This window comes from Rhea pennata, chromosome 7, assembly GCF_028389875.1.
Source record: "Rhea pennata isolate bPtePen1 chromosome 7, bPtePen1.pri, whole genome shotgun sequence".
NCBI classification, from domain to species: Eukaryota; Metazoa; Chordata; class Aves; order Rheiformes; family Rheidae; genus Rhea; species Rhea pennata.
The window spans coordinates 3,703,188-3,984,246 of NC_084669.1; the positions used below are offsets into that span (position 1 = coordinate 3,703,188).

General features: G+C 44.6%; 4 protein-coding genes and 1 long non-coding RNA gene across 14 annotated transcripts; 2 read left to right on the forward strand and 3 right to left on the reverse strand.

Annotated features, from left to right (window-relative positions):
* The first annotated feature begins 31,847 nt into the window (after nt 1–31,847).
* CTBP2 (C-terminal binding protein 2) lies at nt 31,848–162,246 on the forward strand. 7 transcript variants are annotated; one of them, XM_062579896.1, is made up of 10 exons: nt 31,848–31,901; nt 109,092–109,251; nt 154,278–154,432; nt 155,303–155,447; nt 156,485–156,691; nt 156,810–157,024; nt 157,113–157,243; nt 157,382–157,509; nt 158,078–158,195; nt 160,749–162,246. In XM_062579896.1, exons 2-10 carry the CDS (start codon nt 109,194–109,196, stop codon nt 160,927–160,929), a joined length of 1,338 nt encoding a protein of 445 aa, XP_062435880.1. In that variant the 5' UTR covers nt 31,848–31,901; nt 109,092–109,193; the 3' UTR covers nt 160,930–162,246. The 7 variants fall into 7 exon arrangements, with proteins under 7 accessions (XP_062435880.1, XP_062435883.1, XP_062435882.1 ...); XM_062579899.1 differs by lacking the exon at nt 31,848–31,901 and adding an exon at nt 94,617–94,639; XM_062579898.1 differs by lacking the exon at nt 31,848–31,901 and adding an exon at nt 94,638–94,655.
* Nucleotides 162,247–164,652: 2,406 nt separating this feature from the next.
* ZRANB1 (zinc finger RANBP2-type containing 1) lies at nt 164,653–212,137 on the reverse strand. 2 transcript variants are annotated; one of them, XM_062579781.1, is made up of 11 exons: nt 211,867–212,137; nt 197,843–197,940; nt 196,247–197,097; nt 183,871–184,058; nt 182,431–182,584; nt 179,559–179,630; nt 178,802–179,000; nt 175,123–175,243; nt 174,115–174,244; nt 168,610–168,839; nt 164,653–167,551 (listed from the first exon to the last, which is right to left on the reverse strand). In XM_062579781.1, the coding sequence occupies exons 3-11, from the start codon at nt 197,058–197,060 to the stop codon at nt 167,333–167,335; spliced, it is 2,127 nt and encodes a 708-aa protein (XP_062435765.1). In that variant the 5' UTR covers nt 197,061–197,097; nt 197,843–197,940; nt 211,867–212,137; the 3' UTR covers nt 164,653–167,332. The 2 variants fall into 2 exon arrangements, with proteins under 2 accessions (XP_062435765.1, XP_062435766.1); XM_062579782.1 differs by lacking the exons at nt 197,843–197,940; nt 211,867–212,137 and adding an exon at nt 197,290–197,336.
* A 20,737-nt stretch (nt 212,138–232,874) lies between these two features.
* On the reverse strand, nt 232,875–234,671 carry LOC134142575 (uncharacterized). Its single transcript, XR_009958915.1, has 3 exons — nt 234,415–234,671; nt 233,948–234,081; nt 232,875–233,482 (listed from the first exon to the last, which is right to left on the reverse strand). It is a non-coding gene; the product is annotated as an uncharacterized LOC134142575 (long non-coding RNA).
* A 12,024-nt stretch (nt 234,672–246,695) lies between these two features.
* ABRAXAS2 (abraxas 2, BRISC complex subunit) lies at nt 246,696–265,720 on the reverse strand. Its single transcript, XM_062579719.1, has 9 exons — nt 265,646–265,720; nt 264,747–264,837; nt 262,238–262,274; nt 259,582–259,648; nt 256,786–256,976; nt 256,105–256,224; nt 255,356–255,440; nt 253,598–253,712; nt 246,696–248,892 (listed from the first exon to the last, which is right to left on the reverse strand). Exons 1-9 carry the CDS (start codon nt 265,715–265,717, stop codon nt 248,426–248,428), a joined length of 1,245 nt encoding a protein of 414 aa, XP_062435703.1. The 5' UTR covers nt 265,718–265,720; the 3' UTR covers nt 246,696–248,425.
* A 117-nt stretch (nt 265,721–265,837) lies between these two features.
* On the forward strand, nt 265,838–274,000 carry EEF1AKMT2 (EEF1A lysine methyltransferase 2). Of its 3 annotated transcripts, none has more exons than XM_062579715.1 (6): nt 265,838–266,354; nt 266,517–266,582; nt 267,106–267,220; nt 271,052–271,159; nt 272,006–272,222; nt 273,012–274,000. In XM_062579715.1, exons 1-6 carry the CDS (start codon nt 266,263–266,265, stop codon nt 273,137–273,139), a joined length of 726 nt encoding a protein of 241 aa, XP_062435699.1. In that variant the 5' UTR covers nt 265,838–266,262; the 3' UTR covers nt 273,140–274,000. The 3 variants fall into 3 exon arrangements, with proteins under 3 accessions (XP_062435699.1, XP_062435700.1, XP_062435701.1); XM_062579716.1 differs by having other exon boundaries at nt 266,275–266,354; nt 267,090–267,220; XM_062579717.1 differs by having other exon boundaries at nt 266,333–266,387; nt 267,090–267,220.
* The last annotated feature ends 7,059 nt before the right edge of the window (nt 274,001–281,059 follow it).

Sequence of the window (281,059 nt, forward strand, 5' to 3'; positions counted from 1 at the left end):
GTCCGAAAAATGCACGCAGTTTATCTGACCTAATCTGAATCTTCACTGTGGACAGCATGAGGTGTGAGCTGGCTCGAGCACTGATTCCTGTTTTCCTGTGTTAAGTGGCTGATTCCTCTCTTAAAATCCAGCAGGGATCCTTGGCCAGACAACATGGGCTATCAGGGCAGTACCTGGCTACTGACCCAATACAGCACTTCTCTTCGTCTCACTGCCTGGTGCCCTGTTCTCACTTGTACAATTATTACAAAAATCAGAAAGACTGTTGCCTTGAGATATGCTTTTCATAGTGGGATAGATTTTATTATACCAGCCGTACAATACTCACCATTATCATTTTCATTACATGCTCCTCTCATTTGCACTATTGGAACATTATCTGTGGTACATTCATTATTACTTTATAAGAAACTGAAACTACATCCTTAAGATGAATTGTAAGGAAGGATTTCTATTTTCTCAGATAGATATTTGGCTGAGAACATTAAGTGGCAAACATTATTTGTAAAAGTTTATTTTATTTTATTTACGTAAACTCTAAAAGAAAGAAATAACATAGATATTTCTAACAGACAGAAAAGCCTGCGGCTAGTTGCAACAAATGACTGCAATTTAGAATTCATGTACTATTAAGAAGTTCTGATTAAATTGCAAGTTCCTTTGAAGAAAGGAAGTGAAATAAATGAAAGTCTGGAGTTGGCCCAGTGAGCTTCGATGGTCTCATGGAAGGCCAGGGTTCAGCTGTGACTCACCAATTCCCTCTCCCCTCCTTGACCCAAGGTCTCAGAAGATCAGATCCATCAGGAACATGATGTAGGAGGGCAGAAGGTCAGAAAGACATCTGTGCTTAATAGCCCCTCGACAGTGGACGTAGAAGAGTGATCTGATCACCCGGTGAGTGTAGATCACAGTGGGACAAGTGCCATGGCTGGGACCACGTTGCAGCAGGCACTGTGTTATACACAACGAGGCCTTCGCCCCGAGGAGTTGGCTCCCCATCTTTTCTTTACCATGCAGAAGGCCTCATCCTCATTTTGTACTGCAGAAAGGAAAAGTGCTAGCAACAGAGACTTCACCCAGCTGTCTTGGTATCTCCATCACTCCATCCAGGTGAAACCGTTCCCCTTCTGCTCGGAGTACCTGGGCACAAATCCAGACCCTGTTCAAGGCCATAGTAAATCCTCCTGTGACTGTGACACAAGTAGATTTTCACAGGTCGTCTGGCTGAAAGGAGGCAAGAGCACCTGACTCAGCTAATTTAAAAAGATGCTTTATGACTTCACTGGAAGAAATCACACTTCGGTGTGTAGCTGAGGGAACATTTTCAGGTTGATTGCAAATCATAAATATTTGATGTACTATAATTACTGGTTCCTAAGTATCATTTTCTAAATTATTATTATTTCTATTAAATGCACAGAAACTTGGGATGGAACAGTGAGTTAATGCACTAACATTTCATCACTGGAGACCTGGATCTGTGGCAAGTCATAAGTGAAATTGGCTTTTGTTTCTTTCCACCTGTATCACAAAGCACTGGAAAAAGTGCAGCCAGTGCTCAGGTGAAACCAAAAGAAGCAGGACAGAAGTCAGAGGCTATGTGCCGTAACTTCTGCCCGCATGGTGCCCAACTCTGGCTGGTATTTCCAGTCTCCAGAGTACCAAACTCATCTAGGCACAGAGAGCTCTTCAAAATGGCATTGGTCATCAACTGATAGAAACAAAAACCAGAAGTAACTCAGGTCCCTTAAAGTATGAGCTGGAAGCACTGCTATGATTTTACACTCCGCTTTACCCTCCCAGCTGGGTCATCTGTGTGTCTTTGGGCAAATGATGTAACCCCTTCTTCAAAGGCATCGGGATACAACGGTTCCTACTTCGTGGGTCTGTGATAAGGTTTAGTTAATGTTTGTAAAGGATACTGAGGTCTCTGATAGGTGGCATTGTAGGAAGCATGTTCATCCTCAAGCTGTTAAAAAGAGCAGGACACTGGTGCTCCAGCAGGGCAGGGGCAATAGGCCTCCGAGCTGGGCAGCTGGAGGCGGCACAGGGACATGGACCACCTTAAGGTCTTAAAGTCCTTCTCTGCATGAGTAAACGCAGTCTTGATCATCTGGGAGACCACTTGGAGCTAGATCTCTAAGTGCAAGGGTTTTTTCCTATGTGCCTCATCCACACATACTACTTCTCACCAGAATTTCCTATTATGGACACTTTGCAGCCCTGGGGTTTCGAGTTGCTGGTGGTGAGCCAAGGGGTGCAGCTGCAGCAGTCTAGGTGGAGGTTTCTAATTTCTAGGTGCTAAGTAGCATATGAGAGCCACCAGTCAAAAAATGAGCATTACAATAGGCCAAGTCCCGTGTTCATCACTGAGATGAGCAGTCCCCCGCACTGAGGTGCAGTCTCATATTTGGCCAGCGGTTTCCAGCTGAGTTTTGAATTCCCTTGCATTTTGTTGGTTTATATCTGACCCCTAGTGCTATCTTAATGTACCTATTCTGTGGTTCAATTATTACTTACAAGTTGGCAAACAGAAGGAAAATATTCAGACTAATCTGGAATAAGTCAGATATACTTTTTTTCACCTCTGGGGAGATTTTCAACTATAACAATGTAGCTTTGAGCTTCTGACAGATGCTAATGAATTGTTGTTTACATGTTTGATTTACTGCCTAAACAAAGATAAGACATGCTCTTGAAAACACATTGAATGCACAATCCAAACACATCCATTAAATCTGTCACAATAAACATGACAGCTTTCTTCTAACCTAACAACTGGCATGCCTCATTTACATATTAATGAGAAAACTGGGATCAGTCTGCACAAATTGCTTCTATCTTGTGAAGAGGAAGCACTGACTGACAGCGCAGCTCTCAGTGGTGTAAATACAACAAGTAAATACCTCTGCCATCTTAATAGATTTTATTTTTATTTGCCTATTTGGTTCCACTGTTACTGATCAGTTGTCTCTTGCACGCTGCAGTGACAGTCTTTACCATGCTAGGAAGAGGCACTAAATGCCCCCCCTAAAGCTTCCTGGGTGCTTGAGGGGTGTGCTGTGCTTTTGGGTATGGAGCTCCCAAAAGGGCACGAGAGTTGAGTTCATTGAGTTGGATCTACCTAGATCACTTCTCTGGTCTCCATAACCACAGTGAAGTGCCCGAGTGCTGCCTTGCTATGCTGCATCATCCTTAAAAAAGCTCTGCTGCATGGGCCATTCTGCAGGTAGGAAATCAAAACATAGAGGGGAAACTATTCAAAAATCCAATGCTAAGTCAGTTCTGTCCCATTTTCAAATGTGATTTGGGAGCTAAATTCTCAGACTTATTTGGATTTCTCATTCTGTAAAAGATGGCAACAGGGTATGTTAGCATAACCAACGCCATCTAAATGTCATTGAAATTTGAGCTTTAGGCACAGCAGCAACCTAGGATGAGTTTCGTGGGGCCCTGAAAATCTTGAGGTCACCTGAACATGGAGATATGCATGACCTAACTTATCTTTTTTGATATTCTGCAGAATACTGAAGAATTCCTTTATGTATCGCTGATCATCTAAGAGTTAGACATCTCTCTTAGCTAGGTGCCTCGCCTCTGCCTACACCAGTGAAGAGAGCTCAACATCTGCAAAGGGCAGATCATGCTACATCAGACACCAGGCTTAAGATTGTAGCTCTGAATTGACTGTGGAAGTCCTGATGTAACTTATGGACAGTTAAGGTAGACAAGATGAATTGCATCTTAAATGTCACTGACTTTCAATCAAGTTTACACTCTAAAGTGCCTGAATTACATTTTAGAATGACAGTTTCCTAAATCACCTAGCTACTTTTGGAAGATTGACTTTGAATAGATATCCACGCAGCATGACATGGATATAACGCTCAAAGATTTGTGCCGTGCGGAGGTACCTAAGAAAAGACTTATGCCCAGTCTGGGGATGCTGGGCCCAAGGATCCTCAGAAGTGGATCCCAAAGTATCTTAGATATGGTCACAAGGGACCATATCATTGTATATGTCATATCAAGGGATCATGCCAGTGTTGCATACTGAAATGAACCTGAGTTTTCCACAGCACCAGGGGCAGTTACAGCACGGGCAAGGGAAATTGCATGGCTTCTCTCAAGTCATGTGACCCATAGTGCACCTGATGCGCCATGTCCTAGGTAACCTGCCTGAGCGAAGCAGATACGATCCTCAAATCCAGCAGAATCCTGACTAGATTCGGGAGAATGATATTGATTTGCAATCCAGATTTTCAATACAAAATCTTTTAGACACTGAAATGCAATACTTTTGACCATTATGTGTCCGTTATAAAGACATTAGAGAACTATTCACAAAATTTTGATCTGCCTCTAGCTGTACACTTAAGACATTGTCTGGGCTTTGCAGTGTTTGGATCTAGGTAAGTTTACTCTAAAAGGGTATATGAATAACACTAAAACAATCCAAAAGGTTTCAAGGAACTCAAGGATACTATGTCATCGATCTTGAAGTTTAAAATTTTTTTGTATCACCGAACCATTTCTTCCCTACAAAATTTTGCAAAACTGCTTTGTTCTACTGAGGCCCACAGAACCAGCCATTTCAGAAAGATAATTTATCTCCTGAAATTTATAGTCCCATTTCTAGATTAAAAGATGTTAACTGGATAGAGATTTCTCTTTCTCCCCCCCGCCAAGACTCCTGTATCTGAATCATGTCTCCAGACATTAGTGGTTTGCCCCTGAAGTAGTCTTTCATCTGTTTATGGCTGAACAGTTTGCATGCTACTGGGGCATGGTAATAACTGAATTTGTATCGAATAATTAACATCAAGTGAAACACATTTTGCTGTAAATGTTATTACTTTCAAGCATTGCAGAAATACTCAAATGAATGAATGCATCCAGGAAAGAAAAAACAACTCCCCCCTCCAAAAAACCTCAAATCCCTAACTTTCTCTGATGATAAAAATCTTCATTCAAATGCAGGGATGAATTCCCTAGCTTTAGTCAAGATGAACTGTCCCTTACTCAGTAACAGGCTCTAGGGAAGTCAATGAGGTGTCTAGTAGAATAAGTCATTGCTCAACCATGCTGAGCAGAATTAGTTGCATACAACATACAAGCAATGAACTGATTTAATTTTGCTGTCAATCAATAGGGAAAAAGGGCCAGCATACTGCAGATAGTAGCTTTTCTTCAGTCTGAGAAGAGCTTTGGGGGAAATATTGTAAATGTCATAACACAATATGTTAAATATAGTAGTTAAAATACTGTTCTGCAGCCAAATTCTCTTCTTAGATGCATACATCACTCCCACGAGCATGAACAGGAATTTTGCAGAGTAGCCCCAAATGAAGAAAATCTTTTACAGAGAGGAAAGAAGAGTCAATCAGTGTGTGTTCTATGTGTGCCTTCTGAATTGGATATGAAGAAAGACTTGTAGATATAAAATATTCAGGATGACTTTGATGGCTAATGAGAAATAATTTCAGAAGTGATTTCCAGGACACTGGACCAAATCTTAGGTCAAAACTGGTATTTCTTTTTCTCTCTACTAATGAACTATGGACTAAATAAGCACAGGAGTGAAGCCAAGAAGACACCAGGCCTAATCCTGATTTTAACACTCACTGTTTGTGGTTGCATGCAGATGGCTTAAAGCTGCTTATCCCACACTGTGCAAAATCTTAAATATAATTGTACTGATAAGGGCAGCAGCTGTGGAGAGGCTGAACACAAGGACTGTGATTCCCATGTTCTACAGTAGCTTTCCCTGGTCTAAGATTACAACAGCTGCACAGCCGGAGAATTTGCTCTAACACCATTGCTAACCAGTGAGCATTTACATTAAGATGTCCCTGTTTCCAGCACTTCCAGCTACAACTGGCTTCCAGTCAATCAAGACGTAACAGATGGATGAGACTAACAAACAAGGCAAAGTTGTCGGGGTAGTCAATAGATACAAATAGGTAAATATTGTTTTGCTAGTAGCAATGTGGAAAAATTAGGGTTAGGGAAGACAAGGATAGCAGGATAGCCTAAATCTGATGGGCAAGGTGCCACCTGTGATATCAGGATCATCGGGCAGGAGAAGATGATTTAGAAAAAGCACTGTGATACTAAATGTGTCATCATCTATACTTTCCATTCATTATGCCTGGTCTCTGTAAGAGGCTTGAGACATGCTAAGGACATACTATAATGCATGCTTCATATTTTATCATGTTCTTCCCCTAACCAGCAGGAAGCTACATAAAGTAGAAGCACTAGTTCTTTAAACTATCTAGAGAACACAGAGTAATCAGTCCATGTGGACATTAAAGAAGGTATGAGCCCGTTAAAGGAGATAAGAGTCGTTCCAGCTAAATGTAGTACAACTACACAGGTGTCACTGAAGCTGCATCATTACTGGGTAAGAGCCACTAAGAGTTGAGTGAAAAGAGGAAGGAGGTGGAAACTGGAACAAAACAAGACAAAAATTTAAGCGAGGTTGTTTCAGGGAGCGGGAGAACACAAGCCACCAGTCCATGTTCCCCCCTTCCGTGTCTTCTTCAAGCAATCTTTAAGTCTAAGTGCATTTAATGCCATGCAAATCATCAGGTTCTGAAAACAGCTGCTTTCCCGGGACAGTTGAGTTCCATGTGACGTCTTGGAAGAAAGTTATCTGTGAGCAGGTGGTGAAAGGGGCAAAATGGAGCTGCCAATGAATCAATCGTTATAGGGATCTACAGTTGTTAAACCATTATCTTAAAGGTTGGGAAGGGGCCACAGGCACTAATGGGATGAGGAGGTGAGCCAGCAGACGGTTCTTCCTTTAAGTGTCTGTCTCCCCTCTCCCCTCCCTACATGGAAAATTCAATTATTTGGGTCTTCAAATTGAATGAGGCAGTAGAATGCATATGAGAGGGTATGAGGAACAGGGTAAGTATAGGGTTACACTTGCCATAAAATGCCTTCCCGGCTTCCAGAAATCAATACTTTGGAGACGTAACCTGGAGGATGCATCTGGACCACTGTGTTTAATAGCCACCATTGGACCTTTTCTTCATCAAATCGTCTAATCCCTTCAAAATCCAAAATCCATTTAAACCTTTTTTAGCATTGCCACATCCAAGGAAAATGAGATCCACAATTTAAGCAGACTTCATGTGAAAAAAGTGGCTCCTGTGATTTGCTTTACCTATTGCTCATAAGTTGCATTCAGCATTCTCTTATTCTTAAATTGAGTAACGCATAATCTCTCCCATGACACCTCTCTGTGCCATTCAGGCTATTACAGATTTTTATCATATTCCCCCTTCAGTCATCCCTTTTTCTAAGCTGAGAGGGATATAGGAGAACTGCACACAATATTCAAGAGGTGAGCTCGCATGAATTTATATAGTGGCATAATGATGTTGTCTGGTTCAGTGGTATTTTGCTGCAGCTGTGATGGTCTGAGGATATAGATGGAACAAAGTTCATAGGTAGACATAATGCCTTTTATTAGACCAACTTATATAGCTGGAAGAATTAGATGAGCTTTCAGGCACACGTGCCTATAATATTCTATTTGCCTTTTTGACTGCCCATGAGTTTTGACTGATGTTTCTTCACACTGTTTGCAGTGGCTCTCAGATCTCTTTTCTAAGTGGTAATAGCTGAATAGCTCATCAATGAGTATACAGAGTGAAGGCTGTTTTTTTTCCTCTTTGAGCTTATCAGAATTGAATTCGATCGGCTGTTTTACCACAGAGTCGTTTGGTGTTGTGCGACCCTCTGCCGGTCTCCTCAGACGGCTTTACTTTTGCCTCTCTTGCATCATTTTGCATTCTTGTTTCATTATTTATCTGTTTGCTGGAGGAAATCTGTAAAAGGAGGAGAATCAAATACAAGGGTCAAATTAGAATATGAGTTTCCTCTGGACTAATGTGCAGGTATTGATGGGTTTAAAAGCTAGTCAGAATAAACAATCACTCCAACATGAGAGTTTTTACTGCAGCATTAGCAGCTCTTCAAATTGCAGTTCATGCGTACTTTTTTCATTTGTACTTTTTTCATGCTGGGTCCTGATCATTAGAGTTTCCAGCTGAGCAGCTGTCAGTTTGGGCTAACCTAGCCTGTGGGATCCCGGTTGGGAAAGCCTTGTTAAACTCTCGTATTGCAAAGCAATCAAACACGTTTGTTTGTTTGTTTGTTTGTGATGATTTATGCTTTGATTAGGTATTTGATATTACACTGGTTAGGGTAAGGTGCAAGTAATCTCTTGAAACAATGCCAGCACTAAGTCAATATTTCATTAAGACTCATTTATGAGAGAGCAGCCAAAGTACTATAGTAAAAGGCCTCTACACATTTGATGTGTATCTACTTGGGTAAGGCACTTATTTTTTCAAATATGTTTAGCTACAGTAATAACTGGGACAATTTCTAATGTAGGAACAGTTGTAATTATAAGAAGGTACCTTTTATTGACAGAATGTGTTCTGCTTCCCTACAGGAATAATACATGTGAGTATAAACACATTTATACTAACATACCTACCCCCACACCGTGGCTTTAACTGCGTCAGTTCAGCGGTAGTGCTGGAACCTGGGTGTGTAGACAAGACCGTAGAAAACAATGAGAAAGTTTTGAAAAGCCTGAGTCTGCCAAGAACTTCTTTATAGAGGTTTTGGCAAGGGCAGGTATTTCCCCCCCCCCCCCCACTGTGTCTCCCATATACAATCTCAGTGTTGTCCATGCTGCGCATGGCTAGTTTGGGCCATTTCATTTGCAGTTGGTTCAGGCGCTGGGCGCAGGGCAGAGGAGCCTGCTGCAGGCCTGGGGCTTGGCACTGCGGGGCCACCTGCATCCCCTGTGCTGTGCATGGGCTGCAAATGAGCTGGGCTCCCGCTGGCACGTACAGTTCCAATAGCTGTTGCCATGCAAGGCAGGATGAAGAAAAAGAGAACAGCTTTTAAGACAATAAAAACTGCCAAAAAATAAATACAATATAATAATATAACATAATATAATATTTGAGAGACAGAGAGAGATGGTGATACATTCACGAGATGAACATTAGCTGGTACCCAGTTACACGGATTTGAACACCGTCTTAAGACTTGTGTCAGATTAAGTATTGTGGATGAATAAAACGCAGGCCCTGACAAACAGTCTGCACGGACGCTGCTGCAGAAGATTAATGCCTTCTTTCCTCTTACCTGTAGCAACATGATGTTCTCTGACACGCAGATCTAATTGTAGGAGCTGAAATGCAGGAAATGTCATCCTAACTTAAAACATTATCACATAATCGGTCCGTGATGATGTGGAGACAAACAGGAGGTTAACAGATAGGTCTTTATCTTCTGCATACGGAAGTAAGTCTGCATATCTGCTTCAACGATAGCAGTCGCTGTGGTGTGCTCTTTCCTGTGCTGGGTGGGAAATCATAAAGCAAGGTCAACATACTGAAAAGGATGCCGCCAAAATATGTATTTCCTTTCTACAAACTTTTTTGGAGAGGAGCCTTATGCTGGAGACTGTAATTAATAAAGGAAATATTTATATAGTGTTGTAAAATTTACCAGTCATTTTATAAACATAGATGATACATGTTCCCTGTCCCAAAGCACTTATAGTCTAAAAAAGGCAAGAGACAGAGAGCAGTTTAGATGGGGGAGAGAGCAGGGATTACTCATGATGAGAAGGAAGAAGACAGGCTGTAAGGAAGGTTTTGTGGGGTGGGAAAACTTCACAGTGGAAATCAAGGTTGCTCTGAGGTGAGTGTGAAAAAGTGGAAATGAAGATTGAGGCAAAAGCTATTTTGATGGGTCAGGTACATATATAGGCCCACCTGAGAGCAGATATACAGGCCTTCAGATATGAGGAAGTGAACCTTCCACCTGGAGAAATGATGGAGACCTACGGAGGGGCTCAGCAGGACCCAGAGGTGTCCTCGCAGAAAATGTGCACAAATGCACAGACAAGAAAGGAGAACGGGGGAAGCAGAGCTGCAGAAGCAAGAGGAAGCGACACAAAGGAAAGGAAGCGAAGGCAGCAAGAGTTAAGAACTTTGCCATTGATTTTGGAGACAAAGGAGGAAAATAAATAAGAGTGATAGAGAAGTGAGTGGGATTCAGGGGAAGTGCTTAAAGATAAGCCAGGCTGGAAGGTAGAACAGAAAATACAAAGGAGGGCAGGCAGTACTGGGAAGAATTAATTAAGGAGGTCAAGTAACTGGAGGTGCAAGGATTTTTTTGTTTGTTTTTATAAAAGGACTAGACTGAGCAACAAAAGACAGAATCAAAAACCTGGGTTAAAAAAGAAACAAAGACTACGTGAGAGAAGGTGGAAGGGGGAGGTGGAAAAATCTTTTCTGCAGTTAGCAGTTTCCCTGCCACAGGTGGTGAGACTGTGAGAACGTAGTGGAGTGGGCACCGTGGGGACAGTGGGAACGTGACTGGAGGTACAGGTGAGAGGCAGGGGTTGGTGATAGAGGTGGGATGCATGGGTTGGTGGTAGAGGTAAGGTGCAGGGTCTGGTGGTAGAGGTACGTGCAAGGGATGATGGTACGGGTGGGATGCAAGAGCTGGTGGTGGAGGTGAGGTGCAGGGGTTGGTGGAGGTGCAGCGGTTGGCGGTAGAGATGAGGTGCAGATGTTGGCAGTAGGGGTGAGGTGCAGGGGTTGGTGGTACAGGAGAAGCAGCTGAGGACCTCCATCTGGTTTTGGCAACAAAGATCAAACACACAGAGGCTGATTCAGTGCAATACATTAGCACTCAGGCTCCTGGTGTTGGGTTTGCTGCGTTTCTCCTCAGGGTGCATGCCACCTTATTTACACACAGGCCTTGCAGCGGGGGTCAAGCCAAGGGCCCTGTCATCGCCCGCTGCCTTCGCGGCTGGCTCCTGTTGGGATCGCGGCCCCACGGTTCCCCAGCGGCAGCGAGGAGTGACGTAGCGTGGCCCTGCACAGCAGGGGAGGAGCCTGGACGTGCTGGGTCAGAGCTGGGACACGAACCGCTGCCAAGGTCCTGCTCACGCTGTGACACATCCATTACACGCTCAGAGGAGAGGCACTGAATTTTTTCTCTGTCGATGGAAGAAAAATAATTTAAATTACTTTCAGAAAGCAGAGTAATGAAACTGGAGCAATGTAACTATCCCCATCTTGGCACTGTTTGATTCAGCCCCACTTTGCTGCTGGCTGAGAGTCACACCAGGGTTTGCAGTGAATACTGCATTTATGTTGTGCTAGGTAACGTTGGCTCCTAATCCAAAAAACATAGCGTTCAGGCCATTCAAGTCTACAGTAGCTTCCAGTATTCCCTCAGAAAGAAAAAGTCCACGTATGTCTGAGTTTTGAAATAGTAGAATGCCACAGTATTTTTAGTCTTTGTTTGATCAAAGAAAAGTGAACAAGATAGACAAGTAAAAGATTACCCAGAAGCTGAAGTCACTGGTGGTGTCTTTCATTGCACTATCATACAAATAGGAAAGATGTTCTTTTCATCTGACATAATGAAAAATGTATACCCTTTTCAGACTCACTGGTATTAATTCTGAAGTTAGCCCAGAAAAAAACCCCAGATGTTACCTAGAACTTGACAACTCCTGATTAATTTAATGGGAAAAATCTCTTGATATTGAATACTAGCTACTGTTCAACAGAAGGTGAAGAGAATATGAATTTTATTTTAATAAATACAAGTAATGATAAAGAGCACTTTATCATACTTTTCTCATGCTGCTATTTATTGTTCATATTACATTAACGAGGTTGGAAATGTTGTCCTAAGAGTTAGGAGTGGTCTGCTCCTGATTAGATATAACTCAGAGAGCTATCAAAGCAAGTACGAAGAAGATGTGAAAAATCCTTTCCCCTCCCAAACAGCAGTGGTCAGGTCCTATCATTTGCATCCAGAGGTGCTTTGCACCACCAGCCGAACCTGGGGCCACGTGATGCAAAGTCCAGCTAGACCCAGAATAGAAGCAAGACGTTCTCGGTGGTGGTGTACAACTGGGAACGCAGACACGCAGTCAAACAACTTTCCCAGGGTCACACAGGAAGCCTGGAGTAAAGACAAAAACTGAATCAGATCTCTTGGGTCTTGTCCAGTTCCGTCACCAGAAAATGCTCTTGCCAAATCCTGTGAAAGAAGAGCGAGCACACGCGTAGCAGCGTCCACAAGGCAGACCCCGAGCTCCCGTAGCAGCAGGCTGTTCAGGCTCCTTGGGGGTCTTACTCTGCTCTTCGCAAAGCCGATGGCAAACGTCTCCTGCACTGAACGGCCAGCAGTGAAGCCTTGAGGCGCTTTTCATGCTAATTATGTCTTTCATTTAATTTTGCATGATGGCAGTGAATATGCATTCCTGGCACACAGCTCTTCATGGTTTTAAACCCAGCAACAGCCATATCCGGCCCACGTTTATGGCTTTGCCTTCTCAGGCCTTGTTAGCGTAGCTTTATGCTGTAGCATGGAGAAGCACTGCTCAGCCACACTGCTGGAATAAAATGGCACAAAATGTTTTCATGTTCAGAGGTTTATGGTAAGCCATAAAGACTTCTTCTGAGTTACTGGTTATGCAGCGCATAGTAGACGTCAATGAAACTTTGAGCAGACTTTGGAAATCGGAAGAAGACACACACACACCCCCCAAATATAGTTTAGGGACATGTCACTGCATGCACGCAGTATTCCCACATAAATGGGAAAATACAGTTCCTGGCTGTGCCACTGGGTGGTATATGATTGAGCCGCAGTGACAGAGATCCTGGGGAAACTCTTCTTACTCTCGGCGCATGTACGGTGGAGGAGTTTGTGTTCACTGTATTAGAGCAGAGAACTCTGCAGTTAATGTGTTTGTAGTTCATATTTGGTAATTAGTTTGGTGGTAGACCACATATTCTTTCTTTTGAATGTGGTCACCATTGATCAGGTAGACTGATCCAGGAACTGACTGCTTTTGCTGCGCTGTGTAGATAATTACATTCACAATTTTATATTCCGGATAATTATGGAATGAAAAAAAAGGCAGCCAGCCACAGACTAGAGTCTAGTGATCCCCAAATATATGGCAACAGACAGAAAAATAACTTAAGTTCTTATTTTTATCTTAAAATTTTGTCAAACATCATAATTTTATTAAAAGTAGCTTTACATAACTTAATAAAATTGTTCCCACAGTTTGAAAAATGTCAGTGTAAGCAGCTGAGTCCAAGCAAATGGCCGTTTTGCTACAGTCTGACATGCTGAAGCACCGAGAAGGACCTGGAAATGAGTCTGACCATGCAGGAAAACTTAATAGCATTTCTTTTTTGTTTTCAAGGTCTAGATTATGAAAAGAACATAAAACAGTAAAAATATCATGAAGAGCAAGATGAAAGACTTTTGAAAATAGTTTACCTAAAATACTCAAGAGTGTAAAGAAAAGAATTGAGCTTACACGCAGCGTGGAAGTGTTACGCTGATCGTCCCGCTACAGCAACACTAGACCCTGAATCAGGAAAGAAACCCGCCCCCCGCACACATCCTAAAGAGCATTCCTGATGACGGATACTTTCCTGAGCTGGGGCCATAAGGTTTGACTTTCTTTTGAATTTACAGCTCAAAATGGGTTGAATTGGTTCCTTTTGACCTTTGCTTTCTGCGCCTGTCCCGCCTGTGTGGCCTTGGCCCTACAGCAGTTGTCCCGTCGACATCAGCGATGTGAAAGTGGGCTGGTGAGGGAAGGGGTGAAGCAACTTACGGGGAGGTGCGAGCCAGGAGCGGGCTGCAGGACCTCCTCCGTGGTGGCCGGGATGCAGCAAAGCAGGTGGTTGCTGTTTCATGCACCTTCATGGTGGCAATCCTATCTGTAGATCAGGAAGATGAAACAAATGATGTTCCCATGTTTGCATTTGGTTTGTCAGGTGGGATATTTAAAATATTTTTCTCCTCTGTACTAGGCACTGCTTAGAGGCAAAAAGAGAATAATATGTGCAAGTAGCTAAGCAATGCTCCTGTACTGAGTCTGGACTTACAGCTTTGGAAAGTGTTTGGTTTAGCATGTGAAGCACTAGCCATGTTTTCTATGACTGTATCATGTTTGCACTCTTTAGCAAAAGAATAAGAAGCAGATTTCCTTGGTGACCATGCCTCCTCTTTCATGCTGCTGCTGCAGCTGCTATTCGAATTCAGAGCAGCTCTGACTCGCTCTCTCTCCGGAAAGGTGTGCACAGCATCGCTGCAGGTCACAACGGATGGGTACAGAAATGCTTGCTGGATGCGAGCAGGAGGCTGCAGCCATCTCATCCGACAGGGCTGTGACTCCAGAGATGGCTCAGGGCTTCTCAGCAGAGCCACCAAACCGCTGTTTTCCCACCCCAAGGATGAAGAGCTGCAACTGGGCCTCTCCTGCACTGAGAGGGGTGCAGGAAAGGTTTCCAGTTAAGAGTTTTTGATGTGCTCGTCACTGTGCTACATGTGCAGCGCAGAACTGAAATGGCTCAAAACTCCTCTGCAGCGTGCGTGTGTAGTCTGTAGCTAAAGCCTGTGGTCTGCTCATTGCTTTAAATGAAGTTACCCCGTTTTGGATTTCCCTGCTGGTACACGTGTTTCTGCGGGTCTCTCTCTCCCTTTCACTCAGTTTTGTTGCTCCGCTTGCATTTGCTTTAGAGAAAGGTGGAGGTCTGTTCCCACATGTTCCAGGTCAGCGCTACATTATAAAGGCTTTTTCTTCAGGCAGTGAGGGTGACCGTGTTTGATGGGGAGGGAAGGGGTTAGACAGTGTTTTGTGTGGACTGAAAGGCACGTAGTCTTTCTGTTGAAGCCTTTTTTTGTTTGTTTGCAGAAGGACATCGCTATATTCTCCTGTAAGAACAATCTTTTTCCATGCTTTCCCCCTCTCTGTCTCCCTTGGGAAGGGGCAAACAAGGAAGGAGACCATTTGCTAGGGATCACGCTGCATGAACCTCCCCTGTTTGCAGTCAGTTTTACCAAAACATTCTTGGCTGCTAGTTCATCTGGTTTGCTAGTTTGTATTTTCTAACGGATCATTACGTAATAGTAATCCCCCCTGCTTTGCAGGATACTTGTAGTGAAAGACTTCTGGGATGGATTAAACTCCTTGGCACCTCCTCAGTGATTAATCAACCTCAGTAGGCATTTATTGCTTTGTTCACTACAGCACAGGAGAGATTATCCCTTAAATATACTTGACTCTTTTGGTACCACTCAATTACACCAAAAGGAGCCCCCAATACATACACAATTATTTTGAACTACTTCTCTAGTGAGGAGCAATTGATCTTTGAGAGTCTCTTCCTCTTCTTGTTATGCTGATTAATAGCCTTGGAGTTAGTCCCTGAGAGGAAAACATTTCCAAAAATAGATGACAGTTTCCATCTTAATATTTTAAGCCCTTGAGGGCCCTTTGCATCCATAACAAAGTCTGGAGGAATCTTCCTGTTTTTCCCCATCTTTTTTAACCTCACATATTCCATAACTGAGCCTCTGAGCTCCCTGCTCAGGAGAATGAAACATGAAGCTGGATCCTCTTTACTGCCTTTCTCCACAGAGGAAGTTGATTTAAAGAGCGAGGTGGCCTCGTCCTGTCAAACAGGGGGGAGCCTTTCTTCCCCAAGGGCTTCCTAGAGACGTTTCCCGGAGGGCTTCCTTCCAGCAGAAGGAATTTGTCAACCGATCTAGATCTGTTGATCATGCTGCTGAATTGCTGCACGTATCTCACTCTCCTTTTAGGAAAGACATAACTCAAGTGGTTCTTAGCATCTCTCACTAATGTGACCCACAGAGGTATTTCAAAGCGTCCTCAAAGCATTTGTTCCAGTAAAACACAGGTGGTTTTGCCAGTTGCCTTTCACTGGTCCCCAGCAGCATGGTTCTCACAATCTGCATTCCATTACTACCACTGGTTTTGACTGTGGTTCACCCATGACATTTTGCTTGCTACTCCTAAGGAGCATAGCATTGGATGCTATAAGCTGTGCCACAGGGTCTCTGGGCAGGTTAAAAGGCGTCTCGCCACCCCTTAGTGCCACGCTAGGCGCATCCTGTGAAAGGACTTGTCCTCTGCCTTTGTGGTGGGGAGTCACCACCTTGCAACTGCTCCAGAGGGCACCAGCAAATGACACAAATGCAGTTTGGACTAACCATGGCAGGTGAGGGGAGAGAAAGTAACCCTCCTCCAATGCCAATGGGAGCGGCAGCGAGAATTACACTTACCTACCATAGCAGAAATTCCTGGGTAAATAGTGATAGAAATCGCTGGGGGAGAGACGCTCGGTGGCAAGGAGGGCGGCCCGGGGAATTCAGCTTCCTCCTAGAGACGAGCCTTTGCCATTTCCTACTTTTACGCACAAGCCTTGTATCTGATTGTACATTTATAGCTGCTCTCATGGCAAGCAGGTGGGTCTGCTATTCATTTTAGTATTGAGTACTGTAGCTACTCTTACCCCAGGAAAATTTTGTTCATAATATCCTATCCCAAATGAAAAATAGCCAGGAGAAGGACATGATGATAGACCTCAAGCCATCCCATTAGCCAGGAACAAATAAAATCTAATATTTAAGGAAAGCAGTGCTGCCAAAGCATCCACTGGCAAAACTTAGAGCATTGCAACAAGATACTCTCTTGACTTTTAGAGACGCAAGGAAGGTTGGTGCCTCCAAGAAACCAGTCCAGTTCAGGCTTTACCTCCACTACCGCCTGCTCCCAGCGGCTGCTGGGGAGCTGCTCCAGTGAAGGGCAGATGGGCCGTTTGCATTCCCGTAGGTGAGGATGTGGCTTTCCATGAGCGTAAGCGCTTCTGGCGTGCCCTAGGCCTGCATCCTTCCTCGCACCAGCGCTGACGCCTGAGCATCCGCACGATGCACCGGAAAGGCGCGCGGTTTGCAGCCCCCCTGGGCGCCTCGAGCCAGCTTGCCGCAGGGCTGCGTGAGGACGCGGGGTGCTGGGGCGGCGGGGAAGGATGCGCTGCCGCAGACGGGCTGCGTGCTGGAGGGGTGGTGGTGGAGCTGCACTGCTCACCCGGCACTTTGCGCTTAGCGCAAGAGGGACCCAAAGGCGCAGGGCTGTTTGCATGATGCACCGGGGCTGAACAGGCCAAAAGCACTGCTGCACATGTTTTCCCTTTAAAGAAATAACATGGTATCAGTTTGCAACCAAAATAATAATCTTTTGTTACTTTTCAGGAAATGATTTTTAATATACTTTATTGAAGCAAGGGAAAAACAATTTAATTGAGAGCACTGCTATGAACCATATTTAACCTCCGATGTACTAAACGGAGTGTTTTCAGATAAGTTATGGTTTTTAATCTAACTTAAACCATTATGTACATAAACACTATGTTTTTGCTATTCTAATAACTGCCAGCTTGGACTTATCAATTCTTTTTTTATCATCTTTTTTGTCTCCCAAGACAGACTGCTCCATTTGAACTTTAAGCAATATTTTACATTTTATTCTTTTTCATTTCTTTCCTATAATGTGCAGTGCACTGCTGTATTCTTAAATCTGAGCACGATTTCCCTCAGCATATCTATAACTTGTTGGTTTTTCAAGAAGTTTTTAAATGATTGGACAAAGTTCCTGTTTTTGAAAAACGCATGTAAAGAAGTGTTGGTATTTCATCTGTACTGGATGGCATTCAGTGGTCTGTCATTCAACACTGATCAATATTTTACATATACTTTACTGGTGCTTGAAATGAAGTTTCTTGCCTGCAAAGATTAATTACTGAATGAACAGTATGGAAACCTTGTTATTCTCATAATTCATCGGTGCAGATAATCTTGGTAAAACCTAGCATACGCATGAAGTTAATTACGTGACGGTAATGGAGATGGTTTAAGATTTACACTGATTTCCCTGCCCTTTGAATAACTGTCCCTAGGTTGCAACAAGCTGCTGTACAGTAACAGTTGCACGCGTGAGAGGCAAAAAGAATGTTTTTAAGAAAGAAGACGTGAATTTTAGTTCATCTCAACATAAACCGCATCATTTTCATTCTTCCCCAGTACTGTGTATGTCAATCACGCCTTTCACGCAAAGACCTGGAAGTGGTTTACAATCATTAATTAATGCAAGCTGCTGAGCTGCCCTGCCGGGAGGCCGCGTTTCACTGCTCCGTCGCCAGCTGAGGCGAGCCGGGCACAGCTGGGCCGAGGCGGCGCGCGGCAGGGTGAGGACGGGACGGGAGCGAGCCCCGGAGATCTCCGTGCCGCTGCCCAGCTCCCCGGCTGCTCGGCTCGGAAACGTCACCCTGGGCCCAACTCAGGCACGTCCTCATCACAAGCAGTATATCAATAACTCGTGTTCATTACCACGCCCGGCAATCTCTGTTATTAAAGAATACATTAGGATCACATACGCTGTTCCCAGGTTCCATACGTGATCCGGAGACGCTGTAAAACAGCAATTTTAAGGCAATTTTTTTCTTACGTATTTTCTCCACCTTTCCAGGGAACTCTCTTTCTCTCAGGCTGATTGTGAAAAGTGTATTCCATGTGCTAATACGCTCCCTAATCCTCTTCCCACCACAGCAGCACCGGTTACTAGTACTGACCAATAAATGACAAAAAGCCGCGGGCACAACGCTGGCAATACGAAACTCAGGGATGCTAGTGAAGCTGTTACTTCTCAACTGTTAGTCTCAATTCTTTTCCTAATTAATTCTCAATATCTTTTACCATGTCTTTTAACAATTTTGCCTGAGCAATATTATGCTTAAGGTTATCCCTACCTTACGGCATGGGGGATAAAGTGCTAATCAAAGCAAATATCTTTCCAAAAGGGTAGAGAAGGTATTCTTCTCACCCGCATTTGTGTTCATCTGCCCAGGTTGCACGCAGTTGGTAAATGAGGTTCACACATGTCATATCTTTCTCATTTATGTATTTCATACTGTTCCCACAGAGATATGGCGCTTAGTTAGCACAGCTTCCAACTTCTTTCTTCTCTGCGGAGATAGTGGGCCAACGTTCATTCTCCAAGATCCCACCCCTTTGTGGAGTCCTATCAATGGTGGGAAGACATCTTTTCTGCCTTAGGATGATTTCTTCTAGCATTTTCATCTGTCTTGGTTTTCTCTCAAGTGCACATTAAATAGCCTCTAAAAGGCCTCTGACTTCTGAGGTTCTGGGCTTTTCAGTGTCCTTCAAGAATATTATCACTCCTCTTGCTAGGCTGAAACTAATGACCAGCTTTCTGCAGCCTCATTGAGTTGGGTTGAGCCCAAGCTGTGGGGTTAATATGCACTGATATAAATAGAAAGGAGACTCCTGTGGCTAGTGCTGACGTGGATTCACTATGTGATCTAGTTATTCGTGCAGGTTGCTTAACCCATCTGTCTTCATTTATTGCTATGGTAAATGGTATAAGAGATACTTGTTTTACAAAGCTGCTCAGGTTTTTAATTAAGACCCTATAGGGATAGAGGAACAAAACATCTGGTCTGTTCCTAGGTAGATGCTGCCAGCGTTCGTCCTCTGAGCAGGCATTAGTAACAGTGGGTTTAGGCTACGAGTATGAAGATCTGCACAAAGAGGACCATCTTCCCCATCATCCAGAAGACCTGACCCAGGTGGGAAACGGAAGCCTTCTCCAATGCTAGAGCAATTAGATCTGCTTCAATTACTGTCCCTCTGGCTTTTGCAGAAAGCCTGCCATCCAAGCGCTCTGTGGCTTTGCTGCTGCAGTTTGTTCCCTCCACAACCCTTGGAGAGGTTTCCACTTTTGTTGCAGTCACCTGCACATTCCTGCAGACAACCGGCGATTTCCTCCCCGAACCCTCGACAAGCGGGTGATCTCTAAGGGATCATTTGTCTTTTCAAGAATGGAGAATAATGGAAGGTATCCCCTAAAAAATTGCTATCATCACAGGGATTTACCACTAGGACATGATCAGTAGACCGTGATGAAAAAATACTCTCTCCAGGACTAAAACTGACAACTTCTAAAATACTCAATAGGCTGTAGCACAGACTCACGAAAGGAGGGAAGAGAGCTCAGTATTACAATTGTATTTCTGCTTCGGAAGTCAGATAGGCACTGTCTCACGCAGCCTTTTTCCACTGTAAGTCAGCTTATGACAACAGTTTCTACCAACACTGTCAGACTCGCTGTCTCTTGTTTGAAGATAGAGATTGCAATAACATCTGGGTGGAGGCTTGGACAAGGAAACACGTCCCCCAGTGTCTCTCTGAGTGGTGTCTAGAGAGGGGCCGCCCCATCAGCCGGCGTGTGGAGCACACGGGGCTCACGCTGCTGCTGGCGCTCAGCTGCCCTGGAAGCACTCCTTTCCACCTTGCCTGACAACTAGGAGCATCAACCGCCTCCACCCAGCCAGGCCTGATGTCCCAAAAAACAGAGGAGCCCAGCACTTTGGGGACAGTTCAGTCCTCTGGGCAGTAAAAGGACACAGCGAGGAGTCCCGCTGCAAAATCACACTGGAAGGCGTAAAGTCCCAGCTTCTCCTGCACTCTAGAGAAGCCTCAGAAGAAGCAACACCGCGTGGAGATCCCTTTTGTGTTTATCCATCTTTGTCCATTTTCTGACTTGCTAAAAGGGAGTGCTTATTTTCTGCGGATGGGCACGTGTTACTCAGCTGAGATGGAAAGATACTTAATAGTAGAGATATGAGCTGGAAAAAGAGTTGGACGTAACAAGCATCATGCAACAGATCTCCAGAATGTTTGCTAAAACTCTGGTGACTTAAATGTCTGATGTGTCTCATTAACTGCATGTGAGTTGTTAAAGCTGGCCAAAATCGCCTGTTGTTTGCAGTTTGGTGACTCTACTTGTGTTTGTTATTGTGCCCTGCCACCATACGGGCCACCATGACGGCACTTGGACCATTTGCAGCTGGAAAAATGGAGACCCTGAGAGTCACACAAGTGGCTTTGCGAGGTCATGCCCAGTCCCACAGGGCTTGGTCCTGCTTCACGCTGAGCACTCTCATGCCAAATCAGCAAAGTCCCTAAGCGTGCGAGTGGCCCTAATGAAATCAACAGGATTGCTCGTGTACTTAAAGTTAAATGCATACGTAAGTGCTTCCCTGGCCGGGAGCCAGACGAGCTGGCATCTTGCGGGACTCGGGGATAAAAAAGCAGCGCCACCGGTGAGCATCCCGTGCCGGAGCCCCCGCTGCGACCGCGGCTCTCCTGGGAGCCCCCAGGTTTGGGAGCGGCGTCCCGGCTGAGGCAGGCTCAGCTCGGGCTGCCGGCACGCGCCGGGACGCCTGCGCGAGGGGCTCACGGGTGGCTCCCCCGGGCTTCGCCGCAGCGCACTCGTTATGTACTGCTTGTCACTCCCGCTGTCAGATCTGCTCTCAGTGTAGGGTATTCACATTTTTCCCTGCCTGACCCTCAACATCTCAATTTTCTGTCTGCCTTTGAAATCTTGGCTAATTAGGAGGCTACATGTTCCCTGTGAGACTGGCCTTTTGTGCAGAGTTTGTAATTAGAGTGACTGTGCAGTGCTCTATTAATTGCAAGAATTGTGATTTTTAGATTAATGAGTTAATTGCTAATATCTGCATACAACATTCCCTCAAGATGTATTACATTACAGTAAATAAACCTTGCGTCTGGAATGGCAGACATTAAAGGAAACTGCCACGATTAGTTTGAATACTTTAGATAGCTAAAATAATATTTACTCAAAACACAATGTGTGTAAAGCTGGATTTTAAAAGCTTTTCTTTCCCCCCCAAATCCCCATCGCTAGCTAACGTTTACACGGCTGCGAACGGCTTTGGTATCTCACGGAAAGGAGCCGCCCTGATGCTGCTTTTCCCGGCCCTGCCTGCCCAGGCTGCCTCCACCTCGTCCCACCTCCGGGTCCCCGACGCGCTTGAGCCTTCCCTGCCCGGCTCCCGCCGCCTGCCTCCGCCCGGCCCTTCCTTCCGACCGCTGGGTCTCGCCCGTGCTTCATCCTCCGCGCTCCGCTGCAACGAGCCGCCGGCAGCCCGCGGGGCGGCCCCCACGGCCGTGCGTCGGGTTGTGCGAGACGCTGCTCGTCCCGTAGCGCAGCGGAGCGCAGCCGCCAGAGAAGGGCTGAAGCTGCAAAAGTTGCGCGAGGATGAAGGGAATTACCCATGTTTAAAAACTCGCAGGCCACTCCTGCTTAGCTATTGGGGAAAAATCCCGCTGGAAATGCCGCAGCCGGAGCAGGCCAAGACTTTGGTAACAGCTGAGCGATTTTCATCAGACAAGTAGCTGTTTGCTGAAAAGTGTAATTTGGGGACAGCTGAAACTATTTGCAAATCCATCATGATTTCAGGAAATAGTCTCATGTAGGGAGAAAAAAAAAACCCCAAATTAAAAAAGCAGCAAGCTTCACAGTTTTACAGATTGACATTTTCTAAATTAAATGCTTCTTTTTGTTTGGGAAATAAATTTTTATTTGGAAATTTATCTAAATTAAGCATAAAACGTACTGAAAATGAACCAAAATGCTTGGTGTTGCATAACACCAAACTTTTTGGGTTGACTCCACGTAGTTGTTTTCTTTTTGTACTTTTTATTTATTTCCTTAAACAGAAACTAGGCTGTGCCTGAAACGTTTCCCTAGTATTTTAGTTTAATCCACAGACTGAGCTGCTTGAATGCCTCACACTTCATAATGTATAAAAAATAAAGGGAGGATGAATTAATCCTGGTAGCGAGCGACCTTCTTGCCGGTGGGCCACGTGTTACCAGCCTCGGACTGCCGAAGCGCGGGCTCTTGGCGGGGACCAGTCCTCCGGGCAGACCAGCACGCAGCTTTGCACGCTCCCTGTGCGTGTGATTAGGGAAACAACGGATATTGGATCGGAATTTGCGTTTTGGAGGACCAGTGGGCCCGGAAAGAACTGCCTATCTTTGTACTGGCAGAGTAAATGTGTTACCTACCAATTTCGCTGCGAGGGAGGAAACGCCAGAGCCAGCTGCGCTGCTCTTACAGAGCTTTTCCTTCCCTGTGCTTTTCTAATTTAGAAGTTCTGCTTTCATGCTGCTTGAGCGTGAGGCTAATGTGCTGGAGACTAATTCCAACAAATACAGTAGCATATTAATGGGCTCAGGTTGCGTTTGGCCTCGGGATGCTCCGAAGGAAAGCTTTTTCACCGGGCCAACACGGCATGCCGTTGGGCATTGCCCTTGAGCCTCGCGCGCCAGCACCGCCGAGTGTAGCCTTCTACCCGCGTCTCCAGCACCGCGGCCTCCCGCCTTGCCGGCTGCGCTGATATCCCCCATACGTGTTCCTGTGCCGCCGACGCGGGATGCTGGCAGCACCCGCTTTTGGGTCCTGGGCACCCGTGGCTGGGGCAGAAGGCGGCAGCACAGTTACTGCCATGGGAACGCCGAGCCGAGAGCCATTTGAGACAAGAAACCCTTCTCATTTAGCCCCTACAGCATTAGGCACCTCGTTTTGGAAAAAACAGGTCATAACAGATTAAAATTTCCTTAGTGCTATTGAGGAAACAGTAGCAGTAATGACAACCCTGAAAACATCCTGTTCACCCCTCTGAGGATGTTAGTCAAAGCTTCAGACTGCTCTCCTGAGAAAAGCAGTGGTCTGTATTACCACCCACTCGTGTGTACAGTCACGCGTGCGTTACAAGAAAACGTGAACTTGAAAACCTGAAAAACTTGTTGACCAAGAAGGATGGAGCAGCTCTGAAAGCCAACAGCAGAAAAGGAGCGAGCGACTGACAACGGATCTCCCTTCTCAGCTGTCTCTGCTGTGCCAGCCCCTCTGCTCCACATCTTGCCCGCCCTCCCCCAGTCCTAAAGACTGGGCTCAGTTGCCCTCATGGGTGGGAATTTGCTCAGCTGGGCTGGGGCATCGACACGAGCAGCGGGGGAAGCCTAGGTGTTAGTTTCACCTAACAACGTGTCTTCACTGAAATGGAATTATTCTAGAGGTCCACCAGGAGAGGGACCATCCTGAAGTGCTAGGCATCCCTGGCAATGTTTTCAAGGTTTCAAGGTATGCACCGAGGTAAATCGCACAGCTGAGGCGAACCAAACGGAGAGCAGGCAAAGGCAGCCAGCTGCTTGCTGCCGAGGCAGATGCCGCGGCAGCAGTGGGAGGTGAGCCGGCTCCATTTGTCTATCACCGCTGAGTACATAGTGCTTGTCAGAAGGTGACACAGAAAAGGATTGTAAACATTTCGTATTGAAGCCTCCCTAAAGCTGTGGCGGAAGAGCCTGCCTACAACAACCCGGGAACCAGCAGAAGGTTGGCTGCAGCACAGGCCTCTGCGAAGATGTTTGAGCAAACAGGAACATCCATCAAATCCCAGTTCTGGTTTTTGGGTTTTGGATAACTTCCTAGACCAGAGATCCTGGGCATCCAGATTTTCTGAGGGTTACGCAGCACAGCCTGAAGGCAGTTCTCTGACAGTCCTTTCCTGATGTCCAATCAAGGAAGAGTAAGGGAAGAGGTTTTCTGTGCTTTTTATCTTTCTCTTTAAAGGACTGGATTCCTACAACTTATTTATAGCAGACAAAAATGTAAAAAGGCTTCTCTAGAAGCTAAGCACTGGTCTTCCCTGGAAGGGCCCCATGCTTTAATACCATTTCTGCTAGAGCAGCAAAACTTCTTGTGGGGACACAATTCAGTCAGTAAAAAAAAAAATAACAAACAAAAAACCTGTATAGACCAGGGCAGCTTGTTCCGACCTGGAAAGTAAAATTAGCAGGATGGCACCGGGTGTGTTTAACCGGTAGGATTATATCTCAGTAGGACTTCTAGCAGGTACCTGCTGCGGCTAAGAAAGCCCGTATCTCTAGCGGCCAGAGTTGGAACAGGAGAGCTGCTCCTGGCGCACAGTCCTTGGCTTCGACGCACGCAGCCTGCGCCGCTCGTGGTCAGGATGTGGCCCCAGCGCGTTGTTTTCCCCCGAGCAATCGCCGCCTCAGAATTTAGAAGGGGAAGGGGCAGCGCCGGCCACCTGCGCACAGGCTCGTGCACGGGCAGAAGCGCTCCCGGACGCCTAACGCGCCTCCGAGGCCGAGGCCCTTCTTCCCCTGCATCTCCGGGGACCGGGGAGATTTAAGACACACCTGTGCTAGCAACGAAATGCAACTTGTGCCTTCCAGGCACTTAAATCCTTGGAGGACCTAATTCAGCACTGCGTTGCTTCAGTTTTATGCCAGCGGCTTCCCAATTAGCATCAAAACTGAAGACACGTGCCCTCGTGAACAGGATGCTGGCCGGGACTCGGGAAGCCCAGCTTTCCGCCGGCCTGCTGGGTGCCTTTGCCTAAGTCACGGCATCTCCCAGCGACCCGCCTTTCCCCCGCTGTTTCTTCCAGCGCTAGACTGTAACACTTTGGGACAGAGATCATTTTTCTAAGGGCAGTTAGTACAAAAGGACGAGCCTAGAGTTGCTGTGGCAGATCTGGCCCGCTTAACAGGGCTCAGAATCGATGCTTTATGAGAAACATGACAAATATCCTTCTTGCTCCAATAACCAGCAATATAAGGTTTCCCTGAACCCAGAGACTGTATCTAGATGGTCACGTTCAGCAGTCGTTAATGGACCTATATTCCAGGAATTTATTTAAGCCCCATTTCACCCACGCTGTAATTTGCTGCGTAGCATTTTGGTGGCAGTAAGTTACACAAATTAATTTTGCACTACGAGAAAAAGACTCTTGGTTTAAAACTTGAGGTCTAATAATGACCGAGTACAGTCCTGTCTTTGACGAAGTAGTAAATACTCGCTCCGTGTTCCCTTTCCCACGCCACGCAGGGCTCTACGGCCCGCTCTTCTCCGAGGAGAGCTCGGCTGCGCCGCGGTCGCTGCCGCCGTTCGAGCGCGGCGGGACGGGCGGAGGAAGGCGGCGCTCAGCCCATCCTTTTATGTTGTTACAGGGCTCTTTTACATCGGCGTGATTTTGTTAAACGTCTCGGCAATCGGCTGGCGAAACCGATGTTAGATGCCACGTGTTAGATCAGCAGAACTATTCTGCGCACGCAGTGGTGACATTAAAATGTTTTACAGAAGGAGTATACAAATGTGCATGCGTTCTGGATGGCTTTTCTCCAGTCTCGTAATTCCTTGCCTAAGAATATAAAATAAATAAAAGGGAGGAAAAAACAACATTTCTGCCTAGTGATTACACACACATACGGAAAAAAAACAGGATCGTCAAAAGAGAAATTTATTGTATGTTTGCATCCTTTTGCTCGTGTTTGCAAAAGGAAATGGATTTGAGAGTTTTCCGCCACTGCTGAACTGGGTGTCTGGAGTAAGGCAGAAGCAGTATGTATTGCCTGTCTCTCATCACAGATTCAGTTCGAGAGTCCTCGGCACATAACCCGTTTTCCTTCTCAATGGGACTAAATTTGCCAGTAAGGGATAACACCAACATATTATGAAGAATATCGGACATCCCCTAAACTTGTGTGACTTTGTGAAAATCAGTCAAAAATCTATATTTAATTCCATGTGAAGAAAGTACGGTACCAAGAACACGGTTACTATTACTATCAGTGTATTATTGAATTAAATTGCTGTATTTATTGCATTAGAATAGCCCAGGCGTTTTGCCGGTCTTGCAACGCGCTTGCTGCTGCATCGGCAGCGCTGAAGGATTGACACGCTCTGCACAAACTTCTTTGCACCGCTCGGCGTGAGGTCTCTCCCCGCTTGCCGGCAGCAGCGTCTCCGTGCTCCCGTGCTCGTCCCGCAGCCTGACTGCGTGCCAGGGAGAGGAGGAGAAGACCCTGCGTCTACCCGGGCAATACCGGAGCCGCGGGCGGCAGGGTGGTGCCGGCTCTGGGAGCCGCGGCAGGGCACGCCGTGCCCGCAGCGTCCCCTCCGGATCACACCCTGCGGCAGCCGGACCCTCCAACACGGCGGTCTCAGCGGTGTAACGTGGTAAAAAATACATCGAAAAGTGCTATTGCCGGCAACCTCAGAAATCAAAGCTGCCTTGATGGTGTTTTTTTCTTCTCTACGCTGAGCAAGATTCAACATGTTTTTAAAACAGTAAAAAGTAGGAGATGCATCCACGCACGCTGCTCTGTGTTCCCACAGAGAACGGGTGCCAAAAATGAGTCCTTCCCACTCATACCGGGTTAAATACTGTCATGCCATGAAATTGCAGGTCTATAGCGCAAACCCTTTAAACATGTAAAAAATACATGAATTATACACAATACTAAATCCTAAAACTGTGTGTATGGTGGGGGGGGGGGTTGCTGATGTAGTAAAAGCTATACACTGCCTTTTAGGAGTAATTTTTTTTCCCCTGCTACTACAGTCTTTGGCACTGGATGACATCCTCATGGCAAATTATGGGAGAAGCGATCTGAACCAGTTTCTTAATGAACTTCCTGAATCAAGCTGCACTTTGCAGGACTGATACCAAATGCTGGTTTTTGACTTTACACTAGATTAAATCGGAAGTAATTGCACTCAATGGCGCTTCTATGCCAATGTCAGTCTGGTGAGAGATCAAAAGCATAGGAAAAATCATTCGTCTTCTAAATGTTTATTTATAGGACAGTTTACCAAATACGCTTTGGAACAAATTCATCCCTGGTTTACATCAATTATGGCAATGAAATGGAGGAGGAATCTGAACTAGCACATTTTAAACCACAGCATTAATATTAGAAGCGGAGAAGTGGTGTATGTAGTTAAGTAAACTCTTCATTTCTCAAGGCTCCAAATTTCAAACACGGAATTCTTTAAGGAAAATTCCTGAATGTACTTGCATTCCTGCTTATCACACCTATATTTATGGACAGTTAAACTCAAACTATAGGCATAAGTTTCCAGATCTAGATCTAGATCAAGCAAGTGTCAAACATTATGGTAGAAAAATATTGGTTGCTGCCACTGATTTGTAAAATATGTGAGCACCTTCTTAAACATACCTGATCATTTTAATGAATATTCATTATAAACTAGCCCACGTATCTGTCCAAAACCAGCCACATTTTAAAAACTGGTAAAAAGTAAACGGGTGTTGAAATCACTGCTGAATACATAGCATGACTCGACAAACAGTTTTTGTTTCTGATGATCAGACACGATCTTTGGCTCAGAAGAGGCTGTGCAGGATTTGTGCCTGGCTGCTCGCACGTGGCACTGAGTAATGAAGCTGCAGGAGTGCTTGGAGCAGTGAGATAACTGGTCTATTCTAGTCAACAGACACTGGCCCTAAATCTGCAGAGAGGGATGCACGGACTTAAATTTATGCACTGGGAGTCATCCAGCTGAAGTCAATCTGAATGCTCACGCTACATAAAAGCGAAGCCAGGAGCATCATCCTTGTGGGATCACAGCTTGTATTTGCATCTGCAAATCACTCTCTTTAAGAGAACCAGGTTGTATTTTTTTTAAAAAAAAAAGTTGCTTGCAAGGTCCTGAGAAGTACGAGCGCAGCAGGCGTGCTGCACTCGGGCTGATGTGGCAGGGCAACGCAGAGGGGAAGCGTGACTGCGCTGCTGGCTGATGGAGCGCCGGGGGTGCCGCGCGCTCAGCTTCTTGGGAGTCAGCATGTGGGTCAGCAAGCAATAGCTGAACGTCGTGATTTTCCGAATATTGTCTAACAGAAACCACGCTATTCGCAGGAGAAGCATGTCATCACTTACTGAAGATAATTATAATTCATCAAATACAACTATTACAGGTGCGCTGGCTACAGATACTCTATTATATTTTAGTAAGTAGTTAAGTTGCAACGCTGGACTAGAATAGTATCTAATGTTAATTAGCAGCAGCAGCGACTAGTGTGATTGCAGCAGTGAAGTAAATCCTGGCCGGCGCTGCAAAAAGGGAAGAGCAGGTCAGCTTTGCCCGCCAAACTGTCAGGTCCCTTTGCTGGAAGGACTCATAATTCTCAGGTGTATTTTAAAAGTTCACTTGATTTCACAGAAAACACTGCTGCAAGGTCTGGACTCCTAGACAGCGTAAGCAGCTTTTCCATACAGCTATTGATAGGTTGAAATGAATAGAAGGAGAAGCAGAGCCCGCTTTTGCTTCGCTGTGCAAGCATACCCCATAAAGCATGATTTCCGGACCATTATTCATCTCGCACGGGTTGGCTCCACAAACATCCTCAGTCTTTTTCTTTCCTTTTAAAGGGTACTTAGAGAAAGGAGACGCGGGGCATCCTCGTTTCAGATACCCGCCCAGTGGCTGGAGCGTCTGCTCAGAAAGCGGGTGCCAACTAGTCCAACCTGCGCCCAGAAACCTCGTATTTAACAGGCTTTGGGTGGAGCACAGCAATCACCCCGGGGACGCTGGGCACAACTCAGGCCTGTCCCGTGGCTCGGCGGGAGAACCGCCCTCCTTGCTCGGTCCGGATTTTGCTTCTCCGGCCCCAAACCGTGTTTTCTCCCAGACAGCCGCAGGGGCGCAAGAGCGGTGCTGGCAGTCACCTGGAAACGAAAAGCCTTTGGGGCAGAAGCGGGTCTCGGTTCCCTCCGGCCGCACTGAACACCGCGTATTTTAGGACGACATCGCCACCAGCATTGAGTTTTCTGGAGAGCGGTGCAAGCGGCCTTCCCTCTTCCTCTGCTCAAGACATTTAAGGGGAGAAGGACAGATAGAAAAACAGATAAATAGTTACGCAGAAAGTCAGATAAAGCAGAGCCTGGATTCTCCCGGGGCGTAGGCATGGGCTGGAAGCACCTACGGCGGCTTTTCCCAGCTCTGAGAACGCCAAGGTGTGCAGCTCCAAGCGCACAAAGACCTTTTATGCAAGAACGGAAGAGACTTGAGGAGTTTCAGCACCTTCAAGGTTGGGCCGCGGCTGAAGGGAAGGTTTTGGAACTGCGGTTTGAACTTGATGACCTACCATTAAGTCTCCCCACTGAATCTACCATGTATCTTTTTGCGTAGTATCTAATTACAAAGGGTATTTCACACTTGATAAATGTTCAATTGCAATCCAAATAATCTGCAGAAAAATCAACGTGCCTCATGCTTCCCCTCTGCTAAATTTGAAGCCACATTCGCTTCGGAGCAGGCTCTTTTACAACCTATAAACTAATTGCTCCTGTAAAGAAATCACTATTTGTGTTTTCGGCCTCAACGTATGTCACTTACTTTGCTTATATCATGAACTCAACATTACTTATTGGTAGAAATTATTTTTTTTTTTTTTTGCAGTCCCACGCCACCATACATTGCACATGTCATATTTAACAAACAAATCCAAATTGGCTGCAGGATGAAGCAAGAAGAAACAGTGGCTACGGGTTAAAATATCCCTGTTAAAATGCCACCTGCAAGTCCTCGGTGCAAACTGCCATGGCCCGAGTTCCACGTGCTATGGAGCTGCCTGTAATATTTTGACAGTTAGCAACGTAGCTAATGATGGAAATCGAAGAAATCCTGATAATACCGAGACTACGATTTTCAATGTGAGGTCTCCTCTAGTCAGGCAGGGCTTTCTCTGTGGAGGGGCTTTTGCCAAAGGGGAGAACGCAAAATCGGACGCGTCCTAGAGACGCTGAGCAGCGCGCTCCGCTGAAATCCGCTGCAAGGCGGGGGGCTGCACCCCGCGCCCCTCGGGAGCCGCGTGCGGCGGCACTGCCGCTGCAGCGTTTCGCACATGCGGACGCTCCTTGCATCGGGGCGGCAGCACCCGGGTGATCCCAGTGTGCCAAGGTGACTTCGTACTTCAACTTTGGCGGGACGGGGTCGGTTGTTGTCAGCAGCAGGCGCTCGGCGCGCGAAGGATGGACGTGGCGTAAGCATCCTGAAGCGTGCGCCGAAGAACCAGGATCTCTCGGCTCTTCACCCCGTAATTCCCCAGACAGAGAACTCAAGCTCACTTATTAATTTTGATGAACAACTGGTCTGCTCCGAGGGCTCTGCTGGACTAGCGGGGCGCTCTGCGAAGCAGGAGGCGGCCCGACGGCGGTGCCACGGGGAGCTCGGCCCGCCACCTCCCTCCTGCCTGCGCTAAGCACATGCGGAACGTCTGTCAAAGCAGTAATTTCCCAGCGCGGGGGGGGGGGGCGCGGGGCGGCGCCCGCGGGCACTGCGCGCCCGCGCAAGGCGAGCTCGCCCCGCGGCCGGCGCCGCCCAGCGGCGCGGCCGCCGCCCCGACAAAGGCGCAACAGGCGCGGAGCGGCGCGGAGCCCCCGCCGGGCGCCCCGCGGAGCGGCGCCTCCGCGGCCCGCGGATCCTCCCCCCGCCGGCCCGGCCCGGCCCGGCCCCGCCTGGTTGTACTTCGGCTTGATCCTCTAATCCCCCGGGAGAGCCCATTCGCGGCGGAGAGTATCCGTAGGGGGCGAGGCTGGTCCGTGAGGGTTTGTGTCATTGGTTTGCAGGGAGAGACCCCGCCTATTGCCAAAAAAAAAAAAAAAAAAAAGAAAGAAAGAAAAAAAGAAAAAGGGGGAAAAAAAAGAAGGGGGGGGGAGGCGGGCGCGAGCCCCCGCCTCGCCCCGGGCTCCGGCGGCGGTGCGCGGCGCGGCGCGGCGCGGCGGTGCGCTGCGCTGCGCGGGGGAACGCGCCGCTCCGCCCAGCGCCGCCCGGGCACTTTCCCCTTTGCTCGCTTTAAAAAAAAAAAAAAAAAAAAAGCAAGGAAAAAAAAGCAAAAAAAAAAAAAAAAAAAAAAAAAAGGCCCGGCCCAGCCCCGCGCGACCCTCCCCCCCAAGTTGCAATTAGCATCCTTCCTCCCCGCTGCTGCGCGGCGCCGCGCGGGGCTGCGCTGCCCCCGGCCGCTCCCGGCGCGGCGGCGGGCGGAGGAGGCGGCGCGGAGCGGCGCGGCGCGGCGCGGCGCGGGGGGAGGATTAAGTTTTTGTGCGGTGCGCGCCGCGGGCGGGCGCTGCGCGGGCGAGCGCGGCGTCTTAAGGTGGATCTGCGGCAGCCGGAGCCCGGCGGCGGCGGCGGATGCGCGCCGGGATGCGGCGCTGAAGCGGCGCGGCGCGGTGCGGTGCGCGGCTGCCGGCGGCGGCGCCGGGCCGCGCCGGGCCGGGAGCAGGTAAGGGCGGCGGGTGCGCGGCGCTGCGCGGCGCGGGGGGAGCCGGGGGCGCCTTTGGCAGAGCCCCGGGCGGACACGGCGCGGCGGCCGGGCCGAGCTGAGCCGAGCCGAGCTGAGCCGGGCTGAGCCGGGCCGGGCCGGGCGGCGCCGCGCGGGGGGCGGCGGAGCGCCGGGCCGCGCCGCAAGTTGCGCTGCGGCCGGGCCGCGGGCGCGGAGCGGCGCGGCGGGGCGGCGGAGGAGCCTTTTGTTGTGGCGGCCCCGCATTGTTTACTTAGCGCCGGAGCCGCCGCCGCGTCCGCCGGCGCCTCCGCGGGGCTTCCGCGGGCGGCGCTGCCGGCCGCGGCGGAAAGTTTCGGCGCGGGGGAGCGGCGCCGCGGAGCCCCGCTGCGCGCCCGCGGGCGGCGCCGCCGGGGCCGCGCGGGGACGGCGTCCCGCGGCCGCCCGCGGAGAGGGGCAGCGCCGCGCTTTGCGGGTAATTTTTGAATCTTATATTTTTATATTTTTTTATTTTTTAAAATATTTTTTGCGAACACGCGCTGGGAATGCAAACGCCGGTCAGCCACTTCGCAACTCCGCGGGACGCCCGGGGCGGCGGCGGCGCGCCGGGCCGCGGGAGCGGAGCGGGGCGGCCGGGCAGCCGCCGCGGAGTGCAGCGCAGCCCTGGCCTTTCCGCCCTGCCCTCCGCTCGCACTTGCGGCGTGGACGTCTTAACGTGTTTTGTTTGGGTTTTTCCCCTTGTTCCCCAGCAGCACCCTTGCAAACCAGCCGGGCGCCGCGGAGCAGCCGCGCCGGCTCCGCGGTTCGCTCCGCTCCGCGGCGTGGCCGGTCTGCGGGAGGCTCTTGCTTCTCCCCAGAGCTTGCTCGGCCTGGGCGGGGGCAGAGCAGCCCTCGGGGGCCGGAGGGGCCCGGGGGGGGGCTCGGCGCGCCCGCCGGGCCGCGCGGTCGGGGGAGCGCAGGGAGGCAGGTCCGCGGGCGGCGGAGCGGCTTCCTTCTCCCGGCTCTGCTCCGGGTTCCCTTGGCGTTGCGTGCGGTGGATGTGCGTGGCTCTGACTGAAGTACTTGAATCGTTCACACTTGATTAAGTCCACCGTGACCGGAGGAAAGAAATCCCCCGGGTTCCCGGGAACACGGGGGGTGGTATGGCATTTTAATCCTGCGGTTCGCAAAAGCGTTAGCGAAGCGGCGAGGGCGATAGCCGGCGCTGGTTAGGGACAACGGGCAGCTGCTTTCCTACGGATGGTGGATTGCCGAGCGCAGTGAAATTGTAGTTGCTGCAGTTACTCGGGAGAAAAAAGCCACGTACTTTTCGGTTTGTTTAGGCACAGTGAATAAAATAATGATAGAGGAGATGGCTAGTGGCAAAAAGCTTTTGTTCCTGTTTTGTTCGGCGCGTAGGGGCGACGACCTGCTTTAGCATTCTTTAAAGGTCTCTTTACCAAGGAAAATTGAAGACGGTCTCATTATAGGCGAGTGTGTTCGGAATACTATGAGGTATTTATGAATTCAGCGGTGACTGTTGGATCGGAGGCGTTTCAATTACGCGTCCCCTAGCTTAAAAAAAATATATATTTGTGGTGCTGTGTTCTGTAATCTGTTATTACCGCAAAGCTGATTTGTTTCGTAGCTGGCCGAGGGAATCGCTTTGCTGTCGGTGCTCTAATCTTACAGAACTGCGTTCCTCCTCTTGCAAAACTTTCTCCTGGAGGGGCAGCCTGAAGTTACTACGAGAGCAATTACATGTAAAGCGTCGTGTAGGCTCGGGACTTTTCCTAAAAACCTGGCGTTATAAATGCACGGCGGTGTTTCTGGAAAGGAGCTTTTGTTTTTTGGAAGCGTGTGTGAAACACACACCTGTTAGTCATTAGTGGGGACAGGGCTTCGCTCTCACGAGCTACGAAACGCCGCTGCCTGCGAACGCGGAGGTGTTGTCGGCGCTCCCCCGGCTGGGTGTCCGGCAGCGCCCCGGGAGTAAGGGGGCTCTTCTGTTATTAAAGACGCAAGTTCTTTGCTAAAGCTGAATAAAAAATAAGATAGTTTCGATGGAGTGGGGGGAAACGTTCACATGCTTTGAAATGCGGATTGCAAGAGCGTTTTTCCCTTTCCTTGCCGTGGGCTCCGGAGCGGGCGGGTGGGAGCTGGGGTTTGCCCAGGTCCACGGCTGAGCTTCTGCGGCAGGAGGCTGCACGGGCTGGGGGAGGCTCCGCGCGGGACGTCCCGCGGCGCTCCCACGCCGGGGCCTCGTTCCTGGCGCGCCGTTCTTACCGAGACTCGCTTTCTGAAGGCAGTTGCACCCTTTTGCACCCCTGCTTTTCCTAAATGGAAATGCCCAGGAGAATTTCCCCGGTAGTCAGAGCGGTAGCGCAGGCTGCCGTCTTAGCGCTGCCGTTTCTATGCAGACAGTTGTCGCTGGATTCTCATGTCAGTAGAAACCTCAGCCTGGACGTTTGAGGTCCTGGACACGAGTCAGGGGTGTGCATACCTAAAACCTGCGGCCAGTAAAGCCCGTTTATCTGCGAGGCTGGCTGCAGCTCAAGTACAACTTCTTCAGTTCAGCTGGCTCCTTGTAGGAATGCGAGTGCTGTAATAATAAAAAATTTGAATCTGGGTTCGCCCAGCCTATTGAAGGGGGTAGGTTGCTTTTCACTGCAAATGCAGCCTTGCTTTTTGGATGCTTTTTGCCGGCCGTGAAAACTGAGAGCGGCTTTGTGATTGAGCCGAAGGAACGAGAAAGCTCCTCTGAGCACAACCCCGCTGACAATTTGCAAGTGTTCTGTTAAAACCTGGTGTGTGAAATGTCATAAAAAATCTGATAGGTGTCATGTTTACGCTTCGTGTAAAATCTAGCAGGTATTGCTGTCGTTCCTTTACGTTCCCGTGGTGCTACGCTGAAGAAGTGGGGATGGGATTGCTAGCTGTAAGCTTTTTCAAACAGCTGACCACACCTGCGTAGAAACTGGTGATTTTTGGAGCCCAGGGAGGCATCCAGGCCCGTGGCATCGCCCGGCCCTGCGTAAAGGAGGGTCCGGCTCTGCCCCGGCACTTCCCAGCAGCGCTGCCGGAAAGGCTCTGGGCTGCACGGTACAGTACAGAGCAAGCAAATGTGACGTGGGGCTCAGTATTTTTTATACTTGTTCTTCTGCTCCAATGGGAACTACAGTGTTGTAAAAAGAAAGGTAAAGCTCTGGGATATTTTTGTTTCCTCTATGCAACCGACTTGGCTATTAAAATCAAAATTATTCTTAAAATCAAAATTATTCACTAGGAATATTCCCTCTCTGAAAGGAGAAGAGGCATCAGGGTCCGCAATGTCCACATGGGCCGAACAGTCGGGGAGCGACGCTGTTGCTCATGTGCAATGTCAGTAGACCAAGGGACAGTTTAATCCCCCTCTTCCACTCGCGGGGAATACTAAAACTTTAGAGGTGAAGTCTTGGCAAGTCATGGCTGGTTTTGCCCCTGACTGAGATAGCGCAAACGTTTTAGCTGGAAATTGGAAATTTCTCTGCTGCTGCACACGATGCTTAAAGATGCAATTCCGAAATGCGCTTTGTTGCTTCCACGCCTACGTAGTTCTGGGCTAACTCTCATTCCTCCTCTGTTTTTCCTGTAGTTGATTTTTTGTTCCTTCTCCTTTGCCAGAGGAAATATAATAAAGATAAGTTTTAGGTGAAAGGATGAAAAACGACGTGACCGTCCTTTGCCCTGGTGAGGGCATGGAAACCAAAGCTTTCTTTACTCAGCGCATATTTTCTCATTTTGCTTTGCAGCCCCATCTTCACGCAGAGACTGTGATCTTTGGTGTTTTTGCACAGAGTGCCAAAAAGGCCCCAGATAAAATTTTCTGTGAAGTCAGCAGAAGTTTTGGATGTTGAAGGGCAGAAGAACCTGTCGTTATTTAATTAACTCTATACTGATCGATGCCGCACGATGAGCGCATGCACCCTTTCTTTTTGCGCCCTGAGTCATGATGATGCGTTAAGAAGTAGGAATTGTTTTGACAGGATTAAACATCTAGTTTTTAATTATTTTTCTTTCTCCTCTCTGAGATCCTGCTACTGGCACGATGGCACTTTCAGGAAGTGATGCTGAGATTGAAAACAAAAGGATTATAGCTTTGGGGGAAGGAGATGTAGTTGACTGTGGAGAAGCAAAAATCCCATTTTGTCTTGTTTGACTTTGAGGCTAGAGAACGGGTAACACGTATATCAAGTAAGTTTGCAAATCAGTCGTTACTCTAAGCTAGAGCAAGTTGCAGGGTTTCCTTGCCCTTTTTAAAGTCTCACTAATTCTCCTCCCAGGTAGGTGATAAACACTCTTGATGGGCCCCATCCATTCCTTGACCCACAGCGTGATCACGTGCGCTGGGTGCCAGCTTTGGCGGAGGGGTCCCCGTAGGCAGCGTGCCTCCAGGGTTTGCATCCCGATACCGGCGTTCCTGTATCGGTTATGTGTGCAGCTGCGTGTCGTGTTTCCGCTCTCCGGGCACCCGTTTCCTTACGGACGTAAATAGATGAGCTCCTGTGAATAGGTGTCAATAGATGAGCAGTTGCTGGGCCCAGGTTTGCTCCCATCTTCCCTAGACGTGAAGCCTTACTTGGAGTGTCTGTGCTGAGACTTCAGGATACGCTTCGCTGTATGCTGCTTTGCACTGAATGAGTTTGGGGGTCTGTTTTGGCCAGGTAGGTTTGTTTTATCTACAAAAGATCAGGCAAAGATCAGTCTTGCAAGTGTAAATGGGTTAGTGGAAAACTTGATAGTGGCCAGTGGGAAGAGTTTTGCAGATCTTCTGGCAAATTTCATGCTGTTTTCTGCTCTGCTCTGATTTGTTTAACTCCTGGCTTGTATTATTTATGGGATTATTTAAAAAAAAATGCAGCTGGAAAACTTGGAGGGGGAAGACACACCGTGGGACTGGACTGAGCTGGTGGAGAGGTTTACACCTGGATCTGCACAACCCTAAGTGCTGGTGCTAGTCAAGCGCAGAGGCTGGTTTGGGTCTTTCGAGGTCTCCAGTTAGACCAGTCACACAAATGGGAAGAGCATGGCTGGCGCAAAGTCCGTGTTGTCCTCCAGAGAGTGATCCCTGGCATGGCAGGTGGCGGTGAGTCGATGGCCCCTGCTCCTCCTCCTGGGCTCGGGGCAAGAGCGTGGGAGCCAGCCGTGGTGGAGGAGTGAGGGTTGTCCCCCTCGGTGGTGGCCCTGAGCTCCTCATGGAAGACGTGGCGCCTTTTAGTTTGGAAAGGCAACGGCGGGTTTATAAAACCTCGAGGCATCCAACGCCGGTGCGGCCACGCGGGCCTCGGGGCCACCCAACCGTGGCGCCCGTCCGGGCACCCAGGCGTGAGCAGCGCCGGGCTGATCGCCTGCCAGCGGTTCGCAGCGCTGCCGGTAGCAACCTCTGCAAAGTGACTTGTGGCGTCGCCCCTGCGCAGGTTAACTTGTGCAGCGTTGTCAAACAGTCGGTTAGTGTTTATTTGCGGCGATGCCTAGCAGCTATTACTTAAATAGACCCCTGAAGCACAGCGTGGAGAGAGACCGCGTGGATTGGAGGCATAATATTTACAAGGAGCCAAGTCTTTAATGAGACTGGGAATAATGCAGATGGATGCTCCGTCGCTAAATGTAACAAGTGTGTAATGGATGCTGTCTATTATTATTATTTCTATTTTGGAGATCAGCTCACTTCTGGACAAAGGGGTGCTTCCTCTGCTGAGGAGGTCGGTGCAAAATTACAGGGCGCTCCGAAGCCAGCCTGCCCGGGCTCTGGTTGCGGTGGGGATCGCGCGGGCTGGGAGCGTGCCGGAGCCCCCGCGGCGCTGGCGGGCTCGAGGAGAGCGGGAGCAGCCGATGGGGCCGTGAGCCGTCCGCGTCGCCCGTAGGGGGCAAACGAGCAGAAATGGCGATTATCCCCGTGGCTGGGCGGCGCGCGGGCGTCGAGGGCCGCCGCGCCGGGAGGCGAGGCGAGCTCGCAGGTGCTCACCCGGTCGCTTTACCCTGCTTGGCTTGAGGCTGCCGTTGGTACTGGTGGAGGCAGCTGCGACGTAGTTCCTCTGCTCTCCGTAACCGGTTCGCTTCTGGTCTCGTTTGCTCTCGCCAGCCGTGAGAGCAGGAGCAAGACTGTAAGCGAGGGGATTCCCTTGCTTTTCTGCGTGTTTTCTACCGCCGCGTCCAAAGTGCACGTGTTTATGGGTGTGTGTGTGTGCCTATCTGGCCAATATTTGTTTTGAAGGTGTGATGTCTCCTTGGCCTTCTCTTTCCTCTGAAAGCTGATGCAGTCGGGATGGTTTTGGCACGCAGAACTCGTCGTTTATGTTTCAAAATAAAGTTTCTAATTAAAAATTGCCCTTTGCCAGCCTCCTTTGAATAACTGCAGCTCGGTGGTTAGCGAGCTGTTTGCTCGGGCTCCGGCCGCCGGGCCTGTTTGCTGCGGGGTCTTTGAGCAGTGGCGAGACGTGTATTTTTATGCACCACATGTGCTGCAGCGCTCGGCGCGAACCAGGCAGGTGTTAACTATGGGCTTTCCTCTGTAACTCTCCTCCTTAGCTTTCATCAGTTTACCCTTTAGGTTTACGACGGTCTGCATGTCGGGGGGAATTTCCTTTATTTGTGTTAGCTGGAGGGAAAACCCTGCAAGTTTCTCCTTACAAACTGCACGCAGGAGACGCTGGCAGTGTAATGAGAAGCGGTACGGCACAATGGTGCAATAAGAGATGGTAATGTATGAAGTATCTACTCTTTATGATATTTTATGCTGAAAACCAAGCTCTGGGTGAGAGGGAATATTGGAAAAAAACAAAATAATTATGTTAGAAATTGCACTTGATGCTTAAGCTGCTATGCGATTAGATTTGATGAAACTAATTTCAGTTTAATATATAGAAAACACTTTTAATCATCTTCCGTGATCTTGTAGCACAGGCTTGTGCTGCAAGTTTTCTGTCGCGGTCATTGTCTAAACGAGTGCCTCCTTTCAGGCAAAAACGTTCAAGGCTGCAATTAAGGTACGCAGAAGTTTAATATTAGCGTGCCTATGCTAACGTCAGCTTTTCCCTTTCTAGTGTCTTTTGTAGCAGAGTTTTGCTTTGTTCCGTCTCATAGCGCGTATGAATGACCTATTCTGTGCTTTTCGGCTTCTGGAAAGAAACGGGATTCTTTTGTGTATTACAAATTATTTCAGTGCAAAGAGCCGCTGTGCCTGTTTCTCTGATCGTGCTGTAGCTGTGGCCAGAGAGGACTGTGGCACGCTGTAAGCTCCGAGGTACGGTGTGGTGGCAGCGTCTTTCTCCCTCCGGGAAGTGGAGGTGTGTTAGCCTGACGTGTTTTCCTCCTCGGCATTGTTCGAAGAGCAAAACCTGTGTATTTGCTTCTATCTAAACAACGAAAGTTTGAATGCTAGAAAGAGGAGATGTAGGCAGATTTGGGGAAAAGATTCCAAGCGAGATGAAACACAATTTTAGTTTTGTCTAGCCAACAGCACAACGTGCTTCTTGGGAGTGAGTGCTTGCTTGGAGGTGACCCAACCACACTAAGTCCTAGGGTCCGGCCCCTGGCAGTGAGGTTGCAAGCCGGTGGTTTTGTTGAGGTTGTTTCTGGAGAGTCCTAGTGAGACGATGCAGCAGAAGCAGGAACCAAGCCAAGTGGTCTCCTCACATCGGCACGCCGTGTCCGCCTGGGAAGGCATTGAAAGTCAGTAGTAATGAATGGAAATTAAAGCTCGATAAAAGAAGGAAAGGAATGCAAAGAGGAACTATGGCCAGTAGTGATAAGAACAACAAAGTTTCCCTAATACATTAGAAATAAAACTAGGTTACTAGATGAGATTAGTAGAAGAGGCGAAAATATTAAATGTTTTTATGCTTTTTGAAAAAGAATGATGATGTGTTCAGATCCTGATCGACACTGATGAATGTTAAACAGCAAATACACCAGTCAGACCTTTGGAACTAATTCATCAGCTCTGTGTCTTCCGTTGAGGAGTTTTGTAGGAGCTGGCCAGGGAGCAATGCGAGCCCTTAGTGCTCATTTCTGACCAAGCCTTGAAATACTAGAGGATTCCCAGAAGACTGTGGCAATGCTTACGTTGTATTAGTATTTAAAAGAAGTGAACAGGACAGGCTGAGTAATACGGATCTGTCAGCTTAATGCAAGTCCCGGGTAAATGATTCGATTAGTTGATATGAGGCTTGTTTAATGAAGAAGTGAAGGATGGTGATGCACTTTGTCTCTATCAGCATACATTTACGGACAACAGACCCTGAACAGGTTTTTACAACTAACTTTTTTCCTTTTCATTTAAAGACCTGTTGTATGTACTTGATAAAGCTAGTTGTGTGGATTTTATTCACTTAAAAATGCGCAAGAAATTCAACTGGGTGCCGCACAACTGTTTTTTGGTTAAGAATGTGCAAAAGTGCAACTGGATCAAGCCCAGCAGATCGGCAGTTCTCAAAATACAGTTGCAAAGCAAGGGGAAACTTGAGACACGCGTTTCTAGCAGGGTCCCCGAGGCATTCATTTTTGTCCTTACGCTGCTTGACGTGTTTGTCAGGAGCCTGCGATAAGGCGCCGGATCACTGTCGCTAACGCTCACGATGTCACCGAGATTGGGAGAGGGGTAAATAATGAAAAGGAGTGACCGCTGATAAAAGCAATTTGTACTGCTTGGACGCGGGCAGGTAATATTTGTCATATGGCCGACCGTAAATTTCTCTTATCGAAGAGCAAATAACGCAGGCCGTTGCTGCCGGAGGCTGCCTGGAGAAATCCCGTCTCCGGAGAGCCGCGGAGTCACGAACGCACGCTTCCAAAACGATACGGTGGCCAAAGGTCTCGGGTGATCCTTGCTTACGTTGCCAGGTGGGTCTCCCGTTGCAGAGGGAGGTCCCGACGTGGCTGAGCTTGGCTGCGGCTTGGCAGGGAGGGTTCGTGGCTGCTGATGGCAGTCCTGGGAGAAGGGTCCATTTCGGAGAGGGTCTCCAAAGAGCCGCCGGAGCGAGGAATGAACCAGGAAAGTAGCTTTCTACTAGAAGAGTCCAGGCGCTCGATCTGTTTAACTTATCCAGGAGAGCGTTAGAAGATAAATTGATTAAGGCAATTAGTGTTGTCATGGGGAGAATAAATTGAATAATAAGGATCTCATGAGTCTAGAAGACAGAGCTTTAACAAGATCCAGTAGCTGGAAGATGAAGCTAGAGAAAGGCTAGAATTAAGGTTCACAGCTTCAGCCCTGGCACGAATTAATGTTGGAAGAGCCTCCTGGAGGTGGTGGTGGTTCCTCTGCCTTTGGAAATTGCTTGTATGAAGACTGCTTGTTTATGGCAGTGAATGATGCTGAAGCAGGGATTAATTTGGTAATCTGCCATGCAATGTGTCAGTCCTGACCTCAAAATCCATGAAAGCCCATCATGTAGTGAAAGTGTCCCAGCATCTATAGATCTCACTGCACCAGCAGTTCAGATTTCCTTCGAGATGACGGCTTGCAGAGAGGCAACCTCGATCTGAAGGCAGGGTTTGCAGAATGTGACTTTTTGATTACAGAGCTTAAGAGAATTGGTAAGATTTGAATTTCTCATCATTGTGAAAACCTTTAAAAAAAAAAAAAGAAAAAAAAATGTATCCATGTGAGCAAGCAGTTGCCTCCAGTGTCAACACTGGGTACTTACTGGTCGCTGAGAAATCAGGAATTTCCATGTTCCTTGTTGCAGCTAATACATTAATTCACATCTGACACACGTAAGGGCAGGAAGAAACTGAAGGAGGAATATCTTTTTTCATAGTTGTGAGCTTTAACAATTGTGCTGAGTTTATTCAGACCCTAAACCTCTCTTAGCTGCTCTTCAGAAAAAGTTCAGCCTTGATGGGAAACTTCTGAGAGGAACAGAGACAAGAATGCAAACAATTGAAGAAACGGGTCTGAAGAAACGGGTCAAACCCAGATTTTAAATGCCATTATTTATTGCTTGTGTTGCTGTTACAACAAAAACACTGCATTTCTTTGCAATTTTATTTTAAAGAGCCACCACAAGCAAAAAGCAAGCAGAACTGTGGGCAAAGTATGGTAATTTGAGACAAAGTTATTTATATCTAGGCATGTTGCCGATGCCGGTGTGAGAATTTGAGTTTTGCAGAGTTTGGTGTGCGCTCCTTGACTCCACGCAGGAGGTCGAGATCGCACGTGGCGCTGCACGGAGAGTGCTCCAGGGGTGCTCCCTCCCCCCTTTTTTTTTTATCTACGCTTTGTGCTACGAAGCATTACTTGGTGGGAATGAAGCTGGGGTTATCAAGAGAGAAAATTTTATTTTAAAGCAAAACATGGAGCTGGATGTTCTCGCACTTACTCTGTTAGAGCTTTTTAGGCTAGCTTTCAGATCTGCCTATCTACCTCATCCATCATTTCGTACAGCACAGTGAGAACCTGCTGTAGGGATGTCTAAATTCTAGCCTGTTTATTGCTTATATAGCCAGAATTGGTAACAACAGAAATGTTGTTTAAGATCCCGTGTATGGCATCTGCTAGATGTACATGGCGCAGCTTTTTGGGTCTGATGAATGCGTTAGAAGATTTGCTACAAAGCAAGCAGTAATTACACGAAGTGGTTGGACAGCGTGTGGTTTGGTGGCTTACTTGGTCGTTCAAGAACTTTGTATACTGGATGACCTCTTAGAGTGAAACTGGAGCAAAATACGAATGTGTTGGTGGAATTAAAAGCGCAATGGTAAAACAAGTTCACATGATAACAAAGCTTGGGCTAGTGCTCTGAGTTAAGGACATTTAGATGTTTGGCTGTATATGGTTGAGCTTAAACAAATGTCATATTAATCTCATTACTAAAGCAAATAAATAAACCATTAAGGCACTTAAAACGTGTTAATATTAGTTAGTGCAACTAGTGAGACTCTTTTCCAGATCTCATTGCACATTTACTTGTGTGTGTAGCCTGGGTTGCATGTGTAAATGCTGGTGGAGTTGGGGCTCGCTCCAGCAAGGATGCCTTGGAGCTGGCAGGGCCGATCACATCTGCAGCAGGAATTTATTATTAACTTCGATGTGTTGGACGAGGCTAGGAATTTTCTCGTTTCTTTCTGTTGAGCTTGGTCTTTGGTTAGGAGAAGTGACTGAATGACATGTCATGTTTATAAAATCAGGAGTACCTAGCTATTTTCGTACAGATCTCTTAATAGGGATTAAACACAAAATAAAGCAGAATGCATCAACGGTGATATTTCCATAAGCAATATTGTAACTTGTATGCAGTGTAATTATATTTTGTACACTTGCCAATTAAGCAGTTATGCTTTGGAGAAAAATTACTTTCGAGAGATTGAAGAAAAGTATTGCAGAGCAGTAAATCAAACAAAATATACATGTATTAGAGTGTCTGGTGTATGCAGTTGAAATTTTAAAATTTCCTGTTGTATTCAGGTAACGTGTTGTTGGCAGTGCCTAATGGTACTGCGTCCTACAGCTTTTTTAGGACTAGAGATTGGCAGGTAGGAAGAAAGGTATATAAAAAAAAAATACTACTTTGTGGGATAGCCATACATGCAAGAGCAACGGCAGCAGTGTGTAAGTGGCTGGAGCACCGTCCGGTGCTCTTAAGACTGTGCTGAGGCTTCTTTGGGAGTCTAAAAATAGCCACTCTCATCTCCAACAGCTTATTCTCTCTTCCTTTCTTTCTTTTTTTCCCCCCCTCTTTACACTGACAGTAACCCTTAGTCACCAGCTGTGTGTGGAATATGACACTTTGTCAGCAGATTGATGCTTTACGTGTAACTGAAATCTTCACCCTTAACGTCTTCTAGTTCAGACCTCGTTGTGCTGAGCTCGGTGTGTGTTGAAGTCGGACCTGGTACCTGCACGCGTTGAGCACAGGTGCCTACAGCTCCCTCCTGCGCTGGGAACACCGACAGCTTCTCTGTCTTGGGTAACTTCAGCCATCAGAGCTGCCTTGAGGACCGCTGTGGAGTGGTCATTAATCTCTCCGACTTGCCCTTAAATACAAGTGTTTAAAAGCATATTCCATGGGATCGTGTGCGTGCCTCCAGACAGATGGGCACTGGTTTATTTTGGCCCAGCCTAAATTACAGCAATCCTGATTTTTTTCAGTCAAATAAAAACTGGGCTCCTGGCACCCCCAAGAAGATGGGAGTAGCGACCTCAGGAGCTCAGGTGTGGACGTGGGAGTACTGCAGAGGGGCGAGATGGGCTGACGAAGAGGAACTCTGGTGGTCCACATGGGCCGTGGGTCCAGTCTGCAATCTTGCTGTGAGGTGGGAGAATTTGTGGCTGTGGTTGCATCAGATGCCACAAGTTGCCTTTGGGGACTGTAGAAGGGTCAAAAATAGTTAAGACGAGTGATTCAGGTGGTTAGTTCATATTCAGTGACAGTGGATGCAGGATTAAATATTTTTTTTGAAATTTTTAATATTTTAAATACTTAATTTGAAAATAGAGATTCTTCTTATTTCTACATCTCAAGCCAGTTGGGGCCTTCAACAGGAATTTTCTGCTTCTTCGTGGTGGCTCTTGGTCAACGTGAACTTGATGATGCCCCCGATAGGGTGGTAGTAGCCGACGGGGCCTGGCACCTGATCCGCAGCGGTGCGCAGGATTAGTGCTTGACACTCTGCTCCGCGCTCGCTTCCCGCTGGGCCATGCAGTACCACGGGCGCTGGGTAAATTGATTCCCACGGGGGTTTTTTGTTTTTTCCCTTTCGCGTCCTATGCGTTTGGTTATCCAGGAGGCTGGCAGTCGAGTCAAGTTTACTTTCTGTTGGTTTATTTTTAGGCAGCTGCTTTTAGCAGGTGCCGCTGCCGGCGCGGAGCACTGCGGGTCGCTGGCCCCGCTCGGCCACCGCTCTCCGCGGCATCTCCCTTCTTCATCCCAGGCTGGAGCCCGTCGCTCGTGTTCCTTGGCGTTAGCCCTGGGCTCTTGCCTTTTCTTCAGCTTTAATTCGGGAGGCCAGCGACAGGTGGCAGGAAGCAAGTTTCGTAGAGGGTAAAACGTGTGGTGGTCCTCCCTGTCCTGTACGGACCCGTCTGCAAAGTGCTGCTTGCCTTTTCCTACTGCGTTTGTAACAGATTAGTTGCTGGCTTGAATTTGCAGTTGGACTGCTTGTAGCCGCTTCGGGGGAGCTGTCACATATTACAGTCATCTCTTCTTTGGATCAGGCATGTCCTTGCTCTGAAAACCATGGCAAGAATTACACTAATATAAAAAGTGGGTCTAAATTGGATTTGATGTGATCTTCCCCCCCCCCCCACACCCCCCGACCAGCTTAGTGTTCGTATGACTTCTGTTGACGATGCAGGGCTTTGGGCTATCAAACCGGAGTTGCAGAGTTTGAGTCTATTGCCTTGAATTTATCAGTGCTTCAGAGCCTTTCCTCCTCTCCCTTGCCACCTGCGTAAGCCTCTGCGGTAGTTTAAATTTGAGAAGGGAGAAATAAAGGTGTGCTCCAAGAAGGTGATTATCGCAATGGAATAATTACATTTTGGTACTTGATTTGATTTGTCACCTGGAAGATCAGCCTTAGAAGCAGAGATGAAAATGAATGTGTTGTAGACCGCAGAAAGTTATTTGCAGGGTTTTATTTATACGTTTAAAGGAATTCCCCATGTGCCTTAAGTAGCAGGGCAATTTATGGCCTTTCCCACAGGTTAGGTAAATAAATAAATAGAAAAAACACATAGGAAGAATAAAAAGAAACGGTACTAGAATTTGCTGGTGTTAAGTTTCAGCGGTGGAATGCAGGAAACTGCGGCGTTCCAACACTCGAGCAAGCAGATAAAAGCAGCGCTTGCTTTGCGTTGGAAAAAGAACATGATCCCAGCATTTTTCACATTAATTGTGTTATGTTATGGCAGGAGAAATGCTTACATAATCAGACACTCTATTTTTTGTGTGTTGTGTTTACATAATGCCAGATTTTAAAATAACTGACTTCATGTATTATTCTTTCCTGGGCTTTTCTCCTCCTCTCTCCGCTTCCCTAGGTCAAGCAAATACCTTGATCAGGGAATGCAAAATAGTGTCTCTGCTGGGAATCCAGTGCTGGGAGTTGTGGTGCTATTCAGTGTGGTGGCACTGTAGAATATTTAGGGGGGCATGAAAGTGGGTCTGCTGGGCACAGGTAAGAAAAGACATTTGAGAAGTTAAAGGCCTACTTGTAAATGAGACTTTTGGGCAGGACTGAGTCCTGCAAGGGAACATCTGCAGCTGTCATTGGAAAACTCATGCAGAAAGTCTGCTGAAACTTAGCTGAGAAAGCCCATCTGAGGAGAGCGAGCATGTCCTCTGCTCTTTTCATCAGGCCCATGAGATTGGCGTGCTAGTTCGGCTTGCTTTGGTGCTGCTGCTGCAGCTGGCCACAGGCACCCGAGGAGAAGAGGTAGTGGTGGGAGCCTGCTGCTCACCCACGGGTTCCTGGGGAAGAGCCTCGCGCGGGCTGGGCTTCCTCTTGCTTCTGCCACCGTCTCCCTGGAGAAGCTTCGCCGGTGGACTTGGAGCCAAATGGCCCCTCTACATGTACTTCTGTGCACATGCTGCTAACTCAAGAAAGCTGAGTTCCTACATAGCTGTCTTTCAGGAGCAGACCTGAGGTGCAAAACGTCCATTACCCCTTTACTAAGAAATGTTGCAATCCTATACTTGGCATTTTTATATAGTGTCCTTGGTCAGCAGGGTGCATTAAAGTAGAACTGAATCTGGCAGTGGGAATTGGAGACAATCCTCTGGTTTAGAGTAGCAACCGAGGACCTGCTTGGCCATCTTAAACTGCTTTTTCTCTGCTGGTGTCAGTGGAGCGATGCTGATTTACACCAGCTGATGATTTGGCCCAAAGTTTTATTTCGTGGTAGCTCTTGTTTTTCCCATATAATATCTATCAAAATCTCAGCTGTTCACTGGGAAGTTAAGTGCTGAGAGAAGCTAAGTCTGAAACAAACGCTTTAAAAATGATGTGACTACAAAAATGCACTGTTTACAGCTGTACGCTCTTGATTTGAGTGTCACCTCATCTACATTTGAACATCCTGGGCTATTAAAATGATGTTGAAATGAAATTAGCGGCGTGACTGCGATTGCAGATAGGCAAACAGATTTATTCTCAACTATGGTACCTAAATTCTTTTAAAGAATCATTATAAAGAAAAAAAGCTGTTTGATTTCAGCCCTCTTGGATATCTCGGGTGCAACAGTTATTTGACCATGCAAGCAGGACTGGACTTCCTGATTTGACTAACTGGCCAAAATGCCAAATTATGGAAGTAGCTGGAAGGAAAAGGTTCACAGAGTTGCTGGGACTCCCTTCAGTTCTTATGTCTTACGGTTCTGGATTTTTTGTTTATGTAGAAAAGAGACCCCTTCCTGCTCCGCTTTCAGTGTCAGCCAGTCTTGGTTAAACCCTCCAAAGTCCCTTGATCATCTGTTGGATGAAAATTGTTTTCTTCTGCTAAGTGAAATGGAAACAGTGGAGTGTCTGGTTCCATGAAATGAAGCAAATTGCCGAGCGAAGGAAGTGACTTCTCCTTGCACAGCATGAGCTGCTGGCAGAGGCGAGCAGCAGAGCATGCCCCCATTTCGGCTGGGTCTGGAAGCTCATCAGGCAGATTCCCGACCTTTTTCAAGCTGCAGTATGTTGGTGCTGACAGTGGCTGGAAAAATAATACCAACAGGAAAGCAACCCAGTGTGTTGCCTAGGTTAGAATGACATTTCAGAGGTTTGCACAAGTGTGATTTTCTGGGTTTCTTTTGTTTTTTAGGTGTTTTTTTTTTTTCCTAGGTATTCTCAACACAGATGGGACCAGCCTGCAAATGCTATATTTAAAATAAGACTTGATGTGTAGTTCATTCACTGCCACTTTGGAAAGGTAGAAGGGGAAAGGAGTGCTGTCTGAAGCCCAGACCATTCATTTCTGTAGACACAACCCATGAAAAGAGCTTAAAGAGCCTGGGAAACAGCTGGAGTCCAACTGGAGTTTCTGTAAGCAGTAAGAAAGACGAATGCTTGGGGTTAGCAGCTCTACAGCCTGGAGGGGTCTGTGGGAATGGACCTCATCAACCAGTGAAGACAGGAGTGACCCAAGCTAGGGTGGCCTCATCTGTGTTGCGGCTCCTTGCCTGGGTGCTCCTGCAGTTGTGCGTTGCAGAGGTGTAAAGCACGCGTTCCTCGCTTTGCTTGCGGGGAGCAGCATGTTTGACGGAAGCGTTCACCTCCGCACCCCGACCCTCAGAAGCGCCTTAGGGAAGTGCTGTGTTCCGAGTGGAGGGAATGGGGAAAAAGCTGTCCTTCTTCTGCCTCTGTTGGCAAAAGATGGGTCTGTGGGAGCAGGAAGAATGCTTTGGGCCTCGGGCAGGCGAGGGGACGCTGTCCTGTACGGTGCCGAGTGTCCTCACCTCGGGAGACGGTGCGTACTGTATCTTTCAAGAAGGTGGCCACCTTTCACATAATATGGTGCAATTCCATGGAAAAATGAGCCTCCATAGTCTGAGTGTGTCTAGGTGAGAGCAGTGTGCTGGGTGTTGGGCAGGGGCTCCTCCAGCGACCCCAATGATGGGAGTTGTGCAGAACGTGTAGTTTGCGGGGCGATACAGGGAGCTCAGATAGGTGGAACAGTGACTTTGCATCCTCGAGAACCTCATAAAAAGTGATGTGTTTGACTACAGCTGTATTAAACTTCCAGTGTTTTTTTTATAAACTACATTTGTTACACCGATCACCAGTGTTGTATTAGCAGCATGTGTTGGGAGAGCTTGACCCACAGTAGGTCCATAAAATAAAGAATAGCAAGCAGCTCATGAAGAGCTTACTATTGATATTTATAGTTCTTTCTAGACTGAGAGATTATTCTGTGCCCACTCTGGGGTGCCTGGAGTTGTTCAGTAGAGCAAAACCGTTTCCAGCGGTTTGCGGGGCGCTGCACCGTTGCAGGCGCTCTGTGGGAGATGCCACGGCGCTGAGCTGCGGTGGGTGCTTTTCTGCAGCGTGGCTGTTGCTGAACGCGGCCGCTTTCCTGGACGATCCAGGTGTCAGCGTTGAGGCATTGGCCCGGGTAGGGTTTGAAACTTAAAGGAATCATTGAGCCCCTTCATGTGGGTGGCTGAGGGAAGACGAGGTTGTTGGGGACAGGCGGTTGTGTTGACCCGCGGAGGTTGAACTTGGAGTCTGGGGTGGATGGCCAGGCGTGAGGTGGAGAGCTAGCCTGGGCACAACACCAATTTTCAAGTGGAGGTACTGGAAGTTAGGCACTGAGGCCCATAAATAAGAGGAACTAGATTTTTATTTTAGTTTTTCAGATGAGTTTTTCCGTCGAAGCCGGAGGGAGGCCTTTTCCTTCCGTAGGGGTCCCCATAGCCCGCGGTTCCTCTCCGTTGTGCATCCTTAACTGCATTAAATTCGCTTATGACATGATGATGGCAGCTGAACAAATGCCGTGCGTGAATCTTGCAGAAAATGCTGATTTGTAGTACTGGCTATTTTGGGGCAAGCTTGTTTTGGACTCCTCTGGCAGTGTGATCAGCGCAGGCTCCTGCCAGCCGGCTGTTTTGTGTCCCTGTTGCCTGGCACTGACATGTTTTCTGCAGTAATCTTCTGATTTTAAATACAGAGCATAAGCTGCAAGTAAGCCAGTGCTGGTGGTGATCGTGATTTATATTGCGACGGCTGTGCTGTAATTTGCTGGGTTATGCAGCAGAAAGTTGAGAGCATTAGGATAAAGTGCAGCAAACTCTCATCGTCGAGGAGTACCCGTTGTACCCGTTCTGCTGAGTAACTACCGAGCACAAAGAAGAGTTGACACCGAAATTGTGCCTTAATCTCCTGCACTTCATTACATTTTGCCTGTGATGGTAGCGAGACATGGGAGGTATATTTTATTTTGCAATTTAAGTGTGCTTGCTCAGGTCTTAGTGTTGCTTCACTGGGGAGAATTTACAGGGGGATTTCCATTAATGCTAATGAGAGTTATGCCCATGCAGGTCGCTGACTTGGTGACAGGGGGAGAGCAAATAATAATTAAATTCTTCTAGAAAAAATAAAATGACCCTAAAATGTCCGGCATGGCAGTGGGAAGTGCCTGAGAACAGAAGCTGCCGTAGTTTCTGCACTTGAATGTTCCCCGGTAGATAATGTTTTTCCTCTATCCCTCTTGACTGTCCTTTTCAAAAAAAATAGATCGAGGAAATGTGTTCTAATTGGGAAGAATAATAAATAGTTGAAGGGTAGATATTGTGATTATAAAACAAAAACATACAGATTGCTAATGTAAAGTTGTCTGAAATGAGTTGCAGTAGGTTTTCTTTATGCTTATGATTAATACACTCTTCCATTTAAAGCCATTAGGTATAGTGCTATACTTGATTTAATGTAAGTGCAGTTAATATTTTTGGTTATAAATTTCAGGCATGCTGGTAAGAAATCATTAAAAAGCACAATTCTTCTTATAAAGCAACCACAATTTCATGTTAGACTCCATACAAAACAAGGGGCAGGTTCTTTTCATGCAGCTGGATTTTGCTAGTTAGTTATACGCGTGGCACCCAGTAAAGAGTGGTTGTGCGTTAGGGAATTATAGCAAGTACGGCATTAATATGAGATGTTGTGACACATCTTTTGTAAAGGACTGTATCGAGAGGGAGTAAGGAAAGGGCTATACTTAATCAGTATAAATGTCAGTAGCATATTTTAATAAATTCCTGATTTTGCTTGGACTGTTTGCAGTTGCATATTTAAGAGGAATCTGCCATCCCCTTTCGAAGGTATGTGACATTTAAAAGATCTGTAAAGAAGATTGGTTTGACAGCTTCAAATTACATTTGAAAGAGATTTTTCCTTTCAAAACAGAAAATGAATACTTCCTATTCTAAATGTCACTGCAAAGACATAAACATGTTTAATCAAATTATATATTTAATTTATGTAAAATGTAATTTTTTATTCATGCAAGAGACTCACTTGTTACATTTTTACCATCTCCAAAGCTCAGCAAAGTTGGTGGACTACTGAATCTCTTGAATAAGCCATTGCTCAACCATTTTTCAGATTTTTCCAAAATTAGTTGTTGGCTTCTTGTTGACTGGCCCAGCTCCCTGGTATTCGTGTCTGGCCTCCAGCTGCCTGGCTTTGGCTAGCGGAGTCCGGTACCTTTCTGGAGGTTTTGCTGGAGCGAGCGCTGCGACTCCACCGCTGCATCCGCCGCATGCTGCCTCGGCTCATCGTGCCGTGTGAGAGGAGACCCGTCGGTGCAGCGGAGCCAGCCCTGGTCTCTAGGAGCACCTCATGGACCCGGGGCAGTGAAGGACCGTTCGAGATGCCCAGGGTACGCTTCTGTATGGGGAAGGCGAGAGGCGTTGACTAGCAGTCTGTGAGAACCATTACCTCTTAAGTGGTCATCTTTTGGAGTGCTGGAGCACGGCTGAGCCTGAAGTCACCAAGACGGCAAACGTGCCACAGGATGGCAAAGCAACCATGAAGAAGCTGGTGGGCTGAAACCGTGAAACCTTTCCTAAAGGGGATGTAAGGTTATTGGGTTTGGTATTCTGGACATCAGCTTTTGTGGCACACGCATCAAGGCAGATGTCCGAAGCAGCCTAGCAGGTCCCCAGAAGATAAAGAGCTTTTATTCCTGGCATAGCTGCTGGTGATTTTGTGGTGCCGTGCACGAGCTAGGTGGAGCAGAGTGGCAGTCGGTGGCTCTGCCAGGAGAGCCATGTGGCTCAAAGCAGCAGGCAGCTGAACAGTAACCCAGCGCCGGCCTGGCTTAAAGGATGGGCTGCTTTTCAAGAGAAGCTTCAGCAGTAACCATGGGTGAGCTCTAAGAGCTCATTAAGCAGACGTGTGTGATGAGGTGCTATCACTGCGCTCAAGATAGACGAATGTCTAGAGAGGACGGGGATGAATCAACCTCAATAAAAGTAGAACTAGGGGATTGAACTATTTTACCTTGTTCCTATTCTGATGTCTGTGAACTCTGTGACTTTAGGCTGACCAAATACTGATGCTAACCTCATCCCAGAAAACGTCAAAACTGTTAGATCGTTTGTATTCGTATCTGCCTAGATCCGAATATACAGGAGAGCCTGGAGTGATGGAGAGCTGGACCAAAACTCAGAAAAGTTGATGGTCCTCAGGTAAACCCATCCTGTAGCAGGAAGAAGAGTTCTAAGTTCTTCACACGAGGTAGTTCAAGTTCTGATGATCTTCTAGAGTATATCATTTCTTTTCCTGTTCCCACTCTTCTGTCTCTTCTGGTTATATTTGTATGTTTTCATGTTGGAGATGGCGAAGCTCAAAGTAACTTAAACATGGTTCTTGTACCCTTGTTGTTGTGAAGTGGTCCAGGAGACTTTTATATGTAGGTAAGGTGAATCCCTGAAAGAGGAAGACCTTCTTAGGTGAGCCTGGAGATCTGGAAGAATTTGCGTGTTTCAGTTTCACAATTTTTGCTAAAGGAGAAGATGGGTGTAGTGAATGAACTAATAGCTATGATAAAGCCATGATGTATGTGATCGACCATCTGAAGTGGATACTGAGAAGGCCAGAGAATTTCTTTCCTGGTTTGCGATTTCCGTAGAGGGGAAATGCGTCTGACTTAAGATACGCGGGAGCACTGAGCTGAGCGTGGGTCTCAGATGTGTTGCATGCAGTGTGTACGTGGGTACACTGGATACGGACATCCCTGCCTCGGGTTTCAAAGCACCCATTTGCAGCCTGAGTTCACTTGTGTTGGGGTCAAAAGCATGGTCAGAAGGTTTTGTACTCCGTCTCCATCTTTATGGCAGAGTGGAGCTGTAACTCAGGCTGGTCAGAACATTCTGGGTCAGGGATATATGTTAAATTTATATTAAGAAAAAAACAACCTTGGAAATATTCTTGTTTTATTGATCCAGCAGTATTTATGCTTCAAACACAGCAGATTTATAGAGACATTCTGAAAGACAAGGTAGTAAACAGTGCAAATTTTCAGTATATTCCTCCTTTACATTTTAGAGGAAATGCATATTCAATATGTTTATTTATTTATTATTATTATTATTATTATCCATTTCAGTATCAAATACGTTGCAGCATTAAGTTTTTTATTTCCGTTGAAATGTACTGCTGAAATAAAGCTCCAGATAAAAGGTAACATATTTGACGTTCTGTATAGTTGTTGTCCTGCTGCTAAAATAACACAGTGGCTACTAACTCGATACGAGACGAAGATGACGGAGAAGCTGTGTCAGCAGGATTTTCGGAGGAGCCCTGTGATACCAGCGTTCGGATGTCTGCCATCGTTCTCCGTAGCCTTTACTCTGAACTGCAAAAGCAGAGGTTGCCCTGAAATATCAACATCCTGAGAACTTAACTTTCTGAGTAAAATGACCTGCTATAGTTCTTCCCAAAGAAAATACGCTTGAGATTATGTTTCAGCAAAGCAAAACATTTAAAATTGTTGTCGCTCTGCATGGGCTCTGCTGGAGAGAGTTTAAATGTGAAATGAGAAGTGGAGGCAGCCTGAAGTAGGCTGTAGTTGCACAGTGTGCAGTGGTCAAAACTGCAGTGTTGTAGGGTGACAGATAATCTCAACTGAGTCAGCCAACGTTATTTTAAAAATTTGTTATATGTAAGTATAATCTACCTAGTAGTCCTTCCTGTAATCTTTCTTTTTAAGCCCTGACTGATCCACTATCTATTATCAGTGGTCTTTTTCGCCTGGCAGAAAAACACCCTGCCATTGCGATAGGCAGTACAGAAGTATTCGGGAATACCTATTTTTGCTAACATGGAGAGTTTTACACCTCTGGCTGCATGCTTTAGCAGCAGAGTTGAAGTCTAGTAGGAGCAGTAGGTACAGCTGCTGCCACGCGACAGTTTTGCAAGCAACCTGTAGGAGTATGCGATAGCTGAAGACGAAGGAGTCTGAAACAAGAGCAGAAACAGCACAAGTTTTATCAGCAGCGTTTGACACGTTTCAGTGCTCGGCAGTCCCTCCGGGCGCGACGTCTGAGTGCCATCGAACATCTCCTAACACGGTTATAAATTGCTCCCCGGAGGTGGGATTCCAAGCTGCAGACACCTTTCCTGCGCGAGCTGCACCGGGCTCGTGCAGCTGAAGTAATGAAACATTAACAACTTTGAAGCCAGCATGCCAGGGGAGGTGGTTGGAGGCCGAGTTGTGTGGGACATCTAAAATTGCACCAGACAAAGCAACATAAAGTGTAATGTAGCGTGCTGTCATGCAGGACAGAGGGAATGGACCTAACACTTCTCTCTTTCCTCACCTTTTCGCCAAGCCAGGCTTTCGTGTCTCGGTGCCTAGGCTATAAAGGCTGGTAAGATTTGGGGAAGAAGGTTGTCTCATTTTGCAGAGCCCCTTTTTGTCCTTTAAATGTAATACCAGCTGGGGCTGTGCTTATGGTTTCTCAGATATGTACCTGAGCATTTCTGAGGCTCTGGTGGTGGTGGTGGTCTCATCTGGACCTGGATGGTGGAGTTGCAGAAGCTATTGCTCGGCCGAGAGTTGCTGTCCCCACATCGATACGCAGAGTTGGCGAGCACTGCCGCTTTGCCATGCTGCGTTGGGTGGCTCCTGAAGGTGCCTTGGGCAGCACCTTGCAGCAGATGGGCCAGGAAGCACCCTCCAAAGCCTTGCTGCTAGCTTTGCCGTCGGAGTAGTGGGTCCCACACCACAGCTATTTCCAGGATGCGTGTGTATCTGTGGTGTTAGTATTTACCAGCTATTACCCAGACGGTCGGGTAGGTGGGTAGCGGTGCTGTCTGCCTTCCCGCTGTCTTTCTGTCAGCTCAGCGGACTTTCATATTTGGAGGTAGGGACACGACCTGAGTTACGCTATCGTAATTGTCTTGGCAAGTTTTAATGCTCTTCCCTCGCAGCGCTCTGTGCAATACAGCATCGCTCTGTGCCTTTCCTCGCACGGGTACGTCCTGAAGTTCTTGGATGGGTGATTGTGGTTGAACTCCAGCTTGTGTGGCGGAGCGTTGTCCAGGAGCAGCGAGCGGTGGCCTGGTTCTGCTGCTCTCAAAGTCGCTGGGAGGCTGAACCCAACCTCCTCGGAAAACCCTGCTTGGAAAGCCCCAAGAATTGCTGTAAACAGGAGCTTTTATTAAAAGATGCTAGAAGTAAAAGCTGTAGCATATAGTAGTCTAGCAGCAAAATGGAGTAGCTTAATAGTAAATGAGCTTTTTTTAGTCAAATTTTAAAAATGTTCATTTTTTCATTGTAACTGGCAACTTTGTTTTTTTGCACAATGTGTTATTTCTTCAAGGTTTTTATACACATTTTCCTCTCTATTTATGGCTTTACATGGGTGCAACTTGAAACCGGCTGGTTTGAAATGTTCTAATCTCAGATTTTCCATAAACATTCCTGCTGCACTGAGACCCCTATGCATCGCGTTTATGAAAACAATCCCCTCTAGGCAAAAATTTCTCTAATTCCCTGAATATAAAGAGAGAAGTTTATAATGAAGTGTTGATAGGACCTTTAGTGTAATCCTGTGAGTACAGTTATCTACAGACATGGCAAGAATTAATTCTCAAGCGCTTTGCTGAATAAATGCTAATTTTGCATTCATACTTATTGTTTCTGTAACATATTTTTACACAAAATGTGCTTTTGAATATGTAAAAAGTTATGTTGTGACAACATACACTTTCCAGTTTTAAAATACCTCTTTCAATGCGAAGACTTATTACAAAATAATTGATTCTGCTCAAACGTCTTCTGTTAGCCAGGTTTAGTGTTTTATAGAGGAGGCCTTGTGCAGTGATATTTCAGACGTGCACACAATAATATTAAGCTATTAGGCGTTTTCCCGCATATGTTAGTACTTAAGGGGAAGCCGAGCGGACGTTGCTGCTGGTGAAGGGCTTTGCGGAGGAGGGTCCTTTCCCGACTCCGGCTGCCCTCCTGCCCTTCTCCGGCTTCGTCGGCCAAGTGGCTCATCCTGCGGCATCGAGCGGGGTTTAGCGAAGTCCGTTACGAGCGAAAGCAGGCTGCGCTGCACGGCCGTGGAGACTGGTGTTACAAGCAGTCTTGGGCTGTTCTCTGTGGCACGTTGACCCGCCGTGGTCGAGCCTCCTTGTTGTTGTGACCTGGATGCCGGGAGTGAGACCCAAGATAACCGTTGGTGGGCAAGATTTGATCTGCAGGAAGGGGCTGACTGGTCCTGCCGCTGCTACGGCATAATTAACCTGCGCTGGACAGAAGTCCCCATGGCAAAGGCCTGGTTTTGTCCCGGGTCTCCTGCACCGAGACCTGTGCACTCCAGAAAGGAAGACACCGGCCTTGACAACTGGTGTCATAACCTCACGAGCAGCAGCAAACAAAGAATTTCCTTGGGTGCTGTCGGTGCATCCTTGGAGTGGCTCTGCTTTCCGGACTGCTGCTTGGGTAGGTGGGAGGGAGGCTGGTTTTGCACAAGCATGTGCACCATGCGTGTCGCGCAGTTTGAAGCGTCTTGTTGATTAAGAATGACCAAGTAGCAAAGGCGCAATGGCAAATAAAAATACCTGGACAGATTGTCCTGGTAAGTTAGCTGTGGGTTATTTGCTCAGACGTCCTCCATGGCTTTCAGATGTTTTGCTGTGCTTTAGCTTCCTCTTTCTTCTGGCAGTATCCCTCCACCCCAGCAATGTGTTAACCGGAGATTTACTGGCCTGTTGAAATGTGTAACTTGCTCGACGGTTTACAAGGGCTCTTTTGCTGCCATCCATGGCCCATAAAAGCAAGCGTCCGTAACGTCCTCGGGGACTCCCGGCTCCCTGCTGAAAGCCGCGGTGCAGGGCAGGTGGTGGGCTCCAGCGCGTGGACAGCAGGTAGGAAAAAAGGAAATTCTGAGCTACCTCCCACTCACTCTGCTGTGCGCAGGGTGCCGGCCCGGCTGTGGGTACCTCTGCCCAAGCTCCTTTCCCTTCTTCTAGATGCGCATGAATCCCTTGGTTAACTTCAGATCCATTAACTGATCTTCTTTTGCTGTTTTAAGCCAGTTCAGAGAGAATGTGAATGTTCATCAGAAGCTTCACAATTGATTTTATTCTCTGAGTTTTTAATTGCAGATTTTGGGAGTGCTTTACAAGGTAGAGTTGTTTCGTGTAAAGCTTTACAAGGTGTAACTGTTCCTGTTTTCCCAGAGGGATGTGTGGGATTAGGCACATTGCAGGGTTGTTGGCATTGCTAGGGGCAGAAACCAGAAGTCTCCGATCAATGCCCGGTCCCTGCTGCAGCACAAGGTGCTTGCTATTTTTAATGTGAAGAGGTTTATATAAGTTGTGTTGCATGATGAAACACAGAAAAGAGAGAGGGGAGGGTAATGTGAGGATCCCACCAAAGTTACCTTTGAGTATGAAACTTTTTTCCACCACTTGCAGTTGTCACGTGGAGATAAGTATAAGGGATTTATGGAGAGCATAGCAGGGACTGAAAATACTAGTAGTCTCGTAACATTTATGGGCTCGTGTTTAGGCCATCCATCTGTAAATTTTGGAATTCGTTTGTGGACTGCCTGCTCTTTAAGAAATGAGTGATGAGTCTTCATGGGAATTGGGATGCAGAGTGCGCGAGTCTGAGCTGGCGTTCTGGGTCGCCTGTACCTTGTGTGACGAGGACCTCTGCACGGGCCCTGGGGAGAGCTGAGACAGGTCTGTGGGAAATGCAGTGACAAGGCACGGAGCTTAAAGCTGCTGAGCTGGTGGTTTGATGCTGTCTACCGAGAGGATGGTGGCCTTCAACCTTGGCTGAATGGGAGCTCTCTCTGCACGGCATTTAAGGGACCTCAGCTCTCTTGAGAGTCCTCTGGCCTGAAATCCTGAATCTCCCTGAATACAACCTTTGTGTTATTGCTGCATGTCTAGAATTAACTTCACAACACTTTGCCTGCACGTTGCTGTGACAGGATCATTGCTTGTTCAGTCTCATCTCGCACCTCTTAAGTGCACTTTCAATAGCGCTTAAATATTAATTGACTTGAATATTAATTGAAAACAACTTAGGCGTGTATGTTGTCCCAGGCCCCATTCCCGCATTCCCTGTGTGCTCAGAATTACTGCTCCAGTCTCTTGGGACTTCTGGTTGTACAGGGATGCTGGAGGCAGATGGTTTTAGAGTACCTTTCCGGTAAAATGATTCCATAATAACACACAAAGATTGAACCAGGTCCTCTGGATCAGGCAGTGCAGGTTGTTGCTGCTAGTGCTAAAAACCTATCCTTTTATTCCTTCCAGTGTTATTTTTTAGCTGGCATTTTTAGAATTACCTGCTATCGCAAGAAAGGAGGCCTGGCACTTCTGGCTCTAAAACGCCTGACCCTTGGCAAAGAGTACCTAGAAGTTATTTCCCTGCCTTCGCCTGTTTAGAAAGCAGTTCCTTTGTCTAAGATTAATTTAAAGACATTTTTTAAAATGCATTTGTCCTGTGACCAATGGCTTTTAATTTTACCCTGTTTTCCAAGTCTCGTTGAACGACCTCACCCAGAACTTTTGGGAAGCAAAGCTTTCTCGGCTGCTTCTGACTCTGCGCGCTAGCCATGCCCGAGGGAGGTGCAAGGCAGCGTTCGCCCTGCTTTTGGCGCTGACTGCTCCCTCTTGCCACGCTGGTGCTGCCCTTCGTTATTTGCTTACGTGCAACCCAGAAAATTGCCAGGCTTGCGGTGCAGCCCGTGACCTGATACTTGGATGCAAAGGGCTAGCTTCAGGTATTGGAAGGATCCGTGGTAAAGGACGCCCTGGAAAGAACGGTTTGCAGCAGAAGCCCAGCTAGATCTGTAATCGTGGCGTTACGAACCACTGGTGGCTCGTAGGCTGTTATGTGCCACTGTAATGTTGTGTGAAATACTGCACCTTTGGATTACGTTTTAAGAAAAAAAAAGTGTTGTAACAAACTGACACTTTTCGCCTTGCTGCTTGGCTATTCCTGTCTGTTTGTGGGGACTATGGTTAGGACGGCTAGGGAGAGCAGCTTGGAAGAAGAGGAAGAATGTACGTCATTGATTGGAAAGGGGCGCTAAGTGCAGGCTGGCATTTAGGAGGATGACAAGTGGATTTTTAAGGTGACAGAAGACCAACCTGCTGCAGGAAGCCTTTGGTCCGGGGTGCAGCTTTGCGTCTGCGCGGTGCCCTCCGCCGGGGCGAGCTGCCGAGCCCGGGGCAGATGCCTCTTGCCACGCCGTGGGCTCGAGCGTGCTCCCGGCATGTTCACTTCGCTCTCCCAATTCCTCGCTGTGTACGGACGGCCCCTGGGACTCGGGCAGCAGCCCCTGTGTTGCGTGCTACGCTGCTTTCAGGATCTAAATTTTACGTGGTATTTCTGTGTGTCACATAAATTCAGGAGACTTTCAACAAGAAGCGGGACAGAAGCACTGCCCAGCACCCATTACAGCTGTGAGCTTCTTCGAAATAGTTCAAATAATGCAGATTACACTGCACTTTTCCTCCTTATACTGCACACCGTGTAATATATGTGAGTGCTGTTAAATGCATCACCTCATTTCATATTGCATTTGCAGAGAAAGTGCAATTTTATTGAACATTAGGATTGAATTCTTAACTGACTAATCAATTTTAGTAGTAAGTTAAAATGCCTAGTATTAATGGACAACTGCAACCATTAATCAGGGTTACAGTAGATTAACAGTTGTCAGCATTTATGCTAATAGTACTTACATACCATGGGCTTATGAATTGCGTTCTGCACTTCCATATTTTTCTAAACATGTGCAACACTTCGGCTTTGCACTTGCTATTTTCTCCATCCTTGCGCGTGTCTTTGGAAGTACAAAGCTAACCGACGCTTTCACGCTGATGACCCAGCATCGCTATATGGCTTTTTTGCGCCCTTAGTTTCATGTCAAAAGAGATGGAAAGGGTCCATTTGTTCTACTATTTGACTGTTTAATTTGATCTGGTATGTGACTAAACCAAGACAAATAGAGTGTTTTTAATGAAACTATTTAACAATCTCTGGCAGCTCCAGAAATCGGAAAGCATTAGAAAAATACAATTAAAGGAGTTTGAGTGGATATAAATAAGAAACATGCTTCAGAATTGACTGACCAAATTCATTTTGCTTTCAGTGTTTTATCACAGTCAATGGTTTTAAGCCAGTAAAGCAAATTTTTTGTTCAAAAAACAACCAAAACAAAGGCAAGCCTTCAGCTGCAAGGCCGTCAGGCTTTTTGTGAATATTTTTCCTCATCAGCTTTATTAGAATATTTCTCAGTTTAAAGCTGGGATTTCCTAAAATCTTTTTAGTACGCAGTCTTCAATTAGCTGATTACTATAGATTATACGCATGCTTTGGATACCTCATCAAACTGTCTAATAGCTGGATCATATTGATTGTCCTTCAATTAATCATGCCCCGTATTTTCATTTATCAAAACCAAAATACATGTAATTAACTCTGAAGTGATATAGCTCACCGTAAAGTGATTTTGCTCCTGCTGTAGAGATAACTCAGTAGATTACACTAATAGGAAATGCAGGTTGAAATTAAATTAATGGTATCGTGTCCATCACAGAATAATAATTAAAAAACTAAAAAGCGAGCGGCCACGGAGAGGGATCTTTCGTAAAGGCGGGTTTACGGGTGGTGGTGTGCGCTTTGGTCCTTGCGTCTCGGGGCTGGGCCCTTCTGGAGGCTTGTGAACGGTTGGCGTCGGGTCCGACAGCGAGGTTGGCTGGGTCGGTTTGTTTCTCAGCGGCTCGGTTTTGGGGCCTTTTGGGGCATTTTGAGCCATCGGCCGAGGTGGCTCGGGGTGGTCCTCCTCCCGCCGACGGGAGGACCCCGACCCCGCTCGGACGAGGCCGCGGCCGGGGAAAGCGGTGGAGAAGGTGCAGGGAGGGGATTATTTTTTTCTCCCCATTCATGGGCCGGTTTACACAGTACCGGATGATGTCGTTTTACAGTAAAAACGGCTTTATTAATTTGAATGTAATCTTGCCTTCCCCTAATGCTCATGCTGAAATTGGCTCAGTTTGCCTAATTTCATGACAGACTGAATTGCAATAAATAATATATAATATCCTTAAAACAGCCTGCTTCAGTTGGCATGATATTTATGAATAGCAAGTTTCCGAATTGCTCATCATGGTTGAGACTTTAAGCTGCAATTTTATTCATAAACACGACTGTGTGTAAACTAGGGGAGAGCAGAGTATTTGTGTATATATTTGTTCATGCTTCCAACTAAAATTATTCCTAATTATTGAGGAGCTCCAGTTACTTCAAAATCACTTTTTTTTTCCTTTAAACCTTGTGGCTAGGAATTCATTTGTTTCTGGAGCAGAGAGGTTACCTAGGTTGTCGCTGAAATCTTTTGATATTCCTCAGGTCCTTACGCTGAAAAAAGCCTGTATTCCCTGTTACTTTTTATGATGGCCAGAATGAAGAGAAATAGGTTTGAAAATGTGTTGCACGTAATTTCCAATATGATTAATTTAAATAATGTCTGTGTTGATACAAATGAGAAATTATTATTTTCTTTGAGTTGCTTAGCTTAATCCTCCAGGAACGGGAGTTACTGCTTTGTCAGTGATGCTGTTTCGCTGCGACTTCAAATTTCCTGCCTCAGGCACTTTGTTATCAGACATTAATATCTGCAACAGCAACCAATTATCTTGTAATTTTAACAAAGGCAACAGAAAAGAGAAAGCGCTTGTTGGTTAGACGGTCGTAAATACATGGATCACAAGTAAAGAGCCTTTACTTTTATTATGCAAAATAATGACTATGTGGCGGTGAATGGAATTTACTTTCTACGCTGACAATTTACGCTTCTGCAAGCCTATGGACGAGCTTTCCCGCCACGCTGTTTTGACAGCGCTCTGTAATAGTATAGGAGGGTGATGCGTCTGACGAAGTCTCTGGGAAAAATACCTGGTTTGCGTTGCAGAACTTGTCGTCCAAAGTGCTGTGCGGCAGAAGACAGCTCGGGCAAGGTGCCTCGCGCCCGGGGCGCCGCGTTCCTCCGGGGGGCTCTTGGCCGCTTTCCCTCTCGGCGGCCCGCTTTGCTTCTGCGCTAATCCGCGGGAGCAGCCCAAGCGGTGACATTTATGCATATTTCATAATGTGATTTCTGGAGGCATACGGAGCAAACAAATCAATTTCTCAGCAGCACGCTGTTTAAAAGAAACAGCAACAACCTGTGGGATAAGTTGCAGAAGCTGTTAAATTTAATTATAAATGGCAGGAGATACAACATTTGAGGGGAAAAGTGCTAATGTGCAAAGAATAAAAAACGTTCGGTAGATGAAAAGGAACTCTCTGTCATCTGATTGTTTAAACTTCATGTATTTATAAATATCGTAACGTGTTAAAACAAAGTATTGCTCGCTACCAACAGCACATTTCCGTTTTAGTTTGGAATTGTAGCAGCCTCATCTGCTAGCTCAAATATTAGCTTCCACCTTGCTAGTCTGAGTTTGCTTTTGCACGTTCGTGCGTACATAAATACGAATGGACCGTAGCACTTCTCCCCCAAAAGCCCGGGAGTCCGTCAGTGGTGGATGTTGGCGGGGTTTTGTTGGCGGGTTGACCATGTTTTACTGGTCAAGATAAAAGCAGAAATGGGCTTCTGGGTGTATGGAATAGACTCAATCTTATACTGTATTTAAATTATTTGTTGTCTTTTCCCTTTAATTCAATCTGTGAGCATCTTTTTAATGACTTATTAAAAAAAAAAAAAAATCCTTGGTCGCACGACTCGGCAGTACACGTATAGGTGAGTCTTTTGGAGGAAAGCTTGCGAAGGATGGCAGAGCGTTTCACCCGTGCGGGTGCAGGCACGTGCTACGTGCCTAAGGTACTGTAATGTGGGATACAGCGTTTTGCCAAAGGAGAGGCCGTGGTCGACCAGCGCCGCGAATTCGAGGGCGAGGGACACAGAGGGAAAGCTGCAGGCGAACTGTAACGTTTGCGGTGAATAAGCTGGATTTTGGATTTAAAAGCTTCCACCTCTTCTCGTCTGCACCCCCAAATATTCCTCCTTGCTGTGTGGCTGTGCCCTGCATGAACCATCCCTGGCCAGGAGGGAAGACAGCAGCTTGAGGTGTTCTTGGCAGGTTTCCGCCAGGGGTTTTAGATGATCTTGGACACAACTGTGGAAATGGTCTGCATATCACTGTTAGGCAGTGTTAGGAGAGGAAGAAATGGAAGGGTGAGATTCAGACCACTTGATAGACGCCGTAGGATCACCACTGCATCCTGAGTTCTTCGTTGCTACTGATGGTCTTCTAAGATTTTCATCTAGTCTGTCTTCTCCCTGAATTTCTTGCCGGACTTTAGGCATCATCCTTTGAAGATGATTGGAAAGCACATCTTGATGCTTTCAGAAGCTCCCGTTGAGTCCCAGATATGGGTGGCTCTTTAGCTCTCCTGGTTCTTGGACCAGCGAAGGCATGTTACGGTTATCAGAACCAGTGGTATAGTGGGGCTGGCATTTGGTGAATGCTTTACTGGTGTCTGCTGAAAGATCAAGAAAATGGGAGGAAGGTGACATCTGTTGGAGTGAGAACTGGGCGGAATAAGCCAAATTTCTAGAAACTGTTGCTGATAAAGAAATGTTCATTGGGATGCAGTTTTGTTTTTCACTTCTTTTTCACTTAGGCTTTTTTTCATTAGCAGAAGCTCCAGAGCAAATACAGGTATGCTGGAATACATTATTGGTGTTGGGAAGCTCGTGCAAATTTACCCAACCAAAGCATTTTTTTTAATGCTAGAGGCTTCAGCAAGAGTAGAATCAGGCATGCCAATATAACAGTAACAGTACAGATTTATTAACCAGCTTCTTCAAGGTTTCACTGGACCAGGGCACCGTGATTCCTGTGCAACTGGCTTAGGTTGCTTAAAACAGATCACCCTGGGGACCATGGAGTCTATGTCACTGGAAGGAACTTTTCAGGAAGAAGTTCAGTTTGTTGGCCAGCAAAATATGCTCTAATTTGAAATAAGGTGTTATTTTGATTCAACTTTTCCCAGATAACGTCTCTGGAAAACACTTGGTGCTCTCCGATGCACATTCCTGCTCAGGAGCTCTCGTGGTCGCGAACGTGAAAGCTTTTAAACCGAGCCTGCTCCTTGCTGAGCAGGAAGGCTTGCTGGGCGGGCAGCCGGAGGGCTGCACCCAAAGTGAAGGCTGAAGAGGAGCTCTGTGCCAGGAGAGAGGCTCCGCGAGGTGGTCAGAACAGGGATGGCCCCGCTGGAGATGCACTGAGCATCTCGTGAGTCAGTAATGGTCCTGCGTTCCCCCCAGGCTGGCGTCGTGCGTGTTGAAGACCTCCTTAAGCCGGAGAGGTTTTGTAAGATTTTTAAGAGCCTCTCGCTTTGACTGTTTTGCAATCAGCAGTTCTTTTTTTGCTTCCTGAAGGTGCTGACCTGGTAGTGCGGCGTCGGAACGGGTTTGTGCGCCTCGCTGTGCGGCCTGCCTGATGTAATGTGACGCCTCTCCCGTAACATACGTCACTCCACGCTCGCGCGGTCTTGCTCTTCGGCTGATCGCTGGAGGCCTCCGCCGCCGGCACTCGGAGAAGCGCGGCGTTGTATGAGTACGCGACCGCGAGCGGGGCCGATGCCGTCGCCAAGACCGTCTGCGGGTGCCACCTCCAGAGCATGGCCCTCGCTGCGCTGATGCCCCACCAACCTGCTCGTTGGCCAAAGCCAACCCGGGGTTGACCAACCCTCTCGAGCCGCTCGCGTTGTCTCGCCGTGACCTGGTCAGCGGCCGCGGGGCTTTATCCCGACTCACAAAAGAAGTGAGGGCGAGGGAGAGCCGCCGCGCAGGGCCGGCTCCGCTGAAAGGCGGTTAGATTCAGGTCACTGAGTTTGGACTGCTGCCTTTTCCGACAAAGTCGAAAAATGCAGATTTGTAGCAACCTATGGTAATGAATTCAGACGGCTTGAATTTCGCACTGAATAATGGCTGGAATTATTAGAGATAGTGACTTATGAGAGCTGATTGAATATAACCTTCTTCTCAAGATTAAATTGATGAAATGATGTAATATCACATTATTTTTATTAGCATGCTTTGATACAGAAATCTCTGTGGAGCTAAAGATTTTGTTATAATAAAACAAAAAGTACTAGAATGACAAAAATATTCAATAAATTTCTAAAATGTAGTATCACATTTTGAATGCAATTTTGTGCATATGGTGAGTGAACGCAATACCTCTTTACCCTCAGGCCGCCCACTTTCATACATCAAAAATATTCTATTTAAATGCAGATTTTGATTTGCTATCTGGCTTAGCGTTCAAGGAGAATAGACAGGAAAAAAGGAAGAATATATGCATCTCTTAATTTAATTATATGTTTCTTTTGACATGTAGAAGTACAAGCAGGAGTTGTTAGGTGGAGGGGCATGCGTGTGTGCATATTTAAAAAAAAAAGCACAAGATTGATTTTCTAGAATAAAACTTTAAAAGAAAAAAAATCCCGCGCACGCAGTCTGTTAAGGTGCTGTGAATGCAAGTGTGTGCATGCGTGCGCAGCGGCGTGCGTGCTTGTGCGCTGCCTCTCCGTGCGTGGCCGGGGTTTCCAGCGTGGCCGTTCGGGCCCTGCTGCAAATCGGACCGGGTTTGGGTTAGAAGCAGCTCCCCGCTCAGAGCGAAGCGTCGCTTCTAGCCGGGGTGGGCTCGCTGGCCCGGTCCGGCGGCGCCGGCGCCCCGCGCCGAGCAGGGGGCCGCGGGGACCCTCCCGGGCCTCGGAGGGGGCGTTGCGGCGAATTGCCCTCTCCCTCGGTGCCGCCCGGGTAGATTTGCTCTGGAATCCGCGGAGGGAAGACAAAACAGTTTGTTGTGTAAACGGTCGGGAAGGAGGGAGATTGACCTCAAAGTGCAAAAGTTACGGCAGCAAAACGCTTTGAATACCGAGGATGCGCTGTTGCCATTTGATGTTCCAAAACCCAGACAAGTTGCTTTTAGTTATGGCATTCCCTTTCTTCGATTGTACGTAACACTAGTTAAAGACGGAACTCGAGAATATTTGAATTTCAGTGCCCTGGAGCAAGTAGGTTGAGTGGTATCAGAGATTATCGAATTTAATTCATTTATTTTAAATTTAAATTGATTTGAAACCACTGGGAGCTGTTAAACTGTGCAATATTTGGCCTTCGTACTCGCAGTATATTATTTCTCTTACCATCCGCCCCTGTCAGTCTTCCATTCTTTTATCAGATGAGTTTGTTCATTTTCTCTCCAAGACACCTGAATTTCAGAGCTCTGTGCATATCAGAGTGCGGGCATAATGCGTAATGCACTGGAGATGTCTCTTGAGAAGCACTTTCCAATTTTGACTTCCTCAGAGACGTGCTATGGACAAGTCGCAGATCCTGATCTAGAGCCTGGATTTCTCTCGATGTCCACCTGCGTTTATTTCCTGTGTTTGTAACCTGTAGCTAGTGAGGTTATTTTATTCATTAAGGGGATAGTTTAATTGGCGTAGGTTAGAACGATTATTTTTGTGGTCCTGCAGGGTAACCAGGCTGTTCGATAAAGGACTGACTTCAAAAAGTCTGGGCTCTGACTCTGCTCATTTCTCCAGGCTATCTGGAGCTCTTGGACACTGCTTCTCCACTAGTCAGAATCTGATGCAAAATTAACCTTTTCAGGGGATGTGTGATTCACCATGAACAATTTTCAGTTTCCTAAAATTCTACAGAAATATAAATTCAGGCCTGTATTAAATCATGCCAAGTGCATATTTTAAAGACTATGTCTAATGATCTCTGAGAGCATCACATTTACCAATTTTTCTCTTGGGCATATAGATACTAAAATCATATTCTGCACAATATGCAGTAGCAAAATTGAAGTCATAATAGAAAACAATATAATATTTTTTTTTAATTTTGGTCTCAAAGTATATATCCTTTTGAAATGCATGTTATTTGTCTAATATGTTGGAGAGCAGTTTGCAGAAGTAGGTAAGAGTTATCCCCTTAAAATGAGCTGCAAGAAGAAAGCAAGCCACAAAAACTCTTGGGACTCGAAACCCATTTCCACTTCCCAGCCCAAATGCAAACTCTCAATTTCTGAGTCTTTGCAAGCACTGAGAAGACGAGTGGGATTTGTTGCAAGCTGGTTCTGGGTGTGCAAGTACAACCCGTGCTTTCCGATGCGCTGTGGAGAAGGCGCTGGCTTGCACAGTCTGCTGCTTGAACTAACCAGGTGGTAGGGGGAGATGTTTTAAATGTGCCCTTCCGCTTTGGAGGAAATTAATCCCAACTCCTTCCAGTGCCGCTTGCCTCCATGATCCCATGGGTCCTGCACAACTCAAACTGAGCAATGGTAGGATGCCCTTGGGAGCCACGTATGGGGGATGGGGGGGGATCGGCACAGTCGGTTTACATATTACCTTAACTACCCTCGCAACAGCGAAAAGCTCTCATCAAGTATGTATCAGATTATTTTATTATGCCAGCATTAATATTGGAAGCACACACGTAATCTGGAGTCAGCAGGTTCATACGCTACTATCTCATTAAATTTTCAGGCAAAAGCTGCAAAAATTAATTGGAGGCGTGTAATAGTTTAGAATGTGAGCTGGCTTATGGTAATATAAATTACATGAGGAGAAGACAGTTTTATATACTGAGAGAGGGAAAACTGGTTTACTTTAATGAGAAGAGATAGAAATGTGGAGCTATTTTTTCATTACAGATGCACTCTAAACTGTTTGGACTTACTTGATGAATAGAGTTAATTCTCCGCTACAGTTCCAATAATTCATGTTGCACAGTTTAATGACTTCTAGATAAAAACAGGATTGAAATGTTAATTTCTATGAAGAAAGTGGAGCACTCTCATACATCAAGCTTTTTTTTCTATTAAACTACTAGTTAATTCCACTAAACAAGTCTCTTAGAGATATTTCATGCTACATAGATTTCTGTATTTCTCACCTGCTTTATTTTATTTTGCTGATCAAGAACGTGGGCTACTGCAGAATGCCACTGGGATGCAGAAAACTTCTGTCGCGCTTAATCTGCCATTATAATAAGTAAATATATAAATAAATATATACATATATATATATATATATATGAATGATATTCTGCAACTTCTTCAGGTGGAGCCTGCTGAGCTAATAACCTACATCCTCGGTTAGCGAAAGCCAGCCTGATCTTGCCTTTTCTGCGGGATTGCAGGACTTGGCGCCAAGCTGGAGGTACCTGCTGCCTGCAGCTTCTCTGCTGCTCTCCTGCTGTGCTTGGCTGCCGTACCTTCGCCAAGCGGCTGCTCGCGGTTCACGTGCTGCCCACCGTGTGTTCCTGGCTGGCTTTCCCCCGGGATTTTTCTGCGTTCTTCTTTCTTGTCGCTGCCGCCTCTCGACGGCAATGCCTTGTTCTGCTGCAGCTGTGATCCCATTCTATCCCTTTACAGTTGCTTCTCACTCTCCGTTCCCCTTGGTCCACCTTGGCCGTTTGACACCTTCATCACTTGCTATCTGCGCTTTTCCGTTTGCTGTCTTCTATTCTCCCCCCCAGGTGCTCTGCTCGTCTTTCCAGACATGGTAGCTGCCAGGCTTTGCGGTGGGGTCCTGCGAGGCACTGGCTCGTCTGCGCTCGGCAGCCCTGCCCCTCGTCATTCGCTCAAAAACCCAGTTAACCCCAACCATGATGTCTGCCGGGAGCAGAAGTCTTCTGGTGCCCCTCCTAGCGTCCCAGTAGACCTTCCAGCCCCAGCTGGCTTCAGCTCCAGGAACCTGCAAGCAGACAGAAATGCGTGTCCAGAGCAATTTTGGTAATTCTGTTGGGAGTATGGTGATTATCACTGGCCAGAGCTTTAGAAAAACAAATCTTTCCATTTGAGCAGCCTCATCCTCCGTGGAGGCACCTAGGCACCTGCAGCCTTACTTTCCAAGGCGTTGAGTGCCAAAGACGTGTGTGAATTGGTGGAAACTGCAGGTGGTGGGCAGCTATTAAAATTAGACTGTTTTTACTGCTTGGATTTAGGGGTCTGAATTTAGGCTACCCAGCCTCGAAATCTGTTGCTGTTTTCATACAGCCCCTCGACGCAGAGCAAGAGGAGGAGGCCGCGGCAGGGACCCTCGTTGCTCGGGCGCGGAGGGCTGAGCGTGCCGGGCAGCGTGGCGAGGGGGCCGCAGCGCCTCCGAGCGTTATGTCTCCTGAGGACGGGTTTTCCCCTTTTATATTCTTACCCGTGTACGCTGGGGAAATTTCTGATCTTCACATCGGCTGCTTTTCTTGTGTGTTGCTGTAAAATTTTTGCTGCTTGTTGTGTGATCCCTTCGTCCTTCGCTTTTTTGGCACTGCGCGTGGAGTGAGTTGAGGAGTTTCTTCTGGCTGGTGCCGAGCACAGACGTCCTTGGGTCCTTGGTCCCTGGGGGCTGCTGGCGTTTATTCTGACACAGTCATTTGCAATGTTAATATTAGGGAAATTAGATTAAGGCAGCATCAGCTGGACCCCGGCGCTTGCAAAGATGCTAATTATCCCATGCAAAGTCAAACTTGCCCCGTCTGCCCTGTAACTCAGCTACTTCCTCGGCGCCGTTGCAGAGCGGAGCACCGGCGCTGCCCCTAGCCCAGGCGCCATGCCGCGTGCCGTCTCCTCGGCGTGGGGGGCTGGCGCCGGCGCCGGACGCTCATCGGAGGTGGCAGGTGCCAGAGCTTTTGACAGCTTTGCCCCAGGGAGAGGAATCCTCTGCCCGGTGACATTAGATCAGCATGTTGCCTCTCCGGGGCTGAAAGCCGGCGAGATGTTTGCAAGCCTTTTAGTTGGTTCAGGAGAGCTGTGTGTATTAGCTCTTGCTATAAATAAATATATATTTTATATACATACACACATATATACATATTTATATATGTATGTGTACATATATGTATATTTTTTTATGGTGCCTTAGGTTGTTTATCGTGAGAGGCACGTTTGTAAAAGGATGGCGTGCTGTCTTGTGCAGCCGTGGTCCTTGACGTTGGCTTAAACGAAGTGGCGCGTGTACAAGGTGTATGGTACAATTATTTTTAACCCATTTTGCTTTCCAGTGTGGAAAATCTGCTTAAAAGGGGAGTTGCGAAAGTCATTGTACCATATACAAAGGGGTTATTAAAATGCACTCCAGAAATAGAAAATAGGATTAGAAGAGACACTTTGGCTTTGAGGCCTTCTCCAGCCTAAAGAAGGCCTCATGGCCAAAATGTCTCCTTTAATCTCATTTTGTGTTTTCTGGTGGGGATTTTGTTAACTCTCGCCTTCCCCCGCGGAGCCCCACCGCCTCCTCCTGCCCAGGCTGCTGCCGCAGCGCCGTCCGTCCATCCGTCCGCGCGGAGCCGGAGCCCGGAGGAGGTCGTCTCTTGGTGTAGGGGCAGGACCTAGCGTTCGTAGCCAAATAGAAAACCAAAAGAGTTCCTGTCACCTGACTTGTGGTTGTTCGCGTATGTTTTTTTCCCCATCTATTAAGGTTTTTTTTTTTTAATTCGCTCCTCGTGAAGGCTAATTGTACTTTTGCTTTCTTTTTACAAAGAACACCTGGAAATTCTAATTATCGGCAGTGCAGAAAGTGTGTTACGTGTCTGTCTGAAGGCAAAGGTAGTTCACCAGTGGGCACGTCTAACGTCACTAGGTAGCGGGGCCTCAAGAAGTCTTTTTTTTTCTTTAGTTGTGTTTCTATTTTTTAAATAGGAATGCAAGTACCGCATGATATTCTGACAACTTCCAGTTGCAAATTTTCCCCATAATTTAAAATCGAAATTTCCTGGATAATATTGAACTGGTGTCTGACTGCTTCCCAGTGTTCTAACGTTTCGGTTTGCAAACCAGGTTTTTAATTCAGTGTGTAGAAATTTGTGTTCAGTAAAACAAAAATCCCCAAATCTTAATCCTTAATTACAGTTAATAACTGTATTTCTTAGTTGCAGTCTTAATTTCCAACTGTTTAGCTTCAGTGAAACAAACTGAAGGGAAACACTCCACGGAAAATGTATCAAGAAGCAACCACGCTGTTTTCACGGTTTTGTTTTTCTGAAGGGGTCCTGGGTGCATTGGATTTCGTGTCTGCAGTCATGGAGCCCAGCAAACTCCGGCCGTAAATACAGTGGGGAAATCCTTGGAAAACATTCTGCTTAAAAGCAAATGGGATGGGGTTTGTATCCAGTTCGCAAGTTAGAGATGGAAAAGAGACCCCCAGATCCTGCAAACGCTGCAGTGGGCGCAGGTGGCAAACCCGTGACATCTTCAGTAGGTTACTCACCCGTCTGAGCGATAACGTTTCACATTTGGAACCTCAGGTCAGAACCTCAGAACCGTTTTCAGCGAGTGACGCGAGCGTTTTGACATCCGGGCGCTGCTGGGGCCATCCAGCTGTGGTGCTTGGGTTTCCTCTTGAGACGCGCGCTCCAGAAATGTCACCTGCCCAATCCCCTATGGCCACAGGTCCACCACCGCCCTGGTTCCCGCGGGGCAGCGACTCGCACCCTTGCCGTGATTCAGTCCCCGAGAGGTTTCTGTTCCCAAACAAAAGTAAATGCTCAGAAAGCAGAAGGGTATTTGCTTGAAAATACCGTACTGAGGGCAGGCACGTTGCTGGCTGCGAAAGGCTGATCCTCCCTTTAAAGGGTGCAGATGCTCGGCTTTGCGTCTTGTAACAAAAGGTTAATTTTTCTTCCTTGACGTCCTGCTGACTGAGTCAAACCCTGGACGTGAGGTCGTTCGCTATTTCATGCCTTTCCAAAGGCTGCTCTCGACCTCCTTGATATCGGTTTTGTGGCTCTTGGCAACAGATTGGTCCTGGCACCCCCAGGACGGGGTGAGCTGGCATTCTCGAACTGCCAAGAGGCACGAGGCAGGTACTGGGGTACCGGGCGTCTTTCCGGAAAATCCTTACCCTATGTTTTGTGTAATATAATATGTTTTAAAAAGTGGGTTTTTTTAAGCAGACCATCCCCTTTCCCGTTCCTCGATACGTTTTACCGTGTTAGCTCCTGCGGCCCTCTGCGGATGGGTTTGTCCTGCCTGGAGGGCTGTTTATCCTTGGAGGAGGAATGGTGGCTCCGGCAGGGAATTGGTTCCTTCCTCTTTTCTCTGTGTGCACAAGGGAAAACCAGCTACACCCACAAGATGAAAACATATTTTTTTCCTTCAGGAAAACTGACCACATTGGAAAGAGGCATCAGTTCAGCATTTTGTCAGTGTTTTCATCAAAAAAGAGAACATTATTAAGAGAGAATGTGATCCTTTATAATATAATGCTGCTTCTGATGCGTCTATTAGATAATCTTGGCAAAGTTTAAAGTGCCTTCTGTGCATAACCAGGGCAAGTGCAGAAACCATTTAGAATAATTTATAAGGTACAGCACAGCCAAAAATCTGTTGTCATTCAGTCAGTGAATTAACTAAGTGTCATCCTCCCTAGCTTTGAATCCCCCCTGCTTTGTTATCACGAGGGACCTGTACTGGAGCGAGCAGCGATTACACCTGGGGAAGCTGCAGACTTCTTGGCCAGGCGTGCGGGGAGCCTGCAGCAGGGGCACGGGCAGCCTTTGCTGTCCCAAGGTTTCACGGTCATTGAGCTGTGGAAGTTAAGATGAGCTGCTTGGTGCAGACCACGTCTGAAAGGTTCCATGTCGATCTTCAGCTAAACCCTGTCATCTTACAGAGTAAGAAGAAAAAGAGTTTTTCTTTGTGTTGCTTCCACTGATGCTAAAAGGAGTTGTGTACTCAGTTTTCTTCTTACTGCAACTTTTGCTTGCTATCGTGCAGATATGCTGTTAATTTTTTTCTTCCCTGCTTCGCCTCTTGCTCGCCTTCCGTTATCTTCCTTTCCAAAACCCATTCTGTTTCCAGAATTTTGCGAATGTTGGCAATATCTCCTCCTCCCCCACAGTGCTGACTTCAGAGGTTGCATGTCTTCAGTGAAGTAAAATACAGTTATTTTATGCCGTCCTTGTTGGTTACATTCAGAAACCATGAGGCTTGATAGTCAGCTTCCAGCTTTACATCCTAAATAGAACATGTGGGAAGCACTGAGCAGGCAACTTAGGCATTTTCCGTATAGTGGGGCCTTGATGCACTCACCAGCATGTACTCTTGTATTTTACTCCCCTCCATTAAATTATATGCTCGAGACTATTTTTAAATGTGTACGTATCCAATGGCAATTTCAAGGAGCCAGATTTTTAAAAATACATATACTTAAATGGTGATGGAACCCATAAAAAATCTATTTAAAATCAATTGTATGTGAGAAGAAGTCAACAAACAAAAGGGCAGAGACAAGCATATCAGCTTTAATTTAGTGCTGGATTTCCTTTGACAGGAGCCATTTAGATAGAGGGCAAAAAATTATCTCACTGAAAAAGGCAGTGATTGATCACATGTTGGTAAGTGAATCAAGTCTGTAAAAAAAAAACAGAGGCGATTAACGGACAAAGAGGAATTATCATATTACAACGTTGCTGCCTGTCAAACCTCAGTTGTGTTGTGCATTCATGTGTCACGTTGTGACATTCGATCCGTGCTTAACTCTGTGGGACAAAAGGATGGTAGTTAAAAAATCTTTAAATGCTGCTAAGAGTGCTGCTGGAAGTGTAAATCCATGTTTTGACTACTGACAAGATCTTTATGCCCACAAGAATGGATAGGCAGGGCTTGCCTGACAACTTATTAAGCACATCTCACGCCAGTGTTTCCAGCACCCTTGCTTGACTTGTGATTGCTTTACTGGTGGAAGCAAGATGGGGCTGGAGCTACCTGGGAGGAGTGGCAGCACCGAGTGTCCCATCACAGGCCCTCCTGTGCCCAGTGCGGAGGGGACTCAACGTGTACGGAGTTTGGGCCCGTGAGAAATGTCTCTTGCTGCTCTTCTGAGCATCAGCAATCAGCATCAGCATCTGAGCATGCCTGCAGGCACCCAAAGCACAAACTAAGTGGAAAGGCAAGAAGTTTCCTGCTCCAGCAGGTCCCCAATGTGATCTCACAGCCCCAGCAGCACCAAATCTGTAGGAAGAAGTTGGCTGGTCTGCTGGACATGAGTGGGTTAAAAGTGGCTGCTAATGAGGATGGAAACATGGGAGAGAAAATACATAATTTCTGTATCAACATTTTCCATGGACTAAACTGAGTTAGTATTTAGACCAGATCAGCTTCTTGTAGGTGCTAAAGATGAAGCAGTGTCGAAGAGTGACTCAACGATGTGTCTGAGGTCACCGAACGATGTGTGCAGAGTTTGGAGGCTAGCACGGGGCTGCTCCAAGAAGGGTGTCAGCTGTCTCATTGGTGTTACCCTGTCTGGTTTTCGGTGCATGTGGCCTCTGCTCCTCCAAACACAGCAGACGGACAGCAGTAGGCAGGTGCCTCGCTTAGAAATCCCCATGTTTGCCAGTGCAGGCGCTGTCTCTGAGAAGCCCCGTTCCTCTGCCATGTCTCAAGGTCGCTTCTCAAGGTCTGGCCGTCTCTCAGTTTCCCTGCCTCCAGTGCTCACGGCTGACCAGCATCTTGTTTGCCTGTGTTTGCAATAACAGAATACCTGGCTGCATACAGTTTCACTGGTGGCATTTAGTTTTGGTTTTTGCTTTTCTTTTTAATAAAGGGAGGAGAAGAGCAGTGCGCCTCGTCTGAGTACAAGCTCATTTAACTGTTCCTAAAAAAAAAAAAAAGGACAGTTAAAAATATCGATGTGATTGGATGCGATAGGAGAAGACCAGCAAAGTCACATATCTGTATTTTTTGAAATGCTTTGTACATTGGCAAAGTGGTATATTTAGAAGAACCTGTAACCACAAGTTGTGATTCTTAAAGAGCCTGTTTAAGTATTGAGGGGTCAAGAAAGCTTGCTGCAGTTTAGAAACAGCAAATAAAAGATCCATTTTTATCGTGGAAAATTTAATGATGGACTTTTCTAAGTATCTGCATCATGACTGCGTGACTTAATATTTTAACTAATAATCTGGGCAGTAAGTTGGTGCTGTGGTGGCCACTGGCAATGGCATAGCATTACAGATGGGAGGCAGCCCTATGAAGAAAGTGGTGGGATTGAAGTTAAGCAAGTGAGGACCACAGGGGCAGATGAAAGTCATCACTGACAAATGCAAGGTTACACACACGGGAAGGAGTGATTTGAGCTCCTCGTACACATTGCTGGGTTTTAAATGAACTGTAACCACTTGGGAAAAAGACCTGAGGGTCATTCGGACAGCTCAATGAAGACATCTGCTCAATGTGCAGCAGCAGTCACAAAAGATCAAACAAGATGTTAGGACATAGGAAGAACGGGTGAAGAAATAATGAAAATATGTAATGCTCTTACACGAGTGTCCATAGTGTCCTGATCTGGATATTGTGCTAAAGTCTGGCCCTTCATCTCCATAGGGAAAAGAAAACCCCAGAGCTTTGAGAGGCAGGCAGTTGAAATGGTCGAAATTAAATAGAGTAACTTCTGTGTAAGGAGAAATTGAAAAGATTGGGACTGTTTAGAAAGATCATGTGAATAAGAGGATTCATTGGAGAGGTTTTATAAACTAATGCTTGACATATTTAACCTTTCTCAAAATACTAGAGTAAAGGAAAATCCAATAAAACCAGAAGCATGCATTTAACACTCTACAAGGTCATGTTTTTAGCACGGTGCTTGCTGAGAAGTCTTAGCCGTTATGCAGTAATCTGCGGCTGTCACAGGGAGCTGCTTGGAGGCGGTTAATGCCGGCCCTTCCTGCAGGTGCAGCAGACCCACTCTGCTGATCTCGCTTAATGGCATCGGGAAGTGTCCTTCGCTTATCTTACTATTGACAAGCAAATTTTAGTCCACTTGATCCTTTATGACAACATGTACTCAAATGTCTTCTTCAACCGTTGTAGAAATACGGTCCCTCACAGCATGTTCCTTCTCCACTACCAAATTCTTGCTGAGAATCTAAAATATTTTTAAGTCACATTCAATTAATCTGACTTCTTCTGGATCACTGGACTTCGCACAGCAGTGTTTTCACCAGCTTAATTGCTTCTGTTTGGCATTTAGAAATGCTTCTTTGAGTCCAGTCTTGATGTAAGGGGTAGAGTATTCATCGTATACCCCATTGGGAGGAGCAGCCTTAATTCACTAGTTTTGATGTGACTGTGGAAGTCAGTATTGGATAACCAGCTACAAGGCTGTAGCTTTTTTGGAGGGGAGTATGTTGCACACACTTTCTTCTTTTTCACACTTTTTCTTTCGTGCCTACCTGCTTGAGGTAGGTAAAGTTCTTGAATACAGAGAGGTGATTAATGCATGGATACTGAAAAGTGTAGTCAGTTTTTTAAATTTAAGTTACTTGGAAATATGGGCTGGCTGCCATGAAAGATAGAGGGTACTGCAGAAGTTTATCTGAATGCAAAATATTGGAAAGACAGTAAGATTTTACAGTCATTTAATTTGTCCAGTGTTTTTCAGAAAAGGATCTTAAATGGATAAATTTAAAACAGTGTTAACCTTGGAAAAAATATTTATTTGACAGGGTCACTGCAAATTTGCAAGTACAATATCGGAACAGCATAATATTGTTGAAAGTGAAGCTGGAGAGGAATGGCTGCTCCACTTAAAGCTCTGCTGGGACTGCCCCAAGTCGCAGTGTGGCTGTTGCGGAAAGCGACTCTGCTGATCTGCGTGGACTGCATAGTCCAAAGTGGCTTTCTCTGGAGAAACAACTTTGGTAGCTGCATTTTGCCTGTATGTCTTAGAAATTGGTCTATATTTTCTTTTTCGATTAGGTTGCAAAGATTTAACAAAAAGCATCCCAGTATGTGCCCTTAGCGGAGCCGCTGGATTGTTTCCCAGGGTAACTCCCTTCACATCAACAGAGCTAACTAGAGAGATGTGGTTGTTGGAGAGAGGGCTGATGTTGATATATGGGCTATATAATTACCTCTGAGCCTTAATCAGTAAAATATTAATTAATCTAATTCTTACTAAACCAGTAGAGCAAGGTCTTCCCCGGGTTCGGACACAGCCCAGCTTCGCCTGGGAATTACTCTACTTAATTAGATGTTTGTAACCTGGGCAGATGTGCTCAGGTCTTCACTGCTGTCTTGTTTGGTGAATGTATATTTGGCCAAAGGGTTCAAAGAAAGATCTGCGTCCCATTTGGTGCTGACTGCGTATTGGTTAGCCTTCGCAGGCAGCTAAGAGCCCCGGGCGCGACGTGGTCTCCGTGCTGCTGGTTCTGCACCCGGGCACTGCGGAGGTGAGGTCCTTGGTGCTGGGCTGGCGCGAGCCGCCGCTCTTGGAGGGCACTGCATGTCCGTCTCCAGCCTCGTTGAGCTCGCACTCCAAAATTAACACATGGGTTTAGAAGCGGTTGAAAAACCAGAGTCCTCCAAAGGATCAGGAGCAGCTCCAGCCAAAGGTGCCGCTGTGCCAGGAAATAGCTTGGATGGTGCCGTTTCCTGCCAACGGCCAACTCTGCCAGCAGCTAATCCCTTGCTAGGGCGCTGCAGCAAAACTGTGTCTGCAGCACAGCTACTAGTCGAGCACAGGCTAATGGATGTTAACCACATGTAGTTGCATCATTCGCTCTATATTTTTCATCGCTTATGCGCTAAATATACCATCCCTTGGCCAAGGATCATACACCAAAGCGCAGCGCGCCCTACGTGTGACGCTTGGGTGGCGACGCAGGCGTGCACGCTTGAGTCCCGACCTCCCTTGAGGTGGTCTGTCGGGTGCTTCCCACCCAGGAGCTGAGCATGTTGCAGGCTTAGCAAAGCGGGTTAGTGCCCTGCTGGGCTCCCTCGCGTAAATCCTTGGTCAGTGCAAAACAAACAAATACTCCAATTTGGACGGAATCGGCCTCAAATTAAAAGTTTTATTGTGTTTTTCCTCCTGGAATTTTGAGAGCGTTTTTCCCATATAAAATTTTGTACTTGGCAGAGGTTGCATGTTCGTGCTGTAAAAAAGCTTCCTGCTGGAGAGTGGATAAACGTTTTGATGTCAGGAAGTCTAGCAAGGAGGAGGTCAGATTTAGGCTGTCTTCAAATTCAGGTTTTGTTGGATGCTTCACCTTTGTCCAGAATTTTTTCGCATTTCCATCTTTTAATCTGTGGACCAATATCGTCAGGATTATAGCAGCTTTTGGAAATGGGTCCGCTCTGAAAAGGAAAATCAGAGGGTGACGGAGCACTCTGCTGCCTCGGACAGCGACCTTGGCACACCGCTCCGGCTCGGAGGCTCGCTCGGTCCTTGGAGGAAGGTTTCCAGAAGGAGAGAAGCCAACCCCTCGGGGAGCACGAGGGTGGTTCGGAGGAGGTCGCTGCTGCTTGGCCGCTCCGGCAGCTCTCCTCCGTCACGGCAGCACGCTCCATCTCTTCCCAGCGCATAGGATGCCGCAACTTGCTCCTCTCCCATGACAAGTGAAGACGCTGCCGGTTTTTTTCAAGAGCGAGAGGTGTCCTTCATGCCGTCAGCGGTAGCGGTTTGGTTCCTCGGAGCTCGATGTGTTTTCCAGTAATTGGCAAAAGGAAATGTTGCATCTGTATTTCTGGGGTGCTTTACGATGAAAATATGATATGGAAAGGTACTTTTTGTTGTAGTCACTGTAAAGAAGCCTTTTAATACTGCCGCCTTCAGTTATAAAGAGCAGATCGCGTTGAGATGAAAGCTGCAGGAAGTTGAAACGAAGACTAGAGGAGTGCAGCCAGTGCCTGCCTGCCTTCGCAGCTTCTGGGCCCTTGGGCCGGGTTCAGGACGACGCGGGGTAAAGAGGCCTCGGAGACGGTGAGCTTTGGAGAGGGGCAGCTGCGCCAGAGAGCAACCACGGAGGTGCTTGCGCGGCGGGAGAGGCTGCACTGTGAGGCACCCAACGGGCAAGGTCGCTGCGGTAAAGCGGCCCGGTGCCGCCAGCTCCGATCGGCGCTCGTCGTGATTCGCGAGGCGGGGAAGGCAGGCTTAAAAACTGGTTGGTTTTGGTAGCGGGTCCTGTTGTCTACCTCTTCTGTTGCTGTAGTAGCTGTTGCTTTTTAGGTTGTCCATACGTGTCCTCTAGGAGGACAGCCGGGTGCTTGGGGTCTTCCCTGTGCGTGAGCTGCGTCCCCGACCCCGCAGCCCGCCTGCTCCTGCGCAGTGCTCGGTGGGGTGAGAAGACCCCCTGCCAGCATTCATCTGCAAAATGCTTTTTATTTAAATCTTCTGAGTTTCCTGACTCCTTTGCCCCTTCGTTCTCAAATCGCTATCTGTATTATGAAAGCTCGGGTGTATTGATAACTCCTGGAGAACTTCCCTGAGGCTGCTGAGCAGGAAACCGCCTTGATGGTGGAGACGCTTCCAAGTTTTAAACAAAACAGCCTGTAAATTGTGCCATCGACTAGCAAGCAGGGGATCCCTGCTGCGCAGCGTGTGGCATCCTCTAGTATTTTTATTTCCAGGGTGCTACCCTCGTGGTAGCGTGCAGAGCTACAGCTGGGCCGCCGAGGAGCATCCTGCTTGGTGAAGATGAACAGAGAATATGTTCCTTAGGATTGCCATGCCTAATTAGCCCCAAGTTCTGGTATTAGGAGACGTTAATGAGCTGCAGCGTATAAACTAACTGCGGGCAGAAACCCTTTTAATGGCTACCCCAGTGGTAAGAGGAGGAGCGCTGCTCCTGGGGGAGGTGGTTCACAGCTCCGGAGCAGTGGCAGAGCGCGGTGAGTCGGGAAGGACCGCCGTGGGGCCAGGGCCTTCGAGGAGCTTCGCTGGCTCTCGGGCAGGCACAGCGGGAGCGACTGCAGCCCCTTTGGTCTACATCATGCACCGGAGAGGAGGCTGGATAAACGTGGTGACTGTAAAACGGGGTTGTTTTCTGTAAAACTGTCAAATTAGCACAGAGATGGTCCATTTTTTGGGGGGGAGGGAGGTTACGCGGCTCAGCTGATGAACAGTATAGCCACTCTTCCAAGCTAAGTGCATGCCAACTTAAATACGTTCCTAGTTGTGTGTTGTGTGCCATTTCCCCTTCATTTTTTCCTTCCCCTCCTCGCCCCATAGTGAAGCTAAAGTAAAAGGTTTAAAAACAGAAATAGGAGATTTAATTCATTTGAAATTCTGCATCAAAACTCAGGGAGGTCAGAGATGTTCATTCTTTCTACTTCATTTTGGCTTGTTTGGCACCTTTCTTTGTAGGCAGGTGAGAAAGTTTCGCTTTGATTCTCTCTCCCTGGCACGCACCTCCATCAGGCACTATTTTATCATGCCAGCTATTGTACTGATTATTTCTAAGTGCCGTATTTATGAGCAAACTAAGCTGCAGCAATGCAATTCTCTTTCTTCCTCATCCTGGAAAAAGTTTCTGTTACCTTTATTTTGTTTTTCTCCTCATTTGAAACTGTGTGAAGCAGACATGGGAAATAATAAACCTGGTTGCCAGGCTCTTAAGTGAATTGCTCATACTGAAGAGCAGAGCTGGAGAGCAGCCAATGCAGAGCCCCTGGTCAGGCAAGAAGGGAAGGGATAGTGCAACAACGGAAGGACGTGAGACCGAAGAAAAATTTGAGAGGAAAAAATAATTAAGGTGTGGTGGTAAATGAGAAATGTTTGATAAAAGGATGTCGGTTAGCTACCAGTGTGGTGCAAGCAATGAAAGAAAGATGAGCGTGTCAGGCGGGGAATTGCCAAAGAGGGATGTTATTAATGCCTTCGTACAGCACGCAGGGGAGACCTTCCTTGAATATTGTCTGTGCTGCTAATGGCCACTGTAGAGGCAAACAAGTTCCCATTGGAGCCAGGAGCGGAGGAGGTTCAGGGGGATGATCTGGGAGTGGAGAACGTGGCGGTGAAGGAGGAGGCTGGGGAGGTGTGCTTGTAGAGCCGAACACCGTGCAGGCGCAGGAGAGCCCTGGTTGCCCTCCGCAAGCACATCAGTGCAGACAGAGGTTGGAGCAGGAGGAGCGCTCCTTCAGCTGAAGAACAGTGTTGGCGTGTGGGGAGGGTGAGATTAACCTGCCATTAATACATTCAGTCTGGAAATTCAAAGAAAGCTCTTGTTTAACTGAGGAGTGGAGTTTCTTGAGCTTCACCGCACAAAGGACTTGATCTACGGGATCCCTCCCAGTCGCGTAGCCCTGTCTTCCTATCTGGTGTTTGACTTCACCATATGTGGCCTTAGTTTTTTTGTTTTGGTTTGCTTTTTTTTTAACCATAAGCTCAGTGTCTTTTGGCTGGAATTTTGGATTATCCTTTTGGACTTGACTGAGCACATCTGTGTGTGCTGCAACAGCTAGCCTGTAGCCAGGGATAAATTGCCTGCATCATCGTTTGCCAGCAAGGGTGGCAGCTTCTGAGCTTCTGACAGCTCACAACAATCAGGTGCTTCAGCAAATGGCCACTCCACATAGGCTTCATATCCAAGTTGCTGCCAAAGCCTGGGAGAAATGTGCATTTTCCTAGGACAGAGGGAAAGAAAAGAAGTAGTAGAAAGTAATAGGGAAAAATCCACCCAGTGTTAAGTTGCATTAAAAAAAAAACTTAATTAAAATATTTATCTAAGAAACCTAATGGGGAAATGTGGAAATTTTTGCTTATGAATGTTGCAAAGAGTTGTAAGCAAAGAAAAAAAGTATGGGAGAAAATACCACAGTGTTTGCACTTTTTTACTGATATCTGGCATTTTAAAGTGCTTGGGGATGAAGGACTCAGTCTATTGGGCTGATTACAAAGTGTTCATAGAGCCCAAGTGTGACAGTTGCAGGCAGTGTTCATTTTCTGACCTACCGTCGTCTTCAGCTCTGAAAACGTGGTATCAGCTATTCCCCATCCTATTTATTGCATCCAGCATTTTAAGTAACGGGCCAAATAATGATTGCAGATGCTATAATCAACATTTTTGTTAATGATTTAGAGCTCTATTTGCAAAATAATTAGTTCAGCAGAGCTCTGTGGTACAATGCAAAAGGACACTCTCCTGACTTGTTATAGCCACAAGTTGATTGAAACACCGGAGTCTGGAGGGCACAGGCTGGTCCAAGGACAAGCCGTGGGGCCTCAGCCCCATGATCCCTGGCCTAATGGGCAGGAAAAGAACTTAAGCACAGGCACGGCGACACACTTGGATGCTCTGAAGAACTTGGTTGGTTCCCAGTGAGCAGCCTACATGGGTTGTAGCTGCCTCCCGTGAAAGCTGGGTTGTGCCCTTCAATCACATGTTATACATGGAGGTGGTGCCTGACAAACACAAGTACTTGGCCTGTCCTCATGGAGGGGGCGGGTGAACCTCAAGAGCTTTTAAAAACTGCTTGAAAAAAATCTCGTCTTATTCTCAGAGGAATAGATGTGCTTGGTAGCTGCCTGGATGGAGAAGACGGTGGTTAGGTGCGAGGTGGAAGCCCTCTGCTCCCGCTTCAGGCTGGCCGGCCTTGGGCAAGTCCCTTGGCCTCCCTCCCTGCCTTCCCTCTTGTCTCTTGGGATTTTCAGCTCCTAAGCAGCAAGGTCTTGATTCATGCTTGGCACAACATAGCTCTGATCTCAGTGGCAGATGCCAGATGCTGCTGGCACACAAAGGAGTAATGGAAGTAGCCTAAACGTGAGCATCAGCGGTAGGTGGGCTAGGGGATGGTTCTTCTCCTTTGTCCTTCTCCCACTGGCTTTTCTTACTCTGTCCATTACATTTTCAGTTTTAGTAGCAACTTCTGGTTCACTCCCTTCTCTTCTCTTTCCTCTCTTCCGTCCTCGGCCATTTTTCTCCTTGCTGCTTAGTGGGACAAAGAGGTTCCCCACTACCCTTGGAAGAAGTTGACTCCTAATAACCACAAATCCCTTTCCATTTTGCTTCTGCAGATAAATTCCCTGGTACCCACAGTACCATTCGTGCTGTCTTGGCAGCATACATTTCATTTATGGAAATTTGGAGTGTTTCTTTTTCCCGTCTCTGAACACAAAGCTGTGTGCCAGTACCATTGCAGAAGTGCTAACTGCATTCAGTACCTCTTTGGAAAATGCTGAATTGCTGCAGTTCTTTATTGTGAATTGCTAATTTTATTTCCTTTAACACTATGTACTGTTTCTATAGTTCTAGAGGTCACTGGAGCTTTGTAAGTGCAGCCAAAAGTGTTTTAAATGGTCCTTGTGCAATGTAGTGATGCCATCAATCTCCTAAGCCATTATTATATCTAGAAAGTTGGATTTGATACCCATTTTCATATTTAAAGCTAAATTACTGGCAAGCCGCCACATCCTGTAAGGCACAGAGAGCGGTAGCTTGTTCATAAAGGTTTGTACGAGCGGAATGGTATTACCTATTGGTTTGGGGTATTTTTCAGCGGATCAGGAACTGCTGGCAGCCAAACAGTTTCTGAAGAGAGTCTTTTATCCTCAACTGTTCTTATTTTATACTTTCATTTCGAAGCCTGTCTGTAGTCTAGCTTTAATAATGATTAGATCTTTTTAATTGGAGTCTCATAAGCTTCAATTACCAGCTTGCCCAGAAATACTTTGCTTTTTGGCTTAAAAAAAGAAAAAAAAACAGAAAAAACAGAAAATAACAGTGGAATGTAAGTCTGCGGCATATTGAATTAATTTCCTGTTCCACTTCTGCATCAGCTAACCAGACAAATAACCAATTTGTTAAAGGCTCTGCTGCTTCCTTCAGCCGCTTGCTCACAATGCACTTTTTACATGCGATTTCCGGGTTTTTCCCTTTCCGCTCCTGGCGTCCCCGGCGTGGGTGCCCGCTGGGCAGGGCACCCCGCTGCGCCGTAACCCGCCCGTGGCGTTTTCCCGCGGATCCGAAACGAGGATGCCGTAGCGGCGGGGCGGGACGGAGGGTGGCAGAGGTCCGCGTGCCCGCGGCGGTCGCCGGGAGGCTGGCGCGGCCCGGGATGAGCGCGGGGTGGGCGCTCCGCGCGCCTGCCCTTGTATCTGAGGACGGATTGCGGAGGAGGAAGGCTCTTGGTCGGACCCGCGACGTCTTCCCGGAGACACTGAGGCAAGGGGTCGGGGCCGGGGGGGGGGAAGCCTGCTCCGCATTTCTGGGTAAAATGAGTGAGCTGCCGGGTTGTTCTTTGCAAATACAAAACCCTGCAGAGAAAAACGGGGGGGAAAAAAATGAAAGTTAAGAAATCCTATAGGAAAACCTGTAAAAAACGTATCTGTAATTTGAGACTTCCCACGTAGAAGTGAAAGAAGGCTTTCAGTGTACTCTGACGGATCAGGGAGGAAGTACATCAGGTCAGTCGCAGTGCTGTGCAGAGCACAGTAAACATTTTATCACTCCAGACTGTCCGTTAGTTGATAAACACGGTAGGCCAGATCCTGCTCCCTGATGCTGTGTACACACGTGCAGCTCTGTTGAATCTTATGCGAGTCTCGTCTCCGTGTCTGCGGACCGTACTTGGTTGGGATGCCGTGAAGTGTCGTGCATAAAATATTCAAAGGCTGCGTAAGGGAAGTCTTGAGGTCGGAATCGTAACAGCCAAATTGTCAGGAATCTTGCAGTATTTCTGATTTGGCTGTAAAAGTATTTAGGAACTTGATAAAAAAATGAATTAGACTGTGAAAGAGGGAAGAGTGACTATTGACTTGTAGATTGAGCTGTGCTATACTCGGCTGGTTAAAGAATTGTTATTCTTTCAAAAAACTCGTTATGAATCATAGTTGTTTACAGGTTTCAGGAGTTTTTGCAGCTGTTTGATGCATGCATGCATTGCATTTCTATGGGGAACAAAAGTCAAGGTAGGAAATGCGGAACAAAAGGTCAGTAACGAAAGATGTTCTGCAACTGGTGTCATGGGAACCGGTCCTGCGCTCGGCTAAAGCACTCGGGTGCCAGATTTAGGAAAATGTTTGGCAACGATTTACCATTTGATTTTCAGTTTTGCATTTAATGCTATACAGGGAAACTGGGAAGCCGAACGGAAACCGGAGGGAGCACGTGTGAAAAATGTCAGCACAGTTCTCATCATTTTCTGGTAATTATTTTTGAGATTTCAGACGAGCGACCGCATTCACTTTTGCTTTCTGGTTTTCCTTCTGTCATGGAATAACGATTTTAAATTTGTCATGCTGAAGGGAGATGCCAATAGCAAATTGAAAAATAAGTAAATGATTTTGATTGGAATTGAAAAGAAAATGTTAACAAAATCTTATTCCCTCCTTCTAAACTATGTTCTCTTTAACCTTGTAATCGGTATTTAATTCTGATTTAATTCTGATTTGCAAAAATGTGGAAGTATGGCAAGAAGCATGTTCTTCGCTAGACATATGTGGCATAGTGGAGGTTACTTTGCAGGTTTAAATTGGAGTGATTCTTCGTGTCCCTTCATGTGCTGTTCCCTTGGGGATGTTTTTGGGAGTGTGTTTAATGTAGAACCAGTAAGAGCCCTGTGAATTGTGGGGTAATATTTCCATGTCAGATACTGTGAGAATGAAGCTTATTTTACAAGAATTCCCTTTGATGAGAGCAGGACCCCTAATTCAAACTCCAGTGCATTTTAAAAGAAATATACTTGCATACAATAAAATCCAGGGAGAACAATTTGAATAGAAAATCCAGGAAACAGCTGGCCTTACAGACAGCTGAGATTTTAGGTTTTGTTTGGGAGGGGGGAATAAGGGTAGTGTCAAATGATAGAATTTTAAATTCAGATCAACTTTGAGGATTTTGTTTAGTATTATATGTGTTGGAATAATTTTTAAAATCACAGCTGAGAGAGCATTCCTGGGACCAGGTAATTTTACCTCGTGCTAATAAGGAGGTGGATGTTCTTTTATTATTATTATTATTACTATTATTGTCATCAGCTAACAGTAATGATAAGAGACACTTACTTGTCTGGGTCATATATGAATGTGTTTGTTCTTTCTTTAGATTGTTTCCCATAGATGAAATTCAGCACAATTAGTGTCAACAAAATGATTTCAAAAGCAGACTAAAATTAAAATCCTGATCCCTTATTGAGCTTCCTGTTGGCATATGAGACTATCCTTACGGAGTGTCCGCACCAGAAATGCTCACAAGAGATTGTCCAGCCTATGGCTCGACAATATTTCTTTAAATATTTCCCGTAAGTATCTGGCCATTCCAGGATCACCCGGTGCAGCAACTGTCTGCAGGTTGGTGACTAACATGGAAAAAAAAGGGGGGAGGGGGGGAAGGATTTGAAAAGCGTTTTCTCTGTACCAGCATCTTTGTAAAAGTGCTTTTCGTCCCAAATCACATCATTAGTGACTTAGGACTTTCCTAAAAGGAAGCCAGGATTGTTTGCACAGGGAAGGGAAATACCTGACCCTGGGCTTAATCACTCGAAAAACCAAGCCAGCCCTGGGGGCTGCGTGGGGAGTATCTCCAGGCTGGTGGTGGTGGGCAGAAATGCATTGCAGCTAGGTGGAAATGGCAGCCCGACCGGTGCCCTCGTGGAGCCGGGAGGAGGCTTTCCAGCGGCTTCAAATGAGGCTTGCAAACGCCCCTGCTCAGCCTCCCACCGCTCGGCCTGTGACCAATCCGTTTGGCTAGAGTAAAGGATAAGTCCCAAGACTGGAAAACTGTTCGGCTGCCAGCACGCTGTGCTTCCAGATGGTTTAGGGTGATAATTTTATAAAGGTATACGAGGGTGATCCTTGCAACTTCACGTATTTATTTGAGCAAATAATGTAATGGAAAGCATTCTGTGAAAATAAGCCAGGCTGTGACTTTTGGAAAAAAGAGATAAGTTTTTGACTCTTCCATTGTTGCTGCTTGTGTTGTTTTTATTTAAAATAGGCGTCACTCGCTATTTCTCTATATAAATTTATTGTCGTAGCCTAGCTTAAAAAGAAAGGAGGATGGGACAATCAACAGTGATTTATTTCTTTAATGCATTTTAAACAAGTAGACCCCCAAGAACAAAGCAATGATGCATAATTACATTATACTGGCTGCAAAAGTTGGGCTATTCCTGCTGCAGGCTGCTTATTTAGCACCTGGTGAGCGTAAGGGCGTGCATTGCGAAGGCTGCAAGCTGCGCCTTACCCCCTTCTTGCACAGTCTTTTCTCTGAGAGCAGTTTCTCTCCCAGTTAGCCGCAGCCTAACAAATACGGACCAGTTTGTTCCTCTTCATGGCGTCTGGTGAAGCAGATTATCGTAATGTTATTTTCCACTTAGGGCACTGTATGTAGAGGTTTCTGAAAGCGTTGCGTGAACGTGCGCTCGTGTTGTTCTGCCTCCTATCGTGGGCACCAAACCAGGGGAGCGGGAAGCTCGTGACGGAGGCGCGGCGTTGCCCTGGCTCGGGGCCCGCCGGAGGCTGCTGCGTCTCGCCTGCTCCTGCCCCGCAGGAAGGGCTGCATCGAGAGCAGTGGAGCGTCTTTCTGGACTGCCTTCTCCTAAATTAAAGCAAGCTAAATCGATCTGAATATTGCATTTCCCTGCGAGGACCTCCTGCTAACTTCTGTGGTTTTTGCAATTACATTTTCCTGTTTTTGTTTAGTTTTTTTCATCTTTATCACTTTCCTGCTGCTGACTAAAGGAACTACACAACAGGGGAAACTGTGACTAACTTACTGACTGTACAGGGGAAAGAGCGAAACTGTTTCTGCACATACTGGTGATAAATGCACAAAGTAAACAGAATAGAAAAGCAGAGAGAAACAGCTTTTTTCCTACGATCTCTCTCTCTCTCTTTTTCTTTTTTTTTTTTTTTTTTGGTTACAGTAATGATACTCATTTCTTCCAATAAGTATAGGTTAAAACAACTTCCATCTTAATAAGATTTCTTGCAAAACAAGTACTATATGTTTAAAGTTATATTGCCCTCTGAAATTGATTTTGCCTTCTCTGCTTGTAAGCTTTAAAGACCACAAAATGTTTTCCTTCTTTTTCCAGCACCTCCTTTTGGGTGACAGCAAGCCACGTGCAACCAATTTCTCCATTTCTCCCGTGTGGTTCGTGCAGGCAGGCGCGTTCCCTGCCAGCTTGGCAGGTATTTCCCATACCAGTTAGGAGCAAAAACTTCTAATAGGCATGAAAAGGGCAAGGGGATGCAGGCAGGCACAGGTCCTGAGACTGCTTTTGACTTCTTAGGGAAGCAAGCAGATTCCAGGTGGCAGCGTCCCTTTAATTAAGCAATATAATGCAGCTGATTTAAAGCCTGCTGAAATCAATGGAGAGAGATGCTGTTGACTGCATGGGGTGCTGGAGCAGGTCCAGGACCCCTTTGCAGTATAGAAATGCTGCTGGAGCCATTTAAGAGGCTGGGGAGGCAGCGTGAGAAATCTGGCCAGTGACTGGTGCACGTACGAGGTCAGTAGCCAGGAAGAAATACGGTTCGGAGACCGGTACTCGCGGACCTGCGTCCTGATGACCGAGCACGTCCTCCTTGCGGGAGACATGGTGGTGGAGTTTCTCCCGTGCTCTTCCCCCGAGTATGCCCGCGTGGCTTGGAGAGGAAGGGCACATCTCTTCTGTGTGTAAGCACAGCACTGCGACGCTTGTTTAATGCCTTTGTTTACTTTGAAAGTCAGACCCCTACTAATGAATTTATAAAACCTACATTATCCATAAAACTGTCGCTGGTACAAAATTTAGTAATAACTCAGGTAATGTATTTAAACCACCAGTGAGTTTGCTCTATCCTTGAGTTGATAAATTGTATAGCTTCATTTGGTAGGAATCAGCAATTTTATGTGGCAATTAATTTTAACTGCAATAGGGAGCCAAAGGACTAAATTTTTACCCTTGGTTTTCTGCGCGTCTATGGGAGCATCCTAATGTTTAACATTCAGATAGCAGAACCGCGAAGCAGCGTGTGCCTCGTGTGAAATGCGGCTTTTGGGGGTTTTACAGCTGAGCAGCTTTAGCTCGCGTTGCAGTGCGCTCCTTAAAGCGTATTGCGGGCTCCTGATCTTCTGCAATATCCGTCAGAGTAGCAGCCGGCGGCGAGAAACCTCCGCGCGCAGGCTGGGCCTTGATTTACCTCCTTCCCTCCGCGCAAACCTGCCGAGCGGCCCACTGCCCTGCTTTCAGGTGCCTCCGCTTTCTGCAGCTTCTGGTTGAACCCGGAGCCGCTGGGCGGCGTGGGCAGCGTCGCTGGCGGTTTGCTGCAGGTGGGCCTGTTCTGAGCATCGTTTGGGTTACGACTTTGTTGGCTCCCAGATGAGGGCGATGGCCCTAAATGAGGTCACGGCAGTTACGAACGAGGTCGTGAGCCTGACAGAAATTTAATTTGGTCCGGTAGTTATTCTGCTGTTTGGGGTTGCACGGGATTACTGGTCTGTAAAATGAGGCTGTAGCCAGAAGCAAAGTTTGGGAGCTGCTGCTTTAGAGCTTGGCTTAAAATTAATTATTTGTTTCCCTCAGAGAGTTGCATTGCTTTTTAAACAAGACATCTGGGTTAGAAAAACAGTCTGAAGTCGTTGTGAAATGTGATGCATGATGGCCAGCCTTTGAACCTCGCGCCTCCCGTGGTGCTCTACCAACCAGAAATTTCCAACTGGCGTGCTCAGAATTGGTCGTGGAGTCACCCGGATGTTTCATCACATTATTTCAAAAATCCCAGTGGCTCCAAGTGCTCTGGGGCCACGGTGACGTTCACCCTCGCCACAGCTGAGCGCGTTGGTGGTGTTTAACTGCGTAGCTTGTGTTGCTCCCGCAGGTGTTCACGCAGCAGAAGCGCTGCTGCAGCAAGGGAGGCTAAAGCCAGCCCTCGTGTAGCTGAAAGGTGGAAGTGCCTAACCGGGATGGAATTGGAGATGGAAAAGGTGTCAGAGCTGTGGCTCCAAAGGAAAATATTTCCTTAATTTTTCTAAAATGTTTATCAAGGAATACCCTTCAAAACTAAAAAGGAGTATTCCTCAAATACTGATTGAAAAAGCCAACAATTCTCAGTTTACAAAAAGAAAAATCCTCAGCAAAATCTCTATGTTTACATGAAAAAAACTTACGGGCTGCCTGGAAAACTAAACTGGATTTGGCAGCTGTGCCAGCTGCCAGCATGTGCTTTTCAAGGGGAATTTTCCTCTAGGGCCTTCTCTGCTGCTGGCTCCCTCCCTGCGGCCTTGCCACCAATTAAACCCTCCGATCTCCTCACCGTCCTCTTGCCAATCTGGCTTGGTGTTGTATGAAGGATTATTTTCGAGGTGAGTGTTTATGTGCAGACTGTGCCCGTAAAATAGAGTCATTTCTACATTCAGCTGAGTTGCTGAGTGCTGACTGTGGCCATTTATTCATTTTTTTTTCCTACTTGTTGCTTCATTTGTAAAAAAAAAAAAAAAAAAAAAAAAAAAAAAAAGAAATTAAAAAAACCTCACACAAATATTTAAAGGTGTTCTGCTTAAGCTCGAACTGCTACCGCAATTCAGCGCTCTCCCTCAGCATCCTCTCTACAGCTGTGGCTGATGGATGCCAGGTGTGCAGTCTCCAGTGTCTTCTGCACCTTGGGTTGCAAACTTGGTGTTCTGTGGAGAAATTGCTCCTCATCTCCTTATTATTGTTTTACTTGTTACTTTATTATTGCATGTGCCGAGCTCCGAGGAGGAAACCAAAAAGGAAAGTGGGTTTGCAGTAGGCTTCCTGCTCAAGGGAGAGAGATGCTCTGTGTTAGCTACTGATAAGAAGGTCTTTAAAGCCACAGGTTCTTCAAACCTGGCATGTGGTTAAACACCAGGGAAAATGGATGCCTTTTCTGCCTCAAAAGCAGCAGTTTCTGACAATTCTTGACCCACGGGAGCAGTCCGTGACAGTGCCGCCTGGCCCCAGGGAAGCAGTACCTCCAGCTGAGAGCTCTGGCAGCCAGCTCCTGCACCTGGAGGCTCCTGATGCCCAGGAGAGAAGAAGTTGCATCAAAGACCATGGGCAGGCTTCTTCACCTTTTTTTTTTTTTTTTTTTTTTTTTTTTCTTCCATTCACCCATCTGGGGAATCCTAGAGCAATGCAGGAAAACATTGTTTGTTGTGTTAGAAATCGCAGAGGTGGAGATACCAGGACAGGTTCCAGATAGCTGCAGAGATGGGATTTGCTTGTGTTGCTCGACTGCGTTATTTCTGTGCGTGTATGTGATGCTGCTTCCCAGACGGTGATTGAAACTGCTCCATTGCTAACTCCCTCTAGTCCACAAAGCCTGATGCGATTAGGAAAGACTCATGCCCATCTTGTGCTCTGTCAGCTGCACCTTCAGTCTCCAGACAGGAGAAGAAAGGTTTGAGAACTCGGCTGCCATTTAGGGAGCCGGTTGGGGTTTTACCTGCTGCAGTCTGTAAATGCAGATGCTGACAGATACAAGGTGCTCCATGCCTGGAGAGCGTATAAACGCGGGGGTCTTGGAGCCACCAGCGGGATGTTTTGCATGTTCGCAGTGTCCTCCTTGGAGCTGATGCCGGCAGGCGATGGTGGCTGTGCAATGAATGAGGAGGCATCGCTTTATCCCCTCTCCATTCCTCTCTTCCCTTTTGCTGCTCCCCTGAGAACTGGTTCAGCTGTGGAACCGGACCGGCTCATGGAGCACAACCGCTACTGCTCCACGCTCTCCAGGGTCAGTGGCTTGGTTCTGCCCTTCTCATGTCTCCGGTGAAACTCAGTGCACTTGGTCTCCCACCACCGGTGATAACTGCAGAGCTCCATCACCCTGACAGTGTTGCTTTGTCAGGACGTGCAGAGAGACGTGTTTGCTGTTTGGGGTATCGCAGGTAGCTTGTGCCCTGCTCCAGAGGGGTGATAATCTGGGCTCCCTGCGGTGCTACCTGCTACAGTGGAACCAAGAGCTCCTGTCCCTTTCTCAATGACTTGTCCTCATGCCCCAAATGATTGCAGGGGGCCACTGTCATTCTTGTAGCTCCCAGGGGACTGAAGTGGTTGTGACTTGCTACAGGTGGTGCACAGCCCTTGACCGGAGCTGTGGACTGCCCGGACTCGTCGTCTTAGGGTGCAGCTCAAGTATTCAGAGGGAACAGAGATCTGCAGCCTCATGCTGGACGTTCGCACGCCAAACACCACAGAAGTGGCATGTTTGGGAAATCTGGGTGCAACGAAGGAGGCAACCCACAGAAAGATCTTACCTTCCCTCCAGATAGAAAGGATTCATGATATGGGTGGCCCAAACCTGGGCCTGGATCTGGCCCAGTGTGAGCATGCGTTGGGTGCTCCTAACAGAATCGCTGCATGCCGTGTTCCCCAGGACAAAACTGGCACCGAGGGTGGCTCAAGTTCTGCACAAACCAACGAGTTGACTTCTCTGTGTCTTTTCAAACCACACGCTGCATGATGGGAAGCTGTTTGCTTTAAATCTACCCAAAGCCCTGCGATGATACTTTGCCAGAGGCAAATCTTTGAGGCTGTCAACGTAGCTGTTTGTGGTGATGGCTGGCTGCTGTGGAGACAGGTTACTTCATCCCCCACTCTGTCAAACCTACCCCATGCGATGTCACTCTCTGTTGCTGTACGGGCTGGGACGATTTCTTCACTAACTATGGAGGCACATCCCACCAGATCCAAATCAGTAGCTCCAGTCTTCATGTGCTCATACCCAAATCTGCAGCTGTCTTGAGGAACCTGCTTGCATTTTTTCCGGACACTGCACAGCTGATGTTAACTCCGTGAATTTCAGTGCGCTGTGTTGCAGCCTCTGTTTGACGGAGGCAGCTTGTGTTCGTGCCTGCCGTCCAGAGAAGATAGTTTGCTCCTGAGTTCATGCTGATGTACTTTTCTGTACTTGGAAATGTTGCTGGCTTCTTATTCCTCCTGCTTTCTCTCCCCTTCCCCTCAATTCCCTAGTTTCAGAGTCTTCACTTAACAGGTTGACATTTTTGGGGACCTGAAGAAATTGCCAGTCTCCCTAATTCCTTGGGTGGTGCCGTGAGAAGACGGCGGGTGCAAGGGTTTGTGTTCAGAAGTCGCACAGCTCCTGCCGGCTTGCAGTAGGTGTGCATTCGCAACAGCGTTTTTAAAAACCACAGCTCATGAGACCATTCCTCCCTGCTAGTACTTAAGATGGTGTCTATAAGTGTTGGCAGACACGGCACTGACTCTGCTGCGGGCTGCCCCAAAGCAGGGATTGTATTTGCATGCTTCCTAGCAACTTTGTGTGTTGGTTCAATTATGAAGGACTAAAAACACACTCCATCTGGCTTTCCAGCCCCAGATGCGACCACCCCAAAGAGTGATCTAATTCTTCTGTATTTAGACTTGAAAACTTCTCACCAGTTGGTGGTGCAGGAAATCAAATAAGAGTCCTTAGGAGCAATAAGATCCACATGCCGGCCTAATTGCACGTGGAGCTAGACTGCTGCTCTTACTCTGGCACACTTGCAGGGTTGCTGTCAAAGGCATATTGTTCGGCTGGGAGAAAACCCACAAATCTTAATTTGGGTAATAATTTCATGGGCTGCAATAACGAGCCATCCAAGGTGTGGGCCCCGCGGCGCCTGGTGTGCTGTGCTGCAGGCCCAGGTTTCCGGAGAGGGACCCTGTCTTCATCTGTGCTTCGATGTGAGCTTTTTACTCTACATTAGATCATCTGAGAACATTGTTCTGCAATGCCCTTTTTTTTAATTAAAAAAAAAAAAAAACCAGCAAGCCGTTGCTTTCCACCTCTGCAGATTGAATGAGGGCAGCAGGAGGAGTTGTGGGGTCGGAAGGACGGCTAGGCAGAAACCGGTGGTGGCTCCGCGAGGAGAAGATGCTCGCGGGAAGCGCGCCCGGCCAGCCGCGGCGTTGCTGCGGGGCTGGCGCTGGCCCCGGCGGGACCGTCCCGGGGGCGTTGAGGACAAGGGTGGCTCTGTGCGAGAACGAGCCTGACCCCTCGAGACCGGCCTTCTGGCCACGGATGAAGTAGGCACTATTTTAAGCCTCTATGTACCTAGCGCTTCCTGTTTTTCAGCAGAAACGTCTTGTTTTCTCGCTTTTATGTCGATGGATTTATTTTAACGGCCGGTTCCCGCGGCGGCGCGAAGCCCTTTTCCCCCCGCCCCAGCTCTCCCGAGCGCGAGGGGCGCGGGCTGGCGGGACACCGGCACGGGGAGCATGGCGGGCTGGCGCTGGGGCCAAGGAGCGCCGCGGCCGGGCGCGTCCCGGAGGTAGGCAGCCCGGCGAGGGCGACGGCCGAGTCTCCCGGCCTCGTTAGCGCTAAGTTAAGCCATGTGTGGCTCCCGTGGCCTCACCCGTGAGCGCCGGGTAAGCAGCATTCATTTCCTGCTGACCTTCTAACACCAGCAGATGTTTTCTCTTACGAGTACCGTAGGCAGCTTTGCTCACCGACCCCATCACGCGAGTCGCTGCCATTTTCGTGCACTCCGGGCTTTAAAACTGCTTTTCAACCTGTTTTGCCTGCATGGGTGCTGCGCCTGTGTTCCTATCACCTTGTTAACTCTTTTCCCTGGATGAACCAACCACTTCCTCCTGGTTCTTGCCTCCGCGGAGGATGGCAGATGTTTCCTCCGGCGGTCTCCGGCAGGCAGCCTGTGGGAAACGCGTTTCCCTCCGCGCTGTTTTCCCTAGCGCGTCTCTCCCAGCTGGGGCTTGCAGCCCTGTTTGCGCTGGCTGAGCAGCGTCGGAGGCATCTCAGAGCCGGGTCCGAGCTTGGGAAGAAAATCCCCGCTGCCTTTAAAAGGGACCGCCGCGGCCGAGCGGAGCCTCCCGGCGTTGTGGGTCTCCCTCCATGCGCAGCGTGCCGTGGGAGCAAGCGGAGCACCCGCCGGTGCCCCCTCGCTTCCTGCCCGCGGGAAGCAGTGATGCCCCACGGTGGTCCTAGCTCCGTCCCCAGACTGCTCTGCTTTGAAGTCGCCTGGAAGACTCCTCTGCCACCCAGTCTGCTGTCCAGTGTCGCCAGTTCTGCTGCTGCAGGTGGTTCTGGGCAGGAGCCAACCCGCCTAGGAGCCCATGTAGGCTTTAACCCGGGTAGGAGCCTGTGCAGGCGTTAAAGCAGCTCTGCAGAAAGGTGATGGGAGGGAGAGACGCGGATGCGGGCTCGCTCGCGTGGGATGGATTCATCTGGGACGTTTGCAAGTTGGTGAGGAACCTTTCCCCAAAGGTGCCTTGCAGTGGTGTCTCATGAGGTGACATGAAGCAGGGGGAGGTGATTCCTCCGCGAGGATTGAACAAGTGCAAGGTGCCCGGCTGGAGACCCGCACGTTGACTTCGCTGAGCAGCGTGAGGTTGGTGGTGCTGGGTTGGCGGAGTGCAGTTCTGCGAGCAAATCCTTCAGTCGTCTTCGAGGCCCGGGGGGCTGGAGACACGATTAAACACTCTCAGTTATTGAATTTTTCCACCTAGAAAGGGACGTATGTTACTTTGTAGTTAATGGAGTTAGCTTTCTAGGATCTTTCTTTAATACCGTGCTGGATGCGGGTTGATAGAGGTTCGCAGGTCATCAGATGTTTTTTGGTTTTTCCCTAAACAGATATATTTTTTGCATTTGTTTTTTCTTTTAGTCCGTGTTTAGTGGGCGACGTTCAGCAGTTTTACGTTCGGACGGGCGTGCTGTGCTCCGGGACAGTTCATGGCTCTTCCGCACCTTGGGGTTGGCGCGTTAGAGAGAGGCCGCGTTGCAGCCGTGGCGTTTGTGGGGACTTCGAGGGAGCGCGGTCGGCATCTCTGGCCCTACCTGGGCGCCGGGAGAGCTCACAACGCGCGCTTGCGATACAACCCGTGTGAGAAGACTTGTTTAACGAGCAGCCAGCTAATCGAGTTTGCCTTTCCTGCCCTGTTTTAGGTTGCCCTGCCGGGGCAGACTGCCTTCCCCAGATCTAATCGCGCGCAGGAGACTTTGTCCCGCGATTCCGCGGAGACGACCGCTCGTTGTGGAGAACGTCGCTCCCCCACCGAGCGCGTTACTGGGCGAAATCAATTTTACTCGGTACGTTCCTGGGCTGCAAGGCAACCTTTGCCTGATAGAGTCAGCTCGCCTTCCCCTTCGGTCGGGGAAGCGCCGCTTGCACGTCGAAGGTTCCCCACGCGCCGTGGGCGCAGAGACGTGCGCTCCCCTTGCCGCTCCTCTGCGTGATGTATGGCGTTTTCCCTCCTCCTTGTCAAAGCCTCCTCTGCTCCCGAGGTAATGCAATTGCTATGCAGTGCCGTGCAAATACTCCGCTGTATTTGTATCTCTTTTCTATTTAATTACACTGTATAAATGTCCTTGGTAAATTTGATAAGTTGGGTGAAGGATATTGATTTTTTTTTTTCTCGTCACCAGGGCTGTTTCCTGAGGAGGTTTTGGCCATTCCCTGTTTAAGTAGTTTCGGGCAAACTCAGGAATTTCTTTTTCTGCTCTTCTGGTTGAGCTGCTGACTGCAGGGTTTACAGCCCTACTGAAAACATGAGCGTTGGGGGGTTTTTCGAGCCTTAGGCTCGTGTCGTTTGTACGTGCAGGTGGGAAGAGAAACGGAGGTGCAGAGCAGACCCACTGGCTTTTGGGAAGGAGACCCGCGGCCAGCTCTGCGGAGAGCGGTAGCGGGGTCCCTCGATGCCGGCGGGACCGCGGGGAGCAGCGTGGCAGCCCCTGGGGAGGCCCTGGACACAGCTCCTGAGGCCGCAGCGGGGCCGGACAGGGCGAAAAAGGGAATTCAGAGGGTTAAAGCAGGGACCAGCAGGCTATTTTTAACTATAGCTTTGAAAGTTAAGTGTCACTGGTGTTTTTTTTTTTTTTAAGAGGGAAAAAAAAAAACCTCTGGGTAGCTAGCGGGGAAGATGCGTGCCGATAGTGGGAAGCCAGCTGCGGCTTTCCGGGCTGTTCGCTGCCCTTCGTGAGCAAGCTGGGGACGCTTGGTCAGCGTTAATGGTTTAATTTGCCTTTTCTCGGCCTGAGGTCTCCCCACCCGAGGGACTTTCTTTAGACCGTGCTTTGCTTTCAGCCTCTTAACATTAGTTTTCTCCTCCAGGAGGAAGAGAGTGGATATTTGTGCGCTTTCCTGTTGCGCTGGCTTTCTTCTCGCGCTCTTGGAACATGAAATGTTTTCCTTTCCTTTTTCTGCTGAAAGTCAGGCCCTGATTTTTCTGGCTAATTTCCATCTGTTTCTCATCCAGGCTTTTAGCCTTGCTCTATAACGCAGGCCTGTGGCTGGGCTTGCTAAAAGTTTGGTCCCGGCGGGACTTTGGTTATAGCGGCCGCTGCAGCTCTGGACGAGCCCGGGTAAATTTGGGTCGATAACCTGAGCGATGCTAAACCCCCAAGTAGCGCTGACGGGGCGAGCTGGAGAGCTTGGGGGAAGGGTCTGCAGGTGATGCAAAGCTGCAGTAGGTGCAGAGGTGCGCCCTGACTTACTGCGGGAGGCTGCTGGCGGGCACGGATTTCGTCTCATTTATTGCCGTTGCCTAAAGCTCGCTTCCCTCTCCCTGCGCTCGCGCGGTCGTGGAGCGCCGCGGAGGTGGCGAGGGCAGCCCCGGCGTCTGGCGCGGCTCTCCCGCGTTTCAGCCGGAGCAGGAGCCCCCGGCACGCGGCGGGAAGCGCCGGGCGGCCGCGGAGAGCGGCTCGGCTCCGGGCGCCCGAGGAGACTCCTCCAGTTAGACTGCAGAGGAGGACGCCGTCTTGGACACCCCTTGCCCTCTCCTCGGCTGGGCTCGCACGGAGCCGTTCCCGACCGGCTGCTCCCCGCTCCGAGCACCCGCCGCGGGAGATGGGCAGGCGGACACCCGCCCCGCGCGCTCTGCCTAGCGCCCTGCTCCTTCCTTCATTTATTATTTCCTGTAGATTAGGCCCTTTTGTATGGAGATGGCGGGGAGAGGAGTGCATTGAGCGCAGGAAGGAGAGGCTCCCTCCGCATTGTAGGTGCGTGCCTGAGCGGCAACTTTGCCTTGAACTCTTGAGCTCCGGGGGTTTTCGTAGGGTAAAACTGCTGCGCACCTGAGAACAAGCAGGACCAACTCTGAGGGAAGTGTGTTGTATGGTGGGAATGGCACGGCAGGTCTGGAGCTGGCGGAAACGCAGTTTTCCACATCCCCCTTTCGAGATTTTTTTTTCTTTCCATTCAAGATTTCACCAGCCGTTGGCCAGCAAAAGATGCTTTAGCTGAGCTGCTGGAGGTATTACATGTGTTTCCCCCTTCAGAGACTTGTTAGGACATATTTTCCTCAATGATAGTAATAAGTGTTACAAACAAAGCATAGTTTTCCCCTTTGATTATTCCTTTACGCAGAGCATCATCTACATTTAAAAAAAAAAAAAAAAAAAGTATGTTAAGCAACATGAATAGCTTCGGGCTATTTTATTTCATGTTGCTAAATAAGTCAGTGCAGATGAGGACTTTTTATGTAACAGTGCCTGGTAAATATAAGCACTAAGATAAGAGCAAAGTGTAACTCTGAAGATTTCCTAGAGATAGGAATGTGTACAGGTCCTCTTTGCTGTTGAAGGACAGATCCTGTGTTCCCGGTCCGGGCAGAGCTCCCAGGACATTCTCTGGGAGGGTTGCCTGAAAAAAAACTTGTGGTTTTCTACATATAAGGTAAAACCTCAGTTTGTAAGAGTTTCAGAATTTCAAACCCAGTAGATTGACCATTTTACTGGCTTATTGGCTAGTTTTAGCAAACTCCTTCCTTTGCCTTAACATTTACTTTAGAATTTAATTTAGAAGGAGAAACTTATGTGAGACTTGAAGTAATTTTTTGCACCGTCAGACACATGCTCAGTGCCGGTCTCTGGTATCGTCTGCAGCTGTAGGCCAAAACAGCACGTCGTTACCGAGACCAAAACCCACCTCGTGGGATCCAGTTCAGGGCGTTTGTCTGGGAAGATCCCGTAGCTTGTGCCGGATCGTTCCGGTTCTAAATCTAAACGCTGGCAAACTTCTGGAACTGGGATCTAGATTCAGATTGTGTGTGTTGGGTCCGTTAGGATGCGTGTGCTTTCAGAAGTGTGGAGCGCGCTATTGAAGTTGATGTTGTGCGTGCGTGTTTGCTGGTGAGGACGCACTCATCTACTGCCTCTGCTACTGTTTCTCTTAGGATTGGTGCAGTGCCGGGGACTTAGAGCAGCACAAAGATAGGTGGTCTTTGCTTTGGTATCTGCCTTTTAGCACGTAAACTAGACAGGCAGGTCACGATGGGCACCCGAAGGAAAATGTAAAATACAGGCTTTTTAGTAGTTTTGCTATTACTATAATTGTTTTGAACTTTCTATTAAGGAAGAATTTGTGAGTAAATTTTTATGAGGTTGTTTTGAAGGGGAAGAAGGATCTTGTTGGTGGAAGCCAAGACTGCGTGCATCTCTCCCAGATGACTGGCTGCTACAGCTCTGGACGCTGTGTGAGGGAAGATGCGGAGCCCGGCGAGCGGGGCGCCCCGGCGGGGTGGGCGGCAGGCAGCCGCGGTGGCGGGGGACGCGCGAGGCTTCGGCGTGCCCCCCGCGCGGGCGGCTGGGTGCCAGCAGGCGCTGGGAGGATGTGGCTCTCGGCCACATGAGGGTTTTGGCATGCAGCTCAGCCTCAGGAAGTTTGGCCACCCTGATTATAAACATACGTATATTTGGAGACGTATAGCGAGATAGCTGTCTCTCTCTTGATGTGATTTGTATTTAGATGGAGAGAGGAAAAACACCACGCTGGGGAAGTGGGTGGCTTTGTGCGGTTTCCTAGCCAGCCAGAGTTTAAAACGGTTTAAAGTCCGCATCTAGGAGCATAATCGTAACGGGAAGGGGACATCTGAAGGTAAGTGGCCGTGTCCTAGCTCTCGACAGTCGGGAAATTCAATGCGCCTTTGTTCACGCGGGAGACGGATAAGCTGTCCCCTCCGGCTCCGGAGGCGGATAATGGTGCCGCGGCACAACTCACACTTTTTCTCGGTTAATCATTTTTTAAAAATTCGAATCTAATCTGCTGTTTGTGAGATTAAAAAGGCTGGCATTTGTTGCGTCTGAGTTGGGGAGGGGGAAGACTTGAACTAGGCAGACCCGAACCTTGGAAGCAACAATAGCTGTGCACCCACGTGTTTATTTAACCGGGACTTTTTATCGTAGCTATTTCATCTTATTTCCCTCTTGTCCTTGCTCTTGCTTGCTCATCTCTATACAGCATATGGAAAGGTTGAAAAGTGACAATTACTAAATGAGAGGAGAGAGAAACTGTTCTTCAGCAGCTCCAGATGGGGGTTCAGCGACGCTGCTCGCGGGCTGCGTGCAAGCAGCTCACTCTGTAGTATAAAATGCCCTCTAATGGCCAGATCAGCACATAACTCAGGGTGTCAACCGGCGGTACCAAGGGGGTTCCGGTTTGGGTACCCGAATAACTGCCTGAGCAGAGGAGAGCCGTAGGGCTGCGCGAGCAGCGCGGGCTCACCTCGCTCCGCCGCCCGTCTCTGTACGGGCGAGAAGAAACGCGGCTGATCCAGGGAGCCCCGGTAAAACGTGGCACCCGATTTTACTCTGCACTGCGGCAGGGGCGTTTGGAGATGGTAGGGTTGTTTACGGGTCGATTCCTCTTGTTTTATTTGAAAAGTTAAAGCCGTGTCCCGGCTGGCTAAGTGCACACTGCTATCGGAGTGTGCGTTATCAGTGTCAGATACTTAGCAAAACAAGATAAGAGAGGCTGAAGGAGGCCTATGATTAATTAGCAGATGGATTAGGCCCTCTCTAAGCTAAGTGGATAATTTGGGTTCAGTTCCTGGTTATTGTTACTGTTTTGCCCACCCCAGGCTCCTGCAGGCATCATCAGCATTCCTCACTGCTGAGGCCAGCAACAGAGGTAGAAGTTATTTTTATTTTCTTGAAAACAGTTTTCTTGCTCTCTGGTTTGGTTGTTGCTTGTATTTTAGCTTTAGGAATCAAAGGAGTCCTGGCTCTGATGTTTCCCAGTTTTACTTGAAAACTCACGGAGGATGTGGAAGGGTGCGCTACTAACTGAGAGACAAGCATGCCTCAGTCTTTTGGAGAGACTTTTCTCAAAGCCAAGAGCTAGCTACTAATGTTGAAAAAAATAGAAACAAAAATCCAGGTATCTCGTTTCCCTTTCTTTTGTATTGTGGCAGTTCTAATATCGTCCTTTCCATAGGTCTTCATAACATCCTTCTGACTACAATCCCTAATCTGGAATGCAATTCCTAACCAAAAGCAAAATTTTTAAAGAAACTTTTTTTTTTTTTTTTTTTTTTTTTTTTTTTTTTTTTTTTTTTTTTTTTTAAGAAAAGAAATAAGGTAAGTCTAGAGCCAGGCAAAACCTCTCTCATACTTTATGCATCATTAACACGGAGGGGAAAAGAAAGGCTACAAGCCAATATGATTTTTTCCTTTGAAGGGCAGATATAATTGTGATTCTTCTTTTACTGAGCTAACAAGGAGCTTTGGAGCAGAAGTGATGAGGGATGCTCTCCCCGACTGTTAAGGGCTAGGAGGAATGCAGTGTCGGGCCCTTCACGTTGTCTTTGAAGCCTGATTATTTTAGCACAGTCTGTATCTTGTTGCATAATGTTTTAAGATGTGGTCTACATCGTTATGTAGCGTGTTTAATTTAGCAACAGATGTGCAGGCTCATATGCCGTTATGGTACATTTTGTTCACTCATATAATAGCAAGTTACTCAAAATTGTTACCAGTTCTTCAGCGCAAGACTCCTACGGCATGTTATTCTCCTTTTCTGTGTGGCAAAAAGCAGAAGAGCTCTTTATTTTCCATCAGCAGGTGTTACCGTGGGAGTGTCTGCTCGGTGTGGCATGTGTTTAACCTGCTGCTTCCTCCACCGCACTGTGGGACCAAGCACAGCCCTTTCCCCCCAAGTTTTATCTTTGATTTGTAAGGAAACAGCTTCCCTAGTCGTCCCCGGTGTGGCCTCCACCCATCACTCGGCACAAGAGGCGAAGTGGGTGGAAGTCGGGAGGTTGCAGCAGGCGCAGTGCCAGCCTGGGCATCCTGGGCTGTCGGTGCCCCCGGGACTGTGGTCCTGGACATTTCAGGTAGGGCGCCAAGTAGTCTGTGGAGGGGAAGAAAACCAGCTTATTACCACCACAGACACCAGCTCATCACTCCCACGGAGCAGCCGTAATACAGAACACCACTGAATGCTCTGCGGTAGCAAAACCATACTAATAACTAATAAACACATTCAACCTAATGAACACTGGTTTTGTAGCAAGAGTCCTGCCCTCACAGTTCTTGAGGATGCTGAGGGTTCATGGCAGGGATGTGGTCTGGTAGGAGGCGTGCATGGAGGTGCACTTTACAGCCAAGGTACTTCTAGCAATTCACATACTCTGAATGTAGGAATGAGCTTGTGGGTATAGGCAACGACATTTAACTTGATTATCTTGGGCTAGAGCTGTGCTGTGAAACTGTCACTGGAGGTTGGGGAGTGCTCTAGTGCCATCACGTGCGCACCATGCTCTTACGTTAACTTTTAAGCATCACGCTACGTGTGGTGTTAAGCCGTGGCCATTCATAGCTCTCTGGACATTGGCTGTCCATCCCGAGCAGCTTGTTGGAGCTTGCCTAGCCTCACCGTGTTGCCTTCATGTAGGAAACAGTGTGTACGGGAAGGGGCACTTTGACCTGATGTGGAGTCACCATGTATGTGGGTGACTCCTCGTGGTGCACCTAGCCCCAGAAACCAAGAAAAAGCCTGATGTGCCGTGCCACAGGATAAACCCAGCACTGCTGTCTGGGATCGTAGCTGGAAGCTCATTTCTGTCGGTGGAGAGATCTTCATTTACTTTGGTTTGCTTTTAAACGGCTTCAAGGCATGCCATAGATCAAGGGAAAGGTCCTGGCAGGTCTGACTCACTGGGTGGGAGACTAAGGAAGTTGAGTATCCCGTACCCTTGCAAGCTGATTGTTTTCTTACATCAACATGGATACTATTACATACTGCCGAGGGTGAAAAAGAAGACGGTTTATAGAGGGAGGAAGTGAAAGCAGTTGCATGTGAAAATTTGGTGAAACAAAGAAGTCAATACTTCAGAGGAGGTTGATACTCTTTCTTCTTTTTCCTGTTATCCTATTTCCTGAGGAATGACTGAGAGCATTTAATGCACTGGGAAAAGTCCTAACCTTGACCACACAGAAGTTGTCTGATTCCTCTTCTGAAATATGAGGGTTTTGCATCCTTTAGGCATTTAAAAAAATTAACCTATTTTTTTTTATCTTGCCTAGTGAAAAAAAAACTGTATTTGCTCTCATTACCCATATACATTTAATCTATTTTTGCTTCCTACTGAGCTATTGTGCTTAATGGTATCTTGACACTGTGAGCTCCACATGCTCTTTTGTTGTTGTTGTTGTTTTTTTTTTTTTTTTTAAGTAATCCATCCAAAAAAGGATGTCCTTTTTAGAAAGGATTTCTGGGTTGTCCTCATGGCGTATCCCTCCGCCCTGGCATTACGGGAGGGTGAGGCTCTGGGCCACTGCCTCTCTCGAGCAGCCCTGGGACATCTCTTGCTCCTCCGCGGGAGGCAGTGCTTAGTCCCCTGCATTAGCTAAACCTCCGGAGCAGGGGACGCTGCTTGAGAGCTTAATGGGGGTCCTGGCACTTGCAAGCTAAGCGCTTACGCGTGCTGAGCCCCTGGGGTGGGGTCTGCAAACGACTCAGTTAGAGACCACATTGCAAAAAGTGGTATTCTCGTGTTCTTTTCCCTGGGAAGGTACCCCACTGCTGTACTTCGGGCACGAGCCGTCGGTCTGTTCCCGTGCTCGTGCCTCCGTCCTGCGCGCTCCGCCGTGCCGCGTCGTCCGAGGAGCGAGGTGACGGGCTGAGCGGGGCGTCCCACTCGAGGACAGCCAGCGGGGAGCAGCGCGGGGGTGACGCGGCGCGCTCCGAGTATTCCCGCCGCACTGTAGCGTTTGCTTTATCTGTCCCTCTCCCCTGTCATTATCTCTGTGTGTTTCCTGCTCGCTTTTCTCCGCGTTTCCTTTCTTACAGCGCGATCCGCTTCTCGGCTTCCTTCTCCCGCCCAGCCCGTGGCAGCTGACGTGATCGGCCTCGGAGGCGGGTAGCTAACAGAGAATAGTTAACACCCAGTGATATTAAAGCAGGGCTTAAGCGGTTCACGGCTCCAAGAGCCTCTCTTTATTAAAATCTCAGTACAAGTATGGCAGAGCGTTCAGAAAACTCTTCCTTACTATAAAGCAGCTCAGGAGAAGTAACCCAGGGATTGTCAGATGCTAACTTCCCATTACTGACTATTTAGTAATCCACTTCCATACAGTCTTGGGCTGCTTCCAGCCAAGAGCTCTAATATCCTGCACTAATCAAGAATATCAAACCTTCTCCAGGAACCTCTCCTTTTACAGCAGTGTGGGAAATGTGCTACAGTGCTGTCAAAACATTTGGACCGGGCTTTCCATCCCCCTTGCTTACGTAAGGAATTATGTTTCGGAAACGTAGCTGAGATGTGTGGAAGGATTGGATTTTCCTTTGCTCCTGTGAAATGGGAGATTCCTGCAATTTGCAGGACTGCAAGTTTTCAGGATTAGGGAATCTCTGTTTGTTGATACCCTATCTAGTCAAGGGTGAAAAATGTAGATGGGAACTGTGAGCAGCAGTGTTCTGACAGCACTGAGGGTCTGACAACGTGTGCATAAACTTTTGTTTGATTGCTTAGAAACACAGCTGTATCTGAAGTTAAAGAGGAATCCCAATTAGCCGACGACCATATATTCATTGGATTCATTCATACCTTGAAATGCAGCTGCAGACGCAGCAATTGCTCTTTTACTGTGTCCTGAGCTAGATTTTGGTCAGGGTTTGCCAGTGTAGTTCCTAGTTTATCCCACTTGCGGTCCTCCCGGCCCCTTGCCCTCTGCCAGCCCCATCCTGGTGCGGTTTCGGGCCCGTGGGCAGCTCCCTGCAGCGGATCGGCCCCGGACCCGCCGGGCAAAACGGCGCTCTCAGCCGAGCCGGGTACCGGAGGGTCCCGGCGCAGCTCTGGCTGTCCCTACGAGCGCAGGCGGTGGAGCAGCGGGAAGGCTTCTGGAGAGGCTCGCCTGCGTGGGCACGGCAAGAGAGGTGTTGCCCGTGTTGATGTTACTGTGTTAGCTACCCAGCCTGGGAAAAGATGATAAAACATGCTGGTTTCGGGCAAGCTTAGAATATGACATGTTATTAGTGAGAGACCTTTGAAACCGTAAAAAATCCAGATATGGTAGAAGGTCTTCATTAAAGTTCCCTATCACCACCTTGTTTCCTCTGGTTTTCTCCCACCACCTTACTTACTGTGGTTTTCTCTCACCACCTTATTTACAGTGGTTTTGTCTCACCACCTTACTTACTCTGCTTTTCTTTCTGGCATCTGTGATAAAACAGTTGAGCGTGAAGCAAGGTTTCTGCTTGCACTTCACCGTTAATCCATTGCCTGATACCAACGAGGCTCCTTCCCCGTGCAGGCTCCTGCCGTGGTCACCTCCAGGTGACTGCAGGAGTGGCAGGCGGAGAGGTGGGATCCTTCTTACAAGGGGTCTTCGTGGGAAAATAACTCGGATGGCAGTGAATAATTTTGGTTTTTTTGGGGGCTGCAAATAGTTCTTATAAACAACATAGAAGAGAAGGTCAAGCTGCTGCATGCACAGGTTTGGGGGGTGGTTTGCTCATCCAGCGGCATGTGGTGTCAGGGCTTTCAGCCTCACACAAATTTGTAAGTTCACCGTTCTAATATTTTTGTCTAACAGTGCAGTTCATTTTGGAAAAACACCTTTTCTTTCTTCTTCTTTTCTTTTTTTTTCTCCTCTGTCTAAAGCAGGGAAAATAAGCCACCATACAGCTTTCTCTCCTCTCATTTTCAGGCCCATAGATTGTGATGTTTAACGCGCAATATTAAGAAGCTATTTAAATGTGTTACATCGGGATTAGGTTTTTTTGCTAAAACGTTGTGTTTAAGTGCATTCCTTCTTTAAATAAATAAGTAACTGCTGGGTGATTGTCACGTCCGAGGGTTCGCAGGGAAATTTCCATTTTGAAAGACGCTGTTGGAGGTGAGCGCGGATGTGCAATTACTGTATGGAAATCACTTCACTTGTTTCCTAATCTTGCTGAAGATGAAGTTCAGTCTGTGTGTGTGCATGTGTGTCTCACATTTCCTTGTACTATGAGGTTTTCTTGTCTTCTAATTGCTGGCCGTGATTTTAGTTCTGCCTCGCCTAGTTGTCTGTATTGCATTTTGGGGGACGTTTAGGGGTTCGTCCAGGCGCCCTGCGCCAAGCGGTGCCGCGTTCTGATAGCACGAGCAGTAATTTCTGTGGTTGTTACTAGTTTGTTTTGTAGAAAGTTTTCCTCCAGGGAGTAATACAGCGAATTGAGATGGCAGGAGAAAAGAGCTTTAATGGAAGCACTGCGCTTGTCCGTCAGGAAATGCACTCTCTCACAATTAAATACACTTTGCATATTGATTTTGTTGGGGCGGGCAAAAAGGGAAGTAGAGTTGCAGTTGCAATAGCATGAACCATTTTAGCATTTTCAGGATAAAATATTAACTTTTTTTTCTCCTGGAATGACTTTTCCTTCGCATAGTGTTGCACGTTCTGTAAAATGTAAAAATTGCAATGGAAAGAAAATGTTTCAGCTGAATCCAGAGAGACTTTTTTTTTTTTTTTTTTTTTTTTTTTTTTTTTTTTTTTAGCGTTTGTGAAGAATTTCAAAGCCAGGGTTTCTGTTTCTAGTGAGGAAGAAACCCAGACTTTGAAACGAGCAAATTCTCTCCCGAAAGAGGAGGTGTGATTCTGCAGAGCTCTAGTGGTGGCTGGTGCGCTGGCGCTGTTCACAGGTGATGCGAAGAAGAGACCATCTCCGGCCCCGCGTCCTCCCCCAGCACGCAGGAGACTCTACTCGCCGCAGCTTGTTTGCAAGGGGCAAAAGCTCCCGCGGACCGTGTTGCGAGAGACGCTAAGCGGCATCGTTGCAATGCAATAAGTGTTTATTCGCTGTTTATAGAGCGTTTCAGCTGTCCCAGATGATGTCTCTCCCAGTTCCTCCTCGTCACAGCAGCCTGCCTTATCCACTGCTGCTTCCAGCCTTGGGGCATCTAGGTCCAGGAACCTGTGTTTTCCCTGCCTCATAACACAATAATTCTGCCCCTAAGTGGGGTGGGGTTTAATAGAACTGAAAATACGTGTTTATGCTTTTAACCATTGGTAATGGAAATACTATCTCGCTTTAGCTAATTTTTGTTGTAAAAAAAATTTTTTTTTTTGACTGTAGCAGGCTTCTGCCTCTGGAATGGAAGTTTTCTGCTTCTTCTAAGATGTTGCATTAATTATTAACGTGAGTGGGAATCATGCTCTTTAGCATCCCTACATTTAAAAAAAAATCAATTAATTATTGCTATAAATCTCAGAGATTATGCTGCAGTTGTGCTGCTGGGAAATTGGCCATTAACTACCAGGAAATCACCTATCTTCCTTTAGTCAGAATCCAGTTGTACCAACACAATCCCTTTCCTTTCATAAATTAACTATCAACGTGATGCATAATTGATAACCATTTATAATAATGACAATTTCATGGAGATTATTGTTATCTTGGAACGCAGCGGCTTTGTTAGAGCCTTTACCCCTCGCGTCCTCGTCCCAGCCGATCGCATTTGTTAAGTGAGCGCGGCCGGTGTTTTCTGCGAGGTTGTTGCTTCGCCGGCGTGCTTTGTAGAGCTGCAAGCATAGCTGCTGGAGAGGCATGAAGTGCCGGGTAGGAAAGACTGATGGAGTATGTGAATAGGAAGGACTTGAAGAGTTTTGAAAAGCTGGGTTAAGTATTGCTGTCTCTGCCCTACAGAAGGGGAAAATGGAAGAAGAGATCGTAGGTGTTGCCCGAGGTTAACTTTGGGGCATCGGCCTGGATGTTTCTGGTTCCTGGGCTCTGGTTCTCATGTCTCCTCTATTAAGTGAAGCTCGCATTTTTTTTTTTTTTTAAGGTTGCTGCTAAACTTTTGGTTGCAAATAACGCAGAGCCCACGCTCGCAGCCGGCCCCGGGACAGCACTGCAGGGTGGTGGGTCGGGGCCGTGCAGACCTCTCGGCTGGCTGGGTCGTGCGCCGCTCGGCCACGGGCTTGCACGAGCAGCAGCGCTGTGCGTCCTCATGCCTGTCCTCCTCTTCCACTTCCCTCCCACGCAGCCTCCCAGAAAGCGGCGGCGGTTTGCTTCAGTTTTTAGAAATCACACCTTCCTGCGAACTCCACTCTTTCAGCGCGGTTAAGTGGTTGGCTTAGGGTGGCGAATAGCTAGTTCACAGCCCCGGCTGGCCCCTTATTCGAGGTGGCCATGGGTGGAAGACAGTGTTTGCAGTGTAAATTCCTCTCTGCAAATGTCTCCATTCTCAAACCCACCAACGGGGGCTAGGACACCAAACCTGTCATGAACCAGTCTTAACTCCTGTGGGCATGTGTGGCTCTTGTCAGGGTCGTCTTTCACCTTAAAACATTAAAAGGGGATAGCTTGATGTTGAATCATTGGTAGCATAAAGTAACTTGGTAAAAATTTAATGCTTGTTGTGTAGAATTGCTTGAATTCAGGTGTCAGCATGAGGTCTCCTCTTTCATGTCATGATTCATTAATGCTATTGTGGAACTTGCATGGAGAAGCAGGCTTGTATCTGAATTGTATAATGAAGTTGTTGGGTAAAAGTGCCAGAGTGGCACTTTCAGTGTGTGCAGCCTGTGTTCAGGTCTGGACATTCAGGGATTAAACAAGTCTTTCGCTCTCTTCAGAGACAAAAGCAACAAACTTAAGAGAATCCGTTCAGGCTCTTCCTCTGCGTCCCCAGAGTGCGCGGAGGTGGCGGCTGTGGTCCCTTTGCAGAGCGTTTCGTGTAGATTAGCTGTGCATGCTGGCTGGCGAGCTGCTGCGTTCAACGTGGCCGAAGCGCTGGCGTTTGAAGGCATGCCCGTGAGAAACGCCGGCCCTCCAGCCCGAGTTCGGTGTTAGCCCTTCCAGCCTGAAGGTAAGGGTAGGGGACAGCGACAGCTGGAGTGCGGATCAAAGCCTCCTTCCGGCAGCGCAGATCCAGGTTCTGCCGATGGCTTTTGCAGGGCAAGGCTTCAGTAAGACTTGAACGCGGTCCTGTGTGCGTGACAGCACTGGAAGAGCAAAAGCCGCTTTCCCTTCCTTACCTGCTCGCTAACCATCTTTCGGTACGGGCGAGCGTACGGAGCAGCCGAATGGGTTTTACCTGCTCGGAGGAGGTTTTTGCGGCGGACGCGGGGCTCGGAAGGCCCCGTGGAGCGCTGTGGCTGGCCGTTGTACCGTGCTGGCGCGCCGGATCGCGAGGAAGCTGAGGGAGCCGTGACTCGTCCCGCGGTGCCGTGTCGGGCACCGGCCGCTGGAAGTGCAGAGCTGGCAGCTTTCGTCTCGGAAGAGCCGCTCTGCGCTTGAGGCCGGCTCTTCTCGTCACCAGGACTGGAAGTCCTAATCACAGGCTTCTTCCTTTTCTTTCCAGGATCGACCGGGCCGTTATGCACTCCGACTCCTGTGACTTTGCCTGAGCTCTTGGGGGACTGCTTTGCTTTTTGAATCAGGAAGTTACAAAATACCACCAAGAATGGCACTTGTGGATAAACACAAAGTCAAGCGACAGCGCCTGGACCGAATTTGTGAAGGTAGGAGGGAGAATGTTCCTCTGTTTTTGGAAAATTTGATAGACTTAAGATAGAATGCCTAATTTTTTCCTTTTTTTTTTTAACCACACCTAGAATAACAAGGTGTAGATCCATGACTAGGTCTTCTGTCTTCTGTGTTGGAACAGATATAATCATATCAATGTTGAAACATTGGCAAATGGTATATTGGTTTCTCTTTTAAAGGCCACCTGTAGAACAACATTTTTGTTTAATTACTAAGTTTTGTCATTTCATACTACTTACTAGCGAAATAATTTAAGTCAATCACAATTTAAAACATCATTTGTATTTAGACTGCCTTGAGAAGAGTCCTGCTCTGTTAAATGTGCTGTTTTCTGGAGGTCTCTGAAAAAGAGGCCAAGTTCGCGATGGTAACAAGTGGTTCCCACCATCCGTCTTTGAGAGTTTCCAGTTCCAGCATCTCCAGCTCTGTGGGGAGGAGTGATGGACATGAGCACCTACCGCTGTTGTCCATAGCCCCACTGTGGCACATCCGTAGCTGAATCAGCAGACTTCAAGGCATTTGGGGTAAAACTGAGCATCCTGAATTTTGGATGCAGCTGCCCGTGCTGCTCCTCAAGTTTGATTTCTACTAGCTCCTCGAAGAAGGACAGAGATTTGACTACGTCAGAATCATTTGTTCACTCGGCGTGAAAGTAGACCATCTCCCATAACACTGGCTATCAGCATATGTTAAATAGATGGAAAATTAAAGAATAGCTGTTTAAGTATTTCCAGAGATTTGGGGAAAATGGTTAGAAAAGTGGCTTTTCTTTCGTTGGTAGATGTGTGGTGATCAGGCAGATTTGCTGTAAGTCATTCTTTATTAATAGCACATTCTTGTATACAGCAAGGAAGCTTTTACCTTCTTCTTACTCAATTTTGCAGCAGGAAAGTCTATAGTTGATTTTTTTTTTTTTTTCCCAGCTTCACATAGTGTAAGTTAGTCACGGGAGCACAAGTGATGGCAAAGGTCCTCTGACTTCTCCGCGTGTGCTCTGGGACTTTTCGTATGCAAACAGATGGTTGTCTCAAAAGTTTTGCGGGCAATAGCAAAAGAAGAGTGTCATTTTTACAAGAATATCTTAAGTTGTGAGTCCTGAAGACTTGCCGTTTTTCTCTCCTCTCACGAAGGCAATTACTGGCGTGCAGGGTAACCATTTGCCGTGTTACTTGAATGCCGGCAAATTGAAATAGAGTCTGCTCTTGGTTAAAAGCACAGAGCTCACATCGAAGTTATGCTTTGCAAGTTATAGCAGAACGTTTGGGGCCCTGTGGAGTTTCCAGCGAGTGCAAAATGCTGAACAGCGGAGCGGAGTGGGTTTTGCACTGATTTTTATGCGTTATGTATTGCTCGCTCTGGTACACCGAAGTAGAACACCTTTACCATTGCTTTAAACCTGTCGTGAATTATTTAGCTTCTGATGGATTAGGGCGATCCTCGTGCTCTCCTTCCACACGCAGGGCTCCTATGAAATACGCTGCTGCTATTGATATTCCTCGGTAAGCAGGAGCAGGTATCGGAGGCTAAATGCCAAGCTCAAAGAAGAGTGGACAGGGCTGGAAAAAACAGCTCTTCATTTAATCACGTAATACCAAAAAATGCCAAGGCAATTCTACCTCGCTGTTTAATTAACCCAATCTGAACGGGGTTAATGTGCTGCTGGCCCGCTCTCCCTGGGGCAGAGCGGAGGGTGTGCTGCCCTATTAATTTTGGAGGGGGAGGCAAAGCAGAGAAAGGTGAGAAGTTGTGAAGGAACATGCAGAATATATCGCAGTGTGGAGTTAGACATTTCTCCTTTCGAATGTCGTAAACACTCAGGTGTAGTACTCTATCTCATCTTCAAAATTTACTTTGAACCAGACTTAAAAGAGTTGTGTCAGCTGAGCTGGGATTTTCAAAAGCTGCCTTCCCAGTTTGATGTTTATTATCAGATCTAGTTGCTGAGCATACAAGGAATTCAAAAGGATCATACGACAAACCTGCTAACAGAGCTTTAGATGTGATTGAAGTTTAGATTATTTTCCTCTGATATATGAGCTTTTTTTCTTCTTTCTTGGCCAAAAGATAGTCTTTTCTAATCTGTAAATGTGCAGTAGACATAACTTTTTAAAGCACATTTTGTCATTTGTCACCTGTTTTGTGATTTGATTTAAATTATGAGACTCGCAGCTATAAGACACTGTTGTGTTGTGTTTATAGGCAGCAGATTGGAGCTGACCGTAAACAACATCGTAAAAATTAGCTTTAAAAGTGCAAAGAGCACAGGATTTTCCAAAATAGTAGGCTTGTAGGACTGCAGACTACTGGCATCTCTGAATACTGTTTTTTATAATATGCTCCTTATCTTGGATTATAGGGCAGTAGAGCCCTGAAGAGTGGATTTTCCAGCTGTTGTGAAAACACAGCTTGAAAAAAGTGAGCATTTCTGCTGGCTTTGTCTTGAAAAGTGTATGGAATAATTGGTGAAAGGTAGTGAGAAATCAGGAAGCTGTTTCAACAAACCGGTGATGGAAATTTCTTCTAACAGAATGGTAGTCACTAAAACGAGCTTCTGTGGTTCATCAAGCCAAATATAACATGATACAAAGATGTTTCTATTTAAAGAGCTCTTGTTCTGTTGAAGCACTTATGCAGCTTTTCTCCTTAAACAAGTATAGCTATATTTACTGGCAGAAAAGCTAAGGTTTTTGGAGTATGTATGTGGACTTCTGTGCTTCTTGAGAAGATGGGCTTCTGTACCATCCCCTTTCCTACGTATGACACACACTCTAGAAGAGTATTTTAGGAGCAAACCTAATTCATGCCATGCTCTGCTTGGCTCTGGTTTTCCAGAGCCAGCTCTGGAAAAAAGTATCTCGGGTCTTCCAGCTCTGTGTTGCAATCACTGTCCGTATTGCCAGATGATAATACCGAACACTTGAAGTCTTCATTGCGCTGTAGAAGCGGCCACTGAAGGAGTCTAAAACTTCTACTAAAAAAAGATTTTTTTTTCAGTTTAAGTATGTATATTTACGGAACCATAAATATCCATGTGTTGAGTGAAATTAATAATCTGAAGAGCTTACAAACTACCTCTGCATCAGAAGAGTATATTAAAAAGCTGAAGTGCTGCAATACTCTGTTAAATGGGCAGTAGCAGTGAAAATGTTAGTACCTGAGGACAGCTGCCACTGAAACAAAATCCAAGCTGTGCCAAGAGGTAATACCTTTGGAGATGCCAATTCATAGTCTGGATAAGAGCCTTGTTCTAGGAAGGGAGCTAGTTCAGGCTCACTGCATTTCCTAGCTTAACCAGTTACTCTGTTTTTTGATATGTGGTTACAACATCTTTATGCGACAACATTACTTCTCCCTCTAAGCTAACTGTTTGGCTCTCTAAGCACTGTTTGGATCTCTAAGCACTTTAGATCAGGTAGATTTTGCTCTGAGTGGGACCAAAATGCAGAGTTGAGGGGATAAAGAAATGTTAGGGCTACAGCCTGCGATAAGGACATTTAGAGCTGTTAAGAATGAGCGTGGTGTCTGATGCCCATCAGAGTGAAGCAAAGTCTGAGTGCGCTCAGCCTGATTTTGGCTTATCTGCTTCTTTCTTTTCGGGTTGCCCCAGAGAGCTGAGGACTGCGTGGGTGGAAAGATCTGCATGGGTCTATCTGGGGAACGACTGGGGCTTTTGCAAACAATTTGTGAGGAGTGGATTACATAATTTCTGTTTGTGTAATCATGTCTAATTACATAGCAGGTCAAAACAAGCTTTTGAGGTGGAGCTGCTCGTGCTGTATTTAAGAGCTGTCCAGCACCTGTTACTGGAGATCCTGATCTCATTTGTTTGTAATTTTGCCACGCTTTATGTCTGTCTGAGCTAAAATTTTCAATTTCATGATGAGTTTTTACCTTAGGGTGATTTTTTTTTTAAAAAAAGGGAATTCCAGCAAAAATTGTTCAGCCACGTCTATAACAAGTGATGGAGAAGAGTGCTTTTGTGCTATATTTCAAACAAAGCGGAACACAAGTCTTACAGCTGTTTATTTTGGAAGCTATGGTGCCTTCCTGGTTTGGAAAAAGTCTGAATTTTGCAACAGAACTTCTGTGGTGTCAAGAGCATGCCTTTTATTGTTCCCAAATTTTGGCCAATTTAGAAGCTTTTGAAAGAAACTAAGTTAGTGCTTGTCCCCATTAGCTTCTTATCTGGCAACTCTGTGCTTTGTAATATTCCTCTGGAGGTGGAAGTGGTGGCCGTGGGGACCCTTTCTCTGCATGGCAGAGCTGCTGCCAGGGCATACGTGGGAAGGAGAAGAATTGGGATTAAGACAGGAGGGAGTAAATCAGAGTAAAGAGGTTGGACAGAGACTAGACCAGGTGGCCGAGATGAAGCACTCGGAGAGAACTGGCACAGAAGGCTTGGGCAGTGCAAGACGTAAGATTGTCCTTCCAGCCTTCTTCATGACTAGCTTAATTCTATGTGTTATGATGGTCTTGAGCTGCGTGATCCTATAGTATTTTGTTCCTGTGCCTCATAGGAGATGAGGAGGAAAAATGCACATTCCAATCTTGGAGCTTCCTCCACTTGTTTGTTTATAAATCCATCCCTCCAGGCAGTCTCTGCCTCGTGGTGGGCAGCAGAAGTCCGAGTGAAACTCGTAGCTGAGGAAGAACCATGGCAGACCCCACTAAGACCATAGAATATAGGCAAGGTTATTACAGTATTGCAGATGCGCTATTTTCTCTGCACCTGTTTTGCTGAAGCAAAGCGTCGGCAGATCCAGGATGCCTGGTGGCAGTAGCTTGCCTCTGTGCAAAGCCTGGCTTTCCCAGTGCCACTGAATCCCTCTCCGAAGATCCCAGCTGCTGCCTGCACTCCGTGTGGTCGGAGCGGTGCTACCCTGCTGCCATCAGAGCTCGCGCCATGAAATTTTTATGCTCGGCTTTATAGGTTAAAGTCTGCACTGACATTTATGAGTCAGCTATTCCAACACGACACCTGGAAAGTGGCAGCCCAGAGATGAGCAAGAAGCGAAGAGAAAAAATAATTGCGAGGCTGAGGGAGCCCAGGCATTTTCTGATACAGATTTTGCTTCAGCATTTGTCCTTATCCAGTGAGGAATCATGTCCTTATGCAACAGTGTGTGCCACCGGAGCTGTGTGTGCTTCGCAAAGGAGCAGAGCGGTGTGCAGCACCAAGCAAGCCGTTCGCTTTTCTTCACGTTCTTTGTTTTCTTTCGGGTCCTTTTGTATGTCTAATGGCCAACAAATACCAGTCACGTAGCACTTTTCAGTGCTTAATACACAAGTTTCTCAGCTCTTTGAGCTATTAATTTATGTTCTTGGTGCTACCTCAGCATCCTCTTCAGATGAGGCAATTGCCTGTTTTTAAAAACTGACATAAATACCTTCCAATGATACACTGGGCAGTTAGGGAGGTGGCTTTCCCTTCTTTCCATTCCCATGTTTCCCCATTGATTTTGTATAAGCAACTTCAGGTCTGGCATTTTCTCATTTTCCAGTGCGTAGTGTTTTGTTGGCCTGGTGTTGTGTAGGAAATAATCAGTTACAAGATGTTGTGATACGTGTGGTGTTGCAAAATGGTTCTTGCGGTGCTCAGCATCTCTATCCCGGGATAATGCCTATCAGAAATGACCAGGCAACTTTGGAAAGCTGCTGCCTCCAATTCTTGTTCCTTTGGATGGTTTAATACTGGCCAAAAAGAGTATGTTTAATATTTGGGTAGAGGAAGTTTCTTCCGTTCTTGCAAATTTGAATGCCAAGTAGCATCTGATAATACTTATTTTTACCGCTTAGAAATAGAATCCTATTTTCTCAGGAAATTCTTATCACCACTAGTCATTTGATGAGAAAAAATGAGTTAAAGATGATATTCGGTGTGGAAGAAACTGCTTATCCTGGGTAAAAATGACATGTTTAGAACAAATATAGACCTTTCTTTTGTATTTTTTTTGAGTTTGCTTTGTTCCACGAATATAAAACACAGTACAAGGATTTCCCCCCCATTAAGTTTATACATATATATATACATATATATATACACACACACGCATACACACACACACACACACACACACACACACATATATATATATATATATTTTTAAGTTTCTGCCTCAAAGGACATAAGCCGTCAGGCTTTTAAGGAAGGGTTGCTTACCACATTTTGCCTAGAGAAAAGGAAAAGTTAGCTTGTCAGATCCTCTGCTGTTATACCCTGTGCTGATTTACACTAATTGAACATCTAACTGTCTGCTCCCAACATTCAGCTGCTGCACGGAGTCCGTATGAAGTTCATTGGCCTGTACAGAGGATTTAAAAGTTGCTTCAGATTTGCGCAAAAGCTGGGTTACACCATGTTTTACCAATCTGGGCAACAAAAAGCGTGCTATGCAGCAATGCTCTTAACTACCTGTTTGCCAATAGAGACAGAGCAGGTATTGTTGTTATTGATTATAAATAGGTTTTGTTCAAATCTTAAAATGTTTTCAAATTGGACAGAATCCTCTGGATGAACAGAATTCCAGCAGCCTCCGTGCGTTCGCTCCAGCATATTCACGTTAATCCATGATTTTCAGTCCTTTTGCCGAGCTGAGGCAAGGACTCCCTGTATTTGTACGCGGACGTGTTCCAGTTTGCGGCTGAGGTGCTGGGTGTCTCCGTTCCCGAGTGTGTTGTCCTTACAGCGCGGAGGCATAGGCTATTCAGTTAGTTTTTCAGTTCTGTGTAGACTTCTTATATACATTGACTTACGTGCAATATATCCCCTGTGACATGTCATGGGGAGGGGTGGGGGGGTTACGTATGACAAGATTTAGGACTTGAGCCAGATCTGAAGCCAGCCTGACACAATCCCCCAGGCATCCGCTAAAAGACACGTTCAGATAAGGTTACAGAAAAAATGTCTCTGAATTTGGTATGCAAGTGCTTTGTATTAGACAGGTGACTCAGGCCGGTACAAGGAGTACAGCACCACTTTCCCTGAGAGCTGGTTGCTCTATACACACAATCAGAGGGGGGAAAAAAAAAGCACCTCCATTGTGTTATCTGAGCGTTTAAATCCACATTTGCAGCAACTTAAATATGTGTCTTACTGCTAATTCTGCTTTGTATTTTTCTATTTTCCTGCGCCTTAAAACAAGGTTCCATTTAACAAGCATTATAACTTCATGTCATTAATTAAGCAGCAATTATAGCTGATGACTTCAATACCATCAACTTAATTTTCATCCTCAGTAGGCTTCCCATTTAAATTAACCGGGTACGGATTAATGCGTTGTCATCATATCTGTGGTTTCTTCCTCCTTACTCCAAATTCTGTGCTGCATTTAAAGATCGCTAAGAAAAACAACCATATCCCAGAATATGCAGTGAGGAACTTCAGAGGGAGCGTGGAGCTTCGGGTAGCCATGGGGCAGTGCTGCAGCCTCTGGGCAAATCGTTTAGGTGCCCTGTGGGCTGGACAGACAGGAAAATTGGGCTCCTCACCATAAAATTGGTGCAATTGCAGTCAGCTGAGCAGCTCTCCGTGAAGTGCTAGAAAGCCTTGTGCAGGATGGAAGCTGGCTGCTTTCCCTCTCCCAAACACATGATTGAAAGGACTCGGTCCTCGGCGACAGATAAGAGTGGTGTGTATTTTCCTTCCTTACCAAAATGCTGGGGAAAGCTCAGACACAACTCCCAAATTAGAGTAGTTCTGGAGTGAAGACGTTTGGATCTGGACCAGGCTTTCAGATTTGAGTCTGACTCTACCGAATATTGACTAGTAAATATTTTGACAGGAGTGGGACATCTGGCTATACTAAAATAAAGCTGCGGAGAAACACGTTACACAACTTTCTTTCGTATTTTTCAGTATCTGTGAACAGATGTAATGGATCTAAGTGCCAAAATAGGAAGGTTTTCAGTATGTACTTTATATCTGAGGGCTTTCTTCAAAAAGTGTGTTCTCTGGAGTTGGATGCATATTTTTGTTGTGTTAAACTTAATGGGGACTGATCGCTTCTTTCTTGACACTTTTATATAGGCTATTACACTATTAATTTGTTTTGTCTTTCCCTAGGCTGTCATCTTTTTTTTTCTTTAAAAAAAAAGAACAAAATGGGGAAGAAAAGTTCTCTACTGCCATCTAGCACCCCAAAATTTATTAATAAGCACCTTGCTTCACAAAATTAGCTGCAGTTGCAGACTGGCATGCAGTTTTGTGAGAGAATGGTGTCACCCCCAGTTAATGGTAGTAGCCCCTTCATGGGATCAGTAAATGAAACCAAAAAAGCCAAGCGGTCGAGGAGGACCATTGAGACGGACGAGAGGGCAGAAGCAGAGACCAAACGCCTGGGTCTAAGTCCCATCGTCTTCCCTGTGCAGGGCATGTGTTTGTCCCGTTAGGTCACAGTCCCATGTGAACATTGAAGGATGCGTTTTGGGCTGGGAAGAGCATACGCTTGTGGGGAAGACGGCTCTCGGCGCCCTTGGGCCGGTGAGCAGCGACGTCCGAGCAGCATCTCCACGGCCCGTGGCTCCCAGCGCCCACAGAGGGAGCTCGCATGGCTCTCTGTGCTGAGGTACCTAAGTGAAGGTCAGACGAAATATCTAATAGGTCCTCCAGCCTTCAAATACACTAATCTATAAGGAAGATCAATGAATTGATGTCGTCTTTTGCTCAAATAGTATTTCCTCTTGGTTTTGTTTTGGTTTTATCTATTTTGAGTCTGAAAGTGAAGTACACGTCTCATGCTCTTGAGCATCACTAGGGGTAGCAGGACCATGTTACAACCTTGTAATTAATTATTTTTTATGTGAAGCCCAGACACGCATGGGAGAGTTCAGAATTATAATATATATTCATTTAACAACGGATTTCTCTACTGCTTTCTGGGACAGATATAATTCCCATGCTTTTCATTATACATGCTACTTAAATCTCAATCCTGAACTCTTAATAAAAGTGATGAGTTTTGACCTCAAGGTCTAATACTCAGTTTTGGAGACGAGGTGCTTGATGTGATTTCTAGAGGATTATTTTTAAGAGCATTCATAGATTAGATCTTTGCAAATAGTTGTGGGATATGTCCAGTGAACCTTGTGTACTGGCTTTTCGACTGCTGTTCAGCATTCAGATTGATTTTTGTTTTGTAGTCCTTGAAAGTATGTACTTTTCTAGTAGAGGAATACATGCAATATTTTTGTTATTCCTTTACCAATGCAAGAATTTCACAGTACGTCTTCTACTAACTTTTAAAGGAGCCTTCCAGCACTAGAATTGCTTCTGATGGAAGTTTCAAGAGCCCGCAGTGCTCCCTCCAGCAGCTCAAAGTGTGTTTTACAACTGCAATTCTTGTTTTTAAATGCAAGCGTGTTTCGGATTATTGCTAGCTTGCCGCATTTCTGTTACTTGGCGGTTGATTTTCACCTACCGGGGCAATGCATCGGGGCTTGGGGATGAGGAAACAGGAGGGAGCGAGTGACGGCGTCCGGGCTGCGATGGGTCCGTGGGCCCTGGGATGAGGACGAGGGAGCAGGTGCCGCAGAGGAGGGAAAGGCGAGAGGTCAGGGACCGCGACGGCACTTTCTGTCGCATCGCCTTGATGCGGGGGGTTTTGCCAGTCCCCGGGATAGTGCTGGCGCTCGCGAGGGCATCGCAGCGATGTGCTGTTGGTCAGATAACGCACTGTCCGACCGTTTCTCTGAACACGATATCCCCCTCTTTCCTCCTTACGCATGAGTCCGTTTGTGAGAAATCGGAGGGAATGGTGTAACCAAGCTGCAAATTCCAGTTTGTGCCGGGGGTTTAGGGGCAGCATGTCCAGTGCGTTCCTCCAGCCCGTCATTCACGTGAGCCAACGGTTGCAGAAAATTTATATCCCGGCGCCGGGGGGCTGAGGTACAAATGGACATAAGCTTTCATTTTTCGCTTTAAAGCAATCAAAACCTATAGTTAGGTGACGCAATGATCGTTTAATGACAGGCTGCTCTCCGGCAGGCTTTGCAGTAGCGCGCTGCGCTGGTGTTCACGAGCGTTTGGTTGAAGTTGTGAAGCATCCCTGCTTTCGGTTTGGAAGCTGGTAAGAGCATGTGACGTGCCTTCAAGCGCTGAGTGCTTTCAGATGCTGTTCCCTTCCTTTGATTATTGAAAATGATTCCTGCACAATCCTGCTAATTTTCTCTTTGTGCCCCTCTAATTTCAAGAGACTGCTAGAAGGTCCATCTACGCAGCATGCCCATTGCTGCGAACGAGACTTTGGCGGAGCCAAATTTTAGTAAATGTAGTAATTTCCAAGGATCTGGGCCATCTTCTTTCCGCTTTTCTTCCCCCAATTTCTTCCTATCTTTTTTTTCCCCAAACTTGTGTGTGCGCAGTGTTCACAGGGCCTGTTGTTGGGCATGGACCTGCCGAGCGCAGGGGGCATCAGCATTTATCATCCCACTGACTTTCTGCTGCTTTTACCTCGTCACCTGAGAATGTGTTGTCACCACTGATTAATCTCAACGACATCTGAAAATAGGATGGGTACACATGATTGTAGCCCACTTCATTAAAGGGGAAACTGTGACTAAGATTTTGAGCAATTTATTCCCTGACGGTGGCGGAGCTAAAAATAAAAGCTGGGTGTCCGGGATCCTGGGATCTTCATTCACACTAGGTGCATTTGCTCTCCCGAGGATTTTTCACTGGCGTAGTTAGGGTTCTGTTCTTCTTTGAGAAGAAAATAGCCCTTCTAGTATTGATCTCAAAGGGAGGCGGAAAGATTCATCTAACTGGTTTTGCCAGAAATGACATTTGGCAGGTTCACTACGTTGTTTCCGTTCCACTTCCCCTGGAAGAAAAATGATTTGGAAGAAAGCACCAGCATTTCGCTATGTTAAAAGAAAAATATTTTGTGTTTTCACTAGAAACAAGATTTAAACTTGTACTCAAAGAGCATTTAAAAATAATAAAAAAACTAAAAAGAACTGTAGCATTTAGTTACATGGAATAATTTTTCCAAAGCTTGTTTCCAAAATCTGAAATGAATGGTGAGTCCATCTGCCATCTTCACCATCATTACATTTTCTTCCGAGCTGATTTCTTCTGCATTGGCGTAGCCTCGCAAAATCTACCATGTATTTTATCAACACTAAATCTCAACCCAGTGTATGAAGTCAAAACTGCGTTTTTTCACATGATCTGAAATACCAGAGTATTTAATCTCTTGATCAGCTTTTTTTGGGGGGTTTTGGTTTTGTGTGCTTTTTTCCAAAATACCTCTAGAGTGAAAAAATAAGGTGAAAGTAAGTGTCCCACCTCTTTGGCCATCCATGGTCTCCCCTTCATCGGAGCTGGTGCTTCCTCCTCTCCCGAGCGCGGGCAGGATTCGTTGTGTTGCGTTGCGCTCCTGCTCCTCCGAGCCCTCTCTTGGTGATTGCAGCCTGGCTCTGCATTTGGAAATAGCTACAGAATTACTGGGATTTGCATGGGAGCTGCTTTTAAGAATACAAGGCAAAAAAAAAAAAAAAAAAAAAAAAAGACCCTTTACTGCCCCTGTGTAAATATTTCATTCAGACCGGTTATTCGTTTTTTGATTCCCTGGGAGCGGAGCGTTTTTCCGCGGGCTCCCGCCACGCCGCACCTGGTCCTGCGGGCGTTCACCTCTGCTGACTTGTAAGCACAGCAATAGTTAATTTATTACATCGAGGTCAGAGTGGATTGGATAAATCATCCATATGCATGAGTGTTTCTGGTGTCAGGTCTAACGTTTAAGTTGCCTGGCTCCCGTGAAGCAGGAGGAGAAGAGCAAGTCGTTCTGCCCAAGGCTTGCGCGGTCTCACGTGTGACGGGAAGCTTGGTGCAAGGGCATGTGGTTGGTTGGAGCAGCCCAGGCGTGAAGGTGGTCCTGCGATCAGGTTGGGAAGGGCTCGGAGATCCATCTCCAGGTCCTGCCGTGGCCCGTACGCGAGCCAGAGCCAGGCACTTATGAGGCCACCGCTTACGAGGATGGTGGTTTAGGTGAGGTCTCTTGTGTGTGTCTGTCATGAGACCTGAGGGCTAATTAAAGCTTTTTTTTTTTTTTTTTTTTAAGAGGTAGTAAATGTTTAAAGCTTCCTTCCAACTTCCCTTGCAGATGTTCAGGATCAGCTTTTATGAAATTTAATTTCTCTATGACACATTTTTTTCTATTGTCAACTGGTGATTAACATGGTGGCTAAGTTCATTAACGATTTCTTTGAAAACAATGATGTGAGATGCCCTTGATCTAGGGAGCAGTATTTTATTGTTTTTCATATACATTTTTGGTAGCTCTCTTCTGCTGCTTCAGTACAAACAAATGGCACAGATCCTACAGTATCCAGTTGGGAATACATTTTATTCTTTAGCAAAGATGTTGTAATAAAATGTTCTTGTTTGTTAGAATGTTCTCTGCTTTATTTATAAGCCACAAATGTGTCTTTCCATTTTGACTCTCACAAAAGAAGAAATTTTCCAATGTGCCTGAAGTTTGTTAGTTAATTCAGTGTGATGCCAATCAGATATGCTCCAAGAATTGCATAAATAATCTTCTGGGGCCTGTGTTTTGCGTGTCTGTGTGATATCCAACATAATTTTAAAGATTGTGGTTCTTGGAGATGGAATTGAAGGGGAGAATGTTTGAAGAAGATTTATAATATTTACCGCAATAAAGAAATTTAAGGATTACTAAAAGATCCTGTCAGTATTTGGGTCAGAAGTATAGCCCAGAGGTATTAGTATGATAGGCAAGTATAAGCATTAAACTGTATTAGTGATTTAGCTATCATAATAGCACAATGCTCTATCATGTGATGGCTAGTGCACTAACATTTATTGTGGATTAGCCATGAAAAATGCACAAGCTGTCTTGCAAACCGAGAAGAAAAGGTGACTGTTGCTCCTTTTGCGGATTCAGTCCTGGGATGCTCATGTTGGAGAGGAAGAAATTTTTTATTGCAGTAGAGAAAGACAAAATCTTCTCCCTTTTTTTTTTTTTTTTTTTTTTTAGTTAAAAAAGGAAAATGTTACTTCGCCCCGATGATTAGTAAAATAAGCAATGTTTGACCTACTGTTACGTGGAAAGGAATGTCTGAGCATCAGCAGCATATGACAATTTAGATGCATGTTTTGGGGAGCCATTTTAATATCTCTTCTGAAAATGGTAACTATATATGGAAATTTTTGTTATGTTTCCAAATAACAATTTTCTGTGGTGTGATTCCATCTAAATCCTTTTGCCTACTCTAAGTGTAAAAAATGCTTTATGTGCATTTTGAAATACTGCTAGATACAAACTCAGTTTTGTCTGATGTCTCCAAGTGTTTTTCCATCTCATAAACACGTATTTTTTTTTTCTCTAAAGGAAGCCAGGAGATAATAGGCAAAAGTCTCCTACCTCTTTTTGCTTTGTAATACCGGGTCTTAGATCCTTTGATCCTCCCCTCCTTTTCCCTGACCTCTGCTAGGGTCTTAAAATTATACATTCCAGATTACACCTCCACAATTTTCTGTCCTGGGATGATGAAAGGATTTGCGTATTATGATAATAACGTAAAGAGTCCTTTTGGAGCCTAGTTAGTGCAGCTAATTTGAAACTACAACCAAAAAATGCAATTTTCAAAGCAAATTACAATATTCATAGAGTGTTAAATGGATACCTAACTAATTTCTAATCGCTCTTGTGTTCTCGAGTATCTTTCATTGGCCTTTTTTTAGGCCTGCCTGTTTGTTCCCATTTAATTTGTCCTTAGCTGTGTGCAGTGGATTAGCATTTCATCAGGGTGGATTAAGATTGAGCTGACACTGAAGCTTTCTGGTGTGTGTGTGTGTGTGTGCGCGCCTGTGTACAGGTTTCATTATCCCACCGCTGATTCCTGGTGTGTTCTGGTGCCGACTGGGACAGTGGATTTACCAGAAAGGAGACAACTGAGATGAAAAATGGATAAAAATAACATGCAGAAATAATTCCCAGGGGAGAACGGGTATTGAGGTTGCTGGCGGGGTCGGTGCAGGAGATTTCATCGGGCTAAAATGATGTCACATGGAGCAAAGGCTTTAGAGGTTTTATTTAGCTCCTAATCCTCACACACTGCTAGGCCAGTTGTCCATGTGAGCAAACTGTCCCAAGCAGGAAAGGATAAAGCATCTGGATTAAGCGCGGCAGCTCTCCTCTGTGCCTGAATCGTACGGAAAAGATCTCTCCTGCGGCCGCTCTGGAGCGAGACCGAGTACCAGCGGGTGCTGTATGCTTTGTCTCCTAAAGTTTCAAAGAATTAATAATTCAGGTAATGCTTGGAAAGATAAAACCACCGAGTGGTTGTTTCTGAACTCCCAGAAGGGCTCAGATAGAGCACGGTCTGTTTTGGATGCATGTGAGAAGATTTGCCCAGCAAGGCACCTCCTCCTCTTTACCTAAACGGCAGTAAGTTGTCCTGTTCCGATGCCTGTTCCAAGCAAGCACACGAACATTGGCCGCTCTCAGAGCTGGGATGCTGCGGGGTGGTACGAAGGCAACTGGGAGAGCGAAAACGCGTTTGAAAGCCAAAGACCTTCGGGAAGGAGAAACTCTCTGACCTACGCTGGCGAAGGTGGTTGGTACGAGCAGCCGAACCACAGGCCAAATGATATCATCTTGCAAGGAGGTGCTGAGCTGAAGCAAGAGGCGTACCCGTACCAGGATCCCGTTTTCAGCCAGGGTCCCGTACGGAAAGGTTCGGTTCCTGACTTCACCTACTACGAGAGGCAGGCTGCCATGTCCGGGCGAAGCTCCTTGCCACCTCAGGATTACTACAGTGACCCAGCCTTAGCTGCCCGGTCACCTAAAGATCCCCGCTACTACAGAGACCATGCGATGAACAGACCGCTGCCGAGCTATGGGATGCCCGGTAGCAGGTTGTCCTGGGATCAGGTGCAGGGACGGCCGCCCGCCGAAGCGGGTCGCGTGTACAGGGATCCAAAAGTGATCGCGGAAGGGCAAAGGATGCGGAACAGGGATCCTTCTCCGGCGAGGTACGGCGTTGAGCCCCCCGTGCCCAGGTACGCGGCGGAGGCGCCGGCCTTCCCGGGGAGGCCGCTCTTCAGCGAGACGCCGGAAAGACCCATGGAGGCTGCGGCTGCCAGGCAGACGGCGCCGACGTGCCTGGTGGTTGATCCGAGCTCCGCCGTCGCCCCCGACGGCAGCCTGGGTCCGGCTGCGGTGAGTCGCGGTTACGGGCCGGGCAGGGAAAGCGTCGGCGCTAAAGTTCCTTACGACGGCTACGAACCTGCCGCGACTCCTTCGCACGCGCAGCTGCCTCCCGCTTTCTCCGCGCAGGACGGCAAAAAGACTTTCGATCCGGAGTTCCTCGCGCTTTTGCGCGCGGAAGGAGTGTCCGAAAGCACGTTCAGCGCTCTGCTGCAGCAAGGGTTTGACTCCCCCAACTTGCTAGCCATGATGGAGGAGAACGATATAAAGTCTGTGGCCCCGAATCTCGGGCAAGCCAGAGTGCTTTCTCGCCTAGCCCATAATTTCAAAACCGAAATGCAGCTCCAGAGGCTTGACAGGAAGAGCAGCGCCCTCCGTGCCAGGACCCGCTCGAACAGTTTTAGTCACCGAAGCGAGCTGCCGAGCGAGTACGGCGCGCACCTCGTCTCGGGCCCCCTCGTAGACGGTGCGGCCGTGCAGCAGCCTTTACAGCCCGTCTCTCCGAGGGTGGGAGAGATAAATCGTCGGCCGTCCAGTGCCCCGACGCAGCACCTCCTGGAAACTGCCGCCTACTCTGCGTCGGGGGTCGCTTCCCAGGGGCCTCAGTGTCTCCCTAACTCTGGATACAGCGCTCCTCTCCCGTGCAACGTGCACCCTCGCCCGGGCTCCGGCTACTCCGCAAACCCGCACGCGAGTCCCAGGACGGCGTATCCCACCACGTACACGGTGCCCATGGAGCTGATGAAGAGGGAGCGGACGGCGCCGGCGTCCCCGGCGCACAGCCCGCACGGCAGCCCGCAGCCGCTCCGCAAGCAGGGAGCGCCGGCCGAGCCCGCCCTGGCGCCCGCCGGCTTCCCCGCGCACCACTCCCCCTACCCCAAGCTCAGCCGGCGCACCGGGCCGCCCGTCATCGTCTCCACCATGGCATCGCCTGAACCAAGTAATTCGCTGAGCGCGTTGGTCCGGAGGGTGGTTCAGCGCAGCTGGGTCGTTGCTTAGAAGCAGTCAGAGATACCTGGGTTTCGTGCCAAAATAGTCGACGCCTCCCTATTTAGAGGAGGCGGCAAGCGGGATTTCTCCCTAGCACCACGCTGGCTGTTCAGAGCTAAAGGTGCCGCTTTTCGGTGTGCGGTTAAATTCTGCAAGTTTTCTCCGTTCAGCCGGCTTCCGTTAAAAGCGGTCGGTCGGTCGGGTAGGCGGCGGGAGGCGAGGCGCTGAGCCGGCGGCGCCGCGGCGTTGGGCGCGCGTTGGCTTGTTACGGTGTTACCGGACACGAACGTGTTCCTCCGAGGGGATGCGTAGCTTTGTTCTGACTAAATTTATCAGGTAGCTAATGGTGCTACTCTGGAATCGACTTACCTTTGGCCATTACCCCAGTCTTCCCTTCTTATTAATTTGCTGTTTTATCAGGCACATAAAATAAACCCCTTGACTTCCTCTTAGAATTGCCTGTAAGCGAAGTGATAGAACTGTTAAAGTAATAGGTCTGTGCTTAAAACGGAAAGCCTGTCCTTAGCCGCTAGGACACTAAAACTGAGTGGCTGCTCCTCTTCCCTGCCCGTCTCCGAAGGGCTCGGGTCCCCGGCTCCCTCCGAGAAGGCTGCCGAGCTGGAGCACGCTTACCTCGCCGCGGTGGGAAGTCGAGAGTCGTGCCGTTGTTCAGAGCCTGACGGAAGCGAACCCCCAAAATTCCCTTCTAAGCAGCTAGGGGGAAATTTGGACGATTTGTGGCTTGACTCGTTTGCAAAAAAGTGCAAAAAGCCCTGTTAGGTGTTTTTCCTGGTAGTGGCTCCGTGAGCAGGGAATTTTCTCTCGGTGCAGTTCAGCTGAACTGCCATGCAAACAAGTCTCAAACAATGTGCCGTGCGAGCGTACAAACACAAAGCTTTAATCAAAGTATACCATTTATAGGCATAGAAACAGTGCCAGGCCGGTGATGACATTCCACAGGAATCTAAATAAAGCAAGGTTTTGCGAGTGGAAATGATAAAGTTGTCTAAATGCGGACATTTGGCGCACCCTTTTGCCTAGCTTTCCGTAATTTCATAGCTAGAAAATAGAGGCCTCTTCTTTTAAGGTTATGGATCCTTTACGCAGTTTGTGTAACATACTGATTTATAAAAAACATTTAAATATTAGGCAACGCCTTATGTGTTGACATGGCTCAGATACAGTAGTAGTACATTCAGGTACTATTTTTAAATAAACCATTTCCCAAAGCCTGGGGGGAAAAAAAGCGGGGTGGGGGTGGGGAGAAGAAGCAGAAAAACCCTGGCACAGCGCAGGGAACACAAATATGTTAATTTATTTGCAGTACATCTGGCCAAGAGGATTGGTAGCACTGAAGTGAAAGTCCTGCTGCAAGCGGCTGCTGGAGCGCGTGCGTTTGGAGCGATCTCCTGCCGGCGCGAGGCATCGAACCCGCCTTTCGTTTGTCTCGTATTGAACCCGATGTGCCCCAAAAATCACGATACGGTTCCTGCGCTTTGCAAGAAGCCTGTGTGCGTGCGCAGCACGAGGAAGCCCGCAGCGGCGCTCGGCTTCGGCGCTCCTGCTCGCTAGCCCGATGGGTTTTTTTGTGTTTTTTTTTTCCCCCCTACGACCAACTCATTTGCATGAGGATGACATTTGTTGCTCCAGTAATTTCATCTGATAATGGCCAGCTTGCAAAGCGGATCTGAAAACATATTCCTTAATTATGTGTTGCTAAGCAACGGGAGGGTTTGGCCATAATCACAGAAAGATTATCTTCTCATTGAAGTCGCTGAAAGGTTTAGCTGAAGTAGGACCCGCAGAATTGTCTTCGTTTTTATTTATCTTCCCTTTTTATTTCCCAAACCGCATGAGAGGTTCTCTTCCTTTAAAAATAGATTTTTAAACCAGAAGTCAAGGTAAGATACGCTGCAAATGAAAGCATACGGGCTGAAAATTGAAGGCTTGGGCTTGGCAGTTTGTAGGTATTTTAGCTGGGCAGAGGAATTACTCGTTAAGGACCACTGTTTCTAAGGAGCATTCACACACAAGGTAATAAAAGAGTTCTACCAATATATTAATGCGTTTTTTAATAAAAACGCTCAGTTTAAGACAGAAACTTGACTAAATCCAGAAGAATCCTGTTTACCCGCCGAAAGATAGAGGATGAATTTGTGGGATCCAAGAGCCTTCTCCTCGCCATGGCTTTGGCCATGGGTACTTGATTCACAAGCTGCAAAGAGCTTCAGGGTCGGACTTTGTCTCCGCGTGGCTGCAAATCCCTTTCTCTAGGGTCTCTCTTGGCTCCGTGGAGGGTCACGAAATGTGTATCGTGGTCCAGCAGCGTTGCAGAGTTTGTTAGGAGACAACAACGGGGTTAAAGCAGGTCGTTTGGGTGGTTTTCCAAGGCGCGTGGGGCCCTCCTGCAGCGAGCGACCGGGGGGCTCGTGCCGAGCCGTGGCAGCGCTGTGCAGGCTCTGCCCGGCCCGGGCGGCTGGGGCACGGGGCACAGGAGAGGCCCGTGCCCGGCGCTGCGTGGGCGTCCGCAGCGGAGGCGGGTAGGGCGCGTCGGCGAGGTGCAGGCCCAGCAGTGGTCACCGATCGGCTCCCTTGAGCTCTGCGTCCGCGGTGTGTTTTCAGATTCGCGTGTTTGCTGGTGTTTTCGTTAAATTGCTCAGTTTGTATTTTTTTCTTCCAACTTGTCAGTCTCAGAGCGGCTGGCTGGTGAAAAATGACGTACTTCGGTAGCGAGGCTGAGTTTCTCCGGCAGGCTGAGCCGGAGCTGGAAGGGCAGCGGGGCTTCGCTGCGGCGGCGCCCCTTGGGTGGTGGCTCGAGCTGTGGCTCGCGCGTGCCCTCTCGGCATCCTCAGGTGCAGACTGGTTAGATACTAAAATCCTGACCTTTTCCGGCCCGGGGGGAGCCGGGCCGAGAGCCGCTGCCTTCCTCGGACAAGTAATTCTCCGTGATGCGCGCGAGGCTCGTCTTTTCTTTATCGGCTTAAGGCCCAGCTAGAAACGCTCGTCGCTGCGATTAGCTCAGCTCTGCTTACGCCGTTTAACGCTTCGTCGTGCCTCGCTTAGCCGGTGTTTCTAGCACGTGACCTGTTTCGCTGGGGATGGCGGCAGAGGCGGACGGGAGGATCAGAGGCTTGGTAGAGCCGAGCAGAGCCGTTGCCGCGGCCCCGACGGCCGCGGCGGCGTCCAAGCTGCGGCACGGGGCGATGCTGGGGGACCACCCTCGAGGAGGGCAAACAGCGCGCGCGAGAGGTGCGCTGAAAGTTCCCTGGATGAAACATCGACTGTTTGCGGCCATTACGCGCGCACAGTGCACCGAGGACGGAGAATACGCTTTTAAGAGACCCTTTTTAAAGGTCGAAACGCTCTTTTATAATGGTTTTATCAAAAGCAATATAAAGCGTCAGACTCATTCCAATTGCAATTCGTTGACTTTAGTGCCATGGCAATAAAAATGAATTTGGCCTGTCTGAGGAGAACATGTTGTCAGATGCACAAGTGTTGTCATCTTCAATTTACACTTCCCTTTTGCCCTGTGACTGTGGTTCTCTGTCTTTGTTAGGACTTTCGTATATCCAGATCGTCCTCCGACTATATTTGCTGACTTTTTTTTTTTAGCTTTCTTATAAGTAGTTTCCATAGCTACAAACATAAAGTGTTCACAGAGGGAAAAGATTTTAAAGGTTTCTGATCATTATTGTATTAAACATTTTTTTCTATTTCTTCTCCTTGTCCTTCCCGTAGCATTCAACTACAGACCAGTTTAATGGAAATGCTGCACTACTGAACCGTGTGTTATTTTTAAAAGGGAAGTAGGTGCTGAGACGAATCCTTAAAAAGCAGACGACCAAAATCATTAAGCCGCTGATTTAAAATAAACGCTGGAGACGTAGGACGTATATTAGTAAGGTTTATATATAGCAACTGGCAGACTGGCTTTTGACTTTTGCACCTAAATAAAACCTGACGTTAACAGCATTCCACTGGCTTTTGCTAAAGAAAGCTAATTTATAATCTCATCTGTCTGCTGTTGCTCGTGCTCGTTGAAGCAGTGTTGCTCGCTGGGGTTTTTTCATAGGCGTTATTGCTCCTAAGCAGGGTGAGTTTTAGCTCCCGTAAAGCCGGGGCAGCGTCGCTGCCTCGCTCGAGTCCCGGGTGGTTCAGAAGGCTTCGACCTCGCCGTGTTTTCGGGGCGTAAGCGTCGTTTTCCGTCTGCGAGGGCCAGGCTGCGGCGGGTGCCGTGCCGCCCGGCGAGGCGGTCGGACCGTGCCGGCGGAAAGCGGCGCGCCGCTCCCGGCGTCGCGCTGGGGCCGGTACCTCCGCGGGGCCCTCGCGGCTGGCCGGAGGGGGCTCGGCTCGGCTGTCGAGCTGTTCCCTCGGATGTGGCACGTACGTACGCCGAAGGGGCTTTGCTCGCCAGCAAACGCAACGAGAAGAAATAATTTAAGATACGCTTTCAAGAAAAAAGGCAGAAAAAGATGATCAGAGCTGGGGTGCCCTGGAAGTGCCTGGCCTACGTGCCGCGGCTGTGCAGGTGGGATCTCCGTGCGCGCCGTCTCGTGGCAAGTAGCCGAGGAACCACGGCGGGAGAAAAGGCTCCAGTGCGCCCTCGACTTCTCTGCCGGTCTCTTAGCCCTAGCACTTGCCGGTCTCTTAGCCCCTGATGCTTGTTCGGATGTCGCCCAGCCCTGAGCGGTTTCAAGCTGCCGCCTACACGCTCGTCTACTGCACGGGTAGATCATCAGCCTGTGCTTGTAATGGTCCAGGCTCCGGCTGGAGTCTCCGACTGTCACCCACAGAGTGGCATCCTCACAAAAAAAAAAAAAAAAAAGAAAAAGAAAAGAAAAAGAGAAAGAGAGGCTCTATGCAGTTATTTGTTATGTCTCCTTTCTCAGGATGCTTTATAATAAAGTTTCAAGTTAATACTCCAAACGTACAGTGGTTCATGCAAGCGCATATATTTGGCTTTCTCTGGGAAGGGAACCTTGATTAATACGTGCTGGGGGAGAGAGAAGGGAGTGGGCAGCTTGCCAGCATCTGCAGTTCCTGTTGGGTGGCTGCAGTCATGAAGAAAGCCAGCGCTGAGCTCTAGTTGTCCCACCTGGTCAGCGGTTGCCATCCATATTGATCACAAGTTTCCCCCGTCTTTGAATTCTTGCTCACGTTGAAGTGCAGGAGTGGGAATTTTTAATCTGCGGACCGAGACGTCTGCTTTAAGGATCTGGAATTTCCTAATTTGTTTGTTTGTTTGTCCGCCGCGGAGGCGGCCCTGCTTCATCAGCAGTCAAGGGCGAAAGGCCCAGAACTCAGAATTACCTTAGTGCCAGCGATTCCGCTTTAAAGCAGCGCTAAGCAGCCTCTCGTGCTCTGCACTGGAAGTTTTCCTCTTGCAGTTCGTATTTATTCAGCAAGGGCAGTTGTCCTCTGCGCTTGCTGCTGGTCCCGACAGCACGTGCCGCTGAGCAGCAGCGTGGACCTCCCGGGGGTTCGGCTGGCCGGAGGGCGAAGGCTCGGCCCCTGCTTGCCTCGCGGTAGCCGAGGCACGGGGCCGAACGGCCGGCAGCCCCGCGCTCTCGACTGCCAGCCCCCTCTCCTGTTTCAGAAGCTTGCGGAAGAACGGTCAAATAAACTAGTATTTCTCACTTGGGGAGAATTGCTCTGTGCCGTGGACAAGGAGTTTCCAAAACGCAGAAGGGAGCGAGGAGAGCGACGTTGTGCTTCCATCTAGATAAATGGTAGTTTTGCCTTCAATTTCAATAGACACGATTTTACCCTCTCACTCCTGCAAAAGGAGTCAGCTCCATAAAACTTACTTTTATTGCATTTCTTAAAATTAGATCTACAAAACAAGTGGTTTCTTTAAGCAAAAGAAGCTGTAAATTTCATGCATTAAATGCCTGTGCATTATTAAAAATAATAGGTTGTATTTGTCAAATGGGTAATGAGTAGGTTTCTTTCTCTGTTTTTCAGTATTTTAATGAGTACAGGAAATGTTTGCTATTTATTTGCTTTCAGATTTTACCAGGGAGCTCTGGAGATAATTGTCAAATTTCCAAGTGTATATCAATATTTCATGAAGTGCTGCTTTTCCTCCCGTACGTTTAGGAGTTAGGTTATTAGCACAAGAACTATTATTAACATTCTCAAGCAATACATAAAAAGGAATTCCACTTACTAATTGGAAGTTTGTGATTGAAAATTTCTGAAACAAAATTACGATAAAAAGAGGGCTCATATGCAAAATAAATATTGGAAATATTGCTAGTGTTCAAATATTGCGTATTAAATCAGTTAGAGGGCTTCTTGCTTGTGCTCTGTTTTTGCGGTTTGAGGCCTGATCCAGGGCACGCAGAGGCCAGAATTGCTGCTCGTTTTTGCGGTGGAGCAGCTTTAAAACAATTTAAAACAAACTTCCCGCTCTGGAGCAGTGCCGTTGACCTCCCTGGGCCTGTTTGCAGGGACGCAGCTGCCCATGCAGCAAATCCTTCGCGCTGTTTGGCCCCGTGCCTGGCACTCTTACCACAAATTGGGGTGTATCTTACAGAGATACTATATCCATCCAGGTCGGCTTTTGAAAAAAAAAAAAAATCCACCTTTGTTAAGACCAGCAAATTAAATGTTGTTGAATTATTAAAGCTCAAATTACTTTTAGAAGTAGTACTGCTCTGTGCTGATATTGACTGTTTGCTTTTCAGCTAGTTTTGCATTTAAAATAGACTGGTGAGCTTGACTTTGGCTTGCACTACTGGCTGTTTGTTAAGAACTATTGTTCTGCTTTGGATGCTTGCCAGTTAAAAGAGTGTTTTATTTATACATATGATAAAAAGTTTCTATTTTCCCTGCGTTTGGTATTTAAATTTTACCTGGAATCATAATATTCCTGTTCTCATTGTGATTTGCCTACTTAGCACAGTTTTATTTTACTCGGCCTAAAATTCAGATGTGTCAAATTTGCCCCTGCTTCGATTAAGGAAACAGTAAGGCAGTTCTGCTAGCTCCTTGCAATGCTCAGAAGAAAAAAAATAGCGCAGAAGATGGAAATGATTCATAGGTAGGGACTCACTGTGTTCTGCCGTAGAGAAGATGGTGCACTGAAGTAGTGGGAAGGGCAGAGCTGGCTGCTTTGCGGACGGGGCTGAAGACCGTCCCCTGATACGGCAGCAGGCATCAGGACTGGGATATCTGTTTGTATTTTGGGATAACTGTAGGATTAATGACACCGTGGGATACGTTACGCCAAAGCACAGGGTGCTTGTGAAAGCTAATTGTGATATGAATCTTGGTGGCCGCTGAGGAGGAGGAGGAGGAGGAGAGGTGACTGTTAAGCACTATCGGCGCGGTAGCAGTGTGTGCCGACAGCCAATGTGCGCGGCTCAGTATTACAAAATTCCAGACTCTAAACCGAGGTATTTGGGAGAGGCAAGGTAGCGCTCAGGGTTGCAAACACATGTACCGCGAAATACAGTGCACCTTGCAAGGGATTTGCGGCTGGGAGAAGCGTGTAAGATAAATCCAGAACAGCTCCTTCTGACTATCCTATTATTGCGAGGCGGTACAGGGAAAAGGAGGAATTTGGGAAGCCAGAAGTAAATGCGACATTTATAACTTCTGCTGAGTGAGTGCTGACACTGAGTTTTCTCTCTCGGTGGTTGTTTCATTTTAGTAGACGGGCTTTCTCCTGGAGGATGCAAAGGGAGGTACCCTGGCTGTCCTCTGCTTCTGTCAGGTGGTCATCCAGGTAGAGGTGGGACTGCTCGAGCAGGGGTTGGAGAGAACAAGTTAAGAACAAGATAACTGGGTTATTTCTTTACTGGTTGTGGTGTGAGAGAGATTTGAGGGGGCCAGCTCTCCCTTGGGGAGAGCAAATCCAAGCATTCAGTACAGTCGTGCGGCCAGGTGAAGGGAGGAAGGTGTCTCCTCTGCTCGGTGCGCACAGGATGGGACCCGTGTGTGTGCTTGTGTGCAGTCAGCCGAGGCAGGGGAGAGAGGGGGGACCAGCAGAGAGGGAGACTGGTCTTCCGCGGTCACAGAGGCGGCAAGCGAATTGGCAGAGACGTGCGGAAAGCAGGTCTCACAGGAGGACAGGCAGAAACGGCGCGGGCGCCCGCAAGCCGCTGCGCTCGAGAGCTTGCTGCGCGGTGCCGATTCACGTTATGCAACCAGCTTAGAGCATGGGAAGTTGCAGGGTGCTTAAACTACTGCCAAAGGAGATGATCTACTATCCTCCCAGGGAAACAGCAAACGGCTTTGCTGCAGGAAGGGAGGTAGCGTGCCAGAAAGGGGAAGAGCGCTGCTTTAACTCCTTCCTGAGAGCCTCTGGCGCTCCTCAGAGAGCTCGGCCCGGAGCTGGGCTGGAGAAGACAAGCAGTTTGCAAATCTACTGCTGTATCGCTTGCAGTGGTTTTATGGGTCGGCCTCTTACCTTCGCCACACGCCAAAGGTCCCTAATTCTTCTCCGCAATGCCTCCTGTAAGGGGGAGAGTCTGGCCGTTGGCTGCAGACCGGGATAGTTTCCCGGGGAATCCGCACTTCCCTTGTGCTCCCGGCCTGGGAAGTGATTAGGCACGCTGTGTTAATATGCCTCTTATCTGTTTGTTTGTTTGTTTAATCAGTTCGTAACGGCGCCCAGCCGAAGCACCTCGGCACCGAGTGACGCGTACGTGCTAGGAAAGCCGGAGAGAAACGCCGCTCCGCCCGGGCGCCCAGCCGGGCAGCGAGCCCCTCGCCGTCCAGGCGCTCAGCTTGCCCGGCGTGCACACGCCCCCGGAGACCTGGGAAAGGAAGGAAGGGGAAGATACCAGAATTAGCCACTGTAAGCCACCCAAAATGCTGTAACGGGGCGTACAGTGCCCTAAAGGGAGCCAGTTTCTAGGAAAGTGTCCGTGCTTGAGAACGACGCTGCTGGTAACACTTACGAACTGTTTGCGTTTTGCCTTTTTTGTAAGCGCCTTCTCTCGAATTTGTGTAGTTACGTGCTTTCTGCGGTTGTTTCTTAGCTCCCAGCCTGCGTGGTTTCAGGAAAACGCGAAACTCTGACTCAAGGGCATCCAAAGCCTGCAGCGCTAGATCAGGGGAAATGCGTGCCCAGAGGATGTAACAGCGCGGTGTTTGGTGAGCGGGCCTTGAGCTTCCGTTGCCTCCGCGGTGATTTGGAATCAGGGAGCTTGGCAGTGTAGGAACTTAAATTTGATTTTTTTTTTTTTAATCAATTCCCAAAGCCAAGATTTCTTTCCACGTTGTTTAAAATTAATTTCCCCCCCGATGGAGCCTGTTCCCTTTGCTTGGTCGCTGCACCCCTGGCTGCCTGGGCATCGGAGCGAGCCCCACGGCAGCAGCCCCGCGGCTTTTCGTGGCGGTGATGGGCGCTGGTATTGCAGCAGCACTGGGGGCCTTCAGCACTGGGACCCGAGCCATAGAGCCCGTCTTCCCCGCGGCTGCACCACGTCTCCCACGGGCCCTCCTCGGAGGTTTTCCCTTTGTAGTCAGGCATGGAGATCTCGGTTTTCCCAGTCTCCTCTTGCCTACTGGCAGGCTGCGGATCTCGGCAGTGGCCCTGGACCTGCCGCGCTGCAGACACCCGTCTTTCCGCTTGATTCCCGGTGGCTGCCTGGAAGCAGGGAAAAGCCCCGTGCTCAGCGGTAGACGGTAGCAGCACACCATGGCAATGAGCTTGCGCAGCCCCTGCGAGCCACAGCATCGGGTTCAATTACAGCAAAAGCGTCCTAATTCTCTCCCTGGAAAACGTCCATGGCCCGTTTTTCCTCTTGGCCAGACTTTCTGCTCAGGAGAAGGATCAATATGTTGGTTTACTGCTACAGCCAAGAAGGGTTTTCTCCGTTTGCCTTCATGGGATCTGATTTATGGTGGGCTGCCTGGAGACGCAGCACAGCTGCCTTTCGCCCTGGGAGCGGCGTTCGGGCTCCGGTCGCTGGGTTTCCCGTGGACAGATGCTAGATCGTCTCAGTGCAACAGGCATCCACTGCTCTCTGATCGCACGTCGGGTGCTGCTCCTGGAAACCCGTAGCCCACTGCAGGGCACATTTATGGTTTCTCTGCCTGTAGTTGTTTTTAGTCTTCTGCAGTTGCTCACCTCTCTGCTGGGACGTGCCCTGGGCTCGCCTGAGGGATGTGCATGCTCTGATCTCTGTCTAGTTAGAGACTTCATTACGAAGTTTTGAGATGGGATCTCAGTGTTTGTAGGGAAATCAGTAAAGCATTGCAGTTCAAGGACTTGGTGTGATGTTAAAAAGAACAAATCCTTCCTGGTTACTATTTTCCCATTCCCTACATTGCTCCCAAGTTCTCCCGTGTTTCCCGCGTTGCAGCAGCACACCAGGGCCCCACGTGGGGCCGGGCAGCGTGTCAGATGGGCGAGCAGGGAAATCTGGCAAGCGCGCGAGCAGCGAGGTGTGGAGAAAAACATGTTTTTTCTGGACTTTGTTACGTTCAGTAGCACGGGGTTGGTACAGCGTCACTGGGCTCTTCCATTGCCAGCAAGCAGAGAAAGCCACCTCCACTGTCGTGCCGACAGGGCTTCGTGGATGCTGCTGAAACTTGGCTGACTGATGTCCTCAGACTGTACTTAACTTGACGTATGCAAATAGAGCTGTTGATCACGTTGTGTGGTTGGAGTCCGTGACATAAAGGGCTTAGCTGGAGCAGGGATTTCCAAGGATAGAGCGAGGGCTCTTGAAAACGAGGCCACAGTTCTTTACATGTCACGCTGAGGTCAAAAACGGGCAGTGCTTTGCTTTGCGTGGGTCTTAAATCACCTGTGGGTTCTTGTGAGCCTTGTCAAAACGTATGAGTTAAGGCTAGGTCGTATATGCAAGTTGGTGCCCTTCTGCTTCAGCAACAGGACCACACTCAATTCTCTGCCTAGTAATTGCAAGTGGTTTTGGAGGATCAATGGGACTGATAGAACCTATTTCTGCTCCTTCCGTAGCTTCACATGCTGCAATTTTTGTTTGCTCTTTGCCTTGCTCTTTGCCTTGACTATTTGTAGCATTGTTTTCCTCCTCCTCCTGAACACAGCCAACTTTCTAATTAACTCAACCACCGTGCAGCCGTTGTGGCTGTTCATCTGAGCCATTTGTCCATACCAAAGTTTCCGCTTCCCCCAGGATTTTATTGAAGTCTTTCCTTGCTGCAGCTGAAGGCAAGCTAGGAGCCTTTGCTTAGGGCAGATTTTTTTCTTTAATTCTATTACGGAGCGGGCATACTGCACCGATCCTGGCAGCGTGCAGCACCGTTGCCCTCTGTCAGAGCTCCAAATCCACCTCCAGCTGTACAAAACGTGGATTCTTCTATGAGAAAAGTAGTTATGAGGAATAAATATCACTTTGTGCTGGGCTTTGGTGTTTTACTGCTTACTGGGCTTTGAGCCTAGAAGGATTTAAAAGTCATCATGCTTTAAGGGAAAGTTGTAGCAAAAAAAAGAGGAGATGGAAGGTTGTTCCAGGCAGCTGTTGTGATTTGGGAAAACGCTTGTCCTGACCAATGAAAAGGAGACCAAGATTGAGACAGAGAGGCAGCCAGCACTGAGCCGGCTACGCCCAGTGAGATTAGGACAAAATTAGAAACTCGATTTCCAGGGGTTTATCATTTCCTTTGTATTAAAACATTAATGCATGTTGTTGTCATCTCTTATGTTTTTTATTAATGCGCATTGTCCTTAGTTATACTGCACTGATTGCCGTCTTAAGTAGCGTGGAGACATATCCTCATGCTTCGCTGTGCCATGCAAAAGTACCTGAGTTTTCAAGGAAAAATGTGCACACTTCTTGGTATCTGGGTCCCTGCTCCATGGTGAGGCTGCAGCTTGGTGAGAGTCCTGCAGACAGCACCACGCTGATGCATCGCGGTTCAGAGTTTTTGGGATTTCAGTGAAGGGCATACATTTTTTTTCCTCGTTTTGTTTCTGAAGTACACAAAATTCAGAACATATGCATCACGTCAGGAGTGATTGCTCTTGCCAGTCAACGTAGAGGAAACCCTCAGACTGGGCCTGGTCGTTCACCCAGCGGTAGCTCTTCACGTCTGCTCCTCTGCCCATGTGCTGTTATCATTATCTGGACTTTCTGCTTTGAGATTCGCTTTAGGTTAAAAATAAACTGCAAAGACCTAGCTGTTCACACTTAGTCACTTGGGAAGTTACCATCTCACTGAGAAAAGTGGCGTTTTTGGCAGTACAAAGTCCTCTCGGTAGAACTGCGGGTGTAGAGATGGGTAATAGGAGCGTACAGCACGCGGGAGTATTTACGCAGAGCCCTGCTCCGCAAGTACTTACAGTTATTTTATTTATTAGCAGCAGCTCAAGGCGGAGGTGCCCGAGCGCCTCTGGTGCCAGCGACCGTCCCGGCCAGCAGTGCCCTTTCTGTGGTGGGGGCAGCAGGGTCTGCGGCAACAGAGGGCCCAGGAGTCCGGGGGCACTGCGAGCGGCAAAGCCTGCTCCGCTGGGCTCTGCTCGGGCAGAATTGGGGTGAATGAGCAGGCAGGGGGGCTCGGGACAGCGAGGTAGGAACCTGCTCTGCTCTCCTTCGAGCCCTTGCGGAGCCGTAGTGAGGAGCTGGAGTCAGGTGGGGAATTGTGCACGTGTTCATACGTTTCCTGGGCATTCAGGTAGCTGCCACCATGACGGACCTGGAAGTTTGGGTGAGACAAGGTACATGCAGAGGTCTCCTAGGAGGCATGCTGCACACAAGTCACGTGTGGGAGATACCACCCACACGTTCTGCCTGCCGGCGGCTGCCTCGCTCCAGGACGGACGGCCGCGATGAAGGTCGGAGCAGCTGTGGAGCTGCCCCAGTTTACGCCACTCGCGTAACCTTGCCGCGCAGCTCGGCCTCGCTGCAGGAGAGCCGCGGTGGCACGGTGCTCGGCTGCGGTCGGGCTCTCCGGCCCCCTAGATTCATTTTCTACCCTCGCACACCCTGTAGATAGGTCCCATAAGAAAGGAGTTCTCTACTAGCCAAAATAAAGACACCGAGCCATCTGCCATCGTCAGTTAAAGCATCTAGATAATCCAGGCATAAAGAAATGTGACTTGAAGTAGAGGATACAAAACACATTTGCAAGGCATCTGAGTCTGATGCGAAGAAATTCTTTCTTTCAACATTGTTGTTGCCAATAGCTTCGCCTGTGCTCAGACTAAAACTATTTTGGGTGGAACATTTGCTCCCTGCTTTCTAGAAAGCTTGGTCTCAGGAATGAAGAATGGATTCTTTTCACTAGCCACAGCTGGTTTGAATGATTTCCACACTGAACCCATTGACTCCAGGCACTTCTAATGCGAATCAGAAGGAAGTAGCAACCAACTTTTGTTCATGTGCCTGTCGGGGGCAGAAAGAGCGAAGCAGTCTAAAGTTGGCTTAGTTCTTGAATCCAACATTACAGGAGTTACACCATTGGGTGCTCAGTACTTCGTGCTGGCAGCAGGTGTGGTTCACCGCTTCAATCCAAAATAAGGTGGCAGAAGAGGAGGACAAAACGTCCCACCAGGCTGCTTTGGGCCACAGCAGCCGGACTGCGCTCAGTGCAGATCCGTTGCACTCACTCAATGAGCGCTTGAAGAGGAGAGGAGGTCTTCAAGAACGGTGACCCTTGTGTTATGTATAATGTAAAATAAGATTATCTTGACCCGTCAGTGGCGGTTGGCTAACCTTTGAACAAGGCACTGAGAGGGATCTTCTACAAAGCACTCTCTCACGGTGTGTTTCTTCCCAGGAATAACAAAATAGATTGAGAAACCTCAGAAAATCGCTTCAAAACCTACTGGCTTAGATGTGTTTACTCTTCTTTTAGGTGATTGTTGTTTAAAACTTTTAACAAGTTGCTGCAGAAGAATCTCGTTCACTTTTTCTTCGATAGAAGAGAGTATCAGGGAAACCAACGGGAGAAGAAGTTGTCTGCTTGCAGAGCGAGAACGAGTCGAGGAAGGTGACCTGCTTGTTGGTCTCTTAACCAGAGGGAGATCAGGAAAACTTGCTGAAAGTAATGTCACTACACAAAAAAAATCTTCAAGGTAATCATGAAGCCAGCTGTATCTTCTTAGATATACTTAAGAAAGTCATCTGGCTATGACTGTGTTTAAGATTTTTTTGCCGTATTGAGTTTTTCCTGGTATTATAAAAGCTATTCATTAGAGGAATACGTTATGCTGAGTACTAGACAGTTTACCTCCTAGGTATTTGTGGAATAGAAACAGCCTTGCTGCATGTGGAACTGTAAAATTCTAGTTTCCCTGGATTTCTTGATGACTACTATATCTTACTACGCTTTTTTGCCATGCAGTATGTACTTCTTGATTGCTGCCAGAGGGGTGGTTTTGTGTCAGTAGGAGTTAATCTACAAAGCGCTTTGGGACCCCATAGAACAAAAGCACCACATAAGATCTTGGTTAGTGTAGAAGCTTTCCTTTTCAGGATCCCAGTAAGGGATATATGCTTTGTAATCTGCATGATATAATTAAATGTATAAATATAGAGATAGGGATATGGTGCATCAGCATCCGTCTCTGCCAACTGCTTGCTACTGCAGTAAGATTTGTCAGCTTTTTGGAAACTCCACTGCAGGGCTCTCCTGAAAGACAGACAGAAAAAAAGAAAGAAAGAAATGGCATCTGGGTAGTTCATTATGCCATATCTCATTCTTCTGGAGGGCTTGTGTCACAATTTTAAAATTGCTAAAATCTAGTTTTTGTGTGTTAATTGAGAATAACCATAGGGTATATAACTAGAGCTCTTAGGTTGATAGGTGATAAATTTTATGGAAGCAATAAAATATAGAAAACCATTAGGGGAAAATGGCTTACTACAGTGATATAGTTCAGTGTGATTTATAGTTTTATAACTGTAGGCAAATTTGAAATATTTTCACCATCTTCAGTGTACATGATTAGATAAATCTATAGCCTGTGCTTACCTACATCAGAATTGACTTTCTTTTCTGTGATAGTGAAGAGGTGTAAAAATGAAGACATTTTCTGCCTATTATATTTTAACATCCTTTAAAGTACAGTCAGTTTCTGTATGGCTTTGGATTTTATTCTTTGCTTAATGCACTGAGGATGTATGTAAGGAGTGCCTCCCGGCAGCCGTGGGAGTTACGGCATAACTATCCTTTGCATACACAAGAGAATAAGACACCTTAAATGCAGAGATTATTGACCAAACTTCAGTCAGTGAAAAACAGAGAGAAAATCTTTGCATTAGTGCTTTAGTCCAGCTTTAAATTTTTAAATATTTTTTATTGTGTTGTGAAAAGTTCCCTGCCTGTGAGAAGAGGGGTGCATCAGAGTCAAGTCCTGGTGGGAGCAGAGCAGAGCAGTAGCTGCCTGAGCTGGTGGAAGCAAGAAAGGTGCTACCTCCACCTTGTGTGTTCTTGAATCGCTGCCCTTGGGCATTCCAGCAGCTTGTATGGTGGAGCAGTAGAGTGATTGCATCAGATTTCGGTGTTAAGATATTGGCACAGAGGGGTGGGAATCTGACACAGGTCTAGCTGGACCGGCAGAGTGGTCACTGCATGTCGAGGCATGTGGTGGTCTTATCCTGAGCAAAAAGGACTGTGTGAATAACAGTTTTTGACTTACTGTGGTGTTAACACTCATACAGGTGTAATGTCCATGCTTTGCTGAAATCCTCTTGGCTCTGGGCTGAGGTCAGATATGTGTGGGGACCTGCCTGGATGATGGATCACACATGGACCTGCTGGGAGGTTGGGGCTGGTGGCACCTCCTGTGAGGCAAGAGTCCTCTTGGCTCTCCAGGAGCTCTCTTCTCTCCCCAGCTTCTCAACCTCAGGTAGACAGGGCCCATTAATTACACAATATGTTTTTTCTCTGCTGGCTTTTGTATCCCCTCCACCCCTCGTAGAGCTAATCCGATGCAGGGCAGCAGTGCAGTTTGATTTAAAATCCAAACTGAGTTTCCCTGTGAGATGACACATGGAGATAATGTTTTCAGGGCTCTTGTTAAATGAAGAGAGCAAGCCATCCAAGTGCAGCCTGTGCCACGGTCCGTCGCAGGGGCAGCCCCTTTGTAGGGGGATATTGCACAGTGCTGCTTTTACAAGCCTGCGGAGATGGAGTAAGGAGGTGAAGGTAGCTGTGAAGGGGAGAACCCAGTATCAAACTGTGGTAGCATGCACATAGCTGCTAGTGCTTGGAACTGAAAAATAAGAATTGGCCAGTATGTTGTATAGATTAATGAAGATGAAATGTGCTGTATAAATACATCAGAAGCATGATTATGGAGTTATCCCTTGGGCTATGCTAGCTCACAAGGAGAAAAGGTTGATTTGTGTTCGTAGATGATTTTGTTTGCTCTGCCAATGTTCATTTTTATCTTATTATTAAGGCCAGAAAGTGTATGGGTTTTTTGCTCAAAGATGTAGCAGATTAGCAAAGATGTTTCTAGATTATCATCGTTTCAATAGCTCTCTTTCAGGATACATTTTTCTTTCATCATTACTTGTGGGTATGCTGTGATACTATTCAAACACTGATGATAAATTCAGGAGACTGTAAGCTCTATTCTTCAAGGAACTGTGTAATATTTGGATGTTGAATGTGGTTTCCATAAATCAGAAGGTGCTTGTAGGCTGCTGACCTGAGTGAGTGCCCTGCACTAGTGCAGGAGAGGTGGAGAGGAAGCTGGCCAAAGCGTAGGAGGCCGTGTTGGAGAGGAGCGCGTGTCCAACCTAGCTGTAGTGGAGTGGGTTGGGTCCATCTGGAGAGCTTTGGAGAATTCCCTGCAGAAGACCTCTCCCGGATGGTCTTGCCTTGCGCTGACAAGTGCCGTTTCACACCATAAGGCATCATGGGATCTGAGGGGGAATAATTGCATGTGGTGTTGAAGTTAGAGATGGTACCAAGTAGGCATTTTTTGATTATTTCTGTCGCCTAGGGAAGAGAAACTACATGCCTACACTGGCACCTGGCAGTACGCCCAGCACTGGTGGTGTTTGCAGGAGTGCCAGAGACACGCGGGATGCACGAAGGCAGATGCATGTCATGGTGCTGTAGGAGCACGGAGGTGGGGTGGAGCTGCGGGGCACAGCCGCCACCGGAGGTGGGACACAGCTTGCTTTGGAGACCTTCTTGTGACCCTCCTTTGATTCTGGCCAAACAAATCAGGTCTATCAAATCATTCTAGACCTCTCCGGAGAAGTTGGGTTTTTTTGGCCATGTTTGAGTCTACAGGCCTTCGAGTTGGTGATTTATCAGGGCGACAAGGGTGGTGTTCGTGAATCAAGGAGAACAGGAGCGAGGGATCGGGCTGTAGTCTGTGGCCCTACCCAGAGATACATGAATACAGTCCTAAGACCTGCAAGTTGTGTTTTACAGCAAGGCACTAATGTGTAGCTAGCAGCCAGAAAACCCTGATAGTGGGGGAGAAAAAGAATGTGAAAGTTAATCATTAAACTTTTTCTGTTATCTTTACTGAACGTAGAGAACTGAAGCTAGGCAAGGCTTGCAGGGAGACGTATCTTTTATTAGACTGACTTGTATAGTTAGAAAAACATGCATGCTTTTGGGACGACATCCTTTCCTTCAGATCTCCACAATTACACATTACACTAAAACCAAAATTTATTCAGTTTTCAGAAGGCTTAATGGATTTTTGAAAGAACTGGATATAAAAGCAATTCACAAGAAATATCTAAATTGCTTTAATTTGATTTGAACATTTTAGGAAAGATTTAATACCCCTGCATTCCAAGAGTTTGGGGAATTTTTTGGTAGAAAACTGTTATTTATATACATGAAAGAATTAAAAGTGTGTCCTTTTGTGTGCATGAGAAGTCTTTGGATGTAGATGAGCTTTTATTTCTTTCTTAGTTACTTAAGACAACCTTTTGTAACTTCAAAATGCTCTCAATTACAGTAATTATCAGTGAGCGGATCCTGGGGCTCTACAAAGGTGAAAATTCAGAAGATTGAAAAAGAACAAGTTTAGAATAGGAGAGCAGTTCTGTCCCCTGACCATCTCTTTCTTCCCCTAAGTCTAAAAAAATTTGATTAAATGAATTGGGATCCTAATATTGTAAGGTTTGGGAATTTGATATTAATCAGTGTGCCTACTCTGTCACAGGAGATAAGATGGTATTATTAATAAAATTTTCCGGTAGGAGATTTTGCGTGTTCATCCTGACCTCAAGAAATTTTCAGCTTACAATTCAGTTTTGTGTTGAGATTTTCCCTTTTTTCTTTTTTTGTCTTTTCTTCTGGAGTGCTTTTTTTGATAGACTTCTACGTCATCCAGTGCACCAATTCAGAATTCCCTCAGTCCGGCTTAATCTCAGCTATATTAATGCATGGCTGCAAGGCACAAAGAGCTAGAAAGGGCTGTACTGTGTGGCGTGTTTAAAGTCTTTTCTCAAAGAAGCTAGATAAAGAAATCCAGGTTTCTCCTTCCCCCCGCCCCCCACCTGAGTGAGCCACCATGCAGGTGGGCTCAGAAAGAGTTTGGGCAGGGTTTGCTGACAGGTCTCTCGTGGCACCATCCTCTTCGAAATTTTGGGAAGAAAAGCTCTTCTAGAAATCTCACTGTGAGCACTGTTCAAGAGAGAGACAAATCCTCTCTGTGATCTCTGTTAATTCTATTGCTGTATCTTGGAAGACAGCTTTATAATAATATTATAAATAATAATCATATTAATTAGGGAACATAGGTCAAAGCAGGAATGAACATCTTCGCAACGCTTTTTCTAAAGAGGTACATAAAGAGTTGTGTGGGTTTTTAATGCAGTAATGACCAATAGGTCCTGCCTGAAATGGAACCAATCATTTCTGCAAAGTCGTAAAGGAGAAAGGAGATGTTGGGGTCGGATGGGACTCCAAAGGTATGCTCAGGGAGGAAGGTGGGGGCCAGCTGGTTTTCCCCATCCCTGATGTTGTCCGCAAGGACATGTCCACATGCGAGTCGAGCTGTTAATTTACACCTCCAAGAGATGAAGCTCTGGCTGCTGGATGAACTGCTGCTTTTATCCTCCGTGTCACCTTGGTAGCTGGGCAAGAACACAAGGCAAACAGCCTCACGCCGTAAACTGTTCCTTGGGAGAATAAAATCAATTCCTGCGTACCTCTTCCCTGCACTGTGTGATGCAGTAATCTTCTTCATGTCCCATGACAGTTGGCCTTCTAGGCTGGCAAATAATTGATAGTTCACCCCAAGGTGAGATCAGTCCCATCTGAGGAAGCATTTCCGTTAAGGATAACGCATGCTGAAATACGTGCTTAGCTGAAGTACACACTTGAGTGCTGGCCTCAACTGGGGTGGGTTTCCTTGTGGCCTTAGGAGCTTTCTTGGGTCCTGGTGAAAGGAGGAGCTCAGGAAGGGAACACCGGCGTTTGCAGGGAGCTCCCAGATGTCACGCGTGGGCTGGGGCTGGGCTCCACGCACCCAGCAACACGGGGGTCGGGGCCCAGGGTGGCTGCAGAAGCCCTTGGAGCTCATGCAGAATAGGTTCCTAACTCAACAGGGCTTGGAGTTGGGGAGCCTCGGACCAAGAGGAGGGGAGGGAAAAAAAGGAAAAGGAGGAGGAAAGGATTGCAAAAAAAAAAAAAAAAAAAAAAAAAAAACTTTGAAAGGAAGGGAGGACTCAATGCCTGTCATCCCGCCTTGTCCTGAGGACGGGCCGATGGCAGAGGAGGTAAGTGAGCGCCATTGCTCTGCCAGGACATCAAGGCAGATGTCCTGCGCAACGCTCAAATGGGTCGGTGTCATTACAGTGTTCTTGCTTCCATGCTGGGGAAGGAAATGCGGTTCAGATTTCATTTGCCAACCCCACTCCGCTCATGTGCAGCAGGTGGGTTTTAGGAGTTGCTGCTGTGTCCAAAATCTGTTTACTGTATTTTTATGCTTCTAGGCTATTTTAAATGTCAACAGGAACTCAACGTGTGCCCTTTCTTTCACTGTAACTCTGATAAAAATCCTGCAATATACTTGTAGAGCATTAGTTGTAAATCAACTTTAAGAGCAAGTTGGTTGTAGTTAAGTGCTTTTGAATGTTAGTATTTAGGGTTTTTTTCTCATTTAGTTCCAATCCAGTGCTGCAAGGAAGTGAGTGTGTTTATCTTAGGGAAATCAGTGGGATTTGCAGGCATTCAGCACCTCACAAGACCTCTCCAAGCCGCTCCCTGGTTGCTGCATTTGCATTTTACCCTCCCTTTTGCTCTAAGCAGGCTTGTTCTTCTCAAATTCTTAATTCCAACTTCAAAGAGTGATGGGAGAACTGAGAGGGCTCTGAGTGTAGGGGCAGAGCGCAAAACAGAATGAGGAAAGAAATGAGAAAAAACGATTAGAGGTAAAGTAAGAAAACAGGGAGGCAAAAACAGGGGCGCTGTATGTTCTGTGAATGTGGAGCATGGAGACATGGCTTTGGTTTAACTTCTGCTCCTTTGAAATCCATTGAAATTGGGTTCATTTGCTGTTAGCTCTAAAACAGAGGAGCTGACCTAAGAGCGGAGGGATGTCTGAGAGGGGTGACAGTGGACTTTACAGAAGTGTTTTGTGTTCGTGTGTCAAAGAAGGGATGTCCTCTGGTGTCCAGAAGGGGTGGCCTTCCAGCAGGGTCCCTGAGCAGGCTTTGGTTCAGGTTTGGCACATGCACTTGGGAGCTATTTTGACAGGGCAGGGCTATGGGTGCTCTGCGGGCTGGGGAGGGAGCTCCTGGCTTTGCCTCTTGCACGGTTAGCCACTGTCCCCTGCCTCGCAGAAGAGCTGCTGGAAGCTACTGTGGGTGCCATGCTGGGTGTGGGGGACACACCAGCGATTCCTCTTGTGCTTCTGCATGGCACCCACAACCCTCGCTGCAGTTACTTGGCTTACCAAGGTTTTGTCCCAGGAAAAGCGTGGAAGCCTCGGTGAGATCCGGCTTGGAAATAAAAGAGCCCCGAGGTCACCTCTGGCAGCGGGATGGCCACCACGGTGCTTCTGGAGGCCATCTCTCAGCACGTTAGTGGGACCGTTAAGGAGGAGAAATGTTGTGCGAGTGCCTCCTCCCGCCAGCCCCGAGCTGGCTCAGACCGCGTCGGGCTGCGCTTCTGAAAGGTTTGGTGAGCTTTATCACTTCGAATGAAAGTGCTGGAGATGCGCAGGCGGGCTTAGGGGATGGGAACCATCCCTGCGGCCTTGCGGCCCCTCTGCGGCGTTGGCACAGGGAACCGAGGTTACCACCAGCCCTTTCTGGTGCTTTGCACTTGGCCAAAGGTGGTTTTGGGGAGGTTCTGAAAATCCAACCGGCATCTCCCGTGCTGCTTTTGGGAAAAGGAGCGTTAATTAAAACCCGGGCTAGATCCTTGAGAAGCAGCCCAGCACGACGTTTTCCTGGTAGGAGATGGGTGCTGCCATGCAACACCAGCAAAACAGACCCACGCGTAGAAAATTTCCGCGTATTTTGCCTCGAAGATTTATGGCAGTTTCTGTCCAGCATAATTAAAAGCACTAAGCATCAGCGGTTCCCGCTGCCCTAACTCCGACGAGTCTATCACGACGTGGCGTTTTCTTTGTTTTTCGCTCAGAGTGGCTCGTTATCAATGTGCAAACACAAGTTTAGGAGGTGCATATGGCACATGGACAGCTAGTCAGGCTGCGTCCCGTGCACTTTCCAAAAGCTGCGTCCAAAAGCTTTGTTCGATTGATTACATTTTGCTTTTCATTTGTGGGAAATTTCCAGTCTAAACCATATGGCTGTCAGTTTTCCATGTATGAGATAAAATGTAGTTTGCGTCCTGCAAAGTTGATTCGTTGTCAGGTTGTGTAAACGAACACCCTGGTTTGTTTTTCCCTCTCTCTGTGCGATGATATAATTTGAACCACTGCCTTTTCCCCAAACGGGCAGCCTGAGCTATTTTCTGTGCCATAATGCCGGCTAAAGATGCATCTTTTCTTTTAAAAAGCAGACCGCAAAATCTTGGAGCAGCTGGTGGACAGGTGGAGTCCGCCGGCGTTTGGGAGCGCTGGCGTCCTCCCTTGCCCTGCCGCCCGGCCCCGTGACGAGGGTCTTGCCGCTGCTTCGGCGGGCTGATCTTCAGCCTACGTGTTTGCGTCGAGTCTTCCCCAACCTCTCCAAAGCGCCCGAGCCCCGCGGGGTGCGGGGTGTGGAGGTAGGGCTCCTCGTGCCCAGCTGGCGAGTGTCGGTGGCTCTCTTCGCTTGGGCTTTGCACGACTGCCTTTGGCTCTTCGGACAGCGTTGCTCCGCGTTTCCTGAACGCAGCGTGGGGACTGCACCGGGACGCTGCCACGTGCGTCCCGCTAGGGTGGGAGCGCTTAAACCTCCTCCCAGAACGGACTTGCGTGGACAAAGAAACTGCATTTTATTGGGCCCGTTTCTGATTTGGGGAGAAAGGCGGTGTAAAAATATTAGCCTGATTCTCCTCAACTTTATTTATTCTTTCTTTTTTTTAAAAAAAAGAAAAAAGAAAGAAAGAAACAGAGCTGTCCATTTCCTGGAGCAGTTTGTTTGTTTTTTACTGAGGTAGTTTGTTTTCCTTGGATAGAAGGGAAAAGATAAATGGTGAAAATGGGCAAGGATCAGAAGGGACTCAAAGCAGAGCTCTTATGCAATGCCATCGGCTTGCGATGGGAGTCTCGGGGGTAAACGTCACGCGTGTAAAACATAAAGGACATATATACGTATATACTGCAGCTGAAGTGGCGAGGCGCTGCAGAAAGCGTTTCTGCAGGTTTCTGGATAGTACCACGAAAGCCATCTGCTGAGCACTACAAGTATAATTTGCTTTCTGCTCCGGACTTGGTAATGGGGCACATTTAGGGGGAATTTGTTGGGATTTTAAGCATCCTGTTTTTAAGAAGGGTTGCAAAGCCCAACCCCTGCTGCAGTGGACGGCTTGAGAGCCTGCATTTGTATCGTAACAGCAAAAAGCCTGTTTTCTTTTGGCTTTTCTTCCCATCCCTCTCTCCAAAAAAAAAAAAAAAAAAAAAAAAAAAAAAAAAAAAAGAAAGAAAGCAACTGAGCTCCTGTGAGTGAGCATTTTTAATTCCAGATGCTTCTTTTAGCTTCCTTGGTAGCATCCATTAGCTGCCCATACGGCCTCTCCCATCTGTTCCGCCTCCTCCCTCGGATCCCAGCAGTCTGCGGGATCCCCTGCCGCTCCACAGGCCCAGGCTTGGGCGCTGGTGGTCCGGGTGATTTGTCCTGCTGACCTGACGTAGCTCCTGGAGAAGACGGTCCCATCAGCTCCCTGGGGAGCTCGTCGGAGTCCCGAGGGTTTCCATCCTCGGGGGCAGGTTTTTCCCACCTCGTCACCGGGGAATGAGGAGGTGAAACACAGATTACTGGGGATGCAGAGTATATAGTGGAGGAAAGGCGTGTAATATTTCAGCTTTTGTATTACACAAGCTTATGATACTTGAAACTGAATCTGGGGTGTTCCTGTGTGAGATTTTGTCCAGCCCAGGGTTACTGAACAGCCAAAAAATCCCCTGGCGTTTGCAGAGCCTGCGGCTCGCGCTGAGGCCCCTTCGCGCGTTCCCACGGTGTCGGCAGCGGGTTACACCTAGCGCTGGGCTTTGCTTTGGGCACGCAAAGGGAGGTCCAGGCGAGTATCGGTTTCCGGCACATCCACCTGCAGGAATTCGAGCTGCCGCAGTAATGAGATACCACGACTTGCCAGATTTTTTACCTAGCGTTTGTTCGTGGTTGCTGTCGGTTCCTGGGGCTTTGACGGGGATTGTAATCACTGTATTCGTATGAGCTAATAAGGACACGGTTTTATATGGGGATTTCCTATGAATTTTTCAAAATACATTCTCAGAGGAAGTTCTGAGAGTTATCGGAAAAAGGGGCTGGCGAAAAGCCAGCTTTTGTGTGCTGCAGGGAGAAAATGTAATAGTGCAAAATAACCTCCTGGGCGTTGACAGCTACCGGGGCTGGCCACGGCCTGAAGTCCAGACTGGCAAAATTTGGGAAGGGGGGGGCTGAGCTCCCCTAACCCTGCTGGGTTTGCCCCTAACAAAAGAAAACTGAATTTTTCTTGCAAAAATAGCATTTTTCTTGCAGTCAGCTGCCCAGGGACATGCCGTTGTCACCGTAGCAGTGTCGGCTGAGCTGTGCAGCAGGTGACCTCCAGTTGTGCTACAGTAATTGATTCACGCTTCCAGATCTTGTCCAAAAAGGGGGGATTTTACAGCCTTTTCCCAGTAGCATCCTGGAAGTCTCAAAAATGCATTACTTAAAAATTATGTGATGATTATTTATAAATAGCAAAGCTATTTGGTGTCACTTTTTTAACCAGCTCTGTGTTTGGATCGCTTCTGCCTTTATGGTATCAAATGCCTCCAGAGTATTTAAAAATAGAAATAACAGTATATATCTGTTTTCCCCTGACTGTGAGATAAAGACTGTCTTATTCCATTTTTGCATATGCATTTATTTTGAGAGGCATTTATTAGTAGGAAAAGTTAAGTGAACGAAAGAGCTTACTTCCAAATACGCTGCAGGAGAGGAGCACGGTCCCTTTCGCCCTGCAACATCCATGGCGCCTTCCTACACTGCATATAAACTTTTCTTCTGCAATTCTTTGATGTTACCTCGTGCCTTTCTACTTGCAAGTGATGCTGCTAAAACTGGCAAACCATCACACCGTGTGTTATCCGTGATGCACGTACAGGCAGTTACTCTGCCTGAATCGCGGAGCATTAAGTACCGCAGTTGATAGACAGACGGTTGTTTAATGTACCAGTTACCTTCATAAGAAAAACTAATACTGCCAAACGTACCATCTCTCTTTTCTCGAGTGCTTCACAGATATTTAATATTGCCGTTTTAGACTCTGAGCATAAAGTCTAGCAAAGTCTCTCCATTACCTGCCAAAGCGCTTAAGCGCTAGCTGAGCTTTAAGCGTATGAGCAGGCTCTTGGAAGTCGGCAGGACTACGTGGGTGCCTGCATTTAATCAGGATCTTAAGTGCTTGTTGGACGGTCTTTGGCCAGGACACATTAGAGGTCCCATTAGAATCCACAGAAAGATCCTGCTGCCTTGAGAGGGCTTGTAGGCTCCTTCTAGTTCCCAGGCGTAACCAACACTTGCTTCGCGGTGACGCTCGCGGTTAAACTGCCTGTGTGAATGTGAGACTGTGGTGTCCGGTGTTTTGTCATCGTGGCTTGATGGGAGTAGGCTTTCTGGCCTCAGTCCTGGCCAAAGGAGACCCCTCTTCTTTGCCAGTCACTCATTTCTGAATGTGCTTGGTGAGAAAGGTTCTCGTTTCCCTCCCCACCATGGGCCTCGTTCAGCGTCCTGGCACAGTGCAAGTCCCCGGTGGAGTCTGGGTGTTTGACCCCCAGTTGCTCTTTCATGTTACCTCTCTAGAGTTGAGCCCCACACACCTTCGAACGGTCTCTGCGTAGGTTTGTGGAGCTCCTGCCCCACCTCCGAGCAGTCCTTCCCACCCCAGGCTGCGTCTGCAGCTGTGCTCGTTCTTGGTCCTCTCCTCTGATTTCACGATTCCTCTCTCCTTGGCGCCCAAAGCCATCCTAGCAGGTCCCCAGCACCTCCCGTCTGGTAGCCAGCTGCACGTGCCCGTGAACGCCTGCCCGGTTCTGCCGCGTGCTGCTCTTGCACCATTGCTGGGTGGTGCAGTCTTTGCCGTGTGATTAGCCCCACGCTGCCAGGGGTGCCGCTTGAGGCAGTGGGATGGCTTCCAGCAGTGAGGACGGTGGCTAGGAAGAGGAGGAGGGAACCGGGCCAAACCTGGAGCCGCCCTGCAGCAGCGCGCGGGGAAGGTGCTGCCCAGGGGCTGCTTCTGCAGATGTCTCGCTGCCTGGACCAGGACGGGGTCTGGGGCAGGTGTCCCGGGAGGCGCCGCGGAGCGAATCCTGCCAGCCGGCTAGCTCCGTTCCGCGTGCTGAAGACCAGCTGATTTACACGTCGAGAAAGAATTTGGCCCTTCGTTTCTGGGTGCCAAATCAGATGGCTGCAGCCCTGCTGTGCTCTCCTCCTTGCTGCTGCTGCTGAAGGCTGTCAGTTTGGAGCCTTGTTCAGCGTGGAGAGGCATGCTTCATTTTTAAGTTTAAAAAAACTCCAAACAAACAAAGATAAAACACAGCACAGCACATTAAATCCATTGGAAACAACTGGGGGGGGGAGGAAGGACGTGTGTGCAAGTCAACAGGAGGAGGGGAGCGGAGGGGGGAAAGAGGAGCTGCGACATATACAAACCCTTTAGTGTGCATAGCATAAGATTTTTTGGCTGGCACTCACATGATTTTATTCGAGGGCTGGGAAAGAACTATGATTAGTTAAAAGCTTCGGCAAAGTCTGGAGGGAGTGCTTGGAAGAGTTGGGAGCCGCGCGGAGGTGACCGCGGCTCCGCTCGCGGTTTCAGACCGTGCTGCCGCGGCTCGGGACAAAAGCCTTTTCTTTCCCCTCCGTGTTCAAAGAGACATTTGTGTTGAGATGTTGCAGCTGTGGGCCGCGGGACCGCGTGCTTGAAGAGACCCCCTCGCAGAGGAGAGGAGAGCCAGCGCCCTGCGAGGGGGTAGCGTTTGGCCGAGCGGGGGTTCCCCCCGCCTCCTCCCGCCCTCCTCCGCTACCATGTGTGGGGTTTCGTAAGAAGAAGAATGTGGAGGCAACATTTTCCAGGCAAGGGGAAATTTCCTGTTTCTTTTCTGTTTGTTTAATAAAGTGTGTCGTTGCCTGTAAGACTGTAGCTACTTTGTTGTGGAGGAGGAACTCGGTGGATTGTCAGGATCGCTTCTTGGGGCGCTTTTATGTACTGCAAGTGGACATGTTTAAAGCCTTCTCTTCTCTTTTCTTTTTTTTTTTCTTTTTTTAAATGCTGCGTGGCGTAGGCAACTGAGATTAATAAGAATTAGGCAAATGGCTCCGGCTTTTGTTTCCGCGAGATAGCACCAGCCGCCTTGCGGTCGCACAAAGGCTGCCATTTAGCAGGGAGCGCTCCCGAATTCCCTTGGCCGGGGTGCCGCTGGGATCGGATACAAGTGGGTGGCAAAGGGGAGGAGCGGCGGCAGAGGACAAGCAGGCTTTGTGCATTAAAAATGAAACAAAAGCGCTCTGTGCGCGGAGCTGCGTGCAACAAGCGGCGCTGCCTGTGAGTCGCCCTGGAGTAGGGGTTCTCCGTCTTGCTGCAAAACCTTTCTTTTTCTCACTCCCTCGCTCTCCTTTTTATTTTTTTCCCCCCCGTAAACCCTTCCCGCTCTCCCTCTTCCTTAAAAAGCCCTCCACTGAAACGCTGGCGAGAGGCCACGGCTGGCTGAAAACGCTTGAAAAATAGATACTGAACAATACTTGCATCAACTTTGCCGGGGTTTAGTTGAGAATTCAGGGTGGGAGCGCCCGGGTTTTAATTGCTCTCTGCTCCCCGGCGTGCCTCGTGCGTAGCGAAGCAGCCGCGCACAGCGCAGATGTGCTGCACGAGCTTGAATAAAACCAAAATCGTGCTAAGTTTAACTTGGTTTTGTCAGGCCGAATGTTTTTGTTAGAATCTGTTTACACAGCAGCTACAAAATAGAGTGTAAAGTACACGTTTGGAGTAGTGGGGCTGCGTCTAGAGGGAGACAGGCGGAGAAGATGGAGACTGCACTCTGCGATTTAAGTTGCAGAGCTGTCGGTGGTTTTTATTAAAACGTGATTACCATACGTTGTGCTTCGTCTCCGACTGATTTGCTTCAAAACTTTCCCTGTCAAGTGGAGGTAAATCACCTTATTGAAGTCGGAGAAATGAGAGGCGTTCCTCTAACTACCTGGTGCCGTTTGCAGCGAGCGTTCGCCCTCGGCGGCTGCGCTCTCGCGGGCGGGTTTGCGGGGCGTGAGAAGCGTGCGATGCTCCGCGTCGCAGAGGTCGCCTGCGCCGTAACCTTTCAGTCCGCGCTGTGATTCAGTCGCTTGTTAAATAGGGGGAAATAATAACCCAGCTGTGGGGCAGTGTTTCACTGAAGGCTTGCGGGAGCACCCAGAGTCATACGTGGTTTTATTCTTGCTCATCTTCTCCCAAGCTTCTTGCAGTTACCCGAATCATCCCGGCGCTGCGCCCTGCCTACTGACACGGTCGCGCTCTCGTCTGGAGGACACGCGTGCAAACCTACCCCGCTGCTTGCGGTCCGTGCTGGGGGCGAGCTCCGCGGGGAGAGCGGGGGCGGAAGGACCTCGTCCAGAAACGTTTGTGTGGAGGGTCGGAAAGCTTCGGTCAGCTCTGGTGGTTCTTCATTGCTCCGGCTCGATTCAGTAAAGCAGGGATAGAGGACGGATAAACCCTCTGAGATAAATCTGCCTCTTTCCGTGGGCTTGTTTTTCTCCCGTGCAAATAAAGGCGGGCGCCGGCGAGGCACGGCGGTGGCCCCTCGCGTGCCAGCCCCTACCGGCGGCTGCACATCCCGCTGCTGCTCCGGCAGCCCGGACGGGAAAGCACGGCTCGTTTTCCTGCGGGCCGGCGCTGCGCGACACCCTCCGTCCCCGGGGCTTGGTCGGACTCGCAGAGATGTCGCTTCAGTGTCGCGGGCAGCGGCGTTTCTTCTCTAAATCCCCGCGCGAGTTGTTTGACCTGTGCCCCCCGCAGAAAAATCCCCAGCCCCAAGCCAAACCCGGCTCGAGCTCATTGCACTTGCTAGAGAAACAACTATCGCCTGGTCTTCTAGAGAGAAAACGAGCCCCAGGAATTCCCTGCCACGGAGTAAGCCAGCACTGCTGCAGACTGTGCTCACGACCGCTTTCGCTCTGCCTCCAGCGGCGGCAGCTCCGCCGGGTCCTGGGCGCCTCCGCACGAGGCTCCTCCGTGTTTTCTCCCCGTGTCCCGGGGCCAGCACCCTGGAGAGGCTTGCCCGGTGCCGTCAGTCAGTGTAAAATCTGCGCTGCTTCTGCCTGCAGGTATTCGCCCGCAGATCATGAATGGCCCTATGCACCCCCGTCCCCTGGTGGCCCTGCTAGACGGAAGGGACTGCACCGTCGAGATGCCCATTTTGAAAGATTTGGCCACTGTTGCATTCTGTGACGCACAATCAACTCAGGAGATTCACGAAAAGGTAACATAAGCTGCGATTTTACGTGGGTGGCTTTGGCTTGGGGAAGAGGGTGATGGTCTAGCCTTTGTATTTTCCTGTTTGAATTATTTTTGAGAAAAAAAAAATATAAGGCTACCCTTTACGTTGTTTAGCAGATAACATCAACAGAAGTCACCGCAGATTAAAATTCAGTGAAGCTGATTGAAAAGCCAGATGTTACTTTGGAAAAAAATTCACCTTATCGCTTAACATCAATTTTCTTATGTCAATATTATTAACGCTTCTTATTTCAGTTTTTTTAAGTCGGCTTGCTCAGCGCTGCCGTGACACGCAGCCCTCTGCGCCTTTCCGTTCTGCAGCGCGGTTGTCCTTGTTTTGCTGGTGCCTCACCACGCCGCAGCTGATGGGTCCCACCAGATAAACACCATGCTGAGCAGCCGGTTTCTCCGCAGCACTGAACGGGTCAGGTCGGAGCGCTCAGCCAGCAGATCTGTACGCTCCTGAGGGCTGATTCTGCTTGGAAGCTCAACTAGTTGTCAATACTTGCTCCAAAGTTGTTCTCGGTGCCCATTTAGATAACTCAAATGAGCTTTGAAGTGATCAGAGAACACTTCCAGGATCTGGGAAAAGGAACTAAAAATAACATCAAGGCTGACCTTTGCAGCACTTCCGATACTCAGTGCAGGGGAAGGAAGACAGATTTTTTTTTTATTATTGGTAAATGAGCCAATCCCGCAGAATTTGGACAAGTCTTGGGTTTCCGGGGCATGGCAGTAGCTTATGGTGAGCGCTGATCAGGGTTTGACCCTCCGTTGGGGGGAGGTACAGCCTTACGTGACAGCACCACCTCACGTGTCCTGGTAGTTCTGACGTCGTCTTCTTCTGTTTCAGGTATTAAATGAAGCCGTTGGGGCAATGATGTACCACACCATCACTCTGACTCGAGAAGATCTAGAAAAGTTCAAGGCCTTACGGGTCATTGTTCGGATAGGCAGCGGCTACGACAACATTGACATCAAAGCTGCGGGGGAGCTTGGTAGGTCTCACTTCTGTCCCCTCCTCGTTGATGGCTGCATCCGTCTGGTTCTTCCAAAGCAGCCCACACCACTGCTTTTTTTTCTTAGAAGAGCTCTAGCAAAATGGAATTACAGGCAAGATTTCCCTGAAGGGTTTTGATTCAGACCCTAAAATTACCTCAGCCGCTGCCGTGATCTTAGCAGCAAGTTACAGCTGTTTCTGATCATCTGATCCAAAGGTTTGGTCCATCAAGAAGTCCTGTGGTAGTGTTGTCCAGGCTCTCTTGTATTAAAGGTTATCTCTGGGGGAGTTGTTAAGAATAACAGCCATTTCACGTGAGCCATTTTACAAGGGTAATTGAGATAAGAGAGTTTCAAATAGTCATTCTGAAAAAGCAATTCTTAGTGTAGTGGATTATCCTTTTGATAGGAGAACAGCGTCTTCTGAATGCAATGTTTCCTTCCATATTTTTAACTCTTATTGTTATTATCTATTATAACAATGTTCCAAGGCTTTCAGCATCACAAAAAGAAAAATGTAACAGATAAAGTAATGCGATGCTGCAGTATAATCCTTTTTATACTTAGGAAATTGGGTGGCCAAATGATGTGGTTTAAGGTAGAAAATGTAATGACTGCCCACAAATGTAGCGTAAAGTTTAATTGCTATTGCTTTCCAGAAGGTAGTTTTTAAACTGCGCAGTCAATAAATGACGGGTGCCTAAACGTGCTGCCTGGCCATGCAGCAGCAGCCGCCTGCAGCGCGTCGGCCGGCTTCGGCTCGCTCGGGGCAGAGCGGCAGCGCGGCTCCGCGCGAGCTTCGGCAGCTCGTTGCAACCCCGCTTGGAGCGGGTCACTCGCGAGCTGACAAAATCTCTCTGCTTTACAAGTCTGCTGGAGGAGCTTTCTTCCCCGGGTGGCCTGCCTCTCGGTTTGTCTCCGCGCCGAGCGGCTCCGGGCGCCCGGCTCCACGCGGCACGAGGCCGCGACGGTGGCTGCTGGCCGCGCTTGGCCGTCACTGAGCCGCAGTTTTGCTTCGCTGTGTTTCCTCCTCCAGGGATCGCGGTCTGCAACATCCCGTCGGCAGCCGTGGAGGAGACGGCGGATTCCACCATCTGCCACGTCCTCAACCTCTACAGACGAAACACTTGGCTCTACCAGGCGCTGCGGGAAGGGACCCGGGTGCAGAGCGTGGAGCAGATACGGGAGGTGGCCTCAGGAGCAGCCCGGATCCGAGGAGAAACCCTCGGCCTCATTGGGTTCGGTACGGCGGCGGAGCTGTCGGCGCCGGGAGAGCGGGAGCGCGGCTCGGCCGGGGCAGGGCTGGCGCGGGCGGCAGGCCGCGCTCACGCCGCCCTCTCTCCCTTGGGTGCCCCTCGCAGGTCGCACGGCGCAGGCGGTGGCCGTCCGGGCCAAGGCGTTCGGCTTCAACGTGCTCTTCTACGACCCGTACCTGCAGGACGGGATAGAGAGGTCCCTGGGGGTGCAGCGGGTCTACACGCTGCAGGACCTGCTCTACCAGAGCGACTGCGTCTCCTTGCACTGCAACCTTAACGAGCATAACCACCACCTGATCAACGACTTCACGATCAAGCAGGTAAGGCGCGCGGGGCCGCGGCGGCGGGGGCGCGCGGCGCGCCCTGCCCGGCCCTCACCGTGCCGTCTCTCCTGCCGGCGGCCGCCAGATGAGGCAGGGCGCGTTCCTGGTGAACACGGCGCGCGGCGGGCTGGTGGACGAGAAGGCCTTAACGCAGGCGCTGAAGGAGGGGCGGATACGAGGGGCGGCGCTGGACGTGCACGAGTCGGAGCCTTTCAGGTAGAGCCCGTCCCGCGCTGGCGCCCCTCGGGTTCCCTCCCGTCACGACGGCCGCGCGGCCGCCCACCTTCTCCGCCGGCTTTTCCCCCTCCTCTTAAACACCGATTGACTTTCTTCCCCCTCTCCCTTCCTTCCTAGCTTTGCTCAAGGCCCGTTGAAAGACGCTCCTAATTTAATCTGTACGCCGCACACCGCTTGGTACAGCGAGCAGGCGTCGCTGGAGATGCGAGAGGCTGCTGCTACGGAGATACGGCGGGCCATCACGGGTAGGGACCGGCCCCCGCCACGGCTCCGGGGGCACAAGGGAGCCCCAGAGCTGCGCTGGACGGGCTCCGGCAGCTCGAGCCCCGCGGTGCTGCGGGCCGGGGTTGCGACTTCCCCGCCCCGCCGAACCGGGGAGCCCCAGCAGCAGGTCCCTGTCTTTTGGGTGCCTTAAACATTAAATAATCCATTTTTACAGGGGCTGAAGAGCTACGGCTGCCCCAGAAACCAGGTGTCATTCCTCTTCCCGCCTCCTCAGTCTGGTGGTCTGGAAAAGCAGCAAGGCTGGGTTTTCCTGGCCTCCTCGTCCTTCTTCTGCCCACACGGGGCGGTGGGGGAGAGGAATGACTTCCCTCGTAGCAAGATGCTGCCATCCCAGCGCCGAGCACTTGCGGGTTTTATTTCTTTACTCAGCGGGCCCGCGAGCAGCTAGCCCGGGAGCGCAGCAGAGCCGCCCCCCGAGAGCCAGCCTGAGCTCCCCGCTCCCCTTTCCACTGCTGGAAAACCGTGGTTTGGTGCGGGGCGTAAAGCTGTCCCTTGCCTGACGCAGCCTTACCTTTACTGACGCGCCAGGTCGCATCCCGGAGAGCCTGAGGAACTGCGTGAATAAGGAATTCTTTGTCACAACAGCGCCGTGGTCCGTACTAGACCAGCAAGCAATCCATCCGGAGCTCAATGGTGCCGCGTACAGGTAAGCCGGCGCAAGGGCCCCGCGCCGGGCGAGCGGCGTGTGCCGGCAGCGCCGGCCGTGCCGGGAGCCCGGCCCCGGCCCCGGAGCACGGGGGACGGCGCGGAGCTCGGGCTGCGAGCCTGGCCCTGGTCGCGGATTAATGAGCCGATGCAAAGCGCCAAACGTAGGTCCCTAGTGCCGTGGCCTAATTTGCACTAAATGCCGGAGATCAGAGTTACTCACTGCTCCGCTTCGGATGGGTCGGCCCGAGCCGTGCGCGCGCGGACGGCCCCGCGGGTCCCACGCGGTGCGCGCCTCCGGCCGCCCGGAGCACGGCCCCAGGGCGCCCTAGACCGAGCGGAATTTGCCCTGCTCTTCGAAAGGACGACGGACTCGATCGGCCCCGTTTCCAGCTGCGCCCGCTGGTTACAGAGCAGCTCAGCTTTAGAAAAGGGGAAAACTTGCATACGGGCTGTAGAGCTCTAGCGGTATTAATGAGCATGCATGATTTAAAACCACATGCCAGCATTTGACTTTTTAGAAAGCTGTCAGGATTAATCATCTCATCAAAAGAGAGAAATGTTTTCTCCTGGCTTAACAACTGGCCAGAAGGTGTGAAGTGAAACCAGGCCAGGTAGCAGAGCAGGGTGGCAGACCTGCGCATCCCTCCAGGGACGCCCAGCGTGGGCGCACAGGAAGGCTCACAGCAAGTACGGAATTAGCCAGCAAAGTCCAATCTTGAACTTTGAGGGAAGAGTTGCCCCCCCCCCCCCCCCAAAAAAAAAAACAAACAAAAAAAACAAACAAAAAAAAAGGAACAGACCTATGATAAAAAAAAAAATAATAAGCCAAAATAATAAGCCAAAGAGAAGGGTTTTTTTTTTTTAAAAAAGAAAAAAGAAGAAGAAAAAAAAGTTGTCATGAAGATGAGGTGGTAGGAGTGCCATGACAGCCACCACCTTTGCAGGCAAAGCAAATTCTGCAGTAGAGTTTACAAAAAACCGACACGGAAATGGGTTTGGAAAGGGATAAAGGGATTGGCTGGGCTCCTGGCCCCTATGGCTCCTAGTGGCTATTAAACACAACTGGTCGGATGCTGCCATCTCTGGTGCTCGCACCACCCAGCGCTCAGCTGAATGAGCTGCAAGGAAAGTGCCAAAACAAGAACGAACCTAAACCCTGCTGCAGCAGAGGAGCACTCGCTCAATTTTTACCTTCTTCTTGTGCGAGCTTCTAGTCTGGTTTGGTAGAAGCACCTTTCAGGCACGGTAAGGGAAATAAATTAATTTATGCCTACAGACTTATGGGATATGAAAAAGCTGCCTCAGTTTATAGGCATGAGACCAGCACTTTTAGAAAAGCAGTCCCAAAGCAGGGGTGAGGCCTGTTCCGACAGCATCAAACAGGGTATAGCTGACAGGACGCTTCAGTTTCAGGCGTGAAGGTTTCATTTTCAGTTAATTCCAGTCGGATAGGTAACAGTGGCCCAGACCCAGGGGATTTATACTTGGTGTTGCCTACTGCAGGAGCAGGGCCAGGATCCTTCAGGGCCTGTAAACAGCTAGCGAAACAGAAGCATGACATTTTCCTGCCTAGAACCATCTGTGTACCTGGCCATTACGCATTCATTATACCTGCAGTTTTCCTTCAGCAACTGATTTGAAAAATTATGTGTTTGAAAAAATTATAATTCAGCTCCTTATGCAGTTGACGCACGGCAAAAGTTGTTACTGCTGCTTATGGTATCATGTCTCTGTGATTTTGGTACTAAGAGACCAGTCTCAACCTTAGGCAAATGATGCAGTACAGGCTTAGAACAGTTTTGCGCGCATATAAAATAAAGTAAATAAAGGCAGCATAGTCACCTTCACCTCTGTCACTGGCGGTTTCTGGGTTTTTGATGTTTTAATACACATATATGAAAAAGTAATCTATATAAATAAAACCCACCTTCCTTTCCCTTTTAAATTATAAGCCACATGGGCTCATCAAGTTCTGCAGGCAAAGGATTTCTTCTTAGCCAAAGCTTGCTTTCATTTAAACCTGCGCCCTCTCCCTCTCCCGCCCTCTCTCCCTCCCTATATATATATATATATATATATATATATATATATATGTATATATACACACACACACACATATATATACATATAATTTTTTTTTTGTTTGCAAAGTACATGCAGCGCCTTTGCATGCAAATCTCTACATTGGGCTTTGGCATTAAGCCTACCACGGTGCTTAGTTCAAATTATTCTTAATGTAACAAATGCATTTTTAAGACTACAGTGTCAACATTTATTGCCGTGACTGTTCATACTTCTACACAGCTGGAAAGATTAAGAAGCTGCCAAGAGGGAAGGGAAGGAGGGTCATGCATGTTGAACGAGAAAGAGTGATGCTGGCCCACAGCAGCATTAGTTTAACTTTATCCTTTGCAGGATAAAAAGCACAAGGGTAGTAGAGAAGCAGGATATCTCCCATTTTCTCCAACGTTTCCGAAACGAGCGGTGTCGGGGCAGTGCTCTGCTCTGCTCAGCACTGGCATGCTTGCTCTCTCTATCTCTCCTCCCCCAGGTATCCGCCTGGCATGGTCAGCGTTGCCCCGGGAGGGATACCAGCAGCGATGGAGGGCATCATTCCCGGAGGCATCCCCGTTACCCACAATCTTCCAACAGTGGCACATCCTTCGCAAGCTCCATCACCTAACCAGCCCACAAAACACGGGGACAACAGGGAACATCCCAACGAGCAATAGCAGATAATTTAAAATAATTAAAAAAAAAATCATTCAATAAACTTGGGACCAAGAGACATTGGAAAAGAAGTTATACATGAACTTACTTAAAAAATTTGATACAAAATTTGTAATGTTGATTTTGGACAGATGCATCATTGATGTTCCAGTGTTAACGACAAAGTGATAGCAGTCACGACTGGGGAGAAGCCCTAAAGAAGTCATCTGCTTGCTGAAGCGCTGAAAACTAGGATGTGATACATTAATGATCAACTTCTGTTATTGTGTGTTAAGTTTCCTTCATCTGTACATCAATCATATAAATAAAAAAAAATAGATTTTTCTCCCTTAAATCCTTGGGAAGAACAGGGCATCTGCACCTGTTTTCAAATAATTGCATTAAGCAATCCTTACAGAGTTAACTTAGAAATTTAAGAGGAAACCATTATGTGGCTTCAGCCCTTTCCTTACTCTTGTATCTGGTTACCTCTTCTAATGAGGGGCATCAATACTGGCTTAGATTTTTTTTTTTTTTTTTTTTTTTTTGCAGTCTTACAGGGCCAGTGACATGTAACAGAAGTTCCCCTGATCAGTTTAAGGTATAAAACTATTGCAGCCAGGAACAGAGCAGAGAGGACAGAAAAGGCTCCTGGCATCAGCCACTGCCCTCCCAAACTAGTAAGAAACAAACTGCCAGTCTCGCCTCTGCCCAATACACTGAATAAAAGTAGCTGTGCATTCACTTATGCCCTCCAATGATGCAAGGAAAAAAAAAAAAAAGTATTAAGTTGTTTCACACACTATTTGTACTCAGATATATTTTCTCAGTTTTAAATCTGCAGCTATTTTATCAAGTGGAAAAAGTCTTGAGCTGGAAAGGGTTCAAGAATAATGTTGCATTTCCTTATGTCTCAGGAAACACTTTTTATGGTAACTTGTCAGACTGTCTATGAACAAAACCCACTTTTTTAGACATTGATAAAGTCTTCTTTTCTTCACGTGATATTTTATACAAGAACACTTCAAAATGTGTTATTAGATGTGACTGATTTTAACAAATCCTATTAGATTTGTATCAACTAGTTACATGTTATATTCATAGTCTTTTGTGAATCATCGCCTTTTTGTTTTTAAAAAGATGGCCTATTTTGAGCCTTTATATGGGTACATTCCTGTTTCTGTGACAAAAAAATTAAGCTGTCCCAAACAGAAAAAAACCAATGGCTATCAGAAGTATGTTTTGTTTTAGTGTGTTACCGTTATTGTATTTGTTTATTGTAAAGGTGGACATTTAGCGTTCAGTGCAGTTTTCAATAAAAAATGATAAAATTTCTATAATTTCTGAAAGGTAAGAGCTCTCAATGCAATTTTCCTAGTGCTCTAAGCGGAGGACGCCGAGATGATTGTGTACTAAGTTACCTAACTGCCGCTCTGCTCGCCCCGTGCCCTCCTCTGAAGCCGGGCAGGATTTTGCAGGTGCGAGCGTGCAAGTTCGCCTCAAGTCCGGCTTCCGTTCGGCTCTGACCCTTGCGTGGCAGACGGGCCCACCGACCGTCAAGGGCAACACAACCAAGACACCTTGACAAAGCAGGGACTCGCATCAGCCGAGGATCTGTCCTCGGCTTCCTCCAACAAGCTCTGAGAAGCGCTGCAGAAACTCAGCTCGAGCTCAAGCGCAAGCTGCTCGTAGGTCAGCTTTAAAATTGCGCTCTAGCTTCCTACCCCGGACTTTCTTCCGTAAGCAGAAAGTATCACTATAAATATAGTTATAAATTGCTAACATTTTAAATCAGGTGGAATATTATTTGTAGTCTAAATGGAAGAGATCAGCTTGGTTTCCATCAGGCTATGAGGGAAACTATTCCTCAGCCAAACGTTATTGGAAATACTCAAGTTAGATGCATTAACAAACTGCTAGAGAACAAAGCTCGTAAGAGGTGCTAGCAACTTTAAGCCTCCCTAACCTCTTGTCTGAGGCTTTTTGGTTTCTATTCTGTCTTTTAAATTGCATTAAAAGAGTGCCAACATCCACCTCATTAGATGGGACAAAAATGTGGTCTGGAAAGGGACTTTTTAAAAAAAAGCTGAAACCAAAAATTTCTAGGTTACAAAACTCTGTATTTTTTTTTGTTTGCTTTAAATTAAACTGAAATCTAGTTACCAGCTTCAAACATATTAAAAAAAAAGAAAGGGTCACGTTTCATAGATGAGTGACCACTCTTTGTCAATGATCAACACAGCACATCAGTGATTATCCATAAACACCAAGAGAAGTCAGGAGGATAAAACAGGTTAGTTACAAAGTGGATATTTGGGAAACATTGAAATGACAGTAGAAGAAACAAGAAAAACCATTTAATTCGTGTTAAAGTTTAGAAATATCTTAAACTAGCTCTAGTACTTCTGTTTGTTTTTAAATACTCAGGTGCATTGCACATGGGTGCAAATACTTTCCTGTGGAACAGAATTGTTTTGTGCCGGTGGCTCCTTGTGCATCCGCTGCCAGCAGTGGACTCTGCACCAGGAATGGAAAAGGCCCAACCCGAATCTCACAGAGAATGGCAAACGCTGTGTTTCTCATCCAGTACCCAAAACCCACCCTCCAGAAATCCCAAAACCCTAGAGGCAAGTGTAGGCAGAGAGCTTTCTACTAAAGTGCATCCGCTGCCAGCAGTGGACTCTGCACCAGGAATGGAAAAGGCCCAACCCGAATCTCACAGAGAATGGCAAACGCTGTGTTTCTCATCCAGTACCCAAAACCCACCCTCCAGAAATCCCAAAACCCTAGAGGCAAGTGTAGGCAGAGAGCTTTCTACTAAAGTGCTACAAGGTCAACAAGGGAAGAAGAAGAAGAAAAAAAGAGATTCAAGGATTACAGACTAAAGCATTTTAGTAACAGACTGCAGCTTCAAAAGTTATCGCCCCCTTTTGGGTTTCAAGTGTCTGTAGTGCAAACACCAGCAAAATATGCAAAGAGAAGACTACACGGAAGCAAAGAGTATCATCACAGTTAAAATACACCGAAGCAACGTGAAGCGGTATGCTGCACCCTTCAGATGGAAAAGCTACTGGGCACGGAAACAGTAGAGAAACAGCTGCTGTTCAAGATTTGTGCCCGTTACTTGCGGCCGGGAAGCCCCGCTACTGTGTCCACGCTCCGAAGGGCGGGCAGGGAGCCTCTGCACTGATCAAGGGGGTGAGAGCAGTTCAGAACGAGCAGCCTAGAGGCGACAGCCACTCTCAAACCTCTTTTAAAAAGAGAGGGGGAGGATGGAGGGAGTGAAGAAAGGTCACTGAACAAAAGGAGGTGGAGGGGAAGAGACATTAAATAAGGATATCTCTAAATGCAAGCAAAACTACATTGTTAATGGGAGTAAACACATTCTTATAGTATTTGTCATAAGCCATGCAGCAGAATTCTGGAAGAATCCAGACTTACTAGATTTTAATATATTAAAAAAACCAGATTTTTTTCACTGAGGAATTCATAAACAAACTAGAAAAATGACCAGATGTAAAGGAGGAAACAAAAAAGCCAAGTTCTGTAGGAAAGCATGTGCTACTGCAAGCAAAAATATAGGGAAAACAGCATCAAGAAAACAAATTTTATATGTACTTGGCCAATAGAGCAGAACTTGCCAACAAGCCGCAAGGTAGCATTTGCAAATTATCATCAGCACTTGTAAACTTTCAAGTACGTAACTGAAGGAGAGAGTACCCATTAACATACACTGACTACTGGGCTAGCACAAAGCAAGGGTTTGCATCTCTTTAATCTACAGGTACATGAGGTTTGGATTACTTCAGTTTTGAAAAGAGACACTTCACCAGCTCTGAAACGACCCAGTGAAGCTTGTTAACCTGAACATACCATTTTACAGCACATCAGAACAAAAACAGTGAGGAGTGAGAAAGCCCAGAAGCTCTGAAGTACCAGGACTGTCCTCTCATACCAGAACTAGCACAGTGCATGCTTTTCAAAAACTGCTGTCACTGATTGTACAGAAAATTTCCACTTGCTATGTAAAGTGTCTGCTGGGGACAGGGGGGGGGAGCGAGACCACAACACGGGCTGCCCAGGTGTCACGGTAAGAGAGAAGGAAAGACGTGCCCTTAGAAGAATTTGGCTCAGGGCAGATTTTCACATTAGTTTCTCTCCCCATTTTACAAGGAAGCTTTACTTCCTTAAACGGAACATTACTGCAAATCCAAAGGGATGGCGGGCCGGGGATAAAGTTCTGCACAAGGCTTTGCATGTGCCTTGAAGGCTCCCGCCTTCAGTAGGCTACTATCTTTTTGTCTATTTTAAACAGGTGTCTGCACAGGGAAGTTAGCTCTGGGCAAGCTGGGATATGAATTTACAGCAATCTGGTCGCTGCACGTGTAGTTCCTGTGTTGGGATGCTCGGCCCTGAGAGCCAAAAAGACCTTCTAAAAGTGCACTCAGTTACACCACGCCAGAAAAAGGATACCCACCCAAGCAGACAGTGCAGATCCGCTCATATAGTGTAAATTCTCATCCCAGCTCACTTTGCATTCAGCTCCCCCAACAGAAATCCTTGTAAGTCAAACTAGACAAGGTATACAAGGACTTCACTGCAAGGTAAGAAGAAATTGGACGAAAAAGGACAAAAAATAGATACATTAGTTTAGAAAGCAAACCTGGAACAGGACTAGATGCTTGTAAGGGACCTCTTCAGTATCTGCGATTTGCCTGTTTAATTTAGGTAAATCATACGTATATTGCAGATAAACATGCATTCTTTTACCTGAAAGTTTGTGCATGCACCAGTCAGAGGAGATCTAATGGCCAAAAATGTGAAAACATTTCATAATAAACCTCAGTGGAATCTGTGATGGGAAAATTGCAAAGTTAATACAGTACTTCATTATTTCTAAACTTTTGGTGTTGTCACCAAGTTTACGTAGGAATTGTGCACGTTTCAACACCATCTAAGCAGCATTTGGAAGAAAAAAGCAGCAAGTTCCTCAGGGTTTCCATAGCTCTGAACTACATAAAAATATGTGCTATGGGGCTTCTTTCCAAATTCTAATTAAAACAATTTCATCTACTGCAGGATTCCTTATTCAACCACCACACCATCAAAAGTGCTTTTCAAGACAACCTGAATTGCACTGTATATGTAAAAGCTGGCATTAACCTTTAGTGTTTAAGTGAGACTTTAGATAAACTTTATCCATTACAGGTTACATGGCTAAAGTTATCAAATATAATAAAATCTCTACTGAAGAATATTCTCTGAACTTACAATCTTAGGAACTTACATAAGTTTAAGTATGGCCACATCAATCAACATGCAAGAAATTCCCAGGTTTACATACTGAGAAATACATAACGCAGTGCTTGTAAAAACAACTTTAGCATAGATTCTTCTTTTTAATTAGAACTGTCATATGTTTTCTCACTAGATTTAATGACCAAGGAGCAACCCTTTAAAAAGATGTTTTTTCATTTGCAGCAACATTCAACTCTATGAAAGAATAAATGATAAAATGATAGAGTTTGCATCACAGCAAGACTGAGTTTGGAAAATATGAAATTCTCAATCATGTTTGAGTTCTCATTTTTTTTTTTTTTTATTTTTTTTTGTATACGCTCACTGGACTAAAACCCTTATATTTTAGGTCACTTCTCTGAATAAATACTTTAAGCATACTGAAGGAATCTATTAACTATTAGAAGGAAAAACCCACACATAAAATACTTTTTCAGGAAACAGATTGTTTCACTCCATGAAAAATTTAGCTTCTCTTCCAGTTTGTTCCATAGATATTAGATTTTATTATAATGGGCACAGCAGTAACTAAAATATTAGTAAAATAATGAATGTATGTTTATTTATGACTTGCTGTGGATATTTTGTGCAAACAAAAAAACCTCACAATCTGATTTGGGCACTAGTGAGATTTCACATAGAAGGGCTTTTCACAGAAACGTGTCAGAGTATCTAAAAGATGATGTAGAATACCGAGTTCTACTGCAAAAGAATCTCAAAGGGAACAGATATCCATCTAATATGTGCTTTCGTAAGTGCCCTTAGCTGAAAAATTTCTTTGCAATAATTAAGATGCTGGTATACTTTTCCTATTACACAACCTTTTACACAACCACATGCGGTACATTTATAGACAGATTTACAATCAGAAAGAAAAATGTATTTTTCTGTCTTGATAATAAAATTAGCTGTTTTTTGTTTCTTTTTGATTTTGTACAAACTGTAGTCCAGCCCATTTAGCTCTCTTCACGCAGCAGATGAGCTTCTAGATTCTCCTCATGCTGGTCAGAAAAATCCTTTACAGCATGTTTCTTCTAGAATTAGGTCGTTCCACAATGAACTGCTATAGCACAATGCGAACACCATGTCAGACACTAGGCGCTGGTAATTTTCTATTCAATTTCATCATCATTCATCGTCATCATCCTCATCTTCCTCACCATCGGAAAGGGACGTACAAGGGCGGATCTGTCGGTAGCGATCAAGCCACTTCTCTACCATTTGGGTGACCAGAGGATGATTGCGCCTGCGAGAACTTTTCTGCATAGCAACGAGAACTCCTCCTTCCGTCACGCAGCAGTCCAGCCATTCCCGAAGCAGCTTTTCTTGCTGCTCTTCATTACCTATCTTTGGGGGAGAAGGGGGAAAAAAAGAAGGAAAAATCAGAATGAGGACTAAAACATCATCAGCAAGCTTAAAGAAGCCAGCTGTGACATTCTAATTCATTGTTCCTTTTCAAAACAGACAGTATTAGCACAACTGCTTCACAGTAGCTGACAACCTACAAAAACATCGCTAAAATCGCAAAAAAAAAAAAAAAAAAAAGCTAAAAGCCAAACTCTGTTTTCAACCAAAAATTGGAAAGCTTCAGAATTATTCTTTAGTTATTCTTCCACTCTGTTTTTTTTTCCAAATATTTCCAATATAGCCTTCTTGTATTTCAACCATTTGCAAGCAACTGATTATTTGTAGTAGGCATAGCATAAGAGGATGGGTCTTGCAAGAACCTTCTGGCTTTACAAAGCAGTTTTTAGGAGTCTAGCAGGACTTAACACAAAATGCTTCCTCTTATGATCATCCATTGTTAAAGTTGTGGCTTGCTAAAAAAATCTCCTTCTGTGAACCTGAGGTCTGCACTTTTCTCCATCATCTAAAGGATGGCTGCTTTACAAAATGGCTTCAAGTTTTCAGAATCAGAAGGTCGTAAGATTTCCCACTCCTCCTCTCCCTTGCCCACACATAAACCTTACTGAAGTAGTTCCCTGTTATTATCAGGACAATTAAAGAAGAAACAAGACAAGTTTCATCAGGAGAGAACAAAAAGAAAAAAAAAAGAAAGAAAGAAAAAAGAAGAGTAGAGTATGCTGCAAATACCAGCCAGTATTTATGTTGCACCCATAAAAGACAGACTGATTTCAACCTGGCATTAAAGTTAGAATGCTTTTTTCTAGGTTCTTTTCATGGTATGTCTTTATTCACACGAATAGTGCGTTTACATTCAACTTACAAGGTTATAAATAAGCATCAAATATGTGGGAAAGTATCTTTCAGATAGGAGCTTAGGTGATAGGGAAGGGAACAGTATATTCCTTTACAATTCTTAGAAAAGACAGAGATACAAAGATTGCTGTGAACATAGTCTAGAAGCAGCTGTGCAAACTATCAGCCACGTAAATTTTACTTACCTCTTGAGCAGAAAGGAAGTGAATGTGCAATAATTTCCTCTCACTATCAACCAATGGTAAAAAAGTAACAGTAACATCATCATCAGTGTTCAAGTTAGCACCAGCACCTCGATTGCCATAACCATCGTTCTCCATGGCAACCAGAGCGGAGAAATGGCCCCTCGTGTAGCCCAGAGCAATAGGACTTTTCCAACAAAAACTCTGTTCCCATAACAAAGGCAAATATACACCTACAAAACATTAAAGCAAAAGGATAAGAGTCAGAACTCAGATCTTCAATAATGAAGCATTTTGATACAAAAATATGAATTTGTTGCAGTTGGCTAAACACAATAACACCAGGACACTATAAGCATTTAATACACGCTTGGTTTGATCTACGGTAATATGGGTCACACTTTCCAGTGCAACTAATTATCACTGGGTTAATTATGAGATTAGTAAAGTGTATCTGCAACTGCACAAGTTTAGACGAGAAATGGAACCATAATTCCAACCACTACCACATTATTGTTCCTCTAGAATCTATAATCTATAGTACGACAATCGATAAAAATTAGGCTAAAAACAAAAGAAGTCTTTCATATTTGGCAACTTTTCTAACAACGACCACCAGCCTCAAAAAAAAAATCCACATACAGATTCTGCCTCATAGAAATAAAAAAAGCTACAACTGCATGTCTATTTTTACCAGAACCAAAAATTCTGCCACCTGCTTGCAAAATCCATTATTAAAAGAAACTTATTGCACCAAGTATCATTCGATACCCAGTGCATGCCCCACGCCAATTAGAGACAACTGATCTTCTCATCAACTTTGCATTAATAGCCTAAATTAAGTTGCATTAAGTTGCAACAGTTATCCATATTGAGCTTACACTATTCTGCTCAGATATAAAAAAACTAGTGATGTCACAGGTGCTGCAAGAGACTGTCATTTTTCCTCCCTACCATTTTTAGAAATAAAGACAGCAATTCGCTTGAGGTGTGGCAAGTCTCAAAATAAAACTAGAACTCTTTTCTTCTAAGAACGTAATTCTTGGTGTGCTACAAGACAGCTCAAGCAAAAGCATGCCTTACCTTGTGACAGTTTAAAAATAGCCATGCATAAACTTAAGTGCACATGTAGCATAGCAACCTTTCATAGTACAGTTGCTGCCAGTAAGTTAGGAACAGATGTTGCAGCAAAACACAAAGCACTTAATTTCTCCTCCAACACGTATGGACACTGAAGGGCAATGTCAATAGAAATCTGAGGCAGGGGTGGTTTGTGAGTAGGTTGTTTAAGTTTAAAACCCACTTTCCTTTGCTGCCACAAAATTTAGTGAGAGCCGCTGGTAAATATTTGTCTCTGTTTCCCACATTCTTGAAATGGCAATCAAGAAATACCTAAATGTTTTCCAGATCTTTTAGATTAAGATTCATGCAGGTTTTTACAGCATCTAGATTTCAGGAAAAATCCACATATCATTATCTTAGTTACCCCTTCTTCTCATTTACAATTAAGTCTCATGATAATTCATTATCAAAGGCAAAATGAACTGGGTTTGACGGAAAAATAGAGAACAAGGGGTAAGAGTTTCAAAAAGTTTCAAGCCTTTACAGTTGGGCAAAGAAAGTTTATCTACACATTTGGTCAAAATTCAAAGTTATAACAAAAAATAACGTGCTAGCAGTAACATGCCTTACGTCAGCATGTCTTAGCAGTATTAAAATACTAATGCAGAAAGCAAAAAAATGCAAGCACATTCAGTGATTGTTTCTGCCCCTGTCCATACCAAAAGCAGAAACCCTCAGAGAGCAGCATTACAGAAACAGGTCCCAGGAACAACATACCGCTCATTAAAGGACTGCTCTCCTCTCCACCTACCAACCCCCAGGCAATGATTACTTCCATCTCCTCTTCTGCTCCAGGAGTTTGGACTACATTTTTTGGATCAAATCCAGGATTTTGTAAGGCTTTATTTCCTGGTCAACTGGCAGTTCTGAAAGGACGCATTGACCCACCAACATGTACAGAGAGCACCACTGCCAGCACCCTCGGGGGGTCGCCCCTTCCCTCCAGGAAAAAAAAACAAAGAAATTGCCCTCTCCTCCAAAAAATTCAGAGATAAAACAAAAGCTCCCCCCCCTCCACTCACAAAGAGTGCTAACTCTTCAGAGGAGACTTGCATTAAACAGCTAATGCCCCTCTGTCCCACTCTGGTGCATTTTAGCACCAATCACTATTGAATGTTGTCAGAGCTACAGAAATCACTAGATAAGCAAAGGCTCTGATCTGCACGAACATCAAACATTTAATCTAACTATGTATCACTCCTATGCAACCCACAGGAACACGAGCTGTTCTAATGTAACTCCTCAAGAGGGGAACTAACCTGTTTGCCTCAACAGAATCTCTACATTAAAATCCGCAACATTTTGGAACTGTTTACACCAACTTTTGCATGGTTGGTCAGTTTATTTTAGTAAAAAGCACTACACTAATAATTTCTCCAAGATGGAAAGCTGTACTAAAACTTGGCCTTCTCCCTCAACACGCTGTGATGAGCTCCATAAGAAGAGCATTTTATGCATTATCAAGAATACCCCCAAGTGCTTTGAAGATGTGTAAAATGAGTTGGTTATCATTTTCAAAGGTAGTTTCAAAAAAAGCAGACATACATAAGCCACAGAAAAGACAGACTATAGGCTTACACCTATCCTGGAAGCCATCCACACTGGATTTAGTTTCTCAAATCCGATCTGATGATATTTGAGTTGGTCGTCTTTTTTCCTGTTTAATTTTAAAAGCTGTGTATTCAAGCTAATTCACTAAGTATATGCAGCTAGACCAGGAGAATATTTAAGGCTGAGTAAAATGGAAATTTCACTGTTAAATCTTTAATATTTAAAGAGGCATCAACAGTCAATTGCATTCCAGGAAACAAAGCGGCTATCGGTTATGGGACTCTCAGCAGTTCTAGCAGGGCTGCCAGTTTGCAACAAGGGCTACCTAAAGAAAAAATTCTTAACATGGAGAAGTTATGGTTTGGGTGGTGGACAGGGAGACCATACACTGCAGGATGCTATAAATTTAATCACTATGTTGAGCTATTTAAAAGCTCTTTTTTGGCAAGTGTGATCTCAAACATAGTCTAGTTGCTATAAAAGTAAATCACAAAACACTAAGCACTTCAAAGCTTCCCAGAAGCAAGCAGGTGCTAACCACAGCTCACACCCAAGCACAGAACAGCGAACGACTTGAGGAGACTTGTCCTGGCAGCTCACGCTAGCGAGTCCGACAGCTGTACAGCCACTTGGCACAGCCTCCTCGCGACCATTTACTCAGGGCAGCACTCCACAACACAGGAGTTAGGCTGCAGAGAAGTAACTTCAGGTAATTTGACATATGACTCCCAGGTTCACCTGTTCACCCATGTGAAAACAGGCAACATTACACTTGTGCCAAGCAAATCAAGTCATGAATGTTCGTCTGACAAAATTCCTGGATGTTGCACATCGAGGAAGAGGTGGTCCCAGATTCCTCGTTACCTTCCGGCTCACGGAGCAAGACAACACTTTTTGGAATATTTAGACCAAATCATACCAATCTGCCTCAACATCCAGTCTGTGAAAAAAATATTCTGCAGACCACTCAGTCTTCAGGTTAAATACAACACAAACTTCAAGTATCAGATCTGTGCATTACCACTGTCTTCCCCAGCCTATACTTTTATCACCTGAAATGAAATACATTTAGCTACACAAAGCAGGTATTTCACCTGACACCACCACCAACAAATAATCCTCATTCACCATACAAAGACTTTCAACTGCCCAAAACTTACAAGTCAAACAGCTTCTTATATTTTTCTGAAGACTAATGTTCTACATTTGACATTAATTTCACAATCTAGAGTTCTTCAATGAATTAGGCATTTGCCAACTTCCAAAGCTACTTTACTTAAAAGCAAAAAAAAGAGAAAAACAGAAAAACTTCTAGATCTGTTTCAAGAAATTGTCTATTAAGTTATAATAAACAGTGATACATTGGTGGAAACAACTATAGGGTAGCAGACAAGCAGATACGCTTGAGGCCAGGAAGATGTGTACGGGTACATGCCACAGCACCCTATAACACAGCTGCTGTTTCCTGACTCAGCAATTCTTTCCACATTCGTTTTGTTTACTGTCGAGCATATTTAAATGCGCCTAATCCCCCCCCCTTATTTCTATAGGCAGGGAAACATCAAAGTGTTAGCATCTAACACACAGGCAAGTTGCCCAAATGCATGTATTCGGCTTGTAAAATAGAATACACATCTCTAGAAGTCTGCAAACATCAGTCTAAGCAAAACCAGACTAGAGTCAACTCAACAAAATAGCATCTTCATATTTATCTTAACAACGGCTGGGCTGTTTGCCCAGAAGACTTAAACAGTCAGCAAGAACTTGATCAAGGTATGAAAAATTATAGTGCTAGTTGATAAATAGGTCAGTATTTACATCACATTAGTTGTAAACTGTGAATCACAAACATATCAGATAAATTAAAATTACATCACAGAATTTAATTTTGCAGAAAATGAGATTTACACCATTAGTTGACCAATATTTTATAATCACTCCAAATTAAGCTTCTTAATATTCTAACTCAAACAGTAAGCTATTGGTAGATCATTTACGAACAGAATTCCTCCCTTTTGAACCTCTATGGCATATAGTCAGCAAGTCACCAAAATTAGTATTTTATTACTTTTGGGTACTTGATTAACTTATTTCTCCTATTCCAACTTCATCATTCTCCACCCTCCTTTACTTTCTCTACCTTTCTTTGTACACCCTTGCCTCGTGCTCTAAGGGTGACGGCTTTTCACTGTTCTTAAGGGCTGCTTCCTTGCACCTCCTGCAGCGCTGCAGCATGACAAGGCATGGCCCTTCATCCTGTAAAAGCAGGACAGCAGTAGAAGATACTGCTGTCACTCTGTTGAGGAATTATACCAGTGTAAACACTGTTTTGCCTTTTGCCTGTCTCTCCCCAAGCTTGTGAATTACACCGGACAGCTTCCTTCAGGAAATGCTAAATATAATTTAATTTACAAAATGAATGTTTACAGCACTTACTGTGACAAACAACTTCAGTTCTGTATTTTATTAAGCCTCCTGTGTCCTAAGGCAGTACAAATAGTAACTTTTGTTAAGCTTTCACTAAAAGAACATACTATACCAGTCATTGATTAAAAGTATGACAAAAATTCTTTTAGTGTGGCTACATGTAGCCATACATACCTTGTACTTTTCACTATCAAACTTCCTGTTTCTAAGAAAAGAAAAACTAAGTTTTGAGGGGTTCGTTTTGTTCTTTATAACAGTAAAAAAGATTTATGTACACAGTAATTCCATCCCCTACAGGCTAGTAGCTTACACATCACTCTGCTTTCAATTTTCTTTAAATTTATGATTTATAGCTAAAACTTTCTAAACTAAAATCTTTAAACCAAAGTTTAAAAACTAAAGGCTTACCTTGAAAACGAGTATATCCTAACGTTTCTCCTCGGAAACTCTTATAATATTTTACTCCATAAACTATAATTGGTCTTCTAAGAATATGTGCAAGTACAAAAATGTGTGTCTGCTCCAAACTTGCTCCAGGCTGTACCAAACACAAACAACACAACACTTGAAACAAAACCTTATCATTCTTTACTTTTAACTTTGAAAAATTCTCCAAGTTCAGGGAGAAAGCCCTTCTAAGAGTAATTTAACTTTGATAGGGAAAACGAAAGACTAAGAGACGATTACATATGCGTTAGAGATAAGCACAAACATTTCAGCTTGCACAAGAACTTAATCTGTCTATAATAATTCTTTGTCCTATCTCTCAGATTCAATCTACTGTATTTCATTCTCTGGTTAGAAGAGAAGCTCTGCTTAACGTTTAGTCTAAAAATAACTCACTTATCTGAGAAAAGTTAAGGTAAATACTTTTTAATGATACGGAAACAGCACATCCAGAAATAGTTAAGATAAAATAATGCCAAAGTCATCCATGTACTTTAAGGGAGGAGTTTTAAAAATACTGCTATATTTGGAAGCTTATAAGAACACAACTTGTATTTTGGAACAGAGTAGCAAAATGTCAGCTTGCTAAAGTTTTATTAGTTCCAGGTTACAAATTTGCAGGTATATTCTTAGAGGTGAGTGTTGCAGGAAGTAAGAGGCAAAACATTAAGCGGACAATTGAGTATCAGTTTGTTCTACAGACTTCGCTCTGATGCCCATAGAACCAGACTCTTTTTGGCATCCTTGTACTACTTAACAAGCAAGTCAAAAACGGCAGATTTTAAAATAACGTTTTACAGCACAGTAGGAAAAGGCTAATCAATACTTTTTAAGATTGTTGGCTTAAGAGGAATGTTTTCTGCAACAAGAAAAAAAATATTCACGAACAACATTCCAAGTTTTGGAAATTTCTATTCAATGGGACTAAAATAACCTTTCTCACAGCAAGCTTACAAGATAAGTTCTCACCTGGCTCGCAAGAGAGAGTATGAATGCCCAGTCTTCCTGCCACTGTTCCTCTCGTAATGAGAAATGTAAACCAAAGCTTTGGGAATACCACGATTCCCACTCTTTCCAGCGTGTATAGAACCTAAAATATTAACAGCAAGAAAGAGTAGCAAAAACATTAAAATATTTGCTCAATCATGTCTGAAAGCAGTACTCAGCCCTTTGAAACCCTATATCCCAACTCCTGTATTGAAGTGAAAAGAAAGCATATGCCAAGAAAATTGATTTATTTTTCTGTAATCTTTAAGGAGACACCATTTGCTAATCCTCATCTAGTATATCACATGGCATCCTCATGTGCACAGCAAAAATAATGTAATAGATAAAAGGTCCTAAAAGGCTCCTGGCTAGTTTGCTACATCTTGTAATCAGCCTTATTGAGGCTTATTTAACTGTTGAGCTATAGGGAACAAAAGCAAGATCTTCTATTGTATATAAAAAAATACTACTCATTCTTCTCACATAGACAATACAGACGTTTTCTTCTTTGACCATACTATGAACCAATTAACTCCAGCATGCTCACATATCAGCTTCAAATGATCTGTGGTTAACAGGCAGAATCTGGTTTTGATATCAGTTTTTGGAGCAAAGAGTATGGTAATTTCACATTATACAGAAAAGCTACAAAGCAGGATATATAAGAATCAAATACAGAAAGTGTGATTAATCAGATTTACACTCGAAGTTTTAAAGTCATTGGGTTTCTATTTTTCTGTTTAAATTAAATTTTTTGTATGCTAGCATGTAGTCCCCACATTTCATCTTTTTTAATTAAAGAGTGAAAGTATCGACATATTAAAAAGCAGACTGGCTTTTAAAATTTTAATGTCAGCCCAGTGTACTAAGAATAAGGATTAGTATTTGGCTTAACACTTTTTAATAAAACAATGGACTTCACTGCAAATGCAAAGAACACATTCAGCGTATTTTTAAAAGTCACTGAAACAAACTAGTTCAACTAAAATCCGAGAAGGGTAACCCTATGTGTGTGGTGAGGGGAAAACCTTTCTCAATTTTTCAGTAAAGATGTAATCATCCTAAATTCTTGGTGGATACGGCAGCTATTGCTTATCAGGTCAGTTTTCCCAGCTATAACTAAAACCATCAACTCACATAAAGGAACGGTTAACAACACATATTTTGACAGGCTTATGTGCTTACTCGCAGCAACCATCTACAGGGAATCTTCTGGTTCTATCTGCATTCTAGTTTCTCTCCAAATCCATGACCTGCTTCTATCTTTACACTCGTTTTCCCCCAAGGAATCGCTAACTGAACTCCTAGTGCTACATAAATCGCCAGTTCTCCTGAAAGAAGTGTAATGAGATGCAGTTAATAAAAGGTCTAATGCAAATGTGTTTTCTTTAAGAAGTTTTTCACTGAGTTAGTTAGCTCTAGAGACAGTTATCTGCAAATGTTTCTGGGAGGTTATTCTGATAGCTTCAGACAGAGAAGTCAAGGCCTCAGGACTCTGAGCTTATTTACAGCAAGCTTTTCAGTGCGACACAAGAGGACTGAATAGATGCCTAAGAAAATTCTCAAAACCGACTAATGGCATGCCCATTCTCCATTAAAAGCTAACAGGGGGGTAAAAAGGGACACAACCAAATACGCTCTAAGGGGAAGAGAGAAGAAAAAAGGACCTTTAAGGTCAAGTAGAAAAAGACTCCAGAGGCCAAAGCCCCTGGAAACTTCACTAACAACCTCCCCCCCCACACACACACCCCAAGTACCAGACACTAGATTGTCTCTACTATGGAGATACTTCTCTGTTCAGCATCTAAACACACACAACAGAATGCGGCCAGATGACTGACTTGAATGTTCAGGTTATACCTACAAAAAATCCCTATTTTTAAGCATCACTATTAAGGCTTTAAAGAACAGAAGTTTAAGTGTATTGGCTTTGAGACTAGTGATTGTATTTAAGAACCTATTCCTTCAGCAACTGCCATCATTAAAGCCAGTGATGACAACCTCTTTTCCAGTCTACTCTATGTCTTAACCCATAAAGTCTAAAAGCAACAGCTTCTTCCCACACAGAACTCATCCAGAGGAATAAAAGGCTGGTTATAACAAATTTAACTAAGAGTTCTCAGAGCCTCAATGTGGCATTATACTCAAGTGCAATGTATTATCTCCAGCATCTCGCTAGTTGACTCTTCAAGAATTTCCACCACAAACAGATTCTGGAGGCAAAGCAATTCCTATTAAGGATACAGCTCTGTATAGCAGTGTGCCAGAACCTCTACTGATTTTTCCAGTATTAACCCAGCAAATCAGATTTTCCAGACTGAAGGTAGACAACAACTTTCAAACAACTGTAAATGAGCATCTGAATCAGACTAAAAGAAAGAGAGAGAAAAAAAAAACTGCTTCCAACAGGGATAAAGTAAATTCTGAGGAAAAAATGAAGATTCTGTCCAGAGTAAGAACTAAAAAAGTTTACAAGACTTAATGTAGTCTAAAAAAAAAAAAAAAGAGTGTTATGTTAGATACATGTCAACAAAAGTTAACACTGGTTAATCCAGTTTGTCACATGTTTTCGCACGCCATGCATGCTTTTGTTACTATAAAGAACAAAATCTATCATAAATCTATGTCCTGGCTGATGATGCCAGAGACTTTCCTGCATGGTCCAAACACATATTTCCTTATAAGCAACCCTGAAGTTGCGACAGATCCATTCAGAGACAGGATCTCTGGAGAATGACAGAAGCACCACTTTATGGAATCCAGTTCTGGTTGCTAATTCGAGGAATTTTCCCCAAACAGCAAGCAGTCAGGGGCAGTAATCACAACAGCTACTTACAGGTACCTCTACAGTCAACGTTCCTTGACCTCCTGTACAGTAAATGGAGAAAGGCAGCAGGCTACTCCTCTACTAGACCTGCTGATATATTTTCTCTTGTCCTTGACCACATGAATGTAGGAAATCTAATCTCCTGTGTCTTAAGTTAACCTTTATCAATATCTTGCCTTAGTTCCATTACATACTGGTAGAGACCACTGGGAGTCCAGATGCAAGACTTTTTCCACTAACAGACAGTAACAAAAAACACACGACTGAAGAAGGTTGCCAGTGTACAACAAAAATTCAGAAAGATAAATTCCACGGTCCAGTGACAGCCTTAGTTAACTATCAACACTTTTTGCTTTACTGTCATTATTTCAGTAGACAAAACAGAACAGAAAGAACTATACTGAACAAAGTTGTAACTAAGCAGATAGAATGAACATACCAAAAAGTATATATAGGAATTAAACAGTCTTCTGCACATCTTCCACCAACAGCAGCAAGACATGGCATGTGCCAGATTTAAATTGCAAGTATATAGAAAATTCAGTTTATTAAAGGCAGTATTACTGCACTCTTCACAAGGGCACAGTATAAAACATCGTATTATGTTTCAAATGCTATTTGCTGAATATAACATACTACAACTTATTTCACAGGGTGTCCAGGTTTCCAGTGTTTGCATTTAAAATAAACCAGAAATAGATTACATGAATCACAGTGTGATTCAACATTTTTGATCCACACCATCCAGAATAAATCTGTGGGGGTTTTTACACTATACTGTAATCAATGCTGCATACAAAGCTATCCTTAAAGCTAACACAAGAAGTACCTTACCAATGTGAGCAGTCATGTAAACTGTCGTGAAGAGCTTTCCGCAGCACTGAATCTTTGTCGTAAATGCCCCAAGTGGCTTGTAGTACTGAATCAAGCAGACAGTCCCCTGCAGTCCGATTCCAAAGTGCATATAATCTGCTGTCCAAGCGCGTACCCAGTTCCAGTGACCAGTTGATAATGGGAGATTCCTCTTCTAGCTCTGTAAGATGACAATAGCCTCTTACAAAACCTACTAGCATTTGAAGTTATCTCAGTGAGAGAATCTGAATAAGATCTTACTACTATAATCTCTATTTTATTTATGCAAATGGATAAATTGTTAAGTTTTCGCTCCACCCACAAAAACGGATGAATTTGAAAACACTTCCTCGGGCTAAATATTGTCGGGGGGGACACCCAACACAACCTACACACACATGTACCCATCATCCACTAGCCTTAAAGAAAATATCTTATCATTTCTTTAAGGATTATTTCTGAAGTGGAAAAATTGTTCAGTTTTCTTTAAAGAGCTCAGACTTACTTAAAACTGCAAAGCTCTTAAAAATCCATAAATCCAAAGATACATTATGAACATAACTTCTACAGTCTCCATTCTACCTTTTAAAGTTAACATAAAGGTTATCATTTTTCTAATTTTGAGATGAAAATTAATTTGAAAGCATCAAAATTTATTTAAACTGTAACTTCAGGCAAATGAAAAAAACAGAAAGCCTGTAACAAAGGAAAGATTAGAGTCATTTTCGAGTGTGTTTACCTTTCTGAACATCTCTATCAAGTACTTCATCAAATAACTTTTCTTGGACTGTGGGTGGTAAGTCTTCAATATCTGGAAAAGTGGAAATTGAATACAAGAATCAAGTTGGTGCTCCGGAGAATTTATGCAACAGTTTTCTTCCTACAATCCTTAATGCTTCCGCTGAAAAGCTGCTGTCATTTTCAGATTTATCATTTGTGACCCCAAGTTTCATAGAACGTACTAAAGTACAGCTACATTTCAGGCTGACTATCATGCATTTTATGCAGAAAGGATCAAAGCATATTTAGAGTAAAAACAGGAGAAAGGGAAGCAAAGAACTACTTTGAAGGTGGGGCAGGGGGGAAGATTTCAGCACTACTGTATTAAGGACAGCTTCATTCCGAAATAGTGGTTTTTCCATCCCTCTGATAGGCTTCCCTACTCTGCTGTGTCCCAGCGGACAGGTAGAGTTTGTCAACAGGCTTATCCTTGTCCAGACCAATCCATTGTCTTAGCTGTTTCTTGCAAACTTTGGGGAAATAGTTCAGAGAACCCTACTGCTCTGTGGGTCAGTTTGCAAGCTAGAAGACAGAAAACGAGCAAACTATTGAGCTATGACAGGGAAAATGTCAGTACTCTTCCAAAAGCTTACATATAGAAGCTGCAATTCTATATATATACATGTGTGTGTATACTTATATATACATATGTATGTAATATGTGTATATATATGTATATATATACATATGTATACGTATATATACATATATATGTATACACACACACACAAATACACACACCTTTAAAAATACTGAAAATTGTGTAATGTGCAAAATTCTTTTGAGTCCCATATTTCATAATGCAATAAACATTGTTGCATATTGTGAAACTCAATCCTACTTACAGTAAGACAAACAGGGTAAAATTTTTTTTTTAGCACATATTACTAAGATACTTGAACACATGCAAAATTTAAATAACTGGATTTTATATGGATAAAGTAAGGATTTGAAATTAAGATAGGCTTGCAACCATTTAGCTACCATCAATGCCCACTAACTCAGTTTTCAAGTTTATATTTTTCTCAGCATGAAAAAGTCTACCATATAGCACTCTCAGTTCTTCCAGGCCCCACAGATACAACACTGGGGCGCCCCAGATCAACATTAGAAGAGTGAGCCATGTTACACTTGAACAAACTACACTGGCTTCAGGACAACCATGTTCAGACAGGACTTTCAGCATAGGTGTCAGCCTGGGAGCACAGTGAGTCTTTTCCCTTTGTTTCTACAACTGAACAGTGGAGATGTTCTCAGCTGGATGCAGAGTGCAGAACTAACCAAAAGGACTTCCAAAAGCAATCTGCATGGGAGAGCAATCCTCAAACAGTGGTGTACACACACAGCTTGTTAAATCTTGACTGGGTTTTAGGTGATACTTCAGAGACATGCAGATCTCTTGTATTTCAGTGCCGTATCTGCCATCCCTGCTCAGTCATATATCTGGTATCATAGGGCTTCCAAAAAATGGTACCAGACACTCACATTTAGGCACCCGAATTGCTCGTGAAGCGTCTCTTTGTTTGGTGTAGGCAGTTCTCTTTCTTTAAATTAAAGCTCATCCAGAGTAGCCAGCAATCAATTAAAAAATTTTGTACTGCACACATCTGTACATTGGCTCTTTGGGAGGATCATATTCAGTCAGGAATAAATTTCCACTTGATCCTTCAAGTTGCATTGCACAGGTAATATCCTACTATGAATGTGTGACCTACCATTATTCTTGGAAATGCTGGCCTGGGACCAACTGCTAACAATTGCTGGTTAGAAGAGATGCTAGGTGTACTAGGATGGTGGAAGTAGAAGTATTTTAACAGTCTCAATGTACAGAAGTTTCAAATTCTATTTCTGGGCAGTCACAGAAGTGAAGTTCATGTTTTCCTCCAGCTTTTGAACACTGCTATTCCTTAATTAACTAAGAGTTATTACAAGTCAGATAACCTGCTTACTGGATTAAAAGGCGTCTTGAAAATATTGAACAACTAGAGACAGCAATATACTTCTCACATGTGTTATGAAACCACTGTGCTGCCCCTCTTTTCTTTCCCTCTCCAAACAGAGATGCAAGTTTTATAATCTCTAGACACTTGGTACACCCACACTGTCCGCTAACACACGTGACCCACAGAATAAAATAGAATAATTGTCTCAAACAGGTAATTGTAGACAAGTGGTAAATATTACAGTTTTTTTGAAGAGATGAGATAACATTCAAGCAATAGGTTCCAAATACAATATTCACAATGCTACTGTGCTTCATAAAAAAGAAAAAACAATTTGCCAATTAGTGCAGTTTCCAGGTATATGTTAAGTAACCTGACTGCACACTGTCTTATCTCAGGTTGCATTTCTAATAAAGGGAATAGCTACTGAAGATTAAAAAAATCCTCTAATAATTTTTATTAATAGACAAGCATTTGACAGACATTTTCTTGGTCACAGAGTAATTCATAAGTATTCAAGAAGTATTACCGCTGTAACTAGATACAAAATGTAAAAAATGTACTGGAAGAACAGCTCTGGGCTTTAGACAAAAAGGCTGAAAGTTATTAGAGCTTAGAAACATCTAGGCTCCAATCTTAACTTTCCTTAGAGGACACAACATTTCTTCTTTAATTTCTTCACGCCCAAAGAGGACAACACATGCTCACTTCACAAGAATGATGGACAGGTGAAAGAGCAGAGAAACAAAATACTAATAAGCAAACACCAGATCCTAAACCTATACACACCACTATCATCTGAAAGTCAAAGGCAGCATCTAAACAGTAGCAGTTCTCAACTACGGTGACAAAGAAATCTTTCAACAGTAAGCAGCGTTTTATAATTACCTGCAGGTAACGTAAACGTTACGAGGTCAGTTAGAAAATAGCAAGCGAAGTCCCCCTTTCGTTGATGAAGAGATGCAGCGATTTCACGACGAATTTGTTCTGTAACCTCTGGACACACCATTGCAGGAATGCACTTCGCTGCATGTTGTGATACCTGTAACATAAACAGACTTACTGCACTAAGTACTATTTCTAGTTAAGTATAAAGACTTAGGAGTAGTCTATAAGAGCAGGAAGGAAAAGGGGGAAAGAAAAAAGCCTCACACACATACAAGGGTTCACAGTATTTTGGTATAACCAAAACAAAGCAGAATACTGGATAATAGAGAAATATCTTAAAAGTTATGAGTGAGCCCAGATTACATGTAGCATATAGAACTATTACCACAGCACAACAGTTTCTTACAGAGAAACTTCTCAAAAACTGTTAAGTTACTTAAATTCCTTACACTTAAGACCAGCAAAAAAAGCACTGAATCTAACCACACATAAATTACTCTAATAATTTATTAATATTAAATAAAGATTAGATTAATCCTTATTATTGAGATTAAATTAAATATTAATAAATGTATTTATGTAAGACCTTCTCCAGACTTCAGCTACATTTATCTTTCTTCAGTTACTCCACTGTTTTATTACTCAACCCTATGCACCCCACCATCCTCAGGTGCTTCTCCTTCTCAGACATGCTACTTTTCTCAGAGCCTTCCTCAAAGGATGGGAGGAGTCAGCAGAATAAAAGTGTGCCTCAGATCAGGTAATGAACCATAAATCTGAGATGAAGAAAATGGTGAAAAAATAATAATTAGTTATAGGTTTAATAAGAAGGAAAAATGAAATAGGGCAAAGACCACCAGAAGTGAGGCACACTAGGTAAAAATACACAAGGATATGGAACATGCGAAAGCAAGGAGACCACGGAGAGGAACCAGTCTGTGCAACATGGAAGGGAAGTTAAAATAGTTTATTTGCAAAGCAAGAAATCTGCTCTTCCCCATAAGAGAAGCTCCAAAGAGTCCCACAGAAGAAAGAAAATGGTAGTTCAGTGCCAGACTTATTCATTTACAAGACTCAAAATTAAGCTATCATTGAGCTCAGTGTTTTGCCCCCGGGGCATTTCCTCTCCCCCACCCAAAGCACAGGAAGCCTCACAATGGCTTACTTCCACTGCCAGTAAGGTCAGGCGCATGCCAAGATTGCTCCTTTTAATGAGAAACCTGAAAGTCCTCCAGACCATCACACGCATACATCTTAAAAAACAGTGTTTCTTAAGGAGAATTATCAACAGAAGAAAGGCACAAAGCAGCGATTCACTTATCCTTCTAACAATATTGGTCTCTGCCAACCAGCAAATAAAATTACATGCCCCTGGCTGCAAACAATGGCACAGTTAGGTAAGGTTCCTGTTCAGTCTATGCACGGGCCAGGGTAACTCACCTCTGTAAGCAAAATTGCTAGCATATCTTGTCTCTGAAAGCGTATAGCCAGGTGTACAAGCGTGTACCCAACATCAAAAGCAGAAGGGCGATTTAGCAGGCGTACTTCATCTGCAGTAAGCTGGCGCGCAATATCTCCTCCTGATGACTTGTAAGCCTCGACAGCAGCTAAATCTCCTTCTACAACTCCTGAAGAAGGAAAACACAGTTTCATTTTAGCTAGCGAATGAGCTGTTCTGGACCTTACTTAACACAGTTTGCCTCTATCTCTTCTGACACAAATCTAACATACAAGTGTCAACGGCACAGCAAGCGGCTTGCAAATAATTCTTTTTTTAAATGGAAGACTATGAAATACTTCCACCTACCTCACCTCCCAGATCATCTCCAATCTCCAAAATAGTTGGAAGATACAAAAGATTAAGAGTCAGCTACCATGTGGTGCTGACAGCCCTTGATTAAATACCTGGCATAACTTACTATCATTTTGTTTAATGAACAGTCACAAACAAAAATCATTCATTCATAGTACAGAGATTAGCCTGATTATTACATCTTCCCTTGTAACTTACTTTAAAAACAAACCCCTTCCAATTTTGACAACAGTTAGGAAATAAATTAATTCAAGATTTTTCAAAAAAAAATTACTTTGTTCTGAAGTATGGTTTAAAATACAATGTTGGAAGGGAATACAGGGCACAAGGCTTTTCTTCAGTTCATCCCTGCTATAAATCGAATGTTTATGCAGTCATCATCTAGGGTACACTATTAAAACTAAATTAAAGAAAAAAAATCACACACACACACAACATCAACTTTGTCTTGCTTCACTTTTAAAGTGAGGTAGAAAAAAATGCATTCTAAAGTCATATGAAATCTAACTTCTGTATTACATTTCATACCAACACCCTTCATGCTGACTGCATCCCTTAGCAGCAATTATCAGAACACATCATTAAAATGAGGTGGAATCTGTTATCTTTGAATCTGTTATCTTCAACTGTATCCCTTGCTAAATAAGACCTCTGAATTTAGAAATGCCGTTTACTATAAAAACCTTATTTTAGATACATTCTTCACAAGACAACAGCGTAATGAATAATGACTTAAGAAACAGAAAAATTACCTTCTAGCAAGCCATCTTTGATAGAGAAGTAAATAGAGTAAGTCTGATCCACAACTGAGAAGAAACCCTATTTGCAATAGCCCCAGACCAGAAAAAGAATAAGAATACAGTATCAAAGCCAAGCAGGTAGCAATTTTCAAATCATTCCAAAACTCTGAAATTCTGTGATTTTCCTTGATCATATAAAAATGAAAAACCTTCTCCCACCATTTTTGATAGCTAAGCCTCATTCTAACTCAGAACAGCCAACAGTTGAACAGGTTTTTACCTGGGACTCTAGAGGCCATGACACTGAAAATCAAGACTCAAGTCCATCCTTCAATCAATAATTTTACAAAGGCACCAAAAAAAAAAAAAAAAAGAGAGAGAGAGAGAGAGAGAGAGAGAGAGAGAGAGAGAAAGGGCCAAGTCTCACAGCCCTCACTCCAGTTCAATTTTTTTTGGTTTGGTATTTTGAATCTCAATCCTGAAGTGCCTATTACCAGACAAGTGCCCTAACCACTGGGCTGCTGGTTATTTGAGAATACAGGAAAACATTCTTAGGTTGGCCTGAAAGTCTGTTATTTTCCAATAAAGAGATTATAAAGCTTTCAAAGGAAAAAGAAGGAAAAAAAAGGAGGGGAAATAGATTATCAATGCAAGACATCTTTCTACAATGCTGTCAGCCCTACTCAGTAAGCCTCTACAGAGTTAGATTACTCATTTCAAGGGTGGTCAAAATTAGACAAGTTCCTGAATGCAAACTGAAATGCAAGTTTCAGTCATATGACATCCACCAGTCTGACAAGCACCCAAGAATTGTAAGAGGCCAGGATAGAATGAAAACAATACAGGAAGGTCCCTTTTTTGTTGCTGTTGTTTTCAAAAGCATTTCTCTAGCTTGACTGTACAGGAAAGCATTCCTGTTCTCCAGCATTAATGCCTCATTCTGTTTAAGTGCCCGCCTATGCATTCACTCGAGATGAATCAAAGAACTAACTAGCCAAAAGTTATGTCTTTCCATTTAAATTCTTATTTCAGAGGAGTTAAAACTTCACTGGTGAAAAATGTTTTTAAAAAGTAAAGAGCTGCTACAGAGGGAGAAAAACTAGCTCAGCAAAGGGAAATGAAGACAACTGAGAACTATTTGGTCAGAGATTTAAGTTCACCAAAATACTCAAAGGAATAAAATATGGGATCCCTGACCAACCTAGCTATGCTCCTGTTAGGATGTTTCACATCAGAACTAAAATATACTATCAAAGCAAAAGGTATAGCATATGCTGACAAACTTATCCATAGCAAGAATGCTAAGCGTAGCATTTTATTTCCACACAAGCATATTTTTATGTCACTGATAATGTACTACCCAGGCTGATGCATCATTCCAACCAAATGCTGCACTGATGCTTTCTTACACATACACATAGTTAAAGTCAGACACTACCTAATGACTTGTTTTCTTAAAATAAGAAAGAAAATCTTTGAGAGAAGAACAGCTCCTCTGCTACTTTATGACACATCAAATTTATTATTTTTATGAAAAATACCTTTATAAAGGCTGTTTAGATTTTGACTACATCTGCTGACAGGGAAAAAAGATTTCTGTTGTCATATTTGCCTATTCCTCTGCAATAACAAATATAAACAGCAAAAACATCCAAAACCTCCCTAAAATTGGTAGGTAATGATCCTGACAATTCAAATATCCCAGCCTAATTTCAAAAATCAAAGAATCAAACATTCCAAATATGACCTTTCAGTGAGGGATAAGCAGCCCCAAACCCAACTGGATAAAAATCCAATTCTGCCATCCCTTCAAATACACACTACACAGGACAGCGTCAAGTCAGTGCTCAGTCAATTCCGATTTGTCTCTGCCCCATCCTCAGCTGCTAAGGCTGCTTACTACCACCCTGCTCTTAATAAAAATCTCAGCAGCAACTGAGATTTAAGACCAACACTGAGAGGCAATCCTGAGGTTTGGCAATGTCTTCAAGCACTAACTACTACAAGCTGCAACAGGGATCAAAATCATCGACACATGCTGCATACAGCACTGCCTGCTCCTGCAGTTTATTCATAGGTCTTACAGTACTTGACATTCCTAAAAGCACCATGTCCTAGAACTCAGAAAATTATTACATAAGCTTTCATTTAAAAAGTACACTTCTAAGCCTCACTGCTGAACTTTAAGCTAAAAACGTCAAAAATAAAGTCCAAAATAGGAAATTGCATATGCTTTCTAGGCCTTATTAATAAAGGAGAGTAAGTTAGGTATGAGGCCGGCAACACTTTATCCCGCAGAGGTAAAGAACAACGACGGTTTGCTAAACGACACGTGAAGCTAGCACAGTTACAGCACATAAAGGGGCTGGGGGAATGGACACCTGTGCACGCATTGTACCTGCTTATTTTCTATTCCTCAATTTAAACAGCCAAGTGACTATTTATGGGAGGCCAGGAGGGGGAAGAACGGCAGCAAATTTTTAGCACAGGTCCATGCAAATTCACATCTAAACATACAGTGAGATGTCCTTAACCATTCTGTAAGCAAGCCTTAATACACAAACATAATGCACAAGACCAAACCAAACAGAGCTTTTTTTGCTTAAGTTTCTGCACAGAGACAAATACAGGTCTATTTGCTTATGAGATGCTTGGTCTAGCAAACCTGCTGTACACACTAATGTCTGGCACTAATTTGCACTAAAATATTGTGAGCCAATAAACAGAGCATCACTACTGCACGGCTTACTTTCAATTATTATTGCAAATATCCTTGTTGTCGCTCACCTAGAAAAAGAAAAAAATACAAACTTCTCTGTAACTGCTCTACCAACTCTCTACTCCATACTAGCAGATTTGAAAGAACAGGGAAGATTCCTGACAACTCATCAGGTACCAGTCTGCTTACAGTGCCACGTAAGCAGCAAAGAGTCTAAGGCTGCAATGAAGACCGAACAAAAATACAGTAGCTTCTGCAACAGGCAGATGACCAAATCAGAAGAGATGGCTCTTGCCCCAAAACTCCGGGTCAGCTTGACTACACAGAACATTCATAAAAGCTGACTGCAAATCTTTAATTCAGCATCACAGCTCCAAAATACGTTCTTAACATGCTTTTACTGACAAAGGAGGCACATTCCTACAATGGCTTTAATTTCTGTCAGATGGATGACCGACTTGAATTCATTAATTCAATCTAAAAAAAAGCTTAACAAAACACTATTTACAAGAGCCACTGCAGAAATATTTACTGATGTTATAATTCATTACGTTTCATAAAACACAAGTGCTTGATTACTTAAACAAGCAGTCTTTGAAACACATTCTGACAAAGAGCATGCCAGTTAGATTTTTTCCCACTGACACCCACTGCATTCTTTGGGCTGTTAAAATGTCCAAAGAAAGAGTAGCATTTGCCTTAAGATTGCTCACACAACCCTCACGAGTGCTTAAGTAGCTAGGTCTCTTGCTAGAGTATACCTGAGATTATTCACAAGAGCTACCTATATGGAAATAGACCCTTAAAATTCAATGTACACTTCTGACCCACTGCAAGAATAATTCTTGTTTAAAGTGCATTCCAGAAATGGAAGCCTGGTATTGCAACTAAAGAAATTGCTTTTTTTAAAAGCCCTAAAAGGAGCAATTTTGCTTTGCTTAATGCACAAGTACATGACAACTGATATCTTAAGTGACATAATAGAATAAGAAGTGAGGCAGGCAAGTCAAAGGAAAATGAAAGTGAAAATTAGTATTTTGTGTTTACAGGTTCAGCTGTGCTCCCATCTGAATTCAGGGAATTCTTACTGAAATATTCTTTCGTAGCACCAACAGCCAAGTCTTGTTCTTCTCCTGCTGAAATCCAAACTCCTATAGATAGCACAGATCTGAAATACGCAGTCTTAGTTTACACAAGATACATGATAAAGAGATTAAGAAGGTATATTAAACAAAGACAAATTAAAAAGATATAAATTACATAATAACAATTATTTGTGTCGTTCAGATTGTGCATTTTCCTGACAACTGTCAAATCCATCTTCTTCATTAGACATCCAAAGTTACAATTAGCCAGTTGTTTCTAGCAACAATTCTAGTTGCTAGAAACAGAACACTTCAGCTAAGATTTAACTTATTCTTTAACACATGAAGATATTTGTAAGATTCAGTGCAATAAAATAAACGAAGAAAATACCTAGGAGTTTAACAAGCATAGCTAGAGCGCTATATCCTGTTTGCCTTAATTGTACAGTCCCACGAGCTTCCAAATAGTTAGGTGTAAAAGCAAGTTCCAAAGCAAGTATTACAGCAGTATCCTCTGGTACATTTTTGATAGTTCTGGAGCACATTGGCTAGTACAGCTTACAAATAAAACAGCAAATTATTTTGAATGCACAGTGATTCAGTTCTGCCCCACTGGATCAGGACAGAAGCCCTCCAGCATATACAGTTCCTGACAGACAGAAGGTTTAAATGTACAGGGAGACAGATGAAAAGCAGCAATTAAGGACAGCGTGAATTAACCCTCACTTCAACCACATTTGCTCTCAAGTTAAAGGTTCCTCAGCAATACCTCAGGTGACCATTAGGGACACACATGCTGCACAGCAGCACAACGCAGTGGGTCAGACAGGCGGCACTCACCAATTCTGCAGCAAGCTCCCAACCCTCCACAACCGTAAAAACTCTCCGTTAGAGAAGAGAGGTATGCAGTCCCACACAGACTGCAGGGTAGGCATTCGCATTCAGACAGTCGCCCTACCCCCTTCACACTCGTTTGCTAATACCCATCCACCCAAGGCAGTGGTTTGATAGTTCCTACACACAGACTACAATCCCCTAGTCTGTGTAACAGCTTTGCTTATACTAAGACCTGCGCTTGAGCAAGGAAATGGAGCGGATAGTCAGAGACCCATGGTCCTCAGTAAGTGCACTCAGTCTCTCCCCCGCCCCAAGCAGATCTGCAGTCTTCTCAAAAGCAAACTGTAAACAGTCTTCTCTGTGTCTTCACTACATGCAATCAAACGACCGAACAGCAGCCTGAGTCACTTTGCAGATACCGGTCATGTTTGGGTTAGCACAACCATAGACTAATCCATGTCCAGAGAGATTATCTGCGGGTGAAGCGGTACACTGCTAGGCAGCAAGCAGTTGACTACAATTAAGCTGAAATGAAACAAGCAAGAAGAGAATGAATTTTCATAATATACCTGCTTAAATAAATACAACTTTTTGCTAAACTAATGCAGGAGTGGAAACAAGCACCTTTGCTTAGGTAATAACTAAAGAACAAACCAGAAGGGTTTTTTTTTTTTTTTTTTTTTAATCTAAGGAGGTTGCAGTGCTATAGTAAGCAATGATGTACTCTCATATTTAAGATGACTAGAAAAGGAATTACTGTATCTTAAGTATCTTAAAGAGGGGCACACAGGAGACATAAGGGACAATTAAAATTATTCTCTGAACTGTTTACCATTCCGTTTAAGAACAGATTTTCTCAAAAAAAATGTTTTTAAAATATATAATATATACTATAGTATAGAAGTAGAGCCAGACCCCTCAGTAACATCAGAAACACTGAATCCTATGCCTCTCCCCTCCGCTACTGCTACAAATGAGTGGTTTACATCACATAAAAAACCCTGGTAAACAGGAGCATGTAACACTGATACAGCGGCTGTGTATTTGGCATACAGCTACCTGCAAGTGAGAGAATGATCAACTGATCTCTTTAAAATAATAATTTTGATACTGACTAACAATCTTGCTCTTTCTCTAGCATGGAGAGCTCTGAGGAGTTGTGGTTTGAGCATGCAAGCTGTCTCACTAGAGCTCAGACCTCACCTCCTTCAACTATTTATCAGAGGAGTCGTAAGGCGGTCATAAAATGTTTCATTATCAGTAACTACCATTTTCATCACTTTATGCACTAAAACATTCAGTGTGAGAAGAATTTCTCCCCTTAGTGGAAGAATTCCTTCATAAGCAAATATGAAAATTCACATCACTTAATACAGAATTAAAGAGAAGGACTGTCTGGAAAAACTTCATGAGCTTCTATCAGCTCACTGCTCATTCTCCTCTACCTTTATTTTCAGGACCTCCCTTCATAGCACTACCACATAGTACCCAAATTGCAGTACATCACTCTAAGTAATGATAGCTTGAAAGAAAATCTTCTGTATACTAAATTTTTAAACTCCTTAAGCTAAGCAACTCGCATTAGCTTAACAAATAACTTCCAAGAAGCCAAGTACTTTAAACTTGAAGCCATCCAGCATACAAGAGTTTGACTGACACTTTTTCATGCAAACGTTTTATACCTACATATGGTCCACATTACCTTGTAATATGCTAGACACATGATAAACACATGTATGTAGGAAAAATTGCAGAAAGAGTACAAATTGTAGAATTGTAGAGAGAATTGTTCCCCTCTTGTCAGTGGTGTCAACCCTTTAGTCACGTTAACAACAAACCAGTCGCTTGCAGGGTTGTACCGTAAAGGGAGGTAAAAAAAGTGAAAAAGCAGGTATGTTTTTAGAGTTGATAACCAAAAGTGCTTCCAATACAAAATTAAGTAACTAGTTCTACCTTGATGGTTATTCAACTATTTTTAGTATAAAGCAGCAGTCAAGAGATGCAAGTAAAAATGTACTTCAAGAGTTTAGATTTTCTACCAAGGAGTAAGGTATGCAGAGTTTTGTCTGTTCTAAAAAAACAGAGCTTTTTATATGCACGTACATCTACGTACACACATACACATTATGCATACGTACATATACACATGAGCACATACACACAAATGTGAAATAACAACACCATGTTACTATCCATCATGCTAGGTACAGAACAAAGTTCAGCAAGATGTTTCTTACCCAGGTGAGAGTTGTGTGTTTACATCATCGTTACCTGGCATAGCAACTAATTACACCAAGTCATGCTTCGCAGTTCAACGAAGGAACTGAAGGTGGGAGGAAAGGACAGGCCAGACAGCTCACACCAGGACCTCCCCTCCTCAACATTTCCAGCAAGATGCTGCTTGTCACGTTTAGCCAAAGCCACCCTGGCAGTAGATTAGCTTACTCCCCCTGGTAGATTAGCTTACCAAGGAAGGACGCAGGGTGACCTTTTGCCTCTCCAGCAGTTTGCTCCCGCTCCTTTTTACAACGGGAAGCTCAGCAAGCTTTAGCTGTAACACAAATGTGATTAGGAAGCTGGTCTGGGCTAACTACCATAGGAGTGTGGATGAAGTGGGGGAAGGGGGGAGGAGAGCAAACAGCCAGAACATCTTCAGGTGGTTTGGGTGGCAGGGCCTGCTGAAGGTGCTTTGCTGTGGCACGCCAGTCCCCTCAGGTCGCCTTTACTGTCAACGAAGAGCCAGGTGCAGGAGCCGCCTCCTCACTCTGCGCAGGCTGCGAAACATTCTAGGACACTGCTTGCAATCTGAACACCTAAACCTAGACAGAACGACTGGCCTTTCCCAGAGCATCTGTGAACGCTTGGGTAATACATCTGATACGGTAAAAACCTGAAGCAGGAAAAGGATAGAGAAAGAGCCTGTAACAGAGATAAAAGTACTTGACAAAGGAAAACTAAGCAGACATGTATGTAGGCAAGCTAGGAGTGAGCTAACAGTCCTTTTAAGGATGTACTACAAAACAAGATTTATTACAGATTACTCTAAATATTTAAGAAACACTCTTAGTTGTTTCTTTCACACTGCTAAGAAGGACGCACGCACAGCTGACCGTGGAGCCACCATCTGCAGTGAGGAAAGCCTGGCCTGTGATGAAGCTACCTTACTGACCTGAACGAAGAGAGGTGCGCTCTCTCCTGCAGCGCTTAATACACAGGGACGGAGAAGAAAGGAAAAGAAGAAGAAATGCAGTTTACTTTTAACCTGTGGGCTACAGTTACAGCTCAGTAGTGCCTTATAGCAATCACACTCTGCTATTACCACTTGAAAACCTAGCCCTGGAAGCACCAGAACCAGGGAAGCTGCAGGAAGTCCCAAGCATTAGCCCCAATTAAACTTTGAATGCAAGAAGGCCTTACAGTCACGAACATCATCACATACCTACAGCCCTCCTCCTCTGTACAGCTTACACCCCAAGCCAGCTTTAGGCAGATGCTTCACCAGGTCCCACGGCAGCACCGCTCCGCTGGCACATCAGATTCCCTAATCCCCACAGCCATCAAACCTCTCCTTGGGTTTCTTTGGCATAGATGTTACGAGTTAACTAAAATTCATTGAATCATGGCTCTAAAAGTCTATCCTTTTGAGAGTAGATCATTTACAGCATATAAGCACTGTTACAAAACCAAAGTCAATAACCGAAAATGGAGAATTAAGTATATTTACTTGCAGAGGTTGGAAGGGGTAATGTCCTTAGGTTTCTTTGGCAAATACACCTTGCATCAAGGAAATTGCTCACTTGTACAACTTACTGCATGGAATAGAAGCATTGAATCTCATTTAATAAATGAGGTGCATAGAGCGTTAATGGACATTTCCAAGAAGACTCAAAAGCTACACATGCAGATAATTTTCTACATCCACACAACAAACAAGACATATGTCTGTCTGCACATTTAGCCTAAGAAAAAGTGTGGAATAAAAGCAGTCTGATAACTTTTTATGGAACTTCACATTAAATTAAAAATCCAGTAAAAAAAAGAATTTATACAAGAATTAAGATGAGAAGAAGGAAGTTCAGCTAAACAACCAATTTAAAGCATCCTGATGAGACACTTGTCTTGGTACCTTCCAAAAGGTATCATCTTCTAAGATACTTCCTTTTCTCTTAGGAGATACAATTAGCCCACAAGAATAACATCTACTCTTGCTCCTCTTAATCTTTGTAGTTTCGGTGAAAGCTATACTTTGTACATGCAAAAAGCTTGCACTTACGCATCTCTTCCATGGAGGATGGACAACAAGTGGACTGTTCAAAACTGGTATAGCTTAAGCTTAGAGGTACACAGCCTGAAGCTACCAGATCTTAAGCTATCACTTGTCAACTGAACTATGCTAATACTATGCTACATACTCACGCTATCAGTTTCCAAACTCACCTGGTAATTCTCAAGAATCTGCTTTATTTTGTAATTGTGTGTGACCAAAGATTCACAATTGCTCAGGCTGATAACAATTTAGAAGAGCTCCAGTTGGCTAACAAGTAAGAAGCTACAAAGTCACAGTAACTTTCATTGTGAGACCATCTGCTTCAGGCAAAATGGCTCGGTCAAAACTTCAGTTTTAAGTTTGTCATAATAAGACAAAAGAACTAGCAGAAGTTTGGCCTATTGCTTTTAAATTTTGTGGAAAATTGGTATATATTTCCAATACAGACAGGGTATGCATAACATTGAGCTTAACCACAAAAGAAGCTGTGAAGTCTTAATCAGTCTTCCTGAGAAAAGTTTTCCTATCAGGAAGGATATTGAAAAATATTTTATTTATATATATGTGCGTATATATGTGTGTGCGCGCATATATATGTATGTGTGTACATATATACACACATGTACATATACACACACACATGCAAAATGAAGTTCTGAAACAAGGCATTAACAGCCCTAGTACTTTTGTTTTTAGTTAAAAAGTTAAAGTATAGCAAGATTTTAAGTTACAGGAAGGAATTCATGAACTCTATGAAAACTCAGCCCATGCAACTCAATTTTCATTCTGGCTTAACAAGATTACCTTCAAAGTACTTTTCTTTTTAAATTAACCAAACGATCTCACAACTTTTATGAACACTGTTCTGAAGGTGACGTGCAGTTTTATAATCTCAAGCAACACTGAACATTTGCAAAACTAATGTTCCAAAATATAAACTGCAACCATTTCCACACAGATTAAATATGACACATGACACACTTGAAGTGCTACGGTATAGTCCAAAATTTTCACTCTTCAAGAAGCAGAGAAAAAAGAAAACAAATATTTTATACAATTGTTATTAGAAGGCAAGATAGACATCTGTGAGGCACAGGAATGACCTCCAAAGATTGATCTCAAGTGTTTAGTAACTTACAGAACCACATAGTATTTCAACTGCTTCATTTCAGAAAGAAAAAGCATCATACATCTGCTATAGGGAAAGAGCTGAAGGTACCAAGGAAACATCAAGGAACATAGTTGTTTTCAAGAGAAAATTTTCTTTTTCTGAAGCTATTTACCCAACACAAAAATAAAACTGAATAGTTATTAGCTCAAAGAAACAAAATCCTGGATAGCCAACAGCATTTACACCTGATCAAATACATGAAACAAAACAGCTCCACATATTAGTTTTTCAATAACCACCATGTCAAACAAGGCAACTTCACAAAACATCAAGGAACAGTATGAGACACACCAGGAATGCTAGAGTTTCAAATGAAGTTGTCCTGCTCTAAAAATAGTTGTGTATTTCAAGTGTTTAACCTGCTTGAATGCTAGGGCACAAGATATCTTCTGGGAAGTTACAGCACAAAAGTTAACTCACAAGGTCAATAACTTGAGAAAACCCTGCTCTCACATGTCTCTGTTCTTTAACAGCATTGGGAGAGTTATCCAGAATTTCCTTAGGAAAGCACTAAAATACAAAACAAAATTGGTATTTGAACTTTTTGAACTAGTTTACTACAAAAATTCTTTCAGAAAGTCTGTAAACACAAGTATCTGTATTAATACATTATTACTTTCAAGGTCAGTATTACACACACAGTTTCTTGGAGCTACATATTTTTGTGTTATTTTTAACATCTGACAGAGCATCTTGTACTGTTAAGCTCTACACGGTTTACAAATACTCCCAAGCTGCAGCTGTTGATTCTACTAGCATATCTTATCATAGTAAGGAGAAGAGTAACCTTAATACCCAGTAGTGGCATTTTTTTACACTTGTATATGCAGTAAATTGCTTTGTAGATTGGTTTTGTAGTTTTCCAACTTTTGGGCTACACAGCACAACAGAATCTGTTTACCAGGAAATCCATTCCTACAGAAGGTCAAAAAAGCCCAAATACACTTGCTGCTGAAGAAAAGGCACAGGTCCAAGCCTGTTCACTTAACAAATGGACTCTGCACTCTCACTTAGCAGGTATTATTTCAGGAACTTCCACATTTGATTCACTTTTTAAAAATTAGAAAGTTAAAAAAAAAAAGATCTGTTGTTTCAAACAAATTTCAAATTTGTTTATATTCCTCATCCTCTCATAACACCAAACCATAGGCATTAACAGTATAACATAGCAACAAACAACTTACCAACACAAGCATTTAAAAACAGCCAGTCAGTCTTTTTCATTCTATTTTTTATTTGCTTTAGTTTTTTGAAGTCAACTTCAAGTTCCTCCTTGCTGCCAACAGCTCCAGCCAACTCAATTCTTTGGAAGTCCATTTTTACATCAGATTCACGTTTGGTTGCAGGTGGAGATCTTCTTTGGCTATTACCACTACTACAGCTTCCTCTCCATCGAGCTCTGTCTTGCTCATTTATGATCGAAGAAGCCTCTTCTGTGTCTGCAAGTTCTATTGCTTCTATGTTGTTAGGTCTGGGATGATCACATACAACACATTTTCTGGCCTTCGCCCAGTTTTCATATGTACAAACAGAACAAGTCCAATGCTGAGCCCTTGTGTTCAGTTTATTCCTGTCATTGTATTCCTCACATGGATCAACAGAAAAAGGAACTGGTCTTGAACCAGATCCTGAAGACTGAGGAGACTCTGTGGGACTCCTGGTCCTGCGCTGAGACAAGCACTGAGTACATCTTATCGCTCTCGGCCAGTTCAAGTACGTGCACATGTGGCATGACCATTTATTTGCACTTTCCATACTGTAAGATGATTTAACCCTTGGTCTTGCACTAGAATCTGGACATATCAAAGGACTACTTCCTCCTTCAGTGCTCGAAGGATCCCAGTCTCTACCAATATCACTTGAACCACTTTTAAATGGATCTTCTGTGATAATTGTTCCACTAGGTCTCTGAGCACGGCACATGGTACATTTGATTGCAGATGGCCAATTTTCATATGTACAATACTCACAAGCCCATTTAATTCCACGTTCTGTCATCGTGCACTTCTTGAAATTAACTGCGTCAGGCAGAAAGCTAAGTAATCAAAATATATCATTAGCACACAGTGACTGCAAAGAATCGCTATTTCTTTAAAAAGAAATCTTGTAAAGTAGATGCAACCCAACTGATACATATTACACCAAAGACTATGAATATACTATCAGGATACTATTAGGAAATGGTGGGGGTATAAACAGTATACAAGACTTCAGCTAAATGACTTACGATCAAGCAGCTTTCCATACACTGCACTTTTAAATGCAGAATTCAGGATTTCCCAAGGCAGAAATGAAAGGAAACTAGGCCCTACACTTCAGGCAATCCTTTAATCCTTGTTAATTTGAACAGAGGCTTCAAAATAAAATTCAGAAGACAGGCATACATTAGTGCTGAGAATATTGGAAGAGACCAGTAAGGCTGCAGAAACAAGTCACAAGTATTAAACTGCTGAAACAAAACTCAACATGAATACAGCAGTACAGGAAAAGGAACACAAACTCTAACATCTCTTTTGCCACTTCAGGGAAGGAGCAGATCAGATAGGTAGGTATACAAAAAGCAAGCAGTTATTTTAGAGAAATAAATTAAAAGCAATCACATAACACGCATAGATTTGAAAATTTTATGTGTGTGCTTAACCAAGATTATGCCTCAGCTGGACAGCACCCGTAAGACTAGTTTGTGATTAAAACAGCACTAAAAAACAAGCACAAGCTAAGCCTATTGAAAAGTAGTACTTTTATTCCACAATCTAGATTTCAATCCTGTTCCAACTCACATTTTCTCTAACGAAGAAGAGATTCCGTCTTCATGCTGGCTCAGACCTTTTCCTCAGATTGCCAAATATGAAGGATAAGACTAAGCAGATTACTATTCCTGTAAACAAAATGAAAACAGATTCATTATAGGTTTACTACTGGACCTGAGTAACCAGAAAGTTAATTATTAAATGCCACACCCATTCTGATCCCAATTTATTTGTTTAAAGTCAGTCATGACCTCTGGAGACTAACATATAGAGTGTTTAAAATAAAATCAATGTTGAAAAGGGACCAACCACTATACAAGTGATCAGTCACTCTGCTAAAGTAGAAGAATTAGATCCAAACAATACTGAATTCATACCACCACATCTATAAACAGTCTTATCTGAATCTAAAACTTCAGATGGGGAAGAAAAAAAAAGGCTACAATTTCAGTTTGTGTGGAGGGGATAATAGCAGGAAGGAATGAGACAGGTAAATAAAGGATATATAAGAAAACGTATAGAGTCTACTTCCTCCCTTACTGCAGAATTGCTACTCACTATATAAATTCTTATACGTGCTATTTTCAAACACAGCAAATTGTCTAAAATACAAACTTTTCATATCAGTTGACTGACAATTCTTACACTCATTATATTGCAACTCTTTTGGTTAATAACAGCACCTAAAGTCTAGAGCAAAAACTCAACAGAAAAGTTGCACAACAGGATTAAATTCAAAAAATCTAGACAGACAACAAATTAGTTAATACCTGTTCTCCGAGTAGGAAATATGTGTATTCTTCACTGAAGTACCTTCCTATACATCTTGATCTACCAAGGCACAGTCACACATCAATTTTAATTTGTCAAAATCGAGGCTGTCATGGAAATGTACAGTAGTACTCTCTTCCCAAGCCCTTATTCATTCTTGCTGTCTCCGGTTTGTGGACTCCAGCATGTCATACAGTTTTTCCAACAGCTCAACTCCCTGATCTATTTACCAGATCACGTGGCTGCATGAACAGGGGTCTATCACATGGCCAGGACAGAGGAGAGGGCAGGACTACCCTTTTCAGTAGTGGTCCACAAATTTACGCTGCATGAAAGCGGACGAGCGATGGGGAACACAAACAGCATTCTCATAGCTCAGGTTCTAACTGCTTGTTTGAACAGTCTGGAGAGCACTTCACTCCCACCTCCAAGTTATAAAACTGTGTCAGACTAAGGAATGCGCTGAGAAGGCAATTAGACTTCCTATAGCTTCCCCTCCGCCATCCGCTCATAAAAATCCATGTCCAACGGGTTTAGAAAAAGGAAAGAAAAAAAACACGCTAGGACCCCCATATCCGTAATAAAATAGGAAAATATCACATACAGGAATGAAATCAACTTAAAGAAGCAGCATTAAAGGAGAATTAACAGGGACGTTTCACTGACTTGGGAAATAAACAGCTTCTCTACTCCAAAAAGCAAAGCTTTACCAAATCTGTTCCTACATCAGTATACTTAATGGTTGATTTATCTACTCTATTTAGTCAAAAGTTTCTTTCCTGTTCCCCAAATAACTTTTACACGACTTCAACTTGTCTTAAACAAGCTCGTTCTTTGCAATAGCATTAAAGCTCCGAGATATTTAGTGTTTTCTGGTTATGAATTTAAGACAACTAAAATGCTTCTAAGGAAAGAGAATGAAGATGCACATTATCAGTGCATCAATCAACTGCCACCAATCAAACTGTGAAGAACCATTTCACCTAAATTAGAGAGAGAGGAGGAAAAAAAAAAAAAAAAAAAAAAAAAAAGGAAGTGGCTGTTTCAGTAGTTCTGTATCCACTACAAGTTTGGGAACAATTTCTACCTGATCAGAAGCTGCTATGTTTTGAGCAGGTTATTCTTTCTATCTCAACTACCCAATCTGCCTGAGACTGGTATGTAACTGTACTGTCATCTGTCCCACTCTGTACAGCCTTAAAGCGCTACAGCAATTTTCATCACAAACAAATCCCAATTCACATTTGGGATTAGTGGCTGGGGAAACAAAGCATCATGTGTTTTACTGACATGAGGTCTGGGAAGAGATTGCCACTCAAACTGAGAAGTGGCAGGTTGCAAAAATGATCTAAATAAGTACTGAGACGTTAAAGGAACTAAATAGCACTGTATATACTGTATTACAGAGAAGTTTTTATACATACTACGAGACAAGTGTTTTAGCTGCAATTACTCTCCGTACCCCCTTAAAAAGCTACAGGCTTATATAGAACAAAGCAATTTCTAAATGTGAATTCAAGTCTTTTTTTTTTTTTTTTTTTTTTTTAATACCAAAACATTACTTCAGTGTCATGTGTCTCTTGTTCTTCTAGGACTGGAACAAATGCTGGTAATCTTCCTGTATCAAAACAGTTACCCAAAAGCTTTCAAACTTTCAAAATATTTCAAAGTTTCTTTTGCATTTTGAAAGCCTTTAGTTTTTCCAGATGTATTTTATCAGTAACAGTGGAGTAAAACTGGTCCACCAGAGGTTTGTCTCAGAACTGCATGCACTAGTTACTAGCACATTACTCTGAATATGCAACTCAATGAGTCTGTTCAAAATGTCCAATCACAATGATAAAGACAAATACAGGCTTCCTCCTCTCTGTTAGCTCTGCTGAGGCCTGCTACAGCACAGCTGGAAGGAGATAATTTATTATATTTTTTCAGAATTACTTCTTTAAAGTTAGGTTTTCAAGTTAACTGTTATTTTAGACTGCTCGCAGAATAGAAGTTGAATCCTATAGTATCTACTCTCATGAAGAAATAGCGTGACAGTGACTGTGAGGTCAGCAAAGAAGGTATATGCTTGAACATCCAAAGCATGAAATTAAAACGTTCAAGCAAGTTTTAATTGATCAGTATGTATACAGTACATTAAAGAGCTTCCAGGCAGACTAGCAGAGTAACTCAATACACTAAAGAGAAGCATATATTACATTCTTATACCTCACAAAGAAAGTTGCTGCAATATTCCAACATTAACACATAATATTTTAATAAAACAAAACAAGTCAAAAGGTCATCTATAAGAAATAATCAGAATGTTTTTGTTTTACTTTGTTTCAATTTGCATGAATGTTATTGTTTTTAGCTGCACAGGAACATCCTAAATGGCATAGAAAAATTATGAATAAACAATGAAGTCTTCAAATAATACTTTTGTGACAGAATGAAACTATATTCCCCTCCACACAAGTCAATTATTCACTGCCACCAAAAGTTAATTTTTTCCCTTTGGCTCAAACAATGCCCAATTAACAGGCCAGCAGCTCATCTAGACCAGTCTACACTAAGGATTTCCGCCAGGCTGCTTATGTCAGAAGTACATCTGCTGGCAGAAACGTCACAAAAATTAAACTGATCAGATCAGTTTTCCTATCTTAATTTGTTTTGCTTATGTGCAACGATTTTCAAACAAACTGTCTTTGCTTTTGTACCTACACCCAAATTAGGGTGATAGACTTCCGGGGGGGAAGAGAGCTCTCCCACTTGATGCGGCTGCCTGTAATAGTTTGTTCCAAAAAAGCAAAGAACAGTTGTTTATTTTTACTTTAAAATACTGCAAAGCAACTTTTCAGAGAAAGAAAAGAAAAAAAAAAAAGCAGTGATAATGTTTCAGTTTCGTCAGAAGCATCTATTAGCTCAACAGTTTTGGGGTGGAAAAGTAACATCTTACACACTTCTGACCACACCAAGGAGCGAAAAGAAACACGACTGGAAGTCAAAGCAAGAGATCAAACAACAGCGCTTTCACTGACCGCAATCTCAAATATACCGCAATTCGTAACAGCTTAGATACACAACTACTACTCAGAAAAGGTCTCAGTCCAATAGTTGTAGGATCTTCTTTAAAATCAACAGCTGGATACATTGCTGCAGTTTATAAATACACATGCTAATACTTAATGGACGTGGAGCTTTTTAAGAAAAACTGCCTAGAACTAACACTGCACAATTTGACAAATTTTCTGAAGTGTTTCCCTCTTGTATATCATTGCCTCAAGTTCTCTTCTGATGGTAATAAAAAATTAGTATATTTCTTAGAAAATTAAACTTCATTTACATATTAATAAGCTTTCTAAATCTTGTCAAATTGAAAGCCATGAGCAGCAGATAAATTCAGACTTTAGAAATTAAAGTCACACATCCAGGTTATCTTTTTGCATGGTTTTGTCTGAATTCCGGTAGTTTTAGTTGTTTTTTGTTCTGTAGAATTACGGAATTACCTTTTAGACAAGGTGCATGAGTTTTTTTTTTTTTTTTTTTAAACAGTGAGAAATAAAGCAGTAATTTTGATTTCACTTTTCCCACATGATTTATAAGTACTGCCACTATCCATCCAGCCTTGTTGCTGACCATCCTTGATATCTTTTTTTAATTAAAATCACACATAACCTGTACCAAGGGACTCTAAATAAAAGTTTTTGCTCATTTGTTTACATAGCTAGTAGAAAGGTCTAGAGAGTAACACAGTTGTACAAAAGCTCACAGGTAAAAGAAAAACATTTTCCTTCTTTTTCAAACTTATAAATTCACCAAAAGCTCCTTAAATATTTCTTAGATAAAAGATACCGTTACTTAGTTGGTCTCATAAATTCACTTCTGTTCTTCTGTTACCTGGTTTCAAGAATCACTGTGACATGCCACACGTAAAACAATTTTTAAAATTACACTTTGAAAGAAGCTATTTAAAATGTATTGTCAAGAATCAAGGAATTGATTTTTACATAAAATTGCCTTAGGTAATTTCCTAAGGTGGAATTTTATTGACATTTTCCCTTAACTTGCTATTTACTCTTATGCCCTGTTCCTTCCTACCTCCACCTGTCTCTGAGGATTAGCAAAATAGCTTTGTCAAGAGCTAATTCAGCATGAATCTCAACAGGTCAGTATATTAAAAGCATAAAACCTGAACCAAAGCTTCCATGCTTTAAATGGAACAAGCAGTAGGCCCTGTTGTTGTCTCTACTGACCTTGTCAGCGAGATAACCAAATTAGATCAGTGCTGAATAAGGAAATTTAATCAAGGCAATAACTACATATCAAAGAATAGAAGGATTAGCAAAATGTCACAAATGTAGAAGCATTTTCTATATTAGTCTGAATATACTAGAGAAAGGAATTTAACAAGGCAGCATAGTTTGTTTTGACTGTTAGGACAGTTCTTTAGAAGTTAAAGATACTAACCCAAACAGATTGGCAAAGAGGAGAGCATGTGCCATCATCTTAGGAAAAGGTCAATTAGACATTTTTTGTAACCTGTTCAAGAAGTTTTTTTCTTGAAGACATAATAGTATGCTTACAAAATTTTTATTTCTTCAAAAAGACTAGCTGGTTATTTGCAGTAGAGTGGGAACTGGTTTCAGACTGCCCCTACCCTTACAGAAAGCAAAAACCCTTCATTATGTAATATCGAGGTAACGCCAGAAACATGTTAGGAGATGGAGGCTTTTGGCAAACTCCTTTATCCCTTCCATCCTCAGCCTAGTAAGAGCACTCCTTTCCAGATAGGCAAGTATCTGGAGAAAGCTTTGTCCTTTCAGCTGGCAGAACCGTAAGTTTGCTTTCAACAGGAATAAAAGGACAAATGCTGCTGCCTTAAGGGCATCATCAAGTAAAGACTGGCCAAATCTCAAGTCTGGGGGGGGAAAAAAACAAAAACACTGCTATATAGATCTACAGGGTAACATTCATAGATGCATAAGAAAAAAAAATGTTTTAGTTATAATAAAATAACGAGTAAGAATCGAGTATGATAAATTTTTAATTAACATATTTATTCAGTTTTGATAGTCTAGGTTATCAAATATTCTGTATACTGAATATTTTACATACGACCAGCTTCATTGTATACAACTTTTCATCTATTCCTGTAAGTGGACAGTTAGCTAAAATTCAAAAAAAAATTGCAGTTCTAAAAAAAAAAAAAAAAAATAAATAAATAATAATAAAAAAAAAAACCCACCACCGAGGAAGTAGTAACTTTTACAAAATGCTCAGGTTTAGGATTCTGTTCACTGGGTAAATTCTGACCATAAGCCTCAGTTATCTACAGTTAAGCAAAAATTGCTTTCATTTTGAAATGAGATACTAATCTATAAATCAAAGCATCTTAAATCTACTTTATTAGAGGTTTCTCATATTCAGATAAATACGCTGGTTTTGCTTTCAGCTTTCTTTTCATTACTCCATTCACATTTCTAATGCAATGGCTAATATTTGAAATGATCCATAAAGATTAACTTTATATAAGCAAGAGAATTTATATGCAGTTTTAGTGTAATGGGATAACAATTCTGCAAATACTCTGTACTGTAAGTCAAACATTTCAGATCTTGCATTTCTGATGCCTTTTTTCAAGAACTGTAAACGGACTTTAGCTTAGGATGTAGACTTAGCTACAAACATTTTCCTGCATTCCAGTAAGCTCAACGTTAAACATTTTTACAACTGGAAATACCTAAGTTCTAACTGGCTGGGAGTATGGGCACTTATTACCTATACCATCCATAAGCAAGCTGAAGATATCTTAAGTTACTTTTAAAGTGATCTTAAAAATAGTGATTTTGTGATTCTTTACAAAAACTGGAAATTGACTCTAGAATTAATATATGACAGTACTTAACATTTCATTTTTTCAGTTGCACATTTTATTATGATGTTTAATACTTAAAGCATTTTTGTTTAAGCCTACTCTTAACCATTGCAGTTGATCCCTCTGCGAAGCTTATGTTTAAGTTCCAATTTTATTTGTTACTGATCTTAATTGGGTCAAATTACACCTCACTAATAAATTTGTGATTAAAAGTTAGTAAAGCCTTAATTGCTGAGAACAAACTACAAAAGAATTATCTTTGAGGCAGATGCTCCCAATTCAGTGTCCTCTCTTATTTCAAAAGATTTGGGGGCGGGGGGGGGGGGGGGGAGGGGAGGGTTAGACTCAGGTATAGTGAACAAATGTTTAGATGAGATGTTACCACACATTAGGAAGGACAAAATACAGCTGCTTACTTAGAAACAAATACCATTTGGAAAAATGAGAATAAGCAGATCAACAGTTACATAATACCATCTCCCACACAATACTGATCATAAACCAAGCAAACCAATTCAAAATAATGAGCTATGATAGAAGACTCACAGAACTACAAAAATTATCCAGCAATGGCAATTAACTAAGTTAATTATCATGAACAGTCAGCAACAGAGGAATACTGACTGATAAATAAAGAGGTACGGTATAGTAACAAAAACAATAACAAAACACAATAGAATTGTTATAAAACACTTCATTTTTAAACCACCTTTGATTTGTACAGAGTTCTCTAGTTGAACAAGAGGGGCTTGGGGGGCTTTTTTTAATTAAAAAGATTGGGCCAAATACAAAAACATATTTTACATGTGTTTAGACTACATGCCTAAAACATAAGACTCAGTTTTGTTTAGATCTCAGCCACTCTTACACAAGATGAGGAAAACCAGATGTCATACTCTGAATAAAACCAAACTGTGGAATCAGACATCAGAACCTAAAAACACTTAAATCTGTCCAGCTAACAAGGAAATATCATATTAAACTTGTACATTTGACATTCAGTTCTAGTAATTATCCTCTAGACCTCCTCAATAGCAGCTAGACACAAATTGAAACATGACTAGATCGAAACACACCCACCATTTGACAGAAAAAACACACTTGCCTCCAAATAAAACAGAAAAATACACACACTTTCAGCATCAACCAGTGTGTAGTTTCCTCTTAATTAATAGAAAGCTACTTTCAGATACAGTTAAGGACAGTCTTTGATATATGCATTTCCAATTGGACTGTCATTAAGACTTCAAGTTCTAGTGCTAACCCCATTCAGTTGGGCTGTTTTATCTAGCTCTAAGATACGAGCTAGACAGTAGAGGAAAGGATCAAAATAGTTTTTAAAAGAATTTAAAAGAGCATGAGAAAGCAAGCAAGAAGCATACATTCTAATATCACAGCGCACAAAGACTGCTACCACATAGTACACAAAATAAATGCAGTATCAAATACCACAGAACAAAAATTGAGAGTAACAAAGGTTTTTTAATAAAATATATTCAAAAAAAATTCTACTTCCTGGAGAAGGAATGATGGATTCATTTAAGTCACTATTACACACATTTTTTGAAGCTTATCATTTGTGATCCATATTTTGCAAATCCACAATGCAAATCCAACAACTTAAGTTAAACTGCGCGAGGAATTTGGTACTGTTAGAAAGGTTTCAGAATGACAGTCCTAAAACACCGAGCTATTGGAGGTGGAGGGAGAAGAATGGGAATAAGTTTCTGCTAAAGACAACACTGAACAATCTTCTTTAAATAAACCATTTAAAAGCTATGAGGTGACAATTATTTTTATCCCTGCCAAACAAAACAGTAATATAGAGGTCAAAAAAAAAAAAGAGAGAGAGAAAGAAAGAAAAAGAAATTTAAGTAGTCCAGTAGGCCATCTCAACCCATAAGCAAGATAAAAATTGTTTTTCAACAAGCACTTTACGGGGAAGCTTTTAGTGTCAGAATCTAAACCCACAGGACTGTGGCAGAAGGTATACACGCTTTTGTCATGCATTTAAAAAAAAATTACCACAAAATAAACCTTGAACAATCATAGGCAGTGCAAAATAAAAAGAGAGATCTAGCACAAAAACAGGCACCTATTCAAAAGTTCTTGAAACTGCAGAAGACTTAAGACCCAGATCTTTAGATGAAACTCCGTTTCAGGGAAGTATTCAGCTAGCAGCCCTCTAAGAAATATCATAGCTCTCTCTACTGAATCCTTGCTTATATCCTAGGAAGAAGAATAGGGATGAAATAAATACTTTCAAGCCCATCAGCCTGAAAGAAGTACAAGTCATCAGTAATGCACTTACTCATCGTCTTTACAACCAAGGATAGGACTCTCATACAAAGCTACATTCATCTTTACAAACACAAGTTTCCTATTTTTGAAAGAATTATCCATATTTATGTAGTCTATCATGGTCATTTTTTCTTGTTGGATGATGTAGTGAACACACACTCTCTAAAAACTGCATAATTTTCAAATGAATGCTTCTAGAAAAGTGCATAAACTTCAAAGCCACTAAAAGGTGGCTTGATCATTATAGTAGTAACCTACTGAAAGCAAAACAGACCACTCAAGTTTATTTTGCTTTCCAGAGTCATGTAAGCCATGGTTCAGACAAATCTCTTTTTTAGTTCAGAAAAGCTAACTCTGGTCTGTCTAAAAGAGGGTAGAGCACCACATACATTACAGAGGATTATTAGCATCTGTAAACACCTTCAGTAGCTCAGACTTTTTTTCATTTTATTAAGACTACTCAAGAATAGGTCAAACCAAAATCAAAGAGCCAGGAGGAGGATCTTTAAACCTCAGCAGCTGTTGACAAAAGCAATGGTAAACACACTCCTAATAAAATGTCACTGCGTACTGACTTCTGGCACAAAAAAAGATTGTAGTTTCTTTCCTCAAAAGTAACAGTTTCAGGAAAAAGTCCTATTTACACTTATCAAAATGGACAAGGGTCCATTCTTCCACTGCCACACACACTCCAGACAGCAGGTTGCACACCTGGTATTCATTTTGTACCCACCTCTTACCTCTTATTACCTCCAAATATTTTCAATTCAATTCTGAACTCAGCCTTAAAAAAAAAAAGTAAAGAGATGCTGGCAGCTGCCTTCTCCAGCATTTGTCTTAAAAGTACTCACTTTTGTTCAAATAAAATGCAAACGTGGAAACAAGAAAAATAGTAGCCAATCCCAGCAACAAGTATTTTCACTTTACTAAAAAAAAAAAAAAAAAAAAAAAAAAAAAAAAAAACCCATATAAAAACTGTATCCTTGTTTTAAGGACAAGCAGGACAGATTATATCAGGATAAATTTAAATAATGAAATGGAAAAATGCCAACTAACTATATCTGTTGTACAGCAAAGAATGCAGAAGGCTGCAAACCTGGCTGTTTCTGTAGGCATGATGCTAAGCACATACATCTTTCTCTCTGTATTCTTCCCAGTATCTCACCTCCCCATTTTCCTTGTAAAAAACTTGTAATTTCTTCTGATTTTTTGATCCAAAGTCTCTGTACAACCCCTCCTTTGTAAAGACAGTTTGTTCTCCAAATCTCAGTCCACTCATTCCCTGCTCTTCCCTCTCTAGACCACTTCTCTTTTATGCAAAGTCTTACTTTGATGAAGACTAATGTCACAGCAGCATAGGAAAAAGTTTTATTGGAAAGTCTCAGGTCTATACAACTTTAATTTGACTACATAGCTTCTTAAAAATCTGTTAATGCCACAAAAATAAGGAAATACGGAGTCAATCACATTATAGACTAAGGTGTTCTCAGACTTATGTCAAAAAACTACAATTCTTCTTTAAAACATGTTCAACTATAAGACACCAAAGAGATAACAGTTCTATTATTAATCCTGTATTTCAAGAAAACTCCAAAAGAATTAACCTTTTAATCCCTAATGCCCAGTCACATTTTCAAGAACTCCAATGATGGCCAATCCCTAATTTGTTAAAAAAAATAAATAAATAAGAAAAAACTTTGTCAAAACTAACAAAGGCCAAGCATAAGTGGCAAAACTGACAACTCCACTTGAACTTCAATTCACTGAGTAAAAAAAAAAATAATACTCCTCCCATTTAAATATATCGAGAACATTAAATACATCAGTTGAAAAAAAAAGAGTATTTTAAATTTTTTCACTTCTAGTGAGACTGTAAAAGACAATAATTTCAGTATGCTATAATCCTCTGGACCCTACTCAACGTTTCCTAAAGTGAAAGAATACTACTGATTTTAACAAACTGATTCAAGATGACCTAAAATTAAAGGCTGAAGTGAATGCAGAAAGTTCAGTTTGTTCTGCTTTACAGTTTGACTATACTGCATACTATCTTAACAGAATTTGCAGTAACCCTGAAATCAACTTAAAAAAAAAAAAGAAAGAAAAACACACTCTTATAATTACTTCACCCTATTCAGAAAAAGGAAAGCACTTAAAACATTATATGAAATTCTAAGGAAACCTCTGTTTGCTTCATAGTCACGCCAGAAATACAAAGAATGGTCAAGACATTTTAAGTTACAGCTTTCAAAATCTCACTGAATTTTTCATTAACTCATTGCAGGAAGGAAAAAAATATATATTTTTTTTCTACATAAATTCACTTTGTTACTTACTTAGGTATGAGAACCTGTGCTTTAGCACTTGATGACATAAAAGCAAGCAGAAAGAAAAAAAACCTCAGTTAACTGAATCATTCTAATTCTCTGCAATTTAAAGTAATGCCAACCATATAACAAGTTTTACAAGTTTAAATACTAGCGAAGCACCTGAGGTATGACTGAGAACTTTAAAACAAGACTTTATCTTTTAGGTAGGTCTAACAAATTCCATTTGACATTACAAAGTTATATTCACTGCTCTTTAATTTGATATTAATAGCTATGCCATTTGACAAGTAAAGCAGTAAGCGCTTCATCAGCTGTATTTAAACAAATACCAGAAAAGAAAAGGGTACTCTCATTTCAGTTTTGCCTCGTTTCCTTCTCTTCTATAGTAACACTGAGAAAAATTTAAATCAAGAACTCTATTATGGCTAAGTCTGCCATTTTCAGTTGCCAAACTTAAGTTTAGTTCCATTTTAGTAACAGGAGACTGAATTGTAATTAATTCAGTTAAAGTGGGAATTACTTGTTGACATACATTTTGAATAGCTCAAAATAACACGTTCTTTAAGTTTAGAGAGAGAAAGGGACATGAGATTACTAACAGAACTGGTTAACAAAAAAAGTAATCTGTACTAGCAGCTTAAATGCGTTACTATCATTAATATAATGTCACAAGATGAGGAATGTATTCATCTAAAGTTCTGCATAATCTCAATTCAGTGCAAAACTGATATGGCAAAGAGAATCTGGAAAGAGAAAGCTAACACCTAGTTTAATACTACCTTAAGCAGCTAGTAAATTTCATATTGAAGTGCTTGAGTGCGTGTTTGATTATTTGATTGCATTAAAATAACTTCTCATATAAATAATACTTCAATGTATCTAGTGTATTGGCAAACTTCACTATCTTGCAATGAACTCTAAAGAGGGATGGGATTCCTCCCCTCCTACCAAAGGAATTTACCTCCTGAATAATGCAAGATTGGAATGGCCACACACAAGTCTAAGACTGAAAATGTTATCCTGACCAATTCTGTGTTTTAACTAGTTTGCAATTTAAGCTATGCCTCTGTGATGCTATTGATGCTTTTACACCATTCAGTTTTCCAGTTAGACTAATATTTTTAACTATTATACTTCTGAGAAAACACTAATGCAGACAATAAAATACAACAACAGATTACAGTCTGAACAGTCATCCCCACCTCCCTGTCCTTATTTAAAAGGCAGAAGAAAAGTTAATTAACTTTTTTTTTTATTCAAGAGAATTACACCACATAACTGAAGTTTCACAAATCCTACAAAATGCAGTTCATCCAAAAGATGACTTCCTTTCACTACTGTGACAAACCTAAACCAAAGTGATCTTTTACATATGAAACGCTAGACCCTGCACGCTAAAGGACACCAATTCAACTTGGCCTTCGGAAGGAGGATAATGAAGTGAGTTCTACAACTCTTCCTGCAGCTCACCCGTATCTCCTCCTTCCGATAACCACTGAAAAGATGAAAAGCGGGCTTTGCGAACCACTTCTGCAGTCCCTGAAGACTAAATATTAGATTTGCAGAAGGAAGAGCAAAATTAAGCATGACAAATCCCTCCTGAACCACTGTTACGATGTTCTGTCTACATATTAACAGAACAAGCTTTTCAATAGCATGCATTAGAGGAATCAACAGGAAGTGAACACATTGCGTTTCACCTTTCAATTTTTTCATCAACAAACAGATCATCGTATTAAACCCATATGCCAGTTTCACTGCTTTTAGTGAGTTGGGTAGACAAGAGAGTAGAGACTGCTGACATACATTATATGCAACCTGTCAAAAAAAATTACACCACCAATTCATAAGAATTCTAGAAAATGTTTTCTTTATTGTGATAACTAAAAGTCACCGTGCTGGCAAAAAGACCTTAGCAGCTGTGCTGCATCTGCCAAGCAAGAGCCCCAGATTAATTTTTCCCATCATTCTCCTAGCCCCTACTCCTGAGAGCAGTGACTACTCTGGAGGGGGAGTGTGCGAAATCCGGGCTGAGGAGCGGGAAGAGTGCCTTTCGCCACGCAAAAGTAATGCTCCAGCTATCCACGGACACGTTCACGACCTCCTCAGAGAAGTTTTACCTCGTCCTGACAGGAAGTTGCTTCAGCGTGGGAGTGTGAAGGCACAGTCATAAAGGCACTGGAAGAACAGACTACCAAGGTCTAGCTTATTCTTTTATCGATTTGTTTTTTTTAAAAAAAAGAATTCATAAAAGCAGGCTTGAATCGCAAATCTTTCCTATGCTGTACTTTATTCCCGATCAAGTATCAATACACGATATCGCATGACAGACAACATCATGGAAACTGTTGCCCAAAACCCACAAACACAGTCCAGTCGCTCACAACATCTGATCTACCACGGTATACAAACCGAGGCAGAGACATAGCCAGGAAAAAAAAAGAAAAAGAAAAAAAAAGAAAGAAAGAAGAAAGAAAAAAAAAGGAAAGAAAAACAACACCAAGCACCCACAGCGAGCAGAAGCGGGAGGCAGCAGAGGAATGATCTCACTCCAGCAGCCAAGGTACTGCAGCACGGTGTCGGGAGAAGCAAACGCGAGGGAAAAGCCCCGCTCAGGAGAGTTTCCTGCCTTTGTATTTAGACCCCCGCCGCTCCCGCGCGGCTCCTCCGCCGCCCCCCGCGGCGCCGCCGGGCCGGGGGCCGCGCTCCGCCCGCACAGGCGGCTCGACCCCAGCGAACGGGCACCGCCGGCGCGGCCCCCCGGCCGCGGGGCCGCTGGAGAGGGGCTTTACCTGGCCGCGCCGCCGCCGCCGCCGGGAGCCGTCCCTCAGGCACACGCTCGGCGCTCCAAGCCGCCCGCGCCCCGCGCCACCCCCGGCCCGCTGGCTGCGGCGTCCTCTCCCCGCTCAGGACATGGTCTCTCCCAGCGCGGCGGGCTGGCGCGGCCGCGGGCGCGCCCACTCGGCGAGGCCGGGGGGAACCGCTCGCCCCGCTCCCCGGGCTCCTCTAATGGCGACGGCTGGAGCGGCCCAAAGCAAAATAAACCCCCATACGGCAAGGAGCCTCACGTCAGCCCAGCCTGCCGCCCTGCCGCGCGCTCATTGGCGGAGCGGCCGCCGTCCCCGCCGCCAATGAGCGCGCGCCTCTTTGGGAAGAACGGGTGATGTCATCTTCGCCGCGGAGACGCCTCATTGTGAGGGCGCCGCGGGAAGCCCCGCCCCCTCGCGGGGCCCCGCGGGAAGCCCCGCCCCGCCTCGCGCGCGGGCTCCGCCCACTCCCCTCGCCTCGGCTCCCCTCGTCGCCCGCCCGCCGCCAACCGCCGCCAACCGCCCCTCGGCCGCTCTCAGCCCGCGTAGACGCCGGTCTCGTTCACGCGAAGGGACGGTGGTGCTGCCGTCTACCCCCCGGCTGTGGCTTTATGCGCGTGGCTCCGGCGCCGGGGAGAACCCCGCTGCCCGGCAGACAACCAGCCCCAGCTGGAGTCAGGACAAGTCACGTTAATTATTTGTGGAGACTACAAGAGAAATTTGTCTCCGTTTACAATTAAATTAGTTTTCTGCAAACATCAAAAAAAAAAAGCTGATGGGGGAAGGTAATGTGATTTGTCTTTCTCAGACGGGTTATTTACTAAATTCTCTTTTTTTCCTGTCTCTGTTGAACCAGTTGGGCCCCAGTCTGCATTTTGGGAAACATACCAATAGTTAAATATATTTAGCTAGAGCAAATACTGGGACAACTGTATTTTCTTTCACACGCCTACATATAAGATTGAGATGAACTTGGCTAAGTCATGTAAAAAGAATATTCCTTTATCTTAAAGAATCATGCCATCTTCATGATTAGGAGAACTTCAGAAAATATGTCCCTTCTTAGCATCGAGGCAAGATGACAGAAAAGCTGTCATCTAAGCGAGCAGTAGAGTGGTAAATCCTTGATGCTACTGCAACTGTTTAAGAATGGGAAATCTCCACAAATAACTGTTATAGATTAGACTTAATAAAAAAGATAAGAAAATAAAAGGAATATGTAGTTGTGGAGAAAATACCACTTCAAATTCATCCAGAATATTTCCTAAATCTGTCAAGAAACCATTTGGTGTTCACAGAAAGATATTTTCAACAAAATACAGCGCATTAGAACACCACATTAGGAGAGCGTAATACAATTTTACAACACAGGAAAGAGCTTTAATGAAACTAGACTAATGTCACTCCAAAGACCATTTTCCTGCATAGGAAAAATTATGGCCAGCTGAAAACAAAAAAAAAGATACTGAAAGAATTTTAGAAGCAAATGATTTCTATATCTGCATAGTTATTCTGCAGACTAGAAACATGCCACATAATGAAATAGGTATTTGTTGAACATGTACTATCTATACAGAATATGATGGCAAACAAATGGTAAAATGGAATTTGCAAATAGTTATCAGAGCTGTTAATTTCACAAGTGAATTCTAGATGTATCTCCAGTTCGGCTTTATGTAAAAAACTGTTTTCATCTTCTGCCAGGTTTATTTTGAAGGAATTTGTCTTTTGTTCTGGAGTTTAAACAACAAAAGACAAATGACCTTTCAACGCTTTAGAACATCGATATTTACACATATCATAGAATCAGTAAGGTTGGAAGGGACCTCTGGAGATCATCTAGTCCAACCTCCCTGCTCAGCAGGGTCACTAGACCCTGGACGTTAGACAGGGTTGCATCCAGGCGGGCCTTGAAGATCTCCAGAGAAGGAGACTCCACAACCTCTCTGGGCAACCTGGTCCAGTGCTCTGTCACCCCCACAGTGAAGAAATTCCCCCTCACGTTCAGGCGGAACTTCCTGTGCTTCAATATCTGCCCATTGCCTCTTGTCCTGTCACATGGGACAACTGAAAAGAGTTTGTCCCCGTCCCCTTGACACCCTCCCTTCAGGTACTTGTACACATTGATCAGATCCCCCCTCAGCCTTCTCTTCCCCAGGCTGAAGAGGCCCAGCTCTCGCAGCCGTTCCTCATATCCTTCTCAATGCTCCAGCCCTCTGACCATCTTCATAGCCCTATGCTGGACTCTCTCCAGTAGCTCCATGTCTCTCTTGTCCTGGGGAGCCCAGAACTGGACGCAGTACTCCAGATGAGGCCTCCCCAGGGCTGAGTAGAGGGGCAGGATCACCTCCCTCGACCTGCTGGCAACAGTCTTCCTAATGCACCCCAGGACACCATTGGCCTTCTTGGCCACAAGGGCACATTGGTGGCTCATGGTCAACTTGTCATCCACCAGCACTCCCAGGTCCTTCTCTGCAGAGTTGCTCTCCACAAGGTCAGCTCCCAGCTTGTACTGATGCCTAGAGTTACTTCTCCCTAGGTGCAGGACTCTGCACTTGCCCTTGTTGAACCTCATGAGGTTCCTCTCTGCCCAGCTCTCCAGCCTGTCCAGGTCTCTCTGTATGGCAGCACAGCCCTCAGGTGTGTCAGCCACTCCTCCCAGCTTGGTATGATCAGCAAACTTGCTGAGGAGGCACTGTCCCCTCATCCAGGTCATTGATGAAGAAGTTGAACAGGATGGGACCCAGTACTGAGCCCGGGGGGACACTGCTAGCCACAGGCCTCCAACTGGACTCCACGCCACTGATGACGACCCTCTGAGCTCTGCCTTTCAGGCAGTTCTCAATCCACCTCACTGTCCACTCGTCTAACCCACACTTGCTGAGCTTACCTAGGAGGATGTTATGGGAGACAGTGTCAAAAGCCTTGACAGTGTCAAAAGCCTGTATTTTATCTAGTAAGAGCTTTCAGGTTTGCAATTTGGAGAGAAATCAAAATCTATGTGACCTGATAACCCAGTTCTCAATAGATTTAATATTTTATCTTTTTTGTAATAGCAGAAAGGTAATTCTATTTTTATTAGAGGTAGCAGAAACTCTATGTAAGTACTAGTTTCATGTATTCCACTCAAAATTTAAGTTTCATTCCACCAGCTTAAGGACAAAGTTTAATTCCCTAATAATGAACTTGGAACATGCATACTAGTTTGGCAGATTCATATTTTATGTTAGGAACACTTTCTTTGCAAAGCTGAATTCATTCACGCCTTGCAGATTCTTTGCCTCTACTAACTGGGCATGTAAGAAATGTAATGGCCGATTGTAACTCAGAATAAACCCATAGTAAAACTATGCCTTTATTCACGTGTAAAAATGCAACTTGCACATCTATGTCTTTCAGCTTTGCTTTTCTCCACTCTTCAAACATCTTTAATCCTTGTTCCTCTAATGCCCACTCTTTTTTCCCCTGCATTCCCAGCTCTGATAGCCTCACAGATCCCTTTTCTTTCCTTCTAGTTCCTCCAGATAAAAAGAGCTTGTTTTTGGCTCTGGAACAGCTCAGAAAAATTTAGATAGCAAATCGTTTTATTTTTTTAATCAGAACTCACAGATCTGATGAAATCAGAACATCATACATGTGAAATGAAATTTCACAGAAATATCCCTGGAACCCAGATAAGAAATCCACCTGGTTCCTCATCCGCTTGCCCACCAGGTCCTTGCCAGCTGGAAGCTGCACCATCAGCATGTGTGCAGCAGACAGGGCAGCACAGGCTGCCTGACGTGGGAACCCTTTGTGCCACTAAGGTGTCAGCCTGGCTGGCAGCCAGCTAGGCAGATGGCTTGGAAGTTCCCTTCCTTTTTGCAAAGAATTTATGAATTTAGGATTTTTCAGAACAAACCACAGTTTCAATTTGTAGCTGTCTCCTATTAAATGAGAGCACATTGCACTGTCCTACCTTATAAGATGCCCTATTTCTTCTGGCATGATGCTCACTGTTAGTAAGGTTTTTATCCATAAAACATCCCTGACATTTGTGTTCTGATTCATCCTGTTCATAACTGAGCAAATGATACAAAAAGCTGTAATTAGAAAGCATTGAAATTTTTCGCAGTAGCATACTTCTAGATTTTGCATCAATATCTGGGAGATTCAGTTAACAAAAACGTGCTTCAGTGAAGCTAAAGGACAAATACCAAATTATTTCGTACTGGCATGCAGCATTGTGCTGCAGCAGAATTGTCTCAGCCCTGGGACACAGGTTATGTCTCGTTAGTGATATGTAAGTACAGCTCTCTTTTATGTAATTCTCCTTACCCTGGTAACTACTTGCTGTCAGGCAGAGCACTGGCTCTTATTAAGCAATTCCTCCTCAGCTTATCCAAGGGCAGGGATGTACATGCTCACCAGATGGTTATTTCTCACTAGCTGAACTTTGGATACACAGAACTCCCTACCCAGACCAGCCCCCATAATCCTGCTCCCGCCAATGCTTTATTCAGTGTTTTCAGGCTATTTACAATCAAGAAAGACTTGCAGCTAAATGGAACACTTGGCTAAAGGGGAAGGAAAAGAAATGCACAAAAATCCAAAGGAAGCACAGTTGGTGAAACTACTGAAAACAGGGTATTTTAAATGGGTAACTGCTTTTTTACCTTTTTTCTACCTTCCCTTCAAGTCAGCCCCAGCTTCAAGGCCCGGTAAGTCTCATAAATTTGTAGTTCTTTTTCACATCTTAGCATAAAACAAAAACATTCAATCATGGCTGGATCACTATACCTCCTATCCAGGAGAGGATCAAGTCAGAGAAGACATAGCGCTGGAAGACTAAACTTAGCCTTCCTTGCAGCAGCTGCTGAGTGTTGTTATAGGCAGCTCCTGAGACCTCCAAGTGAGCCTGAGATATTTCCAGCTGGCCTCCCGCCCCTGGAAGAAAGGGGGCTCCTTCACCATGAACCCCACAGGCTCCCAGCAGCAGGGGACGTTACCAGCCTCGTGCCACCCCTCATCTGGCTTCATGAGTGCATCCAGCAGGAATTGTTGTTGCTAATCCTAACAGTTCTGTCGGCTCAGCTTTTTGGTACTTCTCAGGAAACATCCTTCAGGAAATATTTTCACAGTCATGAGTTTTCTTCTGACTTTCCCAGGGGCTTTGATCTCAGAAGTGATGCCACACACCGGGATCAAGCTCTTTGCATTTGGGTCTTTGTTACCACATGACTAGAGGAAAAAGGAGAGAGCAGATCCCACTCCTTGGGCCACCAAACAGATCTGCACAAGGAGCAGGGGAAGAGCAACCAAAGCGGTCCACTCTGCCTCACTCTCTGTACCCTCCTGGGGAGAAATAGCCACCTTCTCCCAGAAGGCAGCCAGAGGAGGCAGCTGCTCATGTTGCACAGCAAAACTCCAGAACTCCAGAGCGTTGCTCTTCCTCTCCAGCTAGGAGGCTGCCCTTCCACAAAATGCACTGCATCTCCCTGAAGCCGGCAATAGCCACCTCTTACCACTCCAGCCAGCATATGCTCAACAGAGGTAGGAGGGAGGCAATGTTTGTTTAAAAAAATAGGAAAAACAAAATAAACAAATACAACTTTATATACATATATATATATATACAGAGAGATAGAAAGAGCTAAGAGCAAATATGCAGAAATATGACAAGCATATATTGTGTTGTTACCTCCTCAATCCCTTTGATATGTTTTTAATAGCAGCAAGAGGTTAAAAGTGGTGAACACTTGTATAGAAAGCTTACCACACTTAGTATTTTTCTTAATCTCCTTACGGTTCTGCAGGAGGTAAAGGCAGGGGGAGATTGAGTAAATGCATCATGACAGGGCTTTCCAGCTGAGGGGCTGGATGGACATGATAGGGAAATCTTAGAAACTTTCCTCAGCTGGGCAAGCATTCAGTAGGTAAAGGAATCTGTGCTACACAGCCCTCAGAAAAGCAACACACAAAGGAAAATTGAAAATTGGGAGGCAATACAATGGCTATAATCCAGAGTGTTCATTCAGTATGGTTGTGGAGACTCCGGGAGGCTGGAGTATCTGCCCGTCCCAGATGGTGAGCACAGCATGGCTCGCTGCAGTTGCTCCAAGCATGCATCAGCAGGTTTGTCACAGCAAAAGAATGCAGAGGCAAAGACAAAGAAAAGAGGAGGGGAAAAAAAGAGGGAGAGAATTAAGGAAAATGTGGAACAGTAAATTAAAAACAAAGAGAAAAGAAAAATAGGAAAATGCAAAGAGAGCTGTTTGAATGCACTCTTAAAGAAATTCATCAGGGAAGTCAATGACAAGTAACAATGCAACTATAAAAGGAAGCAGCAGCCTGGGTGCCTTTAGGGGAATGTAAGACATTTGGGAGGACTTGAGACAAACATCCATGAGAAAAATGGATTTAAATCCATAAACTATTTGCCAAACAGAGGAAACGTCAGGCCAGAACAAACTGGATTCCTTTCTGCAATGGTCAGCATCTCTCTTACCCCCAACAATGTTACATTTAGCCTCTGTCAGACACCATGGACCCAAGAAGACGCTACGGCCAGCCAAAAGAAAGTGACGATGGACTCGTGGGGCAAGCGTAATGCCAGCTCCTCCAATACTAACTGACTCTAGATAAAAATACCATCCTATACAACCGTTTGTTTTGATATCTATCTTGGGTATCTTCCCACTCTGAGTGCTGGCTCATGTGAGCCCCACTGATAGGCATAACCTCTCCCCAAACATTATGTAAAAATCGTAATTGCTTAACTCAGTGGTTTTTGGTTTGGCTGTGAGGCACTGCAACGCTCAGATGCAAGAACTCATGTTTTGCTGGCTTAGGTGAGCACACCACTCTTCCTACACAGCATACCGATATTATCAGGTAGCAGTAATATGTACCCAAGCAGAGCTGGCGTTAGCAGCCAAGGTGTTCAGTGAAAGTGAGAGGAGAATTATTATAAAACAAGGTTACACTAAGGAACACACAAGGCCATAGAAATCTGACATTCTGTGTTCGATTTACAGAGCACAGAACATCACACCAAGCAGAAGCAGTGACAGGTAATCAGATTATTTGGTGGGACAGAGGAAGCAAGATCTATCTTTAAGTTGACATAATCCACTGATACACATCTTAAGAATTCTGACTATGTTCATTCCATGCCCTTTCTCTTAATTACTCATTGAAACTTACTATTTTGATGAGCAAATCTAGGATTAAACACATATGGTACATGTGAACAACAGAAAACAACACCAGTATGAGTGAGACTTTCAGTATGAGAGTATAGGCAATAAAGTGGCAGAATAGTGCCAGTTTCTCCACTAGCAGTTTAACATAAAGAAAAGCACAATAAATACTGGTAGCACCAGGGATGGTTTAATGTTATTAAGGATTACCAACCTTATAAGGATGGTAGCTGATGAAGCTAAAGAATACACAAGCCTGAAATTAAAATATGGAAAAGATGATTGTCTCGACAGTCCTAAATTTTGAAAGAGAATGGATTTTATATCAATCCAGGCCTAGCCTGGGCCATAAATTCTTATTACTTTAATGCTTTATTCTAGAGGTATGTTCTACCAAAAATCTATAACTTCTCCTTGCATTTCACATCACAAATAAGAATCTTCAGGAACTGAATAAAAAGTAGCTTTCAATCTTATTCCTACTTTTAATCTTACAGAAAGTCATTTAGCAGGATATCTCACAATTGCTATATCTTATTTATAGACACAACAGGGGAAAAATAAATCAGAAAAAAATAAGTCATTTTAAAACCAGGCTTGTTTCCTGGAAGGACAGTTCTGTGACTGCTTTTTTTTTTTTCCTAACTTAAAAGGAGTAATTTAGTAATGATGCATTGAGCAACTATTGTTTACTTGCCTCAATCATCACAGAAGTTGCTATGCCTTCCTTTTTTGTATGTTATGCTGAAATTATGGGTAGAAAGAGAATAAAATAATTGCAGTAGAACATTGTCTAGGATCACTGTCTCTCTCCCACTGTTCAAAGAAATGGTGAAGCAGAGCTAAGACATTTATTGAGCAGCAGGAGCTCATTAGCTTGTTGTCAGTATTCTCTACTGTTGATAGCTCTTATCTGGATATCTAACAGGTAAGTGGCATTATTGCCACATGTCTTTTTGTAGCACATCTTTCAGCTTTAATATAAAAAGCGTGTTTGTTGTCTCCCAAATAATCCTTGCCTACTGAGAAATACACATTTTTTTGACTGAGGAACATGTTGCTTCAGTCTTCCAACTGCACATCTCAGCTACATACGAGTTTGTCTTGCCTAATCTCTTCTTTGAAGAAAGTTTAAGCTTCAACAGCCTGCACTTAAATAAGAGTGACAGCTTTATGGCTGTCCATGTCCAATTTATGGGGTTTTAGCATGAAAGGACAATTCTAGTTTAGAGTATGTATTAGAATTGCATACACCAGAAATTGCTTGAAGATTACAGAAAGTTAGCTCTTTCATACAGGTCAGAGTAAGGATTTAGTATTAGAGAATTTAGGAGTATATTTAAGTGAGGGGTAAGCTGCTGTCTCATGGATTGATGGTATAAGCCAGCCAGATCCATGTATAATCGTTTGTCTGTACATTACATTACTCGCCAAGCAAAAAAGGAAGTGGGAGGATATGCCATTGACTTAGGTTTGCCCGGTACAGTTCAGGTTAATCAAATACAACCAGTTTTACAAAATGAGGGCCCTGCAGAATACTGAATTCCCACTGAAGTTTTTGGAAATTGGTGAAGCAGCTCAGTCTCACAAAAGTCAAGTTCCTCAGCTGGAGATTTAACCTTTATAAACACTGAAATCCCTTATGGGGCACATTCACATGGACATTGCCCCACTCTGCTCTTGCAAAGTAGAGTTTCCACGTAGCCCAGTTTCCCAAAGACTTCCCACCAGCCCTGTCTCTGTCAAGTCAACAGTTATAGTCAGGGGTCTGGGCAAAACCCCAGGGCTCAATGAGAAAGTTCAGATTTGGACTTTTGCCCACAAGCCATTTTTGATCAGTACAGGAATACTATGTTTAATTGAGTATAATAGTAATATTTTTTTACACAACTGATGCAGACAGAGTCCAGACTATACATGTCAGAGGCAGAAAAAGGCTGTACAGATGAATGGGGCTGATTACTTGAAGCAATTTAGCAAGCTCATTTCTCAAATGGAGACTAAATCTGTTTGGATTACTGCTTTCCTGCCACTCTGTGGAAGAAGCAGAAATGCTACAGTTTCATTTCAGGGTTATTTCTCTTGTCTCCTTGGCTTTGAATTTGCCACTTCCTTATTCTAAGTATACTTGTCTGGACAGCTTAGTCTCCAAGAGGTTCCACTTCGTTCTTTGTTCTCGGGCGCTGAGAGAAGAGGTCAAGTGGAGCTAGTCTTCCCTCAGAGTACACATCTCCAGAGCTGAACCGTATTCCTTTCTTGGCTGTCTTCCTCTCACATCAGAGAATGTTTCAAATAACCTCTCACTACTGTATCACGCAAAATCAAAATAGCTTCATCTTATTGAAGTGTGATAACCCCTTGAGAAAAGTCCCTTGGACTTTGACTTCCCTTTTGGAGCTGTCGACTGCCTCGGCTTGTGGTCCCGTTAGAGCTTCTCAGTTAAACAGTGCTAAATTACAGTTCTATCAACTGTCAGAGTTTTAATGTTTTTCTTGGAATATTTGGTTTCCTTCCTAAAGCTCCTGCCTCTAGAGTCAAGTGATTAAGTTATACTGAGGTTTTAGTTTCAAAGTAGATTTCTAAACCTCAAGAAAGACTGTGAAGAAAAGTATGAAATATGAATTAAATATAACCTTAGTGCAATCTGAGAGTTCAGAAGCTAGAAGTGGGACAAAAAAGACCACAAATACTGTTTCTTAAAACTCATTATTTAAAAAAACACATTTCAGATGTTTTTCAGACTTACAAATCAGCTACCTTTTTTTTCAATGCTTTCAACTGCCAATTCCACAGCACATTTTCTTTTATATTGGTGCTGAACCAATATCCCAGCATAGAACAGAGGAACAAGTGGAGGTGCTCTCATAGAGAAGCCATTCAAACTGAGGTCCTTATTTTTAGTATTAATCACAGTAAACCTAAAACATACTGGGAAAAATCAGGAATATTACTTATGGGTAAAACCTACAGGTTTGTACTGCATTGCTATTAAATGTGAGTAAGGTACTATCACAGAATCACAGAATAATTTTGGTTGGAAGGGACCTCTGGAGGTTATCTGGTCTGCCCTCTGCTCAAAGCAGGGACAATGTCAAAGTCAGCTCCAGCTTGAAAACCAGATCATCTTCTCAGGCCTCATCCACTTGAGTTTTGAATCCCTCCAGTTCAAAGTATGCAGTCCAAATTTGCACTAGTTATCTTCAAAATGTATACACTCTTGCCTCGTTTCAGTGCTGTAAGCCTATATAAAGTTTAATTTAGTTGCTTATTCATTGAGAGATGATGTGACTGGAGACCACAAAGCCCCAGACTGCTGAGGTTGCATGAAATAAAGAAGATTCTAGATTAGAGTGTCACTTCAAAGCAAAACCCATTAACCTAGAATTCCAAGAAAAGCATCGGATTCTTTTTCTTCCAGTGTATTAGCGGGGAAAAAAAAAAAAAAAAAAAAAGCATAATACTAGAGGGGCCATGACCAAAATCATGACACAGTTGATATTCATCATACAAGTCCATAACTACAACAGGCTAAAGGCCATTTTTTTTTCCTACTGGATTTTTCAGGTTCTAAAATATCTCAGTTTACCGAAGAGAGAATGTTCAAAACTTTCTAGACAAAGAAGTTTTATTTAAAACAAATCTCAAATAATCCTACCACTTCAGATTAGGGGAGAAGTTGTACTTTATCCCGGAACTCAGGAAGCTGTGCTCTTAAGCTCTGTGCTGTCTCCAGCATGCATGCCAGCGAGCCCAGAAACCCCAGCGCGGCTGGCCCAGAGACGTAAACGCTGAAACTACTGTGATGCCTGGCCACAGTACAAGGCTCGCCCAGAGACAGACCCCTTGAAACTCCTGGCTACCTACTGGTACTCCTGGCAAACAGGCAAGGAATTGGTTGGAGCACTTGTTGACATAGCACACAACTGCTGAAACTCATATGCTGATGCAAAACAGCTTTGTCTCAACAATCTGCCTTTTACCACAACAGCTGTATTTTTGGAAAGTGCTCGGTGAGCCCTTTTCTCATCCAAAAGGAAGTATGTCACTTATCATCTAGCAGCCATCTTTCAAACAGCTATTTACCTACAAGCTATTCTGAGATCTCGTGTCTTCCAAATGCAAGTAGAAGGCAATATATGCAGCTCACTATGCTTGTAAAAGTTGAGTACATTTCACTGCATCTGAACTAGGCTAAACAAGTTATATCCTAGGCACACTAACCCCTCGGGGGAATGTGAACAGTCTAGTTCAGATTACATTCACATTAAGAAGACCTAATTTAGTCCTGATGTTTTGAGATACACATGGAAGCTAGTTTATACAAGGTCACCCCACAAGAGACAAGAGATTTTTTGCTATTATCACGAAGATCCTGAACTTTGACAAATGTTCTTGTTTTTCATCATCATCATTGTTGTCTGCATGCTATTTTTTTCATCTTACTTACATTAAATGGTCTGTAGCAGAGGTAATTTATGCAGCACTCCAGACAAGTATTTCAGGGGTTGTGTGTAATACAATTGTATTCATTTTAAACACTATTTCACATAGATGGTCTCAAAAACACCATATAATTTTACAACTGACAGGACAATGGATACTACAAGGTATGGATGAAAAAATGAATTGCATTTGGTGGCAAATTACTCAGCCATAAAAATGATGACTAAGGGGAAATGGAAAGAAAAAACCTATGTATATGTTAAAACAAGATATCTTGATATTCTTAGGCACATTCTCTCCCTCTTATATATAGAGAGAGTAATTTTAATAGGTGAGACCTGATCATGCGTAATTGTTAGTGCCAAATACTTAAAGAGGAAAATTACCTCGATTTGCCTGTCACTAGCTATCGTTCCCTGTGGGACATTTCCTTGGGGGCTCTGCTTTTCCTCCATTGCCCATGACAACACTTCCCATAGTAGAGGCAATGTTTAGATTCCACCTTCCTGTACAATAAAGTAGCAATTTCCTCATTTTCGTAGCTCAAGTCTTCCTCAGTGCACAGCTGCAGTATCGTTTTGAATTATTGCATATTTATTTTGTTTTTTTATTTTGTTTTTTTCTTTTTTTAGGTACTGAACAAATTAGTTTGAGGGAAAGATATCAGCAGCATCTTAAAGAACAGCTGTCCTTTACAAATCAGCCCCAGGAAATATTTCATCTGTTTATACTACGAATTGGCAGAACATAGACTTCTTTATTCTGCAATATTCCATCATATGCTATTAAACAAATAGTGAACTGAACCTCAGTTCCTAACTACAGGTCACCAATGTAACTGATGCAGCAGTAAACATCCAGTTTAGTTTTATGTCACTGAGTTTGCTGAGATTTGTCTCACACAGTCTAGATCTAGTTCAGCTGAAGGTTCTCAGCAGCACCTTTAGGGAAAAAAAGGGGGGGCAGAATGTGTGCTTTTTTTCTTTTACTAGGCATCAGTTCTCCACAGTGCTTATCTGCTTCTCCGCTAAACTGATACCTGCTAGATGTAGAAAGAAGTCTAAGATCTCTGAAGATCTGTAAGTCTAAGATTGCTATACCGCAGGGCTCTGAGGGGCTCAGTCGGTCGCTCATCAGTCTGTTTTTCTGTGCTAAGTTATGTGAAAATCTTCCGCTTCAGTTAAAGAATTTTTTCTTTTTTTAACCCTCGTACAGTGACAACGATTGTTAGGGATGTGGATTTTTTTGCATAGGATTGCTTATGGAAAGCAAGCCTTCCAAAACCCTGGATTCTTTGCACTTCTGCTAGCTGTAGTCAGAGCAATAAGGATGTGGCTCCAGATCGTGTGCCAACGTAGCAATAAGCAGTAATAATAGACTCTAAGCTGTCATAAGAGGATATGAACAATCCTTGTTTGGGTAATAGAGAATTCAGGCACGTCTGATGACTGTCAGCTGAGATGATCGCAGAGGGAAGGGAATCTGCCCACAACAAACAGTTCGTTGCCTGCCCACAAATGCACTTTGCCCCTCCGTGACAACGTTCCCAGCTCGTAGCCTTCCACAAACCTCGTCCTCCCTCGGCATTCAGCGTGCGCAGGAGCTTGCGTTAGATAGCGCGATCCTTGCAGGGCCACGGCCAGCTCTGCCCGCGCGAGGGGTGTGTGCTAGCAAGGGGCAGGAGAAATCCCCCGTTTGGCACGCAGATACTAGGCAAAGCGGGTTTCCTGGCACAGCTGTAAGCTTACTGCATACAAGCAGCCTGCAGATGACATAAGGTTTCTCTGAGGCAGTTGTATGATAAAAAAAACCTTGGGTTTTTTATTATACAGCCCACTCAGCTCCTTACTGTGCCAGTCTGGGTGACCGGAATGGAATAAGCTTTATTTTGCCCCAGACCTGAAGCAAACTGTATGCTCTCACTAGACAGCTCGTGGGGGCTGGGGATTTTGAGCCCTGCAAGATTTCCTTCCCCTAGTTGTTCCCCAGCCCTGCATGCAGACTGCAACGGTCCTCGTGCAAGCGACAGAGCTTCTTCAGCTCTTCGTATTTCAGGGGAGAACAAGGAAAGGGCCAGGCAGTGGCAACGTGTGCCTCTTTGCTGCCCAGCCTGCCTTCCTTCACGGAGTAGCTTCCTCATTTTTGTTTAGGAAGTCATAGTAATTACAGAGCTATTGTCTCCTTCGTTTATGGAGACACCATTAATCCTGATGCCATTAAAATCTTCAGGTTTCCAGCTCTCCTCAGGAACAGTGAATGAAGGAATGAAGAACAGCTATTCATGTAGCAAGCTCACACCCAGTCTGCTGTTTCGTGGCAACATTAGGAAAGTGGCAAAAACTGTATGGTCACTGCAAATATGTATTTTACTGGCCTCTTTGCAAAGGAGCCAGGCCAGAATAGCCTGGAACAGGTTCTTTGCTGTTGTTTCCTATTGTGGCAAAGAAGGTGCCACAGGAGGGCACTGGGAAAGTGAGTCATTCCTGTGACCATTAATTAATTAATGCCTGCTGCTCCTTCAGGCAGGCCAAACTGGTGTACATATGAGCAAAATGCACATAGATAACTAGAAAATTCTGCTCCTGAAAGGACTTGGGAAGGTGTTCCCAACCCACCTAAGTCCCAGACAGCCCAATCCACCCTCCTTTCAGGAGGCCTGCCCAGATTCCTTAGGTTTCTCCCTACCTAATCTGGGCAATTAACCAATCTTAATCATTGTTAAGACCTGTTATCTACAAATGCTCAGAAATGCTCTTTCTGGTGAGACAAATGCTGCTCTTTCAAATCTGAGTCAGAGTGAAACTTTACTGGTCTCACTGAAACATAGGGCCCACTGCTTCCCAAGGAGTACTCCAGGCTTCCTGGGAAAAGGCGGACACTGGCCCCCCCAGCATGGAGACAGTCACCTTCAACCACTGGCATTGCCATCCCCAGGTTCCAAAGGCCTCTACCTCTTCTTCCCAGACCAGCAGAGAAGTGGGTGAATTGGCTAGACTGGTTCACTGCTGTCACGGCCAGGAGCCTTGAATTCTGCTAAGACAATCCTGAATCAGGCAGACTGGAGCCTGTCCTCTGTTTCACCTTGTCACACTCAGAGAACTGTGTATTTTTAGATTTTTCCCAGAGATCTTTAAAACTACTCCAGAAACACAAGTGCACTTTGTAAGAAAGCCATTAGTAACTTCCAAGTTTCATCTTGCCAGAATACATTACCTGATATCTACTCTGCGCTCAACGTCTGAAAGACCCCAGAGCAAAAAGGTCACCGGAAAAGGGAAGGACTACCACCAGAAAGGGACCTTCTGCCCGGCTGCTTGGAGAACACCGGTCTCCAGACAGGATCAGCAGGAGGGCATCTGCCATCTGGCTGCCTTCTCCAAATCCCTGCCTTTCCCTGGTGCCTGTGTTTCTGTTTAGCTTTGTACCACGCTCTCTGGAACTGTGGGGAGAGGGAGGCAGGGGCTGGTCACAGCCCAAGGCAGCTAACGCAAAGGAGACTCCCAAGAGTGTGGGCTGCCTGCCAAAGAGCACTACAAGGTGCTTGCTGTTTATTTTGCTTAGTATATTATATTAAACAAAGATCAATATCAAATACATGGTCTTCTTCCCTGTCTTAGAACATAAGATTGTCCAGAGCACTTGGCATCCTGTTATGGCTACGTACAGGCATTGAGTTTGACACATGGACACATCTAATGAAGAATACTGTACTGCATTGATAATATTGAGCCTTACCACAGCAAAAGGACTGGAGGTATTAGGAGAATACAGATAGCTACAGATCTTAAATCAACCACCTGCAAATTCTAGGTGTGCTTTTTGCTGAACTACAAAAAACAAAAACAAAAAACAAAACAAAAAAAACCTCAACAGGGAAATCCACCCGATATGTAACTGCTGTAACCCTCTTGCCTCTATCCTGCACAAAACTACCTGATGACAGAAAAGACCTCAAAACTCAGGGGAGGACACATAGGCCCAAACTCACTTTATCAAGCCTGTGTGAGATGCAATCATGATGATGCAATCATCATTTTGAGACTGATGGATAAAGCCACAGCAGAGGAGCCACACCTTGTCGTTAGTCCTCACCAAGGCAAGGTCAGTCATCTCTCCAAGTCCTGTAGGCTCAGGCCCAAACTCCTATTACTTTATTGTTGTTGAGGTACAATGGTCTGAGATAACATCTCTAGCTATATATTTTATTTCTGCAGCATTTCAGAACAATACCTGCACCTTGACATAGAGCTCCAGCCAGCCTCCTGCTGCCATGACGCACTGAAACGAAGAAGGTGCCCAACAGCGCAGGAGAAATCTGGAGTCAGACTTCTCTAGGGACAGAGCAGCGTGAGACAGGCTTTATCGCAGCTGCACTACGGCTCCTGCCAGCTGGTCTGTCTACAGTACGTGTTTAATGGCGAGAAGTCCAAAGGCAGTTTTCTACTAAAGCCTCTCCTGCTACCAGCCAGGAGGCAGCTGAGAGCTCCTCTGAAGCTTCCCAGCCATTGCCTCAGCAGACGGCACCCGTTGGCAGCAGCCACACAGCACCGAGGAAGACAGGATTTTTTCATTAACGACTTTTCTGAATGTCTGAGTTAAGGACCATATACTACATGAGGTGAATAAAGCGTATGAGGTCTCACTGCTACAGTAGTTTATTAAGTTGCCTCATTAACCTAATCCCCTAGACCCATTTGAAAAAGAGTTAATTGAGTCATATATAGAGCAAGTTACAAGAAAAGCCAGCACAGTGCAGAGGAAGAAACTTGGAGCCCTGACAAAGAATAGTCAAAATTCATTTAAAAATACTATTTAAGTACTTGTGGTGATCAGAACCTAAAATAATGAATACTTGTTATAAGAAGGAAGATGCCCTCTCTTCTGTATATAGATAGCAAAGTGTATGGAAATTCCACATGAAATTATAAACAAACACAGTTTATAAAGCTCTCTGAAGTCTGTGCAAAGTTAAGAGCCATGACTTGGGTGTATTTTTGCTGAGGGGATTTCTATCATATGTTTACATTTCTGGATGGTTGCCTTTGTGTTTCTATTTTCTTAAGCACAGATATGGCTTTGCAAGGAAAGACCTAGAATTGAGGTGTGAAAAGCAAAACACTGAGATAAATCTTTTGGAAGGTCACCACAACCCATGTTATGTCAGATGTGAGATAATCCTCCATTGGTTGCCACATGAATTAGATGTGTGGCTAAAGCCAAAATTAATACTGCGGTTTTCTGTGTAGATCAGACTGGAAAAAAAGATAAACCGTTAGATTTTAGATAATAAAAAGTTTTCCAAGTTACATACTTTAACGGAAACTCTCAGAAATAGTCTGGAAGCTATCCTTGGGTGAGGAACTTAAGGCAAGGTCTTAAGGTTACTTCATTTTAAAGGCCATTTAGTCACTTGAGTAAGAGACAGGGGTTTCAGTGCTTAACCTTAACAATCCAGATGCCCTGGGGCGACTCTGAAGCAGAATGTGCAGAGTAGGGGTTCAGGAGCTCTCCTAATCAGGGGTTAACTTTGCTTTGTATACACCTCATGGGGAATACACAGAGAACAAGTTTTAGGGTCGGGCTCCCTATTTTCTTCCACAAAATAGGCTCTCTTCTAGCAGTTGTTATATTTAGCTATTTTAGATGACTGAATTTCCGCTGCCTAATGGCACATGATTTGTCCCAGCTTAGAATTAACAATCAGTTTGATACTTTAAAAGGACTTCCCTCCCTTAGACTCCAGAGATTTTGAATTATATCTTGTCATAACTTGTCATATATCTTGTACTGAATTGTATGTTGTCATAACTACTGTCATCAGTCCAAATTGCAGCTTGAGGCTTGCTCCCTTCATTCTGGTATAGACCATTTGAACAACCTTGTGGAAAGCCCTGGATACCATCTCCACAGAATAAAATGAACTCAAGACAGGGGTCACGATCTTCTCAGGATTTAATCATCTATTTATCATTCTGATGCCTTAAAAGCCCATAACGCTTTGATTCACATGATTTTTAGGAATTCTCCAGCTCAGCTGAAAATATCTGCTTTATCTAGACATGTCTAAATCAAGCATCGCTGTCTCTTCTTACTCAGAAGCCTCTGACAGTATAGATTATGAAAAACCTCAACTTCTTCTGCAGGATACATTGTACCTGGAAATAACTCATGTGAATGTTTCTGGGATAGATCCTTCTTCCATTGGGAAACCTCTGGATGTATGAAGCATTGATTCGTTGAGCCCAGACTCAAAATGGGCCTAGAACAGCAAGGGGCACAAGTAGATGTAGAGCAGATTATCCCAGCATTAACCAGCTCAGGCCTCTCCTGATAGTGGCCTTCAACGTGGTCCTGCAGGAGCAGAGTGGGGAGGACAGGGCAACACCTACCTGCAGCCTTGCTCAAGTCACTCGTCCCCTTGCAAAGTCTGGGCCTGGCTGGAACATGGATTGTCCAGCAGATGCCAGCGAATTTCCCAAGCAAGCACGATCCAGGTCTGTGAGCCTACAGATGCCTCTCTGTGGTGATGGGTAGCTGGAGGTATTACTTTTATGTTTAGAAAGCTAGTTTGGGTTCGTGCTGAGGGGGACTGATGATGTATGTAGAAGCTGGCAGCAGCCTGGATTTTGGCTTATTGGTAGCACTACCGGTGGTCATGCAAATGCTTGCTCTTTGGAGCGATTTTCACAAAACTGCTGGGAACTTCTCATTGCTTTAGCATCTACCTTTCTGTTGGCCATCTGAAGCGGACATGCTCAACAGGCACCACAGTGTGAGCCAAGTGGCAGGCAGGCAGGTGAACAGGCGGGCGCTGTGGTTGCCCACTTCGGAAAGCAGGCTAAAAAATAGCCTGCATCCCACAAGGGCTGTAATAAATCCCCTGTAAATAAGCAGAGGCTGTTGCTCCCCGTTCCCCTGGCCGCCAGCCAGGTGAGTGACAGCATCAGTGATGGCCCGTGGCTGCCAAAGCAGCCTGCCAGCGCTCCTACCCTTCCTGCCGTCACTGTGCCGCCGCGAGACCCGCACTGCATGCTGCCAAGCCCTCCTGGCCTCCCGACAACCTCCTGCTTCGCTCTCCTTAGCTTTTCCTGTCACCTGCATATAGACACGTCTACACTGGCAAACCCCGGCCGTTCTCTGCCGCCGCCAAAAAGGAGTGGTTTGGCTGTGCTGATTCAAAGCCTAGAGTTAGCAGAGCAGCTATATTCCCTGGGTCCTCCTTCTTGCCCTTTTTGAAGGCTGGAGTGACAACGGCTTTCTTGCAGTCCTCAGGCACCTCTCCTGCTCCCCCTGACCTTTGAAGTTGCTGAAATGGCCTCAATTAGGGGCGAGGAAGAAAGGGCACTGAGCTGCAGTCTGACGCATTACCCCTATCCGACTTGATTTGACTCTCCTAATGAGGATTTTAAAAATAGTTTCTTCCAGGTTTCTCTGCTGAGCCAGTAATGGACTAGATTTCTCATCAGGCCAGGAGAGGGCTGGGGAGGTGGGGCAGGCACGGGAACTGCAGGGATCCCGGGATATCCCGGGATGTTACACAGGTGCAGCCATGACGGACGGGGGTTCAGGCGCGATGCCTCCCTGGGAAGTCACGACACATCCATCGGAGGTTTGGGAGCACTTAATACAGCCTGATCTCCGCAGAGGAATACTTCATGGAGGAGAGGCTGGCATCGGCTGCCAGACTGTAATCTCTGCTATGTCGGTGACTCATCCGTGACTTAGGGTAATTTATCTCTCTCTCTGCTCTTACCAGTGGAAAGGGGAAATATGACTTACTAACACAGATCCCAAAGGTACTGGAGAAGTTTAATTAGTTTCAGCAAAAGAATGGACCTTGAGTTTGTCTCTACCAAACACAAAACCGTGGTCAAAGATGTCATTTAACTTCGGTGTGCCCCCCGGGTCGTGCTCCTAGGGAGCAAGGCGTGTGGCTGCAGACAAGCCTTGCTCGCCCCTGCTCCCGAGTCGCTCTCATGGTAATTAATCAGAGCTTTTCAAAAGACATTTGCTAGCCGTTTCCCCATTCAAAATCCTAAAATAGTTGTCAGTAGCTATTTAAAGCCCGTCACAGAACAGCACACCACAGACACAAACAAAACCTTTCTGGGTCAACCCAGCCTTGCCGCTGTTTATAAACAGGACACACAAACGGACAGTCACATTGCACAGATAAGCACCGAAACTCGCAGTCGTAAAGAACGTCCCCCCGGAGGTTTGTATGGCTAAACGAACAGGTCACGCCGCTCGGCTTTAATCACCTGCCTATGGGCTCTTACCTAGAAACAGGCATCAAAGGTTTGGGTAACACTTGATATTTCTAGAGACATTTGCAGCTTAGCTGACAAAAACGCCTCTGCAAACACACCTGGGCAGCCACCCGGCGGGAGAGGACCTTGGCGCGCGCTCAGGCGGGTGGAGGGAGCAGTGCTGCTCGGTGCCGCGGAGCCGCGGAGCCGCGGCCCCGGACCGGGCGGTCTGCAAGGAAACGCTACGTGAAAACACCGGCACAGAAAACGAGAACGCCATCTAAATGACCTAGCCGCAGAGGCACGCAAGCTCTAACGCTGACCGAGTGTTTATTCTGCAGTTATTCTTCGAAGTGGCGGTAAGGTCATGCCTATAAATAAATCATCACAGCCCTGAGGAGCCCTGCGCAGCTTCCTGGGCATCATGCACCGCGGCAAACTGCATCTGCCCTGAAAGAGGAGGCAGGCACTGGCCGCTCCTTCCAGTGCAGCGATGGGACCCTCCGTTCCTTAATCCCTCGGATGAATAATGCAGTGCTTCCAGCGCGACCGCGCTCGCGGCGCGGGGCAGAGACGGGGCCACCGGGCTGAGTCGTGCCCGCGAGCGCAGGTGCCCTGGGGCACGTGCACACGCGCGTGCGCCGCCCCACGCGGTCAGCACACGCGCGCTACGTGTGTGGCTTGACCTGCGTAGCTAACCTGGAGCAGGGAATTAACGCAAATTCCTGCTCCACGGGCAGAAGAAAGCGGAACGCACTGCTTCCACCTAACTCTACGGCACGCCGCACAGGTGCCGCCCTACCCGCGGGAAATCAGCGCTGCCCGCGTCGCTCTGGACCAGCAAAGGGGCAGCTTTGGCCATTGCTCTGCTGGGCGTACCGGGACAGTCTGTCCATGCCCAAGGAATCACCTGGGAACAAAGAAATCCGCTGGCAGAGCGGGCGCCGCGCAGGAGGCAGTCCGTACGCGGCGCGCGGTGCGCGGGCTTACGCGGGACGGGCAGCCCGGAGCGACGCGCTTGCAGTTTGGCTGCACGGCGTGCTGCGCCACTGCTGCGAGTCAAAATCCTCCAGGGGTGAAAGGAAACGGTCATGCGTAGGGAGTCATCTGATTGCGAGTGTATTTTAATATTTATGCGTTGCAGAGCTTACTATAAATTATTTTGCAAGCAGAAATTTAAATGATGAAGAGAGAAAGCATTCGGACCAGTGCAAGGGTTGAGTTGTGCAGGGTTTGCATGTTCTGTGACTGACTTACAGGGCCGTTATGCTGAAACTACTCGCTGTTCTTCTGCAAAATAATTGGATTTGGGAAGAATAAATCATTATTAATTTTAACAGTATTATTACTCCATCCTCATCCTAAAGCTTCTACTGACCTTCAGTAGCACAGATCAGATCCACGCAGCATGTTTTAACCTCAAACCACTTTAAAATATTAATCCTTATGCCTGGCACTGGCGTTATTATCCCGTTCTGCAGCTGCAGTGAGCGTAGCAGAGAGATGGCGTGAGCTGCCCGGCGCTGCGGGGAGCAGCGGATGATAGAACACAGCAGTGCTTTAGAGAAAAAAGCTCATCTCAGCCTGGATGCTGGATGTGGCTAAGCTGTGAAAGCAGGGACGGGGACAGCGCACGGCCTGGGTCAGCCCTGTGCCGGCGGCACCATAGTGCTGGGAAGCAGACTGAACCCATCACGAGGTACCAAGGCTCTTGCAGCAGCATCTGCTCTGTTTAGGAGGAAAATAAGCATGTTAAGGTCTGCTTAGGGTAAAATTTTATATGCCATTTTTCCAGTTAAAATAAAATATACAGATACATTGGGATGGAAAACAACGTCTGATTTTAACTTTTTTTGCTTCGGAAAAGAGAAGGGTGCAGGAAGGCTTCCAAGCGAGAAAACTGAATACATTCTTTTTGATTGTTTTTCATAAAGAATGGGAAATGTTGACTAAAATGAAAATATAGCAGGAAAGGGTCACTTTTGATTTAAAAGGCATTTCTCTCAAAAGCTGTTCTGATAGAAAATCTGTGATCAATAACCAGTTTATAAGCCATAACGAACTGAATTGAAAATGGCTGGTAGAAGCATTCACATCCTACGGCAGCGTTACAAGGATGAAGGCACCTTCCCACGTGTTGTCAAACGCTGTGCAAGGAAGAGGTGTTGCCAGTAGCAACTCTGAGCGTTTCACCTGTTTGCAGGTCCCTGTCGCCTCTGCCAGCACCGTTTCCTGGGCCCTGGTCCTGCTGCGTGGCGCATGTTGCCAATGGCTCTGCACTTAATTCTCTTTCATTTGCTTTTCACCAGGAGTGCAGCTGGAGCTACCTGGAACGGAGAGGGATTAACGCAGATCTTTACAGGGTACCTGGCCGCCCCTTGTAGCTAGGTTCACCTTCTGGAATTTGATCCTGTGCTTGTTCGGGCTCCCAGTGAAGCCAAGCCCCAGGTGTCAGTGTGGCACGGACTGGCACATTAAAAACAAGGAATTCCAAGGGAATTCCAAGAAGAGACAAAGTGAAGTTGCCCAAGGGCTCTGCAGCTAATCCATGTATGCATGCACCCATCTCTTCCTGAAATCAGAAACTGCCAGCTCTAGAAATTAAGAGGGAGTCCATCTATCTCGCATCATACAGGAGCAAAGCCATGTAGGGAGCTTACCTTCTTCCAGGTGTGGCTGGCAGGTGAGCTCCAGCCTTCCTGTCTCTGCATAGATCCTATTTCCCAGTGGTCAGGATACTGATCTGCTCACTCAGATTGGTATCTCTGAGTGAGATAGTTTCTGAAGACTTAACAAAACACAGAAAACAAAATGAAAATGCTAACTGAGATTTTTAGTGAATAAATGACATTAATCACTCTAAACAAGCATTTTGAAACACTGAGCAGTTCTCTGAAAAAAAACACATCCACTTTTCCCACTGACGCTTCTCCCTGACCATGCTTAGCACTCCTCTAACCTCAGCCCAAGGGAAGGCAGCCAAAGTGTTGCTGCAGACAGCAGTTGTCAAGACAGTCTCTGATTTAAATAGGGACGAGGTCATTTAATGCTTTGCAGATGGTAAACAGCACACTGCGCTTCAGCAGGAGATAAGCTGGCAGATGCCGCAGCCCGTGGCCACCGGGCCAACCCCGCTCGCGCCGGCCGGTTGGCGGTGGGCAGGCGGCCACGTCGTGCTGCCACCGTGCAGAGAGTCCGGCTCGCGGGGCCCGAGCCCGGCCGCGGCCGCCCTGGCATCGGACGGACCAGGGGGACCCTGCTGGGATCAGTCCAGCATTGACTGGCTGCACCGTCAAGCCAGGCGGGGAGAAGCCTGTGAACACAGGCTTGTCCTGAACACCGTTAGATTTTCATCAAGGTTTTTCCTATGCATAAAATAGCCTGAAAGACAGAGACCAAAGTGCTGGTGATATATATCCCGATCTGTTCTTCTTGGATCTGTGAAAAAGTTGCGCTCAACTCTGAAATACCCGATCTTTTCTGGTTCTCCATTGGAAAACATTTTTTGTTGTTTCTCTGAATCTATTCTTTAAATGACAACTCTGAAAGACTTGAGTCAGTGTCTTTTGTAACTGCAGCTAAAAAAAGGGTAGATGAAATACCTGCAAAGAAGTTTGATGGAGCAAAAAGAGCATCAGAACAAAAGCAGGTGTCAGTCTGCATGAATATTTCTGGAAAAGGGAAAAGCACAAAGTGTTCATATTAGAGACGTTTTGATTATAATTCCCCCCCACAATGACTGTGCAGTTACAGCTAAGAATTATTCAGAGGCATTAAAAATGAGCACTACAGAAAAAAAGAAAAGAAAAGAAAAAAGCTAGACCAGCATCTTACGTCTGGTCAGGTATCATGCCACCCGTTATCCACCTCCCTAAAACAATCATGTTGCTATTTATGACAAGTTTTGTTCATATCTAACATATCTACGAATGTGGTTGGAATTTGCCACTGTTGGACATTCGCTTTAAAGTGTTACGTGCCTGTTTTCAGGTGAAATTCAAGGGTTCTCTAGCTTACCGTTTGGGACTCCTTCCCCAGAAACTTAATCTTCCTTTTCACTCGGCAACATGCTGCCGGAATGCAATCGTCTCTGAGAGCTCCTGGCCACGGTAGCATTATTTACATGAGAATTTTCAAAATATGTTGTTTTCAGGAAAAAGAAAAAGATAAAGTTACAGAGGCCAGAGGAATAAAAATGAAGTTACGTACACAGACATTCCCCTCGAAGATCTCCTTGGCCTGTCCTTCCTAAGATAGTCGGTGATGATGACTAAGACCAAGAATGACGGTTCTGGCCAGCTCTCAAGACTACCCTAGGGCTTTCTTGATTTTAAAATTGTGCTGTAAAGCCACATTTTGGATTATCGCTCCAATGTGAGCAGAGTCCATTCCAACTGCAAATCTACGTCTCACCCGTTCACCCAGCCAGGAGAGTGCCCAAGGTCTGGGGACACAAACCATACTTACTCCTCCACAAGCCCCGAAGTCTCCCACATAGAGTCGTGCAGATCATTTGACTCGAAACGCCAGATACTGCAGCTCCGTCCACCTCCCCCTCAGCAAGGTTTTTGTCACACTTGCTACCCTCCGCGTCCATGAAAAATAGTCTCCAATGCAGTCCCTTCCATTGCCTCCAGAACCCAAGCTGAGTTTCTCCTAATGTGCTACCAGGCTGCCATTAACGGTCCTGAAACAGCCAGAAACTTCGGGCAAGTTAAACACCAGAATAAACCTCTAGTCTCTTGCTTTGCAGCTAGAAAACTTCAAAATAGATCATTTGTGAGGAAAATCAATTTTTCCATGTCCTACTCTCAGCCAGAGGTAGCCTGGCACTTTGGACCCTAGCACAGCATTTTAACACTCAAGGCTTTCACTCAAGCCACATTAAAATTACAGCTCCCAACAGCTGCAACGTATGCTCACAACCCATTCTGAAGACACACGTAAAAAACTAAAGCCTATACCGAGACCCCAGTTTCAGCCGCAAGACGTATTCATTAACGTAAGCACATAGACCCCAAATCCGATAAATACAAGATGCCGTGGAGTAACTTTCCTCTCTCCTACCCGTCTCTGCCTGCTGGTGTTGCCCAGCCCCACCTGGCTCTTCCCGAGTGGAGGAGGAGGGTGGGCAACCTGCCGCGTTTCTCCTGCGGGGCACGGTCATCGCATTGCTGGCGAATGGCTTTACGCAACACAGTGCAGTATGCATCCTATGCGCTCAGTGAGCTAAATATCTCACCGGTGCCGCTTTATTTTGCAGCCTCTGCCTGCATGCCACTTCTTGGATATAAAACTTTACGGAAAAGCATTCTGAGAGCTTTCAGCGAGTCCTGAGTTGGCTTTAAAGCTCATTTGCTGCCACCATTTTATACGCTGGAGTCTCGCTGATAAAAGCTTAGCAATCTGTAAGGAGAAATAAATGAAAAATCCCAAGCTGTTCTCATTCAGAAACAAAATTTTGGCACTACTTTCAACTGGGTGCTAGGGAAGAAAAAATAAAGTATGGTCCTGCTGTTTGGAGACCACTCAGCTGCCCGAGCCCTGGGGTCGCCGGATTACGTGGGTCACTACAAACTCTCCGGAGCCTGCGGCTGTGGAAAAGAGGTCTTCCCGGCAACCCGCGTTCCGGGAAGCGGTTTGAGCCCCACCAGCAGCCCCAAGCCGCGAGCCTGACCTGAGCCGGGGCTCTGCTGCGAGCGGCGGGGCCCTTCTCCCAAGCACGGGTTTAAAGGGTGCGGGCTGTCTTGAGTCGCCCGCGGTTGACTCCCGGACCCGGCGAGGCGGGCGCCTGGGGACGCGACACCCGGCCCGGGGCGCGCGGGCTGGGACGCCGAGAGCGAGAGCGCCGGGGATGCTCACGCGGCGCCACCGAGCCTCGTGCGCAGCCCCGGCATTGCTCCCGGGAGCCTGAGCCGGGACGGGTCTTTTTCCTAGCAAAAAGCCCGCGTCTCGGGCTCGAGTGCTCAGAACCCACGTCCGTCGTGTCCCCGTGTCCCATCTGTCACCCGTTTGTGTCCCACGTGCTCTTGGGCGGCTTTTCTAGCCCTAGCGAAGAGGACACGCTTCCCTCTAAGGGGAAGTGTTAGCTTTTTGTTAACTGAAGCTCAATCCCTTAAATTTTACATTAGATTACGAAGGTATTTTGAACAAAAATGAAACGAAGAATCATGGTTTTGTGGGCAACTCAAAACCTAGGGTGCAGATTTGCTGCTTTCTCTAAAGGACCAAGGTATCTGCGAGGCTCGAAAGAGGCTTGCTCTGTTCAAATAATGAATAAAGCTGAAGAGGAAATCAAAATACACAGATAGGCTTGAAATTTAACTTGGCATTAATAAAGCTTTAGAAAGGATTAGGTTAAGCTTGAAAAACGCACTTAGTCTGATTCGGCAGCTTGTTTGGTTTCCCCTCAAAATACACGGAGACGGTAGCAGATCTCTCTGTTTGCAGTGTAAACAGGCTAATGGAGATCATGCTGGTAGCTGGGCTGCCGCCGGGGCTCCGACAGCCCGCTGAACTGATGCTGCAGGACAAGAGACGGCAGTAAATAAAATAAAATAAAATAAAACAGAAAAGGAAGAAAAAACGCCTCCTGCGAAGCAGCACTGTGCAAGGCCACCGGGACCGGGCACTGGCACGGACAAGGTGGCTGAAGTTCTGTTCTCATTTGCTTTAGGCTGTGTAAATTACCGGGATTAACCTAGGTTAACCCAAAAGAAATCGTGGGAGACTAGCCGGTCGTCTAGAAGGAGATCGCGCAGGTCACCGCAGGCCGCGGCCGCGTTGCCGAGCAGGCGCTGAGCGCTTGCCGAGCGGGGCCGCGAGCGTCGCCGCTGCGGCCAGCTCCGCTTGCAGCGAGGCGGCCCCCACAGCTTCACCACGCGGCCTCCTCCGGACCGAAACAACTCCGTATTTTTTCAGTGCTTCGCCTGCTTTGAATTGCGAGCGCTTTGATAAACGAACTGAGAAGTTCTCCGGCTCCTCCGCTGCACGGGGGGTAACTCGGTACGTGCTACCAAAATTACGGGGTGATTTTTCACAGCAGTGCTCCCCGCTAAAACGTGTCTACGTCGCTCCCCGCACTGCTGCGCGGGAGGCCGGTCCCATTTACTCCCGCGCCGGCTGAAGCCACGCACCAGTCACCGAGTCCTCCAGCATCGAGGCGCTAGTACTTTCTCAGAGATAGGCCCAGCAGGCAGTATCTGCTGCTGCTTGAATTTAGATATAAAGAAAAAAAAAATCAGATAAAATCCTGATTTAAGGATTTTAATCCGAAATCATCAGCTCAGCAGGACGCAAGCAACCCTTCCCCTGCTAATAACCTAAGGGAGGGCGGATGAAAAGGGAAGAGCAGCGCTGGGCCTCGTGCATCGGTCATAACGTGCCCCTTCCTGCTTCTCGGGCAAGCAGCCGCTGTTGGTCTTGGCCAGTTCGGTCCCCCGGCCGCACCAAAGCCCCCGGCTCGCCCGAATCCGGGCAGGAGGAGAAGCGGGATCTCGTCCGCGCGGCGGCAAATACTGGGAAAGAGTCGCAGCCAGGGCGGCGGCACGGCGCGGGACCACGCGCTCGTCCCCTTTGCGACCGCCCGTTCCCAGGGCCGGGGGACGGCGGCGCCGGCCACGCGGCGAGGGGACGGAGCGCCGCGATTCGGCATCCGCGCGCATCCCAGCACGGCCCTGGCCCCGCGGCACAGCCCGCTGCAGCCGCCCCTTCCCTGCCCCGGAGGCACTGGACCGCCGCCGCTCCACGGGGGCCGGCAGGGGCACAGGAGAGTCCGAGAGGGACAGCGGCTTCCAGACATTTAAGGAATATGGCAGCGGATCAAGGATTCATTGCAGAGACCCTCTGGCTTCTGTGCGTGAAACAAAGCATCAGCACTTAGGAAGAAATAACTCCCCTCTGGCCAGATTATCCCCTAACTTTCTATCTGAAGATTTATTGCGTTACGCTTTTCAGTTGGAAGCAGGATGCAAGATTAAAAGATGCCGGGGTCTTCTCTGGAGACACGATCCAAAGGAGCAGCATTCTCTGTGTTCTTTCTGAATTCGGATAATCTCATCTGTGCACAGAGAAGATAACATAGTATTACAGCTACAAAACAGGAATTAATGCAACTGTCTTCTCCTTTCACACTGTGTTCTCCATTGAAATAACTCCCCATGGTTTTCCTGGGCTCCTTGCATTACCCAGTAATCCTCTGATACAGTACTGGGCAACCGGGATATTACATCTCTCCTGCTTCCTGAGACTGTATGAGGCTGATCGCAGATGTGCCATGCAACTGAGCCTTTCCAAGATGATCCATGCAGAGGCACTCACTGAAAAAAGCCAAGGCCCACGGAGCCCGTTGCTATACAGAAACGCAGGGAAGAAGCCATAACTGCCTGGGCGACAGCACGACATCTCCACTGCGGGTGGCACCTTATGCGAATGCTTGCAAATTGCTCCGAGATCGTTAGGTGTAAGGGCAGTATTGTAAATGCTTCAGACTGTCAAGGGATGCCCCCAGTGCACCAAGAAGTAAAGCACAAGAGACAGCGTAAGCCCCGGCTGTGGGCGCATGCATCCACCGCTCTGTTAAAGGCCTGGGAATTCCAACTCCTACTTCCAGCTCTACAGCCGATGCAAATTTGCACTAAAGTTCAGTTTTCCATTAAGTGTTCAGGCTGTATTAATTTTTTTTTTAACATCACTATGTTAGCAATTATTATTAGCAACTGACAGCTAGTTTAATATACTCAAAGTCAGCAAAGTATTAATCATTCTGCACACCAAAGATTTACATTATTTCATAGAAGTGACAGCAGTCTAATGAGTGGTTCAAGTCTGCAAGGTCTCAACCTAACGGTGTAGAAGCTTGACTGCCACTTGAAATCTGGTCCAAAATAAAAGGGCTTACCACAGTTTAGTGGTGGGTTCACTGCTGGTTGGGGGGCAGTGGCGTCACAGTCCTGCTCAGGAATCCCCTTTCCCAATGTTGTGTGCTTTCCAGAAGCTGAATGCTAAGGCACACTGTGATTAACAGAAAGGGCCTTCAGGGACACGCAGCAGGTGAACAAGATGACAAGATGATTTTGTAAAGAATTTAAAACCAAACCTTAATAAGTAACACAGGAAAAGAGCCAAATTTTAACAGGTAACAGAGTGCAGCAAAGTCACAGCTGCGAACCATTTCTCCTCACTCAATCTCCACCACCTCTGAGAATCCTCTGGGTCTAAAGGGTGCTCCAGACAGCCAGGATCCTCTCTCTTCTGCACCTTCACAAGTCCCACCTTCTTGGTTCGGCAGCTTCTTCAAAAAGCTACTGAGGAACAAAAGGAAATGTCCTAATCTTGTCTTCCAGCCTGCTCTAAAGTGATCTGTGAGCAAAGACCTCCAAATTACCCACTCCTTGGTTAATCCAAGCCTGCTGATGGAAATACATTTGGACAAAGTTAGCTCCCAGCCAGGAAGGTAATCAGTCTGAGCATCAGAACTGAGTGACCTCCTGCTCTGTGCAAGGATCTGTCTTGACACCACTTGCATGTGTTAGCTGAGAGGCTCCAGCACCAAAACGCCAGGACAGGCACACAAAGCAGATTTATAGTCGCGATCACTCTGCCTTCACAAAATAATACCCGGAGACTCCTGGAAACACAGGATGGTAATAACCAACCTATCAAAACACCATAGTAAATGGGTAAGTGGTGCTCACAGAAGTAAAATCCACAACAGATGTGTGTTTCTGAATTTGTGGCACTTCAAGAGTCACCTATCTTCATACCTAGAGATGTTAAAAACAGAGGCATGTTGCTGCATTAGTATAATACAATAAGCCTTACGTTATTTTTGGCTTACCATGGTAATAGGCATCAGTCTGAGAAGAGCCAGACTGCTCTTAGTTTGCCCAGTATCAGTAGAAATACTGCTACTGGCCCAGTGATAATTACATCAGAATCACTGGTCACAGAGTCTAAACCATTTGTATTTAAAGAAACCATGGATTTTTAACATAATGAAAGTCCTAAAACCCCTCAGATTATGACTAACACTGAATCTAATGTTGTCCTCAAAGCTGGCAGATTTATGGAGCAATTGCTTGTCAGTAAGATGTGCATTTTCTCTCTAAGCAAATGATTATGCTCCATATTAATTCAGTTCAAGATGTCCAGACAACCTCACAGTAAAGTATCACCTGTTAGAAGAAAAGAAAGAAACAAAAAACCCCTTGAAACTCTAAAAAAAATCTAAATACCAAGTGGTATCTTTGATACTGCCTTTCAGCCAGGAATTCTTATTACTCAGACACTGGAAAGTACACCCACAGGATTTGATCCATATAATTTTGTTTAACAAACTTTTATGTGAGCCTTGAATAAGAACATTTTATTTAAGAATGCTACATTTATGCCTAAAATTAGACATTCACTATTATTATTATAAACTATCAATGATTTCTTTGCTCAGGGCTTTCAGATGACAGCTCTATCACCCTCTCACTCCCAAGAACTCGTCAGAAATCACAGACTAGCACCGAAGCATTCGTTGGAACAATCCACATAGTGGAAGTGAGCCTGCTCTTGGGAAAGTCTTTGGCAGTACTATTTTCCCTCCCTTCGAAAACACATTTGCCCAGCAAAGAAAGATGCCAAGCAGAGAAAAAACTCTGGCAAAAGTGCCTTATTCACATAAGGGAAGAATCTGAAAATGTCCATGTGCTTATTCTGTTATTGACTTCTCTCTCAAAGATGCTAACGCTTTCCCTTCCTGATAGAGTCTGCAAAAAAGCCGGAGGAAATAAATACGCAAGCGACGCACCCCCGGCCGCGGGAAACAGCCCTCTCCGTTGGCGACGCACGAATGCCGTCAGCCACGCACAGCCCAGCCGCGGGGCAGGTAGAGCCATACGGCACGGCACGGGCACCACGCGCCCGGAGGACAGCCAGGCGCGTTCCTCTATTTCCACTGTGATGTCTGCACTGGCAAGCAGTTATCACAGGACTTGATCCTAAACCACTTGGATCCCGTATTATGTGTCAAGAGATTCCAGAGCAACTTTGATTACAGTCACCTCTTCCATGAAGGTAACTCTTACCAGGATTCAGCTGACCAGCTTTAACCTCAATCTTCATTTGCAGGACTTGCCAGGCAAGTTGAATCTGAAAGCCTCTCAAAACAAAAAGGTTAAGCTCCTGATGGATGTTTTACTAAGGCTGAAGCAGCTGGAGCACCTGTAAAATGAGCTCCTGAGAAACTCTGTACGCGCTCTTTCTTCTAAGACTCTAGAATTCAGGATTTGTTCCATTTTGCAATAGTAATTTGAGAATCAGGCTTACCACTACTCTTGCCCTCGCCAAATAGTAAACACTGTTGATCTGATTTGAGCCTCCTTTGTTCCCTGAAGGGATTTCTCAAGTGCTTCACGGCCATTCAGGAAACGTTCAGAAGGATTCTCAGGCATTGCGCAGAATTAAGGTAGAATTACCTTCAGATTTATGGGGAAAAAAAAACGTGTAAGTTGAGCTTTAAAAAACAGAGCTACTTCACCTGGAATCAAAGGTGGAATGAGAGCGTTGAAAGAAATGGCAAATATAGTGAGGAAACTATAGAGCCCCCACTACAGCAGCCTGAGCAATGAAGATTAGCAGTAGCTCCCTGTAGGAAGGTACAACAATTACTTTTTAGTGTTCTACACCGACATGGGAAACAACAGTCTTCAACTAGGGTCGGTGAAACATAGGTCATCTTGAAGCACCGGCCTCCACTGGAAAGCCTTTGGCCTAAGCCAAATGGCGAACCAGGCTGTGGGGTCAGGCAGAAGATCCGTACATACCTAATAACTAGCTTATTACCAGGTGATGGGACAGAACCAGTGTGGTTCTGAAATGGGAGCTGGTGATGGCAAAACAAGTGAAACCAGTCTCCATGGTCCAAGTCATCTTTTACTTGGGACTCTTCGCTGCCGTTCTCCACTCAATAGCATCTGAGTAGCAGAACCCGATTTCCTAATTTGTCACAACTTCACCAGTATTTCCACCTTTTTTTTAGCCCCTCTGTTCCCCTTGAGCAGTGATCAAAAGCTCCCCCAAATTTTGACTGAAGTGAGGCGATATTCCCTCCGCACAAGAGACAGCCCCAAGGTTACTCCCAGCTGACCCCTTTGCAGTCCCAGGCAGAGGATGTGCCAAGGCAGATTCCAGGCAGTGCTCCCTCTCTAAAGCCAACTTGAAGTTCCAATAATAACTTAGACCAGAGTCTCAAGACCATTTTGAAGGACCCTACTTCCACCAGAGCGTTTGAGGACCAGGAGAATGAAAACATGGCTAAAAGCTGCCTTAGTTTCACCCTGAGCAAAGAATCTTACCCAGGCACATTGGCCATTCCCAAACATTATTACTATGTATCAGCTGCATATTAAATTCTGCACATCTTAAGCTTTAAAACGCCCTAGTCTTTTGTACAAAACTTAACTTGTAATAACCAGAAGTTGCTTTTAAACACACCATAAAAAAAGTATAAAACAATTGGTAAGAGAAATTATGAGAAAGACTTGCAGTCTACCAGCAAAGGAATCCAATCAAATCATGGATGCCCATGTGAATGCTGAATATCCAAATCCACAGAGTAAATGTGAGCCTAATAATCTAGAAACTTACTTTTTAAGGCACATGCTTCCGTGAGCAGGAACAACACAAGCCTTCCCAGTGAGGAATCTACAGGTATTTTTGTAGACAGTATGGAATCTCTCCTTTTTTCTTATCTTGTTGCATAATAATATCTGCTCTTAAATTGCCAAAAGGTCATTTACACGTAAACAAAAGTGAAGAGTTTGAAAAGCACAGAAGTCAACAAGTTGAAGAAACATTCTTAGAATTTGTTAGATGAGATGAGAAATATTAAGCAGGTGAGAACTCTTCATGTGCTTTTTTTCTAAGCTGTTGTGAATTTGAGCAATACAATGTTAGGGTCACAGTACATTCTAACTGCAGCATATGACAGATATCTAAGTATTTAGCAGTTAGTAAGGAAATTCTGTAATTAAGCTTCTGTTTTCTTTCTAAATCTATAGGCTATAAATGAAGGTGTAATACAAAGGCATACATACAAATATAGACACACACATACATACATTCACAAAAACAAATGAAAGTATGTAGTACAGAAGCATGCATGTGAAAGCAATCAATTTTATAATATAAGAAAAGCCAGGGGAAGATTCCAGCTCAGAGTAAGCCAGAGGTCAGTAACTTGAGCTGATCTACAGACAGTTCCTAAGCAATCACGAAAGAACTAAACAAAGCAAGTCTATTATCCGCAGGCTTAAATTAACCTTGCAGGTGTCTGCAGCACCACTGAAAGAAAAAAAAAGTATGGATTCACAAATCGGAAAGATTGGCAAATAGCGACCTACTACAAGAGCTCACTTTTTCCCCCTTTTTAATGTTAAAAAGATCCATAGGAACAATAAAAAAGCACTAATAACTGGCACAGCAGTTTTCATTTGCAAGGCTTCATTTGCAAATAAAAATTCCACAACTTTATGCCACTTACATCTGAGGACTTCTCACAAAGCAATTTTAAGCAGAGGGTCCACAGTGAAGTGTGGAGACACAAGAGAAGATGCTCCAGTTAACCTGATTTCAACTAACACTGATTTCCTCTAAACGCTACCTTCTGATACAGCCAAAGATGTTCAGCCCAAATAAAAGGGGCTAAGTAGCAGAATATAAACAAAATTGATTTGACACTAGTTACCTTATTAAGTATGGTCTTAAGTATCTTTTCACTTAACAGGAAAGCTAATCAGTCTTAGCTTGTTTGTCTGATTTCACTACTACATGTAGTAACAGCTTCTCATTAAATTGTAATTCAAGAATGGTCAAAGCAAGCAAAAGTAAGTGCTTGACAAGTAAGTACTTAAAAAGAGATAGAAGATACGGCACAAGAACAACTCAAAACCTGAATAATCGGGAATATTTCAAAGTTAAGGAAGCTCGCACTTCCCTTTCTGCCAACATGTATCATTCTGTGAGCAAACGCAGGACTTGGAAACTCCTACATTGTCATTCTACCTAATTTCAGAAATATCTGATGATGCCTTTTCATAAGCATATGTGTAAGTTTTATCCAGTAGGACTTCCCATATGTTACACTCCTGTTTTTCTAGCTATAAACAATCAGGAAGAAGTTGAATTCAAAACAAATTTGGAAATGAAAGAAATAGCAACTCTAATTTTCTCTCAACGATAGAACAGAAGAAACACATCCTTGTATGACAGAAACTATTGGATTTTAAGCTAAGAGGTGGAGACATGAATTTTTTAGTATTTGCTGCCTACCTGTTAATGAATTGACATTACTGTTGGTATGTCTGAGGGTTTTGTGCTCCTGAGAATTACTCAAAGCAATTCTTCATGATTCAGACATGGAAATCTGATACTTTTTAGGCATGAAGCACCAATTTCTTTTATGATTAAAGCTGCCTGCTACTTCCTTCAGCCTGGTCACAACCGAACACTATTACTGTTAATAGCACTGTAACAAAATCTGCACAGTCCCTCTACTTGTTGACTTAGCAGAATATTATCTGATAAAACAAACCTTTTCCTTATGAGTAAGCAGAGTAATGAAAGTACCTGCAGATACGCACCTGAAGCCATGATTATATACTCGTTTCACCTCCAATCAGCTACATATTATATGTAAAATCATGCAGAACTTAAACAGCTTTACTTATTAAGACTCCACAACTCAAGAATCATTGTACTAATGTAAAAATAAAAATGCGTGACTTTGACCTGCATGCCGTATGCATGTTTAGTGCTATATCATCTCTCTTCAATCTAATCCACTTCTTAGCTCTAAACAACTAGCTTTAACAAATTATCAATTTTGAGCTGCACTTTCGTATTCTGGCGTATTACTTCATCGACATGGAACTGACGAATATTAAAATATAAGTTACAGGATTAAATAAGATTTTATTGTCACATTTAACTGTTTTGTCAGAGATGTACATTTTGCAGGTTTCTGTGCGAAGTAAGAGTGTAGTTGCCATCCTGTCGATTCCGATTTTGACATATACACTTGTTTATAACACCTGAACTACAGGTGCTTGCATACAGCCAACGATAAAACCAGACCACATTTTCTGTTAAACGGATTGCAACACTCAAAGACAAAATGCAACAGGTTAAGGCTAACAAGAATAATGTAATAGTTAAAACAGACCACTAAATGTTTAAATGTTGAAACACTTGACAGAAGAGTGGCATTTTTAACATCTCATTTTTCCAAAGCCATTTTGTTTAATTTAGTACAGGTAAAGAGAGGCTAATGAACAGATTTTTGCCTACGTATACAATACATACTGAAATTTTAGTCTGTTGTAAATCTGATATATTTAAGCTTTTAAGCAACTGCTTTGTTCTTCCAGGTATAAGCCAGAGAAATGGTTATTCACACCTCAAAGCGACAAATGCTTAAGATGAGGTTATCTTAAATTGTGTATTTTCCCATTTACAAATCAGGGACAAAGTCCAATAATACAACCTTTTTAGTGGCACAATTTCACATATTTTGGGCAACATTAGTATACAAGCAGTAATTAAATAAAAGTAAGTGCATCCAAACATGAAATTCTCTAAATACACCACACTTCATTTATCCAAAATGGCAATTTTCTGATGAGAGCTGTAATTCAAATTGAAATAACCATTTACATATTTCACCCAGAGGAAAAGAGGTAATAAACCCAGGGGACACTCTAAGCAATCTTCTCCTATCCTATCCCCTATTTATTACATAAAATAATTCATACAGAAGTGTAAATCCATTATTCAGATGTTTTTAAAAAAAGGTCAGTCTCTGATGTTGGTAATTTGCAGATTTCAAAATCCAATCATGATGGAATTTACAACTTTTGTCAGTCATTTACTCCTATATGTGCACTTCATATTTATATAAAAAAAGACAATAAATGAGGCTAGTGTGGCATAAAGTCATTGTAAACCCAGCAAAACCAAAATAATTATACTTGTGACATTCATTTGGATGATTTACCAGTCATCCCACCCCACACCCTTTACAGAAAAAGGCAACCATCATTTAAGTGATACACACATTCTGCTAGTAAAAAAATTGAAACCAACCCCTTCTCTGTTAAAAGAGCATGCTGATAGAAGAAGGTAGACCACATTTGTTCCAGTCAGGCTTCTCAGAATTATCAAAATTTCCTTTCCTTGCAAAGGCCAGTTTGGCTTACCATAGAAAGTTGTTTTGAAGGCGGCTGATATATTTTCCCTTTCAAAAATTAAAATTCAAGGCATGATAGTGCAAGAGGTAAGTTTTGATTTGAGAACATTATTTGTACACTAACTGTGCTTAGTCACTACATCCCAATTTATTGTCTTAAAGAAGATACGGCAACAAAAGCTACAAGATCTCTATAAATTTCATTTTGCCTAAATTTACCAGTACATCCATGAAACTCATCAGTATTAGTACAATTTGATTATCCTAATGATTCCATTATAAAACTTGCAAAATGTATCACAAGGTGAATAAACCATCTAGTGCAAGTCTTCTACATTTTGTGTGCACAGTAATCCTGTGTAGTTCATTTCCTCCAGGTTAAATCCCCAAAATCTTTTTGTAACGCTTATGAAAAAAGTTTTTTTTTTTTTCTTCTATCAAATCTGAGAGGTTTGAGTGTTCCTGGAATCACCATCAGGATGTGTTGAAGGTCGTGAATCTCTTGTCTGTGAGTATTCACTGTCAGATGACTCTGTAGGTTCAAGCAAATTTTCATAATCACTGTCTTCTGATTCATCAACATTGTCACCAACTGCTCTTTGGGAAGATGGCATGGATGCTCCATTACCAGAATATTTCAATCCTGCATTTGTTGGAACATAACTGGAAGAACCTACTGCTTGAGGTCGAGGCATGAAAACATTGCTTTCTAGGAGACCATGACCAACAGTACTTTCTTGACTGGTTGCACTGAGATCAGAGTAAGGAGGGGGAGGATCAGAGACATCTGAATCTTCAAGCGTGCAGCCTTCCACAGCAAATCCAGTGTAGGACATTCGTGGAACAAACATAGGTTCCAGGTTATCTGTTGGCATTTGCCTGTTTAAAATTGCTTGCTGCAGTCCTATAAAAACAAAGAAAATCAGTGTACTTTGTTTACTTTACAATATACTTTACATAATCAGGACAGACGGTACCACACACCTTGTAACTGTTCTCTCTTCTTCCTCTCTGCTTGCTACCATGTAGTGTGCATCCTTGGTACTGCTTTCAAACTACAGCACTGGATCTTTCCCCTCTCAGTCTTCACTATCTCTGGCAATTCTGATTTTCATATTGATGACAATATGGCATACTATCCCTAACTATCACATCAAATCTTGTTTAATGATGCATCATTCTTCTTGAGGCTGACAAATAGTATCTTGCTAAATTTACCAGTATAGTCACGAACCTCTTCAGTGTTAGTACAATTTGATTATCTTAATGATTCCACTATAAAAACTTGCAAAACATGTCACAAGGTGAATAAACTATCTAGTGCAAGTCTTCCACATTTTATGCACACAGCAGTCTTGTAGAGTTCATTTTCTCCAAGTAAAATTCCCCAAAACCACAGCCATAGGAAGTTTCTACAGTCTATTGCTTTCTAGCTCATCATCTCTGCATCTTTTTGTTGGCTCTGCTTTCTCTATCACATCAAAAAGCAGCTGCGCTAAGGCTCACTATACCTGCTCCTCTCCTCTCCACCTATAATGTCTTATTCAGTACTGAAAGATCAGCTTACTTTTGATCCACTCATATCAACTTCCACTAATTTTCATATTTTCAATTCATTTACATCTCAAAAAAAATTCACATCTTTGTACTTTCTCTTACAGTGCCCCTTGTGATAGTAGACAATCCCATAAAAACTAGCTAAGTGACCTCATCTTTCTTCAAATCCTTATTTAAAACAAAACAAAACCCTTTCCTTCCCAGTGCCTGTGATCTAGCCTGATCGTTCCCAGGCCACTGGCCTGCAGAGACTGCAGTGCATCCTTCTTACCTTCCGCTAGCCAAGCATCTGTACTCACATGTCTTATTTAAGATTGCTAGTAGCCTTCTGGGCAAGAATCATCTTTTGGACTTGTGTTTTTATTCCCCTAACATCGTGATCTACAACGATCTTGCACTACTGTAATACTAATAAGGTTTGTTGCTTAGTGCATCTGGAAAAGTCAGATAAGCTCACCAAAACCTACTCTATTCCCTATGAAAAAATATATACTGGGTAACAATACCATTCTATTTTTTGACTTTTAGTAACTTTACAGTTAGACAGTTGCTATAAATTTGTCCGCTAAGGATAGAATCTTTTTCTGATCCATGTGGATCCAACAACTGAAGCAAGACCAACGGCCACAGACATATCTTGCCTTTTGGGATTTTAGTTTCTCAACATTCCATAATGAAGAGAGAATAATGAAAGCACTATGATTAAAAAAAAAAAGTTGAAAAATTGTTTTACAAAATGATTACAGTTGCAATGGAAAGATGCATCAAGACAAAACTCCAAAATCTTTGCACTGGAATTGAAACTCTACTTGTATTAATCACTTGAGTGACAGAATTTAATATGCATATGCTTTCTACAATTACAGGTAACACCACACTAGTAGTGGTTGCAAGCATACTGGAGTATTGGAACAGGAATTTAAAGTGATCTTAAATGATTCGGGAAAAGTATTTAGGGAGAAATGTACAAGAATAATGAACTGCACAAACTACAAAATGAGAAAAACAGTTTAGTCCTACAAAAAAGGAACTGAGGTTTACTGTTGATTTGATTATAAATATTAACACGAATTAACTGTACTCAGCTATTGAAAAACTGGTAAACACTATTTTAAGATGTACTGTAATGGTTAAGACTACAACTGGAATACTGTATCCACTTTAGATACTACAGCTTGAGAAACACAGAACATCTGGAAAAATTTATTAAAAATGACTGATTAGAGATCTAGAAATCATGACTTAGAGGAAAGACCAAAATAACAGAGGTTATTAGATAAGACTGAGGAAGCATCTTAAGTCTTCAAATATACCTAAAGGCAGCTGTGAAGTAAGTAGAAGATGGCATAAATTAGTGTGTTGTATATTAGACACAAGGAAAAGCTTCCTTGCAATACAATTTGTTAAGCCCTGGAACAGATTAAGAATTTGTCAGCTTCTGACCTGGTTTGAACCTCCAAACACCTGTCAGAAAGGACACTATTATATTTAAGGCTGTTTGGGGCTAGATGAGAGACTAATGGGCATCAGCTCTATTTACTCTAACTCTGTACTTCTGGAAACAGAACATTTGAAGCTGAACAGTTCCTTTAATCAGGCCAATGAGGCTGTTAACTCTGAATGCAGCACTGCTACAGGAATCCAAACCAAATACTCCCTTTTCTTCCAGCTGAGAGAATGAAACTGGAAGGACTAACTCACTGAGAACAAGAACATTTTCCCAATATTGAGGAAGTGAGAGAACAGAAGGCCAGCTCTAGTATTTAGTTACTGACATCTAACAGTATTAGAACTGCAAGATGCATCTGTGCCTCCTTCAGCCCTCTTGCGTGACTATCTGCTCAGGATAAACTCAGAGACCAGTGTTTGCATTTCACTGGTAGGCTCTAGAGGCTAGTACTGACTACCCTTCCTCCTCCACCCCCATCTTTCACCGTATGGGCTGGGATCAGCTCCAGTCACATTCCCTACCTCTTCCTTTTTTACTTTCCTGGCTGTTTCATCTGCAGCCAAGCAGGAAGCTACAGTGACTCACATCACTCACATCTTTGAAACCGTCTGTGACTGGTGCTGAGTCTTTACCTAACCTTTCAAGTTCAGGGAAGGAAGAACCTCAAATAAGTGGGCTGAGAAATCAAACTTCGTTGTAAAATGCTCATGTAATAACAGTGCTTTGCTGCCTGGAGGAAAAAAAAACAAACAAATATACTCAGCAGCAGAGAGGTCTATTACACAGTTCAAGATACTAACCAGTCCAAATGATCCTCAAGTCTCAAACACAGCTTTAGATAACTAGATAAAAAAATCCAGTAAATAAACTAAAAAATCTTCTTGATAAATACATAAAAATGTGCTTATTTTCTTATCATTCCAAATGACAGAAAGAAAATGATAGTGGTACAACTACAAGAATGGCTGGAGAAGAACAAACGTTTTAAGTTTTTTTTAGAAGCAAACCATTCTGGAAAACACACTCAGAGGCAGGATTGCTTTATATCGCTGCAACATGCAATCCACTTATGAAGGTAGATGCTAGGAACAAAATGGAAGTGATGTTAAAAAAAAAATTCATATTTCAGTTGTCTCCTACACTCACGAATTAGATCAGCATCTCCTCAGAAATGCTCAGACTCTTCATAGAATCTATCTACTGCTAAGCAAATGTCTCTAGAAGTCATATTCAGCTTTTAGAAAGGAGAGACTGCGTGGCAACCAGCCCAGTATGTTCACACAATAAATAGATCTGATTCAGAAAACTATGGAGCAGCAAAAAATATGAATACATAGCCATTGTTGTTTTACCCTAGCAGTCCTAAACACACACTATGAAAATTTGTACTGTTAATGTAGAATACATAACCACCTCTAATAAAGACAGGGGTATTAATGGGAAATATTATTTGCACCATGGAAAATTAGATCAAGTCCCAATACAAAGATTGCTTATATGTGTTCAAAACATAGCAAAATATAATTATTGTATTTCAAGCTTTAACTAGAAGACTGTCACATTTATATTGCCTTGAATAAATCAGAAAATTATCCTAGTTGACTTCCTGAAAGATCAGTCTCCCCAATATATCATGAGAGGGATAGCACTTCAGCTTAATGAGAAAATAAAGCTAACATCAACTGAACTTCATATTTTAAGTACTGTATCATCAATGATAAGCAGGAAAATTCTAACCATATTTGCATTTTAAAAGAAAACTTCTTGCATTTTCTAGCAGGTACTCCTGAAGATATGAGTGACTTCAGAACGGACTTTCTCTGAGATTTAATTTAAAATTGAAAAGTGTTATTTCAGTACTCATCACCATATTTACAGTTAAGTCAAACAGCAAATAATTAAAATAACGTTGAATAAAATGAGACTCTAATTATGACGTGGGAGAAGAGGACAGTACTTGAGATGTTCTCCTCTAAACAAGTGCTAAAGAACTGTCACATTCACTAAAAGCTGCAGGGTCAAAAGGTCTTCTAGACAATACTTCTTATGATCTATGTCACTATTCATCATTTAAGCACTCTTTTTGCTTTACCCAGGTTGCTTGCTGTCCAGTAACATAATAAAATTCTAACTTAACTGGGGCTGTGCTTGTACTTAGGGGGTACGGGAAGGAATCAAGATTTCAAAATAAAACTTTTATAGTTACTAGCCTGTAAGCACAGTATCTTATTACTATTTAGTATTTTGAAAGGAATCACTCCAGTGCTTTAGACTTGCTTTTTCCATTCCTGACTTTGCTCTACGTTTCTTTTCCTACAACAGATCTTTTCCGATGTTATTTCCAGAATTAATTTGCCCCATTATTTCTGTACAGTTTTGTATCTTTCTCTTACATTTCCAGTTTGCTAACACTGGGTAAATATTTGCAGTACATACACTTTCATAATTCAGGTTCATTCAATATAAATCCATCACATAACGCCACATTTGGAAGATTTTTTTTTTTCTTTTGCTATGACCTATCAGGAATACAACTCAATTTCATAAAATGTTTTGTATTTACAGCATCTGCTTCTGAAAAAAAAGTTAGAAGACAACTTACTTATTTCTTGTTCTTTTTCATTTTTTCTTTGTGCGATTTGCCTTTTTAACTTGTTTACATCAGCTTGAAAAGATTCAACAACACGCTCACTTTTTTCTACATCTATACATACTGCCTAGGAGAAAAACATAAGATATACTGATATTTTGCAAAAATACAGGAAAGATTTCCACAACAAGAATAAGGAAGCTGCTAACAGACAAGAAGCTATTAAAAACACAAAATTTGGAGCAGGAATCAACTATATCAGAGCACAGCATTCAATTTGAAAATTAATTTTTTTCTGTATTTGCTGTTGCCAATTCCCAACTGCTGCAAAATAGAAAAAGCATTTCCAAACAATTCATCAGTACAGGAAAGTTTTCATAAAGCAAGGTCAAGTCTTTTCCATCCAGTAGGAAGAACTAATTTTGGATTTTTTTTTAAGTTTGAACTCAGAGGAAGTCCATAGTTAGCCATATATACACTGCTGTTAGCACAATAATGATATTATGGCAGCATGATTTTAAAGTGGAACATATAAAGGTGCATGTTTTGAATACTATTCTAACTGCAGAAAGAAACAGTTGAGTCGAGACCACTGTCCCAACTTCGTCTGTTGACTGATATCCCTATTACATAAATGAGGCCTATGGATTTTTAAACAAGATTTCTCTATCCTAGTTGGGAAAGGAATACAAAATCTTCATAGAAATGTCTAAGTTTAAAAACAGTTATGGATAACAGGAATTTCTTTTCAAATCTAAACATATTAGGCCATAGATTGCTCAATTCTTCAGAAATTAAATAACAGTATCATTGAACTTGATCAGCTTTGAAGAATATACAGCTCTAAAAGCACTGAGGAGTCTTAATCACTAGCATTTATTGCTTCTTCACCAAAAGGTTACTACTTCACTACAGACAGAAATGAAAAACACTAACTACATTCAATTCTACATTTATCTAATTTTTTTCGAATTATGTAAAGTAAAAAAAGTGTAATTAGTGAACAATGCAAATATAGATCTACCTGCTTCTTGACAAAAAAAAGAAGTAGTGTTATTTACAGTTCTGTAACATTCTCTGTGAAGCATTTACTTTAAAGATAAAAGTTGCCCAGGTTAGCTATCACCTGGTTTATTTTTAAGCTCTGTAAACCATGTGGAGCAGCGTGAGCTACATGGTGACAACTAAGTAATACATTTAGCAGGTAGAAAGGCAACTCCTTGATGATGTCACGTTTTCCATTTTTCCAAAGTCAAACAGCAGCAGTGTGGAAGTATATATGCACTGCTGGCAAAAACAGCATTAAAGAGTAAATACCATTAGCTAATGGGATAGACCTCTGACAATAAATAATTTTCATGTCTCCTGGAGCCAGCATGAAAATGTTTTGCCTTCTAGGTGTGAGCTATCCACCTTACAAGGCAGGTTAGGAAATAGCTGCCACAGAGAAGCAGTCCTCCTCCTGTGCAAACACAGTGAGGCAATGGTTGCAGCAACTACTGCCTCGTTCTCTGCTACATGAGCCAACCAACAAAGCAGAGCTGGAGCAGAGACACAAATTACTCCAGGGCAGATGTAAAGGGGAAGCCTAGAAATAAACTGTAACCAAATTACAATTACCAGACGTGGGGAAAAAAAAAAAAAAAAAAAAAAAAAAACATAGTTTACAAGAAATCTTTTACAGACTTCATTCCTCACACATTTGGTTTATCAAAGGATAAAGAAAAGGTGTCACATACACACTGACCAATATTAAATAAGGCCAGTTACCTGTACTTTTTCCTGAAGTGCATTATAAACCTGATATATGGCCCTGATGTCCTTCATCACTCCATCTTTGTCAAAAAAATCAGTACTGTCAAAGAAAGAAAATTATTAATTAGAAAAAGACAACACAAGTTCCAAGTTATTTTTGCTACCTTTTAAATGCTGCTAAGTGGTCATTTTTTATATTCTTAAAATGTGTTTTATCTTATTTTGCTAAATTATGCTATCAAGAGCCAAAACTTGGGCAACAGCAAATCAAATTCCAAAGTTCCTTCTGCAGCACTTATCTGAATGAGATTAAATTTATGCAGAAGACCTTAAACTTATATAGTTTCACTGCTAACAGTTAGAAGAGTTGCTTTGCATTTACAGTATTTAATTAAAATGCCTTAAAAAAAAAAAAAAAAACCCCAAACACTTCAAAATGACAGTTCAAACTACAAAAACAGCCTTGCATGCAGAATCTCCTGAAATCAAACATGAATTCTTTAGCCAGAAGGCCCACAGCACCAACTGTCAATACCAACTCTGCTTATCAGAGCACAGAATTCCATTTGCTCTTTTTTAAGATTTGATTCTAGGCAGAAAAAAGACAGTGGGAACCAACTGTTAATTCTTTTTCATAATTAGTTCTTTTTTTCTTCTTGAAATCCATAATTGTACAATTCTTTGCAAATGAAGTGCAGTATTCAAGCTGTATTCTTTACCTTCCAATGAGGAGGGGGATAGGAAAAACCCAAGTACACACTTACCCATGTTCCTTAATAACTTTGGCATAATTCTGAGAAGTATTTGGCACTGAAGAAACTTTGTATTCCTGTTGACTAGTGTTGCCAAGATTAGGAATAGTAAGTGACACCCTTTGATTATATCTGCAAAGAAATTTTAGAAAAAATTTCTTATCTGTTTCCAGGAGATTCATTACATAGAGCAGTGTCAAGACTACTATCTCCCTGGTAATCACAATTCTTCTAAAATGTAAAGCTTCTATAAGAAAACCCCTATATATTAGAAGTTATGTTCAAAATAAATGCATAATCAAAAACTCACTTGAAACGGATCTACTTCTGTAACTCTTACATCTTTTTAATTATTAATTCAAGCTATTACAGACAAAAGAAGGGTGAAGCCACATTCAGGTCTCTAAAGAAGAACATGTCACCAATATCCAATTTCTCTTAAAATATATTGGTTTTGTCGTCTGAGGATTTACATTCTCAACAACTTTCACTCATCCTAAAACTTCAATGTATAAATTGCTTGCACAGAAAAAAATACTGTCACTACAAGAAGCTGTACACCAAGATACTATTTCATAAACAGCCACCTCAATGCACAATCACAGAAGTTTAAAGACAGTTTTGGAGTATCAAGAAAAGTAATAAGAAGCAGAATAAAAGATTAAGTGTGGTTCATATTCGAAGATTGTTTACCTTCGGTTTGGTCTAAAAAGCACATATTCCAGAGCATGTGTTGAGTTATTTGCAGTTGAAATGAAGCTGAAGAGAAGGAAGACAAGGTCAGGCACTCCAAGAATGTGTGTCAGCTGTTTATGAATGATGTGCTCCCTGTATGACATTTGCTGCTGAGTGTTTCTCCTAAATCTGTACCATCCAATAACATTCTGTAATCAGAGCATACCAGAAAAAGTATTAATTGTGAGATACAGATTTCCTGCTGATAATAGTTACTAAGACTGTGATATAATCTGAATGAGCCAATTCATAAAATTTTATTATAATACAGTAATACTAAACTACTACAGATTTGCATTTATTAAAAAATCCTAAACAAGTAACATGCCCCTTTATAACACATCATTTAATTGCTCAACTTTATTCCAGTACAAATACCTACGTATCCTCAGTGGTATTTAGGATCGTATATTCAATACAGGATATATTTCAATTGTTTAACCTTAGCACCTTCCAATTATTAAGCTTGCTCCCTCTTCAAACAGAGAAGCTTTATTTTCTTTTAAACTATGTATTTCAGCCAATTGTTCAACTTGCATTACTTTCTCACTTCCAGTGCTATGCATCACCAAACACATTTGCAAATTCATGTTTGTTCATGAGCTATGGGACTAACCTGCTGCATACAGTGACAAAATTATCTCATTTAATTGCGGAAGATTTGTACGTACATCAGATAATCATTGAATTAGAATGGGTCTTACCTCAAATATAACATGTATTTAACTCTTATTATTCCCTTAAATTAAATCTTAGTTTTCATGAAATGAAAAAGGACACATTATTAACAAAGTGTGGCTTAGAAAATGTCCAAGAATAGGCATGATCATAGTGACGCATAAAGATATTTAATATACACAGGAATACAGCAGATTCTACATATTGAACAGCACATGACTCTTGCATTAAATAAAAAGCTGTAAGCACCAATGTTTTTAACTTTTTATAGTGAAGTCTAGAATTACATTGTCTGAATGCATAGAATGGGCTTATTTTGCTAACAGAAGAGAATCCAAGACTGGCTTCATTCACAGACAATGCTATCTATCTTAATCTATCTTATCTGACGTTATGACAATATCATTAAAACTGTAGTTCTTTAACCACCTAACATTTGTAAGTTCCCATTTCTCTAGTTTTGCCTGTTTTCTCACCCCTACATCTTAACAGATTTCACAGCAAATTAGGTCCTAACAAATAAAACTTAACTGAAAGCCCATGGATCTGAAATAAGTTTTTTTTTTTTAAAAAAGGACAATTTTAAGATATGTTTTTTGCATTGCCTCCTGAAGGGAAACTTCATACGCCCTGTTAGTTGTGCTCCCAGTATACTCTCTTTGAATTGTTACAAAGTAGAATTATGGGATTACCAGACTTTAGTATCTGGGATTGGAGACTCACTCCATCAGCACAGAGATGCATGTGTATATACACACATATATATACACACATAGAGCACATGTGCTGGTGGTATACACAGAAGAGATTACTTAGTTTGTGTTGGAAGAAATGAACAAGGAAACGTATTACAATGATCAGTGTGGCAAGAATTATACAAATTTAGGACTTGTTTCCCTACAGATCCCTCCTCAACTTAAGCCCTGCCTGCAGGCAAGAGCCCTCAGTGCAGATGGTGACTATCAGAAAGTAAAGATTACAAACTCAATTAGCATCTGAATAATTGTCATCAACACTTTGCACAATGACACTCAATTCACAATGTAGTCATTCTTACTCAAATCAGAGCATCAGTCAACTTTAGAGGACAGAAACCCTAAAAGTCTAATAGGGCATACCTTGACAGTTAGCTAAGGAACTAGTGAAACACAGTCCGTAGTTAGTCCGTAGTTCGTACAAGGAGCTGGAATGACATTGGCTTGCTGCTGCTTGGAAAAAACACCACCACCACCTCCCATCCCCCAAAATACAAAGAGGAGATCGTTTTTTTTTACCACCCCTGCCTTGCACTAACCAGACCTTGTGAGTCAAATTAGTATAATAGCAGATGATTTTCTGCTGGGTCTAAGAAGCTCCAGAGCTGCCACAAATTAAATCATGCAAGTAAGTCATCGCTCCTTTTGCCAGAGCAAAATGATTTGTAGATTCATTTTATCATATGGAATCATACCTTCCATTCTCCTCTGATGCATCAGTTTGTGAGAACTTCTCAAGCAATTATTTGATAACTACAAAGATAGTGCAGTACAAGTTTGAAATTTATGTAAATAAAGTTAACTGCTGAAATTTTATTCACTTAACAGTAGTCATGCTAATAACAAAGTATATATGATATAAAGCTAATGATAACATCTGACATAACTACCTTCTGATACAACCACTTTTCAGTTTAGAACTAGTGGTTCAAAACCTGTAATTCCAATGGTATGTCATGACAACTTTTTTTAGCCTTTTAAAATTAATTCTTTGGAATGGATTTTCAGATTAGCTACATTTTATATTGCTTTCAGCAGTAGAGCACACAATCATGATTCTACAAGTTTAGCTCTGAAACTGGTCAGTGGTGGTGGGTCTGGAGACCTGAAATTAAATCCCTTGCACTTCTACAGACAATTTAGATGTTATCCCAAATTTTATTACAAATCCACCAACTTCTGCATGGGATAAGTCTCAAGTGAAAACAAACCATCAGATTTGTTAAAGAAAATATCTCTTGCAGTAAACTCCTTATTTTTGTCAATGCCACTCTTTCTAATTACAGACTCTTACAATTAGAAGAGAAGATAGAAAACTTACTTTTCTTCGATCTTTAAGAATCCTGTCCAAACTCTCCTCATTAACCTTGCCTGCATAGTCATAAAAGCTTGAACCAAAAAGGAAGAGAGAAATGTAGGTATACAGTTTACATATGCATTATTTAGAGTAACTACTTTATACTTTTATGGTGTTCTTCAAATAGATGGCATTCTGTAAGTTACAAACAGACTCCCAAGTTTTATCTTTACCAACATAGGTCAATATTCACACCACCTATTTAAGGCCTCCAACTTGAGTGCTATTCAGAGCACAAAGTTAGAAGCCTGAGTAGACTATGCAGTTAATAGAAAGAGACAGTTGTTCACAGAGGAAGAAGCAGAACACTGAGATTAGATGCATAAGACTAGCTGGTGTGAACTGCCTAACCACTTTTAAACCACCAGAAATGAAACTTAATATGCCTGTAATTATTAGTTTTAAAATGCTTTCATTGCACACATCAGTTTGATAAAAGTACTTCACTGGCAGACCCTACAACCAGAGGTACATAAATGGGCTACAACGAGCATTTGGTAAACTCCTGCTCTGGTAATAGGAGGCCTACCTGCCAAAGAGGAAAGGAAAGCATGGCCATTTCACATGCAACTACGTATCAATTTCTTGAGTTCCAGTCCTGCAGTAAGACTCATATGAACGGACCCTTACAGTCAAAACAGTTCTACTGAGGATAGCAAAAGTCCAAAGAAACATCAGGGTCTTTCCACATGGTTCTGTTTACAGGACTGAAGCCCAATACCTAACAAGTAGTTATTTAGAGGACATCATCAGTTTAGGAATTTATAAATCTATCTACACAGATAGGGTTATAAATTCGAATGGATCACACTTCTTAATAAAAGGAAAAACATTTGAAAATAGATTCCTCCTTGACTTACCTGCCAAGTCCTTAGTCTCTTTCAAGAGCTGATATCACTAACACCTAAAGCAGTGCAGGAAAACACTCTGTTTTAGAGGTCTATGATCTCAACTCTTGTGGGGAGGAAAAAACAATAGATAATCCTGAACTCAGTACTTGGCTGGTAAATAAGGATGGAAATAAAATCTGTTTTAATATTCAAAATAATTTGCATCTTAAGACCACGATTAATTACAATTTTGAGATACTAAATAACATTCGCTCAATATTTGTGCATTCTTGCAAGTAATACATAACCAATTCTGTCTCTATGATTTAGAAGAATAATTCTTATATGGAATGGGCAACTACACCTTCATTTGAAAACTGCAAGATTCAGAAATCTGGCCTTTTAAAATACTTATTTCTTGTTCAGAGCCAAATCTATTTATTCAGTATCAGCAATGTCAGCTTACAAGAATATAGAGTGGATGAGCCATTAGCCTCTGCATACTGGCTACATTTAAGTCAAAAAGATATAGCAGAATGCCCCAAACTACCAACTTCCGCTAAAGGAACAGAGAAACCTGACATCATGCTCTAGTACTGATGCAGAATATATGAACTCTTGGATCACCTAAATGCTCAAAAGCATCAATCCTTCAGTATTCTTGTAAAGAAAGCATGCTATGAGATACAGACTTCTGCCCCTTCCTCCAACAGCTCAGCTACTAACAAGCAATTTCTTGACAGGAAAGAGACAGTAAACATGATCAGTTTTGATACACACTGCACAAAGCATCACTAGGAATTGGGAAAAGATTACCAGACACTGGGATATTATGTGTAGAAAGTCTAGTATATATACATATCATTGGGATAAGAGTACCTTGACTGTAATTATCAGCTAACAAATGAGAGGCTGTAGCTTCTCTCTCTAATGTAACTACTGTCAATCATAACATCTAAGGTACTGTGTCCTCTTAATTGTCTGGAAATCTCTAAATAAAACAAGAAGAGATTATTTGGGAATTCCTTCTAAAAAGTTTCTAGACCACAATTAAGAAGCCATCATTGTATAACAAATGAAGACTATGTAGGAAAGTTACATGTACTAGTTTGAGGATGCTGAATAGAATATATATATATATATATATACTAAAATTAATTGTAGTGTGTATATATATATATATATATATATATATATATATACACACTACAATTAATTTTAGTTCTGGAACACAGAAAATCAGAAAGCAAAAAAAGAACTAGTATGCTGAAAGTTTGAGAATAATAAGCTGGTACAAGTCAGTAAAACTATAGAACAACTTGTGTGACCTAGCAAATTTTTAAGGTAAGGGCAAACAAAAGGCCCCGTGATCCTGAAGTCACTTTAAGGCTACCTGGCCTAAGTAGAGCTAACCCAAGACTACAGTTTAAATTGGCTTTGACATTTGTCCTCATTACCAGAGTGACATGATTTGATCTGACTGCTAACCCTCCAGTACCTTACGTAGAAATTCAAAGAGGCAGAGAAATAGGGCTATAATAGCTATACAAGTACTCTTTCTAAACTGTAATTTTATATTAAGAGGGATGTTACTAAAACTGTTAACTGATACTTTCATTGACATGGCTGGTGCCACTAATACTTATTTCTGTAATAATATCAGATGAGAAAAGAATGCAAACATTCTTAGGTACATCTAAAATGCTAATGTATATCACTGAGCTATCTTTTTACGTTCTGCATTAACCCAACTATGCAGCCAACAAAGGAAGACAACAGAAAATGCTTACCTAAAGAGTTTTGAACAAGGCTCATGGTTATGGATTTCTGCAACAATAAAAAAAAAGACAGACATATGTCCAACTGCTCAAGATAAAGGGAATTATATTGGTATATCTTGCATAACCTTTCCAAATCAGAGCTAGCAATCAATTTAAGCATTTGTGTCAGACCCCACATTGCCCTTCATGTCTCAGCAACACTTGATGACACAGCATCATATTTGGAAAACTAGCTTCTCTCTCTGATCTTTCTTTTTATGAAGGAAAATAGTTTAACAACAAATAAGCCTCAATTACACACTTATATTCTTCTGTGGTTGTAAACTTCTCACACAGATATTTACAAGTTTTCCTTTTTTTTTCTTTGCTACAATTTTTCAAAACAGTTTATTTACATTCACATATATTGCTTACTAGAGCAGCAATGAAAAAGAAAACACATAGGAGGGAATCGTTGTAATTTTGTATATTAGAGTATTTCACTAGGCAAATACATTCTAATACAAAAAAAGGATTAAACATTACTCTGAAATGATTAACTGCATTCTCATTTTACATAATAGACCTATAAGTTACCAGAAATTCACTGCATTAGTTTTTCATTCAAAATGTAGTAATAAATGCTAAGATGCTTATTTAAGCAGCAAAGGTTGTAAGATGCCAGTAGTCTGACAGGAGACAGAAAAGAGCAAAAAACCCAATCCATACTATATCTCTCACATCAAACATGCCTTACTTTTCTGTTGCTTTTAGTACTTCTGTATTTTTGCTGTTCAGCTGTCTTATCAATTACAGTTTATCACTTATTCATGTCTTCAACTGTATTTGTTCAGACTGAGAAAGCAGCATTTATGCAGAAACAATATTTCAAAGTCCTACATTAGTACCCTGCTGGAATGTTTAGCAACAACCTTGTTTAGTATTTTCCTTCCTAAACAGTGACTCACCACTTGCTGCCCTGAAAGTCACAGGCTGCTCATGACTGCAATCTCAGCAAAGTCAGAATCAAATCTCAGTTCCCAAGAACAACAGACTGTACACATTTGCACCTCAGCATATTCTGCCACTATCAAAACAAATGTCTGAACATCAACTATACGCGTACCACCAAAGAAATTGTAAATTTTCACTGTCAAGGAAAATTCTTGATACTGCTGTGAAGGCTAAAATAATTCCAGAAAAAAAAAGTTAGAACCAACTCCACACTTTCACTCTGGCATATGTGAATCTGTGGAAGTGATTTGGTAAATCTGAGAATACAAAAAGGCACATTTAAAAATGGAATAATTTTAATGCCACAAACACTTGCTTTACGAAGCAAGACTGAAGCTATAGCTAATATGTGATATTATTGTATTATGTTGTTATCAATAACTACAATCAATTACTGCTTAATAGTCGCGCCTAGATTTGTCTGAACAGATAGAAACATCTGCTTTTTCCTCTAAATGGCATTTTGGTAGTCATTACATTAAAAAAAAAAAAAGGATTAGTACAGTTTGATCACTTATTTTGGCCTAGAAATAACCAGAACAGGAATCTACTTAACCTTCAGGATTCTATTTACAAAACTGCCACCACTTTAATGTGGCAAGCATCTTCAGACATAATAGAGTTCAAAATTTCAGAGACTATTAGTTCTGTATTAGAACCTAATATTTGAGAGCTGATTGCAAGACAATTTGTTTATTAGCTAAGCTTTATCCAGACTCTGCTATGCTATCTGGAACCTGATCCACTAAACAGTAGACTTCAAGACATAGAAAATCAGGTACATATGCATAAGAACTTTTAAAATAAAGTTTAGATGAATTTTAAATTACATACACATATAAGAAAAGGGCATTCAGGTATTATCATTTCTTTCAGGAGCTTCCCAATTTCTATATATCAGCTTATAGGCGAAAGCTTTTTACTCACGTATCAATATTTCAACCTACAACAGTTAACAGCAATACATGCTAAATCTTAAGATTCATTAGGATTCATTTTTTCCACAACAACAAATCAGCTTTACAGCACTTGTGCTTCTTATCATTAAAGTAGATGTTCTGACTGACTTTTCTTGGCAAATCTTGTTGCAACGGTTTTCAATTTTATCACCTACTAGCTCCACAAGCAAACTTTCTGCTGGAAATTCTCCCCCTTTCACTATTAGCAAATCATGTAACACATATTTATTTCATTTTGAGAACATTCCTGCACTTAGGCAACAAGCATGAAACTCACTGCAGGGCCAAAAAACAAATAAATCATTTCTCCACTACAGAATTCAGAAAGATGTCTGCAATGAATGATATCTTCTTCACAAAAGGTTATGCAAAAAAGCCCACACTCAGCAAACAACTTTCCTCATACCTCAACAATGAACGCACAAATATTATGACAAATTATTTAATAGCAAATTTGAAAGACATGGAAAATGTTATGCAGGTCTCTTAAGTGGATTATAAATCTTATTGAATTGTTATTTGGAAAAAAGAACAGTGTTTCTTTTGGAATCTCTCAAATTACTTACCAATCACTTGTAGAAATTCAGTGTTGCTGATCTGTGAATCACTAATGCTAAATGTCTCTTCTTGTCTTACCTCTCCTAGCAGAAATCCTTCCTACAATTTCAATGGAGAGAAAAAAGAAAGACTCAAATTAAAAAAAAAAAAAAAAAAAAAAAAAAAAGGCACTACATGCAATCATATATTATTACTTTCCTACCATTCAAAAATTAAAACAAAGCTCTAGTTTAAAGTACACATCTGAATCACACCAAGCTTAAGCTATTCTTAAGATTTAACAGAATTTTCTAGTTTACAAGCATCCTATAGAGTTCCTGATTTACAGACGACACTATAGCAGTAACAAGTCATGCAGAAGCGAGCTTTTAATAACCAAAAGTACCTCCTTTACAGGAGGGGCACACAGTTTATGGAAAGGAAACGCAGATTACGGAAAGGAGCGCTCTGGCTCCTGTCCCAGCGACAGAGGCCAGGCCAGACACGCGCGGAGGCCAAGGAGGAGCCCTGTCAGCGCACCTTCGCTGCTCCCGTCCTTCCGAGGGACTCGGAGGCGGGGTCCGCACGAAGGGGCGCGTGTGAGCTGGCGCAGGGGGCTGCGCTGCTCCCTGAGGGAGCACAGAGAGCACAGGATTCCCCCCCGGCGCGCAGCGACGGCCGCGGGAGCCGCGGCTCGCGGCAGGCTGCCCCGCGCGGCCGCTCGCCCCCGGCGCCCGCCTTCGGGCCGGGACCCGCGGGCTCCCCCCACGCCGCCTCCCGGCCCCCGGCGGCCCCGCGGGGCGCCAGCGCCGGGCCGCGCCGCGGCCCGACCGCTCCGCCGGGGCCGCGCAGCCCGCGGCGGGGGGCGGCGGGGCGCTGTCCCGGGCAGAGCGGCCGCCCCGGCCCCGGCCGAGGCCGCGGCACCTACGTGGTCGGCGCTGCTGTTGGCGCTGTAGTAGCAGACGGAACTGAACGTGTAGCCCGAGATGGAAGCCGCCATGATGGAGACCACCGCCTCCGCCGCCGCTCCCACAAGTCGCCGCGCCCCGCCGCCGCCCGCCCGCTTCCGGCGGCGGCGCGGGGGCGCCTGGGAGGCGTAGTCCGCCCGCCGCCGCAGGCCCCGCCGCAGGCCCCGCCGCGCCGCGCCGCGTTTCGGCGCTCCGCGGGCGCGCAAGGGCGAGGAGATAAGCGCCCGGAGCGGGGCTGCTCCGGGAGAACGGGGCTGTTCACGCCTTCGTGCTCTGGCGGGGCATGTGATGCTCGTGGCCAGTCTTAGCTTTGCTGAGCACTGCCTTCTTCGTTAGCAAATTACTTGTGTGACTTCGTTAGCAAATTACTTACAGATTGTGTGACTGATTTTTTTTTTTTTTTGAGGGAATTTCGGCAGTCTATAGGCAGGTCGGGCGTCTGGGAGCCGCCGAGCTCGCTAGGCGCCGAGCCGAGACAGACGAGCAGAAGTCCTCCAAGGCGCTAGAGAGACGCCGCGGCGCCCCGTCACGGCGGCTCTCCCTGGTGCCGAGGCGCTTCCAGGAGGCGCGGGCCGGCATGGCGGCGGTGGGGGAGCGGCCGGGCCCGGAGCCGGGCCCGGGGCGCGGGGAGGCCCCGTTCAGCCCCTCGGTGCTGGGCACCAGAGAGCAGTGAGTGGCGGCGGCGGGGCGGGGCCGCTCCAGGCAGGTTTATAGCAGGAATGCCGCTGTGGCGGTGTCTGGGGAGCGACCTGCTACGTGAGGCGAGGGGGGACAACCTTCTCCTTAACTTTTATTAATTGCAATATTTTTCTATCCTCTGCCCCGCTCTAGCTGGGATGCGGCGTATGAGAGAGAACTGCAGACTTTTCAAGACATTGGAGATGCTGGGGAAATTTGGTAAATAGAGTAACTCCGCTGGAGCATTTGTATTGTTTTTTCTTTAGAAAAAATACATTGCAAAAACAGTGGGGTTCATGGATAGTTCTGGATGTTGGCAAAATGATGGGAAATTTTAATCTTGACCCCACCAGGTCCTCTCTGGGCCGATTTTGCAAATCCATTTCTAAGTTGCATTTGGACAACTGTTATTACATGGGAAGTGACATGGTAGTTATGGTCTGTTTTACTAGTAAATACGCATTTTTATCACGGAGCTTAGATTTAACTAGGCAAGCTGCTAGTGCTGTCCTATTTTTTTAGTATGCTGAGGGCTTCACCTTCTAGAGCTGGTATTTCAGTGAATTTGATTCATTTAAAATTAAAGAAAGCAAAATTGGAGTATAATCTATGTCAATTGCTGCCCAGGTACTTCAGTAACAGGTGCTTAATAAAAGCTGGAGAGGGGAAGTCATGAAATAGAATTGCTGTGCCTTTAATATGTCTTTGCTATTTTGGCTACCTGAGCCTCTGTTTTTAATAGGTTTGGAGAAGAAAGCATGGTTCGTTTAATTAGATGGATGGAAAAACACAAGATCCCCCTTGACAGCTCTGTGCTTGACATTGGAACTGGAAATGGTGTTTTACTGGTTGAACTGGTTGGTATATTGCAAAGTCTGTGCTTTTGATAAAGAATCAATGCTCAAAACAGAGTAGTTTAAATATTGTTCTCACAAGTGAGAACATGGCAAGCTGTAACTTATGTGAAAGCCAAAAAGCAAGCAACCTCTTCTGTTACTACTTCTGTGGTTTTTCTGTCAACAAAGTGCTCATTACAGTTCATGAGGTCTTAGTACTCTTAAACCAAATGAAAATATAAGTGAAATGAATTCATTACTGTTGATATGCCTTAAAGAAAATCCTATCACAAAGGCAAGATGTAATTGCCACGTTATCCATTTCCCCCTTATGGGACTTGATAGCTAACTAAATGAACCAACAATGTCATTAGGGATTTTCAGAAGTCCAGACCTAGCCAACAGAAGATATGTCGTTCTACTAAATGAAAATAGCTGCATTTTTTTGCTAGATACACTTAAACTACTAGTTTCTCAGCACTTCCCAGACTGACAGTATTTTTGATTTCTGGAATTTAAAAATGTATTTTACACCAACGTTAAGATTCAAGTTGGTGAGTATTTTAGGTAGCCGGCCCAAATATCTTTTATTTTAACTTAACTTTTCTGTTTTCCCGCATTTAAAATGCTTTTCTTCCCATTGTTGTGTAAAACACCCAAAGGTAAGGAAATTAAGCTGATTAATACACAAAGTACTTTCACATGCAGAATCAAATCTTTTGTGCTTACTCAGCTTTGATGATAATATTCACTACTTATGGATAAAGTAGTTAAAAACAAGATGTTTACGTAAACACTTAAAGGTAATAACACTTGTTTTCGAGAAGTATCCGTATCTGTCAGGGTGGAAACCCCTTACTAGATCCATTTTTGTGTGTGATAATGCTGTTGTTATGTAGTAGTACAAGCAGTTTAGGAGCTGCAATATTCCGTTCCTGCTTTTGATTGACTCCTCTGGTGCAATATTACAGGAGAACTGGTAAAGAATGCTGTTGTACCATAGCAGTTTCTATTATGCTGTATTCTCTATTAGCTCCATCAGATACTGTAGAACTAGAAATGGATGCATGTCAAAGGTTTATAATGGAAATACCACTAGGATATTTTTAACATGCACTTTGATTTAAAAAAAAAAAGCCTTTGCAGGGATTGGCTGCCACAGTGCAGTACAGGAGAGGTCTTATCAAAAATATAAATTGCTTCTCTCATTAGGATAAATTAATTTCGAAGTGTAATAATGATTTTTTTAAAGCAATACTAACTCTATCATTGTTGAAAAATATATTTATAAAGGCTTAATTTTATCCTGGCGACACTTACAAATCTGAAATTGGTTTCATTCTGTAACAGCAAAACAACAGCCTGTTAGCTTTTAAAAACTATTACACTGCCGTTAGAGTACCCTGCTATATGTGTAAGTACCTCAAGTTCTGTTGTTGATTTAGTAAGAAATTTCCATTACATTATTTGAAAAGTGACTTATGAGTTTGTCATCTCTAAATCATTCAGGATCTCACTTGTTTAGATGATACAAAAGAACTTTTGGGGGGGTTAGCTAGGTTTTGAAAATAGAGTTAGGTTTATTTTGGCAAGCTCATCAACTACAGTAGAATAATTCTGCCACTGGAGTTTGGACTTCATAATGTCATGGAAATGGCAATACCAAAGAGGAGAGTCAGAATTTAGTTATGTAGGATATTAAGTAGCACATCTCTGGAAGATAGCTGCTGAGAGTATGTCACAGACTCTCATCAGAAACAGGAGGAATTGCCATAGAATGTGGCCCATAATGGCAGGCCTACGTCCACTATTACCTTAACAGTAAAGAATATAAATAGGAGTATTGTGAGAAAATTACTCTTAATTGCAGCTAGGTTTGGATAAGGCATTGTCAGGTCCAACAGGGAATACTGCACAAAAAGGAGGCAAAATAGCTGACTGACAAAAAAGGTAATAAGTGAGACCCCTTGCAGTTTTTGTGTGTGTGGTAGAATCTGGTAGGCTGCATTGCTGACTTTTTTTTTTTTTCCCTTCCAAAAAATTCCAACTCTTCTAAGGAAATACTGCTGCTATGTGGAGCTCTGACCTTCTCTTTTTCTGAGAAGTGTTGGAGCCAAAATACTGAAAGACTTTCAATTTAAAGGAATTCAGCGCCCAGGTGGGAGGATTTACCATGCAACACCAAAAGCCCAAATAAGATACAATGCTGATAACATTGCAAACTACCTTCTGCTATTTAACCTGCTTTTTCAAGAAGTAGTAGACAAGTGCTTGTTAATACCAGCTTCAGGATATGAGTCAAATTCCAGGATGCAGTGCAGTCATTTTGGGCATTTTTTTAAGGAATGATCTCTTCCTGTCCATAGGCAGAAGTAGTCAGGCCATATGAGTTTAGCAGCACTGAATGTTGTTTTTCCTCAAACTTTCCCTCCCTGCATCAGAGACTATAGGAGTGAATGGAAACTCCCTAAAGTGACTCAAATTCTTCCTTTCCAAACCGAGGGAGCTCTTCTTCCACCCTCAAGCTTTCAGCTCAGGCGTCTCAGGAAACTTGGTTCTCGCATGGAGCTCTGGGGAGGAACGTGGGCAGAGGGCTGAGCAATGTGCTGTTCTTCAAATTCAAACAACACAGTCTTTGTGTTTAGCTGAAATTAGTCCTCAATTAACAACAGCTGGCTAGCACCGAGCCCTCACAGATTGAAGGGCTGCTGGAAGGAGGAAGGACTGTTTAAAAAAATCTTTGTAGTATTTTTTGCTGTCGAAGTATCAACCTTTGGAACAAGAAGAGATGCAGCTGATTGCTTCTATGCTAGCTGAAGTTCCTGTATTGTTCGCAAACAAACAAAAAACACCAAAGCACCTCCCTCTCTCTGTTATTACTGCCTGCAGCTGGCTGTAAGATCATACCTCTTCCTATCAGGTTTGGATCTAGCCAGGCCAACTGACATACATGATACCCAATCTGGTCACTTCAGTTTCTTCTGTCTCAGAACAAAACTGTTACTGTTCCTCTCCTGCGTCCAGCCCTGGCTGATTCAGGGTATGTTAGCCCATCTGCTTTGCAAAAGGGTTGCTAGGATCTATTTGCCCGATTTCTTTGCACTGGCTTATCACTATCTGTTTCAAGGTTGGATTGACTGAAAGTCATAGAATCAGTAAGGTTGGAAGGGACCTCTGGAGATCATCTAGTCCAACCTCCCCGCTCTGCAGGGTCACCTAAGTCTCTGTATACTCTTCTATGTGGTTCCTCACCTGTCTGTGGAAATTACAACAAAGACCTTATTGCATTCAGATAATTGTATTCAATTAAATATTAACATCAATAATTAGGAACCCATAAATTTTTACAGTATTTTTCTTTACTAATAAAGTGTATTATATATTTTGGCTTGTATGATTTAGGCTATAAATCAAATAACTGCTCAATCTCGTATGTTATGCAAGTATTAAAGAGGGCTTCTTCTCATTCTGAAGCACCTGGCATTAGCAAATGTTCTCATCACTGAAAATTCCTGGTTTCTAGGTTACTTCTGGTACAGATAAGAAAGCTTATTCCCCTCCAGGGTATGACTTTTCACAGTTCTGCTCAACTCTCCACAAAATTGAAATAAACTAGCTTTCAGTTAACAATTCTTTTGATGAGGTATCGGACAGATTGGAGTCATTTCAGCTCATTTCCCCAGCTATTTCACTCCTGTGGTGATAACAGGAATAAAAATGAGTAAAAGGATTTTTTTTTTTATTTTTGTCATCAGAAGGAGGAGAGGTGACATGGATTATAGATAAGAAATACACTTGTTGAATAAATATAGTTTGCTAGCACACTAATTAAGATTCTCTGCTTCTGTCTAGGCAAAATCTGGTTACACTAATCTCACTGGGATTGATTACTCTCCTTCTGCAATACAACTTTCTGAACAAGTAAAAGAGAAAGAAGGGATATCTAACATTAAATTCCAGGTAAGTGCTGATATAAACTGTATTAAGGAAATAGAAAGCAGTTGAACTCACAGTTAAATAACTAACTTGGTGTTTAAATGCTTTCACTGTAATATATTAACAATGCTTTTCATTTATATTTTCTTCACAAGACTTCTTAGGAGGACTCTAACCAAAGCTTATTAATAAATCTGTATTTACAAGGAGAGCTCTTGGTCTACTTTTTTTTTTTCGTTCCCCTGTTCACAACAGCCATTAGAGCTAAGAAGATTCTCCCCCTTCTGGTAGGGGACAGAACAGTGGATTGTCATTTGACGAGTTCTGTGATTTAGTTGGTACATTCTACATTTCATATTAGAGTAGATTAAACTCTTAATGGAATGAATCTCTACCAGTAGTTGTGGGAAACAGTGGGAAATTTGAGTGAACTGCCTTTCATACTGAGCATCTGTCTCTGCTATGTATTTCTCTCCAGCTCTGTACCTGTGTGATGTCTCTTTTCTTATAGGTTGATTGTAATGTCTGTGATGGGCACTGTCTTTCGCTTTGTATTTGTACCGTACCTGGCACACTGGTAGACCCTAGGAAACCAGGGATCAAAGTACAAGTAATGACTGAAAGAATGAACTTCCAAATGTGTTAACTTGAGCTGTAGATGGACAGATATAAACATGGACTTTACAGCAAATAGATTATTATGTAATCCACAGAGGAAGAGAAGATAACATGGCATTATAATGCGAACCCCCTCTCTTAAGCATACCTATTGTCAGGTTGGAGGCTTTCTGTTGTAAAGCATTGGTTTACATTAAATATTCAGGAGCTCCTGAGTGTGATTGTTTTCACAGTTGTAGACTTCTGGTGCAGGTAGAAGACTTCCTGGCTCTATCAGCTGAGCTATCAGGATTTCAGATTTGTATTGACAAGGGGACTTTCGATGCCATAAGCCTTAATCCTGAGAATGCAGTTGGAAAGAGGAAGCAGTATGTGAGATCTCTCTGCAGTGTACTGAAACCAGAAGGCTTTTTCCTCATAACATCTTGTAACTGGACCAAGGAGGAGCTGCTGAATGAGTTCGGAGAAGGTAAGCAGTTGAAGAGAGCCATCTACTAATGTGTCGTCCTTCAGGGATGCACTAGGTAAATTTTAGTGTCCCAGCATTAACGTGTTTACTGTATCAAATCAAGCTTAGACAGAGTGATGGTAGAAAGACTAGTAAATGCCTCAGCCTATCTTCACCATGGTGGATTTTTTTTTTTTTTTTACCCAAGAATTACAGCTTTATTTGCCAGCGCCAATGTGTCAAGGGAGCAGAGATTGTGTTATACTTTGGAGATACAACAATTTCAGGCTAGTTACACTGGGAAAGGAGGGAATGCTATACCTATGCGATTTTTTTCCCTCTCTCTTTTGATCCTTCATTAACAGATCCAGATCACTCACCCAATTCATTTTGAAATTGGGGTAACATTGTTTCTCAAAATTAGGGAAATCAGCAAGTTTGGACTTGACATTCTAGGTAATCTGCTCCGTAACTTTTCTGATCCATCCTGAAGGGCTCTTTCAACATGCTTGAAACTCAAGAGTGTGGATCTAATACAACCATCCCTTCTGGGGAGCTAAAATTACTGGCAGGTTGTCATCTTTTCTGCCATTAATTTGTGTGAGTCAGCCAGCTAAGATTTTTATTATCCATGGAAGGGTTTCAGCTGTATAAAGCAGCAGTGCAGTGTAACAATACAGTCCTATAAACTTACAAAGTAACTGACTTGCAAGTTTTCCAAACCAATAAGGAATGGTTTGCAAAGGGTTATCCAAGAGGAGAATAAAATGACTTCCTTCTAATAAAAGCATTTTAATTTCTGTCTGGCAGGATTTGAAATTCTGGAGGAGCTGCCAACACCCAAGTTTTGCTTTGGAGGAAGAATTGGAAACAGTGTAACAGCATTGGTTTTCCAGAGAAAAAAAGTGGGATCATGCATCTTGGACAAATTAGATTAGTTGAGAAAAGAAAAGCCTGAACTTTAAAGAAAAACTGATAGAAAACCTCAGACACGTGTGTAAATAAATGCTGTTTGAGTGCACAGTAAAACACTGTATAGAACTCCAAGGGACTGTAAAACATTGCCCTAGAAACATTTCAGCTTTGCATAACTTGCCTGTAAATTTTGTCCTTGCTACAACCTTATTTGGTTTGGGAAGCTGCAAGTATGTAAGCAAGAGGAAAATAAGGCATTCTAATTTTTATGATTGATACAACTGAATGGTTTTTGCATTTGGAGTATATAGCTTATATGTCTTTTTTATTTTGGTAACTGGTCACCAATAGAGACGAATGTATTCTACAAAGTAAAAATCTCTTCTCTGTCGTGTGGTGTAATGGGAACAAGCTTTTGAGATTCAAGTGCTGGATTTTTTTCCCCCTTAGGTAAATATGAATGCAACAGTATTATCCAAAACCAATATTTAGTTAAATAAGGACAGAAATGAATATAAAATTTGTAGCACTTGCAAAACAGAACCAGTTAGTGCGTTAAATTCAGATTTTCAAAGGTTCTCAGACTCAGCATTGTTCTATTTCCATTGAAATAGCCTCCCTCTGCGGGAAAAGAGTTGAGCTATTGAGTGTTTTTAAAAATCTCACTTGCCTGAATGTGTGCATGCGTTGCCAGTTATTTCCAGTGATTCCAAAAAAATATAAAGGTGTGATGTTATAATCTCACTAGTAGGTGACACATGCCTCTTTCATTATTAATTTGCTGTATAGTAATGTCTTAAGAGCCAGTAATGAACATCTGCTTTTCCAGTGAATTTTTCAGGACGGATTTTAGCTGCATAAACCCAAAAGAATCTAAACCATAATTATTCACTCCATTATTTTTTACTTCTGTATGTGATCTTTTTCTTTTTTAAATTTCCTTGTCTTTAAATTCTACTATTGCTTGAAAGGAAGGAAAGTGTTATTTCTTTATGCCTTGATGCACGTTTGCAGATGACAGTATGTGTTATTTCAAGCATCCGAGAGGTCCTATTAGGAAATCGGTTTTCTTTTCACAGAAGAAGATCATGTTTGCTCAGATAAATGCTCTTCATAGTTTCCAGTCTAAGCAGTGTTCAGGAGATCTTTAAGGGTCAGGAAATGCTTCCAGTAGTTCCCCAGGGTAGGAAATCGGGCACAAAAGAGTTGCACAGTGGTGGATTACCCCACTGTGATCAGTCTGATGATATCTTCAAGGTAGGAATCCTAAACTCTACATCTTTTTGCACAAGAGGATAATACTAGTTGCTTTGGAAGAATGGACTAACAGCAGTGGTGAGGAAGCTTAGGCCTGGTGAATAGAGTTCTTCATTTTCCTAATTTGAGTGCCAAAAAGAAGATCCAGTTATCTTGGTGACTGTTGTAGTACAATGCACTGCATCTGCCCTGAAGGCTTCCAGCAGCCAACAGGAGTGCTATTAAATGTAGGTGGCAATTCAGACATAGTGTATTTTTTAATGGAGCTGTTTAAAGGATTCAAAGTATACTACTGATACCAAGCTCAGTAGAAAGTATGACACTTTTGTAACAAATCTGGGATCAGGAAGGGTTAATACAGGCAAATTTTTATGGGCAAGTACTCTGACAAGATGCCTTTGGAACATCTGTTTTATTCCTATCTGTAATTTTTGCTAATGAAGGCATGAGATGGATTTAATGATGGAAAGAGAATAAATTAATGTCTGCCCTGGATTCTCTTTTAATCAACTAGGGGGAATTTAACTATAGATTCACACTGCTTAAGATGCATAGATTTCAGGGCAGGTATTGCCTTCTTGTCTATATAAGATTAATCATTACTTAATTTTTGTTTTTAGATACTATTTTTCTATCACTTTTAAAAATACACTTCCTAAAATAATTACATATAAATCTTGAAACCAGAACCAGAAATCACATAAAATGTGTGTCATGCAAGTTGCAAAGATGGCATGTGGTTCCTGTGCCCCATCTTTGGGATTGTGAGATCCAGTCATAAGGTGGGTACACAGATAAATTAATGTCACCTCTAAAATACTACCTTGCTGTCTGACGATACCACAGGCCTTAAATGTTGGTTATCTGAAGCAGTTTGGCACGGGAGTGTTGTTTTGTGCATAGGCAGTTATCTTAGGGGCAGAATTCATGTGCCTGTCTCTTTCTCAGGCCTGCGTGAAGGTTTTCTAGTAACATGCACAAGAAGGCTGAAAAGAAAGAGTCTGCAGATCGGTGCATTCACAGGGAGGAAGGGTTTGGAGTGGGAAAATGGAGTGGCCCTCGCAAGTGGAATGGCTTTGATTCCTAAATTTGTAGCGGCCCCTTTTAAGTTTCAGATAAGCACAAGAGCTATTGCTTGAACCTAATGATTTCTGCATTTAAAGTATGTAGTTCTATGTAATCTTTGTAGAATAAACGTAGTTCACATATCTTTAGACAGGCCCAAGCACTTACAGGTATCACTGGGGAGCTGAAAAATCTTTTTAAAACATATTTCAGGAGAATTTTTTTTTTTAAGATAATAACTGAAGGCCTCCTACTTGAAGTCTAGTGTGTCAGAAATGAATAATGGAGTCTACACAGAGGTTTTAATACTGACTGCAGCAATGACTTTTTATTGACTAGTTAGATTTGGATATGACGTCAGTGTCCTTGATTTTTGGGCAGTTCATTTGGCTAGATGCTTCTTTGAGAGATTGTACCTTTGCTGAAAAGCATTTTTATGCTTTTCAATGAAAAAGCTTTTAAAGAGAGTAATGAGCAGTGAGTCAGGAGCCATGGGTCTCTGCCTGTGGTTTGGGGAGTGTTTCATGGTGGCTCATAAAGGCGGATATTGTTGTGAATGTGCAGGTGTGTGACTGGTTTCAGCTGCAAAGTCAGATGACAGGGGAAAAAATACAGCTCTTGAAGTACTCTTTACTCCTATTGCTCCGCTATCAGGACGCTCTATTTGTGATTTTGCTGTCAAATACAAGGCTTGTGGCTAGTAAAGTTAACGTCTTCCATGGATCTCAACACTGGATGAGCCTGAAGACTTTCAGGTGCTTTAATCTCGCCATTGTGACACCTCCTTGCTACTTGTAGGACAGCTGGTTACGCCTGAGTTACGAAGTGCGTGTCCACCACGCACGCGTCTCGCGTAGGAGTCTCAGGTTTGAGTTACAGCCTGCGTCTCACGCAGTGTTAGCACAGAGGATTACTTTTAGCACTAGCCACCTGTCCTCCACACACACCTAGAGCTGCACTCTCTTGGCTAAAGTCACTTCATTTCTTTGTGTTTGTCTCCCATTTCAGCCACTATCTTTGATTTTCTTCCTTGCTAAAGAAAATCTTGATTTACCCTAACTGCCCTAGTGTAGTTGGTGATTGTCAGCTATTCCACATTTTATAGGAACAAGACACTTCTAAATTCAGCAAGAGAAAGCTGGGTGGACTAACTTTTGGTTTAATACATGTTACAGCCCAGGAGAAGGCTCCTCATCATCCCTGGAGCTTTATAAGAGAAAACAGAAATTGTCTTACTCTAATAACTGCCTTTTTGAAAGTGAAGTCGTAGCTTTATTTCACAGGCCAACCATGTACAGAGCTTTCTTTGGTTTGGCTGCCAGTTGCTGCAATGCAAATAGCAAATGAAGTGTGCAGCCAAACAGTGCTGTGAGCATACTGTCCCATACCTTAGGTGTAATAATGTGTTTAAAAGATTGACTGTAGGATACCAAGGTGGAATATGGGACTGTCTGCTGGATGGGATTTGCAGTACAGAACCAGAGCACTCCCAGAGGCTGGGCTAACATCTTCACAGAGTTTGCATTATCTTTATGTTTAAGCCATGAAAAATCTCCTCTAAGGGAATTCGTCTGTAGTTAGAAATGGAGAAACTGTCTCACATAGTTTGCATCCAAGCTGTCTTGATGATACATAGCATCCGCAGGGCCAGAGGGTGAGAGACCCGCATGGGCAAATCAGATGGTTAACCGAAACTGCTCACTTAGTACCCTTGGATTTGTAAGGGTGTGCAAGGCAAAGCCATGTGTACCTGGGAAGCTAGGGACCTGGGCTGACACGGGCCTTGGTAGCTTCTTAGAGGATACTTCTACATAAGTATGTCTTCTTGAATAGTTTGTCCACATTAGGCACACCTTGCTTTTCTTCATCACTGGGTTTCTATGTATTTTCACATTCCAAGAAAGCGCTAGGAGTATTGTAGCCATTGTAAGAAAAATCCGTGTGTGTGTGTGTATATATAAAAAAAAAAAAATATATACAGCTACATCCATTCTATAGTGTTCCAAGGTAGCTCGCTAAAGACTGCCAAAAAATGTTATTTCATACCAGACAAAACCTTTTAAGTATGGTATTTAGCAACATACGCAAAATTTTCAGTGCTCTGGCATTCACTGCTTTCCTAATCTTGGCATACAGAAAGGCAGAGAACATGCCTTGCTACAACAGCATTTTATAAACCCTTTGAGCATTTTAACATATCAAATCTCCTGTAAAATATATGAAAAGAGCATAGAAAATAAATGGGCCAAGGCTTTGCATTGCCGTTGCCTGCCCTCCGTTCTGGGATGACAGGAGAGGAAGGCTGCGCTGTGTAATGCTATCTCCCCCTTTGCCTGAATGCATGGTACAGATGGATATGGAGGGGACGGGCCTGTTGTATGTCTTGGCTGGAAGTATGTTGAGTGGGATCTAAACCTTGTGGGTAGCTGTTGACTTGGGGAACAATTAAGGACCTTGAGGGCTTTCAGTGAAAGGGGATGAAGTGTTTTAGCCTCAAGACAAAGGAGAAGTAACACTGGCATGTTTTATTTGACACAAACAAGGGCAAAGCCAACCCGTGGCTTCATTTCCATTTGGTAAGTAACAGTATAACTTGGAATTAACACATTTCTAGCTTACTAGAAATTAAACTGAATGCTGTCAAGCAAACAACTGATATAGCTGCAATGTAGTATATAAATTCTGGATAATAGCAAGTGCGTAGCCAGCCCTAGAAAGCCAGGGCTCATAAACACTAGTGAAAGAACAGAAATGAACCTCATGGTTCATGTGCATGGACAGTGTCTCAGGTCAAGCAGAGATGGCAAGAATACGTGCTTATTAAGCAATTAGAAATGTGGATGAGGTTGTGAACTGAAACCCTTCATTAGCAGCACAGAGACATGCCCACATGGTGTGATAAAGCTGCATCGATCCTGAAACACTGACCAAGAAAAGATAGAGTAGCATGAAGAACCGACAGATTTTCTTTAATGGTTCCACTAAAAATGAGTTGGTGTTTCAGGCAAAAGGATCTGGGCTCTTTCATTGCAGACTGTGGCTGGCTGCTGCCCTAGCCTGAGGCACCTGAGCTCCCCAGGTACTGCATTTTTTGGTTATCCAGCACAGTGTTCTGATCCGAGCACATCCGCAGCTGCCTCAGTTGCTGTGCATGGGGGACAACTCTTGGCTTATCTTAAGCCGATTCAGATGCAAACATGGATGACAGTGATTAGTGCATTCAGGTGTGAGGAGAGTTCACATATGTATTTTATGGTCTAATTATTTTATCCTACAACTGTTTTGTTAAAAAAAAACGCAATCATCTAGAAGAGTCAGAAGCGAGCTCTCCCCATGCTGCAGGCTAGCTCTTAACTTGCCCAGGAAAGTCTCCTAACTGTTAGGCTATGCGATTAGGGTCCCTCCGGCCAACCAGCTCATGTTTTTAATGCCAAGTGGTGCAGCATTAGCAGCGCTTCCGTTGCCCTTATCCTTGGACAGCCTCCAGAGCAGCAGTAGTGCCCCTTCCCAAGGTGGGGAGGGAAGCAGCAAGCGAAACAGGGAGCTGAAACGTGAAGCTGTTGCGAGTGTGAAACAAATAATCTGTGAAATAAAGGAAGGATTTCTAGGTTTGGTGCAAATCCCACCATATGTCAAATGTAGGAAGAACTACACTCCTCGTTACAGCCCTCTGCACAGCAACACTTTACTTAGGGTATCTGGTCTCCTTGATTCGGGTACTCTGTGAACTAGTACACATCGATCGTATTACAGAGATGTGCCTGTTCTCTGGGTATGAAATATTTGTTAAAGATGCTTCTGCTTGCTGTGGCTTAGATTCCTTGAATTTTAGGATTTCCCCTGAAATTGGAGGATGGTTTTTGAGACAGGTCTCTGTTTTCTGCTGTTGGAGACCTTGAGTGGAGCCAGGATGCCCCTGTGCGTGCCTGGTACCCAGGCAGAGCCCGGCAGCTGGGAGCTCGCCTGCAGCTCGGACCGTCTCGCCCTGCGCTCGGCCTCAGGTGGGTCACCGAGCCGTGCGCTGCGCGGTGGTGCCAGCAGCAGCCCTTCCTCATCGCCCGCACGTAACACAAGGATGAAACCGTAAACGACTGGAAGCGCCCAGGAGCTTACACGAACAGAGGCGGGTGGTAGGTTTCCATGAAATGAACTCTGAAATTCTTAGTACTGACTGTGAATATTACTCGAATAACAACAAACACTGTTAGAGATCAAACTGTTGTAAAGGCTACACAGAAACTGTGCTTTGACTGTCAGGCAAATACTGTGCACTGGTAAGCGAAGGAAACTGTGTCTATCTACAGTACTTACCACTTATATCTAGATGTGTCAAAGACTTGGACCTCCATGTAAATACACAAGGATCATAAAGATTACTAGCTTTTTACCTGTCCGTGAAGTTTCTGTCTACACAAGGAAAGCTTCTAGATGGTGGATAGTAAAGGTACTGACACTGGAGACAGATCCGCAAATTAAATCAGCTCAGGTTATCTTCTACACTGTCTCCCGAGCAGGGACTTGTGGCCCGCCTTTACATTTAAATGATGTGACTTAAAATACTGTCTGTGGAAAGCAGGCTTATACTGGGGCACAAGGCTTTCGTGCACGCACAACACCCCACAGCCAGCTCACCTGCCTCAAAGCAGAGGGGATGAGAGGTTAAAAAGGCTCTTTTTGTACGGAGCTGCAGCAGTAGACGGAAAGCAACTGTGGTCGTCGTTCCTGGAGACGGACCCTGCGCCGCATGAGGCTGCTACAGGAATGGATTCAATTATGCTGCGAGCTTTATTATTGAAACAGTCAACTGGAAAACCATAAAAACACATTTTCAAACTCGATTCCCAAGGTTCTGGAAAAGGAGTTTAACAGTGTTTTATTTTTATTGTCGCCTCTCCGAACACGTGGTAAGGAAAGCGGTCGGTTGAACGGAGTCGGAGGAGCTAGACGCAGAAGCCCCTTCACGTCATCGAGCCCCTTCTCCTGTTCGGTGCCCGTGGGTACCAGTTGGTCCTGCCTGACTGTACGTGCACGAGGCAGCGAACCGCTTCCGTTGACACGCTAGTCCTCGCTCCATTGGCAGGAGCGTCTCCTTCCTCAAACGTTTACGTTTTTCTCCTGGTTACTTACCTCCTTTCCTCTTTATTACACCAATTCGAAGTCTTCCCCGACGTCTGTTGAGTGTCTCGCACCGCGTCGCAGCCGGGCAGGACGCTTCGCGCGCTGCGGAGCTGCTGTACGGTGGGAGCCCCCGTCCTTCGGGCGTGCGCGTGCCCTTCCCGCGCGTTACCACCTCCCGCGTCCCGCAGCGCGCCCACCGCCGACCGCCCACCCGGGCAGGCGACGGTCGATGCCGAAGGCCCCAAATTCGCCTCCTGGCGACGCCCGGCGCTTGCCTATGCTCCAACTCGGTGTGTAGTTCGGAGCGGTGTTTATTTCAGATCTTCAGCCGTCACGTCGTTCCCGTGTCGGGGAGTTACCCCCTCCCTGGTGCGCGCAGCGCAGCGCGGCGCAGCTTGCGCGCCCGCGCCGGCAGGAGTCGCTCTCGGCCGCGGAATGGGCGCGCGGCCGCGCCGCTGCCCGCGGGCTTCCCCGCCGCCCGCCCGCGCTTCCCCCGCGCGCAG

Coding starts and splice junctions, on each gene's coding strand:
- ABRAXAS2 (XM_062579719.1), bottom strand. CDS start 265,717: ATGGCGGCTTCCATCTCGGGCTACACGTTCAGTTCCGTCTGCTACTAC. Junction 255,441..256,104: donor AAAGTTATTAAGGAACATGG/GTAAGTGTGTAC, acceptor TTTCTTTGACAG/TACTGATTTTTTTGACAAAG. Junction 248,893..253,597: donor TGAAAAAGAACAAGAAATAA/GTAAGTTGTCTT, acceptor TTGTTTTTATAG/GACTGCAGCAAGCAATTTTA.
- ZRANB1 (XM_062579781.1), bottom strand. CDS start 197,060: ATGACAGAACGTGGAATTAAATGGGCTTGTGAGTATTGTACATATGAA. Junction 179,631..182,430: donor AACGTTTACGTTACCTGCAG/GTAATTATAAAA, acceptor CCACTTTTCCAG/ATATTGAAGACTTACCACCC. Junction 179,001..179,558: donor TGATAGAGATGTTCAGAAAG/GTAAACACACTC, acceptor GTCATCTTACAG/AGCTAGAAGAGGAATCTCCC.
- CTBP2 (XM_062579895.1), top strand. CDS start 123,703: ATGCCTGTTCCAAGCAAGCACACGAACATTGGCCGCTCTCAGAGCTGG. Junction 156,692..156,809: donor CCTCGGCCTCATTGGGTTCG/GTACGGCGGCGG, acceptor TGCCCCTCGCAG/GTCGCACGGCGCAGGCGGTG. Junction 157,510..158,077: donor GATACGGCGGGCCATCACGG/GTAGGGACCGGC, acceptor CTGACGCGCCAG/GTCGCATCCCGGAGAGCCTG.
- EEF1AKMT2 (XM_062579715.1), top strand. CDS start 266,263: ATGGCGGCGGTGGGGGAGCGGCCGGGCCCGGAGCCGGGCCCGGGGCGC. Junction 267,221..271,051: donor GTGTTTTACTGGTTGAACTG/GTTGGTATATTG, acceptor GCTTCTGTCTAG/GCAAAATCTGGTTACACTAA. Junction 271,160..272,005: donor TATCTAACATTAAATTCCAG/GTAAGTGCTGAT, acceptor CTTCTGGTGCAG/GTAGAAGACTTCCTGGCTCT.